The sequence below is a fragment of the Bubalus kerabau genome, chromosome 3 (genome assembly GCF_029407905.1).
Source record: "Bubalus kerabau isolate K-KA32 ecotype Philippines breed swamp buffalo chromosome 3, PCC_UOA_SB_1v2, whole genome shotgun sequence".
Taxonomy (NCBI): domain Eukaryota; kingdom Metazoa; phylum Chordata; class Mammalia; order Artiodactyla; family Bovidae; genus Bubalus; species Bubalus kerabau.
Genome location: NC_073626.1, coordinates 73,301,179 through 73,589,536, shown reverse-complemented (window position 1 = coordinate 73,589,536; position 288,358 = coordinate 73,301,179). Strand labels below are relative to the sequence as shown.

The following is a 288,358-nucleotide window of genomic DNA, read 5'->3' as shown; positions in this document are numbered from 1 at the left end:
TTCGCCTCACCTGTTTTGCTTTCCTGATGCTGTAATTAATTTTCAGGAGGACATCACAAAACATGTGTTCCTGGGTAAAGCCCTAAATTCTCAGGCTTTATCACAGGCTGGGATAAAGGGTTTCTTTAGTCAGTGGCATTTTTCCTTTTAAGAGCAAGTTTATGTTTTACAAATTAGGAGGGACTTCCCTGGTGGTCCACTGGTTAAGAATCTGCCTGCAAATGCAGGGGACATGGATCTGATCCCTGGTCCCAGAAGATTCCACATGCTGCCGGGCAACTAAGAGCTGGAAAGCCACAACGACTGAAGCTCGTACTTTGCAACAAGAGAAGCCACCTCAATGAGAACCCCTTGCACTTAGAGAAACCCCTTGCAATTAGAGAAAGGCCATGCGCAGCAACAAAGACCTGTTTTACAGCTTAGTAAAATAAATAGATACATAAATACAAACTTTAAAAATAATACATTTATTTAAAAAATAAAATTAGGTATAACTTCAAACATCTCTATATTTGAGAGAATTTTTTGATTATTAGTTGTTTTAGCTGCTGCTGCTGCTGCTAAGTTGCTTCAGTCGTGTCCGACTCTGTGCGACCCGATAGATGGCAGCCCACCAAGCTCCTCTGTCCCTGGGATTCTCCAGGCAAGAACACTGGAGTGGGTTGCCATTTCCTTCTCCAATGCAGAAAAGTGAAAAGTGAAAGTGAAGTCACTCAGTCATGTCCGACTCTTAAGGACCCCATAGACTGAGCCTACCAGGCTCCTCCATTCATGGGATTTTCCAGGCAAGAGTACTGGAGTGGGGTGCCATTGCTTTCTCCCGCTTTTAGCTAGTGATTAATAAATCTAATAAACAAACCAATAAAACTGGTTCCTGGGCTATTTTTCTTTTTCAAACAAAGGACTTGCCATACACTGTTACGACCATTACGAGACCAAGTATACAATGCACAAACTATCACTATGAAATGGAGTTCAAAAAAAAAGGGGGGGGGGGGATTAAGCAGCATTTTAATGTGAGCAGGTGACCTATTCTTTGATGTTAAGCTCATTACGTTTTCTTTTAAAATTCTTCACTGGAAGAACTTTAAAAAGATGGGACAACTCATCTTTTCTCTCTTCAGCTTCACAGAATTAAATTTGTTTAAAAGTTTATAATACACGAAGTTTGCTAGGATTTATCTGGATTTTTTAAAAGAAAAATTTCTACTACCCAGCAGAAGTTATATATACCCTTTTATATCCACAAGACAGGATAATTGGTTTTTCATAACAATAACCATAAAGTATAGTAAGATTTTTCAGAATTAAAAAAATTTTTTTTTCTTTTCTTTTGGAATTGAAGGATAGTTGATTTACAATGATGCAAGTGTACAGCAAAGTAATTCAGAGATAGATAAGATAGATGACTGATGGATATCAGGGAATCTTTTTCAAATTCTTTTCCATTTTAGGTTATTACAAGATATTGAATATAGTTCCCTGTGCTATACAGTTCTTATTGTTAATCTATTTTTAATATGGTACTATGCATATGCCTTTTCATACTGTCCATGGGGTTCTCAAGGCAAGAATACTGAAGTGGTTTGCCATTGCCTTCTCCAGTGGACCACATTCTGTCAGAACTCTCCACCTTGACCCATGTGTCTTGGGTGGCCCTACCTGGAATGGCTCATAGTTTCATTTAGTTAGACAAGGCTGTGGTCCATGTGATCAGTTTGATTAGTTTTCAGTGATTGTGGTTTTCATTCTATCTACCTTCAGGTAAGAGGCTTGTCGAAGCTTCCTGATGGGAGAGACTGACTGTAGGGGAAACTGGGTCTTGTTCTGATGGGTAGGGCCATGCTTAGTAAATCTTTAATCCAATCTTCTGTTGATGGGTGGGGCTGTGTTCCCTCCCTGATAATAGCCACCTTTTTCAAAAAGTCCTGTGCGTGCACTGCCACACTAAGTGTCCATGACGCAATGGCATCACCGACTCTATGGACGTGAATTTGAGCAAGCTCCAGGAGTTGGTGATGGACAGCGAAACCTGGCATGCTGTAGTCCATGGAGTCTCAAAGAGTCGGACACTTGCCATTCCCAACCTCCTAATTTTTCCTCCCTGATCCTTCCTCCTTCAAATCAGATCAGTCGTTTAGTCGTGTCCAACTCTTTGTGACTCCATGAATCGCAGCACGCCAGGCCTCCCTGTCCATCACCAACTCCCAGAGTTCACTCAGACTCATGTCCTTTGAGTCAGTGATGCCATCCAGCCATCTCATCCTCTGTCGTCCCCTTCTCCTCTTGCCCCCAATCCCTCCCAGCATCAGAGTCTTTTCCAATGAGTCAACTCTTCGCATCAGGTGGCCAAAGTACTGGAGTTTCAGCTTTAGCATCATTCCTTCCAAAGAAATCCCAGGGCTGATCTCTTTTAGAATGGACTGGTTGGATCTCCTTGCAGTCCATGGGACTCTCAAGAGTCTTCTCCAGCACCACAGTTCAAAAGCATCAATTCTTCGGTGCTCAGCCTTCTTCACAGTCCAACTCTCACATCTATACATGACCACAGGAAAAACCATAGTCTTGACTAGACAGACCTTTGTTGGCAAAGTAATGTCTCTGCTTTTGAATATGCTATCTAGGTTGGTCATAACTTTCCTTCCAAGGAGTAAGCATCTTTTAATTTCATGGCTGCAGTCACCATCTGCAGTGATTTTAGAGCCCAGAAAAATAAAGTCTGACACTGTTTCCACTGTTTCCTCATCTATTTCCCATGAAGTGGTGGGACCAGATGCCACGATCTTAGTTTTCTGAATGTTGAGCTTTAAGCCAACTTTTTCACTCTCCACTTTCACCTTCATCAAGAGGCTTTTTAGTTCCTCTTCACTTTCTGCCATAAGGGTGGTGTCATCTGCGTATCTGAGGTTATTGATATTTCTCCTGGCAATCTTGATTCCAGCTTGTGTTTCTTCCAGTCCAGCGTTTCTCATGATGTACTCTGCATATAAGTTAAATAAACAGGGTGACAATATACAGCCTTGACATACTCCTTTTCCTATTTGGAACCAGTCTGTTGTTCCATGTCCAGTTCTGACTGTTGGCTTCCTGACCTGCATACAAATTTCTCAAGAGGCAGATCAGGTGGTCTGGTATTCCCATCTCTTTCAGAATTTTCCACAGTTTATTGTGATCCACACAGTCAAAGGCTTTGGCATAGTCAACAAACCAGAAATAGATGTTTTTCTGGAACTCTCTTGCTTTTTCCATGATCCAGCAGATGTTGGCAATGTGATCTCTAGTTCCTCTGCCTTTACTAAAACCAGCTTGAACATCAGGAAGTTCACAGTTCACATATTGCTGAAGCCTGGCTTGGAGAATTTTAAGCATTACTTTACTAGCGTGTGAGATGAGTGCAATTGTGGAGTAGTTTGAGCATTCTTTGGCATTGCCTTTCTTTGGGATTGGAATGAAAACTGACCTTTTCCAGTCCTGTGGCCACTGCTGAGTTTTCCAAATTTGCTGGCATATTGAGTGCAGCACTTTCACAGCAACATCTTTCAGGATTTGGAATAGCTCAGCTGGAATTCTATCACCTCCACTAGCTTTGTTCGTAGTGATGCTTTCTAAGGCCCACTTGACTTCACATTCCAGGATGTCTGGCTCTAGGTCAGTGATCACACCATCATGATTATCTGGGTCATGAAGATCTTTTTTGTACAGTTCTTCTGTGTATTCTTGCCACCTCTTCTTAATTTCTGCTTCTGTTAAGTCCATACTATTTCTGTCCTTTATCGAGCCCATCTTTGCATGAAATGTTCCTTTGGTATCTCTGATTTTCTTGAAGAGATCTCTAGTCTTTCCCATTCTGTTGTTTTCCTCTATTTCTTTGCATTGGTCACTGAAGAAGGCTTTCTTATCTCTTCTTGCTATTCTTTGGAACTCTGCATTCAGATGTTTATATCTTTCCTTTTCTCCTTTGCTTTTGCTTCTCTGCACAGCTATTTGTAAGGTCTCCCCAGACAGCCATTTTGCTTTTTTGCATTTCTTTTCCATGGGGATGGTCTTGATCCCTGTCTCCTGTACAATGTCACGAACCTCATTCCATAGCTCATCAGGCACTCTATCAGATCTAGGCCCTTAAATCTATTTCTCACTTCCACTGTATAATCATAAGGGATTTGATTTAGGTCATACCTGAATGGTCTAGTGGTTTTCCCTACTTTCTTCAATTCCAGTCTGAATTTGGCAATAAGGAGTTCATGGTCTGAGCCACAGTCAGCTCCTGGTCTTGTTTTTGCTGACTGTATAGAGCTTCTCCATCTTTGGCTGCAAAGAATATAATCAATCTGATTTCGGTGTTGACCATCTGATGATGTCCATGTGTAGAGTCTTCTCTTGTGTTGTTGGACGAGGCTGTTTGTTATGACCAGTGCATTTTCTTGGCAAAACTCTATTAGTCTTTGCCCTGCTTCATTCTGTATTCCAAGGCCAAATTTGCCTGTTACTCCAGGTGTTTCTTGACTTCCTACTTTTGCATTCCAGTCCCCTATAATGAAAAGGACATCTTTTTTGGGTGTTAGTTCTAAAAGGTCTTGTAGGTCTTCATAGAACCATTCAACTTCAGCTTCTTCAGCATTGCTGGTTAGGGCATAGACTTGCATTACTGTAATATTGAATGGTTTGCCTTGGAAACGTACAGAGATCATTCTGTCATTTTTGAGATTGCATCCAAGTACTGCATTTCAGACTCTTTTGTTGACCATGATGGCTACTCCATTTCTTCTGAGGGATTCCTGCCCGCAGTAGTAGATGTAATGGTCATCTGAGTTAAATTCACCCATTCCAGTCAATTTGAGTTCTCTGATTCCTAGAATGTTGACATTCACTCTTGCCATCTCTTGTTGACCACTTCCAATTTGCCTTGATTCATGGACCTGACATTCCAGGTTCCTATGCAATATTGCTCTTTACAGTATCGGACCTTGCTTCTATCACCAGTCACATCCACAACTGGGTATTGTTTTCGCTTTGGCTCCATCCCTTCATTCTTTCTGGAGTTATTTCTCCACTGATCTCCAGTAGCATATTGGGCACCTACTGACCTGGGGAGTTTCTCTTTCAGTATCCTATCATTTTGCCTGTTCATACTGTTCATGGGGTTCTCAAGGCAAGAATACTAAAGTGGTTTGCCATTCCCTTCTCCAGTGGACCACATTCTGTCAGATCTCTCCACCATGACCTGCCCATCTTGGGTTGCCCCACGGGCATGGCTTAGTTTCATTGAGTTAGACAAGGCTATGGTCCTAGTGTGATTAGATTGACTAGTTTTCTGTGAGTATGGGTTCAGTGTGTTTGCCCTCTGATGCCCTCTTGCAACACCTACTGTCTTACTTGGGTTTCTCTTACCTTGGGTGTGGGGTATCTCTTTACAGCTGCTCCAGCAAAGAGCAGCCAATGCTCCTTACCTTGGACGAGGGGTATCTCCTCACCACTGCCCTTCCTGACCTTCAACGTGGGATAGCTCCTCTAGGCCCTCCTGTGCCAGCGCAGCCACGGCATGGGGTTGGTCCTCCCGGCCGCCGCCCCTGGCCTCAGGCTTAGGGGGGTGGGGTATCTCCTCCTGGCCACTGCCCCTGACCTCGGATACTGGGTATCTCCTCTCGGCCGCCCCCCTGACCTCGGACGTGGGGTAGTTCCTCTTGGCCGTTACTGCGCAGTCGCAGTCCCGCATTCTCGGCCACTGCCCCTGACCTCGGACGTGGGGTAACTCCTCTTGGCCACCTCCCTTCGGGCATGGGGTCCGCCCGGCTTCTGCCCCTGACCTCGGACGTGGGGTAGCTCCTCTAGGCTGCGCTTTAGCGCACCGGTCGCAGCCGCCTGCGCTTTCCCTTCCTCCTTAGGTAACCAAAAGTTTGTTTTCTATGTCTATGAGTCTATCTCTGTTTTGTAAACAGCTCATTTGTATCATTTTTTAAGATTCCACATGTAAGTAATATCATATGATATTTGTCTTTCTCTTACTTCACTTACCATGAAGTCGCTCAGTCATGCCCGACTCTTTACGATCCCATGGACTACCTACCAGGCTCCTCCATCCATGAAATTTTCCAGGCAAGAGTACTGGAGTGGGTTGCCATTTCCTTCTCCAGGGGATCTTGCCAACCCAGGAATTGAACCCAGGTCTCCCACATTGCAGGCAGACACTTTACTGTCTGAGCTACTAGGGAAACCAACTTCACTTAGTATGATAATCTCTAGGTGCATCCATGCTGCTGCAAATAGCATTATTTCATTCTTTATATGGCTGAGTAATATTCTATTGTATTTATCCTTGTTGTTCAGTTGCTAAGTGGTGTCTGACTCTTTGCAACCCCATGGACTGTGGCACACCAGGATCCTCTATCTTCCAATATCGCCCAAAACTTGCTCAAATTCATATTCATTAAGTAGGTGATACTATCTAACCATCTCATCCTCTGCTGCCCCCTTCTTCTGCCTTCAATCTTTTCCATCATCAGGGTCTTTTACAATGAGTCAGCTCTTCCCATCAGGTGGCCAAAGTATGGGAGCTTCAGCTTCAGCATCAGTCCTTTCAATGAATATTCAGGACTGATTTCCTTTAGGATTGACTGGTTTGATCTCCTTGCTATCCAAAGGACTCTCAAGAGTCTTCTCCAACACCACAATTTGGAAGTATCAATTCTTTGGTGCTCAGCCTTCTTTATGGTCCAACTCTCATATCTGTACACGACTACTGGAAAAACTAGAGCTTTGACTATATGGACCTTTGTCAGCAAAGTGATATTTCTGCTTTTTGATGTGCAATCTAGGTTTGTTATAGCTTTCCTTCCAAGGAGCAAGTGTTTTTTAATTTCAAGGCTGCAGTCACCGTCTGCAGTGATTTGCATACCCAGGAAAATAAAATTGTCACTGCTTCAACATTTTCCCCTTCTATTTGCCATGAAGTAATGGGACTGGATGCCATGATCTTAGTTTTTTGAATGTTGAGTTTTAAGCAGCTTTTTCACTCCCCTCTTTTCTCTTATCAAGAGGTTCCTTAGTTCCCCTTCACTTTCTGCCATTAGAGTGGTATCATCTGCATATCTGAGGTTGTTGATATTTCTCCTGTCAATCTTGGTTCTAGCTGAGGATTCACCCAAACTGGCATTTTGCATGATGTACTCTGAATACAAATAAGCAGGGTGACAATATACAGCCTTGACGTACTCCTGTCCCAATTTTGAACCAGTCCAGTGTTTCATGTCCAATTCTAACTTGCTTCTTGGCCCACATACAGATTTCTCAGGAGACAGGTAAGGTGGTCTGGTATTCTCATCTCTTTAAGAATTTTCCACAGTTTGTTGGGATCCACACAGTCAATGGCTTTAGCATAGTCAGTGAAACAGAAGTAGATGTTTTTCTGTAACTCCCCTGATTTCTCCATGATCCAACAGATGTTGGCAATTTGATCTCTGGTTCCTCTGCCTCAAGCTGTACAAACCCAGCTTGTACATCTGGAAGTTCTTGGTTCATGTACTGCTGAAGCCTGATTGAAGGATTTTGAACATTACCTTGCTAGCATGTGAAATGAGCACAATTGTACCTCAACCTAGACATCTCCTAATTGGCCACATCCAATTTACCTTGATTCGTGGACCTAACATTCCAGGTTCCTATGCAATATTGTTCTTTACACCATCGGACTTTAACTTTCACCACCAGGCACATCCACAACTGAGAGTCGTTTCCACTTTAGCCCAGCCACTTCATTCTTTCTAGGGCTATTAGTAATTGCCCACCACTCTTCCCCAGTAGTATATTGGACACCTTGCAACCTGGAGTGGGGCAGGGGGAGGCAGGGGCATCTTCCAGTGTCATATCTTTTTGCCTTTTCATACCATTCATGGGGTTCTCACAGCAAGAATCCTGGAGTGGTTTGCCATTTCCTCCTCCAATGGACCACATTTTGTCAGAAGTCTTCACTATGACCTGTCTGTACTGCATGGCATGGCACATAGCTTCACTGAGTTATGCAAGTCCCTTCACCATGACAAGGCTGTGATCCATGAAGGGGCATTGTATATATATGCCACGTTTAAGTTGTTTCCATATCTTGGCTGTTGTAAATAGTGCTGCTATTAACATTGGGGTGCATGCATCTTTTCAAATTATAGTTTTCATCTTTTCCAGATATATGCCAGGAATGGGATTGCTGGATCATACAGTAAGTCTATTTTTAGTTTTCAAAGGAACCTCCATACTGTTCTCCATAGTGATTGCACCAATTTACATTCCCACCAACAGTGTAGGAGGGTTCCCTTTTCTCCTCACCCTCTTCAGCATTTATTAATTGTAGACTTTTTGAGGATGGCCATTCTGACTGCTGTGAGGTGATATTCATTGTAGTTTTGATTTTATGCAGAATCTTATAAAACATTAAAGCAATATATTATGGGAGGTGCCATTTTAGAGTTAGCATATTTTATCATAATTTGAAAAGTGTCTGAGTATTGAATATATATATCAATGTTATTTTTCAGAACAATTGATTCAACAGGCATGCAAGTAATAAAGTTTGAGCAGCTGGTCAAGGACACATCTGTTAAGTGTGAGAGACTTGATTTGGAATTCCAGTCCTGCTTTTTTATTAACAAGTGATTGCCTCAATTTCCTCATCTGTAAAACAGGATTACATTAGTACCTATCCTATAGTGTTGTCATGAGGGTACCAGATCATATAGCGGAGCATTTAGCACAAAAATAGGCACAAGATATACACTCTAAGAGAGTAACTAATATATTATTTTGAGTTTACTGACTATTGTGGGAAGCACATGATCATCAGGCATGTAGTTAGGGAGAAGCTGAGCAAAAGTATTCTCCAAAAGGCTCAACACAAGAAGGGTCATTCTGAATTATCAAAGAAAGGAGGGAAAGAGAGAAGGAAGAAATGAAATGCTCATCTCAAGCCTAAAATAATTAGAAAACAATGGTTGCTCTGAACAAAAGGATAAATTTCTCTAAAGGGAAGAGAGTATTACTTTAATATAGTATTAAAGAAAGCAACAGTCCACATAAACAAGTGTTTTGAAATGAGTCTTAAAAAATAAGAAAGGAAATGCCCAGTCCCAAATTCACCTAGAATGGCCAAAGTCACTGTGAATTTTGGTGAGGAATGCATCTGGGGTGTAGAAGGGAGCAGGGCAGGGCTGCTGTGCAATGCAGGTCCAAGGCACCATCCACAAAAGACACGACAGAGAGACCGTCTCCTCCTCGCGCTTCAGGCAGTTAAGTGAAGGGAAATGTAAGAAGTGCTGTCACCATAGCTTTTCACTAGCTTGTTTATTTACCCATCAAGAACCATAAGGACCTTTACTGCATAAAATGCCAAGTGTGGTGGTAATTGACATCAAACGATCCATGTCTACCAACAAATAAAAGACTAAAGTAATAAACATAGAGAGATGAGTGTTTAATGACCTTCAACAAATTTTTATTGTAAGATCCATAACAGTTAACTATATACACTGACATCTCTGGCCTCGAGCAGTCTCCGTTTTCAAAGTCAGAGGAAGAGGCCCAAATCCTGCTTCACTACAGTGGCTCATGAAAACTGGCTCAAATGTATCAGCCTGGAATGGCTTGCCAAAACTGCTCAGGTCCCTGAGACTCCCATCATGTCCATAAAATTAGAATTTTTCACCTTGAGTGCCACCTCCCACCATACCCCACCCCAACACAATCCATTAACTCCTTCCATAGCAGGATAAAATACTACAGTCAGCAGATACTCGTTCACTTCCCCAAACTAAGATATTCATGTGAAACATAATAAATACCATCATTCAAGATGCAAGAATGTTTTCTAATACAATAAATGCTTTCTGAATTCTTGTCTATGATAGCTGTTTGGGATACTAAATAGAAAAAAGATGGTTTTAATTTTTTATGTTTTCTAAGATATTAATTAAATTATAATGTTAGTTTAAAAAAAATTTCAGAGGCTATGAATTCAATTGACCATGGCAAAGAAGATTGGTAGAGGAATATCAGTTTAGAGGAGAAGACAAAATCAGCTTGGTACCTCAAAATCTTCAAAATCACTTTTATAATGATGTAGGCTTTGGGCTTAAGGATGACCCTAATTTCTTGTGATTAACAAGTTTCTATAATTCAGGGAAGGAACTCTCCAAAACTGGATAAAACTGAGGTAGAAGTTCAGAGTTCTGGACTTTGACTTTAGTTATTTTTGTTTGTTTGTTTGCCAGAATAAGATGTTTCTTTAGGAAATGCTCCTTCTAATATGTGCTTCAAAGAGGAGTGGCTGTTCTCTAATAGATCATATGTCCCACATAATGTGGGTCTAGGACCAGCTATCCCACTAAATCTGAGCCAATCATTAAGCAAAGCCCTCTGGTCATTGTTGGTCCAGGGGATGGCACTTAATCCTAACAGATCAATCAGAGTTCTTTCTGGGCTATTTTTACCTTGAGATAAGGACAAGTCTTAGTGCCTCTTTGCCTCTCTGGGACTGAAATGAAAAGTAGGCGTCTACTAGATACAGGTTAATAGGTCCAGATCATGTAAAAGAAACTGGTTTTCAGTAAAAGAGGAAGATACTGACATTCAGAAAATAGCAGAGCAGGATAAGGAATGCAAATAGAAGATGCTGGTAACATCCCAATCACTGGATCCAGTTGTTCTCCTCCTTGTAATCTGATTATATTATATTTCCACTGAAATAAAATAATTGTGAAGAGATAAGTTGTTTTATATATTTATTACATTGTTCTTAATACAACTTGTTTAATTGCAAGTGTATATAATTTAATTTTTAATGATGGTTTTGTTTAGCAATGGGCGTCACTGATGGCTCACCAGGTAAAGAATCTGCCTGCAATGCAGGAGATACAGGAGACTCAGGTTCAATCCCTGGGTTGGGAAGATGGCAACCTACTCCAGTATTCTTGCCTCAAAAATCCTGTGGACAGAGGAGCCTGGCAGACTACAGTCCAAAGGGTTGCAAAGAGTCAGACCCTACTGAGAGACTAAGCCCGCACGCACTGTTTAACAATCAGCTTGCAAATTCCTATTTAGCCATCAGGTCTGATAAGAGATGGATGATGCAAGCACACGCCTGGACCTTGGTAATCTTAATTAGCTGAAGTTTTTTTCATACTAAAATTTTAAATTCTTGTATAGTTAGAGCTATCAAAACTTTGTGAGTTTTGCCTTTAGTATTATATTAGGAAAGTTTTCTCTTAATAGAGGATTATAAAAACATTCATATTTTACTCCAGCATCTTCAGCTGTCCATGATAAAATAAAACAAAACAAAAAATCTTTATCTGAAATTCATGTACACATAAAGTATGATTCCCCAGATGGCTCAGTGGTAAAGAACCTTCCTGCCAATGCAGGAGACATGGGTTTCATCCCTGGATCGGGAAGATCCCCTGGAGAATTGATAGGCCTAGAACAGGATGATCAAATAGTTGGCTTAGAAACCCCATTAGAGAGTTAGAGATAGAGAGGGAACTTTAGGGGGCTTTGGGAGACCGCAATAAGATTAATGATCACTGAAGAAAGTAAAGGGAAAATTCTGAAACAATGTGGGCTTGCTTGACTCATAAAGCAAAACAAGTCACTTACTATCAAAGTCAGACTGGCTTGCTTAACCAGAAAATCAAGCTAACTTGCTTAGCAACAAAACCATGCAACAGACGCATGGGACATGTCCCAAGAACAATAAAACAATGGTGGCATGAGACCTACATCCTTCCCAGTAGCTCAGTAAGTTAATAACCCCCAAGACATGCTCTTTGGCTCTTCAGGCATGTTCTTGGCACAATGCCTCCAAAACGATAAAGCAATAATAGAAAATAAGGCCTACAACCTGCCCAGTGGTGTCAAGGTAATGACCCCCAAAGCATACTCTGTGCATACAAAAAACCAATCATTTATGCAAAGGTTGACTTTTCAAAATGAAAGACCCTCATTGTACTGAGACCTGAAAATATTTTTCCAAAATTCTATGACAGTCCTGGGCCTGACCATATAGGGGCAAGAAAACTTCCCCACTCTACCTGGGAGAGGAACTGATGATGGAAATATGATGTCTACTCAAGAAAGAAAAGGATCTTCTCCCTCACCCCTATCTTCCTCTGATTATAAAAATGTTACCCACGGAGTACCCGGGTCAGCGCAATGCTTGCCTGACCACTTGTGAACTTTATAAATATCCTAATAAATCACTTTTCATCTATCAGTTTGCCTCCTGCTGAATTCCTTTCTGCATTGAGGCATAAAGGACTGTGGTGCCAGAGCTCTTTGGAGCCCTGGAAACAACACCTAACAGTTTCAGAAGGAAATAGCAACCCACTCCAATATTCTTGCCTGGAAAACCCCATGGAGAGAGGAGCCTGGCAGGCTATAGTCCATGGGGTTGCAAAAGAGTAGGCTACAACTTAGCAACTAAACAACAACAACAATGAGATAAAGACCTAATCTTTTCCTCCTAAATGTTAAAATGTTGTAATAATACCTTTTATTTGAATAAACCATCATACTTTACCTTTATAATAATCCTGATGAATACTTGGATGTGTTCCCTGGATTTCTGTTCTGGCCCATTGATTTATCTCTATTTTTAAAGACTAGAATCACACTGTTCTAATAAGTGAATCTTTACATTTTTATATCCTTTAAAATATCTCTTTCATTTCTCTTTTAAATCTTTCTGAGCTATTTTTGTATGAATTACATAATCATTTTTGTCAGGTTTCAAAAAAAAATCCCATTAGGATTTTGATTGCATTTATATTAAACTTTTTGCCTCTTCACAATATTGAATCCATTCAAGAACATGATATTTTATATCTATAGCTATATGCTTATAATTATATCTCAATTTATTCAAGTCCCCTTTTATTCTTGCAGTTAAGTTTTATATATACATATAAATTTTTAAATTTATGTCTTGCACTTTTCTTATTGCTTATTTCTACAAATTTTCTATTCTGTTGTTTCCATCTTCTATTGTTAGTGAAATTTCTCATTTTAATCAATCAGAAATTTTTATTTCAAACTACAAAAGAGTCAATTTGAAAGGCTATTGTTTTGTTTTGTTTACATACTTATAACTCAGCTTTCTGGCTTTCGTACTAATTCTAATAGTTCTTATTTGGTTCTTATCTACAAATAAATATGCTTTTACTTTATCTCCAATTTTTATAGCTCTTTTTTCCTTGCCTTGTCTGATTGCATGGGCTATGACTGCCAAACAATATTGAATAATAATGATAAAAATGGACATAATTATCTTATTTTTTTCTCTTTATGCAAATTTATATGGCTTTTGCCTTTAGATAAATACTTTTTATTATTTTAGAGTCATTTCATTATAATCTCATACAGCTAAAGGATTTTATTGATTGAATATTGATTTTTATCAAATGTTTTTCTGCCTTACAAGATTTATACTGTTTTCCCTTTATTTTTTAACAAATCTTTTAATGTTGACATATTCTTTTATTCCTGAAGCCTCCTTAGCCTTAAGTTATTTTTTAATATTTTATTTAATTGTAGCATGATGACTTTCACAGAACAGATACAAAAAATACTGATTGATTTACTGGCTAATCAATTAGAAAATGAAAATCAAATTCACTGATCTTCTCTATTAATAGTAACTGAAATTGTCATGATGACTTTCTTTTCCTTAGGATTCTGAAGGAAACAGACTCAAATTAATGAGGTCCAGGAGTGATGAATGCCAAAGATGAAATTCCTCTCGGTAGTAAGTCTCAGTTTCTGGGAGAAGATAGTTACTGGCTTTAAAGTAGATTTTTATGTCTCTCGACTTGATAGATGCTAAAGTGAATTGGATAGGTTAACATCTGAAAAAGAGATCTGCTGTGGGAACCCTTAGGAGATATCACTCTGTCTGAAAAAGTTTAACTGGAATAACTAAAATAGTAAAAATTTCCTGTGGCACAGTGTCTGCCAATACGCTCTCTTTTGCACTCCATCCATGGTAAATGGTTTCTGCATCGCTTCCTCTCTCCAGCTGTGTAATCTGAGCCCAGATGGGGGACCACCCCTTCCTCCCTCAACAGCCTTACTTCCAGTGAGAACTGAGTCTAATTCACATTACCCAATATTCAAAATCTGTAAATAAAGCTGGGAACCTTGTCCTAAAGACAATTTTCAGGTTTTCACAGTCATCTTTGTCAAGAAAGTCTTCCTAACATCTAGCCTCAATTCCTCCTACTCTCTTTCTCTTGTAATTGGCATTTCTTAATTTCTCTCATCAAAATTCTGCCAGAATAGTTCTTGCCCTTCCAGGTAGTCTCCCTCATTAGGAATAAAAACTAACTAAGAAATCACTACAAAAAAACCCTGACTCTCCCAACTTCCATTTCTTCAGCATGGGTTTGCTTAGCACCTATTTTGTACCAAGTACCAAAGCAGATGCTAAAAGGGAATAGAAAGGGGAAGATAGGGAAACTTGCAGCATAAAAAGGAATCAGACCTGGTCCTTGCCCCTTTGAAGCTTGCTCCTTACCTGAGGAGCAAATCCGAGAAACATACATTTATTCCCTGTGGGTACTTTCCAGGGCTTGTGACTTCAAAATGCGGATCTTGCTTATGGGAGAACGTTACCTGCAAACATTCAAAACAAAGCGTTTCACACTATTTGATGTTTATATAGATCATTTTCCAAGAAAGTAGAAATGATTTATATATGTTTCCTCAATATTTACACATCCCCCTCACCCACCAAGGGCTCTGCTTCCCTTCACACACACTTAGGGCTTTTATCAACTTCAAAGGAGGCTTGGTGCGTAAGAGAGAGACCCACACAGGCTGAAATGGACACACACTGCCATTAATCTCAGAACACTTCTCTGAGCTGGGGAGTCAGGAAGTGCCGTTACAGGCCTTTAAAGACAAAGGAATTAGACACAAAGATTAAACAACTTTCTCAGAGCCCAAATGGTTCCTGGTGTTGAGCATGGTGGCAAAACGCTTTGGCTCTGATGTCCGATTGTCAGACTGTGAATTCTGGCCCTAATTCTTGTCACCAGTGTAAACTCAAGCAATTAATTAACTTCTTAGTGAAGGCAATGGCACCCCACTCCAGTACTCTTGCCTAGAAAATCCCATGGATGGAGGAGCCTGGTAGGCTGCAGTTCATGGGGTCGCTAGAGTCAGACACGACTGAGCGACTTCACTTTCACTTTTCACTTTCATGCACTGGAGAAGGAAATGGCAACCACTCCAGTGTTCTTGCCTGGAGAATCCCAGGGGGAGCCTGGTGGGCTTCCATCTATGGGGTCGCACAGAGTCGGACACGACTGAAGTGACTTAGCAGCAGCAGCAGTGGTTTCTTTATCAGTAAGATGGGGATAAAAACAATACCTACCATGGTTTGAGGATTAAATAAGTAATGCATGCAAAGTATTAGAATACTGCTTGTCATTTATTAATTAATCATTCCTAAGCAGAGACATTACTTTGCCAACAAAGGTCCATCTAGTCAAGGACATGGTTTTTCCAGTGGTCATGTAGGAATACGAGAGTTGGACTATGAAGAAAGCTGAGCGCTGAAGAATTGATGCTTTTGAACTGTGGTGTTGGAGAAGACTCTTGAGAGTCCCTTGGACTGCAAGGAGATCCAACCAGTCCGTTCTAGAGGAGATCAGTCCTGGGTGTTCTTTGGAAGGAATGATGCTAAAGCTGAAACTCCAGTACTTAGGCCACCTCATGCGAAAAGTTGACTCATTGGAAAAAACCCTGATGCTGGGAGGGATTGGGGGCAGGGGGAGAAGGGGACAACAGAGGATGAGATGGCTGGATGGCATCACTGACTCGATGCACATGGGTTTGAGTAGACTCTGGGAGTTGGTGATGGACAGGGAGGCCTGGCGTGCTGTGATTCATGGGGTCGCAAAGAGTCGGACACGACTGAGCGACTGAACTGAACTGAAGCATCTGTAAACATTATTCTGGCATAAATAATACAGGTTAGTTTCATGTCTTCTGCATAAGTATTAAAATCGCAGAAAACCCAGAAATTGAAACATTAAGGACAGAAGTCACTCTTAAGGCATCTCACTAAATTAGAAATAATGAAACTAGGTCCATACTAGTTCAGCAAACCCCAGACAAAATTGGGGTCTGTCCTCCCTGCCATCTTCCTGTAATGTCTTTCTTTCCATTATCCTGAGTATCCAAAACCAAAATTTCTTTCAGCTGGAATTACATATTTCCATTGCCCTGTTTCCATTTTTTATGGCAAGATCACAAAGATGACATAGAGCCTGAGAAGGTTCATTTTGCCTGAGGAAGATTACCTGGCTAAGAAACATTGCATACAAGTCTTGAGGAAGGAAAGAACATCTCATTCTTATGGCCAAGCTATAAAAATTTCTTATACCTAAATCAAATTGTCAGGTCATTCTTCATTTTTAGTTAGTTTCATATGGGAAATATTACTATATGGTCATGATTATAAGCTGTGCTTTTAAAATATCCATACACCAAACAAAACTGGATGTTAAAAACCTTGATCTATAAAATCTTGCTTCCCATCACATATAGACATATAGTCCTCATATAGGAATCTATATTATAAATTTATTGTGCTATAATAGAAGCAAGATCCATACCCTCCCCTCAGCCCAGAAAAGCCCTAGGTTAACCTCCATTAACCAGAAGTAATGATACATCAGCCTTAAGCAAAATTCAGAATTCCACCTTTATCTGAATCATTTACCTTGCCCTTTCACATGGTTACAGATGGGCACCACTGTCCCCCGCCTGACTGAATGCAGCTGGTGTTGAATTCAGGGCCTTGCTCAAGAGCCATTAGAATCAGACTAATTATGAATTCAGAAGGCTTGCCCAAAGCCCCACAGATAGTGTAAGCTTTAGTTCTGTGTGTCTGCTCCCTTACAAACACTTTAAGCAACACTATCCATTTCCATTCTTGGAAAAAAATGACATTTTGATCCAACTGATAATGCACTAAGCATTGGGGCTATTTAATTAAGAACATAGAAATATATTACTTTTTTTTTTATGTGCTTAAGTATAGAAGAGGTTTTTGAAATATCTGCTCTGACTCCACTGACCAAGCTTGTCTGAGAGCTGCCTGCCTCAGCCTCCAGGGTAAATCCTTGGCAGCTATGTTTATAGCTATATCACCTCCTTCAAAAACAGAAGTTTTACACTGGCCCAAGTTGGACCAATCATATCTCCTCTCCTGAGAATTTGGGATTGACTCAGCCCTTTGTCTGGGCTGGACAAGATGTGAGTAAAGAAGATTCAAAGTCCTCTTTCTGGTCTCTCCTCAACAGGTTTGCAAATAGCATGAAGGGGGCTGGGAAACCCAGTCCAGGGGCCTGCGCTGCTGTTAGCAGAAGCCAGAATAATGTCGCCTTGATCGAAGAATCACTTCCTGCCTGGGGAGTTGCCTGGTGGTCTAGTGGTTAGGATTCGGCGCCAAAGGATCACTTCCTGCAGGAAACAGTGTCAATGACTGGAGTCCTGCTGACATCACAGGAAAGTGGCCCTGGCGTCAGCAGCTGAAAGCCATGACAAGGCCAGGCTGGGGGACAGGCGGAGGACACAGCCTGTCACGTGAGAGGATGGCGTCCTTGCTTCAGGGTGGCTGGCAAGTTGCTCCTTCACTTTCTGAGCCCCTTCCCTGGCGCGACCTCTGGCACTCTCTGGGTACCAGTTTCTTACACACTCTCCAGGCATTTAGTCACAGAAAATGGTGAGTTCACCCCTCTTAGGGAAGTCCCTATAAATAAGTCTAAGTGTTACTTCTTTAGGTGTTAGTCGTTCAGTTGTGTCTGACTCTGTGTGACCCCACCAGTCTCCTCTGTCCACAGGATTCTCTAGGCAAGAATACTGGAGTGAGTTGCCATTCCCTTTTCCAAGACCCAGGAATCAAATCCAGGTGTCCTACATTTGAGGCAGATTCTTTACCACCAGGGAAGCCCAAAAATAAGATATTTTTTTAAACAGAAGTCAGTATTGGAGTGGGTTATTGTTTTCTTCTCCAGGGGATCTTCCCTAGCCAGGGATCAAACCCACGTTTCCTGTGTCTCCTGCATTGCAGGTAGACTCCTTACCAACTGAGTTATCAGGGAAGCCTAATGATAATGGATAACAGTTTGAAGACTTCTCCTAAGGTACCGCAAACCAGACATCCCATGTATGCTCTGCTACTCCCCTCAAGCACTCTCTCCTACACGGATACCCGCCCTATCCCAAGGAGCCCCTGTGAGCTCCAGAAGTCCTGGTGAAGTCTCTCACAGTGACTTCCACCTTGGATTAGCTCCTTAATTGATTTTATTCAAATGTTTCTGAATCCAAAACACACAGGGAGACAGACAGAATGGGATCTGGGATTGGGAATCTTTTCCTGAGAATGGAACCCTCAGAGAAAGAGGGTAGAGTAGGAATAAAGCCAAAGACTGATTTCTGGAGAACACAAGATATAAGGGGCGGGGGGCAGAAAAGAGGAACTAGAGACAACAAGGGGGAACCAAGGGAAATATCAGAAAGGTGAAGGTGGAGAGAAAGTGTTTAAGGATGGAGCCTCAACAATTAGTGCCGCAAGTGGAGAAAGATGGAATGGGAGGAGAGTCAGCACCTGAGAGGCAGTGGAGACCTGGACTCACCCATCTCAGGCTGGCACAGGATGACGAAGCAAACACTGGCCAGCTAGGGTGGTCAGAATCCGCCAGGGAGGAGGCAAAAGCCAACAGCAATAGGAGGCCAGAGACTAATTGGCTAAAACTAGTCCCAGGGAGTCACAGATATTGAAGTTGCTAAACTGAGAAAAATTAAGTCAATATTATATAGAAAATACTTTTAAAGACTATTCATCAATGTCACTCTCCTCTCACCACCAAAAAGGCATAGTGTGGGCACGTCACACTGTCCCAGCGGAGTGCTACTATGTCTGGTGACAGTTATGAGATCAATATATTGACCAGCTATCTGGAACTTTAATGACCCAGATTTTATCCATCTGTCCTCCACTTCTAAAACAGGGAGGAAAGGTATTTTTTTAAAAAAAAAGTACTACACATTTTAGAGATTTATTCAGCAAAGAAATATAGAATCTGTACAGATTCAACCCAAAACCCTCATGCCTCTTCCAGCCATATAAGAACAGATGTTTGGGATAATAACCCTGAAATAAAAGATCCCAATCACTGAAAAACTACTTATGCTCATATACTTTACTTAACAAAATCTTATCCTTTAAAAAGTTCTGTTCCAATTAATCTTGTCAACAACTCTAAGAGGTAGATATTACCTCATCAGGATTAATCAAACTCAAGAGGAGTTACCATTGGTTGTAGAGATTCACAGTAAATTTATTTTGACAATATTATAGAGTCTTGGTGCTCCTATGAGTTTCAAAAATCAAAAATTAAATCACTTATGAAGAAAACAGCCTCATGTGTTCTGAGAAAACACTTTTTGAAATATTCCATTCCTTTCTGTAACTATTTTTAAATTATTGAGATATGAAATGAAAAAAAAAATTAAAAAGCAGTATGTTTGGGAGGTTTCCTTGTATTCCCTGGGCTCAAAAATAACAAATTTAGTTTTGCCAAATATCAAAATGAATCTGCCACAGGTATACATGTGTTCCACAATTTGTAAAGTTTAAAAATAAAATTAAAACTGAAAAAAAAAAAACAAATTTAATAGGATTTTAAGTCTCTAACTTAGGTGAAGGGGTTCTACTGAAATATCTGCCCCCTTGACTATTTTACTGACAAATTATTAGGAAAGTAGGAGAGAATATTAAACCGGTATATAGAGAAGCCAAGTTTTCACTCATTTTGCCCAATATCCTTTCTTTTCTCTTTTATTTCACTCTATTCTTTTCCCATCCATAGACTATCTAAACTAACGGTAGACTCTTACTAGAAAAATTAAGATATGTTACTCTAATATGTTAATCGATGAAATGTTGTATATCAAGACTGACCCCAATGCCCAGATGTTTCTGTACATGGTTAGGAATCATCATATTCAGCTAGAATGCATGGTGCCTCTTATATTCTCTCTCTCCTCAGTCAGCCCTTCTGACTAGGATGCCTTGTGAAAAGTTATTGGGCTGTTGACTGACTGTTGACTGACGGATCCCTCTGGGTACCCAGTAACAGCTGACTCATTCTCCTTTTCCACTGGCCGAGCCATGTAGTCAGAGGAAAGATGGCCAGCTGTGAGAAAAGCATCGCTCCAGGAAAGGGCATATGTGCTAAGGGCAGCTGTTTCCCTTCTCTCTCAGGACATCCAGGTGCCATTACTAAATTTCCTGTATGTGGGGCCCTGGAAAAGTTCCCTGGCCTCAGACAGGGATGTAGGGAGGGGCAGGGAACACTTTTCCCTTTCAAACTGTCTTTCTTTACCCATTGTAACCAGAGGATCACTGCTCACTATGTTGTCTTATAAATTATTCCTGTAAGACTTATAGTCATTTCTATGCTTCAAGTCAAACATTCTTTTAAGGCCAAACAGAGTAATTTACTGGATTGTGTCTTTGAACAATCTTATAAATAGTTGCTCTCTAGTTCAAGGTGAATAACAGTCGGTGGCAGGCTGGTATCAAAGAATACTGATTGCAGTTCAATTTTATTACCTCTGAGGTTTCACCCTGAGGAATAGGGCAGACTGGTCAAAAATCTATAGGCTGATCATTGTGGGTCTACATTAGAAAATCCTTTCCAAGTAAACACCTCTTATAAGGATTTTTGCCTTCTCTCTTCATCGATGACCATATATATTTTTTCCTTCCTAGATACGCCAAGATGAGAGTATTGCTAATCACACCTGCAGTTATGGCTGACACGGGTAGTGCGTGTTCTTTCCAGCCTGCTTGCACACAAAGCCTGATCTCTAGGTTGTGGCTGCAGATGCTTGTTTAGACCCTGACACACCCCATAAACGCCCTCTACCCCTGACATCATTGCAAGTGGCAGTGAACACAATGTTAACACTCATTAAGCTTTTCATTCTTGGTTATTTCACTTGCAATGTAAAGCTCAGATAGACGCTGGCAAGATTTTCAGGAGACTAAATATTCTGTCGGCATATTTAACTCTCACGGTTCTAGAAATATTCCTATTAGCCTATGCTCTTTGATTTGGCATGCAGTTTGATAACACATTGGTAGCATTTTCTGCCTGTATCCCTACCAAAGAATACACAAACCTCTTTTAACTTTCCCCAGAATTATATGGGATATTTCAAAATGTGCCACTGGACACAGTCACCCCGGGAAAACTGTGGTAAGGAAGTGCAATACTGTGAAAAAAATCTAGAATATGAAACTCAATTCTGGTGGTGGTGATTTTAGCCTAAGGGAACACAATAAAAGTAAGTCACGCTCACATCTGTTTTGTTTCATGTCCTTATAATCCAGAGAATACTTAGCCAAAGTAAAAATTTAACTTTTTATCAAAGATTCCTCTCTTTCATTATCTCACTTTTCAAGTCTGAAGCATTTCAGACTTCAGTGCTTCTCCAGGGCCAAACTCGGTACTCAGTAAACAAGATTCTGCCAGATGTGCGTGTGTGCTGCCTTAGCAACTAGATGTCAAGGGTAAATCAAAGGTGAGGAAGAGGAAATGAAGTGCAGATGAAATTGTAATGTCTTTGCTATTGGTGATGTCTATGAGATAGGAACCAAGTCATCATTGTGAGGTGCAAAGGATTTGTGCTAATGTTACAACTAGGTAAACTTTATTGAAACTACCTTTCAGCTTCCAAAAGAATGCTACTGCATTAAAGCTAGCTACCTTAATGTTCATCCTGTTATATTGCTGGTTGCTATGGCAATATCCTCCTAGGTATTTGTAAGGTCACAAAAGGAAGAGCTAACCCTCTTACTCCTGGAATAACTAATGCGGTTCTGTTACTTGCTTGATGTAAATGGTCTCAAGTGACAGCAAACTGTACATATAGTCAATTACAACTGCTCAAAGGAAATGATTTGTTGTAACAGCCGCTGTTCAACCTCTGTGACATCAATGTTTCTATGGAAACAGTTGCCTATTGCACTGCTTTGAATTGAGTATTGATCAAACTAGGACCAACACTATTTCAAAGACTTGCTACTTTACTGTGTGGCAATTTACGATAGGAACTCATAACATCACTGTATATTTCAAGCCCCAAGGAACCAATTTAGCAGACAGTTACAGTAGAATATTAACAGAGGTCAATAATGGAAGTCTGATTATAGTCCTAGGACAATTATTCAATGCTTTTGTTGTCTGCCCTTCCAAATTCCAGCAGCGATTACAGTTTTCAAATAATAATATTCATGCCTGAAGAAAGTGCTATATTCATTCATCTCCTATTTTAAACTTTATTTTTCATTGTTATGTTATCTATCAATAAAATTATTTGGCTATATTAACCACACTGTGACCCCTCAGAAGTAAATAACTATTGATCAAGGAGTAAAGATCTACTGGTGCACAACACTGTTTTCCATTAATGATCTTATTGGCCCAGCCGATAAGATGGTCGTCCTCAAACAACTGAAGATGCAAAAGCAAAGAATAACATAGGGATAATTTCCATAAAGAACAGCTAGGTTTGAACCCCTATCCTTGTTAAAGAATGGATTCCTCCACCTCAGTTGAAGGAGTAGTGAAAATACAAACAATGTCATGCTGAATCCTTCTGCAAGCCTTTCGCGCTGTGCAGTATTTCCTTTGTCTGTGGATGTTTCATTCAATCTGCTTTGGAAACAACCTTCATGATGGTCTCATCCAACCCTCGTCCTTTACAGATATGGAAACAAGGTGACATGGCCTCTCTGGTGTCTTTCATAAGATAAATGTTCTCCTTTCAAATATATGTGATATTTTATGTTGAAAAAAATTCATGATTTACTCATCTGAATGAAAATACATGCCAATTATCTCTACTCTGAGATTGATTTATCAAGAATCTCAGTCAACAAATTCCATAAAATTATTTATTTCTATCCTTCCTTATCCTGGAAAAAGTCAGTTTTCATTCCAATCCCAAAGAAAGGCAATGCCAAAGAATGTTCAAACTACCACAAAATTGCACTCATCTCACACACTAGCAAAGTCATGCTGAAAATTCTCCAAGCCAGGTTTCAACAGTATGTGAACCGTGAACTTCCTTCAAGCTGGATTTAGAAAAGGCAGAGGAACCAGAGATCAAATTGCCAACATCCCCTGGATCATCGAAAAAGCAAGAGAGTTCCAGAAAAACATCTACTTTTGTTTTATTGGCTATGCCAAAGCCTTTGACTATGTGGATCACAACAAGCTATGGATAATTCTTCAAGAGATGGGAATACCAGACCACCTGATCTGCCTCCTGAGAAATCTGTATGCAAGTAAAGAAGCAACAGTTAGAACTGTACATGGAACCACAGACTGGTTCCAAATCAGGAAAGGAGTACATCAAGGCTGTATATTGTCACCCTGCTTATTTAACTTCTATGCAGAGTGCATCATGTGAAATGCTGGGCTGGATGAAGCATAAACTGGAATCAAGATTGCTGGAAGAAATACCAATAACCTCAGATATGCAGATGACAACACCCTTATGGCACAAAGCAAAGAAAAACTAAAGAGCCTCTTGATGAAAGTGAAAGAGGAGAGTGAAAAAGTTGGTTTAAAACTCAACATTCAGAAAACTAAGATCATGGCATAAACAGTGGCTGGCTTTATTTTCTTTGGCTCCAAAATCACTGCAGATGATGACTGCAGCTGTGAAATTAAAAGATGCTTGCTCCTTGGAAGAAAAGCTATGACCAACCTAGACGGCATATTAAAAAGCAGAGACATTACTTTGCCCTCAAAGGTCCATCTAGTCAGAGCTATGGTTTTTCCAGGAGTTATGTATGGATGTGAGAGTTGGACTATAAAGAAAGCTGAGCACTGAAGAATTGATGCTTTTGAACTGTGATGTTGGAGAAGACTCTTGAGAGTCCCTTGGATTGCAAAGGATATCAGGCCAGTTAATCCTAAAGGAAATCAGTCCTGAATATTCATTGGAAGGACTGATGCTGAAGCTGAAACTTCAACACGTTGGCCACCTAATGTGAAGAACTGACTCATTGGAACAGACCCTGATCTGGGAAAGATTGAAGGAGGGAGGAGAAGGGGATGACAGAAGATGAGATGGTTGGATGGCATCATCAACTCTATGGGCATGAGTTTAAGTAAGCTCCTGGAGCTGGTGCGCAGGGAAGCCAGGTGTGCTGCAGTCCATGGGGTTGCAGAGTCAGACACAACTGAACGACTGAACTGACTGACTGATCCTTCCTTATTCCAACAGAATTTGAGGCAGATAGCCAACCACTTTATTGCAGTGACATTGACCACAGCACAGATTGTGAAAATTAATTTTTGCAGCTGAAGTTATAAAACTTCAGAAAGCACTTGAATAACATGGCTACATGCCAAAGTAGGGCACGTATCTATGAATGAAATCTGTTTCAATACCTAGATAGAACCACTAACTTTTTATTACCATAATTGAAAAATTATGGCTTGGGGAATGATTCTTGTCAGGCAATAACAAATTCATCCACCTGCTTGAAAGAAGCTCCTCCTTAAATAAGGGAAAAGAATATTCTCCTAGCTAGCTATTGATTTTTAAAATCCGATATGGATAACTTGAAAATAAAAATCAGTTTAAAAAATCAGTCTAAGTCAAGTATAAAATAGTAGTTAAATCAGTCTGGATCTCATCACACATTTTTAATCACTAAGACTTTGAGTATTCTTGGTAATAATTACTGTCTGTTTTAGGAGATGAGCTTTCCTTGTTCATACAGAAAGTATTTATTGAGCACTCACTGGATGCCAGATACTGGTCTGAACATGAAGATACAGGGCTAAATGAGGCTAGTTCTCAGTAGTAAGTGGTAAGAGTCCTTAGTCATGTAGAGTAAGGAATAGGAAAGACATGGTCTCTGATCCCTTACTAAATGCTCTCCCTTTGTCTCTTTTACCATATTTTACCACCATTTTTGCCTGCTTATATATTTATATTCTGCTTTGCTATAGAAAGGATTTGAGGTGGACCATAAATTTGATTCTGAGCTTTCTAGCAGCCAGCACAAAAAAGGAAACATAACCAGCCACGTGATTCTACATCTGGAAGATTAAAACAAAACTAAGCAAAACAAAAAGCATGTGTGCAAAAATGTACAACAACACTTTGTGTTGAGACCAGAGAGAATTATCTCAGGTCCTTAGAAACCAAACCTTGACAATGTGAAACAACATCTTCTTCAACACAATTCCCATAAATATACCACTGTGTTTTGTAGGGCTAGAAGTGTACAGCTTTCCAAAGTCCATGAACATACACCAAAGTGCAATTCAATAAACACAATCCTGCAGGAGAATCAGATAATGCCTTTTCTGAAATGCTGTTTTCTGAAAACATATAGATCTTGAGGAGTCATAAAAAAAATGGAACTATTAGTAAACCATCTATATAGTACCTAATTTTGAATAATGTACCTTTCTAGTCTACCCTGAAAGTCAAGCAGGTGCCAATATTTACACCTAAATATTAACAAAGAGATGAGTTGGCTTACTCTTCAATCCCTCTGTCTATATCCATCATGTGTATCTGTAATGTTTACTCTGTAAGTGAGATAACGTAGAAGAACTTTCATCAAAATGTTAATTCTGGTTTTAGTCTATGGATCTCAAACTGTTTTGACTTGGACCATTCCTAGCTTATCCAAACTAGATCATCTGTATTGAAGAAGAAGGAGGAGAAGGAGGAGGAGAGAGAGAGAGGAAGAGGGAGAAGGAAGAGGATGACAAGGACAAAGGACAAGGAGGAAGATAAGGAAAGGGGGAGAAAGAATTATATGAAATAATCCTGGATCTAGCTAATCCAGTGGTGGCATGAAGTTATTTAAAAGCATATTAAGCAGGAAAGGCTGGGACTCAAAGCTGCTTTATCTCCATTGAGTCATCAAAAGGCCCTACATTGAATTCATGTTGCTTAATCCATACACAGAGGAAAGGCAAGAGTAGGGCTCAGCAAAATTCCACCACGAATCTAACGGATCACTCTGTGGAGCAGTGAAACTCATATCAGAGGTCACAGAGGAATAGCATTAAAGCCCCCTTCCTCCTCATGCTCTTTGTGACTTTTCAAAAAGGAAACTGGCTTGCATTTGACTTACGCATTTACAAGTCTGTAATTCAGAAGAACCCACAGTCAAGGCAGCTTGAGAGTTACAAAGTCCAAGGTGGTTAAATAGGGAATAGTGTGTTTCTTAGGTGTCACCGGAAACTGACTTTCACTTACAACCAGTGTACCTGATCAGGGGTTAATATCCAAAATATACAAAGAACTCATAAAACTCAACTTAAAATAAAAAACCAAAAACCTGATTTTAAAATGGGCAGAGGACCTGAATAGACAGATGGCCAACATACACTTGAAAAGATGTTCAACATCACTAATCATCAAGGAAATGAAAACCAAAACCACAGTGATATATCACCTCATACCTATAAGAATCATCAAAAAGATAGAAAATAACGATAGAAAAAAACGTTAATAAGAATAAGGAGAAGAAGGAATCTTCATGTACTGTTGGTGGGACTGTAAATTCATGTAGCCCTTCTGAAAAACCATTTGGAGTTTCCTCAAAAAATTAAAAACGGAGCTGCCTTATGACCCAGCAATTTCACTTCTGGGTATTTATCCAAAGAAAACAAAAATACTAATTCAAAAAGATATACGCATACCAATGCTTTTTGTAGTATTATTTATATTAGCCAAAATATGAAGCAACTTAAATAATGTCCATTACTAGATTAATGAATAAAGAATATATGATACATATACATATATATGTATGTATATATACACACACAATGGAATGTGGGCTCAGTTGCTCAGTCGTGTCCAACTCTTTGCAACCCAACGGACTATAGCCTGCCAGGCTCCTCTGTCCATGGGATTTTCCAGGCAGGAATATAGGAGTAGGTTGCCTTTTCTTCTTCCAGGGAATCTTCCTGACCCAGGGATCGAACCCACATCTCCTGCATCTCCTGCATTGGCAGGTGGGTTCTTTACTTCTGAGCCATCAGGGAAGCCCCAATGGAATACCACTTGGGTATAAATAAAATGAAACCTTGTCACTGTGATAGCATGAATGAATCGAAAGGTTATTATGCTAAGGAAAATAAGTCAGACAGAAAAAGACAAACACTATATGATCTCATACATGGAATCTAAAAAAAGAAAACACACAAAACAAAATGAAAGCAGATCCTTAGATACAGAAAATAAACAGGCAGTTGCCAGAGGGGAGCCTTTGCAGCTGGTTCTGAGTCCTGACCAGATACTGCCAGCCTCCTGTTTGCTCCCCCCAGCAGTGTTGAAAACTCAAATTTGCGTGCTCTCTCCCAATCCCTCTGACTCAGGCTGGCTTTCTGCATGTGCTCACTAGTCATCTACAGAGGCTCGCCCTTGCTGCCTTCAGGGTCGGGCTCAGGGAGTTAGGCACAGGGTGGAGGTGGAGGGCGATGGTGTCACGCTCAGAGCACTGGGGGTGCCTGTGGGCCAGGTGAGGGGATGCCCAGAAGCTCATGGACAGGCTCCTTGTCGGACTCTGTGAAGTGGTTAGCAGGCTTGGTGTCCTCTGATGCCCTCTGACAGAGCTCGCTGCTGTTCTTCCCAGTCCTTCTTGCCCACCCTGGGCAGTGCAGCCCAGCGTTCTGGATGGGGCAAGACAGAAGTGGACCTTTTTGAAAACATCCCACAGAACCAGAGAACCCAGATGCTCAAACACAGGCTCTGATTTTCCCTCAGTGGAGTAGCATGGGCCATGAAGGTCTCTCTTGGCTGACTTGTGCTGTCTTGGAAGAAGGGAGATGTGAGTACAATAAAGCTGTCCCTCTTACCTCTTCAATGCATTCAATCTTGACATTTTTCCTTCAACAATGTGCTGGAACTTCTCTAGTAAACCCCCAACATTCCATAAAGTCGCCCTCACCCACTGGAGTTTGTCAAAGTCAGCGTTTTTGGGGGGAAAGACAGTAGAAAGTGGTACGCCACCATGTTGGTGTCACTCTGCTTCCCCCTGCCCTTCCCTGCCCTTTTTCCTCACAAAGGGAAGCTGTGGGTACAATGAAAGGACACCGGGACTCAAGCCCCACCTCTGCTTCCTACTGGTTACCTCACCTCTGACAGTTGTAGCAAGTGGCTTTCAAAGTCTCCTAGTCAAGTCAACACATCATATATACACATTCTCTCTTCCAAAGGGATTTGAAGATTCATTGAGATACTATATGTGAAACTGTCTTGTAAACTGCAGAACATTATTTAAATAGGAAAGGATACTTTATTGAGCGCATTTTTTTTTTCATGGTCTGCCTAAATCTCAGAACAACTAGGTGGTACTTTGGGGTTTCTGATCTCTTCTGATATATTTTAAGAAGAACTGCTGGAAACAGATTAATACAGAGAGGAACAATTTAGCTAGGTAAGAGGAATCCATATACTGTCATGGGAAAACCACAGGTCTCAGACTCTGATGTTTCCAGTGGGCTCTGGCCCCATCACTCTCCCATGTGAGAGCAGGCTTGGTACTTGGCCCTCTGAGCTTGTAAACTCAGGTTAATGACCCCCAGCCTGAAGAAGCCTTGTGATGATTAGTAATGAAGGACATTCAAGGGCACCTGGCCGGTAGCAGGCACTCATAAGTGAGAGCTCTTACAGTTTTACAGAGAAAGGAAACAATAAACTGGAGAGAACTATATATATCCTGTTCATAATATTATTCTCTCTCAGGGAGATTTGGAATAGGGAGGTTTTGTCTTGGAACCCATCCAGGCAGGTTTAATCACTAGGGTGCCACGTTATCTCCAGGAGTCTATCTCAACAATGTTCACTTAGTAGAGGAGGTATTACCTTCATTCTCATTTTACAGGTGAGAAAAATAAAATGGTTCTATTAATTAGTGGGACATTAAAATAGGACAAGAATCAAGGTCTTCTGATCATCATAGTTTTCGTGTCCTCCACAGTCCCCTCCCATGTAGCCTGTAGGGCAGCCTCAGGACAAGCAATCCCTAAGCATAGATAACATCCTAGCAAAATGCCAGCACTAGAGGGAAGTACAGAGGGATGCTACCTGTCAACTTGGGGTATTAAGTTTTAGCTGGCAAAAATCATCTAAAGAAATCCTAAACAGGGCATATCCCTCACCCAGTCTTGAAAGAAACCATTCTAAAAATGCCAAGTTTTAGTGTCAGTCTAGAAAACAAGAATGCCCTGCCACAAGATAGGTAATTACTTCATCTACTTCGAGGTCTTCCAGCACCCCTGGTCCTTGTATTATCAAATCTGGGCCATCTGAACAATTCCCACCAAATCTAATGTCATCCTAGACATGCTCATTGGGAAAGAGCATGATGCTGGAAAAGATCGAAGGCAGGAGGAGAAGGGGACAACAGAGGATGAGATGGTTGAATGGCATCACCAACTCGATGGACATGAGTTTAGGCAAATTCCAGGTGGTGGTAAAGGACAGGGAAGCCTGGTGTGCTGCAGTCCATGAGGCCACAGAGTCAGACACAACTGAGCGACTGAACAACGGACAAGGCTTTAAGGATCTCTGATGGCCAAAAACCCTGCTGGTTTGGATTATCCAAGGCTTTGGGAAAGAAATATGGGAGAGGACAAGAAAATTATTAATGGCCTAAAGCAAAAGATTTCAGCTAAATGCCACCGCACATTTGTTCTTCGGGACCCCAGAACCAGCTTAGAATTCAAGCATAGAGGTCATAGATCCAAAGGGCTGTCAGTATACACCTTAGGTCATGAGCTCCCCTAGCCTGACAGTCTGAAAATAGTCACAACTATAACCACTCCATCTGAAACCAGCTCTATTTTCTCATCTCTCCATTACCTCCTACAGACTTAAAAGTTGCCCCTCTCCTTTGAAAAAACTATTGCTAAGATGTGCCCTAGAAATGCACAATGAACTTAGTGAGGAGGTGCTATCAACTCTGGCTGATTTATTAATTAACTAAGGAAATTATATATTTATATATGTATATATATAACATATAATAATATATTATTACACAATAGAAAATTTCTTTAAGCAAAGACTTCAGTGGAAATTTGGACTAGCTGAACTTTTCAATTGGATATCTAATATTAATATTTTATGGCTATTGCATATGCCTTGATTTCACAATTATTTTACACATTTTCCCAATATCTTTTCCCACCCTCTAACTGTCCCCATTAGGAAGGTCAACATGACCAATCTTGAACTTTGAAGTAAGAGGAAGGTGGTCGTATATACCCCAACATTTATTTGTTCCAGGCTTCTGAAACAATGACTTGAAAGACCTCTACGATTTTTTCTTAGGAAACTGGTGAAGTTATTGGATTGGGCTGGGAAGATGCCTTCTCCAAAAACTGCAATTTATATTGAAACTATCTCTGGAAATACAAAGTCCTTGAGAGTATACCATTGCATAATTTTCTGCCTTCATTGCAGGCATGTAAACAATGAGTTATTGATGTTCTATGAATCGCACTGCTGCTGCTAAGTCGCTTCAGTCGTGTCCGACTCTGTGCAACCCAATAGACGGCAGCCCACCAGGCTCCCCTGTCCCTGGGAGTCTCCAGGCAAGAACACTGGAGTGGGTTGCCATTTCCTTCTCCAATTCTTGAAAGTGAAAAGTGAAAGTGAAGTCACTCAGTCGCATCCGACTCTTAGCGACCCCATGGACTGCAACTTGCCAGGCTCCTCTGTCCATGGGATTTTCCAGGCAAGAGTACTGGAGTGGGATGCCATTGCCTTCTCCCTAGCCTCTGACAATTTTGCACTCCATCACATCCTAAGTTTAGCAGACAAGTAGGTAGAGCCACCTCCCTGGAATTTATAGGTCCTTCAATGGCACCCCACTCCAGTACTCTTGCCTGGAAAACCCCATGGACGGAGGAGCCTGGTGGGCTGCAGTCCATGGGGTTGCTAAGAGTCGGACACGACTGAGCAACTTCACTTTCACTTTTCACTTTCATGCATTGGAGAAGGAAATGGCAACCCACTCCAGTGTTCTTGCCTGGAGAATCTCAGGGACAGGGGAGCCTGGTGGGCTGCCGTCTCTGGGGTCGCACAGAGTCGGACGCGACTGAAGCGACTTAGCAGCAGCAGTATGAATGAAGAGCAGCTACAGTAGGAAGGATGACCTACTCCAGTGCCCATGACCCGCCTTCCTGACCTGATCTTGTTCTTTCTCATGGGGACGTACACAGAGAACTGGAATCACTGGGCTGGGTACACAAAGACTGCAGTACTGGGGGAGGGGCTAGCACAGGGGGATGGGTAGGGATCAGGCTGAGAGCTGAAGGGCAGAGCAGGGGATTCTCTCAAATGCTGAGGATGTGGCGGAGGGAGCCTGCAGCCTGTTTCACTTCATGACAGTTCACCCACAGATATTCATCACTTCCTGTATTCCAACCTCAAACTCAGCACACAATGGACATTTTGCCACATATGTACCATGTGGCTCAGACATGTGGCTTCCCTGATGGCTCAGACAGGAAAGAGCCCACCATGCAATGCAGGAGACCTGGGCTTGATCCATGAGAGGCTTCTTTGTCAGGGCTACACGTCATAAGCACACAGGCCAGGAACAGGAAGACCTACAGTCAGAAGCCCTTGACAGTGAGCTTCTTAGAATCCTCGGTCCTCCCCTTGGGTCATCCCTTGAGAGGTGCATGGGAGCACCTGTGTCCCATATCCTGGTGCTGCCCTTGGCTTTTCCTTCACTCTGGTCTGGGTCACCTCATGAAGAGAACAACTTACAGCTCAGTAGTGCATTCCTGAGTTTCTCTTATTTATTTAGTTCTCAAACACAAAAGCCCAGATCCAGGGACGGCACTATAAACCTCCTTAAACCCAAAAATAAAACTTGATATTTCCATAAGGCCACAAAGAAAAAGCACTGGGCCTGACTTAGCTATTCCCCTGAGTTCTCTCCAGAAGTCAGGGGTAAGGAAAGCTATATTTCCCAGCATGGACACAGCATACACCTTTATGACTGAAAGAGGATGTTTTTATTTGCACTGCATTATACTCATAAATTCCATCCACTCAGCAAGTCAAATTATTGCTGGCCTCCAAAATACATTAAGTTTGGGTTTAAATCAGTCACTTTTGAAGATATACTGCAGCCCACTTCCTAGCCATATTTGTAATATATTCACCCTGCAAATGTTCTTTAAAATGCATTGTTTGTGGAGTTGTCTTCCATCAGTCAGCCATGTGAAGATATAAGGAATACAAGCTCTAATTTGCAGTTTCTTTGTGTGTGTGATTGTTCATGATCCCTGCTCATGGAGCTAATGGCTGCCAAAATGCTTTCGTGCTATGAAGAGAAAGAGCTAGCTGAATCTGAATCAAATTAGAATTAGTGGTATGATAGTAAACAGCAATGGAAAAATATGGAGCCCTGAGCAGTTTATGTTAGATTTTGGTAACAGCAGACAAGCTTTTCCAGAAAAGAGTGGGAAGGGGAAAGCCAAGGAGTTATTTGGGATGCTTAATGGTTTGTGACAAGATTAAGGTATACTTAATGGCAATGCTCAAAGTTTCCTTTCTTTACCTAGAATTACAATTTTACCAAGTGTTACACATTTGACTTCCTCATCAATTGTTATTCAAATAATTCCAACACAATGAACTGATTCAGAGTGTGCAAAAGCCAGATCGATGATCATTTTAAGAGGCTGAGAAAGAGAGATATAAGGTTTCCATGGTTCTCTTGGGGAAGAAGACCTGTTTTCTCTGAACTTTGTCGAGTTGATCTGTGCTTGAAGGGGTGGAGATGGGCTCCATGAATGGCGGGGCGGTGTTAGGGTGGAGGGGTGAAGAGGGGGCACCTAGAGATGCTCAATGTTTCTCTGAGCTGAGTAAGGAACTTGGATCTTTCAAGCTTGGGAGAAGCAGCACATTTGGATAGTTTTGCACCTGCCACTCTTGTTTATGCCCACCTTATTTCAAAAGACTGGTTTTTAAAGATAAAACCTGCTAACACCTCACCAAGAAGGAAGACGCGACACACATTATGCACCTTGAAGGTAGCATCTTTAAAATACTATAGCATGGAGGGTTCTTTGTCTTTCTCAGAAATCAAGCACATATGTTTTTCCTTTTCAAGGTTATCTGTGAAGCAATTTCCCATCTAGGTACACAAGCCATAATTAATATCTGGCCAATATTAAGAAGTGTATTTCCCATAACCCAAATGCCAGGACCAACTGATATGTATAATATTCCACATTACCTGATAATCAAAATATTTCACATAGATTTAGGGACTGCTATATGTAATCTAAAGATATAATAATACAAACAACAATCACCATTTTTGATAACTTACAAGCCAAGATCCTTGCTGGGTACTTTATTATCTCCCTTGTACAACCTATCAACTTTATGATAGGTATTATTTCCATTTTGCCACTGAGGAGACTGAGGATCAGAGAGGTTAAATAGCTGGCTAGAAATCACAGAGCTAGGAAGAAGCAGAGCTAGAATTTAACCTTGGGTATTACTCACTCCAGAGCTACTTCAGTCACTGCCCATGTCTTTCACCGTGATTATTGTACACTGGGGACCAGGGGTTTGCTGGAGCCACTTGCGTCACCTTGGAAAAGCTAACTGTTAAATTTTCAAGAAGTCTGTGAGCTGGTTGTTGTCATGTTGGTGGCTTAAAATTGGCCACAGAGGGAGTATTTACACAATGGAAGTAGGCAAACCGAACAAATAAGGGCGTTTTTTAAGGGAATGAGAGCATGAGTTTTTAAACATTTACCAACATAGCACAGCCAAGAAAGAACATTTCCAAGTACCATAGAATTATTTGGCCCTTTCTTCCCCTCCATATTGTTGTCTCCAAAACACGTAATATGACATAGTTAGCAATAAAGCAGGACTAATACCCTGAAGGCAATGGCACCCCACTCCAGTACTCTTGCCTGGAAAATCCCATGGACAGAGGAGCCTGGTAGGCTGCAGTCCATGAGGTCGCGAAGAGTCGGACATGGTTGAGCGACTTCACTTTCACTTTTCACTTTCATGCATTGGAGAAGGGAATGGCAACCCACTCCAGTGTTCTTGCCTGGAGAATCCCAGGGATGGGGGAGCCTGGTGGGCTGCCGTCTATGGGGTCACACAGAGTCGAACACGACTGAAGCGACTTAGCAGCAGCAGCAGCAATACCCTGAAAAATGGTGCCAGTTTCTAGACCACGTATGTCCCTATGCAGTCTCAGCATCAGTGCCCAGTCGGACCTGATTCTGCCAGTTCTCTTCAACTACTTTCTTCCCTCACCTCACCTGTAAACCACAAGGGGATTGGCAGAGCAAATAGAGACATTTGGTATAGTTGTTTCGAGGAAAAGTTCTGTCAGCCAAATTCAGTTCTTGGACTCAAAATTAATAACCCCAGCCTAAGGCATTGATTAGTTCTTTCTCAGCTCTTTCTTTCCATCAGATGACTATAGCATAAATCCAAGGAAAGATATATTCTCAACACAGAGGGCATCCCTTTATGTCCACAACCTGATTTTCACTGGGGAGTCACGCTCAATGTTCTTTATTATTACACAATTAACATTTATTGAGTGTTAATAGTGAGCTTATATATAACACAGAGCCCATTACTATACCTGGTTTCTTGGCAGATTGTGGGAACAGCATGTTTTTGATATCTTGGATGGCACTATGCTCACTATAATTTCCCAATGAAGTCGGTTGCTCTTAATTTCCTGAACATCTGTGCATCAAATTCATTAAATGGCTAATGAATCCAGACATAGAAGGTTCATAAAAATATTTATATCTGACATTAACAAAATGGCACCTCTGCTTTGTTCCTCTACGTGACACTCTTAAGACAATCGAGTTTTTGTCACTGGCTGGAACTTGGTAGAAGAAGGCAAATGACTGAAATCAGTCATTTGCTTTGTTTCTTCCATGAAAAGAAAGGATAGAGAAGCCAAGGCTGAAAGTGGTTGGTGAAGAACAAAGAAGACGGAAATAGGAGCCAGGGGTGCAGACAAAGTCAGAAGATGTCCACATCCCGTAGAGTCAAGTATGTGAAGATCCCAGAACACATGGATTGAAGCTTCACTAGGGGTAGAGCATTGTGTGGGTGTAAACAGTGATTACACATGTGACCCCCCCCCCATGCTCTGACTATGACCACCAGCCAAGTCCGAGGTCTCCAGGCTAAGCCCCTACTTACAAAAAAATTAATAATCATAATGCTCTATTCTTAGAACTTTAAGTATTCTGGCAAACACTTCAGAGACACTATTTGCATGAACACTGAACTAACAGTCAAATGCTGGGGTTCTTCTCTGAACACTGACATTCCCTGACTAGGTAACCTAGCACCTGCAATTGGATTCCTCTGTTGCCTCAGGCTCTTCCACCCCCATGCACAACGAGTGTGTTGGAGGTTAGATTCCCAGCCCCTTCCATATCTAAAAGTTTTAGGCTTGTTCTACGGAGGCAAGTAGAAGGCTGGCAATTAATGTTTGCCACTAGAACTTTAGCCCAAAGTTTACAAACATTGCTCATTTTTAGTTTGCACACTCTAAGGAAAGGGCTTCATCAGAGCCTGGCAGGAGAAACCTGCAATTTCATATCCTCTCTGCAGACAGCTTTTCACTTCCCACTGGAAGTCAAGTTTGCAAAACAAAGGCAAATTTGGTTGGGAAGAGCAAACCAGGAACTCAGAGATCTGTGAACTCCAAAACATCTTTCCCTGGTTCACAGAGGAGCAATGCTTGCCAAAAGCATCGAGTTAGGTGGCGGGACTGGGCAGCACATCACCTAATGAGGGGACCTGTAACCCTTCACACAGAAACAGGACCCACCTAAGGGCCTTATTTATCACCAGGACCATCCACGGCAGAAGGAGTTCAGGAGAAGTCTTCCAAATTTTATTTGCTTAAGCAAAACTATCTCAGGTTGAAAGTATACCTGTGTTAATAATAAATGCTGGAGAGGGTGTCGAGAAAAGGCTTCCTACACTGTTAGTGGAAATAGAAATTGGTGTGGTCACTATAGAAAATAGTATGGAGGTTCCTTAAAAAACCTAAAATAGAGTTGCCATATGATCCATCAATCCCATTCCCAGGCATATATCTGGAGAAAACTCCAATTCTAAATGATACATACACTCCAACGTTCATAGCAGCATTATTCACAACTGCCAAGACATGAAAGCAACCTATGTGTCCATTGACAGATAAATGTATAAAGAAAATGTGGTACATATATACAATGGAATATTCCTCAGCCATAAAAAAGAATGAAATAGTGCAATTTGCAAAAACATGTATGTAAATAAAGATTATCATACTATATAAGTCAGAAAAAATATACCATATGATGTCACTTATGTGTGGAGTCTAAAAAAATAACACAAATGAAATTATTTACAAGGTAGAAATAGACTCACAGACATAGAAAACAAATTTATGGTTACCAAAGGGGAAAGGGGAGTATAAATTAAGAGTTTGGCTTTAACAGATGAACTCTGTATAAAATAGATGAACAACAAGGTCCTATGGTATAGCACAGGGAACTATATTCAATATCTTGCAATAACCTATAATGGAAAAGAATCTAAAATTTACACACACACACACACACACATATATATACAACTGAAGGGCTTCCCAGATTGCTCAGCAGTAAAGAATCTGCCTGCCAATGCAGAAGACACAGGTTCGATCCCTGAGTCAGGAAGATCCCCTTTCTTTGTGACTCTGAAAGTCACAAAGAAGGAAATGGCAACCCATTCCAGTATTCTTGGGAAATCCCATGGACAAAAGAGCCTAGTGGGCTACAGTCCATGAGATTGCGAAGAGTCAGACACAACTTAGTGACTAAACAACAAAAATATATGACTGAATCATTTTGCTGTAAACCCAAAACTAATACAATATTGTAAATCAATTATACTTCAATTAAAAAATATATGCTGTGCTTATATGCTGATTAATTCTGTTAAGTACTGAACTCTCAGAAAATGTTCTTCACTTATTTTTTATCTTAAGTTATGAAATGGTGAAAGAACTTAAACAGAGAAAGAAAAAGTACAGAAGGAGGAGTGAGACTCAGAACGCCCGAGGGGGCACATTTGCAGCTTTGTGACTCGCCCGCAGTTTCATGTCCTGGAAGGGGCCCCCAGTACCTTGCGCCAGCCCTTCTCCCACACAACTCCGCCTCCACCTATGCTTTTCACTCCTCGAAACTAACTCAGCCCCAAGGAATCACCTCCTCGTTCTCAATTTCTCCAAAGCAATCCATTTTGTCATCAAGTACTGCTTTGTGATACCACTCTTCTGCTATCAAAGTATTACTCAAATTATTATTAGTATCATTTAGATATGCACAGTTTATTGTTCTGATCTGATTATATATTCCTTAAGAGAAAGCTTTGTGTTGTTCACTCCAGAATGTTCCCACAAGACCCTGGTAAGTTGCTCTAGTAGGCTCTGTACCTTAGTTTTTTCATTTGTAGAATGGGGGATAATGATGGTACTTACTCTACAGACCTATTGTGAAGAGAAAGGGAGACTGTGAGGAGGAAATTATGACTGATTCAATCATTGTCGGATAACATATTATATTAGTATTATCAATATTCCATCAGGGCAAAAGGAAAAATACAGAGCTAGAAATGAGTAAAACTGAAACCTCATTCCACTTCTATCAAAGAGTAGCTTTGTGATTATTATAGTCAATTAAATTATCCGAACCTCAAATCTTACACTCGGAAAAATCAGAAATGCTGATTTTGGCATTTCTGTTGGCACTCCCTGCCAACATCCCATTGCTGTGAAGATCAAATAAATACTTTGAAGGTGTTTTACACATGTACAGTTTATTGTTACTCAGTAAATATTATTTGATTTGAGAATTATGTTGTCCTTACTTTATTACTCAAACAGCTTATTTTCGCCCCATTGAGGCTGACAGGGCACCAGTCTAGCATCTCACAGGCTCAGAGCAGAAAATGGGAACTCTGGATCCTCTGAATTCCCAACAACTAGTTTGTGTTGCATGTCACAAAGAGTCGGACATAACCAAGAGACTTTCACTTTCACTTCACTAAACGTATCACAGTTTAAAATTTCACGATTTGACTTCTTAACTTCTTATGGTCTAAACTTACTCCTTTACCTGCAAACCATAAATATGACCATTCTTTCCTTTCCATCCTCGTGTTATTAGGTGTTAGATGCCAGAGGTCATCTAAGTTATAGTAGCAACACACCAAATATTCATTTATTTATCAAATAATTATTTAACATGACTATGTACAAGGCACTGGGACACACAAGATGAATGACAACCTTTTTTTAAAAAAGAGAAAGTATTATTCAAGTAACAACATATGGTTAAAATACTTGGAATTCAGTGTTCTTATCCATTCTTTAAAGACAATGAAAGGTGAAAGATTTGAGAAAAGTATTTGATATTCTGAAATGCTCACTTTCATTGCTTCCTGTTTTCACTGTACAAGTGCATTTTTACCAGGTATAACAAAAGAACCCAATAAAAAGGTAAAGTATGGTTGAAGTATACAGGCTTTATGATATTTCTTGAAATTACTCTGCTTTTATAGAGGATGATATTCATGCTAGCAACAGCTATAAAAATATGGAAATGTAAAAGAAGAGAGATTAAATATGGGATTTATCTGTAAGCCCTGGTACATTAAACCCTTAACATACTTGAAATATGATAACAACCTAGACCCTCAATATCAGGATCATAAAGGGAATTGTAATGGTGACCCGTGTCTTCTCTTCCAAGATTTTAATTTTTGTTGTTTTAAAGGTGTTTTACATATATATTCAACTTGTACAATCACAGAAATTTGTCAGTTGAACCAACAGGATTGAAACCATTTGACATTTGTGATGTCAGGTTATCCATCTTGATCTGACATGCAACAAGTAGAAACTGGTCCTTAGTTTCCCTTTTCAGCTTCCCACAAAATGGGAGTCTAGGCTACGCCACCAGGGTAGACATCGTGGCAGCAATCACCGTCATGGGAACAGGCAGGATGCCTAGTTCCAAATCCTCTGCCCATGAAACACGCCATACCTGTGCATCAAAGTGGGGTCAGTCTTGAATCTGCAAGCTACTGGGAAGGAAGGCTGTCATCCCTCCACCTGTTACCTGTAAGGGCCTCCCAACCAAGGAACCAGCTGACACACTGGTCCTCCCTAAAGAGTGGGAGGAAACGGCACATTCACCCAGCATATACTGTATCTGAACGATTGAGAACATGATCATCAGGGTCTACCAAGATCTTGATGAATAAAACCAGATGAAAAAAACCTTGGGGAGGCAACAACAGAATGAACATAATGCCTGTATTAAGTAGACCTGAGGGAATGGCTGTAAAATAAGGTTTTAATCCAGGCTTGGGAAGAAGAGGAAGCAAGAAGTGATAACAAAGAGAAGTCATGGACATCAGGGAACAGCTGGAGAGTAAAAGCAACCTGGCAATTAATTTTTAAAATAAAAAGACACCAAGGAAATTCAATTTAAAATGACATCTGGCTAATAGCCATGATATAGTTTTTTACACACATACACACACACACATTCACTAAAAGACAAATATTTACATTGCCACCAAAAATTGAGATTGACAGTCAACTCCTTACCACTAACTGTAAGGTCAATGAACCTGGATATTTAAAGGCAATTAGTGGCCCACCTGTGCTTGCTACCAGATTTAGAGAAAGCCCACCTGTCTGAACGAGAAAGGCCCATTATACCTTCCCCACTGTCTGCCACCTGGCTCATTAAATCAGACAACCATCCTTCTACTATGCAAGAGCTCTAAAAGCTGGAGTGTTATTTTCTTTCCATATCCAACCCCTCAGCCACAGCTCTGGTCAAGAAAACAGTGAAGGCAGTGAACCGGCAAGAACTGGTCAGCAAGAGGGAATGGGAGGAGGGGCTCATTCAAACCAGGAAGGCGTCCCCATGAAGAAAGTACACACGAGAGAAGAGAGAACAAAAATCTCTGGCTGCCATTCATACTGAATATTACAGACTTCACATCAGAAAGAAATGCAATGGAAGTGTGACCAGAGCTAACACTGGGTGGGCATTAATGGAATGAAAGCAAGTCAAACACCAGAAATCGAGCTATCAACTTGCACTCTGGATAGAGCTCTGGAAAGGGAATTGAACTCATTTTTGAGTGAACATAAAATAGAACCCGCTAGAAACACCAAGTCTGGTTAGATCTTTTGTGTTAAGAAAAATGACAAGAATAACAAATGTATTTTGATAAATAACAAAGAGATAGAGATAGAGACTATCATCCTAAGACTTAGAGGGAATGCAAACCTCTGAAAACAATTTATCACAGGAATTGAAAGAAATTTTCAGAGTAAGTTCATCTTCAGTAGAATTCAAGAAGTAATGCCCTTTATGGGACAGGAGTTGATATCCATGAGAAGAGACAAAGTCACAAGAGACAGCAATGCGAGATATAAGGAACATGTGTAAATAAAAAAGGATTGCTATTATTTTAAATCAAGTATACTTCAATCAAAATAATACGTAATTTTAAAAGAACTCTTAAAACTCAATAACAACAACAACAAAAACAGACAAAGAACTTAAATAGACATTTCTCCAGAGAAGATATATAGTTGGCCAAGAAGCATATGAAACGATGTTCAACATCACTAATCATCAGGGAAATGCAAATCAAAACCTCACTGCAATATCACCTCATATCCATTAGGATGGCCTCAATCACAAAAGCAGAAAATGACAAGTGTTAGTGAGGATTTGGAGAGACTGGAACATTTACACACTGTGGGTGGGAATATAAAATAATACAGCCACTATGGAAAACAGTATGGAGGCTCCTCAAAAAATTAAAAACGGAACTACCATATGACCTAAAAATCGCAATACTGGTTATATATATATAGAAGAACTTAAAATAGGATCTTGAAGAAATATTTGTACACCCATGTTCAGAGCAGCACTACCTGCAGTAGCCAAGAGGTGGAAGCAACCCAAATGTCCATTGGCAGACAAATGGATAAACAAAATGTGGTGTATATGTATACTGGAATACTATGCAGCCTTAAAATGAAGGAAATCCTATCTAATGCTACAGAAGGATGAAGCTTGAGGATATTGAGTGAAATAAGTCAATCACAAAAAGACAAATACTGAATGATTCTGCTTATCTGAGGTATCTAAAGCCATCAAACTCAGAAGGAGAAAGTAGAATGCTGGTTGCCAGGGGGTTGGGGGAGTGAAAAACAAGGAGTTGTTCAATAGGTAGAGAGTTTCAGTCATGTGAGATGAAAAAGTTCTACAGATCTGTGTTACAACAGTGTGCATGCAGTTAATAATACTGAACTGCACACTTAAAATTTTTAATCTTATGGATTTTCTTAACCACCACCACAACAAATTTTGATGGCCCTAAAGCATAGCAGATTTGAAAATACAAATTTTTTATGTACCAAACAGCAGAGCAGGAGTTAATAAGTGATGCCCATGTATCAGACCATAAAAGGCAACAATTAATTCCCAAAGCAGAAATTCTACAGGTTGCTAACCATGAAACAATCAAAACAAAAAGTATTATCACATATTTAAACAAAAAAATCATAAATAAGCAAAACCAATAGCTTTGAATTTTTGTAAAACACTCTTCTATACTAAGTTACAAGGGATATCAAATGCTTCATTATAGACTAGACTTTAAATAGCATAACTAAGAAATAACAGGACTAAAAATACTAATAAAAATTGCAGGATGTGGCCAGAATTCTAATCAAGAATGAATTCATATTGTCTAATAAATTTTTAGATCAAGCATAAAAATAGGTAATATGATAAACTGGTTAATCTGATAATTGATAAAAATAAGTTGAAAATAAAATGATAATGATAAAGATGTTTGAGCACTGATCACCTTATACAATTATCTTGTTGAACAAATACCTTATACAATTATCTTGTTGAACTCTCACTTTATTCCAGAGAGATAGGTATTATTAATTGTATTTTATAAATTAAAAAATTAAGATTTCAGCACATTAAGTAATTTGCTCAAGATCACACAGTCAATAAATGACAAAAATCAAGATTTATTCCAGGTTTATCTGACTCCAAAGTCTTTGCCTTTAATCACTGCTATTATAGGATTAGAAAACAACAAAGAGTCTAAATGATAAATACAAACAAAATCTGTCTTTGGGAAAAAACCTGGCAAACCTAATACAGAAAACAGATACAAAGAAAGAACAAAAAGCATTTCAGTGAGAAGAAAGAGAGTATATCAGATACATTATAATTTTAAATGAATTATTCTTTATGTTAATAAATTTATAAATATTGATGAACTGGTCTATTTCATAATAATATATAAATCATTGATTGTGTAGAGAAAGAAGTAGATAATCTGAACAAATACTAATAGCTGTGGGAAAAATAGAAAATTATCAAAGTTACAATGGTTAGAGTGATTTACCAGTGAATTTTTTAAAGTTTCAAACAAGAATAATCTTTAAAACTCAGATATAGAAACAAAATGAACAAATGTCACATTTTGTCAAGACACAAAGATGTGAACAAATGTTCCTAAATAGGAAAACTCAATTTTATAAAGATGTTAAAAAAATTTCTTCTAAAATTAATTTGAGGATCTAACTCGATCTTCATGGGGATAATTTTCAAAATTCGGCAAAATATTTCTAATGTTTAGCAAACAAAAAAAAAGAGAATAAATTTTTGGAAGATTAAATGGGTAATGAAGTGATTAAAATGTCCTATAAAGTTTGCACAATTAAACTATAAAATAAACTGTAAAAAACTGCTACAAAAATCACTGGGTAGATTGATGGAATGGAATAAACACCTAGAAACACACATGATATATAAAGGAATTAGCATGTTAAAGAGGTTCCAATATAATCAGAAGGATAACTACAAAGGACAGAGGGTGGACAGGAATTAGATCCTTCGCTTACACAACACACATGTGCACACACAGTTTAAAGACATAAATGTAAAACTGAAGAAATTAAAAATTATTTCAAAACCTTTGAAAGTAGATGAATACATAATGTAAGGATTAGGGGAAGGTTTTCCAGGTATAAACATGATGGAAAATATCAAAAAGGTAAAAAGTCAATAGGCTTGACCACATCAAAACAGTTACATGCCTCTACTTCAAAGAGAAATATAAATAAGGTTTAAAAGCAAGCAAAGTGGTAAAATATTTTTTGTTATGTGACAGACACTAGGTTGATACACTTTGTGTATAAAAATTCACACAGCTGTTTCTATAGTTTAGGAGCCCACTTCCAACACCCCTCTAATTTGGAGGAAATTCCCCTATGGACAGGCTGCCATCCTTGCCCACTGGCCAATGGTAGGAAGCCATGTGATCTAAACACAGCCAATCATATGCTGCTGCTGCTGCTGCTAAGTCGCTTCAGTCGTGTCCGACTCTGTGCAACCCCATAGACAGCAGCCCACCAGGCTCCCCCATCCCTGGGATTCTCCAGGCAAGAACACTGGAGTGGGTTGCCATTTCCTTCTCCAATGCAGAAAAGTGAAAAGTGAAAGTGAAGTCGCTCAGTCGTGTCCGACTCTTAGCGACCCCATGGACTGCAGCCCACCAGGCTCCTCCGTCCATGGGATTTTCCAGGCAAGAGTACTGGCGTGGGGTGCCATTGCCTTCTCCAAATCATATGCTGAGCCTTCCCCTTTTTGAAGGTGAGACAGAAACATAGAATCTACTAGAGATTATTCACAGATGCTGTAGTGGAATTCAAAGGCCAGAGGATTTGTTGTCACACAACCATGATGCTAGTGGTCATGGTACCAACCATTGTCCAGTTACAGCCCGTGGTATCTGTGATGACTTAATTGTTCTTGTGGCAGAATGTCAGTTGTTCCTGGTCTCTCTTTGGCTACTGCCCAAGCCTGTTTCTCAGCCTTCCTCTCAGTTCTGTGAGCTACTCAACACCCTTAGTGGCCAATTCTTCTTAAGTGGCATCTTCTAAAGTTAACTGAAAGTTCCTGCCATTTGTAACCAAGAATCCTGGCTAGTACACCTCTCTAAATAAATGGTCAAAGAGACAAAATGGAAAGTCACAGAGAAAGAAACACAAATTCTTAATGTTTTTAAAGTATTCAATCTTACTATATCAAATAAATTATTTCTAGAAAATGAAAGCCATAAATTGGGGTTAAAATTGGCATGCTTTTTTATTAATGATAATACTTTGAATTAGCAAACACATGGAAAATGATAGGTGCACAAATTTATATGATCTTTTAAGAAAGAAATTTGATTATATACACCAAAAACCTTCAAGATGTCCATAACTTTTTTTTAGATAAAACAATTATTTTTCCCTAAGGATTTAAAAAAATTCATTCATTCGTTCATTTTTGGCTCTGCTGAGTCTTCATTGGTGGGCACAGGTTCTGTCTAGTTGTGGTGAGTGGGGGCCGCTCTCTAGTTGTGGAGCACAATCTTCTCATTGCAGTGGCTTCTTTTGTTGCAGAGCATGGGGCTCTAGGCACACAGGCTAAATAGTTGTTGCTAGTTGGCTCTAGAGTGTGGGCTCCATAGTCGTGGTGCACAGGCTTAGTTGCTCCAAGGCAAGCAGGATCTTCCCAGACCAGGGAATCAAACCCCTGTCCCCTGCATTGGTAGGCAGACTCTTAACCACTGAAGATGTCCACAACTTTTGGATGTATCAATTCTTATTCTAGGAATTTATCATAAAAAATATTTATGCAAAGATTTACATATAAAAACATTAATTCTAGCTTTGCTTTTTTAAGGTTAAAAAGTTTAAGCAAAAATTTGTTCAATAATGTGAAAATGAAAATGGTTAAGAACATAAAGTAGAAGCGTTCTCAATGTGCTTCTACTTAACTAACTTGCCTGAATGGTCAGTAGTCTATCGATTATTGTCACTTTAGTAGGACTCTGTTAAACACACTGAATATTCCTCATTCATAAACCCATGTACTTTCCCTCCCCACAATTAGGTGGACATTTACCAAGAGTGGGATGCGTTTGTGCCTAGGCCTTTGCACAGACTTGGAACCTGCTATTGTTGTTATGAATGCAAAAGAAAGACAATAGCTATTTCCATGAAAGTTGAGTGCTTTGCAAAACTTAGCTAAAAGCAGATTGCTAAAAAAGAAAAGAAAAAAGGAAGGAAACGAAGTTACTGTTACAGACAACAGAGGAAAATCAACAAAATCTAGAGCAGTCATTCTCAAGATTTTTGGTCCATTTATACTCTTTTGCAAGGAACCTAGAATGTTAGGTCCATGAATCAAGGCAAATTGTAAGAGGTCAAACAGGAGATGACGAGAGTGAACATTGACATTTTAGGAATCAGCAAACTAAAATGGACTGGAATGGGTGAATTTAACTCACATGACCATTATATCTACTACTGTGGGCAAGAAACCGTTAGAAGAAATGGAGTAGCTATCTTAGTCAACAAAAGAGTCCAAAATGCAGTACTTGGATGCAATCTCAAAAACGGCAGAATGTTCTCTGTTCATTTCCAAGGCAAACCACTCAATATCAGTAATCCAAGTCTATGTCCCGACCAATAATGCTGAAGAAGCTGAAGTGGAACGGTTCTATGAAGACCTACAAGACCTTCTAGAACTAACACCCAAAAAACATTTCCTTTTCATTATAGGGGACTGGAATGCAAAAGGAGGAAGTCAAGAACTACCTGGAATAACAGGCAAATTTGGCCCTGGAATACAGAATGAAGCAGGGCAAAGGCTAATAAGTTGTGCCAAGAGAACTCACTGTTCATAGCAGACACTCTTCCAGCAAAACAAGAAAAGACTCTACATATGGACATAACCAGATGGTCAATACTGAAATCAGATTGATTATATTCTTTGGAGCCAAAAATGGAGAAGCTCTATACAGTCAGCAAAAACAAGACCAGGAGCTGACTGGGGCTTAGATCATGAACTTCTTATTGTCAAATTCAGACTTAAATTGAAGAAAGTAGGGAAAACCACTAGGCCATTCAGGTATGACCTCAATAAAATCTCTTACAATTATACAGTGGAAGTGACAAATAGATTCAAGGGATTAGATCTGATAGACAGAGTGCCTGAAGAACTATGGACGGAGGTTTGTGACTCTGCACAGGAGACATTGATCAACATCATCCCCAAGAAAAAGAAATGCAAAACGGCAAAATGGTTGTCTGAGGAGGCCTTATGAATAGCTGAGAAAAGAAGAGGAGTGAAAGGCAAAGGAGAAAAGGAAAGATATACTCATTTGAATGCAAAGTTTCAAAGACCCAGAGGGATGGTATGGGGAGGGAGGAGGGAGGAGGGTTCAGGATGGGGAACACATGTATACCTGTGGCAGATTCATTTTGATATATGGCAAAACCAATACAATATTGTAAAGTTAAATAAAATAAAATTAAAAAAAAAAGAAAAGCAAGGAGAGATAAGAAAACCTTCCTCTGTCATCAACGCAAAGAAATAGAGGAAAACAATAGAATGGGAAAGACTAGAGATCTCTTCAAGAAAATTAGAGACACCAAGAGAACTTTTCATGCAAAGATGGGCTCAACAAAGGACAGAAATGGCATGGACCTAACAGAAGTAGAAGATATTAAGAAGAGGTGGCAAGAATACACAGAAGAACTGTACAAAAAAGATCTTCATGATCCAGATAATCACGATGGTGTAATCACTCACCTAGAGCCAGACATCCTGGAATGTGAAGTCAAGTGAGCCTTAGGAAGTATCACTATGAACAAACTAGTGGAGGTGATGGAATTCCATTTGAGCTATTTCAAATCCTAAAAAGATGATGCTGTGAAAGTGCTGCACTCAATATGCCAGCAAATTTGGAAAATTCTGCAATGGCCACAGGACCGGAAAGGGTCAGTTTTCATTCCAATCCCAAAGAAAGGCAATGCCAAAGGATGCTCAACTTACCATACAATTGCACTCATCTCACACCCTAGCAACGTAATGCTCAAAATTCTCCAAGCCAGGCTTCAGCAATACGTGAACCGTGAACTTCCTGATGTTCAAGCTGGTTTTAGAAAAGGCAGAAGAACCAGAGATCAAATTGCCAACATCAGTTGGATCATCGAAAAAGCAAGAGAGTTCCAGATAAACATCTATTTCTGCTTTATTGACTATGCCAAAGCCTTTGACTGTGTGGATCACAACAAACTGTGGAATATTCTGAAAGAGATGGAAATACCAGACCACCTGACCGTCCTCCTGAGAAATCTGTATGCAGGTCAAGAAGCAACAGTTAGAACTGGACATGGAAAGATGGACTGGTTCCAAATCGGGAAAGGAATGTATCATGGCTCTATATTGTCATCCTGCTTATTTAACTTCTATGCAGAGTACATCATGAGATATGCTGTACTGGATGAAGCACAAGCTGGAATCAAGTTTGCTGGGAGAAATATCAATAACCTCAGATATGCTGATGACACCACCCTTATGGCAGAAAGCTAAGAAGAACTAAAGATCCTCTTGATGAAAGTGGAAGAGGAGCGTGAAAAGTTGGCTTAAAGCTCAACATTCAGAAAACTAAGATCATGGCATCTGGTCCCATCACTTCATGGCAAATAGATGGGGAAACAGTGACAGACTTTATTTTTGGGGGGAGCGGGGCTCCAAAGTCACTGCAGACATTGACTACAACCATGAAATTAAAGGACGCTTGCTCCTTGGAAGAAGAGCAATAACAAACCTAGCTGCTGCTGCTGCTGCTAAGTCGCTTCAGTCGTATCCGATTCTGTGCGACCCCATAGACGGCAGCCCACCAGGCTCTGCCGTCCCTGGGATTCTCCAGGCAAGAACACTGGAGTGGGTTGCCATTGCCTTCCGTCTAGTCAAAGCTATGGTTTTTCCAGTAGTAATATATGGATGTGAGAGTTGGACTATAAAGAAAGCTGAGCACCAAAGAATTGATGTTTTGAACTGTGGTGTGAGAAGACTCTTGAGAGTCCCTTGGACAGCAAGGAGATCCAACCAGTTCATCCTAATGGAAACCAGTCCCAAATATTCACTGGAAGGACTGATGCTGAAGCTGAAACTCCAATACTTTGGCCACCTGATGTGATGAACTGACTCATTGGAAAAGACCCTGATGCTGGGAAAGATTGAAGGCCAGAGGAAAAGGGGACAACAGAGGATAAGATGGTTGGACGGCATCACAGACTCAGTGGACATGAGTGTGAGTAAACTCCAGGAGTTGGTGATGGACAGGGAGGCCTGTCATGCTGCAGTCCATGGGGTCGCAAAGAGTCAGACACAACTGAGCGACTGGACTGAACTGAACTTACACTGTTAAAAATGATTGAGAACCTTAAATAGCTTCTCTTTGTGGGAAATATCTATGGACATTTGCCATATTAAAAATTAATGAATTATTAACTTCTAATTCATTTTAAAAATAACAATAATAAATCCACTGAAAGTGAAAGTCACTTAGTTGTATCCAACTCTTTGCAACTATACAGTCCATGGAATTCTCCAGGCCAGAATACTGGAGTAGGTAGCCTTTCCCTTCTCCAGGGGATTTTCCCAACCCGGGGATTCAACCCAGGTCTCCCGCATTGCAGGTGGATTTTTACCAGCTGAGCCACAAGGAAAGCCCAAGAAAACCAGAGTGGGTAGCCTTTCCCTTTGCCTGCACATCTTCCTGACCTAGGAATCGAACCAGGGTCTCCTGCATTGCTGGTGGACTCTTTACCAAGTGAACTATCAGGGAAGCCAATAATAAATCCATTCAGTTCAGTTCAGTTCAGTCGCTCAGTTGTGTCCGACTCTTTGTGACCCCATGAATTGCAGCACGCCAGGCCTCCCTGTCCATCACCAACTCCCAGAGTTCACCCAAACTGACGTCCATCGAGTCAGTGATGCCATCCAGCCATCTCATCCTCTGTCGTCCCCTTCTCCTCCTGCCTCCAATCCCTCCCAGCATCTTTTCCAATGAGTCAACTCTTTGCATGAGGTGGCCAAAGTATTGGAGTTTCAGCTTTAGCATCATTCCTTCCAAAGAACACCCAGGACTGATCTCCTTTAGGATGGACTGGTTGGATCTCCTTGCAGTCCAAGGGACCCTCAAGAGTCTTCTCCAACACCACAATTCAAAAGCATCAATTCTTCGGAGCTCAGCTTTCTTCACAGTCCAACTCTCACATCCACACATGACCACTGGAAAAACCATAGCCTTGACTAGATGGACCTTTGTTGGCAAAGTAATGTCTCTGCTTTTGAATATGCTATCTAGGTTGGTCATAACTTTCCTTCCAAAGAGTAAGCGTCTTTTAATTTCATGGCTGCAGTCACCATCTGCAGTGATTTTGGAGCCCCAAAAAATAAAGTCTGACACTGTTTCCACTGTTTCCCCATCTATGATGGGGAAACTATGATGAAGTGATGGGACCAGATGCCATGATCTTCGTTTTCTGAATATTGAGTTTTAAGCCAACCTTTTCACTCTCCTCTTTCAGTTTCTTCAAGAGGCTTTTTAGTTCCTCTTCACTTTCTGCCATAAGGGTGGTGTCATCTGCATATCTGAGGTTATCATTCCATGTTAAATTAATAGCATAGTTTTATAATAAGTAAGTACATTCCCAGAAATATTTAGAGTGGTGAAACATAAATTTTTAATACCTGGCATAATTGAAGGCAGTTGGCTATTCACACTGCTTCAGTTTTCAATCTACTGTGGTATATCAAGTTATGTTGCCTCTAGAAAACTTTGCTGAATACTCATAATCAGACGAGAGTGAGAGAGATAAAAACACCTTAGTGTTATAGGTCAATTATACTTCACATACAAACAAACAAACAAACTCATTAGAAAAAGAGATCAGATGTGTTGTTACCAGAGGCAGGGCTGGGAGAGGTGGGGAAGTTGGATGAAGGTAGTGAAAAGGTACAAACTTCCAGTTATAAGGTAAATAAGTACTAAGGATTTAATGTACAACATGATAAATATTGCTAGCACTGCTGTAAGTCATATATGAAAGTTGTTGAGAGAATAAATACTAAGAATTCTCATCACAGGAAAAATATTTTTCTTTTGTTTTGTATCTATATAAAATGAAGCATGTTTACTCAACTTTAACATGTTAATCATTTGTGATATATGTAAGTCACATTATTATGCTGTACTTCTACAGAGTTGTATGTCAATTTTATCTCAGTAGAACTGGAAGGAAAATAAATAACAAAGGTGGGGGGGGAGAAGCATGTGCATTTTAAGAATAATTCCACATCATTTATTTTACTGCTCCCACCAGCTATTTCACTTTGGGCCACAGTTAGTTAAGCACTCATTATTTCACATAGGAGTCTGAAAGCATGTGGTTCCAAGGTTGATTAATCCAGCGACTAGAACACAGCAGGGCTCTGAGTTGGCATCCCTGCGGTGCTCTTAGCTTTCCCCACAGTGTTCACAAGATGACAGCCACAGCTCCAGGGAGCCGATGGCAGGAGAGCTGGAGATTGGAGATGGCGAAGTTTTGCCTCATGCTTCTCTCTCCTTAGCAGGAGGAAACCCTTTAACAAAAGCCCTTAGCAGACTTCCCCTCGTTTGTCTGGCAGAACTGGATCACATAGTAACCCCTAGACTATTCACTGGCAAAAAAAATGAGGCCGTCGGGACTGGCTTAGAACAATCATAGGCAGCTCAACGTTGGGGCTTACACGGATATCCAAGTTTATCCTCCTAGCCTAGAGAATGTTAACCTTCTCTGAACAAGTCCTTTCTACACATCTGAACAAAAGCAGAGTCATTCCAGCTAAGACAAAGAGGGGAAATGTTTTGGCAGGAGATGACAACAGTGTCTGCCTCACTCACTTTAAGCCAAATTTTTCAATTACTAACCAACTACCAGCCTGAAAGAAAGTGAATGTGAAAGGTTCTCCGTCAACTCTTTGTGACCCCACAGACTATACAGTCCATGGAATTCTCTAGGCCAGAATACTGGAGTGGGTAACCTTTCCCTTCTCCAGGGGATCTTCCAAACATAAGGATCAAACCCAGGTCTGCCACATTACAGGCAGATTCTTCACCAGTCTGAGTACACAGACTAAAAGGGTACATCCATAACCAGTTACTAAAATCATTTTTGAAAGCAGAATTGTTGCTGTTGTTTAGTCGTTCAGTCATGTCTGATTCTTTGCAACCCCACGGACTGCAACACGCCAGGCTACCCTGTCCTTCACTATCTCACAGAGCTTGCTCAAACTCATGTCCATTGAGTCAGTGATGCCATCCAAGCATCTCACCCTCTGTCGTCCCTTTCTCCTCTTACATCCAGTCTTTCCCAGCATCAGGATCTTTTCTAATGAATCAGCTCTTCACATCAGGTGGCCAAAGTATTGGAACTTCAGCTTCAGCATCAGTCCTTCCAATGAATATTCATGACCAGTCCTAACAATGAATATTCAAGACTGATTTCCTTTAGGATTGATTGGTTTGATCTCCTTACAGTCCAAGGGACTCTCAAGAGTCTTCTCCAACACCACAGTTCAAAAGCATCAATTCTTCTGTGCTCAGCTTTCTTTATAGTCCAACTCTCACATCCATACATGACCACTGGAAAAACCATAGCTTTGACTAGACGGATCTTTGTTGGCAAAGTAATGTCTCTGCTTTTTAGTATGCTGTCTAGTTTGTCATTGCTTTTCTTCCAAAGAACAAGCGTCTTTTAATTTCATGGCTGTAGCCAACACCTGCAGTGATTTTGGAGCCAAAGAAAATAAAGACTGTCACTGTTTCCATTGTTTCTCCATCTATTTGCCATGAAGTGATGGGACCAGATGCCATGATCTTAGTTTTTTGACTGTTGAGTTTTAAGCCCAGCCTTTTCACTTTCCTCTTTCACCTTCATCAAGAGACTCTTTAGTTCCTCTTCGCTTTTGCCATTAGGGTGGTGTCATCTGCATATCTGATGTTGTTGATATTTCTCCCAACAATCTTGATTCCAGCTTGTGCTTCATCCAGCCTGGCATTTCGCATGATGTACTCTGCATATAAGTTAAATAAGCAGGGTGACAATAACAGCCATGACATACTCCTTTTCCCATTTGGAACCAGTCTGTTGTTCCATGTCCAGTTCTAACTGTTGCTTCTTGACCTGCATACAGATTTCTCAGGAGGCAGGTCAGGTGGTCTGGTATTCCCATCTCTTGGAGAATTTTCCACAGTTTACTGTAATCTACACAGTCAAAGGCTTTAGCGTAGTCAATAAAGCAGAAGTAGATGTTTTTCTGGAATTCTCTTGCTTTTTATATGATCCAACTGATGTTGGCAATTTGATCTCTGGTTCCTCCGCCTTTTCTAAATCCAGTTTGAAAATCTGGAAATTCTCAGTTCACATATTGTTGAAGCCTAGCTTGGAGAATTTTGAGCAGAATACCATATTGTTTTTATCATATAAAACCAATATATATATATACATATACATATTGATGCAGATGTTTGCACACATATATTAATACTTTTTTTAATTTTATTTTATTTTTAAACTTTACATAATTGTATTAGTTTTGCCAAATATCAAAATGAATCCGCCACAGGTATTATTAATACTTTTTTAAAAACTGAAGATACAATAATATGTGTTTGTTTTCTTTGGGTTTATGAATTGGTTTTAAGTTTCTTCCCTATAGCTTTTTATATTTTCTGAGTTTCTCAATGGACACCTCTCTTTAATAAACTGCAAAATTAAGCATTATTTTTAGTGATTTTGTGAAATTAAGTATTGAAAATATATTCATACTTTTCATTTGCATATCAGTTATAAACAAATTATTTTATTTTCTTAACCTGTAAAATCAGGATAAGAATACTTCATATTTCCTAAGAAAATTGCAATCATTCATATAGAATACTAGCAATAATGCCTAGTAAATAATGAGAGTTTGTAAATGCATGCTGTTAGTGTTATTTCGCATTTACTTGGTGACATAGGTAGGGCAGGACTTACTATCTTCATTTTATATATTAGGCAACGGAGGCTAAGAGAGGTGCAATGCCTTCCCCAATATCATACTGCTTGCCAAGATTGTTGTTCCTTTCAATTAAACCATCACTACCATCACCCATGGTATAGATGAGAGACAAGAAAATTCTGTTCCTAACACTTGAGAATGTTTCTCATGATAGATTTTTAAAATATACATATATTTTGTTGTTGTTGCTGTTGAGATATGATTAACATGCCATAAACCTCACCCGTTTGAAGTGTACAATTCAGTGATTTTTTAGTATATTAACAAGGGTGTGAAACTATCACCACCATTTAATTTCAAAATATTTTCAACGTTCCCTCCCTCCAAAAAAAACACACATGTCCATTAGCATTCACTCCCTATTCCGTTCTTCCACAAGGCCCTGGAAATCACTAATCTCTTTTCTGTTCCTATGTTACTATTTGCCTATTCTAAACATTTCCTATATACAGAAGCATAGAATATGTGGCCTTCTATATCTGACTTCCTTCAGTTAGCACAATGTTTTTAAGAGTCATTCACGTTGTAGCATGTGTCAGCTCTTCGTTCCTTTTTATGGCTAAATAATACTGCATTATATGGATATACCACATTTTAAAAATTCATTTATCACTTATATATTAGATTCCTGGACACAGCCATTTGGCAATTTAACCAACTAAAACAAATAGCAAGTAAATCAGTAAAATTCAGTAAACCAGAAAAATGACTGAATAAAATGACCAGTAACCAAAAACAAATCAGTAAAATTCAGCTCATCTAGCTCATCCAAAACTTTTTTACTTTATTTGTTAAAAGATTAGAAATATGAGTTTTTCTCCTTTTGTTGGAATCATTTCTTGTTTGTTTTCTGTTTATTTACCAGATACCAAGAATATTTCAATTGTTTCCAGAATTGTTTGTCCTTCAACTCACTTGCAAATCTTTCAGTCTAGATTCCTTCAGTCATAAACTACAAAATACACACATCTCTGATACTCAGGTAAGATGTCAATGGGAAGCCTAATCCCCCCCGCCCCCCCACCAAGCCCGGGGCTCTTGAGCCTGTGCTAATTTTCTCCATACATAAATGGAGAAAATATTTCTCCTGGAAGAGATGACCTGTGTGCTCCTATGCAGTTCCAGGAGCCTATGATTCTGGTTCCCCGTCTGCGCGTGTAGCCACTACGGTCTCCACCGCCACTCCACTCCAGTCCACCTTCACCTACCACCGCTCTGTTTCATTCAAGTCGAGGAATTTAGATAGGACGAAACTTCCTGTGGCTCTGGTGGCAGGAGGAAATGGAGCAAGCTGACAGTAGCATCGCATGACAACAGCCTCAGAGGTTTACATAGCCCTCTACAGTTGACAAAGCAATTCTCCACGCAATTTCTCATACAGGTCCCCACGACAGGCCCTTGAATAAGTCAGGCATTTTATCAAGGAAGAAACTGAGATCTGGAAACTGGCCAAGTTCATATTGTCAAGTGATGGACCCTGAGGCTCCTGTCTCCCAGTCTGTGGTCATCACATAGTCTCACGGCACCACTCCGCCTCCGATGGCATTAGGACAGTGAAGAATGAGCAGCTGAGGCCAAGTATTGACGGCTTGTAGTTGCTTACAGTGGTCCCAGGGTGACCATTCACTGACATGCCTGTGCTGAGTATGAGTAAAGGAAAGGGTGAAACAGGAGTAAAGGGAGAGTCAATGGAACTAGTGAAAAAATATACGAGTATACTGAAGACCAATACATGAAGAACACTTATTAGCACTTATGGAAAGTTTTTAAGGAATGAGGGTTTCCAAACAGATTGTGGAGGGTCACTTAAACTTAGCACTACTCACCCAGTCCCAGACTTCCCCCTGGAACATTGTTGAGTGATGTGATGGTCTTCACGCTGAGCTTTGAGTGGGTAAGTTGCTATTAGGGACCTGGAGGCAAAGAAGAACACACTACCAGGTGTAAACCATTCAGAGAACAAACTGCCTAGTTTGGCCTTTCAATCCATTTCAACATCCATCAGGCCCCCCCAAAATTTTCAACAGATTCCAAGACCTACATTTTGCTCCCACTCTTATTAACACCATTCCCTTATATACATCATCTATAGGCGTTTTACATATAATATTTCATTGCATCACACCTGTAAGTTAGGCATTATTATCCCCTTTTTACAGAAGGACAAATTGGGCTCATAAATATGAATAAATTGCTCCAGCCACTTGGGGATAGAACTGTTGTTTAAATTCAGGTCTCTGTTGTTTCAAATCTCTTTTCTTTCTGATAAAATGCCATACCTCTATTCTAACTCTCTATTAGAATTTCAATCGAAATCTTGCCTGCAGTTAAATTGTATGAAACATTTTGAGGAAGTTTATATTACTATAAATCTGTGAACATTCTAATTTCTAAATATGCTGATAATATATTTATTATAAATTCAATTAATGAAATAATGAAACTGCCTTGATAAACACAGCTGCAATGGGCATTCTAGCTAGGCCTCTTACTTCAAGTTATATTTTATTTAGAGTGCATAGAATGGAGAAAATCATGGTTCAGTAGGTACAAATGTCTTTTAATAATAGTTTTAATAGTCTCAGTAGTGGTTTGTGATCTCAAGTCATATCTTGACTAAACAGATATGACAGAAAGAGCTTATTATGTCTTCAAAAAAAAGTTGCTAAGCTGGTTGCAGAAACTGACATTCATTTTTGCCAGTATGTTAAAAACTGTTACATGTGACATTTTAGTGTGCATGTTGTACTTATTACAATTTTAGTAATAATTTAAAGTGTATTTAATATTTCAGAATGAATTCTCCCAAATTGATCTAAACATTAAATTTAACCCTAATTAAAATCCCATTTAACCCTAATTAAAAGCCCAAGTCACCTTTGAAGAAACTGACAAGCAGACACTAAAATTTGTTTGAAAACGCAAAAGACCTGGACTAGCCAAAACCATTTTGAAAAAGAATAATAAAGTTGGAAGATTTACTCTACTTGATTCTAAGACTTATAAGAAAGCTACTAAAATCAAGAGAGTTAGAGCAAAGATAGACTTACAGATTGGTTGAACAGAATAGAGTCCAGAAACAGAACCAAACTTATATGGTCAACTGGTTTTCCAACAAAGATGCCAAGATAATTAAATGAAAAAATCAGCAAACGGGATATCCAGCTAAAACAACTGGGTATCTGTACAGAAAATTTTAGCCTCTACCCATATCTTATATCACATACAAAAATGAACTCAAAATAGATCATAGATTTAAACACAAGAACTACAGGAGAAAATGTTTGTGATATCCAGTTAGAAAAAGCATAAAGGCACAAATCATAAAAGAAAATAATCATTAAATTAACTTTTCCAAAATTAAAAGCTTTTGCTCTTAAAAAAAGAGCTAAAAAGACAAAATTATGATTTCACAGTACAATATATATAAATCAAGTCATTATGTGGTACATCTTAAACTTACAGACTGGTGTATTCAATTATACCTCAATAAAACTACAGGTGGGGGAGGGGAGGCAAGCAAAAAACTGTGATATACAAAACATATATCTAACGAATGTATTCAGAATATATAACAAAGTTATACAACTCAATAAGAGGGTGTGCTTAGTCTCTCAGTTGTGTCCGACTCTTTGTGACCCCATGGAGCCCTTCAGGCTCCTCTGTCCATGGAATTCTCCAGGCAAGAATACTGGAGTTGGTAGCAATCTTCCAGCAATCTTCTCCAGCAATCTTCCCGACCCAGGGATTGAACCTGGGTCTCCTGCCTTGTGGGTGGATTCTTTACTGTCTGAACCACCAAGGAAGCCCCAATAAGAAGGAAACAACACAATAAAAATAGGGAAAAGATTTGAACACAAAAGAAGATATATAAATGTCAATCAATATATGAAAAGATGTCTAATATCACAAATTATAAGAAAAATGCCAATTAAAACTACATGAACTATTTATCACACGTGCATGCATGCTAAGTCACTTCAGTGGTGTCTGGCTCTTTGCGACCACGTGGACTGCCGCTCACCAGACATCTCTGTCCCTGGAATCTCCAGGCAAGAACACTGGAGTGGGTTCCCATGCCATCCTCCAGAGGATCTTCCTGACCCAGGGATCAAACCCAGTCTCTTACGTCTCCTGCATTTGCAGGCAGGTTCTGTACCACCAGCGCTGTTCACCAGTTCACCAATATTATAAATTTATTAACATACCACTGGGTAGCCCCATATGACACAGAACTCTCACTCCTAGATATTTACCCCACAGAAACAAAAATATGTCTACGTAAACACTTTTACATGAATGTTTATAGTAGTATTATTTATAATAGTCAAAAGCTGGAAACAACCCAAGTACTGATCAGTGAATGGAAAAACAAATTTGGTACATACATACATACATACATACACATACTACTCAACACAGAAACAAATACACTGTATTTATATGTATTAATACACTCAACAATATAGATGAATGTCAAAAACATTAAGTGAAAAAAAGTTAAACACAAAGGACTGCATACTATGATTCAATTATATGAAATCCAAGAAAAGGCAAAAGTGTAGTGACTGTAAATCAGCAGTTGCCTTGACGGCAGGAGCTGGGGGAGTGGATTGATTGAAGAGGGGCACTTTTTAGGGTGATGGAAATGTTCTGTCTTGATCATGGAAATGGTTAGACAGCCACATACAATTACCTGAATTTATTAAACTGTACACTTAGAATTTTATCCTATGTATACCTCAATAAAACTGAGGCAAATAGTTCTTTTAAATACTAGGGCTTCACAATCCCTAAAAAAAAAAAAAGAAAACAAAAATTAGCATTAGAACTAAGTATGTAGACTTCTGCAAAATAATACCAAAGAAATACACATAAAAGTTATACAATATATGTAAAAGATTGACTTTTTGAAGCTGTTTTTAATTTTTTTATCCCTCTAATCTCCACCTGAATAAAAAGTAGAAATAAATAAGCTACATCTTAAATAATTTTGGCTGACTTTAATATATACAAAACTACCTGTATGTTTAAATATATACAAAACTGCTTAAATAGATTACCAAATAAAAATCTTCGTTACAGGAGACTTTTTCATTGGACCATGGCTCCTTAAGGCATTTGAAGACAGTGAGAAACAGAATGTTTCAGTTTGTTAGTTTTGGGTGTTTGAGAGGTTTTGTTTTTTATTTTTTGGTTTCCAGGGTGTGGTGTTTTGTTGTTTTTTTCTTTTTGGCAGTGCTTAGCCAGTTCATCATGCGTTCTTATTGTCACAAAGTGTTTTTATGATTCATCAGTCAACATCCAGGGTCAGATAATTAGCCATTAACATACTTCACCTGTACTGTGATGAAAATGATATCACAACTTGCAAGAGATCCCCTTGAAGATGAAATTGAAAGAAATCGTGGCCACATGTTGTTTCAAACCTGTATTCATTACACCTTCTGACTGCATGTCATCCAAGAGAGGCCAAACAGATGTGTAAAAATAGCTGTTTAACAGGGGGGAAAATACTGTAAAATTGTTTATGGCAGGACAGCAGGTTCTTATAGGCAAAGTAAATTACAAATAGATTTCTCAATTACTTTTTAAAGCCTGGTATTTGATTCTTATATAACAGTCAAAAATCAATTTTGCATGGAATTTATGTGAATACCTCATTATTAATAAAACAGCGGTTGGCGGCTGCTACTTGCTCCCCACAAAAGCGGCACGCAGTGGGGAAGCATTCACGTGCCAGGCTTTGCAATCGTTTATCTTTTTATCACCTGCTTCAGCATCATAAAAAAAAGAAAGGGAAGAAATGAATTCCAAGCAAATTTTAGTCATTGCTTCTGGCAGCCCCTCATTCAAGGGGACCAGGAGGGATGCCCTGAGAGTACTTAGTGGCAGGTGTTAGAGCAGTCCTTATGCCCCACTCCCTGCTCTTACTGTACCTCAAAGGTCTTTTTTAAAATAAACATCTTAAGCAAATAACTCCAGTTGTTGTAAAAGACATTGAACTCCACCACTCACTTTATGCCCAGCATATCTCATCTCAGTACTGGAGCTCACTGTTGACCAAGTAACTTGTTTAAAATGATTAGCCAGTGGTGCTTTTTTCCAAATTGCTTAATGACAGTTACTAATTTTTAAAAGAAAAGAAATTGTTCCTGACTCAAACATGCTATGCACCTAACAAGCATATTTATCTCCAGTTCATAAATAGGAAAATTGAATTCCGTTAATGTCCAGGACCTGTTTTGTGTTTAATTCATCAAACCATGAATACTCCCCTCCAAAAGGAAAAGTGTAGTATAATGACCAAGCTAGCTTCTCTAGTTGGCCTTTCTTTTTTTTATTGGAGTATAGTTGCTTTACACTGCTGTGTCATTTTTTGCTGTAAAACAAAGTGAATCAGCCGTACAAATACATATGTCCCCTCATTTTTGGATTTCCTTCCTATTGAGGTCACCACAGAGCATGGAGTTCCCTGTGCTATACAGTGGGCTTCTCTGGTGGCTAGAATGGTAAAGAATCCACCTGCAATGTAGTAGACCTGGGTTCAAACCCTGGATTGGGAAGATGCCTTGGAGGAGGGCATGGTAACCCACTCCAGTATTCTTTCCTGGAGAATCCCATGGATAGAGCAGCCTGGTGGGCTACAGTCCATGGGGTAGCAAAGAGTAGGACATGACTGAGCGACTAAGCACGGCAGTCCCTTCAGTCATGTCTGATTCTTTGTGACCTTATGAACTGTAGCCCACCAGGCTCCTCTATCCATGGGATTCTCCATGCAAGAAAACTGTCCCAATCCCAGGGATTGAACCCTCATCTCCTGTGGCTCCTGCACTGTGGGTGAATTCTTTATTGCTGAACAGCCTGGGAAGCCCCAGGTTCTCATTAGTTATCTATTTTATACATAGCAGTGTATATATGACAATCCCAATCTCCCAATTTATACCACTCCTCCTTTTGCCCCTTGGTATCCATACATTTGTTCTCTTCATCTGTGTCTCTATTTCTGCTTTGCAAATAAGATCATCTATACCATTTTTCCAGATTCCACATATATATATTAATATATGATATTTCTTTTTCTCTTTCTGACTGGTTGACCTTTCCTAACCAATCAGGTGACTTCTAGTAAGTTCTGTCATTGCTTTAGGGATTGTCTTTTCACCAGAAAGATTAGTGTTTTCAAAAATGATCTGAGGTTTCTTTCAGTTCATAAACAACTTTAAGACTCAGGGCAGTGAGTAAAAAGTCATTTTGTTTTGTTACATGCAAAAAAAAAAAAAAAAATGAGGCTTGGCCACCAACATGGGGAAATGCTTATTTTCAGACTTTAAAGACAGTTTAGACCATAGCTACCTGCTACTTCTTCTATTGAGTCCACACTTCGAAGATCCTGGCAGGGAAAAAGGCAAGAATCTCCCTGCCTCTGGGTGTTTACAGCACATTTCCCACAATGCTGATTTCTCCCTTCTTTGAATCTCTGCCCATGGATGATCACACCTGGCAGCTGTGGGCAAGCTCACTTAGCCCCTACACCTCCGAGTCAGCAGCTAATTAGAAATACAGTATGAACACAATCATTAAGCCAGCCCAAAAAGCTGTGGTGGACTCTAGTTTACAGTCTGTTTGAGACAGAGGTGTACATAAGATGACTCCTTTTAAATATAGAATGCCAGGAGTTTACTGAAGAATAAGAGTCCAGGGTAGATAAGAAAATTTTTCTTTAAGGACTGGGTTTGATATCCATTGTGAAACAAAATGACTTACACATGATCAATATTTTTAGAGTTTTAAAATACAATTACTTTCCTTTTATTCCTTCTCTAATTCTTCACATAGTTAATCTGACTTACCATGTCTTCACTGAGAATCACACAGTTAATCAACTGAAGTCAGTAAAATCAGTATTCTTTTGGAAAGAATAAATTTTTTTCAAAAAGGAAAGATACATTTTTTTTCTAGGTCAAATTCAAATTTGGGATTTGTTTACACAAGTGCTGCTAATGAGCTCAAAGAGAAGCTTATTTACAGTTGATTGTGGTTGATCACATGAATAGCCTCAGTCCTTCATGCCTCCTCGCCTCCTCGTATCTAGGCCTTTGCCCCATGACAGTTCCTCTCATTTAAAAGACAAATCTGTTTTCTCATCTCTTGAATCTGGTCTTGGATGTGTGACTTGCTTTGGCCAACAGAATGAGCTGAAACTGACAAGTGTGCCAGTACTAAGCCTAGACCTCAAGAAACCTGCGTGTGTCTGCTTGTTTCCCACTTCCACCTTTGCCAGGACAAAGGGCATGCCTGTGTTACCTGGGAATCTCAGGAGAAGGATGAGGGACATGTAGAGCAAAGCCAAGTCACCCCAAACAACCCAAACTAGATCTGCCAAGCCCTCAGACACAAAAGAGAGCCCAGCTGAGATCAACGGAGCCCTGCAGATGCAGGAGGAAGGAAAGGTCTACCGTCGCATACCCGCGAGTTGCTGTGCCTGTTTGCTGCACAACAATTTCATGGCAATAGCTAATTACTACATTGATCTTCCCTAACACTAACTGGTACTGATAATGATGTTGAAATTGCCACACCTCAAGATATTTGTGACTGTCTGGTCTTTCCCTACTTTTATTAGCATGTGTAATACATTGATTCTGAGAAATTGTCACTGTATTCTTTTTGGTACACAAATTTTCCACGTTCTCTGAGCATCTCAGGCAAAGAGTTGTCAGGTTTTGATGTGGCCAGAAGAACTACCTGGAGGGCTTCTTAAAACACATATTTCTGAGCCCTATCTCTAGAGTTTCTGATTTAGTTGGTCTACAGTCGACCCCAGCCTCAGAATGGGCATTGCTCACAAGTCCCTATGCCGGTGTTGATGCTTCTAGTTCCAGGACCACATTGTGAGATCCAGTCCCTCAGGCTATCAAGGGTTAAGCGCAAGGCTGCTGGTTCACATACCCATCTGTGTTTTCCCAAAGCACGTTTTCCATCACCTTTTCTGACCAGTAAATGAGTTGGGCTGGAGCCAAGATTCCACAGCCTTCCAGATGAGTTCCCTCTGCAAGAGACATCTCTGCAGCAAACAGCAAGCAGGGTTCCCAAGCCTGCATGGGACTCAGCAAGGACTCAGCACACTCTGCCCACAGACTTACAGCTATGCCAGTGACTTGTGAAGTTTTCTGGCTTGCATCCAGGAAGGATTTAGGAGGATAAAAGAGAGTTCACACTTCTCAGTGTCCACCTCAAAGCATTTATTCTTAAATTTCCCTTCTTAGAATTCTGGAATTTTACTGTCAGGAAAAACTCTTAGCCCCATCTATTTAAATGTGTACAATCAATTTCTCCCTCTCAAATCTCCACGGCAGGTATTCTCATTTCTTCCCACTTGCTGGGTGTGCAGTGATCCCTCACTGTGAAAAAAGAACCGCTTTTGCTCATGGTGCAGCTCAACTCTGCCTGATCTCTTTTTCACAACAATCTTTCACAACGGTTGAACTCAGACACTCAAGCATGGCTCCGTAGCATCAGCAAGAGTTGGCAAGAATCTGGGTCCTCTGAGTGATTTTTATTTGCAGTGTTGCCTCAGAAAATGAAACCAAATAGAAAAAAACTGTCCCTTGAAATGTAACATTTTAAAAACACAATAGGGAAGCAGTAAGCCTTCATAAAGCACTGGCCAGCCTGCTTCACCTTTCACTTCCTTTCTTTTAATAAAGCATGGTTTTCATCTGCTAATCGCTGCATGATTTTAATTCAGTAGCTGTACTTTGAAGAAAAGTAGGGTTGTCCTTGAGGTGTGTGAACACTTGCCCAGGGGCCTGGGGAATGTCTGGCACTTTTCTGCTCATAGTCTGGCATCCTGGAAATATTTCCAATCCATTTTATAAAAGTAGTTTGACCCTATTTTGAAAATCTTTTATTTTGCAAAGAATTTTTATAAGAATCTTAGAACTCAATGTCACAATCAACCACTACTTTGCCTATCATTAAAGCCATAAACTATTTGACATTAAAACCAAATGGTTGTAGACTATTTTTATTCAATAGATATTTATCAAGCATCTACTATGTACACTTACTCTGACTGGTAAGAGATACAGAAGTGAAAATATCCCCTCTTTGCTTTCAAAGTGCTTATAATACTTTTGATAAAACCAACCTCAAAACAAATAATTATTCCTTCATTCATTCAACACGTATGTGTTGAGTGCCTGTTATGTCCTTGGCACAGTACATACTGTACATAGAACACCCAACAATAATAATGGTGGACTTGATTCCTGTTTAGTCTTGTAAGGGAGTCATATAGTTACAAAAAGGGTGATAAAAATATCACTTGGGACAACCATGTGGCAAGAGCATGAGGCAGGAGACCCTAGTTTAGTCTGTGAAGTCAAAGAAAAGCTTTTGGAAGAAATAACACAGAAATTGAGACCTGAAAGTACAAAAGAAGATGCTGAGAAAGGCGGAGAGAAAATGAGGACGAAATAGATTCGCAAAGGTGGAGCTAATTTGCCACCTATAAAGAATTTTTAAAAGATCAGTATAATGAGGGCTTCCCTGGCGACTCAGCAGTAAAGAATCCACCTGCCAATGATGGACACAGGTTCCATCCCTGGTCCAGGAAGATCCCACATACCATGGAGCAACTAAGCCTGTGTGCTCCAACTACTGAGCCTACATGACCTAGAACCTGTGCTCCACAGCAAGTGAAGTCTCTGCAATGAGAAGCGCATGCCTAGAAACTAGAGAGCAGCCCCCACTTGCTGCAACCAGAGAAAGCCTGCACACAGCAGCAGAGACCCAGCACAGCTCAGACCAGTGCTCTGTGACAATCCAGAGGGGTGGCATGGGGTGGGAAGTGGGAGGGAGATCAAGGTGAGGGGGATGTATGTGTGCCCTCATGGTATTGATAGTTGAAATCACTTATATGGGGCGTTTCTTCCAGGTTTCCTCTGGCCAGTCATTTTGCTTTGATTGGTCCTGAGTCTGTATTTGGAATATCTCAGGATCCCCCCAGGTGTGCACGTGCGTCTCTTAGCCAAGATGGAATTCCAGTGAAGAAGCCTACAGGCAGGTTGACACCACCTACTCTGGTGGTACCCTCTCCCTTTTTGACTTTCAAGGAACTGTATAGTCGGGAAGGTCTCCTTGACTTTGAGAATGAGAAATGTGTGGTCTCTATCTTTTATCTGGGCAGGGTTCAGCTTCTCCGGAGAAGCCAATGGCAACACACTCCAGTACTCTTGCCTGGAAAACCCCATGGATGGAGGACCCTGGTAGGCTATAGTCCATGGGGTCGCTAAGAGTCAGACACAACTGAGCGACTTCACTTTCACTTTTCACTTTCATGCATTGGAGAAGGAAATGGCAACCCACTCCAGCATTCTTGCCTAGAGAATCCCAGGGATGGAGAAGCCTGGTGGGCTGCCGTCTATGGGGTCACACAGAGTCGGACACGACTGATGCGACTTAGCAGCAGCAGCTTCTCCAATTGCTATTATGGAGTATCTGTCCACAGGGAATGAACTACAGCTGCTCAGTCTGGGGTCCATCTATCTCCTGCCTTAATATGAGTAGAAGTAATGGAACTTTATCTTTAGTTTGGGGTCTAAATCTTCCTGGTATACTCACACTGATGCCTTAAACTCCAGGCAGCCCAACAGTCCTTTCATGCAGCTGCACTTGCTCAGCCAATCCTGCTTGTCATGTGAGACTTAATCAAGGAACAGAGACACACCTCATTCCTTCTGAGTCCTCTGCTCCTTAGCTACTCCCAGCCTCTCCATCTTTCAAAGTAGGGGAGTCCTATAGTGCATCTAAATATTGTGAAAATTCCTGATTGCATTTTTCCAAACAGCAATTCTTCTGCCTTCTAATTCTGAACTTTTCCTTATTTGAGAAATGTTTGTTTCCCATTCCCATTTCTGATCAATAGCTGGTCTCTACTTAAAATCAATTTCTTTTTCAACTAGCTCTGAATTATAGTATCAGATAGAAACTGCCTTTTGTTCAAAGGCTTAGTATTAGAAAAATAATCACAATACTAAAATGAAACATGTAACTTTCTTTTCATTTATGTAAGATATTTGAATTTTTGCAGGTCAATGGTCCTCAAATTTGAAGTATACCATAATTCTCTATGAAAACATTGGAATGGACCCACACCTGCACTCAAGGGTCCCCACCCCTTACCCCTGGAGTCCTGGCACTGGTGGAAGAGCAGCGTGGGCCAGCAGGCATGCCCTGGCCAGGCTTCCACTCAGGGCTTTGTGTGCCCATCTCACCCGGCTGTGATGGTCATCTCTAGTACTGACCTGGTTCATGGAGGCCACAGACACACACACACCTACCTCATTCTGGTTTCCATCTCCAAGCCTTCCTCCCTGCTTAGTCATGAGGACCCTGACCCTCTGGGGTCCTGATACCCAGAGCAGGGCCTGCAGATACCTGGTATCCCTCCCAGAAACATGGGACTTATTTTTCTGATTGAAGAAAATAAAAACTGCTGTGCAATTATTTAAAAAACCAAAAACACTGGGACGAATTTACACCAGTCTTGGGATTCCAAGACTAATGGACCAAAAACAACAGACTCCTTGCACCCGCTACTCCCAAACTTCCCGAGTCTGAGTTTAAAACGGAAGGCATGTTGATTTCTGGAGAGGTATAATCTTCTATTTTTTTAAAGCAGCAATTAGGACAGTGTTTATACAGAAGGTCTGAAGTGCAAACACTTTCTATACATTCTGGATCCTTGCAACCTTAAGTGTAGTCCTTGACCGTTTGCATTATCCAGTTGCTTGTCATACATGGAGAAGAACAGACTGCAGTGCAGACCAACTGAATAAGAATCTACATTTTAACAAGATTCCTTGGTGATTCACACGAACATTACAGTTTAAGAAGAAACGTAAATAAGATGATGTTTCAGTTCCAGGATTGTTCTTCCCACACAAAAAAAGTAGGGTGGGAGAAGACAATGCTTACATCTCTGGCTCTGTTGAAATATTTTCAACATTTGTCTTCAACTCTACTACCTTTGTGGTCTTTCACTAAATTCATTCTGACCGTCAGCACATCTGGGCACCTGGAAGGTATAGTAGCCCTCTTGCAATAGAAAACTCCTCAGCTTCTGCTTCCAGCATGTTGGTTACAATGCTCTCCACCACGGGGCTCCTTAAGTTTGATATTATCTATCATCTCTCCTTCCTTCTGAATCCTTTATTTTTATAGTGTTGAGAGTGCCTGGACACATAATACAGTGGAACAAAAGGAAAAAAGACTCCTACATCTTCATTAGCATCCCCCTTGACCCTGAAGATTGTTGTTGTTCAGTCGCTAAGTCATGTCCGACTCTTTGCAACCCCATGAACTGCAGTACTCCAGGCTTCCCTGTCCTTCACTATCTCCCTGAGTTTGCTCAAACTCATGTCTTTTGAGTCAGTGATACTGTCCAACCATTTCATCCTCTGTCATCCCCTTCTCCTCTTGCCCTCAGTGTTTCCCAGCATCAGGGTCTTTTCCAATGAGTCAGCTCTTCACAACAGGTGCCCAAAGTATTAGAGCATCGGCTTCAGCATCAGTCCTTCCAATGAATATTTAGGGTTGATTTCCTTTAGGTTTGACTGGTTTGATCTTCTTGATATCCAAGGGACTCTCAAGAGTCTTCTCCAGCCCCACAGTTAGAAAGCATCAGTTCTTCAGTGCTCAGCCTTCTTTATGGTCCAGCTCTCACATCTGTACATGACGACAGGAAAAACCATAGCTTTGACTTATTGGACCTTTTGGCAAAATGATATCTCTGCTTTTTAATATGCTGTTTAGATTACTGCTACCCAATAGAACTTTCTGGAATGATGGGTCTCTTCTATATCTGCACTGCTCAGTCTGAGAGCCATTTGCCACATATGACTACTGAGCAACTGAAACATAACTAGTGTTGGGAATTCCCTGGCAGTCTAGTGGCTAGGACTCAGCGTTTTCACTGCCATGGCCCAGTTCAATCCATGGTCAAGGAACTAAGCAAGCTGTGCAATGCAGCCAAAAGAAAAAGCAACAACCAAAAAAAGAAAAAAAAACCAGAAATTTAACTATATGGCTGAAAAACTGATTTTTAAAAATTCATTGGCTGTTTAAATTTAAATCTTAAATAATTAAAAGTAAAAAATTTCTCAGTTTGTTTCTTCAGTCTCACTACTGACATTTAAGTACTTAATAGCCACATGTGAAGCTACTGGCTACATTTTTGGAAAGTGCAAGTCTAGATCTTTCTCCTGAGGGTTTCTTGGCTCCCTACCTTTTACTGATGCCTGGGTGGTCATTGCATCATCATTTAATGTCCAATCACAACAGCTGTGGTGACTACGTGTACGTGTGTGTGAAGGGGGACAGAAATCCTTACATCAGGATGTGACTGATGTTTTTATAGTTACCATATATTTCCACTCCTAGTATAGAAAACACCTTGGAAACTAAAGCTCAAAAGGAGTTTGTTTGGTTTTTTAAATGATTACAAAGCACTCTAAAAATGTCCCCAAGAAAATGACCACCTTAAACAGTTATTATAAACTACTTTGAGAGCTTTCTTCTTTCAGAGTCTCCAGAGGTACAGAAAGGAACCAGCATCAGCAGCAAGCTTTACCATCAAACTGAATATGTTAGATGGAGAAGTCAAATCTTCTGATTGGCTGATAAGAAGTCTGAGCAGGGACTAATGGACTATAACTCTCTGTTCAGAATTTATGATGCTTCATCGTCATTTAATTAACAATATAAATATTAAAAAAACATTTTATAATAAAATTTTATAATTGTAATAAGACACCCTAGCACATGAATTATGGGGTACTAATTCCCACCCAGTTTTGTTGAAACTGGACATGAATGAATATAATAAAATGCCCACTATGTCGTGTCTTAGTGCATAAAAAATAAAGTGGCAAAAAAATGTTCCAAAAGTCAAAATCATCCCCTTAGAAAATAAGCAAAGAAAGCCAGTGAAAATGTAATTTATGGAGTTTTAGCTTTTATTCATTTTTCCACTGGTAATTACATTACCCACACAGGAGACAGTTATTGAAGAGGTTCAAAAAATTAAACCGCTTTTTTTTTGACTCTAGATTTGTAAGTTTTCACTCCTCTACAAAGAGGCCATGTTTTTTCCTCCTAAATCACCCCATAATTTAAGAACACAGTAATAAAAAAATATTAGCAGTATGCAGAACACAAGGATTAGAATTTTCTGAAAGCAGTCTTGAATCATATCCAGTATCACAATCATTTATTTATAATTATAATTATAAATTACATTTATAATTATAACAACATTTACATATATTTATAAAGTACTCAGCACTGTGCACTTGCTTTGCATATGTTGTCTCAGTGAATATTTACAATAACCCATGAGGTTATTATTATACCATTGACTCATTTTACAGGTGAGAATACTGAGGCTTAGAGCGAGCTACCTAGAGAAAACTAGTTAACTGTAGAGATCAGATTCAAACCTAGGCACTCTAATTCCAAGTCTAGCTCACTAACCACACGCTACTTGTAGGGTAGTCACTGAAATTAACCCTATTGATACATAAGGAAGACCAAAGCAGATGGATCAGAACTCAGTCACCAGCCTCACAGTTTAGGCTGCAGCTTGTTGAGCTTGGAGTAACAAAGCAATTCTTGGAATCCAGTAAGTCCCTCAAGATTGAGGAGAGGCTCGAAGAGTAGGCGTAAGGGAAAAGCAGGAGAGATCGTTTCGGGAAACATGATCAGAAAAGTGCTTCTGGGAATTCATTAAATTAAAAAATAAATATATGGAAACAGGATTCTATGACTGCAAGTGTTTAGATTTTCCAAGGTTCCAGCTTGAGTTTAAGGATCTGCTTTTGTTGGAGAACATTCAGAGATTTGGTAAAGGGACTGGAACCTCCTGGGAAAAGATGCATCTGGATAGTGAGGCACACCAGCGTGAGCACAATACTTAGAGAGAAGAAGGCAGTGGCCATCTGAGTTCTCAAGGATTACAGTAGAAGCTCCAGGGACAGGGCTCAGGTCTTCAGCAAACGAGCAGGCAGAGTGGGAACACAGCTGGTGGGTTTGGCCGTTATTAGCAACTAGAGGTGGAGAAGGCAATGGCACCCCACTCCAGTACTGTTGCCTGGAAAATCCCATGGACAGAGGAGCCTGGTGGGCTGCAGTCCATGGGGTCGCTAAGAGTTGGACACGACGGAGCGACTTCACTTTCACTTTTCACTTTCATGCATTGGAGAAGGAAATGGCAACCCACTCCAGTGTTCTTGCCTGGAGAATCCCAGGGACGGGGGAGCCTGGTGGGCTGCCGTCTATGGGGTTGCACAGAATTGGACACGACTGAAGCGACTTAGCAGCAGCAGCAGCAACTAGAGGTTTTCCCAGTTTGAGCCCAGCCAGGAGGGGGAATAGAGGCAGTCTGCTAGTGGTCAGGTTTGCAGAATATGTAGGACATCCCTGGAGAGACATAAAGTTGGAGGAGAGCTGGGTGGAGAAGTACATTCTGTGATGCTGCTGATGATCTGATTGTCCTCTCCAAGCTTGTGGCAGGCTCCTTCTGACGGAGGAGGATGAACACACAATGCCACTTGCCAATGGTCTGGAGTTGGAGAGAGATGGTGATGCCAGCCCAAAGACAAAGTTAAGCGAGGGCTCCAGTGTGGGACACACAGTGAAATCTCAAGGTGGACTGTTGGAGGTCGGAACGGGGGAGAACGCCAACACAGGGCTGTCTTAGGACCAGATCTTCATCCAGTCGTATCTGTGTGACTCTACTCGCTGCTCGCTGGTAAGACCCCGCTCTGAAGTAGTGCAATCCTGGATCATTCTGAGAACCTTTCTTGATAAAGTTCAAGCCACTGAATTCTGACCTTACCACAACTTTGTCACTTAATTCAGTCTCTCTGAAGAAAACGTGAGCGATATGGGTCAGTTATCTCTCCACTTGTGCCTTAGTTTTTTGATTGCATCTTGATAACCTACATGGCTTATACCTGAACACTCACCTAGGTACAAAATAACAAATTCCAGATGAATGGATGGGGTCCAGGTAGACAGTTTTGTCTACCACAGCATTACCTGCCTTAATGAGGCAAATGCTAGTGTCCAAGATGACGATCAGAGAAAATTCAGAGCCAAGTAAAAACTCTATACAAAATTTACTGAGCATTCTGAAAATCAACACCATCAAAGCCCCACTCCCCGTCAACTCACCCAGCCTCTACACACTGCCACCACCACCACTCCTCAGAACCACAACATAACCTCATTCATGAATGAATGATCTTCAGATTTTTCTCTCTATGACCATAACCAAGCAAGATTGAGTTCTGTCATTAGAACTATGCTGGCCAGTATTTCACACTAAGTGGGAAAACTGCATTAATGGCTAATATTTCCACAAATATTTATAGCAACACTGTTCTCCAGAAATGACTTCCAGGCTTGAGAAGGAAGAGAGTGGTAGGATTAGCTGAGATCATTGGATGATTTAGAAAGGAAATTGGGGAATTTCCTCAATGAAATTGGCAATTCCTACACAGACTGTGGAAGGTGTCACAAAACACACCTACAGGTAAAACTTTAGACCTTTCAAATATTCAGATCTTGTAAAGTAAAGAGACACAGAAAGAAAATGTTGAAAACTAAATTGGAGATATAAAAATAGTGAGTAGGTTTGATGGGCCTTAAGAAAACCCGGTAAAGAAGGAAAACGTTTTGATACGAACAAGACAGGCTTTCTGAAACTTCTGTCCTTTGATCTTTTCTTCTTGCAACTGCAGCAGGTGGTGGCTGTTGCCTAGAATCCTAGAATAAAGGAGTCAGAGTTTTAAAGCCACATCCCAGGTTTAAAACAGAAAAGTTTATGATCAATAAGAAGGCCAGTTTTTCCAAACCCTAAAGAAAAAAGAGAGTCAGGCTGGGGGAAGGATGTGGGGGAGCATTTAAGACGCCAAGGGGTGTTCCTGAGAAGTCCTAATCCCCATCCCATCACCCCTAGGCTGATTCCAGGGGTGGGGGATGAAGCAACAGAGTAGGCCCTCATGACTGTAGGAAAACAAAGAGAAGACCAGTGCTTCATATCCTGTGGGCCCAGGAATGCAGCTAGGAGTTCTGTCACACCCCAGGGTGAGGCTGGAGCCCTTGAGTACAAATACCTGTATGGGGTGTCTAGAACAAAAGTCTTGAGGCAACCTCACCAAGTAACAACATGTTCTCTCTGCAGACATGAGACCACAGATCTGCTGGGGCTGCCCAGCTGGACAGGAAGGACACAGTAGTGGATGCAACTGGAGACCATACAAGATGAACCAGGATTTCAAATAGAAGAAGCAAAGAGATGAGAAACCTTGAAATAGCTGAAAATCATCCTGATTCGACAGACTTCACCCTAAATTGACAAAGAACACATTTTCACTCTCTACCAGGCAGAATGAAGTCTTGAGATGAAAATTAAGTGTGTTATTTAGCATGATCTAGTTTGTGTGTGTGTGTGTGTGTGTGTGTGTGTTAGTCGCTCAGTTGTGTCCAGCTCTTTGCGACCCCATGGACTATAGCCTGCTGGGCTCCTCTGTCCATGGAATCCCCCAGGCAACAGTACTGGAGTGGGTAGCCATTCCCTTCTCCAGGGGATCTTCCTGAACCAGGGATCCAACCTGGGTCTCTCACGTTGCAGGCAGATTCTTTACCATCTGAGCTACCAGGGAAGCCCAAGTATGTGAAAATAGGCAGCTTCCAAAAAGACAAATCGGATGCTGGTTCTTTCTATTTCAGCAAACCCTTCTTTGCTGAATCCCATAGGGTACTTTGAACAAAGCAGATGCTCTCAAGTTGAGTGACACTAAATATTCTGCTGACAATAATCTCCCAGGTGCACTTAAAGTCTTATTTGATTCAAGTAAGTATTTATGCACATGGTATCTCTAGCATAGTGCTATTGTGAATTTGAAATACACCAATATGCAAAAAAGGGAGGGAATGTTTCCGAGTAATTAATAAGAGGTAAGACAAAAGAAAATTAAGCGTACTTATTCAAAGAAAATAAAAACTCTAACTCAAAAAGATATCTGCACCCCCAAGTTCATCGTAGCATTGTTTGCAATAGCTAAGACACAGAAACAATCTAAGTGTCCATCACTGGATGAATGAATAAAGAAAAGATAGATATCTGTATTGCTATGTATGTACATATACACACACTGTATATGTACATATATATATATAATGGAATGTTATTCATCCTTAAAAAAGAAGGAAACTCTGTCATTTGCCACAATATGTATGGACCCTGTGGGCGTTATGCTAAGTGAAACAAGGCAGACTGAGAAAGATAAACACCATATGATTTCACTTATATGTGAGATCTAAACAAACAAACAAACCAAATTCATAGATACTGAGAACAGATATCTCATTTTTTAAAAGGGAAGTTAAGGAAGATACATGCTTAAATGGAAATTTCTCTCTCAAATAATGAAGAAAGGCTTGTTGGAGAAGATTATCCTGAGGTCAGAATTTGATAGATCATTGATAACACCCAAATAGCCCCTTAACCAATAAATTTTAGAACTCCTCTTGGGATAAAAAGATTTTACAAGAATTGTCAACCATTTGTGAAAAGTACAGTGATTTCTATCACTCTGCCTCAAAAGAGTTTGCAAACAAGCAGAAAAATGGTCAAGAGAGTGAAACAATTAACCATTTATAAACTTGAAAACAATAAATTTGTTGAAATCAAGAAATCTGAATTGAAACTCGTGTGTGCTAAGTCACTTCAGTTGTATCCGACTCTTTGCAACCCTTTGTACTGTAGCCCACCAGGTTCCTCTGTCCATGGGATTCTCCAGGTAAGAATACTGGAGTGGGTTGCCATGCCTTCCTCCAGGGGATCTTCCCAATCCAGGGATCGAACCTGAGCCTCTTATGTCTCCTGCACTGGCAGGTGAGTTCTTTACCACTCGTGCCACCTGGGAAGCCCAAATAGAAACCCACAGTTTCTTTAATATCTTGGTAGACTCTAATGTCTTTTGTAATTCTGATTCTCAAGCATTTGCAAGTTCACATATATTTTTGTGTTTGTTTTGTTAGCATCAAGTGATTAGGTCTTTGGGAAGAGGAGACCTTCCTGCTTGATCAGAAGCCCAGGGTTCAATTGGCCAGCAGATTCTGCCAGCTAGTTGGCTATGGTAAAATGTTTTGCCTACACAAGAAAATCCATCTTTTTCTGAGCCTACATTACTGACAAATAAAAATAGTCCATTTTGAAACTAAAGCTGTATTGTAAGTAGACAGCTTACTAACTTGGGTACAATTAATTAACTATACAGTTAATTTTTATAAATATTCGGACTCTAGCATAATTTTAGCAATGTCCTGTGAAATTGATGAGAGCTTCAAGGCGTTTTATTTTCCTTTTTATTTGGACATGGGGAAGAACTGACAGCGGTGTGGGATTTATTGGAAGAATAAATGTGGTTATCTAAATAAGTGATTATTGTTTAAGGTCTATCAATAAAAATTTAGTGATTAAAAGCAGAAGTGTCAAACTTGTTCCAAGTTCCCTGGCTCTTATTGAATTAGAGTAGATTTTTTAATGCTCTTTTAATGGAATTTTCATGAATTAATTTAATTGAATATTGAGATATCTTACTCCACTCTCATATACAGCTTTTTAAAACACAGATAAAGGATAGAACTAAAAAGAAACAGAGAGAGAGAGAGAAGGAACGGAGGGACAGAGGAAGGAAAGAAGTTTCCAAGGGAGGGAAGAAAGAAGGAAGGGTGGGAGGAACAAGCAAGCAAACAGCCTGACTGGTTCACTGCTGAGGCTGAAATTCCTGATCTCCTTTTGTCAATCTTTCCAAACGACAGTGAGTTTATAAAGCACATACAATATGTTAAAGTCCTGGGTTCTCCTGTTCCCACAAACCTAATCACTTTACTCCTGCTGCTACTGCTAAGTCGCTTCAGTCGTGTCCGACTCTGTGCGACCCCATAGGCGGCAGCCCACCAGGCTCCCCCGTCCCTGGGATTCTCCAGGCAAGAACACTGGAGTGGGTTGCCATTTCCTTCTCCAATGCATGAAAGTGAAAAGTGAAAGTGAAGTCGCTCAGGTTGTCTACTTGAAAGTTATACAGTCATGTCTGACTCCTAGCGACCCCATGGACTGCAGTCTACCAGGCTCCTCTGTCCATGGGATTTTCCAGGCAAGAGCACTGGAGTGGGGTGCCATTGCCTTCTCCAAATCACTTTACTAGTATACTAACAAATCAAACAGTATATGCACTCTTGTAAAAACTGATAATAAGAATTATAATAGATAACAGAGCATACCGAGAATTAAAGTAGTACCCCCAAATTAAAGTAGTAATTCAGAAGTCAAGCTTTTTAGATTGGCTTAAATTGGGATTACACGTAAAGCCCAGATTGCTATGCCCTTTCTCCTCTGGTTTTTGTCTACCTGTAAAACCTTTCAAACTCTTCCCCAGAACCTAGAAGAAATTCATCATCATAGATAAATTTTGGTATATTACTTACTGAATCTTACCTAGTTCAAATTATTCCAATTTTTTATAAACTTTTTAAAAATGATTTTTTTGAAGTGGATCATTTTCACAGTCTTTATTGAATTTTTTACAATATTGTTTCTGTTATATGCTTTGGTTTTTTTGGCCCCAAGGCATGTGGGACCTTAACTCCTTGACCAGGGATTGAACCTACACCCCTTGCATTGGAAAATGAAATCTTAACCGCTGGACTCCAGGGAAGTCCCAAAAGGATTCCAGTTTGTAAGTCAACCTAGCTTTATCTCAAATTGCATAATTCTGGAATTTATTTATAAAACCGCTAATCAAAATTTTCAAGTAATAGAAACCAGAAGGATTCTGCATGACATATGGCCTAAATTACACACATTAAATATAAATGTATTGATTCATCCTTTTGGCAAAAAATAAATAAATTGCTCCTTATAGTGAACCAATCTGGCTGTATTCCTACAAGTTCTCTGATGTGTGACCAAATATCTCCTAACTCAGAAAAGTCACCCGTAATTTATGGTTTCTTTGGGGATGGGCTAAAAGGCCTTTTTTCTGGATTCTCTCTTTCAAGAGTTCCCCTGTATACCTTGTATTATCATTATGATTAAAGTATTATTGAGAACCTACAGTATACCAGACTGTTTTGATGTCTAGACGTACACAAGGGAATAAAACAAAGACTGCTGCCTTGCTGTGAGCTTACCTTCTAATGGAGAAGATAGTGAACAATAGCCAAAAAATAAGTAAAGAATTGGAGGAGTTTTATAAAGTTCAACCCAGATCTATTTCATCTCTCTGAATGATTACAAGTCAATTAACTCCCTGCCTTAAATCTCTTCCTGCTAAAACTAGCTAGGGTGGATTCTGTTTGCAGCGACTGAGCCTCAACCAATGAGATTAGAAGCTGCTTTGTGAAGAATTCTCCCCAGTTTCTCTTTTAAAATTATAATAATGAAGCATATGTGTCCTTTAGTTGTGAGTAACTACATTGTTTAAGAAAAAAAAAATCACTGAAGAATGTTAGGCAGCTCTTAGAATTGCCTGGAGGACTAGAGATCCAGGCTTGGAAAACAGACAGACACAAAGGAAGGCCAGATGGCAGAAGCATGGCCCAGTGTTAGCCCACAAAGCAGCATCTCTCACTGCTGACTGAAGGCACGGGAAAGGTTGGCAGCTGGACTGGGGAGCTCTCTACACCACTGGTCCTTTCCATCGGTAGTTTCATAGGCATCATCCCCAGTGGATGCACCTGATTGACCAACCCTAGGTGCCCGCCCTCCAGCTGATAAAACTGAAAAAGTCAACTAGCTTCTCTAAATGGGAGAGGCTGTGGCAAGTGTCATAAGTTGGCATATTCTCCATACTTAGGCAGAGAGCACCAATGCTGGACAGCTCCACCAAAATAACACACATCTTTAACAAAGGATTTTCTCTAAATTTCTTAAAAGGTATGTCTCTTTTTACGAGATCATATCTGTACCTACTTATAAATATTTCAAATATCAACAGTAAAACACATGGAAAGCCTTTCTGAAATTCAGACATAAAACTAAATACACATAAAAAATAAAAACACTCACAGCCCCAGAATGTGGCCAAATAGCAAAGCTGTGGAAGCCCTAGTCCTTCTGGCCTTCAGGTGAAGAGGTAACCTCATCAGGTGGGTCCTCTGGCTGGTCCTCGGGCCTTGGTTTTGGAATACCTGAGCTTCCTCCATCAAGGACATATTTGAACTCAATAGAAAGCAAGTGTGAGAGATAAGGTTGACGGTAAAGAGGAAACTTGTACCTCAGTATTTCTCATCATCCTATATTGAATATATAGGAATACTATGTTACGAGGAGGCTTCCTAGGTAGTGTGGTGGTAAAGAATCCACCTGCCAATGCAGGAGATGCAGTTTTGATCTCTGGGTTAGGAAGATCTGCTGGAGTAGAAATGGCAACCCATTCCAGTATTCTTGCCCGGAAAATCCCATGGACAGCGGAGCCTGGTCGCAGAGAGTCAGACTTGACTGAGCAACTGGGTACACATACACATTACGAGAGGCCTCAGAGCTCCTGTTCTTGGGAAACCAGCCCTTTGTCTACCCTCACTGTGATACCCTCACTGTGAGAGTGAGCTAGGTTCTCCTCCTCTGTGTCCCAAACAGGATGTTCCTGCCTTTATCATATTGCTCACCCTACTGTAAATGTCTGCTCTGTTCACTTGTCTGTCAGGCCTCCTGGACTGAAAGTACTTTGAAGAAAGAGAGTTTATATCTCATTCACAAATCACATCACTCGATACCTATAAGAAATAAGTCAATATTTGTTAAACAAATGAATGAAATAAAACTTCAGTGTTGTGACTCCAAACCACCAGTGAAGTTGCTCAGTTGTGTCCGACTCTTTGCGACCCCATGGACTGTAGCCTACCAGGCTCCTCCATCCACGGAATTTTCCAGGCAAGAGTACTGGAGTGGGTTGCCATTTCCTTCTCCAGGGGATCTTCCCGACCCAGGGATCGAACCCAGGTCTCCTGCATTGCAGGCAGATGCTTTACTCTCTGAGCTACCTTTTGTGACTCCAAAAGGCAGAAATTAAAGATAAGAGGTGCTTCTGTATTACTTCTTAACAACCTCAGAACGTTAGTCAGAATAAAGTCTCAACTATGTTTTTTGCAAAAGATGACCTTGCAAACCACGATGCACCATGACCTTCAGGGAATGTTTGGAGGGTTAGGGTTGAGAGGTGGCTTTAACTGCATGTTCTCTCTGCCCTGGCACCATGCCCCTTATTTCTTTGCTCAGTTAGTATTCCAGAGTCCCAGTCCCAACATACTTCACCTCACCCCTCCTCCCACTGCACCATCACACAGACCCATCACTCACCATCATCATTACCGTCCTCTGAAAGCGAGTGAACTACACCTAAGGACCAAAAATGCCAAACACCCCTGGGTTGAAATGAATTGCTTTTTTTAAAACAACTTTTTCCTGTACCTAGAATTCTTCTAGCTGGGGACTTGCAGTGAAATATCTAGTTTCCAAACACCATTCTAAATAACTAGAATGGAAAAGATGGTTGCCACTCCACATTGCTTAGCCTGTGTTGCATAACACACCCCCAAAACTTGAGGGCTACCAATAATAGCCCTTTATTATTGCTGGCAAGTCTCTGGTCACTTGAGTGATTTAGGTCAAGACTGGTTGCTTTTGGCTGGCTTTGCTGATGCATCTGTGGTCAGTTGACTGGTTAGGTGAGAGCAGGATGGTCTAGGATGGCCTCATTCACGTGTCTGCAGTTGTCTGGAGTGGTGAGGGTAACTAATCCATGTGTCTCTCATCATCCAAAAGGCCAGCATATCTTCTTCAGATGGTGATGGTAGCCACAGCCTCATAGGCAACAAAAGAGGGCAAGGCTCAACGTGCAAGCAATTTTCACATCTCTGACTGCTTCACGTTTGCTATTATACCACCAGCCAAAGCAAGTCACATGGTCAAGCAGACTCAGTGCAAGAAGGGACAGTCCTGAGACATGGGTACAAGGAAGCCATGAACAAATTGGAAGCCATTACCCAACAATCTACCATACACTCTTGACCCAAAGCGGCTTCATTCTTCAACCTCTTTAAAACATTTACCCTACAATATACATGAAGTGAAACTGATACTAACTTGGGAGATGTCTCATCATTTCTGATTTCCTCCGTGTGTGGCTCTGACAGTCAACTGTGTGCTAGAACACGGTGGAAACATTGCCCACGCGGCCAAGCAAGTGTGCTTTTGGGAGCAGCCAACTGTTCATTTGCATGTTCATGTACATAAGTTTGAATCCATAAAGACACAGATTCAGTGAGTCCCATTCCCAGTACAAAGAAGGGCCTGATATTTGTGGGAGGTAATTCATTCGGCAATTCATTTTTCTTGAGCTCCTACTGTGTGCATTGCAGTCGTGCTGGAGATACAGAGTGGTGGTTTGGGTTCCAGTGAAGAAAGAATGGAGGTCCAGACTAAGATAGAAGCAAGCAGGTGGAACAAAGTTGCCAGAATTGAAAACTGAAGGAGAGGAAATCAAAAGGCCTTTGTGATTGATTATATGTGGAAAACGAGTGTGAGGGAGGAATTAAGGATGACTGCCAGGTGACTGGGTGGATGGTAGTGGAGAGGGAGACAATGTTTCCTCATAATGCAATTGTAAATGATAATGCACAGATTCAAAGTACCTACTTTATTGTTTTGATAACAATTGTGGCTAGAAAAAAACCCCACTCCAATAAGCATGTATGACTTTTCTTAGTCCTATGCATTCTAAAGAATCCTTTAAATTCACAAGTCTTCCATATCCTTGTAATTGCCTTTTCAATGTCTACCCACAACCAGCTCAAACATGTAATCAAACCTAAACTTAGTAAAATTATTTTTCTATAGAGTAATATATTTTTATTGTCCTTGTCCACTGCTAGAAGCCAAAAATCTCTTTTTTATTGGTATTATCTTACAATCATAAAGGCTCTGTGATTGGGTTATGATTGCTTCAAATGAAGAAGCTTAGTCCAGGTAATTTCTCAAGACAGAAGTCCATGAGGAAGGTTAAGTTTGAAATCAAGCATATCAGATAATGCATCCAAGTCCAGACATTTGATTTATTGCCTATCCTTTCTAATGATTAAATATTCGGCTGTCCCCATTGAAACCACACATATATTCATACTACAATGTTCAAAGCAGGTTAACTGTATACTGAGTTTCCAGCTTCATCCTCTAGAGAAAAACATCAGCCTGCACACAACTCAATAACAAAGAATCAGATACTAAGATCCAAGAAAGAGAAGAAGAAATTAATGAGGACATGAGCATCAGATTTCTCTTCTAAGCACCAAGTCCTAGTAAAGTTTTTCTTTGTGGTAAAGGAACTCAAGAACAGCTGTCAAAAATATGGCACTGCTAACCCTTTAACAAATTAAAAAGCACCATCTGCACACACTGAAGTCTGGATAAGCAGATGTGCGCCAGTACAAAGCCCAGGGAAGAGAAAATGGCTTGACGATGCTGAGGTTAACGGGTCTGAAAGCAGACAGCATATGTTTCTCCAATAAAAGGAGCACTCTACTACAGAAGCCAACAATTTGTAATGTTTATCAATTGTTATTGAACCTCTAATGTACCTCTAAATACCTGCATTCATGTTTTCAAAGTTTCTTTAAGAACAGTAAGTAGATCAATTACAGAGGACTACAAGTTCAGCATCTTTCCATGTACCATTAGTCGTTCAGTTTAGCTGAAGAAGGTCCCTACACTATCTTTAATCTGTTTCCCCCCCCCACCTCCACCACCCCCCATCCAGTAACGCCTCTCATTAAAACTAACTCTTTTGAAATATGCAACACTGGCTAGCTTGTCCCACTTGCTAATGGTCCTGAATTGATTCTTAATTAGTTGCAGTTTTGGAAAGAATCCAATTAAAATAGTGGGGGATTCCAATAGCAGAAAAGAGCCAGCTAATATGTGTTATGCTCTGAGCTGCTGATCTTTGCATTAAACTTGCTCAGGCAAAAGGCAGCTCTGTAGAATATGGCAGGATTCAAATCCTACTAAACATGTTCAGGTTTTAAACAGAAACCTTCACATGGTAATTTATCCTCTAGCCATAAAATATGATCAAAGAAAGGCAGCCAAATGCTGTTAGAAAAATTACATTCCTTCATTCCACTTTCTCTCTCTTCTTCCTAAAAGGACAGGTTACTAATTCAAGAGAAGACAGCGGAATCTTTTCAATAAATTATACTATATTTTTATTTGCTGTATATTTTCCAGTTCCCTATTCAAATTCCAAAAAAGGAAGAGGAAGCTCAGTGTGGGAAGAACTGGAGAAATAAAATAAAAGATAGAGGAGGGAAGTCTCCAGGAGGATAAATAGGATATTTTCCTATGTTCTTTCCAAAAGCAAGGAGTTGCCACCAGCAAAATTCCCAGTGTTGTTTATGAGGGCAGCTGGAGGGCATTTGACAGGTATGGCTTTTATGGTTCGGATTTAATTATAGAAAAGCAAGGGCTCGGGAAAGCAAGGTCTCAGGAAACCCAGGCAGGAGAAGGACTGTGCCTCTGCTGGTGGGTGACAGTCACGTGACCAGCTTTGTATTCAGCGGTAATAACTCACTGCCGGCTACCGGGATGGAGCCCAGCTCGCCTATCCCCTGAGGAGCTTCCACCAGGCATGGATTCACAGAGTCTCTGATCTGCAGATTAACATGATCAGGACCATAGGCTTTGTCTTTTGCAAACATCCTCAGTCCCCGGATTTGTATCCAACATAAGGTTGAGCCCATATTTATTTGAGTAATGAATTGCAGTAATTAATGCACACATTGATTTTTTTCAAGTCTCCCTGAAGGCTATTTCTATTTTTAATTTATAGAAAATATATACCATTCCCTTAATAAGAACCACTCTCTGTTTCCAAATACATAGAAGAAGAGACACAATGAAGCAAACAACAAAAAATGAAAGAAGCAGGTGGTGTTAAAGATTGGAGCAGGGACTGAATCAAAGTCACTTTTTAAAAAATCAGTAAGAAGAGCCTTTTCCTGTGGAATTTTGGTCTGCTCTGGATCTGTTCAAATACTTCATCAAGCTGTTTAAAGAAACAGTTATTTGAAGTATCCAGTATTCACACAGATAAATATCTCCTTCTTTTAAACTAAGCTTCTTTCCAACTGTTAATAAACGGATATCCTGTGCAAAAAAAAAAAGAAAGAGATGAAGAAGAGAGTTAAATCTGAATCAGATAAAAATTGTTGTGGAATTTTAATTTTGTTTTAAGAAGAGGTAATAGCAATTCTTCCGATGTCCCTGACTAAATACCATTTAAAACAGAGAAAGAGCTAGGGAGAGAGAAAAAGAGAAAGAATACCCCTTGTCTCAGCTGCATCTTAATTGAAGTATCCCTAGGGCTTGAAATGATGGGATTTTTCTTACTTGAGAAATAATTCTTTTCTGCACCAAGGTTCTTAGTAAATGCCAACAGAGAGGAGTGTGTAAGTGATACAATCCGATATTTAGCTGAAAGTCATAGGTAAGAAATAGTGGAAAAGCTTTTGTGGCAGGCATTTGGCTGTGGATAGGGCACAGCTCAGAAGGAAGGGGAGTTTGGAGACACGTGCAAACTAAAGAAATACCTGATTAACCTTTCGCTGACTCTGAGCCACGTGATGCGCAGTGAGCCTTCTTAGAGTGATGGCTTTAGAAGAAGATGTTAAATTTAACCTCTGGCGCATGATAAATTGACAATAAAAAATTCAATGGCTTGGTAATTACCAATCACTTTGGACATCGGCAACATTTTTCAGTTCTGTCACTGCGCATTGGCACAAAAGCTTCAGCTGAAATTCTCTCGATCTTCCTCTTTTTAACTTTGTTTTCATGATGCAGATTAAATCTGCCACCCTATTACTGATTCATTTTCCTAATTTTTCATGTCTGCACCATGCCCCAGCTGCACCAGACTGATAATTGTGGAGCCCAGCCCTGATGATTAACATCAGAAGAATTAATTATGCCTGCCATTAAAATTCCGGGTTGCACATGGTGATCAAGAAAAATTAAGTTTCTCTAGGCCTCTAAATCATTTCACCTTTACAGGGAAGGATAGTGGACAGCTAAGCTGCAACTGTTCCTACTGAGGTCGAAACCAGGTTGAATGCCCTTTGTGTAATTCAACACATGCTTTCCCTGTTATTTTTTCCAGGATTTGAACTAAAGGATTTAATGCTTAGAAAATCATAAAAAAGAAAAGAAACCTGAAAAATATTATCTATCCTACACTTTGAGAGAGGAGAAAAATACTTTTATAGAGGCTCAGCTGCTGTTTCAGAAATATCTGTTATGCTAATTTGTAGAGGAATGCATCCTGTGGAAAAAGAAATGTGGGACCCTTGAAAATAGTTGGTGAAACGAGGGTGGAAAGGGGTGTAGCTTTACAATCGTTATAAATGGGAAGAAAGGAATTTTCATTCAAGAAGGTAAAGGCAGGGACATTTCTTAGAAATAAATTGATAACAGAATAAAAACAGATCCTCAGATCTTTAGGCTAAATAATAATGAGTAAAGGAAGCCTGTTGACTGACGCATTTCCAAAATGATTGTTGCATGAGAAACTCAAAATGTATTCAGTCTAGCCTAAGGTACAAAATTTACTGGAGCTATAAAGAGTAAGATGATATGCATTTATCATGTTCTTTTTTCTACTCTATGTTCCATTTTTTAAATTACCATAATAATGTATATTATAGGCATGGCTTTAGAAGACTACAAAAGGAGTCATATTTTGATGAGCAGATGTAAATATCTTATGCCAAATGGTAAATCTCTTGTTCACCTCTATGCAAAGAGTATGCATAAGCTATGCATCATATCTGTTGCATTTATTATATTTAAGAAGTGATATCACAAGACAACTATTTCAATGCAGATACTCTTGTTAGTTTTTACTGGCAGTAAATTTACAGAGTCAAGTTAACTATACACTAATCCCAGGTGAGGTGGGGCGGGGGTAGGAGAGGAGGAAACTGAAAAATTAATTCTATCTTTCTAGAATCTGTACTAGAAAATTTTAGAAGCTTGTATATTTTGACGTTGGCTGATTTTCACAGGAAATCTTGGGCTTAGTGACATGATAAAAGCCCAAACATAATGATTTAGTAGCTTGAGCTGAATATGTCTTATATTTCTTGAAATGACTACCTTCCGTACTAATTATCCAGAATTCCTTAATAACACAGTTTCACAAATGACAAGTTCTGCAAGCAGGGCTGACTGCAAATTTATTCATCTCATAAGCATTTTGAGATGAAGATAACAAAGACAACATAACAAAAACAAGAAAAGTCTATTGAAATACCAAAATTTGAAAAGTCATAAAATGCATCTAGAGGACCATAAGAACAAATGAGACAAAAGCAGTGTGTGCGTGTGTGCTCAGTCATGTCCAACTCTGTGATTCCACGAACTGCAGCCTGCCAGGTTCCTCTGTCCGTAGGATTCTCCAGGCAAGAATAGTGGAGCGGGTAGCCATGCTCTTCTCCAGGGGATCATCCTGGTCCAGAGATTGAACCTGGGTCTCCTGCATTGGCAGGTGGATTCTTTACCACTGAACCACCTGGGAAGCCCATAAGAACAAGTGAGATAAACACAGAGGCTTAAGTAGAGTTCTTCAAACTCTTCTTCACTGTGCACAGAGCTGACTTTCTAGTATCCAGTTTTTAAATTATGCACAAGTCCCTCAGGAGAAGAAACAGAAGGAAAAACCGGCCCCAAACATTCATATCGACCCCAGATTAAAGAAAGTAGAATTAAAATACAGAGCAAATAGTAGAATATATTCTACCTTTTCCATAACAAACAACGTAAAGGTATAAATACTGAGAAGTGATGGAGCAGCAAGTGGAAGAAAGGAGGAAAGGAACTTGCAAATATAATCATATAAGCATCAGGATTGCACGATGTGAAAAGTAGATAACACTACAACTTTCTGATGATCAGGGAAAATAACCCAGGACAATAAAAAGGTAACATAAGAATCCAGTAGAAGTGAAATGACTAACAGTATCACTATAGAAGAAAACCAAGATGGTAGCTCAGGGGAAATATCTGAATTTTTCTTAGAGGTATTATAAGGTGCAGTAGGGGTGTCCCTAGTGGCTTAGATGGTAAAGAATCCGCCTGCCAATGTAGGAGACCTAGGTTCAATCTCTGGACCAGGAAGATCCCCTGGAGAAGGGAATGGCTACCCACTCCAGTATTCTTGCCAGAGAATCTCATGGACAGAGGAGCCTGGTGGGCTATAGACCATGGGGTCGAAAAGAGTCTAAGCACACACACACAGAGCAGTAGATGGAGGGGAGAGGCACTCCCAAGTGCAATAAACAATTAGAAAACAGATGTGAGGCTTCCTCTAACTACATTGAGTAATAATGATGGGACAAAAAGATGCAAAGATTTCCCACCGGCATTCATTTTCCTTATCACAAATTTCTCAGTAAATCCTAAATAAATAGACTCTCACTTTATTCCTCTTTTTTCAAAATATTTATTCTTTTGTTTGTTTACTGGACTGCACTGGGTCTTAGTTGAGTCGTGCAGGATCTTCAGTAACAGCATTCAAACGCTTAGCTGTGGCATGTGGGATCTGAGTCCCTGACCAGGGACCAAACCCGCGCCCCTGTGTGGGGAGGATGGCGTCTCAGCAACTGGACCACCAGGGAAGTCCTACATTATTTCTCTTTATTTGTGGCAAAGAGGTCATAAGAGAAAATTTTGGATATTATAAATAATTAAATTTTGGTTTTGTTTAATGTATCTCTAATGTTCTGTTGATCTTTATTATTATAACTGGCACATATAATGCCAGGACAAAGTGCAAAGTGTGAGTGTATGTGTGTGTGAGTGTGTGTGTGTGTGTTTAGGAGTGAAAATTTTTACAATGTTCCTCTAGGTTTAGGGGAGGGACTGAGGCGATCACAATGTTACCCAGAAACAATCTATATAGATTACATGTGTAAGGCTTTCTGGTCTAAGCAAATAGAACTTATCACAAAATGATTCAGGCACAGTAGTTATTGAAATATATAATCATAATAGTGCTGTTCTCTTGAATATAAATAGAATATTTAAATAGATTTAATATTTAATATTTAAAATATTTAAATAAATAAATAGAATATAAAAAGAATATAAATAGTTCACGTAAACTGACACCATTTATGTTACTAGTAACCAGTCAAATAAAATGTTTCTTTGACTTTGTTAGACCTCCATGCTGTATTAGCCAGTACCAATGAATGAAAATTCCAGTGATCAGTGGGGGCCCTCTACATCTCTGGTGGTGTGCTGTCTCCTGAAGGAATGCAAATAAAACCCACGGTGTCATGAAGCATTCTTGCCAAAATTGTTTAACCTAACTCTAAACAAACTTTAGATCCAATTCCCAGCACACAGGAAATGCAAAGGATAGAGGAAAAAGTTAAATGACACCACAAGGAGACAAATCCGGAAAGCAGAATGTTCTGCAGAAAAGCTAGTCAAGTCTCTTCAACATGTCAGTTTCATGGTGGGGGGTGCGGGGGCGGCTCCTGATTAAGAGACATTATAAATTCACACACTGCAACTCATTCAGATTTGAACAAAGTAGCTATGCAAGACATATTGAGAAAATCATGGAAATCTGAATATGAGCTGAATGTTAAATGATTGAATTTTTACTTTCATTAGGTATGATAATACAGTTGTGGCTATGAAAGAAAATGTCATCTTATGTAGACACTCTGGAATAAAGTTAAATAATATGAATAACTTTTTTTCAAAAAATAATTCAAGCAAGAATATTGGAGTGAGTTGCCATTTCCTTCTCCAGGGGATCTTCCCAACCCAGGGATCGAACCCAGGTCTCCTGCATTGCAGGCAAATGCTTTACTATCTGAGCTACCAGCTGCTGCTGCTGCTAAGTCGTTTCAGTCCTGTCCGACTCTGTGTGACCGCATAGACGGCAGCCCACCAGGCTCCCCCGTCCCTGGGATTCTCCAGGCAAGAACACTGGAGTGGATTGCCATTTCCTTCTCCACTGAGCTACCAGGGAAGCCCTCAAAAAAGATAGAATATGGTAAATTTTATGTAGGATGAGTTTATGGTTGTTCATTATACAGTTGACCCTTGAACAATTCAATTGTTATGGGTGCTGACCCTCCAGGCAGCTGAAAATCCACCTAAATTTGATAGCCAGCCCTACATATCTGCTGGAGAAGAAAATGGCAACCCACTCCAGCATTCTTGCCCAGAAAATTCCAAGGACAGAGGAGCCTGGCGGGCTACAGTTCATGGGGTAGCAAAGAGTTGGACACAACTGAACGATGAACACACAAAAATCTGCGATTCCATATCCAACAGTTCAATCAACTGCAGAGTCTGTAATACTTCAGTATTTATCATTGGGAAAAAAATCCGCATGTAAGTAGATCTACGCATTTCAAACCCACATTGTTCAAAGTTAACTGTATTCTCTGCTTTTCTATACATGTAAAATTTTTTTGTAATAATAATGTACTGGGAAGTGGTTAGTATTGGAAGGTAGATTTCTACAAAAGATGATTGGCTCTGAGTAATAACTAAATTGAAGTAGTCACTTGTGTTATAAGGAATGTCAAGGTATAGAGTCAGCCCAAACCACTGGAAGTCATTTCAAAGATCAGAGGAGTTACTATAATGGGTCCAAGAATATCTGATTCACATATTTTTTTCATTTGAAAGGTCTTTAGTTATCACCTGGTTCAACTGTACCATACCAACAGGGAAAGAGAAATAAAAGTGAGGGCATTTCTCAGTTCTTGAACCACAAAAGCAGGAACAATTCTTCTGTCTTTAAGCCTACCCTAGTTCTTCTCATCCTATTCTAAATATAAACGTCCATGATTCTATTAATACATTTTTAACAACAATAAGGATAAATTATACTTTTGTACATTTTGTAGTTTTTGTGTACTTTTCATACACTATTTCTTATAATGCTTCCTACAACCCTAGAGATAGATTGTTTTACAGATAAAGAAACTGAGGTGCTAAGAGGTCAAACAGCCTGCCTACCTTCAGGAAAAAAAAAGAAAAGCTTGAGGCTAAATCAAAGCATGGCAGCACTCCTACCTCTGTGCTTTTGCATTATTCTATAGGTAGCACCTATACACATGAAATGACTAGTTTGCAGGATCTGATTCCCCACTAGCCTGGTTAGGGGACAATATCTTGCAGCAGCAAGTTTCATATGACTTTTATTTGCCGTATTAAAGTCAAAGGCATAACATTATATAACAACCCAATGAAGGTAATTAACTATACCAATGCTTCTCAGCTCAGGCTGCATTCCGTAGACTCTAGAGTAGAGTCAGATATTTTAGGTTTTCTAAACATGCTGCAAGCTGGAAAGTGAGGGCGAGGGGGAACTCTGATATGCAGCCATGATTTTAAAACCTCTGAAATAAACTACCACCATCCCAGTGTGCAGCCTTCTGGTGGTCTAACATGACCTAGGGATAGAATTTCTAAATCTGTAAAAGTAAATGACACATGGATGAAGATCTCACATGCAGATGGGCAATTAAGCCTGTGCACCCTGGGATGACCCTGGATGGGGAGGGATGGAATGGGGAGGGAGCCATTTCTCTTCCGCTCACTTCTTGACAAAGAAGTGGACCCACCTGGGTCCAGGATGGGGAACACATGTACACCCATGGGTGATTCATGTCAATGTATGGCAAAAACCACTACAATATTGTGAAGTAATTAGCCTCCAATTAAAATAAATTAAAAAAAAAAAAAAAAAAGCCTGTGCACCGCAACTAGGGAGTCTGCATGCTACAACAAAGACCCAGAGCTGCCAAAAAATAAAGAAAGTAGACTGGTGGTTGTCTAGGGCTGGGTGTATATTGATGACTTGGAGTGACGGCTAAGGGATGTGGGGTAACACTCTGGGGTAATGAAAATGTTCTAAAGTTGATAGTGGCAATGGAAGCACAAGTCTATAAATATACCAAAAGCCACTATACACTTTAAATGTGTGAGTTGTGTGGTGTGTAAATTAACTCTCAATAAGGCCATCATTTTTTAAAAAATGAATGCTCAGTATGTCTAAACAATCCCCATTTTCACCACTTCTCTTCCACTCACTTCCTGACAAACTGGAGCTGTGCTTTCATCCCCCGATCCAGCATGTTTGCCAACCAGGCTCTGTTCTAGGAGTTTGGGATTAACAGCAAACATGGCAGAGAAGAGTCCTGTCCTCATGGAACTTATACTTTAGAGGAAGGAGGTAGGCAGTAAACACATAAATAGAGAACGATTTCAGACTGTGATAGAAGACAAAGGAAATAAAACTAGGTGAATAGCAATGCTGGGGGTGTGGGCCACTTGAAATGGGGTGATTGGTACATGAGGTAACTTTCAGGACTTGTGAGCCTTGAATGACATGAAGTAACAAACCATGCAAAGATCTGGGGGCTGAGCCACTGGTGAAGAACAAATGTCTGTGGGGCAGTAACAGGTCCGATGTCTTCAAAGGATGAAGAGAAGGGCAGAATGGCTGGCCCCGAGTGAGCAAAGCCAACATGGGCAATGAGCTGCGGAGGCTGGCAGATGTCAGGTCACAAGGGGCAAAGCCTGGACTCCAAGAGAGCTTGGAGGATTACACATTATGTGTCCAGATCAGAGTATGCCTGAGAGTGAAAAAGGGTGCTTTATTAATCACATAGGCACAGGAACAATAGGTACAGGACTGTCACAGGCTAAATAGGATGTCTGCTCACCATACAAAAAGATCAAGAGTTTACTCTAAAAGGCGATGGAGAACTATTGGCCGGTATTAAGCTGGATTGTGTAAAGTTTGAAATTATCCTCCTAAGGGGACCCCAGAACTATTGTTTAATTAGAGAGATAAAGGATGGAAGTGGCACAGGCAAGCATCTATATGGGAAGCTAGAGGAACCACTCCACCACACAGAGGAGGGGGCAGCAGCAGGGACCCTGCAGTAAGACAGCCTGCACTGTCCTCCTTGGGCAGCCTGGGGTTAGTTCCAGTACATGAAAAACGCTCTGTTCAGCCCCCAGGGTTCCATGACATACAGCAGAAATCATTTTGGCTTGGAAAATTTTCAAAGCAGGTGTCGCTAGTCATTTGCTCTAACCATAGAATAGTTTCAAAAACACTCCCTAGCTTCTTCTGACCCACAGCATGGGAATTCTGTCACTTCCCAGGCGTGAGCTATAAAACGCATTCCCAATTAACTGCTTGGAATTATATATCAGGTTTACTGAGTTTCGGAGCTTGAATGGGTAACACTGAATTATTCTTTGGGTTTCTGGTTAGATACCAAGGCATTATTGAGTAAGAAACATCTAGCAACAATCAACCATTTTTGCCCCTAATATCTGCTTTGGGAACAGAATCTAGGAAAGGTTGGAGGAATTCAAATTCTAAGAAGCATTCATAAGGCATCTACAATTCTTTTTGAAAACAAGTTAATAATTTACTATTTATTGAGCGCCTAGTATGTGCCAGACATTATGCTAGATGCCATACTTGCTTTACCATCTATAACCTGTTACTACAAACTTGCCAGGTGGGTGTGTTATTCTCATTTATCTGATGAGGTTTATTGTTATTATTCTGATGAAATGTCTCAAATGTTATATTCTTAAAGTCATATCCTTAAGAAACTTCAACCTTAAGTCTAGAATTGAATACATGTTTATTCCCAAATGCCTTGACATGTTCCCGTCTGATGAAATAAAACGTATTTTGTTATTATGTAAACATGCGAATGTTCCATGGGTGTACCATCTTTTTTACTCATACTGTATATGGAAATCCAAATAATGCAGAACAAATAAATTAGAAGTTATTGTTAACATTTCAGTGGGTTTTACTTCACTGATTTGTTAATAGCAGCTTCCCCAGGTGGCTTTATGATTTGCTTTACACTTTTTCCATTTACATGCACCTATTCAGAAATGTATCTTCTGAGTGTCCTGAAGTTTAGATTTATAACCCATTCTATAGCATATCTATTTTTGTTCTTTCTCATACCCCAGCCCTTCATGCAAAACATTTATACACCCAGGTGTTTACCATAAAAATCTGAGCGCTAAAGTTGGTTTAAATGTTATTATTAATGGTGGCTGGCGGTATATACATTTATTCAAAAGGCACTTTCTTGCCCTTAAGGCAAATTCAAACTTCTTAGCCTCGGTTACCAGACTTCACACTCTTGCCTCGTTTCTGATCCTAGCTGCACGCGACAATCACCCAGGGGCCTGTTAGACAAAAGGAGAGCTGGAGTTTGGGGGAATAGACAAGCAGCTAGCAGAGACGGTGTCCCCTGGTGAGGGGTGGGAGGCCAGGTTCAAAGACCACTCCCCACCACACAGAGGCCAATTAAATCAGACTGGGCTGGGGCCTTTGTTTTGAATTTGCTTGCTTGTCATTTATTTATTTAATCTCCCACTGATGCTCCTGTTTAGCCAGGACTGAAAACCTCATATCCCAGCTTACCCACTCGCCTGGCTCTCTGCTCTCCTTTACACTCTGGAAGCTGCCACCCACCGATGCACTCTCATCTCAAGGCCTCTGCTCAAAAAGAGTGCCTAGAACACACTCTTCCACAAATCTCCTCCTGCATCTCCAGCTATATTCCTTCGGCTATACACTCCAGGAAGGTTCCCCCGATCCCTACAAAACAGGTTAGGACAGACTACGCTCAAGCCTCAACCCTCACAGAGCACTTGCCTCTTTAATCTGCCTGCCACCCCCCGCCCTGTGCTCCTGGAGGACAGGTTTGTCTGTGTTGATCTTTGTATTCCTGGTGTCTAATTCCATGCCTGGCACATAGGACATGCTCAATGAACCATGTGAGGAATAGGTTCTATTTCCCGTCGGAAGCAGTTTGCCAGTTGATGGGAAATGACTGTAAGACACTATGCTGCTGCTGCTGCTGCTAAGTCACTTCAGTCGTGTCCGACTCTGTGTGACCCCATAGACGGCAGACCACCAGGCTCCCCCACCCCTAGGATTCTCCAGGCAATAACACTGGAGTGGGTTGCCATTTCCTTCTCCAATGCATGAAAGTGAAAAGTGAAAGTGAAGTTGCTCAGTGTCTGACTCTTAGCGACCCCATGGACTGCAGCCTACCAGGCTCCTCTGTCTATGGGATTTGCCAGGCAAGAGTAGTGGAGTGGGGTGCCATCGACTTCTCCGGTAAGACACTATGGGATGTGTTAAACGCCTCCAGGAGTGCATAGACCATACTTTGGGGGAGACAGGCTCTCTTCTGTTTCATACACACTCCTCATTCCTTGCCTTGTTTTTGGTGACTTGTATTCACCTTCTCAGACATTACTGTTGTTCAAAAATTCAAAATAACACTCACCTAGAAGCCCTACATCTAAACCTATGCTTGCCTCACTGATTAACCATGCATTTTACTGCATAGATGTCTGCATCCACCAGCAGCCTGGCTGTGACTATATCCTTGGAGTGACCTTGAGAAGCAGATATAAGAATATTACCTTTAAAAGATGACTGTATTAATATCTGTAATTATGGACAGAACTACATTTTGGTATTGTCCCCAAAATAAAGAGATTCATTACTTTTATCAAAATTAGTAACTAATGATCAAAGATTAATGACTGCCATCTTTTGTTTACATCCTTTAAAATTTTCTCTATCTGTACCTTATCTACATATGTCAAAACAAAGATTTTTTATTATTTTTTAAAAGTGGGGGCATAAATACAGTTATCTAGCCTGTCATTTTTTTCCATTTAACAATACATGGGATATATTTTTCCATGTTAAATAAATACGTATTTACATCATCATTTCTAATGCCTGTAGGTTATCTGTGGTCAAACCATTAGTTATTAAATCAACCACTATTGGCCATCATTTAGATTGATTTCAGTTTCTGTTATAAACAATGCTGTGATGGATACCCTCATCTGTACAATTTCATGTGTTTATCCAGTGATTCCCTTCAAACACACTTGAAGAAGTGGAATTCCTGAACCAAGGAGTTTACAGAGCTTTCATTCTGACATTATGTTGAGCTGCCAACAGAATATGTTAGATGAATTTTTATCACTATCAAAAGTTTATAAAAGCATATGCTTCCCGATTTTCCTATCAGCAATAAGTTCTTTCAATATTCATTCATTTCATAGAAGAAGATGTCTATTGCTGTTTTAAGTTGTAGTTTTTTGATTATTCATGGGCTTTAGTATTCTTTTACATATTTTTTTGCTATTTGTATTATTCTATTATCATGGTCACACTTTTATTAATTTGTAGGAGCTCTTTGTATATTAGAGATGGAATCCCCTTGTCATATGCTGTATAAGTCTTTTCCACGTTTGTCTTTATCTTTACCTTTGACTGTAGGGTGTGCTTTTGTTGTACTATGATTTTGTTTTTAATGTAGTCAAATTATTAGTCTTTTCTTTTGTGTTCTTGGCTTTGATGGCATAAAATTTTAGTATGTTATATAGTTTCTGAGATTTAAGATGGATTTCTCATTTTGTCAACAACAAAATGTATACTTGGAAACCAAATTAGAATTGTTGAAAATATTGTTTAGGCTATTTATTTCACAACTATAGTCCTTAACCCTGAGTTGAGAAGATCCCCTGGGGAAGAGAATTGCTACCTCATCCAGTATTCTTGCCTGGAGAATCCCATGGACAGAGGAGGCTGGCTGGCTATAGCCCATAGGGTCGCACAGAGTCAGACACGACTAACTAACACACAATCCTTTACATCACTAAAAAAAGTTTAATGATGACTAAAGTTAACACACTTATCAATATTTTTAAAGGGGAGAAATACTCACATTTTCAAAATCCTGTCTGTGCCAATTTGTAGGTGATACTCTGTGTCTTGCATATTTATTATCTGAAATAACATAATCCCAATAGAAAACTCTGATTTGGTCAAGAAACAACTTTACAAGCTGTTGCAGAATACAGATGCAAGTATCACAGCTTCAAACTGTGAGGCAAGATCCAGCCAGGGCTTGGCTGGAAATGTTTCCATAATGACCACACGTGGGATAAAACAACAGAAAATCATTCATTCTCACTGGAAGGTGAAGCATTCTAGAAAAGTTTCTCTTTGCTTTCCTGAAGATGCTACGTAGGACCCCCAAAGTTCATGAAGGATAGAGTGACAACATGCGACAGCCTGCTGCATGACCTCCACACATGCACACACCATTCTTTGATGAGGACTTGCTCAGTGAACCAACATTTGGTCCCATAGGCTTTCCTTTGATTTGTTGTTAATCCAGACCCCTGGTCAAGAAAGTACAGCTGGCTTTAAAAGATCCAGATTTTTTCTGATTTCATAATGCCAGTTCAGCTCCCTTTAAATTCTGCAACAAAATTCTTCTCAGCAGGTCATAAAATAATGGATTTATGAAAGCCAACGACAATTCAAATTTCTCTTTTTAAAATTGATGAAATTAACAATAGCAACAATAATGAAATCATTTGGGCAGCATGAGTCAAAAGAAACCATTTCCTGTAACAAAAGCAGCTGTGTAAGATAAATCTTCATTTTGATCTCTTGAGAATATAAAACAATTTTAGCTGTCTTTTCATTCTTTGTATTTTACTATTAAGTACTATAAAAATATCAATTAATTAATAACAGATAGTCTCAGGTTCAACATGCTCACAACTGTACCCCCACCTGATGAAGAAACACTCTCCTATGGGTTAGCGATTGTTAGATGAAATGGAGTGCTGGGCCAGGGATATAGGGCATCCACAAAAACAAAAATAGAATCACTGATACAAAGACTCATCATCCATAGGAAGAGTGGAGAGACTTAAATGGGAAATAAGTACATAATAGATTTAACTAAGAATTTAAATCCTTTGATTCAGGAAAGAATGTGTAAGCAGAAGCTGCGGCATAAGACAGTTCAGTGGAGAAAATTGAAATTAAGCTGGATGTTAAAGAGCAAGTGGGAGAAATGTTCAAGGAGGGAAGAAGGCAACAGTTCCATAAGAGCGGAAAGGTAGAAATGAGCATGGTACATGAGCAAAACATGATTCACCTGTGGAGCTGTTGAAGACTCTATTACTGAAAGGCAGACAAATGTTCCACTATAAAAGGAAGGGAGAGAAAATAAGACAGGGAGATGCAATGAGAGGCCTGAGGAATGAGAAGTTTCACCAGGTATGAGCAGGCTATTGCTACCCCACCTCCCGACCTTCCAGGTTCAAAAATGGAAAGATTGGTTTTTTTAATATAAAAGTTGCTTATAGAATCCAGGGGTGGGCAAAACACTATCTGCTATAATATTGTATATTCTTCCCTTACTGTGTGTCCACCTCCCATTACACCTGGATAATTACTTTACACAGGGAGGCATGCAAAAGGAATTTTAGAATGAATAAACTAATAAAAAAAACAAATGATAAAATTTTTGAGGAGTTTATTATATTATTATTGTATCTGGACATGAACTTTTGGGGGTTTCAGGGGACTGGAAGAAAAATGGTGGGAGAAAGGAAAACCAGCTATTAAACTACTGCAGAATATTAATTATAAAATGATAAGGATTTAGATTTAGGAGGCAGGAATAGGAATAAAAACAGAGACATTAATTTAAGAAAATTATTGAGTCATTAAATTATTTGAGTTAAAAATTGAGTCATTAAATTATTTCTACTCATGGCTATTCCCATCTAACACCCAGGTCAAGTTTAGGTGATTTGACCAACTATTACATGCATTCATTCACATGGAAAATATCTATTGAGCACCAGGCACTCTTTTGGCCCCAGGGTCCAAAGTGAAATTCAAATTTATTTTCTTCAAATTTCTGACTGATCACATAAAGCCATGAACCCTGACAGCCTAACGACTCATGTACAATTGGTCATCATCACAATAATCATCCCTGATTACCAAAATAACCTGGCATTTACTAGGAGAAAGGTTTGAAAGAGTGAATTTTAAGGCTGAGTAACATTAAGACAGTCCCAACTGTGTATATATTGGAAACATTAAACAAGCAATTAAGCACTTCATCTCCAGTCACTTCACATTATTTACCCAAGTGAGACAGAGTTCCAACCAGATATAACATTTTAGGAAGCATGAATTTAGATAGATTTTTAAGGCAGCAAAAAAAAAAAAAAAAAAAAAAGAATTGCCCAACAGCAACCATATATGGATCATGAGTCAAAATTTTTCTAAATCCAAATTTGAACATGTGTAGTTTAAATTTGATGTTCTTTCCATCATTTAACTTTGCCTTTAGGCTCCACCAGTCACATGCCTTTCTAAATATCTACATCAAGATTAGAGGTCCCAAACATCACTTAGCATATCACTCCCCAGGGGAACAAAATTTAATAACCCCTTTTTTCCTCTCTTCCTTCTTACCTCCTTTTTCCCCTCTACCCCCACTTCTTCCCTTATTCCATCCCTTCCTTTCTTAGCTATTGAGTGCCTATAACTCTTCAGTGTAGTATTGAAGTGAAGTGAAGTTGCTCAGTCCTGTCCGACTCTTTGCGACCCCATGGACTATAGTCTACCGCACTCCTCCGTCCATGGGATTTTCCAGCAAGGGTACTGGAGTGGGTTGCCACTTCCTTCTCCAGAGGATCTTCCCGACCCAGGGATTGAACCCAGGTCCCCCGCACTGTAGGCAGACGCTTTAACCTCTGAGCCACCGGTGTAGTATTAGGTTGACCAAAAAGTTCATACGGAAAAATCCAAACAAACTTTTTAGCTAACCCAGTACTAAGTGCTGGGAACTCCCATAGTGAACCTGACAGACAGTCTGACAGTCACTGGAGGGCTCCCTTGACTGGAGCCAGCAATTCCAAGTCCTCCAAAATAGAATCCCAGCCTTTCCAAGGCTTATACTTCCTGATTACTACCCCAAACCACACAGAACTTCAAAACAGACCAGTAGAGCTTCACATTAACCTTTAAATTCCTAGAGCTTGGTTTTGTTGTTGTTTCTGTCTCCTGAAACTGAACTTCCAGATGTTCAAGCTGGATTTAGAGAAGGTAGAGGAACCAGAGATCAAATCACCAACATCCGTTGGATCATCGAAAAAGCAAGAGAGTTCCAGAAAAACATATACTTTTGCTTTATTGACTACACCAAAGCCTTTAACTGTGTGAATCACAACAAACTATGGAAAATTCTTCAAGAGATGGGAATACCAGACAGACCACCTGACCTGCCTCCTGAGAAATCTGTATTCAGGTCAAGAAGCAACAGTTAGAACTGGACATGGAACAACAGACTGGTTCCAAATCAGGAAAGGAGTACATCAAGGCTGTATATTGTCACCATGCTTATTCAACTTATATGCAGAGTACATCATGCAAAATGCTGGGCTGGATGAAGCACAAGCTGGAGTCAAAATTGCCCAGGAGAAATATCAATCACCTCAGATATGCAGATGACACTAATGGCAGAAAGTGAAGAACTAAAAATCTGCTTGATGAAAGTGAAAGAGGAGAGTGAAAAAGTTGGCTTAAAACTCAGCATTCAGAAAACTAAGATCATGGCATCCAGTTCCATCACTTCATGGCAAATAGATGGGGAAACAATGGAAACAGTGACAGACTTTATTTGGGGGGGGGCTCCAAAATCACTGCAGATGGTGACTGCAGCCATGAAATTAAAAGATACTTACTCCTTGGAAGAAAAGCTATGACCAACCTAGATAGCATATTAAAAAGCAGAGACATTACTTTGCCAACAAAGGTCCGTCTAGTCAAGGCTATGGTTTTTCCAGTAGACATATATGGATGTGACAGTTGGACTATAAAGAAAGCTGAGAGTCGAAGAATTGATGCTTTTGAACTGTGGTGTTGGAGAAGACTCTTGAGAGTCCCTTGGACTGCAAGGAGATCCAACCAGTCCATCCTAATGGAAATCAGTCCTGAATAATCATTGGAAGGACTGATGCTGAAGCTGAAACTCCAATCCTTTGGCCACCTGATGCGAAGAACTGACTCATTGGAAAGACCCTGATGCTGGGAAAGATTGAAGGCAGGAGAAGGGGATGACAGAGGATGAAATGGTTGGACAGCATCACTGACTCGATGAGCATGAGTTTGAGTAAGCTCTGGGAATTGGCGATGGACAGGGAAGCCTGGCATGCTGCTGTCCATGGGGTTGCAAAGAGTCGCACACAACTGAGCACCTGAACTGAACTGTCTCCTGACACTTGGTCTTTCACCATCCCCTTGGAAAAAAAAATGGCAACCCACTCCAGTACTCTTGCCTGGAAAATCCTATGGACAAAGGAGCCTGGTAGGCTACTGTCCATGGGGTTGCAAAGAGTTGGACATGACTGAGCTACGTTACTTACTTATAAAACAGTGCCCCAATCTGACATAGTTTGACCTGGATTCAAATTCTAACAACATTATTCCCTCTACGGGATCTTGAATAAGTTAATTAATCTCTGGGACTCGTACTTTCCTAATTAGGTAAATTAAAATAATAATACCTACATTTCCAGGATGTTGAAAAGATTAAATGAGATGATTTAACCTCTCTCCTGTGTGAAAGCATCTAACAGAGGCTTTAGGATGATTTTTCTGGGACAATTATGGGAAAAAGTGAGCTATCCTACCAAATTCCCAGAGTATGTTATACCACTGCACTTTCAAGCCACCTCCAATTATTAGTTTTTTTTTTAATTTATTTATTTTTTAACTGAAGGATAATTGCTTTACAGAATTTTGTTGCTTTGTGTCTACCTTAACTCCCTACATAGGACCAGAGGATGTGACAAACATATTTATGGCTTCCTGATACCTGAGACATACACTGTTGGTCACACTGAGGGGAAAAGGAGAAGGGTGGTTAATGATCTTTGATGCCTCATGGTTGACATTAGTAGTTTAAAGATTCTTCTGAATTTGGAGACTCATCTAACATTCAGATTGTTCCTCTGAGCTTTACCTAATCGTGCAAATGGGGAGTTACCTCAGAACAACCTCCTTTTTTATTTCTGTTGTTACTGAGTTTAAATCCAAATACAAAGGCTGAAAATACTCATATCTAAATACTATCCACTTAATTTCATATTGCTCTTCATGTTCAATCGCCATGAAACAATTAAGATCAAACCAAAAAGAGAGTATTTTGCAATACAACTGATCGCCAAAATAGGAACCCAGGCAGAAAATTAAAAGGTTAATGAAGAGTCAACCCAGTCCAGCTGGCATGCTAAGCCAGTGACTAGCACCCTCACAATAATAAGAATTACAAGCATATGCCTTCAAAGAAATAACTGAGGCAGAAGGGACTCATTTCACTAGGCCATCATCATGGCCAAACTTACACCTAAGCCAATGCAACTTCAGAAAACCTATGACTCTTGCCTTAAGAAGCTTCAGACCACTTTACAGAATCACTGCGCTAGTCAATAGCACCCTACTTCTGCAGGAGTAATTTATGGTCCCCTAAATCAAGGACTTTCCACTGTTCAATAAAACTCTCTCCTGAATTATAACAAAAGTCAAAACTAAGTTCACCCAGACTGCTGCTGCTGCTGCTAAGTCGCTTCAGTCATGTCCCACTCTGTGCGACCCCATAGACGGCAGCCCACCAGGCTCCCCCATCCCTGGGATTCTCCAGGCAAGAACACTGGACTGGGTTGCCATTTCCTTCTTCAATGCACGAAAGTGAAAAGTGAAAGTGAAGTCACTCAGTCATGCCCAACTCTGAGCGACTCCATGGGCTGAAGCCTGCCAGGCTCCTCCGTCCATGGGAGTTTCCAGGCAAGAGTACTGGAGTGGGGTGCCATTGCCTTCTCCATCACCCAGACTGGCAACATGCAACCGGAAGCTCTCCATGGCCCCCATGCATTATTTCAGAGAGGGCAGAAGCCCTGGCATCTGTGAATCCCACCCAGCAGCTCACCACTCCCCAGTGTGGTTATCCCCACACCCTGCCCCTGTGCCAGGAATCTGGAGACAACCTACAATGGGGACAACCTGTCTTCTTGGATCAAGATCGAGGAGCATCTTGCTCCTTCTCTGATAGATGGACATAGCTGCTGTATAAGAGTCTGCAAAATGACCAAAGGGAAATCTTTTATTTTTTGTTGTTGTTGTTGAAGTATAGTTTATTTACAGTATTATGTTAATCTCGGGTATGAAGCATTGTGATTCAGTATTTTTACAGATTATACTCCATTAAATGTTATTACAAGATAATGGCTATAATTCCCTGTGCTATATAATATATCCTTATTGCTTATCTATTCTACACACAGTTGTTTGTATCTCTTAAACCTATACCCCTAATTTGCAACCCCCACCACCCCTTTCCCCTTTGGTACCCAAAGGAAACCATTCAAAATGTACACATATTTAACTGCAATATAAGCTCAATATGAGCTGCAATTGCTTCACATGGAAAAAATCCAAGGCCTTCCCAATGGAGAACTCAGACTATGAAGGTGATGGGCACTAAGAAATAGGAGCAGGTTGGCAAGATTCTCAGGACACGTTTGGATATAATTGCTTATTCTTTTTTTCCAGGAAAAGTCCCCATAACAGGGAAGGAACCCGTCCTTGCCCCTTTCCAGTAAATTCTCCTCATAGCACGTTGTACCTCCCCGGGGACATTTAGAGACTGCCATTCATTTAATTGCTTGAAAAGCCCAAACCAAACCAGAGTCACTGGAGCTTGGCCCTGTTTGTTGGCTGTCTGCAGATTTACAATTTAGCACCATGTGGATCTTCCGAGCCAAAGTGTTAGAAATCTAAGGGGCGCATTCCACCTCTCAAAGTACAATGGGCAAGCGTGGAAAAGCTTGAGAGTCCCCACAAGGCACCAAACCCAATTACATTGCAACACGTGTGCAGCCCTTTAAGCTGCTCATTAACATTTGGAAAATTCTTCTGGTAAATGTCTTCAGCCTTCTTTCCCCTTCTCTCCACCACCCTCATTTCATAGACAGGCCACAGTAATGAGCTATATAAACGTAACTCTTTAAACGAAGAATGTCATCACTTCGGAATACAAGAGAACGGTGCATGTTGTGTGTGTCTACAAACTGCAGTTGCTGTCTGTTAGAGTTTGTAGCAACTTTTAAATCTGTCAACACGGCATGAATTTCATACTAAGCTCCTTCCCGGTGCTTGAGCCAGGAAGCAAAGGGGGAACAGGCTGTATCATTTATGGGCAGGCTGGTACTGGGTCAACTGTGACATCACACTCCGCTACCACCGTAACGAGGTGAAAGGCTAGGCTGCGACAACATGGCACTTTGTTTATTGGGAAAATTTAAGTGGGGGCTGTATTTCAACTTCTGATAAAACTGGAACAAAGACTAGGGATTACAGATTTTTAACAGCTCCAAACAAGAGGAGAGTGAAAAAGAGAGGAGCCATCTAGGAACTTAGTGAAAAATGCCAAAAGTCAAAGGATCCAAGTAGGCTCCAAGCAGACTGGTTGGCATTTATATTGGACATGTCAGCTCAACTAAAACATAGGCACATCAGCCAAGTGTCTAATTTTTATTTCTTTCCCATGATTAATATTTAAGCAGGGAGGAGAAACCTAAATTGTGTGTGTATATTTTAAAAATATGGGTCCCCTGTTTAATACTCTGGCAAGTCTCTACCTTGATCAAAGTTATATATTCAGAAGTATAATATGTTTTCTAACGTCTTCTTTTTTTGTTCACACTGATATTGGGTACCATGATCAAATCCTCTTTCTCCATATAATTACATATAACATTTGAATTCATTAATAACCTACTGAATACAATATTGTGTGGTAAGAGATATTTGGCAAACAAGAGAGAAAGAAAAAGTTTTCAAGATCTAGCTATATTTAGAATTAGGAAATTTTTATGTAGATTTGTAGCTAATACCTGCACTTTGGTGTATTTATTTGTCACACCTAGAGGCCCCATCTGCACAGGAGTGCCCAGTGTTTGGGAAACCATCATGTCAACAGCTGACTGTGCGGTAAGGCAGAGTAAAACGAGGGCGCTGGGTAAGTGTGGGTGCTAATGGCAATCTGAAGAAAAAGGCACTAAATTCACCTAAAATTATTTTATCTTCTGCTGAGAGAACCCCTACTCCCAAACTTGTCCTTTATGTATACATCCATATATCAATAAGGCAATGCTGCTGCTGCTGCTAAGTCGCTTCAGTCGTGTCCGACTCTGTGCGACCCCATAGACGGCAGCCCACCAGGCTCCCCCTTCCCTGGGATTCTCTAGGCAAGAACACTGGAGTGGGTTGCCATTTCCTTCTCCAATCAATAAGGCAATAGGTTTGAGCTATTCCTATTGGGATGGGACCCAAGTTCTCTCTCAAGAGAGAAAGACACCAAAGCATCACACCACCAAAATCTGGAGGAGCTTATTTTTCAAATTGCTCTAAATAGTTCTTCTACTTCATGTAAGTGAGAAATTTATTCTAAAAGAAAACATCCATTGTAGAACCATTACTCTTTTCCTCTTAATTTTCTCAGCTCTAATCAGATACAACCTAGTAGAACTGGGCCTAAATTTTACCAATTCATCCCCTCAATTTTTGTGAAATACTGGTTGCTTCCCACTTCTTAGGAATCCCAATATTAATTGGACTCATGTTTTTTTCCTAATTATGGGCCTCTGAGAAACCTTGCCTATCTTCATGGTGACCATATAGTCCTTCATCAGCTCCAAGTTAACCCCTTCTTAGCTATTTCGTCTTTCTGTAGATGCTCTGCTGATCACCCAGATGCTTAGTTAGGAACACAGACTACTTATTTTTCATTCCCCACTGTCAGGGTAATTACACTGCTTGAAATGTCAAATAACCAGAATAGTAAAATGGTTAACAGCATGATCCCTAGAATTCAAAAAAAACAAAAAACCTTTCCAATCTCAATTCTAACATATTTATCTGTGCCACTTTGGACAAATTATTTACCCCTCTGAACTTTAATTTACTCATTCCTAAAATGGGAAGAATAATAACATCTACTGTTGTAAAGATTAAATGACACATGAAGTACTGAGTGCAATACCAGTACATGGAAAATGCTCAGTAAATAGCTGTTGACAAAATAATAATTATGTAATGATGAGAAGATGGTTAATAACAAGTATATGATAATCATATATTATATCATAATCATTCTTGGTGGGAACTCATTGCCTAACATTATCCAAAGCTACCATCCTTTCTCTAGTTTAATTCCATATCAAGACCCTAGTATTTTCAGTCTTTCTACCTGGAGGAAAAAAAACAGTGGAGAAAGAGAAAGATAATGGAAACAAAATGCAGAGACAGCCAATCAGTCAGCAAAGTGCCCACCCCATGTGCATACAATCAGCACCAGCTGTAGTCCAATTAAACTTAATCTAGTCACATGCTCATGGGCTCCTCAGAAATTAGAGGAAATCAATTCAAATGCTAATGAGAAAGTCCATAATTTATTATCTGCTGAGGAATGCATGTTACATTAATTTTAACTGTAAACAATTATTTTTATTGCAAGATTAATTACCCTATCTTATACAACTTCCTTTTTTCATATTCTTTTAAGGAATTAGTTTTCAGTTGCTGTTTTGTGGTTCTGTCACAGTTCTTTAGCTTGAGAAAAGTATAATTAATTTAGGGATGCTGCAAATGTTGTTTTCTATTCTTCTGCCAAAAGAAAGTGGAATAAATGGCTAGGTCAAACACAGAGAAAAATAGCTGCAGCTTCCGGCCAAGATGAAAAGACATTAGAACTCAGAATGGAAGTGGAGGGAACCAAACAGAATTTAAAACATAACTTAATGTTGGGCACTTCTGACCACAGCATTTAAGGCTTCGACATACAAAGTCCAGTCTTCAAATTATTCCTAAGTCCTAAAAATCACTGGAAGATTCATGAGCTAAAGTTTTCATAGCAAGAAAAAGACTAATCATTTTTTTCTTAAAATAGCAACAAGGCCTAGATTTCTCCCTACATGCTGAGGGGCGGGGGGTGGCTTTTTTTTTTAAAGTAATTAGAAAAGAATGAAATTTGTGCTGTCAGGATTCTGCTCCCTTGACAAAGTTCCCCTCACTCTGACTTGGCTTTCAAGGTGAATGAGTGTTCAACACAGTGGCTTATGGGAAATTAGTCTTTTTTTTTTTCTTTCTTTCTTTTTTAAATTTTATTTTATTTTTAAACTTTACATAATTGTATTAGTTTTGCCAAATATCAAAATGAATCCGCTACAGGTATACATGTGTTCCCCATCCTGAACCCTCCTCCCTCCTCCCTCCCCATACCATCCCTCTGGGTCGTCCCAGTGCACTAGCCCCAAGCATCCAGTATCGTGCATCGAACCTGGACTGGCAACTCATTTCATACATGATATTTTACATGTTTCAATGCCATTCTCCCATATCTTAAACCAATCACTTCTCAATGTGGAGAACAGGATTTTAGACAGAGCTTTCAACCCTATGAGTGTTCAATTATTTCTGACAAATCATTTCTTTACTTGATTCTTATGCTTTTCAAAAGTTAAAGAACTCTACTTCTTTTAAAGGCACAGCTAGACATAACATTTTCAAGATAAGTATTTATGAAATACCAAAATCCATTAGTTTACTTCATTGGGACTTTCTTAATTTAAACTTCCAATGAAGGCAACTGCTATCATCGATTAAAATTAAATTAGTCTAAATTAAATCAATAAGCCTAGTTGTTGTTTTCAATGGGAATTTGGTTAGAAAATGGATAAGAGAATTGAGCTCAGAGAAGATTCAACTGTTAATTACTTGTAAAAGTTTAGGCTTAAAGGGTAATAAGCCTTTGACCTGGGAGTGGAAACAGAGAGGACCCTGGGCCACAATCCTAAGTCAGGTTCAACTGTGACTTCCTGTCAAGGGCATTGAATTCTAGTTAGTACTAATGTGTTTCAATCTGACCCTCTCGGAGAACTATGGCCTGGAAGGCCATCAGACACAAACAACAATCAGCTGTGTCAGAGCCGACAGGATGAAAAATCATCCATTCCATGAGCAACAAGCTCTTAGCACTCCACACTATAAACTCAAACCAAAAAGTGGGGATTTTTCCCCTTTTTACATGGTTTCATGATTTCTGTGGAGTATTTTCAGAAGTCCCTACCGAGAAAGCATGTGCTACTTATCAGAATCCCATATAGTAGCTACAAAAACCAGGAAGTGATTAGAAGGGACAGACTCTGGTGATACAGCTTACACCTGGCTTTAATTTGATTGTCAGACGTCAGAAGGGCAGGCTTATAAGGCCAGACTTTCCTCTCCTCCAGCCCTATAGGGAATTATTGCTGATTTATTTTAGCAAAGAATGTTTCATGCTCTTGATTTCCATTCCAATTTCTTTGCTTAATAAAATAAGATGTCACATGTCAACCTACATTGTATTGAATTATTTCAGCAACCCAAAGCCATTCAAATCCACTTGAAAATTTGCCACAAAGCCAAGATCTGTCACAAAGCATTAGGATTAGTTACCCCTGGAAAACCTTCCTATATAAGATGAACTGATAGGTGGCACACAACAAGAAAACCCTGAAGGATTTCCAAGTTTTGCACACCAGACTCTGGTTCAATACATATCAAGGTTCTATGGCCCCTTGAATTACTCAATGCCTAGATTTAAATTCCTCTGTTCTTCTAATTGGACCAAAACAATCTTAAGGGCTAAATTTGTGAGAAACTTTCCAAGCTGTAGACCTGTCCCACAAAATACATAGGAAAGGACCTCCATTATTTTCAGAGATTTCATATGAATAATCTGCATTCCATTAAAGTCCTCTGATTGATGAAGACAAGGACATCCAAGCAAATAATAAGCCACAAGTCTGCATTTTGAAGGGCTATCTTGCTCTGGGCCTGTTTTCTTGTATCCAGGAGCAGGGGGTACCTGCAAGTGAACTCATCTTCTAAATGGGGTGAGTGGGAGCATCTCCAACTCTGATCAATTACAGATGTATTTCATACATCCCAAACCAATGTGGTTAAAGAGGAAACTACTTTGGGGAGAGTCTACGGATCATAAATGTGATGAATGAACCAAAGGAACCCCATCTGTAAGTGCTTATGCATTCCGGATTCAATGGTAGAGCTTGAATGGCTTACCCTAAAACACTCTTCAAGGGGGATTCTTTTTTATAGCAAATATGTGTGGAATGTCCTGCAGAACTGCAGGGTTTCATTTTATGTGTATGGGAACCAAGAGAAACACAGAGACACTGCATGAATCCTCCTCCTAAAACTGTTTCTTTGACTATTGGAAAGTATCAAGCCCCAAACATCACATCAGAAAGTATTCTCTCTCATGATTTCCAGTGGAGAAATTCAGTTTTCAAAAGGATAGTGGTTTGGATCTGTGCGAGAGAGCATCCTTAGATTCTCAGCTCTTTTGCGATTCACAAGTCTCTGGTCATCCTGGGGTCATTTCAGTGTTCTTACAGAGCAGTGTTTTGGCAGCAGTACATGCCTCTGCCAGTCCGCTCTACCCTTGGAGGAGCTGCTGCACTTCCATCTCTAGGCCCAGCTCCATTAAGTTTCTAAAGGGACTTCTAAGGGCCCATGGATAGAATAAAGGATGTCTGTGAACTTCAGTGAGAGGACAATTATTTTCACTACATTCTAACAAAATTTGGTATTTCCTTGAACTGTGAATGCAGACAAGCCAGAGCAAAATAAGCACATCTGAAACTTACAGAAATTACATATATATATACTTTTTTTCATATTACTACTATGTTGATGCCATTATCTCTAAATACCATTTATATTTATCACTATTTCAAAATTCTGGTGGTTACATGTATCAGATTTATTTTATTATTAATCTATTAAATAAAGCAAATGTAATACTAACCATAATTTTAGAACATTTTATAACTGTGTTTCAATATGATTGGTTTTTCTTATACTTCTAGAGATTTTATTTTATGCATTAAATATATTTTATGAGAAAGGATTTATTGGCTTCATCAAACTTTCAAAGGGGTCTATGGCACACATGCACAAAAGATGAAGAACTCTGACCCCAGCATGACTCTAGAGTTCTTATCTGGCCATTACCACATAACCCCCAGACCCTCCATCAAACACAACAAAACAGTTCCTATCTGGTCCTAAAGAGTGTTACCCTGGTGGCTCAGTTGGTAAAGAATCTGCCTGCAATGCGGGAGAACTGGGTTTGATCCCTGGGTTGGGAAGATCTCCTGGAGGAGGGCATGGCAACTCATCCAGTATCCTTACCTGGAGAATCCCCATGGACAGAGGAGCCCGGGGGTTATAGTCCATGGGGTCTCAAAGGGTTGGACACGACGGAGCAACTTTCACTTATTAAAGAGTATTAGAGCTCTAGTAGCCCAATCCTTGCATATTTCCTGCTTGAATTTCTGTCTTAGAAACTAGGTTTATTCTCTGTTCCTTCTAGAACTGGGTCCTCTTATTTGCCCACTCATTTATCCATTCATTCATGGCATCACTTCATGGCAAATAGATGGAGAAACAGTGGAAACAGTGGCTGACTTTATTTTTGGGGGGCTCCAAAATCACTGCAGATGGTGAATGCAACCATGAAATTAAAAGATGCTTACTCCTTGGAAGAAAAGTTATGACCAACCTAGACAGCATATTAAAAAGCAGAGATATCACTTTGTCAACAAAGGTTCATCTAGTCAAGGCTATGGTTTTTCCACTAGCTTTGTTTGTAGTGATGCTTCCTAAGGCCCACTTGACTTCACATTCCAGGATGTCTGGTTCTAGGTCAGTGATCACACCATCATGATTATCTGGGTCGTGAAGATCTTTTTTGTACAGTTCTTCTGTGTATTCTTGCCACCTCTTCTTAATATCTTCTGCTTCTGTTAGGTCTATACCATTTCTGTCCTTTATCGAGCCCATCTTTGCATGAAATGTTCCCTTGGTATCTCTGATTTTCTTGAAGACATCTCTAGTCTTCCCCATTCTGCTGTTTTCCTCTATTTTTTGCATTGATTGCTGAGGAAGGCTTTCTTATCTCTTCTTGCTATTCTTTGGAACTCTGCATTCAGATGCTTATATCTTTCCTTTTCTCCTCTGCTTTTCACTTCTCTTCTTTTCACAGCTATTTGTAAGGCCTTCCCAGACAGCCATTTTGCTTTTTTGCATTTCTTTTCCATGAGGATGGTCTTGATCTCTGTCTTCTGTACAAGCTAATGGAGGTGATGAAATTCCAGTTGAGCTATTTCAAATCCTGAAAGATGATGCTGTGAAAGTGCTGCACTCAATATGCCAGCAAATTTGGAAAACTCAGCAGTGGCCACAGGACTGGAAAAGGTCAGTTTTCATTCCAATCCCAAAGAAAGGCAATGCCAAAGAATGCTCAAACTACTGCACAATTGCACTCATCTCACATGCTAGTAAAGTAATGCTCAAAATTCTCCAAGCCAGGGTTCAGCAATACGTGAACCGTGAACTTCCAGATGGTCAAGCTGGTTTTAGAAGAGGCAGAGGAACCAGAGATCAAATTGCCGACATCCACTGGATCATGGAAAAAGCAAGAGAGTTCCAGAAAAACATCTATTTCTGCTTTATTGACTATGCCAAAACCTTTGACTGTGTGGATCACAATAAACTGTGGAAAATTCTGAAAGAGATGGGAATACCAGACCACCTGCCCTGCTCTTCAGAAACCTATATGCAGGTCAGGAAGCAACAGTTAGAACTGGACATGGAACAACAGACTGGTTCCAAATAGGAAAAGGAGTACTTCAAGGCTGTATATTGTCACCCTGCTTATTTAACTTATATGCAGAGTACATCATGAGAAACGCTGGGCTGGAAGAAGCACAAGCTGGCATCAAGATTGCCGGGAGAAATATCAATAACCTCAGATATGCAGATGACACCACCCTTATGGCAGAAAGTGAAGAGGAACTAAAAAGCCTCTTGATGAAAGTGAAAGAGGAGAGTGAAAACTTTGGCTTAAAGCTCAACATTCAGAAAACTAAGATCATGGCATCTGGTCCCATCACTTCATGGGAAATAGATGGGGAAACAGGGGAAACAGTGTCAGACTTCATTTTTGGGGGCTCCAAAATCACTGCAGATGTTGACTTCAGCCATGAAATTAAAAGACACTTATTCCTTGGAAGAAAAGTTATGACCAACCTAGATAGCATATTGAAAAGCAGAGACATTACTTTGCCAACAAAGCTCCGTCTAGTCAAGGCTATGGTTTTTCCTGTGGTCATGTATGGATGCGAGAGTTGGACTGTGAAGAAAGCTGAGCGCCGAAGAATTGATGCTTTTGAACTGTGGTGTTGGAGAAGACTCTTGAGAGTCCCTTGGACTGCAAGGAGATCCAACAAGCCCATCCTAAAGGAGATCAGCCCTGGGGGTTCTTTGGAAGGAATGATGCTAAAGCTGAAACTCCAGTACTTTGGCCACCTCATGCGAAGAGTTGACTCATTGGAAAAGACTCTGATGCTGAGAGGGATTGGGGGCAGGAGGAGAAGGGGACGATAGAGGATGAGATGGCTGGATGGCATCACTGACTCGATGGACGTGAGTCTGAGTGAACTCCGGGAGTTGGTGATGGACAGGGAGGCCTGGCGTGCTGCGATTCATGGGGTCGCAAAGAGTCGGACACGACTGAGTGACTGAACTGAACTGATGGTTTTTCCAGTGGTCATGTATGGATGTGAGAGTTGGACTGTGAATAAGGCTGAGCACCAAAGAATTGATGCTTTTGAACTGTGGTGTTGAAGAAGCCTCTTGAGAGTCTCTTGGACTGCAAGAAGATCCAACGAGCCCATCCTAAAGGAGATCAGTCTTGGTTGTTCAATGGAAGGACTGATGTTGAAGCTGAAACTCCAGTACTTTGGCCACCTCATGCGAAGAGCTAACTCATTGGAAAAGACCCTGATGCTGGGAAAGATTGAGGGTAGGAGGAGAAGGGGATGACAGACAATGAGATGGTTGGATGGCATCACCAACTCAATGGACATGGGTTTGGGTGGACTCTGGGAGTTGGTGATGGACAGGGAGGCCTGGTGTGCTGTGGTTCATGGGGTCACAAAGAGTCGGACACAACTGAGTGACTGAACGGAACTTATCCATTCATTCAATAAGCTTATGAGTGCCAACTATATGTCAGATACTGTATGGTGTGGTAGAGATACAGTACAGAACAAGACAAGTTCCCTGTTCCAGTAGAGCTTAGATTCTAATGGGAGGATGGGTAGATGAATAGATAGATAGAAAGAAGCAGTTAGGCAGGAAGCTATGTAGTAAGTAGAGATAATGTCATGGAAAAATGACTGCTTGGCCATATTATCTTGGTAGGTCATGCATGACATTTCTGAGATTTGGCTGGTAAGAGCAGCCAATGTAATGTTCAGAGAGGAAAATCATTGGAGTATTTTGGTGATCAGAGAAGGCCAGGGTAGTTGGAACATAGTTTTGAGGCAGAGTGTAGTCATCGATGAGGCCAGAATAGAAAGAAGGGATTCTTCCATGAAGAGTATCCCAAATCAGGGTAAGAACTTTGTATTTTACAAAAGTGCTGGGCAGTCATTTAAGGGTTTTAAGCAGGAGATTTTTATGATCCTATTTACATTTTTTAAAAGATTGTTTTGGTTGCTACGTAATAGTAGGCTTTGCTCAGTTGTTTCGGTTGTGTCTGACTTTTTGTGACCCCATAGACTGTAGCCCACCAGTCTTCTCTGTCCATGGAATTTCCCAGGCAAGAATACTGGAGTGGGTTGCCATTTCCTTCTCCAGGGGATCTTCCCAACCCAAGGATTGAATTGGCATCTCCTGCATTGCAGGTGGATTCTTTACCACTGAACCACCATAGAACCCCATGAGTAGGCTACAGGAACACAAAAGTGAAATGAGGCAGTGAATTAGGAGGCTAGTGCAGTAACCTTACAGGACTAGGTGGTAGCAGAAGAGCTGGAGGGAGGGCGATGGAACTGGGATATGTATCAGGCTGGGTGGTAGCAGGAGGCAGTGTCACAATCAAGATAATTTGAGGGAAGATTAAAATGAACAATTTACAAATGTGTGGACCGAGTATAAGGAAACCATAAGAGATAGACAGTAGCCTGACTTTTAACCCAGAAAGAAAAAGTGTGCCAAGTTGGCTGTCTCAAGAGAAGCTCTGACCTTTGGGCAGAGGGCATAGCCAGTCCCAGACTATGTTACCACTTAAGAAGGCCACTGATGGGAATACACATGCCGACACCATCCTTCTCTCCAAGCTCCTATCAGGACTCACTGTTGGCCAGAGGGACAGCAAGTCCAGTGATTGTTCTATACAGAGTGAAAGAAAATTAGCAATTCTGGAGGGGCAAACAGAAGGCGTTAAGTGCAGCATGTGTCGGGAAGTACTGTGGAGAAAGCTCCTGGATTGTTCTTGTGACCCTGTTCTCCAGAGTGTCATCCTTGAACCCTAAAGCTTCCTGCCTGCCTCCGTGCTTAGAGTACCAAGTGTCTTGCACCCATCAGTTGTGAAGTTTATTTCCTTGCATCCAAGTTCTTGGTTTACAATAACTTGTATAGTGTCTATTTAATGTAAGACTGTGGTTAGTGAATGAATGAGTATCCCCTTCCAGGTTCCTATGTTGCCACACCTATGGAGCGCGGTTACTCCGGGTCAGCTCTCCGGCCACCCTCTGCTGTGCAAGCAGCCGACCCCCACGGCCCTAGCTGTGCTGGCGCACTGGCCCCCCCAGCTTCCCAGGCGGGCCCATCACAGGCTCCTGTCCTACTCCTTGACCGTCTCTAAGTCCCACTCTCTCTCCTTTTCACCCCTCAACAAAACTACCGTCAACCTGTTCTGAGATGATTACCTACATTTTTAGTGTTTTTTAACCACAAAGATCTAAATTCTGAGGAGTAGCAGATATATGGCTTCCCCTCCAAGCTGTTCTGTTTCAAATTAGCACTCTCATCCTTGTGTCTTAGAACCTTGGTGAATATGCGTGCACACACACACACACATATATATCATATATATCTCAAAGCCAAAGATACATGATCTGTCGCTCCATTTAGTGCTTGAAGATGCAGGTGTTTCATGCTGACATGTCTCGTTGTATAAATGTTAACACCGGATTTCCTTTGGAGATTATAAACTGAGACTTTGCTTTGATGAAAATAAAATACCAAACATCCAAGCATAAATGACTTATTTCTGAAAAGAACAAACTACTTCATGCTTATCAGCCTCCATATCTTGCCTGTCTGGTACAGTAGCATACACAACTTTCTAGCTCTGCCTCCAAAACTAGATAAATCTCTCCTGTGATAAATATTCCTTCTGGGGCAAAGAATGCCTCTCTATATTTATCTAGAGAAAGAATTTAACTCTTGTCTAAATGTTAAGAAAAAAATTAGGGTGGGAGAAGAAGGGAGAAGAGAAAGGTAACAGATCGTGAAGGATTGATTACTAAAGCAAAAAAAAAAAAAATCAATCTTGAGACTTTGATGATTTAACCAGCCACAAAAGCATAGAAATGCATGAGAAAGCCCTGATTGATTTTTAACTCTGTAATCCTTCCCACCCCATCTATTGTCCTGTATGGATCATATTAGCTGTCATTATGACTAAAACAAGACCTAACACTGACATTCACCTGACATGATATAACTGTAAGTGGAATCGGCTTATACACAAAAGCTTTTACCTGGTTATTAATAGTGTTCTCTGCGGGTGAGGGACTGGACTGATATTAAAACCTCCATCGGCTGTGTGGAGCCATTGCAATTTGATTTCAGTCCAAGAAGCAGCTCCTCAAAGTAGTTCTTGCACAGCGCCCTGACAAACTGCACGAATATCATTCCTGGATGCTCACCCTTTTAAAACGCTCATAAAATACTGGGGGCTGATGACACCTTGTTGGCACTGAGGACGACGTCCCTTGTCTTCGCCACCACCAACATGAATGCCAAGTAGAAGATTCAGAGCAGATAACTTTTCAGGTGACATGTGTGATAGTAAAACACAGATGAGCACGTAACTGAAGTATTAAGGTCACTTGGTGACTTTTGCTTGTTTCACTTACCTTCAATGAATCAATGCAAAATATTTAGTTCTTAAGCAACCATTTACCTACTCAGCTCTGTGAGGCTTTCAAACACTTTCATTTCTAACTAAACCAAGGGCTAAATTAGAAATATTAAATTTAGCAGTTCCAATTAGAAAGCCCTGATTTTCCTTTTTTATTCAACAAAATATCTTTTTTTACTCAATAAACATTTACTGAGTCCTTACTATGTAACAGGCATTTTCCAGTGAGTGGAGTAAATGCATTATAAAAAAGCATTATTATAAAAGGGGTTATAACCCTTGTCCTCATGAAGTTAACAGTCACTCTCAACCCTGGAACCTTGTTGGGAGACACATGTATACCATTGTATGTTATGTGACTAAGCACCTGTGAACTTAAAGAACCTAATAGATTTCCCCAAACGATGCTGGCTTCCTCCTACCCTTGAAGCCAACACATGGCAGTCAAATTCTGAATAATATTCTAAGACACAGCTGGGCAGGTAGGAGAAGGGAAACCCAATTTATAAAACTAGTAATTCTTTCCTTTTGGAAACTGGAAAATATCTTCTCTCATAATGAGGATAAATTTGAAAATTCCTGTGTTTGGGAGTTACATGCTGAGGATCAGTTGTGAGATCCTAGAGGAAAAAAAATAGATGATAGAATTTAAAGAAGTGAAGTCTCTCAGTCATGTCCGACTCTTTGCGACCCCATGTACTGTAGCCCATCAGGCTCCTCCGTCCATGGGATTTTCCAGGCAAGAGTACTGGAGTGGATTGCCATTTCCTTCTCCAGGGGATCTTCCTGACCCAGGGATCGAACCCTGGTCTCCCACATTGTAGACAGACGCTTAACCCTCTGAGCCACCAGGGAAGATAGAATTTAAAAGTGACTGACATACAAGATTTCAAATAATGTAACCAGTGAGGAGGAGGAAGCATGCATTTCAGTAATGTACATTTCAGGAATGATAGTACAGTTCAGCCAGATGATGACACATCCTGGTATCTGCTCCCTGACTCAGTAGGATAAAGGGACAAATGGAAGGTCTATTCTTATGCTATTTTATGAGCTTTCCAGGTGCTGGTATGTTTCCACCAGGGAGTGGCATTTTCTTGGACATGCATTTGCTCCTCCTGAATTAGCAGAACTGTAGGCGGTGCTAAGCCAGAGTGCTCTTCACATCTGCATCTCCTGACAACCAGTCAGACTCAGGGTCTTTGATGCCATTGTCAGGCTGAGTCCAGAAAGCTTGAGAACACCTGAATCAGCTGGGTCACCTCACAGACACCAGAATTCAGAGAAAAAAATACTCTGTCCAGAAGCAGCCCCAGCTTATCCATGAAGCAATGTACACTGATAGTCAGTGTGGCATCACGGGGACAAGGCGTTTTTTTAAATCCACCTAAAGCTTGAGAGTGGCGAGGGCGAGTCTAAATATTACACAACTGCCTAGAGACACACAGTGAACCTGTTGTTAATTACACAAACGGTCGTTGTCATCCATAAGCATCTCACCAGAACTCCATTATTTAATAGTTGAGATAAGGAAACTTCTACTTTCTTGAGAATCATATACAGATTTGACGGTTATGGAGGCACAGCATCCATTCCTACCTAGACTCCAGTGGCTCAGCAGCAAAGAATCCTTCTGCAATGCCAGAGACGTGGCAGGAGCTGTGGGTTTGATCCTTGGATTGGGAAGACCCCCTGGAGAAGGAAATGGCAATCCACTCCAGTATTCTTGCCTGAAAAATCCCACAGACAGAGGAGCCTGGCGGGCTATAGTCCATGGGGTCGCAAAAGAGCTGGACACAACAGAGTGACTAAACAACAAAGACTCCCAAAGAGACCCACCATCACCCATACAAGACTGTAAGCTTTTCCAACCTGAAGCTCAGAGCTTTCTGGAAAAAATGGTCAAATGCCATCTAAACTTGTTTCCCTTGTTAAGTTCTTCCAAAGAAATCTGTCTTTTTCTTTAATGGCCCTCACAGTCCATTATATATGTGGGTGATGATTTCTGTTTCCCTGCTGACCATAAGCTCCGTGAAAGTTTTTGTTCATTGCTTGTAAAGACCTAGTACAGTTCTGGGCTCACAGAAGTCACTCAAAGAATAAATACAGAGTGAAAGAATGAATAAGTGAAATGATTTTGATTCACTAGAGTCAAGAGACCACCTATGTATTTGCTTGTTTTTAATGGGGCCACCATCACATGTCACAATAAACAGGTCCTTATTATCTTTCTTGGAGACCTTCTTTTGTATAAATATCATTAGTGTAGACACTGACACTCAGATTAATGAAGGGAAGCAATTTATTGACCTGATATTTGGTATAGATGTCATTAACAGTGCTCCTTTAGTGCAAACGACATCAGATGAGACACAGTCTCCCTGCAAGAACATGAAGAAAATCATCTAACTACTATTCTACAGCTGTTTACATGAAGCCAGCCCTCTAAGAATTGTTGAACTGGCTCTGCAACAACTGTGAGCCTCCTGTAATTGCTCTTCACTGATGCTGTTTTTAGGACTTCCCTGGTGTGTGAGAAATACTTCCTATAATAAATTGAGCTGTTGTGATTTTAGTTTTTGGTGATATTATTATCTGGTTTTCCCCCTCCCCTACATTAAAGACACTTAGAAAAGTTACAATAATGAGACAAGGTCAGAATAGCTCCAAATAACCTTACTGAGAGGATGATATCCAAAAAGAGGTCTGAGAAACAAAATAGAGGCCTGGTGGACTTGGGTGGTTTTTCAAGTGCACCAGGAATATGTGTTCTGTTCACAGATTCCTAGAGTTAGAAAAGTCAGATATACTCATTAGGCAATAAGGCAAGATTTGGGAAAAATGATATATATCCATTATCTACTCAGGCCTCACAGACTAATTAGTGACTGGTCTTTATCACATGTGCTCCTTGCACCAGCCTCATTTTTCCAGATTTTCTTTCCCAGCTTCAATGATAAAATATCTATATGTCCAACTTCTTACCACCCATTCTAAAGCTCATTCCTCCATTTCTTTAATGATTATCCATTCCCCTTCCATTGGAGAAGGAAATGGCAACCCACTCCAGTGTTCTTGCCTGGAGAATCCTAGGGACAGCAGAGCCTGGTGGGCTTCCGTCCATGGGGTCGCAGAGAGTCGGACACGACTGAAGTGACTTAGCAGCACTCCCCTTCCATACAAGAGCCCTAACTGGGGAACAGTCTTTCTAAACCCCATTGGCCACATTACCAGATAGTGACCCATTCCTTTTAAAAATTTGTTTAAATTTATTTATTTTTAATTGAAAGATAATTGCTTTACAGTATTGTGTTGGTTTCTGCCAAATATCAACATGAATCAACCAAAGGTATACATATGTCTCCTCCCTCTTGAACCTCCCTCTCCATCCCAGCCCTCTAGGTTGTTACAGAGCCCCGGTTTGAATTCCCTGAGTCATAACAACAAATTCTCATTGGCTATCTATTTTACATATGTAATGTATGTTTCCATGGTACTCTCTCCATACGTCCCACTCTTCCTTCCCCAACCCACCATGTCCATAAGTCTGTTCAAAAGTCTGTTCTCTATTTCCATGTCTCCACTGGTGTCCTGAAAATAATTTTATCAGTACCACCTTTCTAGATTCCATTTATATGTGTTAGTATACCATATTTATTTTTCTCCTTCTGACTTACTTCACTCTGTATAATAGGCTCTAGGTTCATCCACCTCATTAGAACTGATTCAAATGTGTTCCTTTTTATGGCTGAGTAATATTCCATTGTGTATATATAGCACAGCTTCTTGATCCATTCATCTGTCAATGGATATCTACGTTGCTTCCAGGTCCTAGCTATTGTAAACAGTGCTTCAATGAACATTGGAATACAATGTCTTTTTAAATTTTGGTTTCTTGATCCATTCCTTTTCAATACTTGCAACTGTTAGAAATTGTGTGATGTCCGGACAGTCTCCTTCCAGTAACTTTGACCTATTAGTCTCTAGTTATGCTATTTAGGGAGAAGGCAATGGCACCCCACTCCAGTACTCTTGCCTGAAAAATCCCATGGACAGAGGAGCCTGGTGGGCTGCAGTCCATGGGGTCGCTAAGAGTCGGACATGACTGAGTGACTTCACTTTCACTTTTCACTTTCATGCATTGGAGAAGGAAATGGCAACCCTCTCCAGTGTCCTTGCCTGGAGAATCCCAGGGACGGGGGAGCCTGGTGAGCTGCCGTCTATGGGGTCGCACAGAGTCGGACATGACTGAAGCGACTTAGCAGCATGCTATTTAGATGGAGAGGCAACGGCACCCCACTCCAGTACTCTTGCCTGGAAAATCCCATGGACGGAGGAGCCTGGTAGGCTGCAGTTCATGGGGTCGCTAGGAGTCAGACACGACTGAGCGACTTCACTTTCACTTTTCACTTTCATACATTGGAGAAGGAAATGGCAACCCACTCCAGTATTCTTGCCTAGAGAATCCCAGGGATGGGGGAGCCTTAATGGCTGCCATCTATGGGGTCGCACAGAGTTGGACACGACTGAAGCGACTTAGCAGCAGTAGCAGCAGCATGCTATTTAGAAATGCTCAACATAAACCAATAATTCTTTCCCATATACCTCCATCTAGAGTTGGATTTCCTTACCTTTCCATAATAAAAGTTATGGTCTCCAAACCTTCTCCCCTTATGAATTACTGACCAATTGGAAACAACTTAATATTCAATGGGATCATTCATTTCTGGAATAGAAAGATCTTTCTGTGGAATTATATGTAGTATCATTAAGATTTGAATTCTCAAGCCATATCTTTCATACTGTTTATGAAAACCAGATACTTTCAGAGACTCATTTAAGAACAAGGATTCCATTCTGCCATTTGTGACAACATGAATAAAACTTGAGGATATTATGCTAAATGAAACAAATCAGAAAGAGAAAGACAAATACTGAATGATATCACTTACATGTGGACTCTAAAAAAGCCAGTCTCAAAGAAACAGAGAGTATAGGAATGGTTACCAAGTTCAGGGTGGTGGGGAAAATAGGGAGATGTTGGTCAAAGGTACAAACTTACAGTTACAAGATGAGTAAGTTCTGGAGATTCAATGATTGGCATTTTGATAGTTAATAATACTATATTACATACTTGAAAGTTGCTAAGAAAGTAGATCTTAAGTGTTCTCAGAAAAGAAAAGAAATGGTCATTATGTAATATGATGGAAGTATTAGCTATCACTATGGTGGTCATCATTTCAAAATAAGTGTATCAAATCAATACATTGTATACCTTAAACTTATGCAATGTTATATGTCAATTATTATCTTGATAAAACTGGAAAAATAAAAGAAAAGAATGAGGAGCTCATGAAGATAGCCTCATGAATTCCACAGGATGGTCAAAGTATGGTCAGTCATAAAATTGGAGAGAAAAATTTGAAAAGAACAGGAAAATTAAAAATGAAACAATATTTCAAGATTCATAGATGAATAGGTCATCTGGCAGATTTAGACCTTCATACAGATTCTAAGTCACAGTATGCTCAAAAGTGCATATATAAATGTTTTTAGACATCAGTCCTGAAAAGTTGATTGATTGGTTTTTCTCTGAATGAAAGCACCACAATCCCATAATCCCGCCTATTATGCCATAATTCCTGCAGACTCCTGCATTTTGAAGGGCTTCTCTGATAGCTCAGTTGGTAAAGAATCCACCTGCAATGCAGGAGACCCCGGCTTCGGGAAGATCCACTGGAGAAGGGATAGGCTACTCACTCCAGTATTCTTGGGCTTCCCTTGTAGCTCAGCTGGTAAAGAATCCACCTGCAGTGCAGGAGACCTGGATTCGATCAATGAGTTGGGAAGATTCTCTGGAGAAGGAAAAGGCTACCCATTCTAGTATTCTGGCCTGGAGAATTCCATGGACTGTACATGGGGTTGCAAAGAGTTGGACACAACTGAGTGACTTACACTTTCACTTCCCTGCATTTTGAACTTGTATATATCACTTTGGTCATGTTGGCCTTTGCTACTTCCCATTTGATTCTCCTGAAATACAAATAATATCTAAATAAGCATGTCTCTCTGTACTCCAGTTGATTTTCAAAGACTCTATTTTCCATCTGAGTCTGCTGCTGCTGTTGCTAAGTCGCTTCAGTCGTGTCCGACTCTGTGCAACCCCATAGACGGCAGCCCACCAGGCCCCGCCGTCCCTGGGATTCTCCAGGCAAGAACACTGGAGTGGGTTGCCATTTCCTCCTCCAATGCATGAAAGTGAAAAGTGAAAGTGAAGTCGCTCAGTCGTGTCCGACTCTTAGCGACCCCATGAACTGCAGCCTACCAGGCACCTCCGTCCATGGAATTTTCCAGGCAAGAGTACTGGAGTGGGGTGCCATTGCCTTCTCCCTAGTTTTCTGCTTTTACAAGCATCTTTTCCTGGAGTTTAAGAACTCATACTGGCACCATTTGGCAAGTAGGATAAAAAGTATGCCCTTGAAAATAAAGCTTCCACTTTGGAAATTAATACTATGGTATGAATCACACATGAATAGAAATATGATTGAAAATGTATCTTTTTTTCTAAAAGTCATAAAACAAGATTAATGGTCAATTTAAAACTAAAACCCACCCACAAATGAAATCTCTTTCCCTAAACCTCACCGGTATACATTAAAAGAGCATGTTTCTCCACCCTGTTATTTTTCACTACTGGCATCCTCTGAGTTTCCAGCCAGAAGCAGGAAACACTGAAAGCCTTCCAGGAAGCCTGCACTGGTGAGATTTGCCCCAGGTTTGGCAGACCAAGGAGTGAATAGAATCATCTCATCATCCTTGTTTATCACATGGTGGTTTATTGCTGACCAAAGCCTGACACTGGGCTCTCTTTGACCAAACAGAACCCTGAGCCCATATGAGCAACCCTGGCCTCCAGGAAGAATGCTCAAGTCAAAGTGCCACAGAGAGGATGTAATAGAGATGACTGTTTCCCACACACAGAAGCATTTATTCCAAATGCCACACAGGAGCTATCTATTAATTGCATATCCAGAACATGAAACACATCAAGGTATGGGCTGAAAAGGAAGAATCTTGGCCAAGAACACATACTGTGATTCTGTGACTTAATCATATTTGTCCATCTCTTACTCTGTGGTCCTTTGAAATTTCTAGTTGGAATTTTAAGAATTGGATTAAATGAATATGCCAAATCTCTAGAGTCTGCAGCTTTATCAATTCAATTATTTTTAGCTATCTTTTGACTAAGAGCACCTTCTTGATTTTTATGGTTCCATTTGCCCACAATAGATATTTTAAGTAAAAAATGATTTGATTTGAACACCTGGGTCACCTAGTGAAAACGAGCAGGTAAAATTAACAAGGTCTAGCCTAGTGTAAGATATGTTAGCAGAGGTAGTTATAAACAGGTATTTCATATTTGCTTAATGCAATATTTGAGCCATTGCATCACTAAAAATACTAAAATGTGTTTCTATCCATTACTTAGCTAAAGTATCATTAAATTTAAAACAAGGTAGGAGGGAGAGAAATAAAATTAGTGATTAATATTAGGTCTGTTGCCCAATATCCTTTCTCATCCAAATTAAGAAAAATTAAGAGTTTGATTTTTCTTTCCCCTTAGAGAACTGGGAATCCATGTATGATAGGATGATTTTTTTTTCATTTTCCCCTTTCTTTATAGATCTTCTGCATCCTGTCCTGGAAAGGAGAGGAAAGAGAAAGTCTTTGAGAGTATGTCTGTGCGTTAAAGTTAATTATACCCCCAAAGAAGATCAGCTTTAGCAAGGGAAAAGTTTGTCTCTACTGAATGGGAGAAAATATTTGAAAATAATATGGCTGATAATATCCAACATATATAAACAGCTCATACAACTCAATATCAAGAACACAAAACCCAATCTAAAAATGGGCAGGAAAACTAAATAGACATTTTTCCATAAAGGAAATGCAGATGTCCAACAGGCATATGAAAAGCTGCTCAGCATGACTAATCATCAGGGAAGTTCAAATCAAAACCACAGTGAAGCGTCACCTGACACCTGTCAGAATGGCTATCATCAAAAACAACACAAATGACATGTGATGGTGAGAATGTGAAGAAAAGGAAACCTTCGTACACTGTTGGTAGAAATGTAAATTGGTGCGGCCACTGTGGAAAACAGTATGCAGATTTCTCAAAAGACTAGAACTACCATATGACCCAGCAATTCCACTCCTGGGTATATATCATTAAAAAAAAAAAAAAGAAACTAATTCAAAAAGTTACACACACCCCAATATTCATAGTAGAATTACTTACAATTGCCATGGACGCAACCTAAGTGTCCATCAACAGATGAATGGATAAAGAAGATAAGGTATATGTATACAATGGAATACTCCTCGGCCATAAAAAATGAAATTTTTCCATTTGCAGGAACACAGATGGACTTGGAAGGGATTATGCTAAGTGAAGTCAGACAGAGAAAAAGAAATACCATACGACATTACTCACATGTGGAATCTAAAAAATATAATAAACTAGTGAATATAACATAAAGGAAGCAGACTCACAAATACAGGGAACAAACTAGTGGTTACCAGTGGGAAAAGTGAAGGGGAAGGAGCAATAAAAGAGTAGGGGATTAAGAGGTCCAAATTATTAGACATAGAGTAAGGTACAAGGATATATCATACAACATGGGGAATATAGCCAATATTTCATAATAACTATAAATGGAGTATAACCTTTAAAATTATGAATCACTACATCATACATATGTCAATATATAGTACTCTATAGCAACTATGCTTCAATAAAAAAAAGAAAAAATTCCAAATATTAAAAAAAAATGGACTAAAGGCTTTAATTTAATAAAATTACTAGAAGAAAACATAGGTGGCAAGCTCCTTGATATAGGTCTTGGCAAGGTTTTTTTTAATCTGACGCCAAAAGTAAAAGTAATAAAAGCAAAAATAAACAAGTGAGACTACATCAAACTAAAAAGCTTCTGCACAGCAAAGGAAACCAACAAAATAAAGATACGATCTACTGAATGGGAAAAGATATTTGCAAATCATGTATGTAATAAGAAGTTAATATCCAAAGTATACAGAGAACGCATATCACTCAATAAAAGCAATCTGATTTAAAAATGGGCAGGATATCTGAATAGTCATTTTTCCAAAGAAGATAGACATATGGCCAACAGATACATGAAAAGATGCTCAATATCATCAGCCATCAGGGAAATGCAAATCAAAACCACAATGAGATGTCATCTCACACCTTTCAGAATTCTGTAATCAAAAAGACAACAAATAACAAGTATTATTGAGGATGTGGAAAAAGTGAGCCTTTGTGCACTGTTGGTGGGCATGTATATTGGTGCGGCCACTATGGAAAACAATATGGAGGTTCCTCAAAATGTTAAAATAGAATATTAAGCCATATGATCCAGAAATTTGATTTAAACCATATGATCCAGAAATTCCACTTAAAAGATATCTGTAGCCCCATGTTCACTGCAGCAATGTTTATAACAGTCAAACTAGGGAAACAAGTTTAGGGTCCTTGCTGCTGCTGCTAAGTCGCTTTAGTCGTGTCCAACTCTGTGCGACCCCATAGATGGCAGCCCACTAGGCTTCCCCGTCCCTGGGATCCTCCAGGCAAGAACACTGGAGTGGGTTGCCATTTCCTTCTCCAATGCATGAAAGTGAAAAGTGAAAGGGAAGTCGCTCAGTCGTGTCTGACTCTTAGCGACCCCATGGACTGCAGCCTACCAGGCTCCTCCATCCATGGATTTTCCAGGCAGGAGTACTGGAGTGGGGTGCCATCGCCTTCTCTGTTAAATGGATGAATAAAGAAACTGTACACATATACATAATGGACTATTATTCAATCATAAAAAAGAAATGAAGTTTTGCTATTTCGACAACATGGATAGACCTTGAAGGCATTAGGCTCAGTGAAGTAAATCAGACAGAGAAAGACAAATACTGTCTGATCTCTTGTTTATGTGGAATCAAAAAAAAAAAAAAAAGATCACAGATACTTAGAAAGAACAGGTTGGGTGGGTGCCAGAGATGGGAAGTGACGGTAGGAGAAATGGGTGAAAAGAATCAAAAGTAAGAAATAAAAATATTCTAATTAAAAATGTTTTTAATTTTAATTTAAAAATTAGAACATATAGTATCTGAGATAAGAATAAAGGTTTCAAAGAGGGAAAGAAAGTCATCTTGGAGAGGGTAGCTCTACATGTGTTGAGTAACTTCAGTAGAATACAAGTATTTAGGCAGGAGGAGTAACATTAAATGGAGTTATGAGAGTATATTTCTCCTTCGATAAATGAAACGAAAAATGAACAAACCCAAAATACAAAGGAACTATCATGCACCTTATTCCCCAAAGCTTCCCATCAGGAACTACTAAGGCAGTTGCTTTCCTTTTACACAAATGACTCATACTCAGCTGCTTTCTGAGCTTTAGACCAAGTTGATCTGTTCAGTTCATCCTTCCCCACTGCTGCTGCTGCTGCTGCTGCTGCTGCTAAGTCGCTTCAGTTGTGTCCAACTCTGTGCGACCCCATAGACGGCAGCCCACCAGGCCCCGCCGTCCCTGGGATTCTCCAGGCAAGAACACTGGAGTGGGTTGCCATTTCCTTCTCCAATGCATGAAAGTGAAAAGTGAAAGTGAAGTCGCTCAGTTGTGTCCAACCCTCAGTGACCCCATGGACTGCAGCCTACGGGGCTCCTCTGTCCATGGGATTTTCCAGGCAACAGTAGTGGAGTGGGATGCCATTGCCTTCTCCGCCTTCCCCACTAACTCTCTACAAAAACTTAACCTCTTCTCCTGGCCCTCGTGTACATATTACTTCCTCCCTGAAACCCTCCTCAATAAAATAATGGCCCACTTTCACCTGGCATTTCACAATTAACAAAGTACTTTCCATTCATCAACTTTCATGTTGATTCTGAGAGCTGGGCATCTTCATCTTTATTTTACACAGAAGGAAACTAAGGCACAGGGAACATAAGTGACATAACCAAGTTTGAACAGCTAGAACTGAGACTGAAACTCAGATAGTCTTGGCACTCAGGCAAATAGCAATTCTTCATGTCATAAGGGTTTCCCTGATAGCTCAGTTGGTAAAGAATCTGCCTGCAATGCAGGAGACTCCGGTTCAATTCCTGAGTCAGGAAGATCAGCTGGAGAAGGGATAGGCTACCTACTCCAGTATTCTTGGGCTTCCCTTGTGACTCAGTTGGTAAAGAATCCACCTGCAGTGTAGGAGACCTGGGTTCAATCCCTGGGTTGGGAAGATCGCCTGGAGAAGGGAAAGGCTACCCACTCCAGTATTCTGGCCTGGAGAATTCCATGGACTGCATAGTCCATGGGGTCACAAAGAGTCAGACACAACTGACAGACTTTCACTTTTGCTTTTCGTGTAATAGGGGAATAAGTCCAGCTCAGGATTGCTTAAAGAATAAGGGGCCTTTATTATCTCTGATAACTGAAAACAACCGAGATGGCAGCACTTGATGCAAATACGATTTTGTCATGAGGCCTCTGGCCCCACTTCCCTGTGATTTTCGGTTGGCTTTGCATTTGTCCACGCACAGGCCTCACTCTCAGGCTAGCCCACATCATGACAGCAAAATTTACCCCAGCAGTTCCAGTTTTTATCTGCATGCCATACCAACCAGGAAGAGAAGATCCGATGGCAGTGTTCTCAGAAAATGTCTTTTGAGTCCCAGCTCAGGTCACATGCTTCCCCCTAAGCCAATAAATAACTGTAGCCAGAAGGATGGACCAAACGTACAGTCTTAGCCTGGATTGTGCCCTTAACCCACGTCCCAAAACTAGCCTCAACTCAGACATGGAATCACTGCCTGGGAACAGTCAGATCATTAACAGAAGTCAGGTTTATGAAGCCAACAAGCATTTTGATAGAGTCAATGGCAGTCTTGCACTGGAGACAGTTACCTGCATTTACAGTGAGCAATGCTGAGAGGAAACAGCCCAGTTAGTCCACAGGATCCGGTTCCTCTGGGGTTTTCTGTGGCCCAAACTTTAGGCCCCGTCCCACTGGATAATTATACTTTTACCTTATAGCTAAAATAGCTCCTTTCAGGAGCCTAGAATAAATACAATTGCATGGGATTGGAGTCTACCCCTAAACTGATTTTACAGTCTTTGAAAAATTTATTTGTATTGTGTGTGTGTGTGTGTGCATGTATTATGTAGAACTGTTGCTCAAGTCACTGATGGATAGTTTTATAAAGAGTCACCCATCTGCCTTTTCATAGGAATAAAATCCTATATCACAACAATGACCTTCAACAAAGGTTAAGCATGCAAACTTTGGTTTAAAAAAACGATTCATCCATGATTCAACTGCTTTTATCTTCAAGCCTTTGAAGTGGAAGGTAAAAAAAAAAAAAAAGTATTTCATCCTTGACATCTTCAGGGAAGGTATGTATAAATAGGAAACAGACATAAAATCCCTGGACATAAGGAGACAGCAAATAATTACACACAATTCAACTGCGTAAAAATATATAGGTCATAAAATAGGTTAAGGGTGTTGCCCTTGGAGGCTACTTTCTGTCAATAGGCATAGGTAGATATGCTAGCACCATACTTCTCTGATCCACAGGTTGAATTTGCCATCCTCTGATTCCTTGTTACCACTTCAAATATCAAGCTAAACACCTCCAAGTTGCCTCTGGGGTATTCATAACCTTCAGAGAGTTGTTGATAGTGATCACATTTCTTCTGAAGTCTTCGTGGATCCAAGAATACATATTTTGTTGTGTAAGTCTTTATAAATCAGTCATTCTGCCTGCTAATCACCTTTGTTGCTTTGCTCTGAACAATATCCAGTACATTTCCAACTTGCTAATAATGAGGTTCCCAGGCCATGGTGCAATATTCCAAACTAAGTCTTTCTCATTGTACAGAGATGGACTTTGCCTCTTTGCTTACTGGTACACTGGTTCCACTTATAAAGTTCTCATGCTGCCAGATCATATATGAATCCATGATTCATGTGCTCTCCATTACAATGCCTGTGGGAACCCAAGCATTCCCCTAAATAGGTCAATGCTTGACATATAATAGATGCTCAGAAAAAGTCCTTGAATAACTGGACAAATGAAAGCATGGACTCCTTGGTTGTGTCTTCATTGAACCAAAGTATTTATTACAAAGAGAACAAGAGAGATGTGTTTATGATGGAGATAGGGGGGAAAGGAACAGATAAGAAATCATCCACTGATTATTTGGGTTGTATCATTCAAACATTTCTACCATTTCCATTCTATTGAGACATAGGTCTACTTCCATTTAGCACAAGGCTAACTGGAGTTCAAAAAACTAAGGTCGTCACCACAGTGGTAGAACACTTGAATTGCACCCGAGAACATATTTGGAATCTCAAATTGTAGTGCCTGTTGTAGCCTCCAAGCAAAACCAATTTTAAAATATTATTGGTAAAATCCTTAGAGTGTCTACCTCTTTAGTGGAAATGCTGGAGGCATGGGTTTCTAACTGTGGTTTTGTTGATAGAAGTCTTGCCATTTCTACCCTCAAGAACAGGATCCAAGAGGACGGGACATGCGGCAGACCGCACCTGGTTTCTGCTCTCTGTTCTAATTGCAACTAGTGGCGGTCAGAGTGCCTATAACAGGGGCAGAACTTGTGACCATTATTACGTACCTGCTGTATACCACACACTCTACTTAACTCTTTGCGTATATTATCTCATGCAACCCTTAAAACAGCCAATTAAAATAGGCATTATTAGATCAATTTTACTATATGGAAACAGAGTCTCTTTAAAGGTTGTCTAAGGATTGCACAGCAGAGCTTGCGTGCTAATTCAGCTCTCTGAGATGAGAACATGCTCTTCTGCTAGGATAGACACTCTCCTGCCTTCAATACCATACCATTCCTGATGGCTACTCCTACTTTCTGGTTCCTATTCACTTGTCATGGAGGACATTAGGCAAACCTCACTGAGACACAGAGGGGGACAATCTATTCCTTTTTGCTTCATGTAGAAAAGCTTAGAGAGACATTTTCTCTAGGAAATGAAGGAAAACAACAACCCATCAAGCACATCACTTGCTAATAGGACTAGCCAAATATAGGGCCAAATATAAAGGTATTAAAATCTGCTGGTGTAGTCCCCGGCTGGCCACAGATGGCCATGGTGGCCCAGTACCTGGGCACGTCCCCTTCTCCAGGCCCTCTCTACACCTCATTCAGTTTGTTCTATTGTGTGTGTACACTGATGGCCTCTGGCTGGAACTGAGAAGAGCAGAGAAGAGCAGATCCATACGGCAGCTCACTGTACTGCGATGAAACACCGCAGTGAAATGATTGGAAAAACGCATTCCCCAAATTACATGCTCTTCTTTCAGAAACTAATCAAAACAAAAGCAACACCAAATGTTCTTTTCTATTGGTTAATTCATCCCCCAAGTTATCTCTACCACACTCTGTCTTTATGATGCAACTCTGAACCAATAGATACTTGGATTGGAAAATTTTAAAGAGGTAAATTCTTCAGATAATTCCACATGACTTGCAAGAGGCAACCTGATTTCATGGAAACAGCACTGGACAAGTGGAGACAGAACAAGTGAGAAGCTATGGTAGACATGTGGCTCGCTAGTTTGTTAACAGAGGCTAAAAAATAATCATTTTGAAAACTCCCTGGGATAAAAAAAAAAGCACTCCACAGTACTTGTGAATGTTGGCTGAATGTGTTGAGCTGCTCTTGGGTAAACTTCTCCATATTTCCAGGCTTCAGTTTCTACAATTATAAAAGAGAAACTGATCATACTTCCTTGTATCACATGGCTATTGTGGGGCTCCCCATAGAATATATACAAAAGCATTGTTTAAACAACAAAGCATCACATGAAAGTAAGTTATGAAGAAGGGGAGATGGGCTGTGACGCTTCTGCCAGTCACACAGACATTGTGGCAACAAGCGAGTTGGAACATTAATAGCACTTTTTGGTATTCATCCAGATGTTGGGCATATTCCAACTATAAAAACTGAAGCTATCACTGGCAAACAGTCAGATCAGAGGACCGCTGGAAAGAGCAACACGAACTTCTCTGGCCCTCCTGGGCCCCGAGGAAGGCAAGAAAGCTTCCTTGTAGACCTGGTTCTCCTCAAGGGAAACCACAGCTCTCACTCACTCTTGTTGCTCTGAAGGGAAAATGGTGCAGATTCCAAATACTTTGCTATGGTGCCAGACTGAAAGAATCTGCACAAGAGTTAAGCCTTTGTTGTTCCACTGGGGAATAAGCCTTTTAGATCTCACACTTTAACCCTGCTTGCATGGCAATCAAACAAAGCCAGAAATTTGCACTCGCAAATATTTTTGAAAGATCTGACTAAGCCATTTTTAGATGTTTTCCAGTCTTTATGTACCTTTCCCTCCCAAAGAGCACAATTAAAAAGGCACCTTTAAAAGGCTATTAAAATGCATTGATTGGCTTAACTGTGCTAATGTCATGGCTTTAAAATAAAATTCTATTAAGTCCTTAAAATATTGCAGATAAGTATTTCACAGTAAAAATTCAGGACAATCATCCTGTGGCTTCTGTTAGTCACAGATATTTAGCTAACTACTTCATTCAGTCCATCTTTCTTATCATCTTTTATCTTTGGATTTTTTACAGCAACTGGAAATTCTTATGAAGTAATTGCCCTCAAACTAGTCAACCCTAAAGGAAATCAACCCTGAATATTCACTGGAAGGACTGATGCTGAAGCTCCAATATTTTGGCCACCTGATGCAAAGAGCCAACTCACTGAAAAAAACCCTGATGCTGGGAAAGATTGAGGGCAGGAGGAGAAGGAAGGGACAGAGGATGAGATGGTTGGATGGCATCTCAGTTCAATGAACATGAGTCTGATCAAGCTCTGGGAGATAGTGAAGGACAGAGAAGCCTGGTTGCTGCAGTCCATGAGGTTACAGAGTCAGACACGACCGAGAGACTGAACAACTGCCCTCGTGCACACTAGAATACAGGTACTTAGCAGCCGCATTCCCCCCGATCACTAGACAGACGTCAAAAAGAGCAGGTGAGACTTGTTCACGTTCACGCTGACTTTCACTTTGTCGCTACTGACACATGGGGAGATGATGACCTTCTCTCCTTATAGGCAACAGCTAACATCCCAGAGCACCTTGCCCTCAGAGTTGTCCCAGGGTTTCCTTTAAATCCTGATTAGCATGTGTGGTCTCATCCCTACTTACAAATTGCATCACTCTTTATCCCTGGAGAAACTTGGGAGCACAAGGCATACATGCTAAATTCTTTTCCTTACTTCTTGATTTCAATCCTTGCTCTTTTTGAGCCTTACACCAGCAGACTTCCTCTCACAAGCATCCTGTGTGAGATGAGCTCCAGGAAGGAAACCCCTGGGGTAGGTCTCATTTAAGGTGTACATAACTCAACAATGGTTCTGGTTGACCCACACCAGGTAGTGGCTAGGTGTCCTGACAACATTCTTACATAATCTACCTGGCCATAGAAAGCAGACAAGAGAAAGTGGTGTGATGCATTTGGAGGTATTTGTAAACTGCACTTTGTTTGAGAAATGCCAGGTATTATTGCTGCTGCTGCTGATGATGATAATTTGTTGGGGTTTGTTGGCACTAACATAGGATTTGCTCAAGAACCTGGAAGTACAGGAAGTCATCTCATGAGGTATGTGTCTCACGTTAGTGTCAGCTAGGAGGCCGCTTTATGAGTTACTGTACAGATTCAGCTAGGAGATGTGATAGTGAGTGAGTTATTATGTTTGGCAATTTCTCCACAGCTCAAAGTTGGGGTCCACAACCTCAGGAAAGGAGTCTCCAGGACATGATCCTTTGAAGAAAACACCAAAGTTAATCGAGGTCCGCATCATCCCTGATCCAGGGTAACCTACCCTTACCTCTCTGTCCTCATTCATTTCCTCATCTATGCCAGGAGCCATCATACCTTCCCATCCTCTTAGACCCACTCTGTTAGTCAGAAATAATCAATTTACAAAACATTCATAAATATACTTCATTTACTCTATCCATGATTATCCCCAGTACTGAGGTAAATTCCTGTTATTAATTAAACCCATGATAGACTAATTAAATATTCCTTTCCTCTACAGAATAAAAGAAAACACTTGTTAGTATTCTATACAGGATTTTTTTTCCCCAAATTTTTTCAAATATTGAACAGACCAATGTGGGAGGAAAAGAATCTGGGATAGGCGGAGCAGTGTGTCAAGGCATGATGCAATACTCAGGGAATAAGACCTGCCATTACATCTCTCCTCCACTCCACTCCACAGGACCATAACAGCTGCAGGGCAGTGGGGGAGACTCCCTGCCTGTCCAGGTGAGTGTCAGAGCTCTCCAGGACTGCTGAGGACTCTGCACATTCATCCCATTATTCCCTGGGTACTTCTGGCTCTTATCTCCTCTGATCATCCTGCTTATCCTTCAAGACCAGGAACTAGGGTCATCTCCAAGAATGTCAACTGCTGTGGTACCACTCCCATTTCCTAGGAACCCTGAGGAACTCAGAGCTTGAAATATCTCGTTCATATGGCTACTCATCTTCATGTATGGATCAGTAGTTTGTTAGCAGGGACCCATAAAAAATCATTTTTGAAAGCCACCCTGAAATAAAGTACTCAAGAATTATTTGTTGAACCAACCTGAGGTAAACCTCTCCATATTTCCAAGCAAAGACCCCATGTATGCCAGTAGTTTGGTGCCTTTCAAACAACTATTCTTTAAATATTGGCTTATCAAGTATCCAGTGGGGTCAAGAAAAGCTGCCTATTAATATAAACAATCTTCTAAAGTTCAAAATAAGAAAATGCTTGGAATAGAATATAATATTTAGACATAGTTGGAAGTCTCTTATCCCACTTTCTTATTATCATGTATAACTAGACTGTATTGGTGTATCAGTTTTCTGTAATTGCTAAAACAAATCGCTACAAACTTGGTGGCTTAAACACCATAAATTTATAATCTTGCAGTTCTGTAGTTCAGAAATTCAACACAAATCTCACAGGGCTAAGATCAAGGTGTTGGCAGGACTGTACTTCTTTCTGGAGTCTCTAAGAGAACCCAGTCCTCTGCCTTTTCCAGCATCCAGAAGCTGCTTACATCCCTTGGCTCATGGCCAAGCAATGGTGGGCTGCGTCTCTCTCACACTGCTATCTCTCTAGCTCTCTGTAGTGGGGAAATGTTCTCCACATTTAAGAACCCATGTGATTAGACTGGGCCCAATAAGTCAGGATAATCCCTTCATCTCATGGTCCTTGACCTTAGTCTCATCTGCAAAGTCTCTTTCACCATGTAAGGTAATGGATTCACAGGTTCTGTCGATTAGGGTGTGAATGGCTTTGGGGCCATTATCCTGCCTACCACAATGGGTCTTCCCTACTTCTTGGAGTGAATAGTGCTAATATGGATAAAATTACCAACAAGCCATGAGAAGATCGCAAGCTACTTTAATAGCTCCTAACTGGACACATGTCCTCCTGGTCACCCGCTGCTCCAATCCATCCCTCGGTGCTATTGCCAGATGACTCCCTGAAGTGTAGCTCCAGGGCTGCTATTTCCTGTTCAAACCCTGCAGTGACCTATGCTACATTCCAAAGTATAACATATTCTCTGAAATTTAACAATGATGATGATATAATGAGTGAAGTATGTGTCATGAATTATCACACTTAATCTTGACAACAGCCCAAAGACATTGATGTTTTAATGTCCCAAGTTTACAGAAGAGCATACAGAAAACAACACAGGTGTAGAGAGGTTGGATAAATTGCTCCACTCCCAACACATACCTTACACTTCACTCTGATGTCAACAGACTTGACCCACAGATTAAATCCTCTACTTCTACATAATCTGAAAGCTAAGAATGAGTTTTACAGGTGAATGTTTAGAATCTAGGGAATACTAACTTTGAACCCCAATTAAATGAAATGTTACCCTCCCCCGAAAAAGAAATTTCATTCTGCTCCTTAGTAGGCCTATATTACAAAAAAAGTACTCAATTATTATTATCACTAAAAAATTATGAAAATTTGCTTTATCTTCTAATATATAAACACCAACATAATATCCTCTTGATCCACAAATCCTAAAATATTTACTAGCTGGTTCTTGATGGAAAAAGTTTGCCAACTTCCACCCTAGCCAGTTGTTTCTTGGATTTGAGTAAAATGTGGAGCCCTTTTAAAGGAGACGTATTCTTTCAGATACAAAGTGTTGAATTAAACATTTCATTCACAATATTATCGTAATAACAAAAACTTGGTAAAACAAAAAACCTTCTTATACACATGGCTCTTAAACAACCACACATCAAAAAATTATTTATGAATGAGATACAACTAAGCTTACAAGACAAATAAAATTCAAATAACACCAGTTTGGCAAGTCCAGTCATGATGTTCTAATTAAACTCACCACACCATAAATATGATATAATCTTCTCAGTGTATATTATATTGAAAATGGCCACAATGATGGCCCCAAATGTGTGTGTCTTCCATATTTTAGGGTTGTTATTAAAAAAAATTAAAATTATAATAATACATAAAGAGAACTCAGCTGCCCTGATAACATCTTCATGGCCCCTTAGAAGTTCACAGACCCCATAACTGAGAAACACTTCTCCAGCCAAGGCGAACTGTTTGCTGATCCCCAGACATGCTCCATGCAGCAATCTGTGCCTCTGTTCACACTATTTCCTCCTCCTGGTTCCAACCACCTGCCAGACTCCCAACTCTCTATTTGTATTCCTGGAGTGATCATTCCCAAGCCAAAGAGTATGGCAGACACTAAAAAGGCCAAACAAGTGTGTGCCCTGCAGAAAAGCTGTGTGCTGCGTATTGGCAAGCCTATTCAATCAGAGCCTACTCCTGGGATAGGATAAATGACAGGTGATCCAGAGGAAAGCAGGTCCCCAGGAGGGAAGGATGTGCTTCTGAGCTCTGGCTGAGTTAGAGGAACCCAAAGCAACTGTATAACTGTCCAGAGGGTTCCTGGAGCTGCCCAACACCCCCACTTAGCATCCATGAGAATCACTGGTGTCCATCTCTTCTTTAGAACTTCCAAGAGCCTGATGCAAGTGCTTTCCCTGTTGGCCCTGCCTAATTCTTTCCTAAAATTTCTTCAGAGGAACTTCTCTGGTGGTCCAGTGGCTAAGACTCCAAGTTCCCAGTCCAGAAGGCCCAGGTGCAATCCCTGGTCAGGGAAGTAGACCCCACAAGCCACAACTAACAGTTGGCACGCCTCCACTAAGAAAGGTGCTGCGAATCTGCTCTCTAAGTTGGTGTCTCTGTTCCTGCCCTGCAAATAGGTTCATCAATATCAATTTTCTAGATTACATATATATGTGTTCAGTTCAGTTCAGTCACTCAGTCGTGTCTGACTCTTTGCGGCCCCATGAATCGCGGCACGCCAGGCCTCCCTGTCCCTCACCAACTCCTGGAGTTCACTCAGACTCACGTCCATCGAGTCAGTGATGCCATCCAGCCATCTCATCCTCTGTCGTCCCCTTCTCCTCCTGCCCCTAATCCCTCCCAGCATCACAGTCTTTTCCAATGAGTCAACTCTTCTCATGAGGTGGCCAAAGTACTGGAGTTTCAGCTTTAGCATCATTCCTTCCAAAGAAATCCCAGGGCTGATCTCCTTCATAATGGACTGGTTGGATCTCCTTGCAGTCCAAGGGACCCTCAAGAGTCTTCTCCAACACCACAGTTCAAAAGCATCAATTCGTTGGTGCTCAGCCTTCTTCACAGTCCAACTCTCACATCCATACATGACCACAGGAAAAACCATAGCCTTGACTAGACGGACCTTTGTTGGCAAAGTAATGTCTCTGCCCTTGAATACGCTATCTAGGTTGGTCATATACGTGTTATCATACACTATTTATTTTTCTCTTTCTGACTTGACTTTACTCTGCATTACAGGCTCATGTTCATCTACCTCACTAGAACTGATTCAAATTTGTTCCTTTTTATGGCTGAGTAATATTCATGGCAACCCACTCCAGCATTCTTGCCTGGAGAATTCCATGGACAGAGGAGCCTGGCTGGCCACAGTCCATGGAGTCGCAGACAGTTGGCCATGGCTGAGTGACTAAGCACAGCACAGCACAAAGATCCCGAATGCCACAATGGAGATCAAAGATCCCATGGGCTGCAAATAGGATCCAGCACAGCCAAATAAATAGATATTTTTTTTTAATTCTTCAGAATATTTTCACATCCTGTTCCTTTTATCTCCCAGTGCCCATATATCATTTAAAGAGACTGTTACTTGCAAGAGACAATGGTTGTTGAGAACAAGAAAGCCTGGGGAAATGGAACAGGGCATTCACAGGAACTTATTGTATAATCTTAGGCATTTGTTGGGTAGACATTTTTACCTCAGTTTTCCCATCGAAAATATAATTGGTATAAAGAACAGTTTTGCTGAAGGATGTATATACAGCATTGTTCATTCTCCATGGCTTGGAGTTGGCTTGAGTATCAATAAGAAGTCAGTGTAAATTTAAATGAAGTTCATAACTGGACCCCCACAGACATAATACTCTGCAGTGGGAGTAGCCACGAGAATTGTGCTAATAGCTTCCCTGGTTCTTTAATCAATCCAGAGGCAAAGTTCAAGTGCAGCTGCCCCGCAGCCTGTTTTGAGTAAGGCATCCGATGGACTCAGCCTGGCTGCCAGGAAGGTGGCTGCTTTGTACCAACTCAATCCATTGAAAAGTTGTGCAGTAACTTTCCAAGCCCCTGTGTACATGTAACTTATCGGGTGGCCCAGTCTGGCAAAGCTGTCAGAATGAACATGTGATTCCATCTTTTAAATGTTAAAATAAATACTTCTGTATAAACTTGTATTTTAAAAAGAAATCCTCAGTGATACCAGGACCTGCCAGATATTACTTTTGTGCATTGGAAGAGAAATATAAGCTATGAGACAAAATTATCAAGGATGAATAATAAACTGTCCCAGAATAAAGGTAAGTCAAAAACACAAGAAACTTATATTTTTACGTCTTAAGTATAAACACAGAATAGATGATCTTATTCAATAGTATTTTTGAGTATTCAATAAATATCCTATGATGAATTATACGAAACATAATACTTGGCTCAAGAAACTAAGAAAAACAGATGTAATGAGAAATAATATCTACTGGTCCAAGTTCCAGGTACTTTTACAGCTACTATATTATTTAATTTCTCCCAAGTGTTGGAGATGCATATTATTCCTCATTTTATATCAGAAGAGACAGAGGCTTGGCAAGATCAAGTAACTCACCCAAGACCCCATATATAGCAAGTGCCAAAGCCATGACTCAAAACTTGGTCTCTCAATAGACCCAAACCCTTACACTTCCCATAAAGATGCATTTTCTCCTAACAAACATGGCAACTATAGCAATAATTATGAAATTTTTAAAAGTTCATAAGGGGACACATACCTAATGCTATAAATATTGAAAGATGTAGAGAACATGGAATGTTTCTCGAAGTTCCATAGATATTAATATAACAGGCAATGGCAAAGAAAGAAGATGCTCTGTACTTAAGATCTGCAATAACATACAATTTAAAAGAAAATCAACCTGTGCTATCATAAGCACAAAGATTAAGATACAAGAAATACTCATTTTGTGTGTTAGCTCTTTCTCAGCCCATCTAGATAGAGCACACTCTTTTCAAACCACCGAATGGTGTTTATTTTAACATTCATATTCATTTTAAAGGCACCTGTGTTCTGAACTCCTGGATCTTTTTGGTCTCTATTTTGACATATTTTTAAAATTAAACCTTTATTGCTCAGGTAAAATGCATACGTCTTGTCCTTATATCCCAGCATCTCTGGCCCTCTCTCCAGTTGAGCCTGAATGTGCCAGTCTGGTGCCACGTACAAGTTATTCGTGGCCTAGTGTAGAAAAAGAGCCTTTAATGAGGTTTTATATTTCAAGCCAGGAGCCTTCTTGATTTCAAGCTCAAACACAGAGTTTCCAATGCTGAGATGGCCTTAATTAGTATATTACCTATGACCTGAGCGATCATGAGTATAATTTATCATAGCTGAAAGCTGAGGGCATTTCATTTGAAATGAGACCATGTTCTCAGTGTGTAAGAATGAGAAACCGTTTGCCTTTTCATCCTAACCCACTTTTATCACACAACCAGAAACAGCATCCAACTAGTCAGATGAACTCATGTCTCTGTGCCTGTCTGGTGGTTATGCACAGACAGGAAGCTCCGTGTACAAATGGCCACGCCCGCCCTACCTCCCAAACAGGACATCAAGACTTCTTCACTGGTCCTGATAATGAAGTATTTGATCTAATCTTCTGGAAGGGAGGGGCAGGATACAAGAACGGAGTAGAATACATCACAGAATACAAACTGACCCTGGAGCTAAGAGGCAATGACAACACACACCAGCAGGAGGTAATAGGGCAGAAGCAAGAAAAAGAAGATGCTTACCAGTGAAGACCCTGAACTAAAGGCAGGAGACTAGGTTACAGCAAACTGGGGACACTTTATCACCTAAGGAAGTTATAACAGCAAGAACATCTGAGCAGAGAACAGAGCAGTAGAACCACTGACCGCTTTTTCATCTCAACCTAGGAGATCAGGGTTACCCTGAGATCTTCATTTCCTTCTACTCCCACATAATGAGCACATCATGAATGTTTGTTAAATGAATGACTGACATCACTGGGGAGCAACTCCACTGAGGCAAGTCATCCCCCATTCGCCTATGTTTGTATCATCTTCCAAAGCAATTGGAGATAATTCCATGTTTCCCAGTAACCGGTGGTGTAACTGGGCAGGGCTATCACCCTGTTTTACAGATAAGATTATGATTCAGAAAGGTTGAATGACTCGCCCAAGGTCACACAGGTATTTAGAGCCAGAGGCTCACCTGGAACACAGGTCCTCCGTCTCAGAGCCCTTAATTACATCCTTGAGATGGGGTTGAAGAGGAGAAGCCCTGTTTTTGCTCTCTTTATGGATTTCTCTCATTTCTGTGGGATCAGTGGTCACATAGTGGGAAACAGGTCATTAGTAATAGTTGCTAATAATGATTTTATTAACTGTCAACTTTGCTGTTCCAATTCCTCAGCTTCAAGGTGGGATGTTGACAGCACCTACCTTACAAGGTGGTTTCAAGCTTTAGATAAATTAATGCATTTAGAAGAGTGGCTGGCACATAGCTAATATTAGTTATACCTCCTGTCTTCTTTCTAATCTTGCAATCGAAGTGCACCTGCCCACTGATAATGCTTCCCTAGGTCCCTCTTTATGTGGTACAGATACAGTCTGTTCATGGCTTCTTAGTTCTACTGGCAATCAGGGTCCTTATCAGCCTTAGTTTTGAGACTTAAATGCTTCCTATCATTTGATTACCAGGAAGAAGAGTTTTATTATTTTTCCTATGTATAATCCTATTTTAAAATTTTTCATCTACCATTTGCATTTGTTAAGTAAAGTCTACATGGCTTCCTTAATAGGAAATACACTATTGCTTTAAGTCTTTTAAAGCACTAAAAATAGTTCATAGACTTAAATTACTCCTTAAGGACCACAGGGGCTTCCCTGGTGGCTCAGATGGTACAGAATCTGCCTGCAATAAAGGAGACCCAGGTTCAATCCCTGGGTCAGGAAGATCCCCTGGAAAAGGGCATAGCAACCCACTCCATGGTCAGAGGAGCCTGGCGGGCTACAGTCCATGGGGTCACAAAGAGTCAGACACGACTGAGTGACTAACAAACACACTTAGGATCACAGATTGAGAATCACCATACTAACCCAACCTCTTATTTCCAGGATAAGAAATGGAGGACCCAAAATGCTGGAGGATTTGATCGAGGTCACTCAACTAATTACAGTTGAAGTCTAAACAAGGATCCACATCTTTTGATTCTATCGAGGGTGTTGACAGTTTTCCTACTCTAAATCCATATACCTAGTTAGGTCCTTTGTTCCACTGAAACCATTACACCAGTGCTCTTTGCAATCTGAATTTCTTAAAGTCAACATAACCCCCATCAGAATTGTAAAGGGATCCGTTTTCACTATCTCCAATGCAGAGTAAATGTTTCATAACCTGGCAACAGCCAAAAGACCTAGCACTGGAAAGTCAGACTCTGACCTGGTTATTCCAAGACACACATCTTGAGTTTTCCATTTGCTACAGTTGGATCTGTGGGTCATTTTCTGTAATATCTGCCCTAAGAATAAGGTTGGTGCTGTGCAGTTTGATGGTTCTCCCTAATATTATATAACTCTAAACTATAATTTTTAATCACCTATTTCTTCTTCTTTTTTTTTTTAATACAGTTCAAGACTGACTCTCCAAGACACAAGCCATCCCACCCAGCTGTTTTTATTGGCAAAATTCACAAGCAGATTCCTATTCCTTCATCCCAATGATTAAGGAAATGTTGACCAGGGCTGGACCAAAGAAAGCCATGATGGAAATCCACTTAATCTTCCCACTGGCTGACACTGAACCAATGACATCATATTAAGCTACAGTGCAGATTGGCTTTCTGACTGGAAATCCAGAAAAGACAAAACTCTAAAACCACTTTAGTTGCATTAGGAATGGTATTTTAGCTGTGTTAAAGAAAAAGCAACTTTAAATTGAGAACAAATTTTACCCAGACTGGGTATTCTAGCCTTTGATTACAAGGGCTCTACTTCTCTCCCCACAAAAAGTCACACATCTGAAAGGAAATATTTAGTAGAAATTTAGACCACACTTGTCTGTAATACCACATGCTTCTCAGCATCCCCAGATGCATTCTCTAGCATCCAGAGTCACCAGGGAATATTCAGGCAGTCTGTAGTTTTCCACATGAATCAGCCAAGGCTGACTCTAAACACACAATCTCATCTCCAGCATGGCTTGTAGTGTGTGACTCTCCCCAGAGAGCCAGGCTACGATATTTAATGAATAGACTATAACAAGAACAGATAGGCTCTTGTTCCAGGATTGTTCTTGTTTAGTTATCATCCCTGATAAGAAACCAAAAGGCTGTAATTGTATAGTGAGCATAAAGCCACGCTTGATCTGATAGCACCATACAATTTGGTAAAAGAGCCATTTCCTTTTTCTCACAAATTTCTGCTAACATGAACAAGAACCCAGTGGAATCCGAATCAGAGCACATGGCATGCCTGGCCATGATGCAAAGGTCTGCAACCTCCTCCTAAATATTTGATGACTCCTGGGATACTGCAGCATAGCGCTGCTGTGGGAACAGCTGAAGCCGCTAACGTGCACAGCTGTTTTTGTCTTCCCACACTGCTCAGAAGGATGGCTGTGGGAAGCTGTGAAGACGGAGGTAGAGCGCTGTTCGATAAAATGAAAAGTACTCACCGAAGCCCACAGAAGAGCCAGGCTGCCTGAGTTCTAAATTGTTAAACTCTGCTCCCCACAGACTACCCATCTATAGCTGCCACCTCCAATCCCTCCTCTCCCCTTCCTCACCAGGCTGAAAGATTCATGTCACATACCAGGAAAGCTGCCCGCAAAAGCACTAACCTCTCAGGGGAAGGGTGATGGCAATCGGTCTAGGGCTCTGTCCCTAGGAGGGGCAGAACAGCACAGTAATATGGCAGATGGTAATTCCATCACCAGGACTAGTTATGCCATATAATAGGCTCCAGATAAGTGTTTTCAGGTGGCTGGGAAGGGACTGGTGGTTTCTGACAAAGAGTATCCTGAAGATGCCTTGGTAATAAGAAGCTTGGTTCAGTTCCCAATGTCTATAAAATGATATCACTTGCTCTTCCCATATCACAGGGATGGCCATTTCCAGGCTGGCTTGGGACTGAGGAGTCCTCTGTAATTTCCATAAGCCTCCTCCCGTGTGACCCAAAAAGTACATATAATAGTGCCCCTGCTACGCAAACGCTGCTTCAAGACAATTTCCCCATTTCCTCTCCCTCTGTCCAATCAGATAGCCACTCCAAAAAGTTCCTTGTTGTAGTTCGGTCGTGTCCAACTCTTTGTGACCCCATGGACTGCAGCATGCCAGGCTTCCCTGTCCTTCGCTGTCTCCTGGAGTTTGCTCAAATTCATGTCCATTGAGTGGGTGATGCCATCCAACCATCTCATCCTCTGCCACCCTCTTCTCCTCTTGCCCTCAATCTTTCCCTGCATCAAGGTCTTTTCTAATGAGTCATCTCTTCACATCAAGAGGCCAAACTATTGGACCAAGAGCCTTAGCAATTATGTCACCACCACTAAGCATAGGGTTGACTGAAATAACAAATTAGAAGCCATGCAATAAGTGGTTTGGATAAATAAAATAAAATAAATAAAAGGGGCTTCCCTGGTGGCTCAGATGGTAAAGAATCTGCCTGCAATGCAGGAGACCCAGGTTTGATCCCTGGGTCAGAAAGATCCCCTGGAGAAGGGAATGGCGACCCACTCCAGTATTCTTACCTGGAAAATTCCATGGACAGAGGAGCCTGGCAGGCTACAGTCCATGGAGTCACAAAAAGTCAGATACCACTGAGTGACTAAACACTTTCAGAAGAATAAAAAACGCTACTAGAAACAGTATAATGGAACAGCAAAATAAAAGAATAGAATATTTTGTGGTGTTTGTTGTTATTGTCATGAAAAAAAAGGAGGTGTGTGTATTTGTATGGTAGTGAGAAAGAAAGGAACAAACATAATAAAAACATGTCAAATGAAACAATATAAAATATTCTTGCTACATAAGACTTATGCTAGTGAAACCTAGTGCTTTTTCCTAGAACTAGGCACTCACTCCAGTGTCATCTATATTATTGCCTCCCCTAATCTCTTCTCCCTCCTTTTTTTCTCATTCTCTTCACCATTTTCCCGTTCTCTTGTTTCTTTTTCCCTCTGGTGTACCTGAAACTAATCTCAAGAGCTAATTGTGAGCCTCTGAGCTTCCCTGGCCGGAGAAGGCAATGGCACCCCACTCCAGTACTCTTGCCTGGAAAATCCCAAGGACGGAGGAGCCTGGTGGGCTGAAGTCCATGGGGTCGCTAGGAGTCAGACACGACTGAGCGACTTCACTTTCACTTTTCACTTTCATGCATCGGAGAAGGAAATGGCAACCCACTCCAGTGTTCTTGCCTGGAGAATCCCAGGGACAGAGGAGCCTGGTGGGCTGCCGTCTACGGGGTCGCACAGAGTCGGACACGACTGAAGCGACTTAGCAGAAGCAGCAGCAGAGCTTCCCTGGCATTACTGAATGATGCATGGCCAGCACAAAATTTAACCCATCACCTGACAATATCACTTTCTAAGCATGCATGCAGCTACACACTCCGAAGCAGTGTTGAGCTGTTGTTGGCGTGCCACTTCTAAACAATAAATATACAATATCCAAGGCCTCTGTGACCGTGGGCACCTACCCAGCAATGCTCCCCACAGTCTGATGTGATAAGCAATCTTCTTATTACACACTCTTGACCCATAATGGTGACAGGTGACATTTTGCCTAAATAATGTCAGGGATCATCCATCATAGGTCGGCCCTTTGCACTATCTTCCTTTCTGTGGGGATTATGTTCTTTCAATACCTTTCAAAATGTGCTTTAGATAATGTAATTTCTGGCTCTGAGACAGATCAAGACAGAGACTCGATCATTCAGTACAGGAAACCAGAAGGGCATATTTTGCATTAAGAAAGCCCTTACACGGATGCCTTAGGTAGGTTTCACCCAAAACAGGTCTCCAGCACAGTCCATGTACTCAGGGACTACACTTCTTATGTTATCTTATGCTCAGCCTCCAAGCAGCAGTAAAATGAATTAAAACTGTTTTCTTTTAACCTATGGTGCCCTGCCCAGATCACCTCTCAGGGTGAAGACTCATTCATTCTCATGTCTGGGGTTTTGACCCCTGACCAGATCACAGCCAAGTCCCTCTGCAGGAATTGCCCTTGACTAAAGACAGCTGCCTCACTGAGGTTAACCTCTATCCCTTGCCACCATCCCTGGGGGCAGGGTGGAGGGGGAGCCCAAATTCAATGACTGGCTGCTAGAGAGGGTTCAAAGGTCTGATTACTTTGCCTCAATTTGGGACAATTCTGAAAGGTCATCCCAGCTGCAGGGCTCCACCTGGGATCGGCTGAGGCCAGCTATCCAGCGATTCTGATTACTTCACCTCAATTTGGGATAACTGTCCATCGGTTCAGTGTCTGCTTCTACCCAAACCTCTTCCCTCATTCCCTACAGGTGTCCCAGCAACATCCCTCAACAAACCTTCCTAGGGCTAATCTCCGTCTCAGAGTGCGTTTCTGAGACAACATCTAGGCAGAACTTCAGTAAATCTGACAAAAGGTGCATCATTCTAAAGGCAGTAACAAGGGAATGTAATGCAACATTGGCTCACACTGACCCCTGCAAGATTCATAAAGATTAATTTGCAAGCTTCTACCTTAGAGCAGTGGTTCTCAACTGGGGTGATTTCCCCCCCCAGGGTGGCAATGATTGGAGACATTTGTGATTGTCCTGACTTGGGCGGAAGGGTGCTACTGGCATCTAGTATGCAGATATTGCTAAGCATCCTACAATACAGAAGACAGCACTCACAACAACAAAATTATCCCATCTAAAATGTTAATAGTGTTGCTTTTGAGAAACCCTTCTCTAGAGATATCAAGTAACTTTTGGTATATTATTCAAGTGAGTTATTCTCTGTCTCAGGATAATGTATACCAACTGGTCCTAGGTTAGACATAACTGAAAGAAATATGACCATGACTTGTAAGAGTATGGATCATGAACTTGACCTCTCTCAGCCATAGGGAAGACAACATCAACATGCCTAGGAGCTGCTGAGCATCCCATTCCTCTGATACAGGATTAACAACCAGGATTCAGTCCCCTGGAATGCTTCTGGCAGTGGCGGTGAGAGTTCAACCAGTGAGCAGTGGGATGCTCTGCACCCCTCTGGGCTAGAAGAAGGCGACAGTTCCTTAGGGAAGAGACACCAGTGTTTATTTTTAAGGGGTGGGGAGGACACCAGAGTTAGGCAGAAGGTGTATCCACCTCATTTGTAAATGAATAGGGCTGCTGAAAGCAGAGCATTTAATATTCTAAGGGGAGACACTACTCCTTGGTGAATCTTTAAAAATCTTAAGTCACCTGTTGAGTGTGCAAGTAAGTCAGTATTAACCTTTCTTTCAAACTACCCAGAGCAACAAGTCTTAACTCTGTTCTTGGAAGCTGAAATTACCACTTGAGAAGCTTTTATAAAGTACTAACTGTGAAGTCTAACCCCCAACGGGCTGGATCAGAATTTCCATGGGTAGGGCTTAAGAATTTCTGGTTTGAAAACCCTGATCCACAGCCAAGGTTGAGAACCACTGGTCTGGTATGCCCACTGAGAAAATGAGAGCAGAGGGAGCCGCTGCCAACTTTGGGGAACAGTTTGTGATCACAAGAGGCCCTGTTAGGAAAAGGGTCTTCATCCAAGGCTTCAGGAAAGGCTTGTGGGCTGCACAGCAAAGCCATTCGTTATAGACTCTAAAGACTAAAGATTCTAAAGACCACTGTTGGTCATGATTTGTTCACATGAGACATTCAGAAGTGATCATAAAAGTGAATTAATGTGTTTGGACTATTGTCCATATATCCATTTATATGGTTGTCAGGGTAATTTTATGTATACAACTATATATTAAAATTTGTTTTATATATTATTTTAATATATGATTACATACACAATGTTAATTATGTTATATATATTGTTTAAATATGTTATAAATAATGTGTTTATATACTATATTTTGTTGTTGTTTAGTCATTCAGTCCTGTCTGACTCTTTGCAACCACATGGACTGTAACCTAGGCTCTTCTCTGTCCATGGGATTCTCCAGGCAAGAATACTGGAGCGTGTTTCCATCTTCTTCTTCAGGGGATCTTTCCGACCCAGCAATCGAACCTGAGTCGCCTACATTACAGGTGGATTCTTTGCCACTGAGCCACCGGGGAAGGCTTTGATTTATTCATATACAAATACATAATGTTACATTATATATATTTATATATCACATATAATTATATTTTATATATATATGGCAACCCACTCCAGTATTCGTGCCTGGGGAATCCCATGGACAGAGGAGCCTGGCGGGCTTCGGTCCATGCGGTCACAAAGAGTGGGACGTGTCTGAGCGACTGAGCACAATCCAACAAAGAATACATACATATATAACCTGATAATGGGAATCAGGAAGACCAATCTAGAATAACATAACACCGGAATTTTGGATTTTAAAACATTGTTATCAAAATTTTATGTAAAAATCTCTTGAGGTTTCAGTCTAGTCTTTCAAGAACAGGCTATGAGCAGCAATGCTGACCTCTATGGCTGGTATTAGAGCAAAGAGATGTTATGATTAAAAGTGGTATTAACTCATAAGTATTCTAAGCTGCTAAAAATGCTGTCATTGATTTGTTAGTCCCAGTTTCCTGATTATGAAATTGTACAGATTAACTTGTTTTATGAGGCTAGGTCTTGTAGCCAAACTTCACTTGGAAAACACCTCCTTAAAATTTAAAAAGCAGAGGATTTTCACTCTGGCTTCTACACTGACTTGCACAATATAAATATAAAGGGAATTAATCGGCCCACCTCCAATGTACACTCTTAGCAGCCCAGATAGAAAACTACAAATTTCAAACTCTGAATTAAGATAGATTCTGTATTTACTAAGGCCCTATGGTTGTCCCAGTTACCAATGAGAAGAGAAAAAAATAGAAACTTTAAAAAATCTTCCAGGCTTTGTTTTTAATATTAATATAATTCCCATGTTTGAGTACAGTCTAAAGATATTTTCAAAGCTCTAATGAGGCAGAACCAATAACAGATTGATTAATTAAATATTGATTAACTGAGTACTTGAAGATAGACACTCAGGTAAATAATACAAAGGAAAGAGATTTCCACAAGTAAATTCAAAATGCACAGCCACAGGACCACTCTACAGAGCTCAAATTTCGCTGGTGTACTTGATGAACATTTTTCTGGGGATAGAGCTTATCTCATTTTCCCAAGAAGAGAACTATTTATGAAGAGTCACAACCCTTTCTTTGGCTGGATGGAAATGCTGCCCTCAAGACGCCAGCATAACTTGGAACAGGAGCGCTCACTGCCTCCAATAGGACCCTGGGGACTTTTACACACACACATATTTATCTTCTCCCTGTGCGTATGAAATTCTACTGTGAGGAAAAGCCACTGTTTCCTAGTCACTGGGCTTTCCATAACCCACATCTCCCACAGATTAAGGCAGCATTGCCTCATCCAAAGCACTCTCCCCACACTCCAGCACCAAGTGCCCGATCTGCCTCTCAAACCCTGGGGCTCTGTGCTTTACTCTATTTTCTCCTTTCACCCAGCATCACACTCTCAAAACCCCGCCCTCCATTCACTGGTCTTCAATCTCTCTGTGACCCTGAACAATAATCCTATTACATCCCTGAACTCTCTCCAGGATGTTCATCTCCATCCTCCTTTTTAATGGCATTGTTAATGATTTGAGGGGAGTAAATCACAGTCAAGATAATGGCTGCAAAAAATTAATAGACATGATTTTTATGATATAATATACTAGTGTACTAATCGTGAGAACAGTTAATTGAAAAGCACTAAATATTTTATTATCCATTCAGCATTCTGTCTCCTTTTACCATTCAGCATTCTGTTTATTCTTTCCCCCATTCTGAACTTTTTACCTATTATTCTTTCATAATTCCCCATAAAGTGAAACTGCAGAGTAAGAATAAAGGGGATTCTAATCACTACATCTAATTACAGAGATAAGTAAATCACAGTTTCACGTGTCATGGCCTTAAGAAAAACGGACAAGGCACAATTCAAGGAGAAGCGAATGCCTTAAGCTTAGGGAGAAATCTCAGATAACCGAAAATCTGTTCAAATACATGAGAAAATGAGGTCTCTTTTCTTTCCAATTCCTAAGCAAGAAGCATCAGGAGCTCTTTTTAATGATGGTAGTCTTTCAGTCTCATTGTTGGCTGATTTGGCTCTGGCCTCACAACCAGAAGTGGGCAGCGCTGTGTCTGGTCAACCTCCACAGTGCAGCCTGGGACCCAGGACCCAGAGCCTGGCACCAAGGAACTCCATAAATTCACCAGCACTCCACTTTTCCCGCCAGGCATGCCAGAAGAACCCTATTTTCTTTAGGACTGCAGAATATGCTCAGTTATTGTGTATTTACATTCTTCGATATTAAGAAAAATATTCACTAACTGGAACATTCAACTTTACACCATCAAATTACAGAAGTGGGCTTCTCATGGTGAAATCAGAATATTTTCACATCTAATAAACTCTAATAAAAGTTCCCCAAAACTGTGTTCAGCATTCAGACTTGCTGATTAGTTCGCTTAACTGTTCAATTTTGTATTGTTTCTTAGGTTGAGAGGAGGATAAAAATCACACCACCGTAAAAATTCTTGAAAGCTAACAACCCCTCTCCCCTACTTACTATTATCACTTCATCTCAAAGGAAGTAGGAGAGCAAAGGTTACAAGTTTTGTTCACTTATCCAGAGCTGGTCCTGAGTATGTTTGTCAAATGGGTCAAGTTTCTTTTTGATTCTTTCCCCAGACCTTTTAATTCCTGAGTCCTCACTCCTCAGGCCTCCCTGCCACCATCTTCTTCCTCCTCCTACCCCACTTTCTCTCTACTTCCCCACCCACCAGCCCCATAGCTCTCCCCTACAGGATAAAAGGGCTTACATATTAACTTTGCCAGAACATTTACAGTTTTTAAGAGGATTCTGAAAGGCTGGGGCTTCCCTGGTGGCTCAGATGGTAAAGAATCCATCTGCAATGCAGGACACCTGGGTTCTATCCCTGGGTCGGGAAGATCCCCTGGAGAAGGAAATGGCAACCCACTCCAATATTGTTGCCTGGGAAATCCCATGAACAGAGGAGCCTGGTGGGCTACAGTCCATGGTGGCACAAAGTCAGACGCAACTGAGTGACTAATACTCAGAAAGTATGGGGAGAAAATTATATCTGGAATTTTCAATCCTTGGAAACATAACCTTTGATCATTAGCCCCCAAACCTAGCAGGGTTTCAGAATTATCTGGGGAGATCCTTAAAAATGCTGGTCTGTTCCCAGGGCTCTAATCTCCAGAGGGCAGCCTGGCAAACTACTGCAGCAATTTTAAAGCAACCAGGCCAGGGATCATCAATAGCCTGGCTGCAGGAAATTATCACATGATCGGCTACCTAAGCTCCTTCTCCAAAACTGGGCCTGCCTTTGGCAAATTAGAATGGGAGCTTGAGGGGATTAATTACCAGAAAATGTAGAAGAGCCATAATAATAAGTACAAAATGGAAAAAAAGGATCAGTTATATTAGCCACATTAAAATTTTGCTAAACAGAATGCTAACTTCAATTCAATCAGCTGAATCTACCAAATTGATGCATTTGATCAGCTAATTGTATCCAGTAAGAAAATGAAATTGGCTACTTTTAACTTCATTCCATTAGGCTACTGTGAATGGCAGGATTTATAGGTATACATAAAGGCCTTTCCTTTTTTCCCCTGGAAATGAAAATGATCCCTGGCCATCTCTAAACCCAATCTAACATGTTTCAGTACTAGACCAATGCTGAGTAATAATCAGCTCCATTTTCCCCTTATGAAATAAAGGGTTCATAGTAATGCCAAGTAGCAGTATACTCCCACTCCAGGGGAAGCTTCTGTCTTCACCCTTCCTGCCCATTATAAGTTCATCCAAGGAACACTGACCTGGTGGAGGGTGCTCTGAGTGCAAGTTCCTACGCACCAACTCCATGGCCTTGGGCATTATACTTACCAGTTTGGGGCACAGCATTTGTACACTGGGCATCAAGGTCCTTACCTATCCAAAGTGAGATGTCACGCCCCTCACCTCTCAGGTCTCTTTCATCAGTTTCATCTCAGTTCAACCAGTCCCCTACTCTGTCATCCTTCAATTAAACTATTTGATACAAATGAGGATTTTTGCCTCTCAAATCTGATTGATTTCTATCTCAATAATAGATAATTATAATGCAATGAGCCATTTTATTATGATAAACTAAGACTATGTTTATCTGAACCGTGACCACTGTTATTTGTTGAAAAAATACATCAAGCATGGCTTGGATGAACTTTTCAGGTATGGAAGACCCTTCTTCCTGGCATTAGCTGAGTAGGTGCACCATGTACTCCAAGGACTCTTACAACTACAAAGTCTACAAAGTTATTGCTAATCCTAAATAATATTCATGCTTTCACATCCTATTAGTATCAATCTATCTTTTTTTACTCAGAGATGTGCCTTGAAAATTACATTCTGATAAGTCAATTCATGTTTCACATTAAATTGCTGTGATTCTGCTACTCTAAAGGAACGTATACTCAAACACTTTGAGAAGCCAGCAACATTTATTGTTGTGAATAACCTCTTCATTTACCTATCTTGAAAACTAGACTTTTCTGGACCCATGTGATTCTTTCTGAAGCAACACACCCTTGAACAGAGTTTACACTTATTGTTGTTAAGTCACCCAGTTGTTTTTGATTCTCCAAGACCCTACGGACTGCAGCACGCCAGGCCTCCCTGTCCCCCACCATCTCCCAGAGTTTGCCCAAGTTCATGTCCATTGCACTGATGATCCATCCAGTCAACTCATCCTCTGTCATGCTCTTCTCCTGCCTTCAATCTTTTCCAGCATCAGGGTCTTTCCCAACGAGTCGGCTCTTCGAATCAAGTGGCCAAAGTATTGGAGCTTCAGCTTCAGCATCAGTCCTTCCAATGAATATTCAGGGTTGATTTCCTTTAAGATTGACTCGTTTGGTCTCCTTGCTGACCAAGGGAATCTCAGGAGTCTTCTCCAGCACCATAGTTTGAAAGCATCAATTCTTCAGCGCTCAGCCTTTTTTACGGTTCACAATCGTCCGTGACTACTAGAAAGACCATAGCCTTGACAATATGGACCTTTGTCGGTAAAGTGATGTCTCCGCTTTTTAACACACTGTCTAGGTTTGTCACAACTTTCCTGACAAAAAGCAGTCATCTTCAAATTTCATGGCTGCAGTCACCATCCTCAGTGATTTTGGAGCCCAGGAAGAGGGAATCTGTCACTACTTCCACCTTTTCTCCTTCTATTTGCCATGAAGTGATGGGGCCAGGTGCCATGATCTTAGTTTTTTTTAAGCCAGCTTTTTCACTCTCCTCCTTCAACCCCATCAAGAGGTCCTTTTGTTCCTCTTCACTTTCTGCCATTAGAGTGGTATTTGATTCTCTTTTTTGAAGTAGCACACCCTTGACTACAGTTTACACTTGTATATGAGTATAAAACTATGAATTATGAAAGTTGATGAAACAAGCTTTTTTGGAGTACAGTATGACTCAGCCCATGAAACGTACTTAATAATCATAAATAAAACAATAGATTCTCTACCCACCCATCCTCAAAGCATAATTTCCAAGATGTTATTGCCTTTCACCTATCACAAGTTTAGGGTCAAAACAACATTGTTATTATTGCTAAAGTCCTGGATCTGTGATATCATATAATTCTGCCCCAATGGTAGTCTGTGTCACAAAGAGTCAGAATAAGCCACAAGGTCACTGAGAAGGTGCAGAATGTCCTTAATACTAACACTAACATAACTCCCCTCAGTGTTCATGAAGAATAGAACCATCCATAGCTAGACATTATGCAAAGTTGGGGGCTTCTTGCTTCTGTTTGCCTTTTCAGGTCCCATTTGCTACACTTCTCACTATTCTGGGTAACCTGTGTGAACTGAATCAGTGGGCTCTCTTGCTCTCAGGCATCCAGGTGTGTCCAGCCATTGGGAGTATCAGTACAGGGAAGGAAGAGAATGAGATAAAGATATTTATTTTATTAACTGCCTCCCAGCATGGTGGCTTTGGGCTGGCTGCATGCTTTACCGGAAGGCCTTAGTATTTGTCAAGTGACCCTCTACTTACTATACACATTCTGTCTCTCTCTGGGTTCCAGTAACCACTTATTCCCCTGCTCCATCAGACCTAGAGGTATAATAGCTCTGTGCTTGGATTAACCCAGCAGTTTATACATTATGTTTTGTTGATTTTCTCAAATCCCACCCATACGTTTGTAAATAGTCCATTTATTAATCTCTCCTTAATCATCCATCTTGAACATGCCATCTATTTCATGCCAAAGCCCTTATGTCACAATTTGCCTCTTTTGCTCAATCTAAAAAATCTATAGGATATGCCTTTTGGTAACACTGGAGTCCATGGTCAGCAGCTCAGGTTCCGGTAAAGGATCCAAGTAGGTCAGAATAATGCTTAAACTAGTTCACTTTAAAAGAGAAAAAAAACAACTTCCATCTCAACTGACTCTTTTATTGGAGAAGGGAAAACTGGTTTGATGTACTGCAAAGAGTTTGTGCTTTGGAGCCAAAAAGACTGTTTGAATCTCAACTCTGACATCAGTCTTCGGTTATAAACATAGTACTTGACCTGAGCTTCTGTGCTCACTATGAAGTAATAAAACATAATATACACAAGAGTACAAAATATATGATATATAAACACACAAAATAATTGTCCTAATGTACATAATACTTTCAAGAAAAGAAACATTGGAAGAAGTGTTAAGCTGTTCCTCTTTGTTTTCAGGGATACTCACTGAACACATTATATACAAGTACCTCTAAGTAAATCACATGTGCCAGAGATTGCAATGGGAAAAGTGGGAAAGTGACGAGAAGCATGTAAATGGATGAGCCAGTTTATAATCTATCAACCCATGTAGTTTCCTATTTAAAAAAACCAACTCTACCATTAGATAATTCAGTGATGTAGGTACAGGCTCCTACACTGTAAACTCAAGAGCCTGCCTATCCCTGAGGTTTCTGAAAATGCCTCTGCTCCCACATCTTCAAGATGTTTTCTGTTTAAAATTCACTGATAAGCAAAGCAAAGTGCAGCACAGCAGAACTGGATCAATATCCTGTGTCTGTCTCTAGAAGACACAATAGGTTATCCCCCATTGTTCAGAGTAATGATCGCATTTAACCCTTCAGTCTTACCCTGGACACCACCAAAACTCCCCTGGGTGATTCACGTGCAAATGATGCTCCACGGTCGAGTGAAAGATGACTAACAAGAAAGGCTGAGATTTCTCTTTTCTAAAAGATCTGCAAAGCGTGCTTCCATCTTTTTCTTTCTTAGAAAATGTACAAACTGTTCTAAAATATAACACCAGGAAGGCTCCCCTGAACACGAAAAACATAATGCATCCTTTTAAAAATAGCACCAACAGGGGAATTCCCTGGCAGTCCAGAGCTTAGGCCTCAGTGCTCTCACAGCCGTGGCTCAGGTTAAGTCTCTGGTCTGAGGGAACTAAGATCATAAGCCACTCAGTGCAGCCAAGAAAAAATAAAAGTAGCGCCAGAAGACTGCCTGTCCAGTGGAGGGTCTATGAGACATCAATGGGGTAAGGCATTCACTTGTGCTTATCTGTCTGAAGATTATCACAGAGCACTGAAAATAAGATACAGTTATAAAGGTATATGATGGCTTATAAGATTTTATTTTGGCATAGAAATATGCACTTGGCTTGAAAATACAAGCTCTGTTTAGGTGTATGTCCTGTATTTTTGAGCTCTGAGATGAAACAATAAAATAATTAAATCAAGTTTTAACAAACACGGCAGGACTTCAACATTCTCAATGAAGGTATCTCTCTCAAAGCAGAATCCTTGAAAGCTATAAAATTCCCACGATACTACTATTATCAAAATATTTTTGTAGCTCCTTTTGAGGAACTGTATTCTGAACTCAGGCATATCCTTCTGACACATTATTGGTCGAGATCTTGGTACCTTGAGTGACGGATTTTACTATTGCAAAGAGTCCAAAGTCATCTGAAGCCTGGTTTAATTAGCAATGTAGTTTATTGATGGAGATTAAGCATGATGGATCAAAAATGAAGTTTGAAGATAAAATCAAAAACTAGCCAATAAGACAGCTCTGAAATGGGAGATTTAAAAATTGACTGAGCAATGACATCACTGAACTAGGAATATAGGATTTCAAAGTGACTGTTTTGAAAGGAGAAACCCTCACTTGACGTATGCTACAGCATCTGTCTGAGAGAGAGAAAGTCTCATCACTTTTGAGAAGTGAGTTTTAAATGCTTGGCCTCAGGACCCCTCTGCACTTTTAAAAATTATGCAAGACTCCAAAGAGCTTTTGTTTATATGAGTTATGACTATTGAAATTTACCATACTAGAAATTAAAACTGCTGCTGCTGCTGCTAAGTCACTTCAGTCGTGTCCGACTCTGTGCAGCCCCATAGACAGCAGCCCACCAGGCTCCCCCGTCCCTGGGATTCTCCAGGCAAGAACACTGGAGTGGGTTGCCATTTCCTTCTCCAATGCATGAAAGTGAAAAGTGAAAGTGAAGTTGCTCAGTCGTGTCTGACCCTCAGCAACCCCATGGACTGCAGCCCACCAGGCTCCTCAATCCATGGGGTTTTCCAGGCAAGAATACTGGAGTGGGGTGCCATTGCCTTCTCTGAATTAAAACTGAGAAATGTGTAAAACGTTTGCTGGTTCATTTTAAAGTAATAATAATAAACCCACTACATATTTATATAGGTAACATATATTTATGTAAAATTGCTACATTTTACAGAATAAAACCAAATTTACCAAGAATAACAGCATTGTTTTACAAATCTGCTTAATGTCTGGCTTAAGAGAAAATTGCCAGATTCTCATACCTGCTCCTGTTGTGTGTGTTCTGGAAAACACTGTATACTATGGAAAAATGAGAGTCAGAAAGATAGGCAATATTTTAATGCTATAAGAATTATAGCCTGATTTCACAGAATCCCTAAAAGAATCTCAAGACCCACAGGGTTCCTCAGACCACACTGGAAAAACCACTGCTTCATAGTCACATCTGGAGTCTGACAATGGACTCAACTGTGTGTGTGTGAATGCGAGTATATGTGCAGAGGTTTGTGCGAGCAAGTGTGTGTGTGTGAATGTATGTGTGTAGATGTTGTGTGAGCAAGTGTTGTGTGTGTGTCTGCATGTGTGTGTGCATGCACTCTGGTGAAAACTGAGAGCTAAAGCAAATACAGAATGGGAATTCAAAAGCTCCTTAATGTTGCTCCAAGGAAAGTAAATTTTTAAGTCTTCATGTTTCTAACTTCACTCTGTACTCTAATAGAGTGCTGTGTTAACTTGCCCCAGCAGTTCAGCTAAAACACCACTGTCTCCTGTACTATTTAGCCATGCTGTTGATGCCCTGAGTATCCTTACTTGCCAGTTAAGTAGGCGTTTCAGTCTTTGGTAAGCAAAATGAGTCAGAGAAGCAACCTGGACCATCAACCGCAGGTCTGTTGCTTAAAGAAACCACATTGTTTATTCTAGACACAAGGACTGCTCTCATCCCAAAGTGACCCCTGATATTATTCAGTTAACAGAGCAACCATGGAAGACCCAAGCCATCCACCCACAAAACACGATGAAAGCATGAGGGATGAGAGAAGGAGAAGGCACCAGATTCAGCTTCCAGAACTCCACGAGTTGCAGGCACAAGCTCTCAGATAGCCAGGAAGGCATCTGCTGATGTCTGTAGGTGAAGGTTTTGAAAATGAACATGTTTTGGACTAAACACTTGAGGAGAATATTACAGTTTACAAAAGACTTCATGTTGGCACATATGAACTGAGCTCTCAATATGTTCCAGGGTATTCGCTCTCTCAGTAAAAATATCACTCAATCGTTCTGGCCCTTGGACTATACCTAACTCGCTGCATGTCCCAGGACAAATCACCTAACTTCTCTAGCCCCAAGTTTCTGAATAGTAAAACCAGAGACATTAAAAGAAATGAACTGACCTTTTTGTTCTAAAGTTCTATAATCCTAGAGCTTAGTGGCAACCTACAAATACAAAGCAAGAGAAAAGATTCTTTGAGCTATGTGAGGAAGGAAGATGGTAGGCACATTTCTCCTATAACCTGCATAAGGTCCGGGACTCTTTCAAACACTGTGGGTGCCCACCAGTGGGATAGAGGTGCTGGCAGATGACATGGATGCCATCTAGAAATGCTCCCAGAGCCCCGGAGTTGGGGGCCATGAGCATTCCCCACCTCTACCAAGTGTAGCAGCTTTCCAGGGACTCTGCTCTTTCCTGCTCAGGATCCCATTATTCTCAGCGCTCCAGACGAAACACACAAAACCCTGTGATGCTGAGCATAAGGCCTGGCTCAAGGAGTGCTCTCCTGTGCAGAGAAAGACGACGTGTCACAGAGACACAAACACCTGGCTGGAACCAGGATTCTCAACGGAATTATCCTTAACCTTGGAACCTCCGAGCATAGCTAACGTTAAGCCTTCAGCTAAACATGAAAATGGTAGCAGCCTAGATCGCATTCCCCCGAATGACACTTTTCCCACCTTGCTCTCAGCTCTGCCATATGCGCACATGAAATATCAAATTGCTTACAGCTCATATTGAATAATGAATATGCCAGCCTCAGCCTATCACCAAGCCTTCAGCAGTCTGCCTGGGGAACTGGAAGAGATGTTAGAGGTTTGCAGGCCAAGCACAAAATTGAAGACAAGCTTGAATTAATAATTTGCTTATTTCTATACATGTACTTCAAAATAAAGTGCAAATTGAATAAGGTAATAACAGAGCTTGAGAGAGGGGGGTGGAAAGGCTTCCTTTTGCAAACTGCTGACACTTCAATTTCATTATCTCTCACCACCCTGAATGCGATTTGCAAATGTGCTCTCTCTATGTCATCATGTGGGAATGTCTTAAGGAAGAGCCAAAAATGAATGGAAAACAATTCCATGGAGCCGCAGGGAAAAAAAAAAAAAAAAAAAAAGGAAATTAAACATTTCATTTTAAGCAGATTCTTTTAGAGCATAGTTTCTTAAAAATGGACTCTGTGGAGTTCTGCATCCGAATCACCTGAGCCTTCCTTGGAAACTCCAGAGAAGTTTCATAAAATTGTCTATTCCAGGTTACTTCAGCTTTGTCCTACATTGACACAAAAAAATCCCTGTTCTGTTCTTGCCAATCACAGCTGCATACATCCCTCAGGAGCCATGTTTTTTGATCTGTCATTTTCTAGTACATTTGCCCCTATATGTTGGTGCCTTGAAATGTAGACACATTCCCCCTTGTGTTTTTAATCATTGTTTCCCTAAAACTATAATCAGGCACTTGTAGAAGAATGAAAGCATATTTGGGTCCAGTCCCAACATCTTACCCTATTTAATTCATCTTTTTCTGGGTCTGAGGCCATTCGGGAGGAAATAGGTAAAAAGAGGTAGGGAGATAGGTACACACACACACACACACGCACACACACACACACACACACACACACACACCCAGAAACAAATTTAGATTCAAAATATTGGAAAAACCATATCCCCAACAAACCTCAAAGAAAGAACAAGCTGAAGACTTCCCTATTTTCCTGTCCCCTTGGAATATTCTCTGACTATGAAATTAAAGGATGCTTACTTCTTGGAAGGAAAGTTATGACCAACCTAGATAGCATATTGAAAAGCAGAGACATTACTTTGCCAACAAAGGTCCGTCTAGTCAAGGCTATGGTTTTTCCTGTGGTCATGTATGGATGTGAGAGTTGGACTGTGAAGAAAGCTGAGCGCCAAAGAATTGATGCTTTTGAACTGTGGTGTTGGAGAAGACTCTTGAGAGTCCCTTGGACTGCAAGAAGATCCAACCAGTCCATCCTAAAGGAGATCAGTCCTGGGATTTCTTTGGAAGGAATGATGCTAAAGCTGAAACTCCAGTACTTTGGCCACCTCATGTAAAGAGTTGACTCATTGGAAAAGACTCTGATGCTGGGAGGGATTGGAGGCAGGAGGAGAAGGGGACGACAGAGGATGAGATGGCTGGATGGCATCACTGACTCGATGGACGTGAGTTTGAGTGAACTCCAGGAGATGGTGATAGACAGGGAGGCCTGGCGTGCTGCAATTCATGGGGTCACAAAGACTCAGACATGACTGAGCAAATGAACTGAAGTGATTCTCTAGGAATACTCTCTCCTTAGCAAATGTGATTGTTCTCCTTCCCTCCCCTCCAAACCTCTTCCTTCACCTTCTCACCCTTACTCCGTCAGTCCTCTGCGAGCCTTCCAGGTTCCTGAAGATTGAGTTAGGTTTACATCACATGTGTTCCCATAGCCCTTACTACTCTGGATTAAAACTGCCTAATGACTTGTCTATAATTTTACTAAAATAGAAGTTGTAACATAACAACTCCAACTCACTGGGTTTTGCATCCCCAATACTCTGTTCACTGGCTGTCATATAATAGAAAGACATGTTGGTTAAATAAATGAGTAAATGCACCAGCACACTTAGACCAGTCTGACTTACTATCCAGAGGAAGGAAGGTGAGGCAAGCAGAGAAAATGAAGATTATGGATCTAGGGATGAGTGGTGGAATACCAAGTCTCCAACATCCAGGTTACTGGTTTGCATGCATACTTGGTAGGTGACTTATGAAAACTGATATTAATAAATTCCTATTTGGTCATGGGTATTAACATCATTTCCAGGGGCCAAAATCCAAAATTAGAAGAAATGGAAAATCACTATTATGCATTTGAACTATCAATGTCCTCTAAGACATAAAGGGTTGGTTGAACAGTAGAGGCCAAAACAATCATTTTTCCTCTACAGGCAGATAAGGAACCTTTTGGTGATCACAATCCAGGAAAACCCAACCAAAAAGATGCCCCTGAGGATGTTTATTTAGCATTGCCTTTTGTCTTCCATTAAGAGGTCCAGGTAAGGACAAAGATGAGGAAAACAATCAGGCAAAGTCAATGCTGACCACCTCCTCCCTTTGTGGAGCAGACCCTATACCTAAAAATTAGAAATGGACAGAGACTAGACTGTTTAACATAATCTTGGAGAGATTTCAAGAAGTAGAAGAGAAAACAACACAAAATGTCATATGGAAATGTTATAGGTGACTGGTCTGTTTCCTTACCTTTCCCAGCTCCTAGAGGCTGCACACATTCCTTGGAACTCATGTCTGTCTCTCGCCACTTCCAGTTTCAACTTTGGCCATGAAGCTGTCTACTCATGGCCCAGGACATGAAGACGCAGAAGTAGGAGATCTGGCGGGAGCTTGAGGAGCAGTAGATCCAGGTTCTACCCAACACCAATGAGGTGGATTTAAGACAGCACGCATGATCCACCACATCACATGAAGCCCTGCACCAACCTTCAGTGCCTGAAAACCATGGCTGGTGCTTCACAACTGCCTTCCACCTCTCCCACAAAGTCTCTCTTGTGGGCTGACTAACCCAGAATTATACAAGGAAGGGATTTCTGAGAAATGGTTCCACTTAGCTAAGTGGATACAATCCAAAGCCACCACATGTGCCCTGTAAGACCTGGCATGATCTGACCCCAGCCTACTTCTCCATCCTTATCTTAGTGAACTTCTCCCATTTTCTATTATTATTTTTTTATTGGAGGATAGTTGTTTTATAATGTTGTGGTAGTCTCAGGCATATATCAGCTCGAATAAGTCATAATTTTATATATATATATATAAATATTTCCCCTCCATTTGGTCTTGGAGTACAGAACGAAGCAGGGCAAAGGCTAATAGAGTTCTGTGAAGAAAATGCACTGGTATAGCAAACACCCTCTTCCAATAATACAAGAGAAGACTCTACACATGGACATCACCAGATGGTCAACACCAAAATCAGATTGATTATATTCTTTGAATCAAAGATGGAGAAGCTCTATACAGTCAGCAAAAACAAGACCAGGAGCCAACTGTGGCTCAGATCATGAACTCCTTATTGCTAAATTCAGACATAAATTGAAGAAACTGGGGAAAACCATTAGGCCATTCAGGTATGACCTAAATCAAATCTCTTATGACTATACAGTGGAAGTGGGAAATAGATTTAAGGGACTAGATCTGATAGACAAAGTGCCTGATGAACTATGGATGGAGGTTCATGACATTGTACAGGAGACAGGAATCAAGACCATCCCCAAGAAAAAGAAATGCAAAAAAAGTAAAACAGCTATCTGAAGAAGCCTTACAAATAGCTGTGAAAAGAAGAGAAACAAAAAGCAAAGAAGAAAAGGGAAGATATACCCATCTGAATGCAGAGTTCCAAAGAATAGCAAGGAGAGATAAGAAAGCCTTCCTCAGCAATCAATGCAAAGAAATAGAGGAAAACAACAGAATAGGAAAGACTCGAGATCTCTTCAAGAAAATTAGAGATACCAAGGGAACATTTCATGCAAAGATGGGCTCAATAAAGGACAGAAATGGTAGGGACCTAACAGAAGCAGAAGATATTAAGAAGAGTTGGCAAGAATACCCAGAAGAACTGTACAAAGAAGATCTTCACAACCCAGATAATCATGATGGTGTGATCACTGACCTAGAGCCAGACATCCTGGAATGTGAAGTCAAGTGGGCCTTAGGAAGCATCACTACAAACAAAGCTAGTGGAGGTGATGGAATTCCAGTTGAGCTATTTCAAATACTAAAAGATGATGCTGTGAAAGTGCTGCACTGAATATGTCAGCTAATTTGGAAAACTCAGCAGTGGCCACAGGACTGGAAAAGGTCAGTTTTCATTCCAATCCCAAAGAAAGGCAATGCCAAAGAATGCTCAAACTACTGCACAATTGCACTCATCATACACGCTAGTAAAGTAATGCTCAAAACTCTCCAAGCCAGGCTTCAGCAATATGTGAACCACGAACTTCCAGATGTTCAAGCTGGTTTTAGAAAAGGCAGAGGAACCAGAGACCAAATTGCCAACATCCACTGGATCATCGAAAAGGCAAGAGAGTTCCAGAAAAATATCTATTTCTGCTTTACTGACTATGCCAAAGCCTTTGACTGTGTGGATCACAATAAACTGTGGAAAATTCTGAAAGAGATGGGAATACCAGACCACCTGACCTGCCTCTTGAGAAACCTGTATGCAGTTCAGGAAGCAACAGTTAGAACTGGACATGGGACAACAGACTGGTTCCAAATAGGAAAAGGAGTACAACAAGGCTGTATATTGTCACCCTGCTTATTTAACTTATATGCAGAGTACATCATGAGAAACACTGGGCTGGAAGAAGCACAAGCTGGAATCAAGATTGCAGGGAGAAATATCAATAACCTCAGACATGCAGATGACACCAGCCTTATGGCAGAAAGTGAAGAGGAACTAAAGAGCCTCTTGGTAAAAGTGAAAGAGGAGAGTGGAAAAAGTGGCTTAAAGTTCAATATTCAGAAAACTAAGATCATGGCATCCAGTCCCATCACTTCATGGCAAATAGATGGGGAAACAGTGGCTGACTTTATTTTTTGGGGCTCCAAAATCACTGCAGATGGTGATTGCAGCCATGAAATTAAAAGACGCTTACTCCTTGGAAGGAACGTTATGACCAACCTAGACAGCATATTAAAAAGCAGAGACATTACTTTGCCAAAAAAGGTCCGTCTAGTCAAGGCTATGGTTTTTCCAGTAGTCATGTATGGATGTGAAAGTTGAACTATAAAGAAAGCTGAGCGCTGAAGAATTGAAGCTTTTGAATTGTGGTGTTGGAGAAGACTCTTGAGTGTCCCTTGGAGTGCAAGGAGATCCAACCAGTCCATTCTAAAGATCAGTCCTGGGTGTTCATTGGAAGGACTGATGTTGAAGCTGAAACTCCAATACTTTGGCTACCTGATGCAAAGAGCTGACTCATTTGACAAGACCCTGATGCTGGGAAAGATTGAAGGTAGGAGGAGAAGGGGATGACAGAGGATGAGATGGTTGGATGGCATCACCGACTCAATGGACATGAGTTTGGGTGGACTCCGGCAGTTGGTGATGGATAGGGTGGCCTGGCTGCGGTTCATGGGGTCACAAAGAATCAAACACGACTGAGCCACTGAACTGAACTGAACCTCCATCTTGAGCCCCCTCCCACCCTATTCCACGCTCCTATGTCATCACAGAGCACCAGGCTGGGTTCCCTGTGTTATATAGCAGCTTTCCCCAGAAAGATTCCCTTGCCTGAGATCTTCTGCAAAATACTGGATGCCCTGTTAATTGCTTGCTCGAAGTCTAGCTGTACCATTACAGTACAAGCTCCAAAGGGGCAGGGACCATGTGCACGGTATGCAATACTATAGCCCAGCCCTGCGCATGGTGCCTAGCACAGAGAAGGTGCGCAATAAAGACCAGATGAACATACATCAATTGCTGTATCAATAGACTTCTTACCTGGGATTCCAGTTAAACCACTCAGGATTGATATTTATCCAGCTTTATTTTCAAAGAATCTCTGATGTAGGAAAGACAGCTACTTGAAAGAGAATTCATTCCAAAGTCTGACATTCATTTTCATTGTACTTCACCTAAATCTTTAATGCCTTTAAAACTACCCATTGATGTTCCTAATCTAAAAGATATAGGCCACTAAATTATTATATATTAGCACCAATGAAGACAAGAGATTCTCTCTCTTGGAGATTTATTAGAAATAGTACACAGCTAACATTCCTACGTTATATTAGAACCACCTGCCCAAAAGAAGGACGATGGCTTCTATGACCCTTCAGGGAAATTCCCGTTCAATGAGCCTATCAAAGTTATTTTACTAGCACAGCCATGTAAGATTAATCATCTTTGTGAATTCTTAATTGCTGTGGTTGGACAACCCCCAGAGAGTAATCATACACCACAGCAGAACTCACACTCCTTTTTCATTCTTCCATGATGAAGGAGAAAGCAGGAAGAAGCAATAGCTCAGTGCCATTTACTCATTAATTCAGTCAAGAAATAATTAAGGATGTTTCCTACACAGTAAGTTCTAGGGATTCAAAGATGGCTAAAGGAACTCAGAGTCTAGTGGGGAGAAAGCCAACTAAACAGACATGGTTGGTACTTCTTCAGAAGAATTTAAAGACAAGCAGATGCTGTAAAATAAAACAATTATGAGTGACCAAAATATCATAGAAAGTGCTCAGTAAGTATTAGCTAAATGTCAGACACTGTTGTGAGCACATTGCATGAATTAACACATATATTCCCGATAACAACTCAGTGAGTGGATTTGTTTATTATTTCCCATTTCCACAGATGAGAAAATTGAGCCACAGAGAAGTCAAGTAACTTGCTTCAGGCCACACAGCAGGTATCCAGAGCCCACTGCTTTACCAGAGTGCTACCCTGCCTCAATCTATCTCCCTACTCCCTTGCATGATCCTTCCATGACCATTAGCCTTAATGATTACAAATTAACCTTTTAGAGGTTTGATAATTAATTTTTAGAACATAATGAATTGTTAGCACTTTAACAAAAATTACATTTGAAATATAGAGAGGAATCAGCTTTGTAAACTCTTCATTTGTGAACACAAATACCTACATAGTCTTAAAAGATAAATACAAATCATTGCCCAGAAGGAACGTCTGCCTTTGAACATGTCTCATGCTTGTCTCTATCTATGCTTCTCCCTTTACCTAGGCCTGAACAATGGAGGAGCGATCCACTACCCAGCATGCAAGTCAGCACATCTTGCAGGAGAAAAGGGACAAAGGAATCCCCAGTAACTATACAACAAAACAGTTTCTACCCTTCTCCTTCAAACTTAGGATTTCCTAGGCAGATTTTGCTGAGAAACAAAGTAGTCTCTGCCCAGTCCAAGGTGGAAGAGGGAATACAGCATATATAGAAAGTGTGATTCTTTTCATTCTATCAGTTCAGTTCAGTTCAGTTCAGTTCAGTCTCTCAGTCATGTCCGACTCTTTGCGACCCCATGAATCGCAGCACGCCAGGCCTCCCTGTCCATCACCATCTCCCGGAGTTCACTCAGACTCACATCCATCGAGTCAGTGATGCCACCAGCCATCTCATCCTCTGTCGTCCCCTTCTCCTCCTGCCCCCAATCCCTCCCAGCATCAGAGTCTTTTCCAATGAGTCAACTCTTCGCGTGAGGTGGCCAAAGTATTGGAGTTTCAGCTTCAACATCAGTCCTTCCAATGAACACCCAGGGCTGATCTCCTTCAGAATGGACTGATTGGATCTCCTTGCAGTCCAAGGGACTCTCAAGAGTCTTCTCCAACACCACAGTTCAAAAGCATCAATTCTTCAGTGCTCACCTTTCTTCACAGTCCAACTCTCACATCCGTACATGACCACTGGAAAAACCATAGCCTTGACTAGATGGACCTTTGTTGGCAAAGTAATGTCTCTGCTTTTGAATATGCTATCTAGGTTGGTCATAACTTTTCTTCCAAGGAGTAAGCGTCTTTAATTTCATGGCTGTGGTCACCATCTGCAGTGATTTTGGAGCCCAAAAAAATAAAGTCTGACACTGTTTCCACTGTTTCCCCATCTATTTCCCATGAAGCGATGGGACCAGATGCCATGATCTTCGTTTTCTGAATGTTGAGTTTTAAGCCAACTTTTTCACTCTCCTCTTTCACCTTCATCAAGAGGCTTTTGAGTTCCTCTTCACTTTCTGCCATAAGGGTGGTATCATCTGCATATCTGAGGTTATTGATATTTCTCCCGGCAATCTTGATTCCAGCTTGTGCTTCTTCCAGTCCAGCATTTCTCATGAGGTACTCTGCATATCAGTTAAATAAGCAGGGTGACAATATACAGCCGTGATGTACTCCTTTTCCTATTTGGAACCAGTCTGTTGTTACATGTCCAGTTCTAACAGTTGCTTCCTGACCTGCATACAAATTTCTCAAGGGGCAGGTCAGGTGGTCTGGTATTCCCATCTCTTTCAGAATTTTCCACAGTTTCTTGTGATCCACACAGTCAAAGGCTTTGGCATAGTCAATAAAGCAGAAATAGATGTTTTTCTGGAACTCTCTTGCTTTTTCGATGATCCAGCGGATGTTGGCAATTTGGTCTCTGGTTCCTCTGCCTTTTCTAAAACCAGCTTGAACATCTATCAGGAGAGGTAAATAAGCTTACAAATCATTTATTGTTTGATTTCTCATTGAAATGGACGGAATCAGCACATAGAAGCCTCTTAAGGTGCTCTGCCACAGTATCTAACATATTCCCTCACCTGTCCAGCTCTGGTTGGTCTGCACTGGATGCTACTCAAGCCCACTGAGGCAGTGGGAAGGCTTCTCAGAAGATCCTGGATTTGAAGAATATGACATGGTGAATCTGTTGGAGAATTCAAGTAGTTCCCTATGACTGGAAGGCAGAGTAGTGGGAAGAATAGATGGTGAGGGTGAAGTAGGGTGGTCATAAAGATGAACCTAAAGACATAAACAGAGGCTGGATCACTAAATGTGCATTGACTTGACAGAGAAGGCTATGGATACCTGCTGGAGATTATGAACCAAGGGAGATCACTCCAGCAGTGACAGTAGAGAAGACAGATGAGAAGTTCTTCCTCTAGAACTTGTGCGGTCATCTAGCATCGAAGTAATAGCCCTGCCTACTTGAGATTCTCCATGGCACCTAATAACGAAAGATCAAAATAAAAGGTAAAAAGCATCTCTTTGGTTTTCCCTTTTCCTTAGCTGTGGTCATAGAATATACATGAACCCCAGTCAGGTTCAACGGTTGACAGCAAAACTCCATGGAATTTACCCCTTCCCAAGACAGACAAGACAAGTTGAGGAAAGACAGACAAGACGTTGAGATCTAGCCATGAGAAATGAAGAGTCTTTCTAAACTTTTTTTTAATTAATTAATTTATTTTAATTGGAGGCTAATTACTTTACAACATTGTAGTGATTTTTGCCATACATTGACATGAATCAGCCACAGGTGTACATGTGTCCCCCATCCCATCCCTCTGGGTTGTCCCAGTGCACTGGCTTTGAGTGCCCTGTTTCATGCATCGAACTTGGACTGGTGATCTGTTTCACATATGGTAATATACATGTTTCAATGCTATTCTCTCAAATCATCCCACCCTCAACTTCTCCCACAGAGTCCTAAAGTCTGTTCTTTATATCTGTGTCTCTTTTGCTATCTCGCATATAGGGTCATCATTACCATCTTTCTAAACTCCATATATATGCATTAGTATACTGTATTGGTGTTTTTCTTTCTGATTTACTTCACTCTGTATAATAGGCTCCAGGTTCATCCACCTCATTAGAACTGATTCAAATGTGTTCTTTTTAATAGCTTAGTAATATTCCATTGTGTATATGTACCACAGCTTTCTTATCCATTCATCTGCCGATGGACCTTTTCCAGCATTCATTGTTTGTAGACTTTTTGATAGCAGCCCTTCTGACTGGTGTGAGATGGTACCTCATTGTGGTTTTGATTTGCATTTCTCTGATATGAGTGATGTTGAGCATCGTTTCATGTGTTTGTTAGCCATCTGTATGTCTTCTTTGGAGAAATGTCTGTTTAGTTCTTTGGCCCATTTTTTGATTGGGTCATTTATTTTTCTGGAATTGAGCTGCAGGAGTTGTTTGCATATATTTGAGATTAATTCTTTTTCAGTTGCTTCATTTGCTATTATTTTCTCCCATTCTGAAGGCTGTCTTTTCACCTTGCTTATAGTTTCCTTCATTGTGCAAACTTTTTTACAAAGGGATAGATCATAGTCTTGAAATAGAGTCCAACAGATGACAAGAAAGCATCAGATGTGACTAAACGACCTCTATTGGGAACTGACTGTAAAATAAGAGTTGGAGGACATAGAAATTCACCCTTGAGACCATAGTCAGTCCTCTCTTCGTGGTGGCACGCCCACAGATAGCACAGGCAGAGAGTGCATGGATCAGGAGCAGCTTATGATCTTTTGTTTCATAACATCTGATCAGAGGAGAAGCTTTTATGATACTTTATAGTACCTAGTAGTTAAATTGAACAAATATTATGACCACAATAAAACACATTCTTATCACTGGGACATAAATCAGTAATTGCTACATTGTGAGGGAGTTTCCCCCTCAAGTCCAGGGATGCTGCTAGCATCAGTTGGAGAAGTTTAAAGGCAAAGACATGCCATCAAATACCATTTAAAATCAAAACACCACAAAATTAAAACCCGTTCCCTCCAGGGCTTGCATACTGCCTTTCAAACATTTTACAAAAAAACCTTTTTGCTCTGCAGTCGATCACTAAAAAGCCACCTACATAAAACCTATTAATAAGGACTCCAATGGAGAGACTTGCCATAAAATCAGGAATGCTTTGGAGCTCAGTGGAGATTCACTCCTGCCACACACAGCTTGGCAGCCGCTACTCCACTCAACCCCGGCACATATGTTTTCCATTACAAATGAAAGATTTCTATCAGAGTTAAAATTGTTTTATACTGCTGGCGTGGGAGAAAACTCTTTGAGGAGGCAAATGTCTACAGCTCATGTAGTTGGATTTCTCAGGAAGAGGGCCGCACCACCCCCCACATGTCCAGCTCAAGGAGGGGGAAGTGTTGAGATCCTGAAAAAGTGAAATTCGTTTTGCAGGTTTCTTTGAATTCCTTCAGTTCTCACACCTTTTCAAAATTGTGAAATCAAAGCTGCATCTCAGAACAACCTAAGGAGTATTTCTAATTTATGGACTCTTTGGAGCATGGTGAGCTCCGGACAGTTGAGGCAACATCGAACGTCCACATTTTGCTCTTTCCAGGCTTTAAGGTAGTCAAAACAAGGTGGATCTAAAGGCAGTCTGAGGAACTTCTAAGGAAAATGAGCTCAAGGAATGCTGCTCTTTCTTGATTAAATGTTTTGATTCATACAAGCTCACGAATTTACAAGGTGACGATCTCCCTATGAAAAAAAAAATCTCATTTTTATGGAATGACCCAAGAGTAATCCTGGAGAAGAACTTTTTTTTAATTCAAAGCAACAGATTCCCCAAAAACTGAAAAATCTTAGTTCCCATTATAATTTTTTTAAACTAGCAAATAACACTTAGTATGTGCCAGCCATTGTGTGAAGGATCACCCAGTCTTTAGCATCCATAAGGTATATGGTCTTATCCTCCAATATTGTATAAGTGAGGAAATTGAGGCTCAGGCAGTTTAAGTCGCTTGGTGTGACACAGCTAATAGAGAAAGGTAGTAGGATTTGAACTCAGCCCTGTGTGAGGGCTTATTGCTATAACATGGTGCCGCCGTATCAGAAATAACAACTGGTGTGAGGCCTCCTTTCAGCCTCTACTGGTGCACCAGGGGACAAACGTCATCTCACGGAACAGATCAACGTTCATAACCGTCATGCCTCTACTTTTTTACCCATCACTTCAATTACACAAGGCATGTATTTCTCGGGAAGAAGTGACTTTATTGCTTTGGCAATAAATATGTATGCAAATGAGATCACTTTGCCTTTCATTGTAACTCCTAAAACCTGACACAGATCACATCTGTGTGCTCCAGAAAACCAATGTATTTTCCAGTCACAGTAGATAACCACTGTATTTATTACATACCGCAACAAAAGCACTGACTTAGCCTTCCTTAAACTTTTATAAATCTTTTTTCATAAGAGGAAACAAGGTATGGTTTTAATACACATAGCCGAAGCATGAATCAATTTTCAAGTTCAAAATGTGCAGCAACAAATTCAGCTTCATCTGATTGAAGGGAGTAAGCACTAGGAACCAAAGCTGAGATGTTCTCCTGAGATTGCCAACAGTTCACCTTCAACACAACTGCAAAGAGGACTCTTCGGTGCTCATTTTTTGGTGTTACCCAACTGCAATAGTTTCCCACCCAACACAGAGTTAACAATATATAACACATTTTCATTGCCCCAATTAATGCAGGGGAAAAAAAAAAGCCAAAAGACTCTTAGGGCAACCTGCAAGAGGAACTCAAATCAACCTTGTAAAGAGTGCCATGTAAATTAACAAAAAGCACAGCCCCACCAGCAAGGAAAATGAAGGTTTCTTCACAGACCATCAGCAATGTCTCCCCAGAAGCCTAAGTAGCATCATGCCTATTTCTTTAGACAATAAAATGCCGAAGTTTTTCTTTTGCTGTCAGCAAATGATGAATACATGTGGTACCGATTATTTAATACCACTAGACCACCAGGGAAGAAGATTTAGGTGAACTGCGGCAGAACTATGCCATTTATTTTTATTACCATGCATTAAAAATTACGTTTACAGATAATTGTTTTTCTCCTTCCAATAAAACAAGATAAGAAAAAAAAATCCAGAAGAATATTTAATAATACCAGACCACCAGGGAGGAATTTTTAAAGTTGATTTTTATTGAAAAATTAGATTTGCTTTTTTAAAATTTCCAATTATTTTTAAGTGCAATTTGTGAAGAAATTATTTTAAACCAGGGCAGTATGAATTTTCTACTGCGGGAGTGTCTCACAGATTAAGTTACTCCTTTACAAGGGTAATTACCTAATCAAATCACCCTTCAGAACCATCAGATTTAAAATACCTGTGTAACTGACTGCACATTTTACAATTGTGTTCCACAGCACATTCTCATGGTTTCTATCAGAGTCAGTGTTTCTAAAATCCCCAGAGAAGATTACCTCAATTTTTTTCCAATAGCATAACTAAACTGTACTAAAATTTTTCTGTTTACGAGCTTCTTTTAAAAAGGAGAAAGAAAAGTAAAAGGAGGAGGAGTGGTAACAGCAAACTGAGAAAAGGACAAAAGAGAACAAATGAAAAGGAAATTAAATTAGGGTTCACTGAAGAGTTGAAATAATAATCTCTCTAAGCTTCTAAGTTGGCATATTTACAGTTAGGAAAGGAAGTCATTGTTCCCCCCCAGCCCCCACCCCTTGTTCTTCTCCCTCCCCCTGCTCTTTCCCCTGCCTCTCTTCCTCTCTCTCCAGAGTGCCAAGCCTTTCATTAAAGGGAACTTGAGAGCTTGTCGAAGCTTATCCTCCAGGGCTTCCCTGACGGCTCAACAAGAGTCAGACACGACTTAGCGACTAAACCACAACCAAACCACAAGTTTATCCTCGATCAGTATGATCTGTATCAGAATGCCCTTCTCTGCATCTCTCATGGATGCCTGCCTACCATGCCGAAGCATTAGCTGACCTGCCCAAAAGACAGGTCACTCTCTTGTCAGCGGACACACGCTGTGAGACAAATTCCTTCTCTCCCTGTGACTCACGCTCACTTTGAGTCCTACTGCTACTCTTCCAAGGCAATGACAGGGAAGAAGAGTGTTTCTCGAGATAGCATTGCAAATCTGTCAGCCAACCCAAACTGCCCCTGCAGAATGTGTACTCCGGGTGTTTTTTTTAACTAATTGCATATAACAAATCCATCCCTGTGTTCTGGGATAAAATCAATCAGCGGGGTAGAAGGTCCCACACACCTCAATTAACTTTCCCAAAAGGAAATCTTCCCAACTGGTTCTCGGGATAAAAGAAATTAGGGCCAGACGCAGGCAAAATTCTGAAGTCATTCCAAGTTCTCCGGCTCTTCCCACTTCCTCTCCAATTTGTTGATCAAGGCCTTCATTCGATCACAATATTGTTTAATAAAATATCCTAATTATATTAAATAAGTTCATCACAGATAAGTTTGAATTACTCCATGTTTATGGAGTTTGCACCTCTAATCTCACAGAGCTTGTTCATACGATGATTTTCAAGATGGATCTCTTTGACTCAGGTTTGTTACAGAATCACCAACATGCCCACATGTAAGCCAGAAAGCCATTTTCAATGCCAAAAAGCTGTGTTTGTTTGGAGGGGCCAAGAATGGTTACCTATGATACAGAGCAAGCCTGGATCACACACTGACTCCCTGTGGTAGCCACACAGTCTTGGTATGGGTTCCTTTGATTTTAGAACCAGCTTTGCTCTGATGTAAAGCTGGATTGCTGTGCTCATTATCTTCCAGGCTAAGAAAAGCACAGACAGGCTGGAGATGGATCTGGTCATGGCTGATCGGAATTGAACCTCTTCTCACAGAGTATAGGCGTGTGTGACTATGGACAGGCTCTGGGAAGACTTCTGGGCACGGCCCCTCACACTGGACCCTGACAACGGAGGTCTCTGACTGACTTCTGACTTCAAAGTATTTAATCTTGCCTCTGCCATAAAGCCTCCAATACCTCTTTACTACTTCTTCCTTTCAAGGAAATCTCTTGGCCTTCTACCCACTAAGCTATTCTTCTGGAACATATGCCTTTAGACAGCATTTCTCTGGTTCCCATGTGCAGAGACCCAGGAGCTCTACAGGTCTCCAATCAAAGGTTCAGAGAAGAAGAAGAGAGATCAAATGCCAGCCTGATCCCCAGCTTAACACACTTCTGTGGCTCCTACTGCCCACAAGCTCCTTTCATTGGTCTGCAAGGCCAGCCTATTTGGCCCTTGCCCTCTCCTGCCTCAGCACCTCATGCAATGAATCCCTCAACTGTGTGAACTTCCAGGGACCTAATGACCTCTGAACTTTTACATGTGCATCTTTCTTGCTAAAGCTCTACTAAGAATTTCTCCCCATCTTAATCAGCAAGAGTAATGTAAGAACCTTGACAAAGGTACAGCTCTAAGGTAACTATTGGAAGGAAGAGCTTATGTCTGGAACAAATGCTCCCACATTTTTGCATTTGTGATTTTATTATCAAAAAGAGAGAAAGAAGACAAAGACAACCAAGAAAGATGAGGGTTCCTTTCAGACTGCCAATGTCATGCATGCTCAGAGGACAGAGAAGTCCCTGTGACTGCTCAAGGACAGTGTTTGGCCTCTTGCCACCTTTCTACAGCCATGCGGACTTCAGAAGGGGAGGGGGTTTGCAGAGAACAGATATTCTAGAGAACAAAGAAGGAACATGCTGGAGGTCATATATGACTCATCACTGCCTAGTTCCTGGGGGTGGAGAGTGGATTCTGAACCTACTGAGTGGCCTCCCCAGCAGGTTGGTGGGTGGGAGAGTGGAGGTCTTACCCAAAGAAGGGGTCCCATCAATTGGCAAAGATATCCTGGATCTGATGATGCATTGTTGGGTTCTCAGATCACTGTATGAGTGTATTCAAACACACTTTCCTATAGTCAAGCTTGGTACATTTTCTAGTCTACCTTGAAACAATCTAACTTACTAGAACATGGGCCACTGAGCTGGAAATCAAGTACAACTGAAATAATATAAAAATAAAACTACCACAACAGTAACAAAAACCAACATGCCTCCCATTTCAAAAGACTTTCACAAACATCATCTTTCTTGAAAATGTAGCTCTGCTACACGACCCTTTGGTGAAGCAAGTGTTCTTACCCCCATATCGCAGGTGAAAAAACTGAGGCTCTGGAAGCGTAAATGACTGGCTGAAGGTTCAGTTCAGTTCAGCTCAGTCACTCAGTCATGTCCTAACTCATAAGTGGAGTCAGCATTCAGCATTCTGTGTCTTCATACCAGGGCCTGTGCTCTTTCCATTGTACATTTCTGATTTTCACCAAGACTGAAAGCAACAGCAAAGCAATTACATAGAGATTGGATTCCCTGATCAGGACTCAAACACAATTCAACAAATATTTATTCAGCCTCAACTGTATACCTACATGTGACATTACCCAAACATCTCTCAAAGACCATGAGGCCCTCTTGATTTTCAGTTGTCTAGGCTCCTGTTTTATTAAAACAAAATGTATTGTGCCAAAACAGTTATAAGAATTGAGGTCACTTAAATGTTTAGAGTTAAATTAATTTGCCAGACTTAAATTGAAGAACCTGGGGAAAACCACTAGGCAATTCAGGTATGACCTAAATCAAATCTCTTATGACTATACAGTAGAAATGAGAAATAGATTTAAGGGACTAGATCTGATAGACACAGTGCCTGATGAACTATGGATGGAAGTTTGTGACATTGTATAGGAAACAGGAATCAAGACCATCCCCAAGAAAAAGAAATGCAAAAGAGCAAAATGGCTGTCTGAGAAGGCCTTACAATAGCTGTGAAAAGATGGGAAATGAAAAGCAAAGGAGAAAAGGAAAGATATACCCATTTGAATGCAGAGTTCCAAAGAATAGCAAGGAGAGATAAGAGAGCCTTCCTCAGCAATCAGTGCAAAGAAATAGAGGAAAACAACAGAATAGGAAAGACTCGAGATCTCTTCAAGAAAATTAGAGATATCAAGGGAATATTTCATGCAAAGATGGGCTCAATAAAGGACAGAAATGGTAGGGACCTAACAGAAGCAGAAGATGTTAAGAAGAGGTGGCAAGAAGAACTGTACAAAGAAGATCTTCATGACCCAGATAATCACAATGGTGTGATCACTGACCTAGAGCCAGACATCCTGGAATGTGAAGTCAAGTGGGCCTTAGGAAGCATCACTACGAACAAAGCTAGTGAAGGTGATGGAATTCCAGTTGAGCTATTTCAAATCCTAAAAGATGATGCTGTGAAAGTGCTACACTCAATATGTCAGGAAATTTGGAAAACTCAGCAGTGGCCACAGGACTGGAAAAGGTCAGTTTTCATTCCAATCCCAAAGAAAGGCAATGCCAAGGAATGCTCAAACTACCGCACAATTGCACTCATCATACACGCTAGTAAAGTAATGCTCAAAATTCTCCAAGCCAGGCTTCAGCAATACATGAACCGTGAACTTCCAGATGTTTAAGCTGGTTTTAGAAAAGGCAGAGGAACCAGAGATCAAATTGCCAACATCCGCTGGATCATCGTAAAAGCAAGAGAGTTCCAGAAAAACATCTATTTCTGCATTATTGACTATGCCAAAGCCTTTGACTGTGTGGATCACAATAAACTGTGGAAAATTCTGAAAGAGATGGGAATACCAGACCACCTGACCTGCCTCTTGAGAAACCTGTATGCAGGTCAGGAAGCAACAGTTAGAACTGGACATGTAACAACAGACTGGTTCCAAATAGGAAAAGGAGTACGTCAGGGCTATATATTGTCACCCTGCTTATTTAACTTATATGCAGAGTACATCATGAGAAATGTTGGCCTGGATGAAGCACAAGCTGGCATCAAGATTGCTGGGAGAAATATCAATAACCTCAGATATGCAGGTGACACCACCCTTATGGCAGACAGCAAAGAAGAATTAAAGATCCTCTTGATGAAAGTGAAAGAGGAGAGTGAAAAAGTTGGCTTCAAGCTCAACATTCAGAAAACTAAGATCATGGCATCTGGCCCCATAACTTCATGGGAAATAGATGGGGAAACAGTAGAAACAGTGTCAGACTTTATTTTTTTGGGCTCCAAGATCACTGCATATGGTGATTGCAGCCATGAAATTAAAAGACGCTTACTCCTTGGAAGGAAAGTGATGACCAACCTAGACAGCATATTAAGAAGCAGAGACATTACTTTTTCAACAAAGTTTCATCTAGTCAAGGCTATGGTTTTTCCAGTAGTCATGTATGGATATGAGAGTTGGGCTATAAAGAAAGCTGAGCACCAAAGAATTGATGCTTTTGAACTGTGGTGTTGGAGAAGACTCTTGAGAGTCCCTTGGAGTGCAAGGAGATCCAACCAGTCCATTCTGAAGGAGATCAGTCCTGAGTGTTCATTGGAAGGACTGATGTTGAAGCTGAAACTCCAATACTTTGGCCACCTGATGCGAAGAGCTGACTCATTTGAAAATACCCTGATGCTGGGAAAGATTGAGGGCAGGAAGAGAAGGGGATGACAGAGGAGGAGATGGCTGGATGGCATCACCAACTCAATGAACATGTGTTTGGGTAGACTCTGGCAGTTGGTGATGGACAGGGAGGCCTGGCATGCTGCAGTTCATGGGATCACAAAGAGTCGGACACAACTGAGCAACTGAACTGAACTGACTGAATTTGCTAAACACACATCCACACAATTACAATGGCTGGATATAGGTAATTCACTTGCAAATAATGTCCAAGTCAAAAAGAAAAAAAATAGGTGCCCTTGGTCAATGTCCCTTGGTCAATGTGAGCACTTCTGGCCCCTTGGGACAGACTTATGCCAGGGAATTCCTAATTCAGTAGAGAATTCAAGCATTTTTAGACTCTAAATGAGTTTTAAACAAAAAGATAGGACTTTGGAGAACTTTGATTAAATTCTCAAACTGCAATTAATAAATGCAAGCGAGGCTGGGAAAGAGCCCTGGATTAGGAGTCTAGAGACATAGGTTCTAGACCCAACTGTCTCGTACTAGGCAGGAAGCTGTGATTCAGCACCTCAGTTCCCTCATTGTCCATGGGTTGCTGGACTGTGCTGTGTGAGATACTTACAGCTTCATGTTCCATGATTTTAGTGCCCATCCCTGGAGAAGCTCTTTCCTGGTCCATGAACTAAAACTAATGATCGCTTTAAGCAAGCAGGACTGCAGAAATTATGTGGGAAAAAGAGAATGTGCTATCACCAAAAAACACAAGCCCTGCCTTCAGAGACCAAGCCAAACCAAATAATGGCAAATGGCAGGAACTCGGAGGCTCACTGTACCCAAAAAGATGTTTTGTTTTAAATATGCTATTTGGGAGCGTTGTGAATTTTCATCAACATTCATGCACAGAAATTTCCAAACCAAACCCTCTTTGAAAATAAAAATTGCAGGCCTAGACGTCATCATTTTCCTGAGGCTGTGAGCGCTCAGGTGACTCCCCACCCCTGGGGGTTTAAGAAATCATAATTTGCCTACGGATGCTAATCAAGTCCAGAGGCTTAGAGTCATGAGTATGCTGATGTGCTGTGTTTGTTTTAAAGCAGACTGCCTACTTGGTGTGAGGCTGAACAGTTATTAAATCCCCTTTTGTTCTGCATGTACACTCATCAATCTTATCTTACAAATCAAATAGAGAAGAAATGGCATGTTCATAATTAATTCCTATAAGCTAATTCCAAATATCTAGTCAGATGCCCTATACAATGTGTACCTATAAATGTTCCTTAAAGTGAAGCTTATCTTAATGGTATTCATAATCTCTTTTGCTGTAAAACAATGACACATAATCTCTTTAATCTAATTTAGACTATGTGCATAGACTAGGTGCATGCTGCCTATCAGCCGTGTGACTCTTTGCAACCCCATGGACTGTAGCCCACCAGGCTCCTCTCTCCATGGGATTTCCCAGGCAAGAATACTGGAGTGGGTTGCCATTTCCTCCTTCAAGGGATGTTCCCAGCCCAGAGATCAAATCTGCGTCTCCTGCAGCTCCTGCATTGAAGGCAGGTTCCTTAACATTGAGCCACCTGGGAAGCCCAATTTAGACTATAGAATCTGCCTTGAGTTAAAGTATTATTCTGATTATCTTAATTATGTACAAGACAGGATAATGTCATTATAAATGAAAAGAATCACTTATAACCAATGCCAAATGACTTTAAAAATTCCAAACTCATAAATATATGACTGCTCGTATTACTAATTTGGAAATTGAACAGACTGTTAACTGTTCCCCAGTATTCATTGGTTCCTTCTCTTTTTTTAGAAATAGAATCCCCTTGAAAGCTTTAGCAAAACACAGAGCCGTCTAAATAAAGACTACATGTCTTTGCCTCCATTGCAGCTACCTGTGGTCATGTGACTAAGTTCCTGCAACTCCCAACTCATGGCATTTTAAGATATCTGAGTTTGCACTCTTTCTCTCATTCCCACTTCCTGTGGGCTGGAATGTGGACATAACGCCAGACTCAGCCAGGCCGACATGGGCAACAACTTTGGGAGTAGCAGAACAAGAGGAGAAAGCGAAACTCAGTTCTTGGATGATGCTGGACCCCTGCTTTCCTCTAGGTTATTATATGAAAGAGAGATAGACATCAATCTTGACTGAGTCACTGCACTTTATTACAGCAGTTTAGTAAATACCCAAATAAGGAAATGCTGACAGTCCCTTTTCCTACAGAAAACAATTTTTTCCCATGTATTTTTCTTACCGTGTGGGCAGTCATAAAATAAACTTTTTAACATGTAGTGTATGTATCTAGAGAGGCAGTATAGTGTAGCATTTCAAAGTGCAGGATCCGAGATCAGACTCCAAATACTGGCATTGCCACTTACTAAGCTCTCTGTAACTTTGGGGAAATTACCCTGCCTAACTGCAGTTCCATCACCTATAAATCGACGGTGACAATGCCTACCTCATAGGGTTGTATTAAGAATTCAATGACAATGCATGTGGAAAACTAACTTCTCAGTAGGTGTCAGCTCTTATGATAATGATCACGTTCTTGCTATGTTTCAGTGGAAGTTTAGATAGCCATTTAAAACAAACAGTATTGTCAGGTATAGCCTCAATTTATCCAGACTCTGAAAAGATGAGCAGAATCAAAATTGATCACATAAGATTAAAAAGCCTTTTTTCTTTATTCATTTCTTTGTTCATTTTTTTCCCATTGAAGCACCTCTTCCTCATTTGTATTCCTAGTTTCTAAACTGCTAGCCATGTAAGAATGAGTGTGTTGTCATCAACGTGTAAGTTCACCTAGGTATTTTCATTTCAAGCATTTGTTCAGGGAATCACAGACAATATATTTCAAGTAAGAGAAATATGCAATGGTGCCTCATAGAAATTCATACTGAAGTTCAGTTTGCCCTCTGTCCTTCATCATACCATGCTACTCAGACATCGTGCTTTGTCCTCAAAGTCTCCAGCCCCCTGGATCCTTGACTTGAGGCACAGGAACAGATATTAACTGTTCAGGAGCTCCACATATGGGGAGTGGAAAGAGCTGAAGAGGGCAGAGACAGTTGGTATAATGTCCAAACACTGGCCTTTCCTGCCCTTGAGGAAATTTAGGGGTGGGTGGAGCAGGTGGAAAGAGACAGTGTTGAGAACAATGGAAAACTGGCCATTATAAGATCTAGGACATTAATATTTTAGAAGTATAGGCTATGGATGAGGTGATTAAACACAACAGGGTATTAGACTAAATGTTAACATAAACACCAATCACAGACCCCGAAAGATTGAAACAAGAGGAGAACACTCATTGCAGAGTTGTATAAATCATAAAGTGTCAAAGCAAGGCGTTAATAAAAGTCATGATAATCATGAAGATATATGAAGCAGAAACCTTTGACAATGCCTGCCACATCCAACTTGTCCTGAGTTTAGCCTGCCCTGCCTGCAGCAGAGTATATCTTCAAGAACTACAGTATCCTGTCCCCTTTGGCCGGGGCTATGAAATGAGCAGAACCACCTAATCCAAGATAGGCCCTTCAGATTCTTTCTCTAGAATATATTATTCATTTACTCAACAGCTGGATCCCACTTTTGGCTGTAATAGACTAAACTCAAATCAACCTTGTTGCCAAGAGCAACCAGGTGAGTTAAAATACAAAACCAAAAACATTAAAATAATCTAGACAGCATATTAAAAACCAGAGACATCACTTTGTTGACAAAGGTCCATCTAGTCAAAGTGATGGTTTTTCCAGTAGTCAAGTCCGGATATGAGAGTTGGACCATAAAGAAGGCTGAGCACCAAAGAATTGATGCTTTTGAACTGTGGAGCTAGAAAAGACTCTTGAGCATCCTTGGACTGGAAGGAGATCAAACCAGTTAATGCTAAAGGAAATCAGTCCTGAATATTCATTAGAAGGACCAATGCTGAAGCTGAAGTTCCAATAAATTTGGTGACTTGATGCAAGGAGCCAACTCACTGGAAAAGACCCTGGTGCTGGGAAAGACTGAAGGCAGGGGGAGAAGGGGGAGACAGAGGATGAGATGGTTGGATGGCATCACCAAATCAATGGACATGAACTTGAGCAAGCTCCAGGAAATAGTGAAGGACGGGGAAGTCTGGCATGCTGCTGTCCATGCAGTCACAGAGAGTTGGATACGACTCAGAGACCGAACAACAACAAAATAACTACTGACGTCACAAGATATGGGGGCCCAGATCTTGGAGAGAAGAAAAGGAAAGCACAGGGAGAGGTGAGTGACATTTGGCAACGCTTTTCTTCTTGAGGCATTTTAAGTAGTGGCAAAGGGGCTAAAATGCTGAGAAGAGCTTTCTGCTTTCAGTTTTCAGCTATTTGAGACAAAAAAAAATTAGAGTTCAGGGTTCACTAAGAATAAATGTCCTGGAAAGGCCCCAAACTTTCCTTAGGCCCTTAGGTGTGAAGGGCCACACCCTAAGAAACAAGGCCTTACCAGAAATAAACAATCTCTGTAAAGACTGAAACACAAATTTAAATTAGCTCAATTTCAGATTGAACTAAGGTAATGAGCCTCTATCCTAATAGCCCTGTCCAAGCATCAGAAGCAAAAATATATCCTCGCTGGGGACGACAACATCATCTAGAACTTTAAACGCTCTCTTCAATCTTTCATATATAATGTTCAGCACTAAATATGAGACCATGTAACCAAAACCAAGAGATAAGACAGCCATTTTGCTTATTTAACTTATATGCAGAGTACATCATGAGAAACGCTGGACTGGAAGAAACACAAGCTGGAATCAAGATGGCCCGGAGAAATATCAATAACCTCAGATATGCAGATAACACCACCCTTATGGCAGAAAGTGAAGAGGAACTCAAAAGCCCCTTGATGAAAGTGAAAGTGGAGAGTGAAAAAGTTGGCTTAAAGCTCAACATTCAGAAAACAAAGATCATGGCATCCGGTCCCACCACTTCATGGGAAATAGATGGGGAAACGGTGGAAACAGTGTCAGACTTTATTTTTTGGGGGGCTCCAAAATCACCTCAGATGGTGACTGCAGCCATGAAATTAAAAGACGCTTACTCCTTGGAAGGAAAGTTATGACCAACCTAGATAACATAGTCAAAAGCAGAGACATTACTTTGCCAACAAAGGTCTGTCTAGTCAAGGCTATGGTTTTTCCTGTGGTCATGTGTGGATGTGAGAGTTGGACTGTGAAGAAGGCTGAGTGCCGAAGAATTGATGCTTTTGAACTGTGGTGTTGGAAAAGATTCTTGAGAGTCCCTTGGACTGCAAGGAGATCCAACCAGTCCATTCTGAAGGAGATCAGTCCTGGGATTTCTTTGGAGGGAATGATGCTGAAGCTGAAACTCCAGTACTTTGGCCACCTCATGTGAAGAGTTGACTCCTTGGAAAAGACTCTGATGCTGGGAGGGATTGGGGGCAAGAGGAGAAGGGGACGACAGAGGATGAGATGGCTGGTGGCATCACTGACTCGATGGATGTAAGTATGAGTGAACTCCGGGAGTTGGTGATGGACAGGGAGGCCTGGCATGCTACAATTCATGGGGTCGCAAAGAGTCGGACACGACTGAGCAACTGAACTGAACTGAACTGAAGAGATGAGAACATATCAGACAACAGAAAAAAATCTCAGGAAATCCAGATATTGGAGTTAACATTTACTCACCAATCCATTGCATACATGCTACATATCATGAGCCTTTCTAGCAATGAGAATATACTGATCAGCAAAACATTTATGACTCCTGCCTTCATAGAGTTTATAGTCCAGTTAGGGGAGGTCAACGATAATCCGTTTGAATTAAGAGATCTAAAAAGTCAGTGAGAGTTCATCAGATGGTGTTAGATAAAAAATTGAGATCATGTAGAACAGTGGCAAGAGGGCACAACTTAAAGAGCTTGCAAAGAAAGCTTACCTGCCACAGAGGAGAATAGAGTATATTTCTAGAAAAAAAATATAAATGTAAGAATATACAAGCCCAAAGAGAAAACCAGAGAGATTGAGAGTAGCTCCACAATGGTGCTCTAGTCTCCAGGAAGCCCGGCTACATTTCCCATAACTGGGTTCCATGTGACTGGCCCTGTGCCCTTTTAATCAGCACTTTTCAAATTGAGCTTCCTTAAGTGAATTTCTTTTCCTTGCAGTAAAGAGAATATCTGACAAAGACAGGAGTCATTTATGTGACCTGGGAACTGTTAGCTGACTGCCATGCTGCCAAAAAAAGAGAAAAAATATTAGGGGCTTCCCTGGTGGTCTAGTGGTTAAGAATCTGCCTGGCAATGCAGGGGACATGGGTTCAATTCCAGGTTCTGGGAAGATCCCACATGCCTCAGAGCAACTAAGCCTGTGTGCTGCAACTACCGAAGCCTCTCACCTGGAGCCCAGTGCTCTGCAACAAGAGAACCCACCGCAGTGAGCCTGTGCATCACAACTGCTGAGTAGCCCCGGCTCCCAGCAACCAGAGAAAGCCCACGAGCAGCAACGAAGACCCAGTGCGGCCACAAATAAATAAATCTTTTTTAAAAAGAGAGAGAAGAAATATTAGTTAAATGTGTTATATTAGCCTGTTTTAAGTTTTATCTGATTATCCCAGAAAACTCTACAGACTTATGATCAGACCTACAGAGCATAGTCATACGCTGAGTATGGAAGACAGGAAGAAAGAAGAGCAGGTACCGAGCAGTTACGATCTATTCCCCACCACAAGCAAAGCTGTCTCCAAATAAGTTGAGGTTACCTCTCAGACAAGTAAAAATCTAAATGCAATTTTATCATTGTTGTACTTCTTGACAAAATCTCAAAATATGTTCCCAGTGTTTTGGCCCATGCAGTTGTTCTTTTTCTGGAAGTATTTTATTGTGTCTCATCTGTCTTTTGCTTCTCTTCGTATCACCTATGGCTCCAATTAAAAGGCCCCTCTGTCCAAATTGCATATATTCCTAGTGGCTCAGGAAGACAGTGCTCTGCAGAGGCAGAGAGGGCAAAGATACATACAGGCACATGAAAGCCGTGGGGAGATGTGAAGAAAGACGGAATGGTCTTGGGGGGTTAGCAAAACAAAACCAGGGACAATGTAAAAGTAACATAACTAAAAAAAAAAAAAAAAAAAAAAATACTAGGCATATTTTAATTCCTAGAGCCAGAACTTCAGGAGTCTTTTGAGACCTTGACCAAACCTCTGACAAGGGTAATTATGCTTTTTCCTCACTCATGTTGGCTTATTTGCAAGTAGGTTAGATTATGTTCATTGACAGGTTCATATAATTTATGTTCATTTACTGGTTCATCTGTACACATATACCCCAAAACATGGCAGTCTTATTTTTTTTTAAGAGGAGGATAAATGTCTTCTGTTGGTGAATTCAACAGAGCACAGCATATAATTTCACCCATAGAAATGTCAGGTCCTTCTTTCCTCATCCAAATCCACAGAAATGAAACAAAAGAAACAAGCCTCACTGAGTAAAATGAGCTAAAATTAGCAAGCAACAAAGATGATGCCAGTTGCCCAGGGCAACAAATGGTTGATGGATGGAATAATTAAGATAGACAGTAAACTAATAGCTGTTCCTTTATTGAAAACAAAGTCCCCTGAATCAATTAGCCTTGTCATGGATACCTTTTGTAAAAATAGCTATGACATCCCAACCACTTCTCTTTGTTTATGGATTTGCCCACACTTCAGTAAGTGCAGGGACTGATTTCACAAGCATCAAGAGATAATAATGGAAGATTCCAGTACATTAGGTACTGCACAAACAAATATACCCACAGTTCTTAAAAAGCATCACAGAATTGACCCAGAAGACTTCATAGACATTTTCAAAGAATGTCTCCAAAGTTTTGTTGCTAAGCAGAGTCTAAAAACTGTCCTTTAAATAGACCAGGCTTGTACCTGTTATAATGGACATCCACTGACCTACCCTCGTAAGTGATAAGCAAACAGTGTTAAGAGGAGATCCTCTGTGCTCATGTGGTCACTTTGAGACCTAAGATAAAACAAAAAAAGACAATAAGCTGCAAGAAACAGAATGCTTCCAGAGCAGAGTGTTTGTGCTAACATTCTTCAGCAAATATTACAGATGAGCTCTGCAGCTCCTGCAAGCATTACCCTTAAGTTAGGGAATAAATTGAAATTATCAGAGATGACCCTATACTCTGGCTTCTAGAGCTTCTGTGACCTGAATTAAAGCAATGGTTGCTACAGTCACTTAAGAATCAGAGGAATTCTACAGTTAATCAAACGGCTTGGGGCAGAGGGTTATGACTTAAGCATAAAGCCTTTTTGAGCTATTTTTATATATATTTTATCTGTCTACTCTCTTCCTTTTTTTTCAGTACAGCAAAAGAAAATCATTTGCTGTCTCTTTGATGGTCCGGATTCCTGCACTGCTTTGGAAAATAGTACTTCTGAATATCCTGGTTGGCTAAGTTTAGGAAAAACAGGTTTAAACAGAGTTTAAAGGATTTCTTCACTGTAGAATATTTCAGAGCATTTAAAGTAAGTATATAAATTGAGAATGGAGTTGGGAGGTGGTATAGTAGCATAGTGTTTTTAAAAATTTTTGAGCTCAGAACCCTTTTGTCACCAACATGTCATGGAACTATCTGTTGCCAAAATGCTCTTCCAGAATTCCTATTTTAGAACTTAAATGGAGGTGTGAAAGGTACTTGAAGTTAGGATGAATAGGTATGGCCTAAGGATATACCTTATTAACTGTCCATTAAACCCTTATATATTAGTGTAAGAGAAAGAGGAAGGAGATTGGAGTTATTCGATAAAGAAACTTGCCTTTTTTCCTCTAAAATAATCAAATGTCAAAAATAAAAGGTCAGTAACTTAGGATATTTAATTACTCGATTACATTTTTAAATAAGATTTTATTATAACAGTAATAACACTGGCAAATTTTTATATGTAAATACATGTGCTGCACACATACACCTTGTAATTTTTGCCTATAGAATTTTATCACACTGCTCTAAGATAAAAAGAGAAAAGCTTCAGCATCAAAGCTAAAACCAAATGGTTCTGATTTTCCCCCAGAAGTTTGGCATCTGTCACAAATGTTCTAATCTAGGTCATATGTGAAACATCATTATTTCTTAAGTGAAAATATACACAGCAAATCACAAGAGTTGGCTAACGTATGAGGCCATTTTACCTCCCAACAGAGAATGATAAACGGGAATAATAAAAGGTTTTGCCTCATTGCAAAAATTTAAACCCTTTTTAAATTGGCACTGATAGAAGTAGATTATTCCACTGTATTTTTTAAATAAACATTTTTTATGCAGATTTTTAAAGTAATATTTACTCACTGTAGGAAACCTAGAAATCACTGGACATTATTAATAGACACAAGACTAAAATAACCTCCTAAACTTGCCACCCACTGAGGGCATTTTTGGTTTACCGGATGGCATCACCAATTCAATGGATGTGAATTTGGGCAAACTCCAGGAAATGGTAAGGGACAGGGAGGCCTGGTGTACTGCAGTCCATGGGGTCTCGAAGAGTCAGACACAACTCAGCGACTGAACAACAACCCTTTACGGTATATGAAACCTATTGTTTCAGAGTTTAGCTCATACTGTGTCTATTTTAGGCTTCCCTGGTGACTCAGATGGTAAAGCATCTGCCTGCAATGCAGGAGATCTGGGTTCGATCCCTGGGTCAGGAAGATCCCCTGGAGAAGGAAATGGCAACCCACTTTACTACTCTTGCCTGGAAAATTCCATGGACGGAAGAGCCTGGTAGGCTACAGTCCATGGGGTCGCAAAGAGTCGGACACGGCTGAGCAACTTCACTGGTGACTATTTTGCATCCTGCTCCTTTCCTTTACTTACTAATGATCTGAGGCATTTTCCCATGCCTTAAAAACTCTTTGAAAACATCATTTGAAATGGCTGTCTGTGATTTCCAAGCCATTAACACCCCCATTACAGACAGTGCTCAGCACCGTGGGGGTCTGAGTTCTGTCTCTCCTGAAGCCTCATGCTGGTGAAACCTCCCTGATCACACAACCAGGACCTTTTGCGGGTGAATGAGCTTTGGGAGCCAGGCCACTGAATATCTACTACACAGAAATAAACATTTTCTTTTACACAATTTCAAGAGCCAAAGCTGCATTTTTCCCCCAAATTAAAATGTAAAAAGTACCCTACGGTCTAAAACACTGTTGCTTTTGCCACACTCGCCAAACGGAGGATTCATCTGTCCACTGGCACAAGACAGAAATGGCTGTCTGAGCGCTGCGATATTACAAAGCCCCAGTGCTGCAGGAGGTACACAGCCCGAGAAATCAGTGAATCACAGGGTGGAGTTTTACTACCAGTAAGCGTATGTGCTTCTGGCCATTTAAAGTCCCTCTTTGTAAATAAATACATCCAGTGGTGAAAAGAAAACAAGTCTTCTTACATTTCTTTTCACGTGATTACGGGTCCCCTGAGAAGTAATACAAAAATTCTGTTATCAGTACAGGCAGTGGTGGGAAAGCTTCCACCAACCATTCAAAATGCCATCCATTGCCTAGGATGGGGCCCATTTTGGAGAGAGAGGGCAGGTCAGGCTGAGCAGGTATGCCTCCTCCCTGGTGGGCTGTGGCTAGAGACCTCCAAACACCTTTCCCAGGGGTCAGGAAGAGCCACCAGTAGGAAATAACTTTGAATCACTGCTCGTGTGGGCTGGATATGAACCAGCCCCCTAGAAATGCTGATGTGGACTTAGTCGCACTAAACTCCAGGCCCTGCCAGCCTCTCAAGGCCCAGGCTGCTGACACTTTTATTTGCTGGTGTATACAATGTTGCAGCAGCTCAGTTCTCTAATGTGGCTGCTTCCAACACTGCACTTAGGCAAGGACTTCTCTAGGAGGAAAGCAAAAGGCTACTTCTCTGGAGTAAGAGGCCTCCACCAGAGCTGTTCATGCAAAAGCGACCTGTGCTGTCTGAAGAGCAAAAGCTCAGGGGACTTCTCTGGCAGCCCAGCGGTTGGGACTCCTCGTTTCCAAGGCAGAGGGTGCAGGTTTGATCCCTGATAAGGAAACTAAGATCCCATATGCCCCATGGCCAAAAAGTAAATAAAAATAAACAATAAGAAAAAACAAAGGATTCACTAGCCCCTAGTGTTTTCTGCTTCCCAAAGAATGTGATTATTCATCACACACACACATATCTATTAAGGTACTTACCATTATTTTTTCTTTCTACTTGTAATGAAGAAAAGAGACCTCCAATTTAAAACTGCAGCTGCCTCCCTCCTATGTATAGCTGAATCCCTTCACTGTTCACCTGAAACTATTGTAGCGTTGTTAATCAGTTATCCCCCAACACAAAATAAAAAAGTTTTCAAAAATAAAATAAAACTGCAGCTGCCTCCTAGGAAAATGGCCCTATTAAATTGAAGATGAGTATCTACTAAAACTGGATATAGCTAATTCATTGGCACAAGATATATATATATATATATATATATATGTATGTATGTATGTATATGTATATATACATATATATAAAGATGGATGTGGAGTCCAATTTGGAAGTCAGCCTGGAGCAGTAGAGCTTAAGTGTGTTCCAAAAGAAACAGAGGGAAGATTTGGGTATTTCCATCCATCATTGTGGAGAGGGGCACAGAGGTGCAGGTTACGCAAAGGTCAAGGCAAAAGACAGGAAGAGAGAGGGACCAGGAGAGAGCTGAAGGCCAGAGCCTTCTGCTGGGAAGTGTACTGGAGAGAAATCCTGATGGTGGATAGTCAAGAAGACTTTTCCCAACAGAGATATCTTCATGTATTGGCTGTAAGTCTTCAATGAAAATTCTGATATATGGAACAGCTGTGTTTATTTAGTTGATTGGGACAGTTAAAATTTTGAAACCCACTATATCTTAAATTCTTTGTAATTTACATGTACAAAAGAATTAAATTGTTATAAGGGACCATGAGGTAGGTGCTTTTGCAAAATCATCCCCATTTTACAAATAAGGAAACTGAGGCAGAGAGAAGTTAGCAAGCTAGTAAATGGCAGGGGTGGTATTTGAGCTTAGATAGTGGAACCCCAAGGCCACCTGCCTATACTACACTATACTAAGTTAAGAGACAATAAGAATTTGATGTAAAAAGGAAAACACGGCAGAAAGTAATACACCTAGAGATCGTCCCAACACTGTAGGCAGGGGCATTGGCCAGCCTTCCCCAGACTGCACTGGGTAGGATGATCCTAGCTGATTTCTGTGTTTTACACCCTTCCTTTCATAATTCACTGATTTGATGCATATTTAATGAACATCCTACAAGGCACCAGCCCATGTATTTGATACAAAGAAAACTATAAACAAGGCAGTCCTGGCTCTTGCTCACATAGAGCTTATAGCCTAAAGGAGAAAGAGACAAAAAGGCAGTTCTTACCAATATAACATGTGCTATGATGCACTTTAGGACACATAGGAGAGGCTCCTAACCCAGACTTGGAAGGCCAGGCAAAGCTTACTGGAAAAAAAAAAAGAGAATCTAAACTGGGTTCTAGAAACCTAATCAGAATTAGTGAAGAAGAAAGGGCAAAGAGAATCCCAGACAAAAGAATCAACATGTCCAAAAACCCAAACAAAAGAGGCTGAAAGGTTTGATAGAGCTGGAACTATTCAGGAGAAAAATGAAAAGAAATATAGTTGGATAGGTTATCTGAATCTGGATCATGTCAGCCACACAAAGAAGTTACACTTATCACAAGGCCAGTGAAACCTATCATCACGTTTTAAGCAAAAAAAAAGGATATGACGTATTCATTCAGCTAATATTTATTAAGCACCTACTATGTGCTAGGCACGGCTCTGGATGCTTGACAAACATTGGTGAACAAATCAAAGATCCCAGCCCTGCATGGGAGATGGTGAAGGCAGAAAATTAAAATTAAACATAAAAAGTAAATTATGTAGAATGTTAGTTAGGAGGTGATAAGAGCTATAAAAAAGAAAAAGCCATGTGGGATAAAACGGATTGGGAAGGGAGTGGTGAAGGAAGCATGGCCAGATGCAATAGTAAATAGAGTTGTCAGGGGTAGCCCTTACGCAGGCCATAACTAGCAAGTACTCAAAGGATCGTATTGTTGGTCACTCTGCAACTCACAACATACACAAACAGATGATCTGATATTCAAAGCACAGCTTAGGACTTTTTCATGTTTGCTCCATGCATTCAAAGTCTTGCTTATCTTATCTGAAGTCATAGTCTCATTTTAATTCAGAAACATAAAATCACTTTAGACTGTAGATTCCAGAGTGTAGGAAATTACCAAAAGCCAGAAATAAACTGAAATTTAGCCTAAACCTCAAGTATTTCCATAAGCTACTAATACCGTATGTACTCTTTAGATGTCTTTAACTACAAGAAACCTTCTGTATTCCCTTAGCTTCATGTCCATCTCTTCTAAAATACAGCAGATTAAAAATATTTGATTTATCTTTATCTTTCCTAAGGCCACCCCAAGGCCTTACTTCCTACTGGAAGACAAAAACAACCATATTTGGTCAATCTGGTTTCTTTCCCCCTTTTCTTTCCTGAGTTTATAATTGTCAGAAACAGCTGTGTGCATTGCCAATGCCTTCCCCAAAACTAACAGGGCTCTAACATACAAAACATCTATTCTGCTTCTAAATTTGTTTTTAATTATATTACAAGATGGAAAAAGAAATGTCTTAGCTGTTAACACTGGCTCAGTGGGGCCAACAGTAGACATAGAGCAGACACGAGGAAATACTTCAAAAAAAATTTTTTTTAGCTCGCCATGATTTAATAGCAGATATTCCTGGCTTTGAGTGAACTCTGCAATATCCCTGTGCGACAGAATAAATGATCATCTACCACTATTAATTTTAGGTCATAATGTCTGAAATGCCGCTTCAAAAATAAATGCAGTATTTTCACTTTATTTGGTCAGGTAAATACTAAACTATTTTGTCATAATAACTTTACAACACTGTGTTTCACCTTGTCTTGCCTTGACTGCTGAAGGTAATAGGGACCGTTTTATTATGTCCATAAATTGAGTCAATTGACTTATCCTTATATCCTGTTTCCTGAACTTAACGAGAGATTCTGCATCATTAGGAAAACACACCATCCTGCAGCAGGATCAAAAGCAAAGGAAGCCTGATAATAAGTCATTTTGATTTCAGGGAATGTTCACCAGGCAAACGTTCAATATTCTGGCAGAAGTAAAACAAAGAACAGAGTTTGCAAAGAAAGGTCTGCTCAGAGCTGTGCTTATGCTAGAGATATCCCAGAAGGGACTATACACACCAAGGGGAAAAAAAAAACAAAACAAAAACAAAGACAGACAATCAGCCTCTTTGAATATGAGGCACGTGTATTAAATCTGTAGATTTAGGTGGTTCAAGATACCCATCAAACAACACAAATCAAAACATTAAATATTTTTGCAAGGAAACTTTTCTTTGAAAGAGTTTTACAGTTACAGTTTTTAAAATTCACACTAACAATCACAATGATATTCTTGGATTAGACCATATTGTGAGATGAACACTCATGGTAAGGCCAAGTTATTTCTTCCGGAACTTAGAAAATTGTGGGGTTGTTTTATTTGTTTTTGCTTTCTTCAGTCCCCAGGCCCTAGCAAAGTGACTGGTAGCTAGCTCAATAAATAGTTGTTTTGTATTAACCATGACAATGGTAAAGCTGTCAGGGTCCTCCATACCTCATTCCAAGGATCAGGACCCAACCCACAAATACCAATGGCAGTGATGACAAGCAATAATGATTGCAAATACTGGCTGTCACAGGTTGACCATCATCCATACTATGCTGAGCACTTGCCATAGGTCACTTCATTTGATCTTCATGACACTTCTGTGAGTTGGGTACTAAGCATTTTACAAATGAGTTAATGATATCTTAGAGAAGTTACGTAATATGTTCAAGTTCACACAGCTGCTAAAGAGTTTCTGCTTCCAAAGCCTGAGCTCATGGATACAATACTGCATTGGGAATCCAGAGCCCAGACCTTGGAGTCTATCATCCAGAGAAAACTGACCTTCTAGAAGATACAGAAAGCCAGCAGAGTCTGGTGAGAAATGACCAAAGACCCCACATATGCAGAAGAGCCAAGGACAAAGGGCAAGGTTGAGCTGAGCACACACGTCCCATGTCAAAGTTACTCTAGCTTGTTGGAAATCACACCACCAGGAGCTATGTTTTGGACCTATTAACTCCTCTGGGTCTCTCCCACCTGCTAGAACCACACAGGAATTCCTCTTCAAGGGCCACTGCACTTCCACCCTCTTTACTTTATGGAGCTTCCACATTCTCCCTGAGATCTCTAGACCAAAGAACTCAAAGATCTCTAGCTTCATAATAACAAACTCAACCAACATAACTACCCTCTAATGCATTGCCCAAAATACTTAAGTGCTGGACTCCCCTGGCATCTTGGTGGGTAAGAATCCCCCTCCCAATGCAGGAGACATGGGTTCCATCCTTGGTCCAGGAAGATTTCACAAGCTGCAGAACAACTAAAGCTGGGGGCCATAACTGCTGAGCCTGTGCTCTAGAACCAGTGAGCTGCAACTGCTGAGCCCTTGTGCTACAACTGCTGAAGAGCACGCACCCTGAGCCTGTGCTCCACAAGAGAAGCCACCACAGTGAGAAGCCCTGCAACGAAGAGTAGCCCCCACTCACCACAACTAGAGAAAGCCCATGCAAGGCAAAGAAGACCCAGAGTGGCCAAAAAGAATTAAAATAAAAAAAAAAAACTTAAGTGCTAAGGACCACTAAGACTGAGTAACCCTCAGGCATTCCCAGTAGATACCAAGCCCAGAAGCAACAATGTAGGAACCATTTCAGGCTATTGTTACATAAGCCAAGTAAGTTAGAGAAGTGAGTTATCACTGGTGACTTTTATTCATACTGGAGACCAACAAGGTACACAATTATTTCCATTCTCCACTATACAGAAATAAAAGTAAAAATCATCTAGTGTTCGGTTGGAATCATCCAAAACAAACAAAGAATTATAAGCTTGGTAAGTTTGTAAGGAGCCCAAATATAAATTATTATCAAATGTCCAAGGATAATAGTGGCATGATCTAACCCCACCAACTCTCCAGCTTTATCTGCCTCCTCACTCACTGCTCTCTGGCCACACAGAACCACTTTCTGTTTCCCCCTCAGGGCTATGCATGAGTTGTTCCTCTGTCTGAGAGGCCTTCCCCACTCATACTCATTACCTGGATAACTCCTGCTATCTTTTTGGGTGCAAAGAAACAGAAGCTCAGACTCAGTGGGCTCACCTAAGCCAGAGGTGCTCCATGTTGACCCATACAGCTGAGGAAGCCAACAGGAACCCAGATGCTTTCTGTCTTCCTGCTCTACTTTTGGGGAGTGGGACTTGTTCTCAAGCGAGCTCCACTCAATGTCCGACATGACAGCATTCGGAGGCGAAAAGGGTCACCTCTTCCTTGTAAAGAGTGAGGAAACCATTCCCAAAAGCCTTCTAACAGACTTCTTTTTTGTCTCAATAGCCGGAATCAAAATATATGCCCTAACACATGCCTAAACCAATCAATGGCAAGGCACTGGGACCACCATTATGGACTCAGATAAATCAAGACGAATATCCTGGGGTTACCTCCCCTGAAGCACATAGGTAGACATAGGCAGATGGATACATAAAAATATTAATAGAGGAGGGCGAGCCTCTAATGAAGGACAGGGAAGGGAAGTGTGTGTTCAGTGAGTGTTCTATAGCATCTGTTACAAACAACCCATAGGGTTTATTCTAGATGCTACTTTCTCAGGGGAAACTTTCCTGAAACCCACTCCACACTCAGACTCAGATCTTTCCACTACATGCAAGCAAATAACTCTATTTTTTCATCATGGAGTTGATCATAAGTATAATTAAATAAACATGCCCATTAAAACCAAGTTGGAGTCAAGATTGCCAGGAGAAATATCAATAACCTCAGATATGCAGATGACACCACCCTTATGGCAGAAAGTGAAGAGGAACTCAAAAGCCTCTTGATGAACGTGGAAAGAGGAGAATGAAAAAGTTGGCTTAAAGCTCAACATTCAGAAAACTAAGATCATGGCATCCAGTCCCATCACTTCATGGCAAATAGATGGGGAAACAGTGGAAACAGTGTCAGACTTTATTTTTCTGTGCTCCAAAATCACTGCAGATGGTGATTGCAGCCATGAAATTAAAAGATGCTTACTCCTTGGAAGGAAAGTTATGACCAATCTAGATAGCATATTAAAAAGCAGAGACATTACTTTGCCAACAAAGGTCTGTCTAGTCAAGGCTATGGTTTTTCCTGTGGTCATGTATGGATGTGAGAGTTGGACTGTGAAGAAGGCTGAGCGCCGAAGAATTGATGCTTTTGAACTGTGGTGTTGGAGAAGACTCTTGAGAGTCCCTTGGACTGCAAGGAGATCCAACCAGTCCATTCTGAAGGAGATCAGTCCTGGGTGTTCATTGGAAGGAATGATGCTAAAGCTGAAACTCCAGTACTTTGGCCACCTCATGCAAAGAGTTGACTCATTGGAAAAGACTCTGATGCTGGGAGGGATTGGGGGCAAGAGGAGAAGGGGACGACAGAGGATGAGATGGCTGGATGGCATCACCAACTTGATGGATGTGGGTTTGGGTGAACTCCAGGAGTTGGTAATGGACAGGGAGGCCTGGCGAGCTGCGATTCATGGGGTCGCAAAGAGTCAGACACGACTGAGCAACTGAACTGAACTGAATTGAACTGATTAAAACCTACCATCTTTCTTATAGTCTCTTCAATAAATGGTGCTGGGAAAACTGTACAGCTACATGTAAAAAAGTGAAATTAGATCATTCTTTAACACTATACACAAAAAATAAGTTCAAAATGGATTAAAGACATACATGTGAGACCAGACACTATAAAACTCCTAGAGGAAACATAGGCAGAATACTCTGACATAAATTGCAGAAATATATTTTTCAATCAATCTCCTAGAATAATGGAAATAAAAACAAAAATAAACAAATGGGACCTACTTAAATGCTTTTGCAGAGCAAAGAGAACAATAACCAAAATGAAAAGACAACACACAGATTAGGAGAAAATATTTGCAAATGATGTGACTGACAAAAGATTAGTCTGCAAAATTTATAAATAGCTCATGACACTTAACAGCATCAAAACAAACAACCACGCTGAAAAATGGGTGGAAGACCTAAATAGATGTTTCTCCAAAGAAGACATACAGATAACCAAGAGGCACATGAAGATGTTCAACATCTCTAATTATTAGAGAAATGCAAGTCAAAACTACAATAAGATGTCACCTCACACCAGTAAATTGGTTATCATCAAAAACTCCACAAACAGTAAATGCTGGAGAGGGTATAGAGAGAAGGGAACCCTCCTACACTGTTCAGTTCAATTCAGTCCCTCAGTATTGTCCAACTCTTTGCCACCCCATAGACTGTAGCACACCAGGCTTCCCTGTCCATCACCAACTCCCGGAGTAACTCCAATTCACATCCATTGAATCGGTGATGCCATCCAACCATCTCATCCTCTGTCGTACCCTTCTCCTCCTGCTTTCAATCTCTTCCAGCATCAGGGTCTTTTCAAGGGAGTCAGTTCTTCACATCAGGTGGCCAAAGTATTGGAATTTCAGCTTCAGCATCAGTCCCTCCAATGAATGTTCAGGACTGATTTCCTTTAGAATGGACTGGCTGGATCTCCTTGCAGTCCAAGAGACTCTCAAGAGTCTTCTCCAACATCACAGTTCAAAAGCATCAATTCTTCAGCACTCAGCCTTCTTTATGATCCAACTCTCACATCCATACATGACTACTGGAAAAACCATAGCTTTGACTAGATGGACCTTTGTTGGCAAAGTAATGTCTCTGCTTTTTAATATGCTGCCTCAGTTCAGTTCAGTTCAGTCGCTCAGTCGTGTCCGACTCTTTGCGACCCCATGAATCGCAGCATGCCAGGCCTCCCTGTCCATCACCATCTCCCAGAGTTCACTCAAACTCGCTGCTGTCTAGGTTGGTCATAACTTTTCTTCCAAGGAGTAAACGTCTTTTGATTTCATGGCTGCAGTGATTTTGGAGCCCCCAAAATAAAGTCTGCCACTGTTTCCACCGTTTCCCCATCTATTTGCCATGAAGTGATGGAACTAGATGCCATGATCTTAGTTTTCTGAATGTTGAGCTTTAAGCCAACTTTTTCACTCTCCACTTTCACTTTCATCAAAGGCTCTTTAGTTCTTCTTCACTTTCTGCTACAAGGGTGGTGTCATCTGCATATCTGAGGTTATTGATATTTCTCCCAGCAATCTTGATTCCAGCTTGTGCTTCTTCCAGCCCCGCGTTTCTCATGATGTACTCTGCATATAAGTTAAATAAGCAGGGTGACAATATACAGCCTTGACGTACTCCTTTTCCTATTTGGAACCAGTCTGTCGTTCCATGGCCAGTTCTAACTGTTGCTTCCTGACCTGCATACAGGTTTCTCAAGAGGCAGGTCAAGTGGTCTGGTATTCCCATGTCTTTCAGAATTTTCCAGTTTGTGGTGACCCACACAGTGAAAGGCTTTGGCATGGTCAATAAAGCAGAAATAGATGTTTTTCTGGAATTTTCTTACTTTTTCAATAATCCAACAGATGTTGGCAATTTAATCTCTGGTTCCTCTGCTTTTTCTAAAACCAGCTTGAACATCTGGAATTTCATGGTGGTTCACGTATTGCTGAAGCCTGGCTTGGAGAATTTTGAGCATTACTTTACTAGCGTGTGAGATGAGTTCAATTGTGTGGTAGTTTGAGCATTCTTTGGCATTGCCTTTCTTTGGGATTGGAATGAAAACTGATCTTTTCCATTCTTGTGGCCTTTTCCAGTCCTACACTGTTGGGGGAATGCCAACTGGTACAACCACTATGGAGAACAGTATGAAGGTTCCTGAAAAAACTATTAGAGCTACCATATGACCCTGAAATCCCACTCCTGGGCATATATCTGGAGAAAAACATGATCCAATAGAATACATGCAGCCCAATGTTCATTGCAACACTGTTTACAGCAGCCAAGACCTGAAAGCAATCTAAATGTCCTTTGACAGAGAAAGAGATCAAGAAGATGTGGTACACAGATACAATGGACTACTACTCAGCCTCTAAAAAGAATAAAAGAATGCCATTTGCAACAACATGGATGGACCTAGAGATTGTTATACTGGGTGAAGTAAGTCAGAGAAGGAAAAATATCCTATGATATCTCTTATATGTGGAATCTAAAAACAAATGATATAAATGAACTTACTTAAAAAACAGAAACAGACTCAGAAATTTAGAGCACAAATTTATGGTTGCCAGCGGGAAGGATGGGGGAAGGAATAGTTTGGGAGTTTGGGATGGATATGTGCTGCTGCTGCTGCTAAGTCACTTCAGTCGTGTCCAACTCTGTGTGACCCCATAGATGGCAGCCGACCAGGCTCCCCTGTCCCTGGGATTCTCCAGGCAAGAACACCGGAGTGGGTTGCCATTTCCTTCTCCAATGCATGAAAGTGAAAAGTGAAAGGGAAGTCGCTCAGTTGTGTCCGACTCTTCGCGACCCCATGGACTGCAGCCTAACAGGCTCCTCCATCCATGGGGTTTTCCAGGCAAGAGTGCTGGAGTGGGGTGCCATTGCCTTCTCTGGGGATGGATATGTACACACTGCTATATATAAAATGGATAACCTACAAGGACCTACTGTATAGCACATGGAACTCTGCTCAGTGTAATGTGGCAACCTGGTGGGAGGGGTGTTTGGGGAAGAATGGATACATGTATATGTGTGGCTGAGACTTCACTGTTCACCTGAAACTACCATAACATTGTGCTTTACCCCACTACAAAAGAAAAAGTTGAAAAAAAAACAGAAACGTAATGTCTTTCTACCCATCATGTTCTTGTGTGTGCTCAGTCGTAGCCAGCTCTTCGTGACCCCATGGACTGTAGCCCATCAGCCTCCTCTATCCATGGGATTCTCCAGGCAAGAATACTAGAGTGGGTTGCCATTCCTCCTCCAGTGGCTCTTCCGGACCCAGGGATCGAACTCATGTCTCCTGCATTGGCAGGTGGATTCTTTACCACTGAACCATCTGAGAAGCCCCTATCCCATCATACTCCTTTGTTAATTGCTCTAATCACAGCACCTAGGATAATACCTCGCAAGTGATACTGGCCCACACAGGGTCTCTTTCTATACCACTGGGGCGTCAATGTTAAGACTCCACCTCATCCCTTTCCTTCAAGATGTACAATTTTCATCAAGTCTACTCTACGGACTCTAAGACGCTGACAGCAGTCAGTCAGCCTAGGAGTCCGTCTGCCTCCCCACCTCACTGCCAGCAGCACTGTTGGCTGGTGACGTGCCCTGCTCCGTCCCCCTTATCCATAAAGGCAGCCGATGTCAGCCCCTGCCAAGAGAGCAGATGGCCAGGCTGTGTCCAGCTTCATCTCCTAAGGAGCTGTATTTCCTTTTGCAGCTCACAACCTCCAATAACGAGAAGCCTATGAAACAAAAATTTGGCACTAGCTAGTCAAAATTTCTTATTCAAACCTGTTTCTCTGGTGGCATCAGGGTGAGATGCCTGAACTGTGTTTCATTCCTTCACTTTGAGAGAACAGTTGAGATAAGCACTGAGTTATCTGGAGTCAGACAGACTTTGGAAAGTTATTTAATCTTTCTGCATCTCATTTTGCTTATCTTTAAAATGAAGAAAGCAACCATTCTCCCATGATGTCGATTTGAGGCACCACAGGATAATGACTGCAAAATGTAACAGATGACAGATTTCATTAGCCTTGTTGCACTGACATCTACTCAGCGTTCAAAAAACTAAGATCATGGCATCCAGTCCCATTCAGTTCAGTTCAGTTCAGTCATTCAGTCGTGTTCAACTCTTTGTGACCCCATGAATCACAGCACGCCAGGCCTCCCTGTCCATCACCAACTCCTGGAGTTCACCCAGACTCACATCCATCGAGTCAGTGATGCCATCCAGCCATCTCATCCTCTGTCGTCCCCTTCTCCTCCTGCCCCCAATCCCTCCCAGCATCAGAGTCTTTTCCAAGGAGTCAACTCTTCGCATGAGGTGGCCAGAGTACTGGAGTTTCAGCTTTAGCATCATTCCTTCCAAAGAAATCCCAGGACTGATCTCCTTCAGAATGGACTGGTTGGATCTCCTTGCACTCCAAGGGACTCTCAAGAGTCTTCTCCAACACCACAGTTCAAAAGCATCAATTCTTTGGCGCTCAGCCTTCTTCACAGTCCAACTCTCACATCCATACATGACCACAGGAAAAACCATAGCCTTGACTAGACGGACCTTTGTTGGCAAAGTAATGTCTCTGCTTTTCAATATGCTATCTAGGTTGGTCATAACTTTCCTTCCAAGGAGTAAGCGTCTTTTAATTTCACAGCTGCAGTCACCATCTACAGTGATTTTGGAGCTCAAAAAAATAAAGTCTGACACTGTTTCCACTGTTTCCCCATCTATTTGCCACGAAGTGATGGGACCAGATGCCATGATCTTCGTTTTCTGAATGTTGAGCTTTAAGCCAGCTTTTTCACTCTCCACTTTCACCTTCATCAAGAGGCTTTTTAGTTCCTCTTCACTTTCTGCCATAAGGGTGGTGTCATCTGCATATCTGAGGTTATTGATATTTCTCCAGGCAATCTTGATTCTAGCTTGTGTTTCTTCTAATCCAGCGTTTCTCATGATGTACTCTGCATATAAGTTAAATAATCAGGGTGACAGTATACAGCCTTGATGTACTCCTTTTCCTATTTGGAACCAGTCTGTTGTTCCATGTCCAGTTGTTGCTGGGCTGTTGCTTCCTGACCTGCATACAAATTTCTCAAGAGGCAGGTCAGGTGGTCTGGTATTCCCATCTCTTTCAGAATTTTCCACAGTTTATTGTGATCCACACAGTCAAAGGCTTTGGCATAGTCAATAAAGCAGAAATAGATGTTTTTCTGGAATTCTCTTGCTTTTTCCATGATCCAGCAGATGTTGGCGATTTGATCTCTGGTTCCTCTACCTTTTTTAAACCAGCTTGAACATCAGGAAGTTCACTGTTCACATATTGCTGAAGCCTGGCTTGGAGAATTTTGAGCATTACTTTACTAGCATGTGAGATGAGTGCAGTTGTGCGGTAGTTTGAGCATTCTTTGGCATTGCCTTTCTTTGGGATTGGAATGAAAACTGACCTTTACCAGTCCTTGTGGCCACTGCTGAGTTTTCCAGATTTGCTGGCATATTGAGTGCAGCACTTTCACAGCCCCATTACTTCATGGCAAATAGATGGGAAGACAATGCAAACAGTGACAGACTTTATTTTCTTGGGTTCCAAAAATCCCTGCAGATGGTGACTGAAGCCATGAAATTAAAAGATGCTTGCTCCTTGGAAGAAAAGCTATGACTAACCTAGACAACATATTAAAAAGCAGAGACATTACTATGCCAACAAAGGTCTGTATAGTCAAAGCTATGGTTTTTCCAGTAATCATGTACAGACATGAGAGTTGGACCATTAAGAAGGCTGAGCGCTGAAGGACTGATGCTTTCAAACTGTTGTGCTAGAGAAGACTCTTAAGAGTCTCTTGGGACTGCAAGGAGATCAAACCAGTCAATCCTAAAGGAAATCAATCGTGAATATTCATTGGAAGGACTGATGCTGAAGCTGAAGTTCTAATACTTTGGCCACCTGATAGGAAGAGCCAACTCATTAGAAAAGACTCTGAAGCTGGGAAAGATTGAAGGCAGGAGGAGAAGGGGATGGCAGAAGATGAGATGGTTGTATGGCATTACCGACTCAATGGACATGAATTTGAGCAAGCTCTGGGAGATGGTGAAGGACAGGGAAGCCTGGTGTGCTGCAGTCCATGGGGTCACAAAGAGTCAGACATGACTGAGTGACAGAAAAACAACTGACATCTACAGACTCTTTTATACTCAAAGCTGTGATGGTGAGGCCAGCATCCAATAGAAAGTGATGAGACTTGGTACTGCAGGCCTCAGACTGCACGTTGTTCAACAGAAATAAAATGACGACTGTGATTCTGCCAAGGCTGGTTGGCCAGGCCCAGAAGGGACTTCCTGAAGAAGCTGAAGAGGTCTTCTGTGTTTAGAATGACTTAAGAAACTCCACATTTAGAAATTAAATCTAAGAGTCCAAAGGGACTTCCAGTTAACACACTCTAAAAGAACAGTATCTAGCCCTGGAATTCTGACCATGAGAAGTTAGTCCATTTTTTTCTGAACGCTTATAGCTTCCCCTCATTATCCCATACTTTTACCATTAAAGGGGCCTGGTGCTTATCTTTAAAGCTGGGATTCAGGAAATTTGAGGACACTGCATCTCTCTATAGCTATCCGCTGGAAAAAAAGAATAGCAGGGTAAAAGATGGATGGTGGTTACTTTTACAAGTAAATGAAAAACCTGCATGATTGGGCTGAACCAAAGAGGAAAAGAAAGACCTGTCAAGCCCACTGGCAGGAATGACTATCCTCTTTGAAGCTTTTCAAGACCACTGCTTCCTGAGAGCAACAGACCTTTCCAATCAATGCCTTCTCTTGCCCTAGTGGATGTGGCAATTCCGTGCTCTCTCAGGTCAGTCTTAAGCTGTGCTGGAGGAAAGATGAAGGACGGACACTCTTTGTGCAAACGAACTGCTCCTCTGACCACAGAACCCTCAGCCCTGCCCCCTGCAGAGCTGCAGTCAACATTGTAAGAGATCACATTCTATGAAGACAGAGATTTCAATCTGAAGAGTTCAGGATAAGACATGGTTGGAAGAGGTGTGGTTCCACATGTATGCCACAAATTTGGGATTAGGAAATTTAGAACGACAAGAAAATAATCGTTTGCACTTTCCTTCAGACTCTGAATAAGACTTGCATTTGTAGTCATCAAGGAAGCACAGTGTAATCAGAGAGTCATTGGAAGCCAGTATCCGAGGGTACAAGGTAGATGACACCATACCATGAGTAATAACATAACCATCATTGAAATAAATGCTGTTAGGGTCCTATAATTAGGTACACTGTTTCAATGCAAAAAGTTCTGAAGAGTCATGTCATTTTGAGTAACAACAACATTGCTACTTTTTGCTTGCATGGGAGACACAAAATTAGCCAGGAACAATGCAATTAATAATAAAGAACATGAAGAGATGCCTGGGCACTGATTAGACACTACACAAATACATAAGCACCTCTTCTATAACCATTATTCTAAATCTTCATCAATAAATCACTTTACTTCACATACACCCATGGATTTTGTAATCCACTTGTAATCAAACTGCATAGAGAGATAGGAGTCTTACAAAAATGTACTTTCTCAAGTCTCCACACACCCCCCAAAAAGCCAGAAGCTTGCTCTTCAACATCAGTTCTTCATTTCTATCATAGAAATAAAGCTTTAGTTGACCACATGATCACATAAAGACAGTATTTCCCAACCCCTCTCGTTATGAAGAATGGCCATTTGACACTTTTTCTCTAAAGAAGAAAAGTGCAGGCCCTCCTTGGACCCTTTCCCTGCCCCCGCTGGCTGGGATATGATGGCAACTGAAGCATTCCGGGAACCCAGAAATGGAATCCTGGCGTTAGGATGCAGAGTCACGCTGCCAGCACTGGCCCACCTATCTTGAGACAAGAATGGGAAACAGAAATAAATGCCTGTTTTATTTAAGCCAGTATATTTTGAGGTCTCCTTGAGATAGCAATGTACTGAGTGACTAAGCACAGCACTTGTTAAAAGACATGAATGCAAGGACTGTCGGCACACAGATTTTAACCAGTCTTATTAAGGTATGTGAGTGAGTGAGTGAGTGAGTGAGTGAGAGTCGCTCAGATGTGCCCGACTCTTTGTGACCCCATGGGCTATAGCCTCCCATGCTCCTCTATCCATGGAATCCTCCAGGCAAGAGTACTGAACTAAGTTGCTGTGCCCTCCTCTAAGGGATCTTCCTGACCCAGGGATCAAATATAGGTTTCCTGTATCGCAGGCAGATTCTTTATCATCTGAACCACCAGGGAAGCCTTTAACTTACAAAAAATTGCGCCTATTTAACATGCTCAATTTCATGGGTTTTGACTGATGTATACAGCTATGAAACTACCATGCAATAAAGATATAGGACTTTTCATCACCCCAAAAGCTTTCCTCAGGCTCTTTTGCAGACCATCCTTCCTCTGCCCCCAGTATCAAGCAATGGTGATTGACTTTTTGTCACTATAGATTAGCTTGCATTTTCTAAACTTTTAAGTAAGAATCAAAATATGTATTTTTTATGTCAGTCTTCCTTCACCTAGCATAACGCATTTGCGATTTATCCATGTAGCATTATTTCATTCTTTTTTATTGATGACTAGTATTCCATGTGTAGATAGCACATTTTGTTTCTCCATTTACCTACTGAGGACTTTGGGGTTGGCTCTAGTTTGATGCTATTGTAAATGAAGGCCCAAACTGTGAAACAGTCTATGTAGAGTTTGAATGTGCTGTGCTCAGTCACTCAGTCATGTCCAAGTCTTTGCGACTGCATGGACTCTAACCTGATAGGCTCCTCTGTTCATGGGATTCTCCAGGCAAGAATACTGGAGTGGGTTGCCATTTCCTTCTCCAAGAGTTTGAATGAAAGAGAAGAATTCCTTAAGACAGAGTTGTATAGAAAGGCCAATATAGTAGAAGAAAACTGGTTAAATATGGTGTCTGATCACAAGAAAAAAAAGTATTTCAGAATGGTAGGACTTGACAGCTCTGACAAATGCTGCTGTGAAGCAAAGTAGTATGTGGGCTTCAAAGTGTCGTTAGATTTGCTCGCGTGGATGTGACTGACAAGGGAGGGCTGACGGACTAGGTCTTCATGAGTACTGCTGAGTGAAGCAGGGAGGAAAGGAGGTGGGGGCTGAAGACTGGCACATTTGAATAAGTGTCTTCAGAGCAATGCAGTCTCCGGAAATGAGCCTAGAACGCGATCACGGAAGTGAGCAGCTAGGTCAGAGTGGAAGCGAAAGCCACCACCAACGTGGAGGTCAAGGAGCTGAGGGATGGGGTCTCTGCTGTAAAGTTTGCCCGCAGTGAATTTGGAAAGGCAAAAGCAAGACTTAGGCTGAAAAGGAATACTGGAGACAAGCATTCTTCTTGGAAAAAGTCAGACTCCCTGGCAAGATAAACTGGGTATGGGAGGGGAAAATTCTAGAAGGAGGTGGTCCATGAACACATGAAGGCAGCCTGTCTGATCACTGCAGCAGGTCTTTGGGTTCCACCTCAAATCCAAAATCTGTGCAAATCCATGAAGGAGGGGAGGGGCAGGGTGGATATCTGGTTTTTACAGAAGCTCCTAATTGGTCAGAAAGCTAGTCTCATGGCATTAATGTCTTAACAAAAGAATATTAGAGAAAATCAATGTTTCTGCTATTTCTAACACAACTTGTTCACATAGCCTAAGTACCAATCCTATGAGATACAACCACCATTATTTTATATTTATTGCTATACTTAATCTTTTAAGAGAATAGGATTAACTTTCAGATTAAACACCATGTAAATGTTGCACTGTACTTTAATTAAAATGAATAAGCTAATTAAACCAGAAAAAAAGTTCAAGTAAACCCTTGGGAGTATAGCATTAAAGGATATACCCTTTGTTAATGCTTTGTGATGTGAGTAAAGATTATAGCACATTAGAGATAAATATTAGTTGGCTTTTTGTTATCTTGAAGGTTCCTGGATCATATATCACACTATTAATGACAAGCTTATATTAATTATGTGTGCAGACCAAAGCAATATTTGACATTTATATGATATAACATGACTAAATTCTGGACAGCGTTGTTAGTATAGATTTGAACTCTCCTTTTCAATTCAGATTTCTGAGAATTCTTGTGTTTAGTTAATGCCAATGGAAATGAGCTTTTTTAAAAGGAAAAACCAACAACTTTGTCAAAGTAAAGGCGGAAATGCATTCACTCCGTCCTGCTTGTTACATTAGGATCCTAACTGTGTGAGGGTTCCACTGGAGCTATTACTACCAAGTAAAGGGAGGTGCCTGGTAGCTCTCAATGAGCATTCAGTCCACAGCTCATTGCCACTGAAGTCAGGCCATGGTCTGCTGCGTAAATGTGCACTGCGGGGCTCTTTAACGCACAGATTATGATACAGCAGGCCACTGCTGCTCTTCTCTGCAGAAACATGTTCCTGAGAGATTTAAATACGTATATATTGCTCAAACTCAGTATAATTTCTGGGATTGTTCTTATCAGTAAAATCACATAACTTTAATGGGGACTTCCTCAACTTGCAAATGAGTGATTTTTCTACTAAACTATGAATAAAACAGTCCAGTGAGATTAACTGTATCCAAACACATGTCACAATTTGTCCTTAATGTGACTTAAGACACTTTGTGTTCCCTTACTTAGTGTGTATTCTTAATAATTCCTACAATAGTCTCTGAATCTCAGTTGATTCTGAGATCATGGATGGACAAATGAATGGATACATAGACAGATAGATAGGAGTGGAGGTGACAGTGGGGCCAATCACTGTCTGGTGGTCTTGGAGTCCTTTTCTCTATGTAGGACCATCCTTCATCTACAGAGCGCTGGCAGAGTACCCTGCAGAGTCCTCCTTCAAAGAACCAGTTGTATAAGTTAGACAGAAGCCACATACCAGGAAGTGGCAGGAAATCTATCCAAATGCCTCCCAGTCACTTCTCAGTAGTGTCAGTTACCCATCCTTACCATTGTCAGCCTCTACAACACCCACTCTTACAACGGCTGTCCAAACAGTCTGCGTACCTAGTATTAATCTCAGCCAATATACCATTCACTGTTGAACATACTTTTAACCTGTTTACTTAATAAACCTTCTGTGTCATTTCAAACTTGCAAACACAGGAGAGAAACATTTAAAAAAGCCCTTCCCACCCACTCCCAACAATTTTACTAAACCACAGGGATGCCTTACAACTCAAATTGCATTCTGCATCCTGCAAATCATTGAAAACCTGTGGGCCTTTCATCAGCCACACCAAAAACAGAACTGGGCTAATTTTGCTTTCACTGCTTGCAGATTTGACTACATATTATTTTATTGTTAACATTAATATATTGCCGTTTTATAGCCTCTATTTTCTGAGGAGTTGAAAGAATTTAATCTTCCCCCTTCAAGATCACTTTTCATTTTCCAGAGAATTGAAGAAAAATAGAAGATAAGGAGAAGAAGAAAAATTACAATTTAAAAAATGTAGGGGGAAAGGAAGTGAAGGGGAAGTAATATTTGGAACAAGCCCTTTCTACCAAGTGTCAATGGATTCCCATATTATGAGAAAAGTGTCTAAACCTATTTTTTACATGTACAATTTAGGTACTAAGAAATAATTCTTCACCTTAATATAGTTATTTCTTTCAAAGCAATATTATATAGTAATAATAATAATAACTAACCTATATTGAATGCTTACTATGTCGAAGGCATTGCTCTAAGTATTTGACATGTAATTCATTCTTCACAACAACTCTATGAGGTTGGTACTGTTTTATTGTCCTCATTTATAGATGATGAAAGTGAGGCACCGAGAGGTTGAGTAACTTCCCCTCGGTCGCAGACCACTAGGAAACAGGGGAGGTGGGCTTGCCCTTCCATTACCACTGTACCACTGAGGTGGACAGGAGTGTTCTTTTCTTACAGGTAAGGCCCAGAGGCCATGTGATTAGCCCAAGGCTACATATAAAAGCAGATCTAGTTACAGAAGACTCACAACTGCGACCAGATCTCTTCACCAAAATTGTCAGTTCCCCAGAATGTCCTATTTGCAATCATCTTCTTTTACAGAATATAAGCTAGAAGTGGCTTCTGTTTCTCTGAGATGGCTAAGGCGTTGAGAAGGACTACCAAGGAAACTGGTAGTGAACAGCACTTGAACAACACATGGCCGAATCTCCCCACTGTCACTGACTCTAGAAAAGACTGCCTGGAAGACGGAACCACGGCAGGCTGATGAAACCTGCTGAGCCAGTAACTTCATGGCCCCTACCTGGACCTCCTACCTTCACCAAGAAACCCCTGTTCTTGTGAAAGCTCAGACCAAGCTGGTGCAGAGAAAGCCCCACTGAGCCCCTATGTTCCAATGAACTATGAGACTATGGACAAGTCATTTCATATGAGTGTTAGGTACATTATTATTAAAAATAAAAATAAAGGCATTGGTTGGGTAAGCTCATCTCTTAACACTTCTTATTATCTTAAATTTGCAATTCTAAAAATGATACCTCACATTGCAAGTAAAAGCTAAAAGACCTGCTTGCTGCTGCTGCTGCTGCTGCTAAGTAACTTCAGTCGTGTCCGACTCTGTGCAACCCCATAGACGGCAGCCCAACAGGCTCCGCCGTCCCTGGGATTCTCCCAGGCAAGAACACTGGAGTGGGTTGCCATTTCCTTCTCCAATGCATGAAAGTGAAAAGTGAAAGTGAAGTTGCTCAGTCATGTCCGACTCTTTGCGACCCCATGGACTGCAGCCCACCAGGCTCCTCTGTCCATGGGATTCTCCAGGTAAGAGTACTGGAGTGGGGTGCCATCGCCTTGTCAAAAGACCTGCTTAGGACCACAGAAAACTCCAGGAACAAATTTGCTAAATTTCCAGATACTTTCTAGACAAAATCATGAATGACTGTAATAATTAGCTACTTGGTACTTATACATTTTTTAAAAGAAATTTGTGTAAATGAAAATTCTTCCTAGTTAGCTGTAAATTGCTTTAAAAAAATGTTGTGTACTAAAATGTGATACTGTCCTGGATTTTTTGACCATGCTAATGGTTCTGTAGGTAAGGTTAATGAGACAATTAGTTTTCTATCATAATTCCACCCAGCATAAAGATTGTTGCCTTTTATTGTTCTAATTCAAAAATAATTAATGTTCTAATATTCATATAAAGTAGCTCAAATTTGGAATGGCTAGAATTAATGCAGTTATCACAGTCAATAAAAGGGTTAGGATCCCATAATAATAAAATATAAAATAAAAAAGCACCAGTAATTATTCAAAACTTTAAATGTGTGTGTGTAAGAGAGAGGCAGAGATAGAGACAGAGGCAGAATGAGAATAAATATGGCAGCGTTTCCAGAAAGACAGTAGTTTGTAGCACATGAAATGTTTACAAAATCCTTGCTGATTTATGAGTCAGTCATTTTTGCTTCTGCCAGAAATGTGTTCAGCATCCTGCATTTGGTCAAACTGGATTGCCCAGTGTTAACATACTGACTTTATCTGGTTCATCATTGCTGGCTCCTTTCTAAGAAAGAAGGCTGTGTTAAGAAGGAACATACAAGAAAACTCTGCTCACTCACCCAAACTGTCCCACAATAAAATTTCTTGAAAATGTACATTGAATGTCATTTTGAAGCTAATAAATTTGCAGTGGACTAAAGAAAAAGTCATTCCACAAGGTGAGTGAGAGCTGGTTTCCCGTTGCTCACCTCTACTCAGTTTGCCAATCCCTAGAAAATACAAATACTCCTAGAGATGCAGGCTATCAGGTGACCAGAACATGGCTCTTTGTAGCTGTTGGACTTAGATGAGACACTGTTCTCAACTCACTGGGCTAAAAAGGCCACTTCTCATGTGACCCAGGGGAATTCACAAAGCCCTGCCACTAACTAAACAAGCATAATGACTGGATGAAAGAAAATAAGTAGATCAATGTAAGGTCATCATCACTTCCAGGAAATAAACACAACGTACCACTTGCTCATCTTTATGTGTAAAAAGAAGCCTATTTTTTTATTTCACCTCCACTTAAATTTCAGTAATAATAAGTGAGATGAGAGACTCCAATATGTCACCCATGTTTAAAGAGTCAAATTGCTAGTTGGAGAAACAACACGATAATTTATTCTAATAAAGTTAGACCAGATACTGTTCCTTTCACTAAAGTCACCAAAAGACTAAGCAAAGGGCTGCACGGGCCTACACATTAAAGATTTTGAGGGAATGACCATGGCTCTTTACAACCCACCAGAATCATGGAAGTGTTCTGAGTTTGATCTTAAGTTCTTAGAAAATAGAACATTCATAAAATAGCGTAGCTCAACAAAGTAAGCCCAGGAGCAGCAAAATTGGAAGCTACTCAGTAAATACTGCTGGGCTCTGAAAGAACGGCGCCAAGCTGTGGGCCTCACAGCTTGTCTCCTACTCCAAACAGCAAGCCCTTTTAAAGCTATATGTCTACTTCCATCCATTTATCCATCAGCAATAAAACTGCTTTGATGGGATTGATTTAATACTAGGGAGAGTCCTGAATTTGATGAATGCATGACAGCTGCTTATTTTGGCCTCCTTTGCAAAGCTATAGCTAGCGTTATTTGGCTCTTTTGCATAGCCGTAGCTAGCTCTAGGTGGAAATTCTATTTTTTCCCTTTGTTTCGTTTATCAGAACATTCTCAGAGTAACTGTTACAGAGAGCAGAAAAGAAATAACTCCTGGAACCCTTTAGCTACAGGTCAGTACAGTGCTGGCAATGGGCATGCTGGCTGAACTCAGTGCTTTGAGCAGTCTCTGCAGAATGATAACTAACATCCCCACCTTAGTACCAAAGTCATCATCCACAGACAGACCCTCCACGGCTCTCTTCAGCTCTTTCAAGTCATCATAGACCTCCTGCCCTGTTTCTTCCAGAAACCATGCCTACCATTTCCCGATGATCCTCTCAGGGAAGTTTTTAGGTTCCTCAAGATGGCAAAGGTCTCCCAACCATCCCTACTTGACTTTTTTCCCCAACCGCTTCCTTGGAATGTTCTCCAATCATAAACATCCAGACTGTTATTTTTCTTGTGTGTCTTTGCAGCAAGTCCAGAACTCTCTTAGTGGCTTTATGTAACTTTATGGAATTAGACATATTCTTTAGATCAAATGGCAGAAAATAAACATGTGTATTGCAGAATACACTCCACTTACAGTAGAGAGGTGGAGAGCTGTTTGCTGACTGCATGGACAGGGTGGTGGACCAGCTGAGGGTACAGTACCTGCTGCCCTGCTGGTTTTCAGTGACTGAAGTACACAATAACACAGAGAAAATATGTATTTTACACAGAGAGTCTACTATAATAGACTCCCATGTATACATATTGACACATTTATATTTACTACACATTTTCATGCAGTTCTACCAATTTTAGGAAAATATTTCAGAAACATATAGTATAATACCAAATCAGGGTGGGTAAAACATGATATGTTTGTGTTCCCTGGCAAATGCTTCAGATTTTTGAGAAAAACAGTTTAACTCTTCAGCTCCACTTCATAAATCTTCACTTCAAATATAAGGGCAATATCAGAGGTTAGTTTTTGCAGCATCAAAGCTTCTACTCCACCTGAGTTATTTAACTGAAAGCCTCTGACAGACAGCTCTCCACTACAGCTGTGGCTGACACAGGGAGAGGATGTGCCACGGACAACACAGGCTTGGCAAGACAAGGCAGGATGGAAGAGCCATACTAGAAGAAGCTGGCTGGGAGAACTCTAGAGCAAGGGAAGGAGGGCAGCGGCTTCAGCCCTCATGGTGAGGGCACTGAAGCTACGAGGGTATCTGAGAAGACCTGAGGGGCAAACAGCAACCTGAGAAGCAGGAGGCAATTAAGTATTTAGGCTCCAAGGCTGTGGTCTTGGCTCTAAGAGAGTTGTCTGTATAGTTCAGCAGAGGAAGCCAGTATTCAGAGGGGAAGGGACCAGACAGGTGTCAGTCAAGCATGCTTTGGTTTAGGGAGGAGCATTCAGGAAGCTCCTGATACTGAGAGTAGAAACCCTGTCCTTGGAGCTACTGAGAAGAGCAAAGGAGATAAGCTTGGGCCCAGGGGAGCCACACAGGCATCGAGGGCTTCAGTGACAGATCACTCGTGATCCTGGAAGAGAACAATTAACTGCCCACATGAAAGAGAAAGAAAGAGTTTCACGAAGAAACTCTTCGTGAAAGAGAAAGAAAGAGTTTCATGGTTTTCAATGGCTGCTGCTGCTAAGTTGCTTCAGTCATGTCCGACTCTGTGAGACCCCATAGACGGCAGCCCACCAGGCTCCCCCGTCCCTGGGATTCTCCAGGCAAGAACACTGGAGTGGATTGCCGTTTCCTTCTCCAATGCATGAAAGTGAAAAGTGAAAGTGAAGTCGCTTGGTTGTGTCTGACTCTTAGTGAGCCCATGGACTGCAGCCCACCAGGCTCCTCCATCCATGGGATTTTCCAGGCAAGAGTACTGGAGTGGGGTGCCATTGTCTTCTCCAGTTTTCAATGGAGGGGAAGGGTTAAAGAAAACCAACAAAGGACCTGAAGTGCTCTGAAACCGGAATAATGGAGCTGGAAGAGTTACCACTCCTGCACCTGAAGGAGCAAGGGGAAGGAGCCTGTGGGCATTCTGTCTCAGGGACTTTGACCTAGAGAGTGATCAGCTGGGGCCAGGGGAGAGAACCAGCAAACAGGCACTGCCAACACAGGTCCTGGCAGGGAGGGACCCAGGAATAAACACTGCACACTGTCTCGCTCTTCTCTTCACTGGCGGGAGGCAGTGGAGAGGCAGCGGGGAGCCCAGCTGACGCAGGACATACAAACAGTCCCTCAGAGCAAGAGTGGGATGGACAAGTGTGCAGAGTGAATGAGCCAGGGCAAACTAAGGATGTGGAGCACAGCGAGGACCCTGAGACAGAGGTCACACTTTGAACCCCCCAGGTCAGAATCCACAGAGTTCAACTTTCTTCTAAGCACACACAGAGGTGAGGAGGTAGAAGTGAAGTGAAGTGAAGTCGCTCAGTCGTGTCCAACTCTTTGCGACCTCATGGACTGTAGCCTACCGGACTCCTCCGTCCATGGGATTTTCCAGGCAAGAATACTGGAGTGGGTTGCCATTTCCTTCTCCAGAGGAACTTCCCGACCCAGGGATCAAACCTGGGTCTCCCACATTGTAGGCAGACACTTTACCGTCTGAGCCACAAGAGGAGGTAGAAGGGAGAGTCCTAACAATATACCTAATATTCTTTCTCTGTCTCTCTCTCTTTTTTTCAGTTTGACTCAGGTATTGGTGCTGGTCTGAACACCCAGGTGGAGGTTATCTGCATTTACCTATTGGAGCAGGGAGGTGGAGGCACGGAAATAAGACAGGGATGACAGGCTGACACAGCTCTAGGCACCCCACAAATCTCAAAACCATGTCAACTCTAACACCTATACTTGGTTCTCAGGATGCCTTCCAGCAGGTCAGATCAGCATTAACACAGTCTAAGCCCCACTTAGAAACCTGAGGAAATTTAGACAGCCCAATAAGTCTGCACCCACTCCCTCACCTGCAAGCACATTGACCACATGAATCACACACACAAAAGCTTTATTAGAAGAAAATCAGCTACCGTTAGAAGGAAGTTCTGTTCCAAGTGAAGGAGCCCAGGAAGCCTCCTTCACCCGCAGATACCACAAACCTAGACCCGCAGATGCCACAAACCCCTTGGTCTGGGCTAGAGCTGCCCTCGTGTGGCGGGGTCACTGACCCCAGCGGGTGTCTCCTGCCTGGACTGTGTTTCCCCCCATACCCTTCCTTGTCACTGTTCATTCTGGAGAACACTCAAACAGCCACTGCTGACCAAGACCAAGGCCACTGCTACTTCCCAGGCCACTGGGCAGCTCCCTCAGAACCTCCTTTCCCCAATCTTAAAGTTTCTTTTAAAGCTCCCAATCCAGAGGGTTCCCTTACAGCTTCCCATGTTGCAGCATTTGCTTGCTGACTTAATTATATTTATTGAGCTTCTGAGCTATAGCGCAAGGTCAAAACACAGTAAGGTATTCAAGCCAACCGCTCTCCTAGCACAATCAGCAGGGACCAGCATGAAGTCCAGGCACCTCCACTCTCTCCTGCCTTCCTTCTCCACCAAGCACGCGCTCAGAGGCTGTAAAGATTCTTTCTCTTCTTTTTTGTCTGATATTTCAGACCTGGTGCTAACTATCCATTTCATCCTTTCCCGCACTAATTCTACCCACTGGGATTCTTCAGTAAACACAGGTTTTATGGATGCTTTACAAAGATGTTGAGAGAGAATAAAATGGCATAGCCTTCAACATCTCTGTGTATTTTACCCAGAGTCTCATCTCATCCAGATGCTACACAGCTTGATAAGCTCATAATTAGTTTGACCCAGAGAATCTAAGACTTTCAAAAGGCCTTTCAGGAAGAGCAATACAAATAATCACCTTATAATAAAAAGCCACCATTTATTGAAACTAACTAGGTCTCATACATTAAACTGTGTGATTTTCATATTTATACTTTAATCCCTATATATGTATGTAAAGGATATATTTATCCCTTAATACAGCCACCCAATGTATTATGTATTGTTACCTTCATTTTAGAAATTAGTTTAGTATGTTTGGGTAATATCCACAGGATTAACACCTAGGAGGTTGCAAACACAGGATTTGAATTCAGGTATTCTGGACAGGCTAATCTGAGTGCTCACAATGCCTGCTAAGCCATTATGAGCCCCTGCTGGAAGTGGGGGCTAAATCACCTCATTATGTAGACATTTAGGGATATGTTCATTTAAAATAACAACAAGGCCAAAACATGGAATTCATAGTACCATGAATATGAGAATAAACAAGATATGTGGGCCTTAGTTTTCACCTCCCTCACATCTGTGTATCCTTTGAAGCATTTCTTAGATGGATTATTTTCCTGGCATACTATATAATTTAGATGTTTATATTCATACTATTTCTGGAAATGCTTAAGGTATAGGTCAATTACTCTTTCTCACAGCTTTATTAATACACTCAATTATTGTAGAAATTATTAATCCAGTATTTGTGTTTAAGGCTGGCAAACTCCTTTCCCTAAAGCGCTGTTTCCAATTTCTGATCTTAAGCACATTCAGTCAGAGCTTATGATCACCATCCATACAGGCCCACCCCAGACGTGAGGACACATTTCCCTGGCTTTCCTGACATTCTGCTCTGATGTGTATTCTTTACCTTCTAAGATCCACAGACATTAGCAGCTGGCCTTGACCAACTCAATTATAGGAGGACCTCTGTCCTGAAAGACTTTTCCTAAATGTCTACGACTCAATCCCTTTACTGCCCAATAGAACACCGTTCCTGCCCCATGGGCGCCTTTCCTCTCCAAACAATCCGGACCACACCATTCACATTATCAATCATCATTCCATTACTATTATTTACTGTTATGTAACACACCATTCGGAGAAGACAATGGCACCCCACTCCAGTACTCTTGCCTGGAAAATCCCATGGATGGAGGAGCCTGGTGGGCTGCAGTCCATGGGGTTGCTAAGAGTCGGACACGACTGAGCGACTTCACTTTCACTTTTCACTTTTATGCATTGGAGAAGGAAATGGCAACCCACTCCAGTGTTCTTGCCTGGAGAATCCCAGGGACAGGGGAGCCTGGTGGGCTGCTGTCTGTGGGATCGCACAGAGTCGGACATGACTGAAGCGACTTAGCAGCAGCAGCAGCAGCAACACACCATTATTAAAAAGCAGAAATAATACTTTGCCAACAAAGGTCCGTCTAGTCAAGGCTATGATTTTTCCAGTGGTCATGTATGGATGTGAAGTTGGACTGTGAAGAAAGCTGAGCGCCAAAGAATTGATGCTTTTGAACTGTGGTATTAGAGAAGAATCTTGAGAATCCCTTGGACTGCAAGGAGGTCCAACCAGTCCATCCTAAAGGAGACCAGTCCTGGGTGTTCATTGGAAAGACTGATGCTGAGGCTGAAACTCCAATACTTTGGCCACCTCATGTGAAGAGTTGACTCATTGGAAAAGACCCTGATGCTGGGAGGGATTGGGGGCAGGAGGAGAAGGGGACGACAGAGGATAAGATGGCTGGCTGGCATCACCGACTCGATCGACATGAGTTTGGGTGAACTCCAGGAGTTGGTGATGGACAGAGAGGCCTGGCGCGATGTGATTCATGGGGTTGCAAAGAGTCGGACACGACTGAGCGACTGAACTGAACTGACCTGAACACACCATTTGCTTATTTCTTTGTACCCATTACCATTTTATTAGCTTTCCCTGAATTACACTAATGGGTAAAAAAAAAAAAGGAGATCAACCATACATGAGTATGGAGAAGACATAAAGAAGGTGGCAGGGGGTGTTGAAAAGAAGGTACTTGAGGAGTTAAAATAATGACTGTCAATTCAGGCAACCAAGTACCTTAGCTGCTGTCTCCAGAGTTTCTCTACTGTATGGCCGCAAAACCCATGTCTGTGCCCTGCCTCAGTTAAGCTTCCACCTCTGGAGACTCTGTAGAGCAGAACTGTGCGTGGAAGAGAGCAGGTGGTGATGAGTGCAAGAAGAAGCAACCAAGGGCAATGTCCTTTACCGTGAGGGCTGTGAACAGAGAAGTCAACAATTCCCTCGGGAAGACAGGCAAGGGGCAGTCTCCCTTCCCCACGCCAAGGCATGCTGAGTCTGGAGCTCACAAATTAAGTGCCACAGAGGCAGAGCAGATGATGTAAATAAATGAGGTGACCAAGAGAGTGACAATCAAGACAGCACTTACAAACCGTAGACCTCCTTCCTGAGCAGAAGGAACCAGCCACCTCTCAGCCTGCCCTGGTCAGTGCCATGCACGATTGTGGTCAGTGATGCAGGCTCCTCTGGTTTCCCAAGAGAATTCTTAAACCTACACTTTAATGTGAAGTATCTTAATTTTTAAATGGTATTGACAATTTCAATGTATTTTTAAACCACCTGTGCCCTTGCCAATGGACACACAAGTGTGACCTATGGACTGCTAGTGTGCAAGCCCTGCCTGAGGCCAGATGGCTAAGATTAGCTGCTTCTTTCCTTTCACTAGATTGTTCCTTTAAACTGATTGTTCCTTTAAACCCTCCCCACACACAGAGCCTCTACCCCTCCCCCTTGGCTTTTCCTCTATCTTCTCCTCTTCTGCTTTTGCTCACAGCATCCTAATTCCTTCATTCCAAACCCTCACTCCCTTCTCTGATGCTGTACACTTTTCAGAATTCCATTATTATGATTATATAAAACGACCCAAACCCATCATCAAATAAAACAATTTATGAAAAATAAAAATGAGCAAAATTTTTAAACCTTGCGTTAAAAGCCACCTAGTAGACTCCTCTGTCCCCTGAGGGAACGTAAGATGTATTAATATTTCAGAGGTTTATACTTGAATTTATCTTTTATTTCTATTTGGTATCACCTCATGCATAGGCTGTCTTTTCTGTTTAAGTTCCTGCAGTGAAGACCGCTGTCAGCTTCACCTGTTCAAACCACTCTAGTTCCCAAACGCCCCTCCTCCTCTCCACAGACATAAAACTGCTAACACTTCAGACCTCTCTCTTTGGAGCTCGTTGACAGTGGTGCCTGGAGCCCGCCTTGTCCTGGGGCTCTAACAGCCTGTGAGGAGCCATGCCCACCACAGCTGGACTTTCTCTAAAGGAATTTTCTAGATATTCATCCATCACCTCAGCAACTCTTGTTAACACAGGCATTTTCACCCCTTATTTCCTAGATTAGACCCAATTTCTGGTCATTTCACAAGACAGGTATCCAAAACGGGGCCAAATTGAGTCTAGAGAGAGTGGGCAATAACGTCTATACAGAGATCCACCAACAAATACAATGAAAACTGAAAGCATCCCCACCTGTTCACGGTGGCTGAAATCTCAGGCCAAGCTTTTCATTCCACCTCCAAGGTGCAAGAGACTGTGCCCCAGGAAAAGCTGAGCAAACTTCAATCCATATTAGGGAAACACCAAATGTTGGGCACCTTCCTAACAGCAAGGTTAGGTGGGAGGAGAGGGAGAGACCTGGAGCCATGAAGTAGGTCGGAGCCCCGGGGAGGCGGGGCCGGGCACCTGAGGTGGAGGCCTGCGGTTGCTGCGCTGCTTTGCCTGACTCTCTTTCCTACCCAGCTCCTACTTTGCTCCTCCTCCAACCTGCAGCAAAGTCAGAATTTTTGCCGGCCAAAATCAGAGAATTGGGGGAAATACTTTAACACTTCCTCCATCAAGACAAGCTTGGACTTCCTCCAATTAAGACAAGATTAAAATCCTTAACCCACCTCCTATCCTACAATTCCCTACCACCCCAGTATTTACAACGTTTGCACAAATAACTCAGGAGATAGATAAAATCTGCTGGAGTGTTATGCTGTTAATTCCTGAATCTGAAGGCTTGAGGCAAGTCCTTTCTCATTGAGGAATTTCACTTTCCTGGTCCAACAGAGATACAGCCCAGAGGGCAAACTCCCATGTTGGGTATAATTCTTTGGGTGAAATGTTTAGAAGAGTCCTGCCAACACAGAGCAGCAATTTCCATGCAAATTCGCGCCTGTGGGGGAAAAATGCAATTGGTCCAAGCACAGTACTGATGGGACACCCCTTCCCACTCCAGTGGGGTGTGGAAACACGACTTGAAGGAAGAGATCTATCTGTTTGTTCAGCTTTTCTCCCTCTGAGCATGCCAAACATAAACGACTCCTGTGTTGCAAAGGAGGCGTTCGCTCCACACTGCTGCTCCGTAGCAAGGACTGCATAGAAATGAGAAGTTGTGTTCCTCTCCTTCTCAGCGGGCAGCAAGAACAAAGGCAGTGTTTCTCACAAAGAAAACCGAAGAACAGAGCCACGGCATTTATGTTTTGTGAAACAAAAAGAGGCTGGTTAGCCATGTGGCATTTACAAAGAAAAATAATAATTTCAACTTGGTTAATTCCTGGGATGCTTGGTTAATTCCTGACAGTGCTTCAACCCACCTACCTCGATTCCAATGGTCTGTGGCCATTCTGGAGCAGTGGTGGAATCAGTGGTGCAGAGTTCAAGGCCAATAGATTGATTGTTCTGGTCTCCACCACTATCAAGATGAATTGGAGCAAACTGCAATAAATGAGTTGAAGTACCTCAGCGGTCTTCAAACTGGGGTTTGAGGACATTTGCCCTGATACATGAAGACTTTCTAAGGGCTTTCCAGGGAAGGGAGAGCTTTGGAAAATCAACTTCCAAGTCTTCAACTTCCGCATGTTCTTTTTCCTGATGTTAATCTACTAAAATCATGTCTCAAGGACTCTTTTTTTCTCCCAGTAGTCCTTTTCCTACTTTGCAAAAGAAAAGCACACTCTTCACCCACCAAAATCACTGTGGGTAGTGACTGTAGCCATGAAATTAAAAGATATTTGCTCTTTAGAAGAAAAGCTATGGTAAAGCTAGACAGCATATTAAAAAGCAGAGACATCACTTTGCCGACAAAGGTTCATCTACTCAAAGCTGTGGTTTTTCTCCAGTAGTTATGTACAGATGTTAGAGTTGGACCATAAAGAAGGCTGAGCACTGAAGAACTGATGCTTTCAAACTGTGGTGTTGGATAAAATTCTTGAGAATCCCTTGGAGAGCAAGGAGACCAAACTAGCCAATCCTAAAGGAAAGCAACTCTGAATATTCATTGGAAGGACTGATGCTGAAGGTGAGTTCCAATACTTCAGCCACCTGATGCAAAGAGCCAGTTCATTGGAAAAGATCATGATGCTGGGTAAGATTGAAGGCAGAAGGAGAAGAAGGCAACAGAGGATGAGATGGTTGCGTGGTATCACCAATTCAATGAACATGAGTTTGTGCAAACACCAGGAGATAGTGAAGGACAGGGAAACCTGGTGTGCTGCAGTCCATGGGGTCACAGAGTTGGACACAACTTAGCAAATGAACACCACCCCCACAGTCCTACTCAGGTGCATTGTCCGGAGGTGAGAAAACCTCCAGGACTTCTTCCTGAGGGAGAGTCCTTTGAGAGAAAAGTAGGAGATTTGCAGAAAGAAACATACTGAAAGAAACACTCATGAAGCCTCTTCCTTCTTCCCTCACTCTTTTCTTTCCTTCCTTTATTTCTTATAGTCAGAATTCAAAGCAAGAAGGCTCCAAAGGGTTTCCTTCAACATTTATTTGAAGAAAAAATGAAATAAGATTTTTTTTCTGACAGAAAGGAAATCTAATTTGGCAGAATGGTTTGACAATAAGGACTAGCTTTGCCAGTTAATTTATGTGATGGACAGTCTCCATAAATTTAATAAAGCTAAATCTGCAGCTCTAAAGTTTTGATGAAAATACCATTTTAATCACAGATATAGTATTCAGTACATCAGCTAAAATATTCTTTGCAACTATTTCAATTTATGATAAAAAATTTTTAGATGTCAACTCACAAAGGAGCTTTCAAAATTATTGTACAGAGTTGTTGTTCAGCTGCCCAGTCATATCCGACTCTGCAACACTGTGGACTGCAGTACACCAGGCCTCCCTGTCCCTTACCATCTCCCAGAGTTTGCCCAAGTTCATGTTCATTTTGCAGAATACATGAGCAAAAAAGACTGCAGCCACCAGTCTAGGGTGGAATTCCACTAGTCTGAGTTCTTTCCAGGTCAAACTGCATGTGACATTTCTTGCTTTTCTCTCTCCCTCTCTCTGCACCCAGCCCTATACCTCAGTCTCCTAGCCTTGCTCCACTGCTTTATCAATCACAGGATTTGAGAGGAGCCTTTGTTACTGGTGTTCAGTATCCCTTTCAGCTACCCCCAAATAAAATTCACCTGAAAAACCCAGGAAGGTCAAGGGAGACGCTATGGGAACCTGGTAGAAAGTCCCCAAGGCACTCCCCATATGTCTTGACCATCTTACAGATGAGGGGCCTGGAATGAACAGACTGAATGTCTCAACTGTTTCAGTAAAAATAATAAACTTGTCTGTCCCAGTCCCCTTACTGGACTAACTTAATATTTCCTCCCCACTCATAAGAAAGAGATATGATATTCAAGGTCAAACAGAGTAGCAACCTTTCTTTATAACTTTCTCTTTGTAATGCATTTAACTGATACAATTCTCATATTTGTCCACAATGATCATTCCTGGATGTAAAAATGAGAAAAAAAAATATATATTTATGAAGAGAGAGAGAGAGAGAGACAAAAGTGGAGATAGAGATGTGTAGAATAGCTGCCATTCCCTTTCCTTGGGTTATAGAAGGCCAGAGTGGTGAGACTCCCTTATTGTTACCAAAAATCATCAGCAAAAGAGATAAACTCCTCAGTGACTCTGATCAGCTGTACTAGTCAGCTGGTTTTGCTTTACAAAAAATTTATTTAATTTTCTTCTGTTGTGGCCCCCTTTAACCATCCAGTAATACCTATGGAACCCCTTTTCACCCCGGAATGGCTCTACCAATTTTTCTTTAATTGCAACAGCACGTAACAGATGCCTTTGTGTCTGGCTTGTTTCACTCCGCATAATGCCCTCCAGATATATCCATGTGATTGTAAATGACAGGATTTCTGTCTTTTTTAAGGCTGAATAATATTCCATTGTGTGTATAAACCTCATTTTCTTTATCCATTCATCCATCAGTGGATCTACCCTTTTAACAAACTTTTAAGTGTATAATACAAAAAGTCCCATGGACAGAGGAGCCTGGTGGGCTACAGTACATAGGGCCACAAAGAGTTGGACATGACTTAGCAACCAAGCACACACACACGACTATAGATGCTAGAACTGATAAACTTGCATAACTGAAAAATTATGCCTGTGGGAAAATAGCTTCCTGTTTCCCCTCCACCAGCCCTGGTAACCTCCATCCTACTCTCTGCTTTTATGAATCTGACTATTTCAGGTTTCTCAGATAAATCAGATCCCTTTGTGTCCGGCTTATTTAACTCAGCATAATGCCCTCCAGGTATAGCCATATGATTGTAAATGGCAGGATTTCTATCATTTTTAAGGCTGAATAATATTCCATTGTGTATATAAACCTCATTTTTTTATCCATTCATCCATCAGTGGACACTTAGGTTGCTTCTCTATCTTGGCTATTGTGAATAGTGCTGCAATGAACTTGGGAATGCAAATCTCTCTTCAGATCCTGATTTCAGTTCTTTTGGAAGTGGAATTCTATGGACCCCTTTGCAGAATACACAAAGGAAATGAGTAAGATTGCAAAAGGAGACAATCATCTTGAAATAATGTTGTAAAAACATTTTTGAAAACAATTTTGTGGAATAATAGTATTTGTGCTTTTGTATTGATATATTAGCAAGTGTCAGCAACAAAAATATTTATCTTATGTTTAAAGTAGTTTGAAATATCCACAACCACTATAATATGTTATTTAAAAATCTATGATTTGGTGACAAATTCAGTATCAGAGATACTGCTGATATCATTGAAGTTTGTTGCTTATATATACATAATAAAAGGAAGTGTTAAATTTCAGTTAGAATTTAGCAAAAATACTTAAGTTTTTCCCATTCAAGTTCACGGACTCCCTGCTCTAGACAAATTATGACTCAAGCAATATTTTGAAGGTCTGAAGTAAAGTGGAAGTTGCTCAGTCACGTCTGACTCTGCAACCCCATGGACTATACAGTCCATGGAATTCTCTAGGCCAGAATACTGGAGTGGGTAGCCTTTCCCTTCTCCAGGGGATCTACCCAACCCAGGGATTGAACCCAGGTCACCCACATTGCAGGCAGATTCTTTACCACCTGAGCCACAGCAAAGCCCTTTAAAGGTCTGTCCACCTTCGTTTTTGGCCTTCTTTACTCTTGTAGTTTGCTCTTCCTTCCCTAAATACCTACCCAATGGTAGTTTAAGCTGATGTGAGTTCATGCATATTTACCACCATTCATTGACTTCATTGACCATCTACCATTTTGCATACATTATTTGTATGTCTTATGACAACTGCCCAAGGAAGGAAAAAAAAAAAAACAAAAAACTGAAGCTCAGGAAGTTAAATAACTCACCCAAGGCAACAAAGTAGAAGACTCAGTATTTAAATTTAGGTCTGTATGGCTTAACACTTATTCCCATTTCCACTACACTCCACTGCCTCCTTCTGGCTTAAAGAATGTTTGCATTTTAATAGGCAGTCTAAAAACCAAACACCTCCAGGAAATAAATTTCTGACGAAATTTCAGGGATCATCGGAAGGGAGCTATTTGGAGTTAATCTTTAGACACTCTTTAAATTTTTCAATACTAATTAATTCTTTTCATCCACCACCCACTTCTGCAGAGAGGTAAGAAACTGAGGCAAACCACAGAAATATTATACATCCCTAATCCTTGTGAGGGCTGCACAAATTTCAGAACACTGTGGACAGATAGAACTCTTCAGTACTTTTGAAAAGAAAAGGCAGACTGTGGGGAAGATATTTTTACCTGGCTGCCATCGCAAGCATTGTTCTATTATAAGCATTCTGGATTTTTTAAAATGACTCCAAGCACTGTAAAAGCAACTATTGATCCTTACTTGACAGAGGAGGAACTGACAAAAAGGAAGAAGAAAATGGAAGGAGGGGCTCTACCCTTCTCATCAACTTTCCAATAGCATTCTGATTTTATAAGCAGATTTCTCAAACTCTATAGAAGGAAGAAAGTACTACCAAGCAGGCAAAGGACAGCAACGGAAACATCCTTTCACAGATGAATTTCACAGCTTGAAGGAAGCACCCTCCCTCTAGACTGTAAACTCCCCACAAGAGGGATGAGCCCAAGTGGTGGGCACGCTCCTGAGCAGCCAGAGTAGGGTCTGGCACCAGAGAGGCTCACGGTGACTCCTTAGCTGGACAAGGCAGCACTGGCCTGTGAACCCCCTCGGCAGCTCTTCAGAGGGTCCAAGGCATTCTGTCAGTAGAGGACACTCAGTGCTTCTAGCAGCCTGATTTTCCAGGCCATAAACTTTGGACAATGCTGTATTCATTAATCAGTGAAATGACGCGTGTCTCTATCTCCTCTCCTTATCTTTCTCTCTTCTTCTGACTGTATTTAAGGCAGAACTGGTAAGTACTGTACCCACTGCAACCACTGGATGACAGGCTTCATCTGGTTTTTTAGTAATATCTCTCAGGTTCAAACATATGCTCTTCTAGGACTTCCAGGTTTGATCCCTGGGTCAGGAAGATCCCTTGGAGAAGGAAATAGCAACCCTCTCCAGTATTCTTGCCTGGAAAATCCCATGGATAGAGGAGCCTTGTGGGCTACAAGTACACCAGGTCGCAAAGAACTGGACACGACTTAGTGATTAAACAACAACTGAATGCATTAGAAAATTAAGATAGATGAGAATGGATTATGTCTAACATCTTTTATACTACAAACATTCTAAAAACCTCCACTAGCCTCTAACTGATCTTCTCCCTTATATAGTGTAACCTAAGCCATTTCAACAAATATTTATTAAGTACCTACTATAAGCTTTGTCCTATTCTAGGTGCAAGGAGTAGGGAATACAATGTTAAGTCAAAGCAGCTAAAAGAAGCTCTCTGGATCAACAAAGTAACGCTTTTTGCAGTGCTTCCTACTTTCTGCTTTCACACATACTAGCTCATATTTTTATTAAGGCCACATATCCTCCCCTAGGTGGTAGATAGAGACACTATTATTACCAAGTATTAACAAGTTTGCAAGACTTGCCCAAGTGTATCAGTAGGAGAACTAAAGCTAGAGTCCAAACCGCAGAGATCTAGCCCAGGGCTTGAGTTTCCACTTTCATGATCCATTCCTTTTCCAAGCAGACTGCTGTCCTATATAACCAATGTCATTCAATAAAACTGCCATGCATAGTCTGAGACCTCTCAAGCCATCTCATGATGGAGTCCCCTGTTGTTTGACATCTCACCCCAAAATTCCACATGCAATTATTCCACCAGGTTGATGAGCAGAAATGGGTAATGAACTATGAATCCCATACTTAGAGGTTCCACTTATCCATTGCTACATGAGTTATTCTGAAACCCAACAGTTTAAAGCAACAGTTTTACTATGTCATGATTCTATCTATCAAGAATTCAGGCTGAGCTCTTCTGGGCCATTCATCTATGCCACATGATATCGATGGTGATAACTCAGTTGGCACATGGCCTCAATCACATGTCTGACACCTTATACAGAAAGGCAAGTTGCTATAACACTGGTCTTATCTGGGACTATCAGCTGGAGCACCTATATGCCTCCTTTCCATATGGCGGGCTTCAGGGTAACCAGACTTTTTACTTTGAGACTCAGGGCTCAAGAGTAACACGGTAGGAGCTGCAGGGTCTGTTGTGACCTTGCCTCAGAAATGACACAGCATCACTCTTTTGGCTGAAGCAGTCACCAGACTGCCCAGATTCAAGGAGAGGAGACACAGACCCCGACTCTCCATGAGAAGAGCCTCAGAGGATTCGTGGCCATGATTTAATACAATTACATTTGGGTTTCTTCTATTATAATTCCTCTTCTTAACTAATGGTGACCCAGAGAGCTGTCTCTGTTCCCACACCACCCGTTTCCTCATCTCGTGTCACCCAAGCTTGCTGTGCACACTCTGCACGTTCCTATCTCTGGCAGTGTTGTGTCAGATGGTCATTTCCTGGATCAGGGCCCTCGGCACATAACATTCTCCATCTTCATCTGTGGTTCATGAGAGATACACTAAAGGACTGTACCCTCATCACTTCTACTAAAAGGCGCTGATACTGGTTGTCACTGCCAGGAGTGGCTTCTCTCTCCACTGCTGCTACTTTTGCTCTGTTCTGTCCCTCAGCACTTCCTTGTACGTATGTCAGGTATGCACTGATCTCTTCCAACTTCAAACTGAGCTCTCAGAGTAGGGTCTTTACCTGTCCTAATAGGATGCTCTGTGCTTCCAACAGGACTCGTGAGACTGAATTGCAAAGTAGATAAGAATGCAAGCTTTGGGGTCAAAAAGCTCTGGATTCCTAATCCCTGCTCCACCACTGTGTGATCTTGTCCAAGCTCCTTCATATCACTGAGCGTTAGTTTCCTAGTCTGTATAATGGAAACAAAGATATATATGTCCTGTCAAAAGGGATTGCTGCCGCTGCTGCTAAGTCGCTCCAGTCGTGTCCAACTCTGTGCGACCCCATAGATGGCAGCCCACCAGGCTCCCCGTCCCTGAGATTCTCCAGGCAAGAACACTGGAGTGGGTTGCCATTTCCTTCTCCAATGCATGAAAGTGAAAAGTGAAGTCTCTCAGTCGTGTCCAACTCTTCGCGACCCCATGGACTGCAGCCCACCAGGCTCCTCCATCCATAGGATTTTCCAGGCAAGAGTACTGGAGTGGGGTGCCGTTGCCTTCTCTGGTCAAAAGGGATTAAAAGGTTCTATATAGACAAAGCAAATATCACTTTACTGCACTGAGTAACTACCCACTAAAAGGTACTGTGCTGTGCTGTGCTCAGTCGCTCAGTCATGTCTTTGCGACCCATGGACTATATAGGCCACCAGGCTCCTCTGTCCATTCGGTTCTTCAGGCAAGGATACTGGAGTTGATTGCCATTTCCTTCTCTAGGGGATCCTCCTGACCAAGGAATAAAACCCTCATCTCCTGTGTCAACTATAGTACCAGTAGTAGCAATGGGGGTTAACAGTATCCAACCGACAAAGGCCTATGACAACAGAAAGTGCTCGTGAGCATGCAAATGAATTCCTCTTTCTACAGATATATAAACTGGACTTAGAATATGGGTAAAGGTGTGAGTATGAACATACATACACATGCTTTCAGTCGAAATATTTATATTTTCTCTTTTTACGGGTATATTTTATTTATATTTTTTAAATGTCCACATGTCATTCATCCACAAAAACGTTTCAAGTAATTTTTACTGAGACAATCTACCTATTTTAGAAAAGCATTCAAATGCTGTGGTTGGGCTCAGCATATCATGAAGAATACAGCATGATGAAAATGTCTCTAGAGCATCATAAAGAAACACTTCAATATTGAAGATGGCTGGATTTATTCCAAGGACTAAGATACAGTCTGCCTATCACCAGCTCAGCTTCAAAATATGGTTCTTGGCTCCGTGCCACAGTTCAATGAGTGTGATCAGTGCAAATAGAAGGTGAATCAATCTTAAAGGTACTGAAGTAAGTTATTTCCCAACACAAGAACACAAGGGGCAAGACGATCTTGATTAGTCAATGCCTGAGCTAGTATTTCATCTTGCACTAGATGGTGTGAAGCTTCATGTTATTGACTCCCTGTTTGAATCTTCTTTGGAGAAAAGCAATATTCTACTCTGAATTGGTTATTATCACAACACCATCACCATAGTTAAGATGTATCAATATTCCTTCATCTGGGAGATGCTTAAGGTCTAAGGTTTTACTGGTCCTGATGTCTTGACGTGAAGTAATCTGCATCATAATTCATATGCAATTCACATGCAATTCACATCATTTATACAGGTCAACCTTCCTGAACGAGGGAAAATCCTTCCAACAGGGACTATATTTACCTGCCATTCATCCACAGTTGTGCAGAAAAAACTGGGTGGAGGATGGAGTTAAGGGTATTTTAAAGGCTCTGAGGTTTTACTTCCCAATAGGCAGCAAAGGATGGGATGAAACATTGCGAGTTCCCAGGTTTGGTATAAGTTCTGTGTATTAATTTCCTAGGGCAGCCATAACAAAGTACCATAAACTGAGTGGCTTAAAGGAGATTTATTGTCTCATGGTTCTGGAGGCTAGAAATCCAAAATCCAAGTGTCAGCAAAACTGGTTCCTTCTAAGAGTTGTGAGGGCAAATTCGTGGCTCTCTCCTTGCTTCTGGTAGCCCCAGGCTTGGCCAGTGCTTGGCCTGTGACAGCATAAATCCAATCTCTGTCTCCATCTTCACATGGCTGCCTTTTCCCCTGTGTGTCTAGATTATCCTCCCTCTACGTGTATGTGTATATAGATAGATTTAGATATAGATACAGATATCTGTGTCCAAATTTTTTTATACAAAGATATTTGTCCCATTAGATTAGGGCTGACCCTAATAACCTCGTTTTAATTCAGTCAACCCTGAAAAGGCCCTATTTCCAAAGATGATGTGCTGAGGAGGGTAGAGCTTCAGCAGACATTTTTTGGGGGGAGATGATACAATTCAACCCCTAATATTCACTATGCAAAATTGAGAGCAAAACAGAGCAAGGAAATGGCTGTCATATCATAGCAATGTAGGACCAGGAAAAATGCCAAAGTCGCACAAAAGATTATCATTCCAGTCTTCCAAAATTATTTTTCCATTGTTTAGTCTCCTTTTATGCAAGCTACCATTAACATTGTTTCACTTTCAATCTCTGTAATTCAAAGCACAGAGAACAATTTGATAACCTTTTCACCCAGAGAACAATTTGATAACCTTTTCACCCAGATCTGTTTTGGGATGTCTCCTTCCCAAATAGATTCTTCTGCTATGTACAGGATTTCCCAAAGCTTTCTATATTTGTTATTTCTTTAGCAAAAGGGTTTGGAATAACTTGCAGCCAACTATTCTGTATCTTATTTTGCTGAGAATAATAGACGTGTGTGGTGATTATCATTAGTCATGAGTTAGTTATAAACTGACAAATCCATCCAAACATTGGAAAATTGATCTCATCTTTCTCAAAAGGGTTTTTCTTCTCTTCAACTCTGGCCTCCAGTTTCCTAGAAGCAACATCATTCAGGAAGGATTTAAATAAAGAATCTCCAGTATGTATGGCATTGTTAGGCCCTAAAAAATGCCTCTGCCCAGGACTGGGCTCTTAGAAGTGGACTTGTGCTTTCTCTCAAGTACACTCTTAGATATGGATTTTTGGTTTCTCTCAAGAAAGAACACTATGAACCTGGGAATATCTCCTTCCTTTGCCAAAAATATATGATTCAAGCTTTGGAACCTCTTAGAGGACTAGCTGGTAAATGTTGTATGAGATGGGCTTCCCCAGTGGCTCAGTGGTAGAGAATCCACCTGCAATGCAAGAGACACAGGGTCAATCCCTGGGTTGGGAAGATCCCCTGGAGGAGGGCATGGCAACCCACTCCAGTATTCTTGCCTAGGGAATCTCATGGACAGAGGAGCCTGGCACGCTAGTCCCTGGGGTCATGGAGTCAGACATAACTAAAGCGACTTCGCACGCATGCACACACTGTATGGAAAACCATGGCCAAGAGACCAAGTAATAGAAGCCATATCTGAATATCACTTTGGAAGGACATGAGATTTTGAGATTGTCCCATGATGGACACAACACCTTATAAAGTAGAGCCAGTGTAAGAAATGCTTAGACTAATCTCTGTAATTGCATTTCCCCCCTAAACTGGGTGGAGTTGTGAATATCAAAAGTCAGAATTCAATTCCAGAGAGATGTAAAGAAACCTTGCAGGAAAATTTCTAGTTTCTCAACTCAGAGTTACAGAGTTAAACCTAATTGTAAAAAAGCAATTCCAGAATCAAAGGACCATTTAGTGGTATCATTTTTACCTGAGTAATTATTATTACAGAAAATCAAGTTGTGGAAGGTACCTTTGCAGCAACCACAGCTCTAGATTCATATCCAACACGTGGACTTCTGGGTCTTCCAAAGGATGCCAAAATGTGCTAAAGAAAAAGAAATAGTAGAATCATCTTCCTCAAACTTGACCTGTTAATTCAGAGATAAAAAGTCACAGGTTACTGGTTATTTGCCTGCTTGTGCTGGAGTAGTGGCTTTAGGTGCTTTTCTTTCAAATGAAGCTGTACTTTTACTGTAATGTATTTTATGACATCTCATAACATTGATATGGTATAATAATGGGGCTTCCCTGGTAGCTCAGATGGTAAAGAATCTGTAAAGGAGATCCAGGTTTGATCCCTGGGTTGGGAAGATCCCCTGGAGAAAGGAATGGCTATCCACTCCAGTATTCTTGCCAGAAGAATTCCATGGGCAGAGAAGCCTGAAGGGCTACAGTCCAGAGGGTCCCATAGAGTCGAACACAACTGAATGACTAATACTTTCCTTTCAGTTTTGTCCCATGATCTCAAAACTAGGACCACCCCTAGAGATTATCTATCTTTTCAAAGTGGCTTTTACATATTTGATTATTGTGTCTCATGTTACTAACTCAAAAGAATAGAGAGGTCCAGAATGGATGTGAGACTTGCCCAAACTCCTCCACAAGGCAGAGCCATGCTTTCTGCATCCTCTTTTCTGTCTCTATTTCACATCTATATCACCTCCAAATACTTTGCTCAAATACCTTGGCATCTGAGTCACAGTTGCTCTCTCTCTCTCCAATATTCAGCCATTATTCTCAGTAACAGAATCATCCATGATGATGACCAGAAAATTTCTCAGCAACTTTCATTCTCAACTCTATCACACTTTAGCCACAGCTTGTATTCTCTTATAACTGAGAATAGCTCGCCTCTGAGACTGCTAGTCAGTTTTCCTTTTCTGACACAATCTCCTCACTTTCCTCTTCCATCCTCATGTATCCACTCCACTTGCCTTTTGAAATAATCAGTCAGTCAACAGAATACCAACTGAGGACCTCCTGCCCCCAGGCACGGCAAAGTCAGTGTGAGACCGGGCAACCACGGGCCTAGCACCCTCTCAGACCTCTTGGTCAGGTGGCAGCTCTCTTTCCATCAGTCCACACCTGCCCTGAAGGACTCAATCAATACCCAGCAATGGACAGTTCCCTCTCTAGCATCCTAAAATCCTTTAGTTCACTGACTGTCCATCATTCCAGTCCTCAAATCAAGGTCACTTCATCATTCACATTCTGTGCTCCCAGACTACCTTGCTTCTGGATAAGGTCATAAAACTACAATGACTAGTTCCACCACAAAGCCAAATTCTTCAACTTGATCTGAGAGCTTTAAATTACTTCGAAAGGCCCAGAGAGAATCAAAATATGGATGCAAGTTTTAAAGAGGCAGATTTTTGTTGACACAAAATAGCAATTTATAACCCGGTCAACTAACCAGGAACCCAACCCTGCATATTCATTGGAAGGACAGATGCTGAAACTGAAGGTCCAATACCTTGACCACCTGATGTAAAGAGCGGACTCCCTGGGAAAGACCCTGATGCTGGGAAAGGTTGAAGGCAGAGGAGAAGGGGATGAAAGAAGATGAGATGATTGGACGGCATTACCAACTCAATGGACATGAATCTGCGCAAACTCAGGGAGATGGTGAAGGACAGGGAAGTCTCGTGTGCTGCAATCTATGGAGTCTCAAAGAGTCAAACATGACTGAGCGACTGAACAACAAGAGTTCAAGTCAAAAGCTCCCAAACACCTGATTTTAACACCTGAAGAAGATTATTAAAATACAGAGTCCCAAGTCCTACTTCATACCTAAACTTCTGGGAGGTGTATTTCTAAATGCCCCTGGGAGATTCTGATCACAGCCAATCCACAGGCCGACAGTAGGGCCCCACTGGGCTATACTCTTGATCACACTTTTTTCCAGGACACAATGAGAGGGATTTCTTCACTCAAGAGGAGTCTAGACTGAACCGTCTGCCTTTATATTTTATTTCCTCTTCTTTCTCCCAGGGATCGAACCTATATCTCCTGTGTCTCCTGCATTGCAGGCGGATTCTTTACCACTGAGCCACCAAGGAAGCCCCCTTTCTCTTCTACCTGAACCTGAAGCCTGTTAATATTGTCTGTTCTGTGTCCCACATACGGCTCTTGGAGCTCAACACACTGATGTAACTCCAGAGCACAGTCTCAGCTCAGATCAGTTGTGCGAGTCCAGGGTTCCTGCCAGTCTAGAAAACACAGTGGTGGATGCACATGCAAACCCTCCTTATTCTGCCTCCACAGACATGGAGCACAACTCCTTTTAATTTTCCCTGCTGATAAAAACTGCCTGCCTACTTTTTATGCTCTGTTGCTCTCTTGCCTCATTTGCAATGACTTTATGCAGCCAAAATGAATGTTTCTTCATCTCTGCCCTTGTAGCAGAAGTAAAAGCAAGATGAACATCACCTCTTTGCAGGACTAAACACTTAAATACATTTGTTGCTGCAGTGGCCTCCGTGGACTCTGCCAAGTGCAGCTTATGTCACTGTTTTGAAACATCTTTATGGTCAGTGAAAAGATCAAGCATTACCTCCAGTGATGGTAACATCCAAACAGCCAGTTCCAGTAACATCCCTGAAGATGAGTCATAGTCTGATCAGTTGATTCATAATAAATCTCCCCTACATGAATCTTGATAAAAGCAGACGTTTCAGGATTTTCTTAAGTTCCCTACCAAAGCTTTCCTTTTCATACTTTTCAGTCACCAAATTAGTCAAATTATAATTTTTCTCATTTACTATGGATATGATTGACCACACAGTCCTTAGAAAACAGTTACCTACAAATAAAATTACTTGGCCTCAATTTCATATACACCCAAAAAATAGGTAATACTCTAAAATGCTATCTTTTCTTGTCTTTTTTCATTAAATTACAAAAGATTTCACACAGGTCAGCATTGCTAGTGCCTCCTTACTTTCATTTCTGTAGCAATCTTCTTTATTATTAATAACAGTGATGGCAATAAAAGTAATAATAACGGCTGCATTTTTTCCCAAGAGCACAAAGGTCTTGGCCCCGAGAAACAACATACACTAAAATACATGACACATACTGTGTATATTTTTTTTTTTAGCATCTTGAATGTCTTAAAACAATTTTATTTTAGTTTCTTTGAAAGTCTTCAACAATCCCAGTTAGTAAAGGCAAGACAGTGGTAAAAAGAAAAAAAAAAATTAAAATTTCCTTCTTTCCTTTTGTTCTTTTAACAGAGTAACCTCACATTTCCAGTCTTTCAAGTCTAATATACACATCACAAATTCTTTGGAATTGGATTTCTATTAGAAAAATAATTCTCTTTTCTTCTTAAGGAAGAATAAAAATGAGAATTTATGTAGGAGCTTTTCTAACAGAGAAGGTACCTGGAGAAAATGACCATGACTTATGGAGAAGTCAGCTGTCTCTGAAAAAAAAAAACAACAACAACAAAAAAAACTGGGCTTCAGGCCTACAGTCTGGACTATTCTCTTCTTACTCAGACTCATTTACCCAGACTCTTTCCTTGTTCAATCAGCCTTTTGTAAATGTTACTTCTCTTTGAGGCATCTGGTAAACCACTTACCACCTGAAATGGACTTTGATTTGTTGGTTATTTCTTTCTAGGCACCACACTCACCAATCCAGAGGCAGCCACAAAACAAATGAGTCAGGAGGTACAGACAAAGTTCTGAAGTACAGAAAGATAAGAATGATTAAACAAAAGCCCCCATTTAGTTTGCTGCTACTAAGTCACTTCAGTCGTGTCTGACTCTGTGCAACCCCAGAGACAGCAGCCCATCAGGCTCCCCCATCCCTGGGATTCTCCAGGCAAGAACACTGGAGTGGGTTGCCATTTCCTTCTCCAATGCATGAAAGTGAAAAGTGAAAGTGAAGTCGTTCAGTCATGTCCGACTCTTAGCAACCCCATGGACTGCAGCCCACCAGGCTCCTCTGTCCGTGGGATTTTCCAGGCAAGAGTACTGGAGTGGGGTGCCATTGCCTTCTCCGCCATTTAGTTTAGATTTTATTTTTTATTCATTTCAACTCATTAAGCATTTATAGAACTTCTATTATCCTGGAATAAGTTCCCTTGAAAATTGAGCCTGGGGCAAGTCTTAAACTCTGTGCTTCACTGGGAGATATAATTCCAGGACAATATGAATGATAGAAAAGAGAACTGAGGCAGGTAAGATTGGGAAGCACACACAATATCTTGTCTTACAAAATGAGTCATTTCACAAAGAAACACAGTGTCTTAGGATAAGTAATACAGAAAGCTTTCTTTTTGTACAGCCCACCAAGGAATGGAAAAGCAAGATAAATTAACTATCAGCTTCCTCCCATCTACTATATCCTGTGACTATATAAAGTCAGCTGCTGTCCAGCAACTGAAATAGAAAAAGAAATTCAGAGCTCTAGAGAGATGTAAGGGCTTCGCAGGTGGCTCAGTAATAAAGACTCTGCCTGACAATCCAGGAGTCACAGGAGACTCAGGTTCAATCCCTGGGTCAGGAAGATTCCCTGGAATAGGAAATGGCCATCAGCTCCAGTATTCTTGCTGGGAAAATCCCATGGACAGAGGAGCCTGGCAGGCTACTGTTGATGGACTCACAACAAGTTGGACACAGTTGAACAACTGAGCATGCGTGCACACAGCCAAGACAGATGTAAATGCCAGAGAATCTGAGGTGGCACAAAAAAGGTGTCTTGATACATTTATCATATACAATGAAATTCCTTTTATAGTATATTTAAATTTCCTAGTCAAATATAATCATCAGAAATATAATTAAATACCTCCTATCTATATTTTTAAATCATAACTAAGAAAAAATAACTTTTGATCACTGGTTTCCTTTGAAGAAGACATATATAATGATATTTTTTAGGAATTGTTTTTACCTATGAATTTCATTCCTAGTATTGCTAAACAATAAACATCAATCAAAGAAAAAGACAGTTGATCTTCTAGAGAAAATTGTTCAAGCCCCTCAAGACTAGCAGAATTAAATAAATATTAAACAGAAGCTTCTAAGGAAATATTCAGAAATCAAGTGAGTTCTCTAGGTGGCCACCTAGCGGAAAGTGGTTAGGAGAGTCTCTAAATTCCTTAACAAAATGGTGTATCATGTCCACTGCTGTGGGAAAAGGAGAGAGAAATTTAGGAATAATAGATTACTCCCTTCATTAGTATGCAAATAAATTATTTATATGCAAATAATATGAGCAGCACTGCTACTGTGGTTATATTACTTTGTCTTACAAAGAAATCATTTAAATTCATCTGCCTGGGGAAAAAAAAAAAAGCTTTTTTTATTATCCTACCAAACTTTCCACTGAATTATTTAAGCCAAAATAACTCAGCGTCTGATTTAATCTGAACCAGTTATTATTGGACATGTCTTTAATTGTGATTAAAACACTTCAGCTAAGTCTAATTTCTTTCTGCTTCAAGGGTGTCCAAATGTCCTTAAGGACAGATAAGTACCATCACCACATATCTAGATTGAGTTGGAAATTCATTTTGGCTAATAATATCTGATGTGAAAGAAGTCATTTATTTGAAAGACATAGAAACAGCTTAATTCTGCTTTGTACCAAGTCTGACTTGCCATGAATTAGCAGGTCACAGTGCCTAGACTGTTGACCCCAAATCTTTGGGTTACCTTTATTTTCAGTTCATCCAAAAATTCTTGAAAAATAAAATCTATTACTTATGTGGTAATTCTCTACTGACAAGGAGAATAAAGTCTGTTCAGGCCATCCAAAGTAGTAATGGGAGACCTTATCTTGTTAGAACCCACACAGAAGATGTCCTACTTTGCTGCTGCTGCTGCTGCTAAGTCGCTTCAGTCGTGTCTGACTCTGTGCGACCCCAGAGACGGCAGCCCACCAGGCTCCCCTGTCCCTGGGATTCTCCAGGCAAGAACACTGGAGTGGGGTGCCATTGCCTTCTCCAATGCATGAAAGTGAAAAGTGAAAGTGAAGTCGCTCAGTCATGTCTGACCCTCAGTGACTCCGTGGACTGCAGCCTACCAGGCTCCTCCATCCATAGGATTTTCCAGGCAAGAGTACTGGAGTGGGGTGCCATTGCTTTCTCCATCCTACTTTGGTAGGGTTGCCATAACAAAGTACCACTCACAGACTGAGTGGCTCAAACAACAGAAATCTGTTGGATCATTTTCTAAAAACTAGGAGTACAAAATCAAGATGTTGGCAGGGTTGTCCCTTCTGAGGCCTATCAGAGAAGGCTCTGTTTCAGGCCTCTCCCTGGCTTGCGGACAGCCATCTTCTCCCTGTGTCTCTGCACGAAGTCTGGCCTCTCTGCATGGCTCTCTGTCCAGTTTTTTTCCTGGTGGTAAGTATAACAGTCATGCTGAATTAGAGTCCATCCTTATGATCTCATTTCAATTTGATTACCTCTGTAAAGACCCTCTCTCCAAATAAAGCCACATTCTTAGGTACCAGAGTAAGGACTTTAACATTCAGATTTGGAAGGGGACACAATTCAACCCGTAACGCTTCCTAACACTCTCACATTTTGATTCTATGATCTGTAAAGATGGGTTCCACTATGGGGATAGCAAAGATTAGAATGCAAGCTCCGGGGTCCAGTAACAGCCCTTGGCTAGCTGTGAGACCTCACCCTACCTCCTTAAGCTCTGTTTCTTTGTCTGTAAAATGGGACTGATAATTGTTCCTACCCCACAGGGTGGCTGTGAAGAGTAAACTGTCAACCATGCAAAGTGCTTAGCCAGTGTCCAGCATAGTAAGGGCTCCAGACACATCAGTTGTTGTTAGCATGAATTGTTAACCTAAAATGATCAGTCTAAACTGAAAAGTAAAGCTCACAAACCCAAGACTTCCCTGGTGATCCAGTGGTTAAGACTCTTCACTGCCCAATGCAGAGGGCATCGGTTCAATCCTTGGTCAAGGAACTAAGATCCCCACATACCACACAGCATGGCTAAAAAAAAAAAAAAAAACAACAAAAAAAAACCCTCACAACCCAAGGGCAGGAGAAAAGCATGTCTACCTTTCCTCTCCAACCATTTATAGCCACCTCCACCTAAGGCTGCCTTTTAGACGCTCAGAGCCAAGCTCTCAGAACAGCTGACTTAGAATTACAGCAGCTAGTCTCCATATTACTCCAACTTTAATGTCACAAGATCTTCTAAGAGGCAGAGTTGAGGTCACTGACATTTACTTACCAAATATCCTACTTTACAGGAGACCCCCTATGCTGAGTTATTATGCCACACAGCTTTATTCTCACGGGATCTGCTTTTCTGTACCCCAGAAAAGTCAGCTCTACTCTGCATATCCTATTTCAAGCAGTTCATATTTTCTCTTTTTTCAGCCAAATTAGATTACCAATTTGTGCATGTGTGTGTGTGTGTGTGTGTGTGTGTGTGTGATTGTTGTTGAAGTTTTTTCCCCAAACCTTCCTTTACAAATTCATCAATATTCATATAGTTTATATATTAAATTTACATAAGTCGGGGATAAGAGGGAAGTCTCTGCTCCCAAGATTCTAATCTTATGACTGGAGGCTCTGAGGCTTGTAATAAATATGTTTTTATTTCATTTTCATGTTTGCTTCATTTCATACTTTCTCATGGAGCCAGGAATAAAAACAGAAAGGTCTATGCAGGGGATAGGTCTCTGACCACCACAATGAGCCTCCTTTCTTGGTGCATCTCAGGACACAGTGAAATAAGCACAGATGAACACAACTTGGTCTGACATGCTCAGGAGATGTGTTTCCTGGGAGAAAGTCTACAACATCATTAAAGCATCCAGGGCTACATTATGACTTTTGTGGTCCCCTCCATTAAAAATAATAATAACAAAGGTCCGTCTATTCAAAGCTATGGTTTTTCCAGTAGTCATGTATGGATGTGAGAGTTGGACTATAAAGAAAGCTGAGTGATGAAGAATTGATGCGTTTGAACTGTGGTGTTGAAGACTCTTGAGAGTCCCTTGGACTTCAAGCAGATCCAACCAGTCAATCCTAAAGGAAATCAGTCCTGAATATTCATTGGAAGGACTGATGCTGAAGCTGAAACTCCAATACTTTGGCCACAGGATGCAAAGAACTGACTCACTGGAAAAGACCCAGATGCTGAAAAAGATTGAAGGTAGTAGGAGAAGGGGACGACAGAGGATGAGATGGTTGGATGGCATCGCCGACTCAATGGACATGAGTTTGAGCAAGTTCTGGGAGTTGGTGATGGACAGGGAAGCCTGGTGTGCTGCAGTCTATGGGGGCACAAAGAGTCAGACACGACTGAGCGCTTGAACTGAATTGAACTGAATAATAAACTATACTTTTCAATCGCTTTGGTACAGAATGTATATATAAAAGCTTATTTTATTCATCCAATTTTAAAAGAAGTTTGTGGGTCCTACGTTCTGCGTCTCCTGTGTCTAATAGATGTCTGCCCTGAAAGACCAGAAGCACTACAGTGTTTGATTTAAGGCTCCTCACTGCTGACTACGTTAACCAAATCATTATACGGGACCAAAGATGCACTTGAATTTTATAACCCTTCAGTTACTGGTGACTACCTAAAGTCCTATAAGAAAGGAAATAAGATACAGGCCTATGGGGCTCTGTATTCCAACATGCAGTTACAGCAAGGATTATACAAACTCTCTGCGCATATTCATACTTATCACATCTCAGTTTTACAGCAGTCACTTGATTCTTTCTGAATTTCCTTTATTGTTGTATAAATATATAAAATAGCATCATCAGCCTCTTAAAGTGTACCTTTCACAAATCAAAGTTGCCCATAAAGAAAGAAAGGAAATTAATATTGCCTGAGAACATACAATGTATCAGGCATTGTCTTGGGTACATCCACATAGATAGTCCAGGGAGACAAAAACTACAACCCTTGCTTTTTTATACAAGGACTAGACTAATTATGTCAAGTAACTCATCTAATATAACAGAATTTAGTAATGGTGGTACTAGGATTCAAATTCAGATACTTTTGATTTCAAAGTCTATGCCCTTTCTACTACATCAAATTATTTATATTCAGTTCTTCTATTTAGTATCTCTAGATAAAAAGATTCAGACTGATCCCTTTTTAAGAAAAAGTAATCATTCCAAATTAAGCCAGTAATCAGGTAAAATCATATCATCTAACAGAATCAAAAAATTTTGAACCAGAACTACCTAGAAGATATGCCAAGAGCTTCCCTGGTGGCTCAGTAGCATGTATATGTAGTAATAGTAGTATACGCCTGCTGATGCAGGAGACACGGGTTCAGTACCTAGTCCAGGAAGATCCCACATGCTGTGGGGCACCACAACTCTTGAGCCTGTGCTCTAGAGCCCGGGAACTGCAACTGCTACTGAAACCCAGGCCCTAGAGCCCGTGCTCTGCAATAAGAGAAGCCACCGCAACGAGAAGCCTGCGCATGGCAACTAGAGAATAACCAGCCCAGCAATGAAGACTCAGCACAACCAAAAGTAATTAAATAAGTAAACAAATAAAATCTCTGGGGGGGGAAAAAAAGATATGCCTAGTTCAATCCCTACATATTCTAGATGAAAAACATTCCAAAAGGATTTGTGAAATTCCCAAGACCACAGAGCAGTGTGCCTGTAATCACTGCCCCTCACTAAACACAAAAAGAGAAAAGAAAAAATACCCCCTACATATGTAGTACAAAAAAATGGTAGAGGAGAGTTACATACATAGAGAATTATTCTGAACAATTTCAGGTGATCATATGTCCCCAGGACCAAGGAAGTCAACTTCATATGACTGAGTTGCTAGAAACAACTGTGAATTTCAGTAATCGAGGCAGGCTCTACTATAGATATTGAGCTGGGCTTAGAAAGATGGATAGGAGTGGAACTAGCCAAGTGGATGCAGAATGCTTCCTAGATGATCAGAACAAAGCCACGATGGAACCACAATTAGCATCTCCACTGAGCTTTAAAAATGAAGAAAGCAATGTATAGGTATGACTGAGTCCCTTCGCTGTTCACCTGAAACTATCACAACTTTGTTAATCAGCTTTACCCCAATACAAAATTAAAAGTTATTTTTAAACACTTTTAAATGAAAAAAATTAAGAAAGCAATTTCATTAACCCTACCTCCATCATATTTTACAACCCTGTAAAAGTTTTTAAACAAATATATATAATTTTATTCATTTTAGTTTCAAAATAAATGAATACTTGCAAAAAGTTTAAAACATAAGTATATATAATAAAAAGTGAGAGTTTCCCTTAATCCTTTCTATTAGTTCTATCCCATGGCCCTTTTTCATACATAAAGTTTGGTCTGTATCATTTCAGACCTTTACAATGCATTTCCACACACATACACATACACACACACACACACACACACACGCACAAATACACAGAATCCAGGTGCATCCAGAAAAGCTAGGGGTGGGAAAGGAGCAGCACCCTTAGGGAAAGAGTAGAGATGTTTGAGAACGAATTAAAATGTTTTATCTGTGACAAGAATATAATATTAATACATACATAATTGGAGTTTTGGGTTTATAGTTTATGTTTGGTTTTGGAAAAGGAGGAAGAAAGAGACAGTTAAAAATAACTGGTGAAAATCCTCAAGGAGGGTGTTGGGTGGGAGCAAAGCCACCTCAAAGAGTCTAGTTACTTAAGGGATGCAGATTATAGAACCTGGAATGAAAAAGACTGCCAAATACTTTAATCCCCAAGCTAAAGAATCCAGAGGTTTCTCTCGAGGCAATAAGAAGTCATTGGGGGCTGTTGAGCATAAGATAAATGTGTAATTGATGGTTTAAGAAAATTCATCTGGCAGCAATAGGCAAGAGATAGACTCTGAAGTTACAGAGACTAATTAAGAGCTTACTGAATCCTGAAAGTACATATTCTCAAGAAAGTAGTCTTAAATAAGGTCAAAGGCTTATATACAAATATTTTTGCCACCGTGTTAAAAAAACAAAAATGTTTCTAAACCATGGAAATAACTAAGATAACTATAGTAATGTTAGTTAAGTAAATGATAGTATTGCCAATTATATAAATTTCATGAAGCCATTAAAAATAACATTTTGAAAAATACTTAGTGACATGGAAAATGCTGGTAATGCAGTGTTGAGTGAGAACACTGGCACAAAACTGTATATGAGGTTGACCCCAATTATATAGAGAATTTTCTGTAGAATAGTGTTGTGATTATCTTGCCTTAGGAAAAGAACATTAGTCATAATGAACATGTTTTAGTTGATAATGCTCTGCTTTCAGAAAATAAGTTAGAGAAAACTTTCACATATCAGCATTACTTGGCTAAAAGAATATTTCCGTTCTTACTAATTCAGGTTTATCTCCCTAAGCATAGGAAAGGAAGTAAGTCAATAATAATTGGACTCCATGTCTTTGAGTATATGGAATTCTCCAGGCCAGAATACTGAAGTGGGTAGCCTTTCCCTTCTCCATGTCTCTGAATATATGGAATTCTCCAGCCCAGAATACTGGAGTGGGTAGCCTTTCCCTTCTCCAGGAGATCTTCCCAACCCAGGGATTGAACCCAGGTCTCCCACATTACAGGTGGATTCTTTACCAACTGAACCACAAGGGAAGCCCAAGAATGCTGGAGTAGGTAGCCTATCCCTTCTCCAGTGGATCTTCCTGACCCGGGAATCAAACTGGGCCTGCATTGCAGGCAGATTCTTTACCAACTGAGTTATGAGGGAAGCCCCTGAAAGAATCTTTCAGTTCCTACTAGTTCAGGTTTATCTCCCTAAGCGTAGGAAAGGAAGTGAGTCAATAATAACTGGACTCCACATCTCTGAGTAGGTCTTAGGAGCAAATAAGCAATGAAAAGTAAGATCCATTTCTGATGTAGTAACACTGAACTTGTGGAAAGCCAGTGGCTGCTTATAGACCCTTTGCAAAGCCAATGTTCTAAAGGAAAAATTGTACAATTACCCTCATCTAGAAATCACAGTCATCAGATCAGATCAGATCAGATCAGTCACTCAGTCGTGTCTGACTCTTTGCGACCCCATGAATCGCAGCACGCCAGGCCTCCCTGTCCATCACCAATTCCTGGAGTTCACTGAGACTCACGTCCATCAAGTCAGTGATGCCATCCAGCCATCTCATCCTCTGCCGTCCCCTTCTCCTCTTGCCCCCAATCCCTCCCAGCATCAGAGTCTTTTCCAATGAGTCAACTCTTCGCATGAGGTGGCCAAAGTACTGGAGTTTCAGCTTTAGCATCATTCCTTCCAAAGAAATCCCAGGGCCATAGCAGTAGTTATTCTGGGAAATGGCATTATGGGTAATTTATTTCATTTTTATGTTAATAAGTATGTGTCACTTTGATAATAAGAGGAAAAGTGTTTTTAATTGGGTTTGTTTGTTTGTTTGTTTAAATACAAGAGTGGATGCTTAAGACTTTGAAGTGCAGGAGCAGAAAAACCGAAGAAGACTCAGAAGTGCCTTCTGATTCATGATATAGAAACTTGGATAAAACGTAGTTTATCAGGTAGACGTATTTCATAAACTTTCCGAATAAAGAGGATCATAGACATTTTGGACATTAAAGAAACAAAGCAGGTAATGTTCTTGGGCTCTTCCCAAAGCCTCTGTGTAAGGTAGAAAAGTGAAACAGTACATTCTCTCTTACACATCTCCCCCAAATTTCTAAGATGGCTTTCAGTTGCACTATCAGTAATGAATACAAGAACATTTCAAAATTTTTAGTTCAAAACAAGCAAAGCACAACTTACAAAAAAGGGAAATATACAGTACTGCTGTCACAGTTTTGAGGGACACGAAGTCCAGGTCAATCCTTTCCTTACACAAGTTCTCAAATCATCATTCTAGAGATCTCAGCACTATAGCTACTTCACAAATGCTAATCGGACTATAAAGTTACTATGTGCTGTGCTCAGTTGGGTCTGACTCTTTGTGACCCCATGGACTGTGGCCCTCCAGGATTCTCTGTCCATTTTCAGGCAAGAATACTGGAGCAGGTTGCCATTTCCTACTCCAGGGGATCTTCCCGACCCAGGGATTGATCCCACCTATCCTGCATCTCTTGCATTAACAGGCAGATTCTCTACCACTGAGCCACCTGGGAAACCCATAAGGTTACTATAATGATTTATAAAAATGAAGCTGGAGTCTCCTAAATTAGCAGTTTCCATTTTCTGTCAGAATAGTCAGCAGGTAAATTTCATTTTGCAATACAATTTCTTCCTATTATTTCCGTTGTTAAGCCAAAGAGTAATGACATGAAAATTTACAATGCCTGATGCAGCCAGAGTTAGCCCAGTCCTGCCCACAGCTTCATGTGGAATTGACTGTGGCCTTCCTCCCTGCTCCCAACTTTCCCAGGAGAAATGGACATTTCTGGACCTCCAAATCTTGTTATCTCTCTATATATACACATTTGGCAGCCTCTAATTGTACTGAAAGTCTTCTTGTACAAATATGAATGCACCCTGAGTTTCCCCAACCTCCATCCAGCAGGACCTCAACACCCTCTAAAATATTCCCAAGTGCTCCGTTTAGTCCAAGTTCTCTCTGAAGTCAGGTGCTTCTGGAATTCAAGTGTTCTCATGAATAATCTCACGTATGTACGGCTTCTCCATCACCTACTGAGCACTTCCGTGTTACTAAGCACTGCTGCCGTGTCACCAAGCCTACAGTCTGCCAGATCACACTGCTACTCTTCAGCCACCAGAGGCTCCAGACGTGCAGTGAGCTGGGGGCAATGCCTGCTGTGTAACGTCTACTAACACTGGCCTTACAGCCTATTCAGTTTCCAAAATCTTGACTGTCACAGAATTTTAGATTTTATTTCTGATTTGACTTTTACAAATCTTCTTCAACATTGTCCTATGCATCTACCAAATGTCTCCATACATATTTCAACTCCAGCCTAGGCTCAAGTTGAGATCCCCATATATATTCATCACACCCACTGAAAAGCTAAATGAAAGTGCTAACTTTGGAACAAAAAGAATATCTTTTCAGTTTCCTTCAGAGAAGGGCTCTTTGGTTAAAGTTTGGGGTTTATTATTTTAAGAGAAATAATTTTTTAATTAGAACAAATCATTATATTTCTTTGGTATCAATTTTCACCAAAATAAATTATGACCCTAAAATTCCCATTTGCCCACTCTCCCAGAGTAAATGGGTAATTAAACCAGGCAAACAGAACCACTTAAATTTAATGGTGTCACAAATGGTTTGCAAAATAATTTAACCATTGGTAATCTTCTGGGTCTTACAAACAAGGAACGAGAGAGTAGTTTAGAAATGCTCTTTCTAAGATTAGTAACATACACAAGAGTTCTAGTAACTCTCCTCTGTTTCACCTTATAATTTTCACCTGTCTAAAAGCAAGCACAAGGAATTGACAGCGGGTCTCAGGAGAGCTGTTTCTCTCTGCTGATCTCTTCATTCTGTACATGTGTTCCCCCACACAACAGTTTTCTCAGGGATTATCAGTCTTGGTAATGACAGACAGCCTTTTCATTCCACAATTCATCTTAAGATCAACAATTTTGAAACATGGCACTAATTCTTTCCTTGTCCCCTCAGGTGTGTAACCACTCCCTCATTCTGATGAATATGTTTGAGCTACTTGTTAGCAAGAAACCCTGATTTCAGTACAAAGCATAATCCCCTTTACATTCTCAAAAGTTTGGGTTCACATTTTGAGAAGCAGTATAGCATGGTAGTCAAGAAAATGGAAATAGATCACGCAGACTTCAAATCCCAGATTTTCCACATATTAGTTGTATAACCTTGGGCAAGTTACTTAAACTCTCTAAACTCCAGTTTCCTCATTTTTATAATGGGGATGATGATAATAACAGGACCTATCTTATAGGGTTGTTTTTAGGATTGTGTAGTAGATATAAAGCAATTAGAAGAGCGTCTGATACATAATAAGCATTAGTTGTTGTTATTAATACTTTAGAACTATTCTACTGAATACAGGAGGAGGCAGAGCAGGTGTGACAGGACCCCAAATACCACTATCTTACCCTAAATCTAAAAGCACTCTCTGGATGTTTGATTGGTGGCTATTGAATGACATCAAGCAAGTAACTCTGTAAAAAAAAAAATACATGTAAATTACTTGGCAGTGACCTGATATGCAGTAAACATTAATATCCTACTTTATGAAAAATTAAACTCGAGGTCCAGATCAGCCCAATAAAGCAAGAAAGATAAAATATATAGAATTTTAAGAGAGAGAACAAACCTTTCATCACTCAAAAATGATGTGATTGTTTATAAATATAAATTATTATAATAAGATTTTGTTAAGTATGTTAACTGTAAGATAATTATGCAAAATCTATTATATTTCTACGTACCAGTAATAAAAAGAAAACATTTAAGATGTCATTTCTTATAGCATGAAAATATGATGCACTTAGAAATAAATCTAACAAAAGATGTCACTTAGTCAGTCACTAAGTTGTGTCTGACTCTTTGCAATCCCATGAACTGCTGCATGCCAGACTTCCCTGTCTTTCACTATCTTCCTGAGTTTGCTCAAATTCAAGTTCATTGAGTCAATGATGCCCTCCAACCATCTCATCCTAAAACCTTTAAGGAGAAAAGTATATAACTTTGCATACATGCTAAGTCGAGTCCAAATCTGTGACTTATATATAGACTGTAGCCTACCAGGCTCCCCTGTCCATGGGATTCTTCAGGCAAGAATACTAGAGTGGGTTGCCATGCCCTCCTCCAGGGGATCTTCCCCACAAAGTTATGGAACCCACCTCTCTTATGTCTCTTGCACTGGCAGGCAGGATTGGCAGGCAGGTTCTTTACCACTGGCACCACCTGGGAAGCCCCTACATAAAACTTTGTGTGTGTTAGTGACTCAGTTGTGTCTGACTCTTTATGACCCCAGGATCCAACGTCCTTGGAATTTTCCAGGCAAGAATACTGGAGTGGGTAGCTATTCCCTTCTGCAGGGGATCTTCCTGACCCAGGGATCAAACCCAGATCTCCTGCATTGCAGACAGACTCTTGACCATCTGAGCCACCAGGGAAGCCCTGTATAACTTTACTGACAGATATTAAAAAAGACTTTAATTAATGAAGAGCTATACAATGTGATAATTCTTAAGAAGGGACGGGGTGTAGAACCCTAGACCAGTAGAATAATATAGAGTTCAGAAACAAACCCACACATATGATGCATATTAACATATGACGGAGGGGCAACTGCAGATCAGTAGTAAATGACAGATATTTTTTCGATAAGTAGCGATAGAACAATTTGTTTTCAATATGAAAAAATTAGACTCCTACCTCACACAGTAAACAAATTATAAATTATTGACTTAAATATGAAAGGCAAGACAATAAAACTTTCGGAAAACAATATAAAAGAGCATCTTTATGGTCTCAAAGTAGGAAAAGCGTTGTTAAACTAGATATTAAAAGTTCAAATTACAATGGAAAATGTTGACTATATCAAAACTAATGTCCTCTGTTGATCAAAAAGTGTTATAATAGGTGAGAAGAGAAGATAGTTTTAACATATTACATAGCAGAATGCAAAATGTACTTTTAAACTTCTATCGATCAGCAAGAATGACAAACAACCAAATAGAAAAATGAAGCACAAATAGCCCAGAAACACAGAACAAGATGTTCAACCTCATGGCAAAGCAGGGAAATTAAATATAGGAATTGCTACCGCTAAGTCGCTTCAGTCGTGTCCGACTCTGTGCGACCCCATAGACGGTAGCCCACCAGGCTCCCCCGTCCCTGGGATTCTCCAGGCAAGAACACTGGAGTGGATTGCCATTTCCTTCTCCAATGCATGAAAGTGAAAAGTGAAAGTGAAGTAGCTCAGTCATGTCCGACTCTCAGCGATCCCATGGACTGCAGCCTACCAGGCTCCACTGTCCACGGGATTTTCCAGGCAAGAGTATGGAAGTGGGGTGCCATTGCCTTCTCCGAAACATAGGAAAGACCATTCCAAAGATGCCAGAAGACAAGAAGTGCAATACAATCAACTGTTTATAAGATTGAAGACCAAGGAGAATGCTCATACTCTGCTAGTGAGAATGTAAATTAGTACAACACTTTTGAAAAATAGCTTGGCATTACCTAATAAAATTAAGCCTGCATATACTCTGTGATCTAATGTTCCCACTCCAAAGTATTACTAAATACCCTAGAGAAATTTTGTATATGGACACCAGGAGATATGTGTATGACAGCATTGTTTATTGCAGTGAAAACTGGAAAACAATCTCACTGCATTCAACAGACTAGATCAATAGGTTGTGGTATATTTTCATAATCAAATACCATATAGCAATAAAAATTAATTTAGTATAGCTACAAGCAAACATGAATGGATCTCAAAAATAAAATGTTAAAAGAAATCACTGAAGAACATGTATGGCATACTTTTATTTATATATATATAGTTTTTAAATGGGTCCAAATTAAATAATACGATGTTTAGGGAACATGTTAATAGGCAATGATGACCATAAAGAAAAGTAAGGAAAGGATTAACAAAATTCAGAACTTTGGCTACTTTCAGAGAAAGAGAAGAGCACATCAGGGATTTCTGTGATATGATAGTGTTCTTTTTCTCAGCCTGGGTGCTAAAAATAGAGAAATCCATTTTATTCTCCTTTAACTTGTACACATATATTGTCAAACTTTTTTGCATGCCTGCTATATTTTATAATAAAAATAAGATTGAAAACATTTGACATAAACCTTGATTATATGAATTTTGAGACAAAAACAATTTTTCCCAAATTACAAAAATAAGTATTCTGGTTTCATCTTTTTCAGTTGTAAAAGGGAGTCACAGAACTTCAGGTTTAACTCTATGATAAAACTGAAAGATGTATTTTTATGCACAATCCTTGTTTATTTAGCAATAGGGTTCAGTTAAGTAGTGAAGATTTTTATAGTCACTGAAAGCATGGTAAAAATTACATCGCATCCCTTTTATTCTTAACAGCATTCATAGTATTCAAGAATATTACTCTACAGCTGAGTTGTCTAATAGAAATATAGCAGAAGCCAAATGTGTAATTTTAAACCTGGGAAATCCCATTGACAGAAGCACCTGGGGGACTGGTCCATGAGGTCACAAAAGAGTCAGACACGACTTAGCAACTAAACAACAACAACAAACTTTCTAGTAGCCTCATTTCAACATCTGATCAGTACTTTTTAAAATAAGATGTTTTATATTCTTTTTTCATATTATGCATGTTAAGTTGCTTCAGTTGTGCCCAACTCTTTGCAACCCTATGGACTGCAGCCCCCCAAGGCTCCTTTGTCCATGGGACTCTCCAGGCAAGAATACCAAAGTGGGTTGCCATTCCCTTCTCCAGGGGATCTTCCCAATCCAGGGATCAAACACACGTCTCTTACATCTCCTTTATTGGCAGGTGGGTTCCTTACCACTAGCATCACCTGGGAAGCATTTACCACTTACAGCACATGTCCATCTAGACTAGGTGCATTTCAAGCACTCAGGAGCCACATGGGCTCCATGCCATGCTGGACAGCACCATTTCATAGTCTCCACATAAATAATGATCCACTTGGCATCAGCTTTAGATATTAAGACGAAAGACTCACCCACCAAATCCAGAGGCTTATAAGACCTTCAAACTGCAAAGGAGAAGATTTCTAATTTTAGCTTTTAGTAGAGGTAAGTACCCTATTCACACAGAACAATAGAGCTAGTAATTTTTCTCTTTATATCCCTGAATTTCCTCTGGATTAGGCCTAACAGGAACTTCTTCTAAAGGGGAAATAATAATGCTTTGGAATTCTTTAGCCCATTTCCCTCAGAAACCTAAAACATTTTAAGATCATTGGTTCACTAATCGACAGTCTTGACATATTCTGCCATTGCAATTCATATACACTTAGAAAAAGATTGAGTCATAGAGAGAAAAACGACAAATAACATACAAGGGAACTCCCATAAGGTTATCAGCTGATTTCTCAACAGAAACTCTACAGGCTAGAGGGGGATGGCATGATATATTTAAAGTGATGAAAGGGAAGAACCTACAACGAGGAATAGTCTACCCAGCAAGACTCCCACTCAGATTTGATGGAGAAATCAAAAGCTTTACAGACAAGCAAGAGAATTCAGCACCACCAAACCAGCTTCACAACAAATGCTAAAGGAACTTCTCTATGCAGGAAACACAGGAGAAGGAAGAGATCTACAAATAATAAACCCAAAACACTTAAGAAAATGGTAACAGAATCATTGTTGTTGCTGCTGTTGTTCAGTCACTAAGTCGTGTCCAACTCTTTGCAACCCTGTGGACTTCAGCACACCATGCTTCCCTGTTCCTCACTAACTAACTCCTGGAGTTTGCTCAAAACTTATGCCATCTAACCACCTCATCCTCAGTTTCCCCTTTTCCTCATGCCCTCATTCTTTCCCAACATCACAGTCTTTTCCAACGAGTTGGCTCTTTGTATCAGTTTGTCAAAATATTGGAACTTCAGCATCAGTCCTTCCAATGAATATTCAGGGTTGATTTCCTTTAGGATTGATTGGTTTGATCTCCTTGCTGTTGAAGGGACTCAAGAGTCTTCTCCAGAACCACAAGCACCACAATTTGAAAGTATCAATTCTTTGGTGCTCAGCCTTCTCGACTACTGGAAAAACCATAGCTTGAATATACAGACCTTTGTTGACAAGATAATGTCTCTACTTTTTAATATGCTATCAAGGTTTGTCATAGCTTTTCTTCCAAAGAGCAAGCATCTTTTAATTTCATGGCTGCAGTCACCATCCACAGTGATTTTGGATCCCAAGAAAATAAAATCTGTCACTGTTTCTACTTTTTCTCCATCTATTTGCCATGAAGTGATGGGACCAGATGCCATGATCTTAAAGGTTTTTGAATGTTGAGTTTTAAGCCAGCATTTTCAGTCATCTATTTCACCCACATCAAGAGGCTCTTTAGTTCCTCTTTACTTTCTATCAGAGTGGTATCATCTGCATATCTGAGGTTGTTGATATTTGTCTTGGCAATCTTGACTCCAACTTATGATTCATTCAGCCCTGCATTTCACATGATGTACTCTGCATAAAAGTTAAATAAGCAGGGGGACAATATACAGTCTTGACGTACTCCTTTCCCAATTTTGAACTGGTCTATTGTTTCATGTCCAGTTCTAACTGTTGCTTCTTGACCTGCATATGGTTTCTCAGGAGGCAGGTAATGTATCTGATACTCCCATCTCTTTAAGAATTTTCCAAAGTTGTTGTGATCCACATAGTCAAAGGCTTTAGTGCAGTCAATGAAGCAGATGTTTTTCTGGAATATCCTTGCTTTTTCTATGATCCAATGGATGTTGGCAATTTGATCTCTGGTTCCTCTGCCTTTTCCTAAGGCAACTAACTATACAAAAAGGTTCTTAAATCCAACAAACTGTACAAAAAAGGTCTTAATGACCCAAATAACTACAATGGTGTGGTCACTCACCTAGAACCAGACATCCTGCAGTGTCAAGTCAAGTGGGCCTTAGGAAACATTCTTTGTTTGTAAACAAAGAAACTGGAGGTGATGGAATTCCAGCTGAGCTATTTCAAATCCTAAAAGATGATGCTGTTAAAGTTCTATACTCATTATGTCAATAAATTTAGGAAACTCAGCAGTGGCCACAGGACTTGAGAAGGTCAGTTTTCATTCTAATCCCAAAGGCAATTGGAAAGGCAATGCCAAAGCATGTTCAAACTACCATACAATTGTGCTTATTTCACATGCTAGCAAGGCAATGCTCAGAATCCTTCAATAGGATCATACATATCGATAATTACCTTAAATATGGGCTTCCCTCGTAGCTCAGTTGGTAGAGAATCTACCTACAATGCAGGAGACCCGGGTTCAATCCCTGGCTTGGAAAGATCCCCTGGAGAAGGAAATGGCAACCCACTCCAGTTCTTGCCTGGAGAATCCCATGGACAGAGAAGCCTGGCAGGCTACAGTCCATGGAGTCACAAGAGTCAGACCAAACCACGACCACCTTAAATATAAATGGATTAAATGCCCCAACCAAAAGACATAGACTGACTGGGTAGATGAAAACATGTGCATGTATGCACTTCAACTTACCACATCACTCTATTTAACCCCCCAAATTGCATGTAATTACTTTACATTGTTAGGTTAATCAGTGTTTCCATTATGGCTTGCAATTGTAATTATCTTTTATTTTTTTGTCTGGCTATTAATTGTGAAGACTGATAAGTATCTTTTGCTATTGTGATTATGTAACTATTTTTTCATTTTAAAAATCATTGTATCATGATTGGTCAATAGAAAAGAATTCTGTATCACTAAAACTACCATCTAATAGTAAAACCTCTAATCACTTTTTAAAATTCACATGCACATTAGAATTATCTTGGAATGTTTTGAAAAACACAAATGCCCAGGTATTTTTTTTTTTCTCCAAAGCTCCTGATGTGATTCTAATGAGCAGACATGTTTAAAAATAACTGGACCATATGATGATCTTTTACTTTTTGTTTGACTTTTTCTATTTCATAGTCAGTGCTCCAATTGCATTTAGTTTATGTTTTCCAATGTCTCCATCTCTTTTTTGTTGTTGTTCTTTTTCGAGCCTTTATCATGTATAGTAGAAAAGCTTTTGTATACATATTGATATATATATGGGCTTCCCTCACAGCTCAGTTGGTAAAGAATCCACCTGCAATGCAGGAGACCCCAGTTTGATTCCTGGGTCGGGAAGATCTGCTGGAGAAGGGATAGGCTACCCACTCCAGTATTCTTGGGCTTCCCTTGTGGCTCAGCTGGTAAAAAATCTGCCTGCAATGTGGGAAACCTGGGTTCTGGGAGACCTGGGCTCAATCCCTGGGTTGGGAAGATCCCCCAGAGAAGGGAAAGGCTATCCACTCCAGCGTTCTGCTCTGGTCCATGGGGTCGCAAACGGTTGGACACGATTGAGCGACTTTCACATATATATAGTAAGTACAATAAAATATATGTATTTTTAGAAAATTTAGGAATTTTTGCTTAGCTAAAAATGTTATGACATTTCGGTTCTACTTATTTGACTAAATATGAATAGAATGCTAGATTTCTAATTTATATTCTCTCAAAACTTTGATGTAGTTCCATTTATTCTGGCATCTAGTATTACTGCTTAAAGTCTAGAAAGCTTATTATTTTCGTGATTTTTTTTAAAAAATTTGAATGAGGCTTGAAACTTCTAATCCAATTCTAAGAATATAAAGAAATGTTATGTTAAAAAAAAGGGAAATTAACATGTGATATGTATTATTAACTAACTACAGATTTTGTTCAAATTTTAAAAGGTTTTATGCTAGTGTCCATTATTTGTTTTCATAACTTACTCAAGATTCCACATTGTATTTAGTTGCATTGAGCAACTTCAGCTGCATGCAACAAATTCTGATAAATTCACTTTTTATTTTTATTCTCTTACAAATATTTTCTACTTTTCCTTGTTATGGCTTCTTAGATACACACATCATTTAAAAGTGGATATTTAATTTCCAAATGCATGGGCTTGTTAAGTATCCTTGCTATTAATTTTTCATTTTGATATTAATTTCTCATTTAAATGCTTTCTTCTCTGCAATCACCCTCTGTGTTTTTTTCAGTCTTTTAACTTTGTTAAGGCTTTAAATGGCTAAGTCAAAGATCTCTCTTGGTAAATGTCACTTTGTTCTTGAAAATATATGAGTACATATATTTTCAAATATCTTTTGATATTGATCTCTAACATAATTCCACAGTGATAAGAGAACAGATTCTGTATAATTTCAGTACCTTTAGATGATAAAATTTTTGAACCTTGTTCTATGTTCCAGTGTCTTCTGGTTTATCGTCTATGGGAACTTGAATAGAATTTATATCCTGCTGTTGTGCGAAATTGTATAAATCTTAATTATGTTGAACTGGTTGTGCTTTTTGGGTCTACTATGTCCTTCTACTGGAGAAGGCAATGGCGACCCACTCCAGTACTCTTGCCTGGAAAATCCCATGGGCGGAGGAGCCTGGTGGGCTGCAGTCCATGGGGTTGCTAAGAGTCGGACACCACTGAGCGACTTCACTTTCACTCTTCACTTTCATGCATTGAAGGACACGGCAACTCACTCCAGCGTTCTTGCCTGGAGAATGCCAGGGACAGAGGAGCCTGGTGGGCTACTGTCTATGGGGTCGCACAGAGTTGGACATGACTGAAGCGACTTAGCAGCAGCAGCAGCAGCCAGTTCCAGCCAGAGAAGGCAATGGTACCCCACTCCAATACTCTTGCCTGGAAAATCCCATGGACGGAGGAGCCTGGTAGGCTGCGGTCCATGGGGTCGCAAAGAGTTGGACACGACTGAGCGACTTCACTTTCACTCTTCACTTTCATGCATTGGATAAGGACACGGCAACCCACTCCAGTGTTCTTGCCTGGAGAATCCCAGGGACGGGGGAGCCTGGTGGGCTACCGTCTATGGGGTCGCACAGAGTTGGACACGACTGAAGAGACTTAGCAGCAGCAGCATGTCCTTCTACTTTTCTGCCTATTCATTCTATTAATTTTTGAGAGTTTGACATTGAAACTCCAACAAAAAATCTTAATTTATATGCATAAAAAAATTGTAATATGCAGTGGAACTATATGTAACTTTTTCTATATTTTCCAAGTCTCCTGTAAATGTGTTACCACACTTTCATATTTTAGAAAATTTTAAAAATGAAAAAAATAAAGACAAAAAAAATGAGGCTTAGAAAAGAATGGCTAAATCACATATGGAGACAGTAACTGAACCCAAGTCTGTGGTCCTGGGTCCCTGAGCTAATAATGCCCCTGAGCACACAGACATGTTTCCTTGGGTTGTTAGATTTTCTTTTGCTTTCACCTGTCTGATCACTTACACTTAATTCTTTGTTTTATTTCATATTTCACCTATTCTACTTCATTTCAACATTCACCCACCCCTCAGGTGGTGGCAGGAACCAAATTTAATATGCTAACTTCATGCTATATTTAGTAATGTTTCTAAAAGGAAATGTACAATTGGTAAAGATGTTATTTCCTTATTTTTTAAGGATCAGATATCATAATTTTTGTAGAACAACTTTGGTAGCAATAAAAGCCAAATACTGACTAACCACCAGAGAGTTGGAGATTGAGATCATCAATGTTTATGGGATTTATGGAATTTTTCTGACTCATTTTCACTATTTTGCATAGGAAATGTGAATTTTCTCAGTAAATGTTGTTTAGCAAGTGTATCCACTTTCCAGCAGTAATTGCATAAAGGTGTTACTAATAAGGACCAAGCACTGACTTTCTGGGACTCATTTGTATGACACATTTGTATGACACACTCATTTTCCTGGTCTTTTCCTATTTTTTAAACTGTATTTTATCCATAGCAGCAGAAAATATTATTTAACTAACGTCAGTACATTGGGTTTCTGACTTTCAGATTTCATAAACCAACAAAAAATACATGTTTTTAATTGAGGGACTGACATAAAGCTGACCATTTCTTATTTTGCCAATTATGGTTATAAAAAGATATTTAAAATCTACTGCTCATTTTATCTCCATTCACCATCATTTCATTAAAGCAATGGTTCTCAAAATTTAGCATGCATCAGAATCACCTAGAGCACTTGTTAAGCCACAGATTGCTGGGCCCTTGCAGTGTCTGATTCAGTAGGTCTAAATTAGGGCTCAAGAATTTGCGTCTAACAAGTTCCCATATTAGGCTGATGTGGCAGGTCTGAGGGACCACACTTTGAAAATCAGAGCATGTAAGAGACCATTTCAGCAGCAAAAATGAAGAAAGGTCACCTCGGAATAAATTTAAATTGGATAAACTTAGCTTGGGCTTCCCTTGTGACTCAGCTGGTAAAGAATCCATCCACAGTGCCGGAGACCTGGGTTCAATCCCTGGGTTAGGAAGATCCCCTAGAGAAGGGAAAGGCTACCCACTCCAGTACTCTGGCCTGGAGAATTCCATGGACTGCAGTCCATGGGATCACAAAGAGTCAGTCAGACACGACTGAGTGACTTTCAAAGACCTAATATGAAAGATAGCTTATGATTCTCATTTCTTCAGAGATCAGTAAAAGTTTCAGAAATAATGTCTTTGACGTACCTTTTGAGAACCAGTACCCTAATACACTGTCTGATAAGGTAACCCTAGCCTGCACGTGCGGCAACTGAATATCTAAAATATGGCTAATCTGAATTGAGATGTGCTGTATCTGCAAGATGCACGCTGGATTTTAAAGATGTACTACCAAAAAGAAAGCAAAGTATTTCAGAAATAATTATGTTAATCTGATGTTGAAATAATATCTTGGCTATATTAGGGAAATAAAAGTTATAAAAAATAATTTCTCACTTCACTTTTAAAATGTGGCTACTATTTTAAATCACACATGTGACTCACAGCATAATTCTGTCAGCCAGCACTGCCTTGAGCAGGGGTTCTCAGGGTGGTCTCTAGACCAGTAGCATCAGCATCACCTGGGAAGATGTGCGAAACGTACATTCTCAGGCCACACCCCAAAATTACTGAGTCAGAATCTCTTGGGATGAAACACAGCAACCTCCATTTTAGTAAGTCCTCCAGAAGATTCTGATTCGGGTTAAAGTTTGAGAACCATTGCTAGAACAACTTTAATCAAACTTTAGTTCCATACAGTCACTCAGTCATATCTGACCCTTTGCGACTCCATGGATTGTAGCATGCCAGGCTTCCCTGTCATCACCAACTCCCAGAGCCTGCTCAAACTTATGTCCATGGAGTCAGTGATGCCATCCAACCATCTCATCCTCTGTCGTCCCTTTCTCCTCCTGCCTTCAATCTTTCCCAGCATCAGGGTCTTTTTCAATGAGTCAGGTCTTCGCATCAGATGGCCAAAGTATCGGAGTTTCAGCTTCAGCATCAGTCTTTATTCAGGACTGATTTCCTCTAGGATTGACTGGTTTGATCTCCCTGCAGTCCAAGCGTCTCTCTAGAGTCTTCTCTAACACTACAGTTCAAAAGCATCAATTCTTCAGTGCTCAACTTTCTTTCTAATCCAACTCTCACATCCATACATGACTACTGGAAAAACCATAACTTTGACTAAATGGAGTTTTGTTGGCAAAGTAATGTCTCTGCTTTTTAATATGCTGTCTATGTTGGTCATGGGCTTCCCTTGTAGTTCAGCCAGTAAAGAATCTGCCTGCAGTGCAGGAGACCCAGGCTCAATCCCAGGGTTGGAAAGAGTCCCTAGATAAGCAAATGACCTTACTTTTCTTTCAAGGAGAAAATATCTTTTAATTTCATGGCTGCAGTCCCCATCTGCAGTGATTTGGGAGCCCCCAAAAATAAAGTCTGTCACAGTTTCCATTGTTTCCTCATCTATTTGCCATGAAGTGATGGGACCGGACGCCATGATCTTAGCTTTTTGAATATTGAATTTTAAGCCAACTTTTTCACTCTCCTCTTTCACTTTCATCAAGAGGCTTTTTAGTTCTTCTTTGCTTTCTGCCGTAAGGGTGGTGTCATCTGCATATCTGAGGCTATTGATATTTCTTCCAGCAGTCTTGATTCCAGCTTGTGCTTCATCCAGCTTGACATTTTGCATGATGTATTCTGCATATAAGTTAAATAAACAGGGTTACAGTATACAGCCTTGATGTACTCCTTTTCCGATTTGGAACCAGTCCATTGTTCCATGTCCGGTTCTTGACCTGCATATGGATTTCTCAGGAGGCAGGTCAGGTGGTCTGGAATTCCCATCTCTTTAAAAATTGTCCATAGTTTATTGTCCACACAGTCAAAGGCTTTGGCGTAGTCAATAAACCAGCAGTAGATGTTTTTCTGGAACTCTCTTGCTTTTTTGATGATCCAGTGAATGTTAGCAATTTGATCTCTGGTTCCTCTACCTTTTCTAAAACCAGCTTGAACATCTGGAAGTTCACAGTTCACATACTGTTAAAGCCTGGCTTGGAGAATTTTCAGCATTACTTTGCTAGCATGTGAGATGAGTGCAATTGTGCGGTAGTTTGAGCATTCTTTGGCATTGCCTTTCTTTGGGATTGGAATGAAAACTGACCTTTTCCAGTCCTGTGGCCACTACTGAGTTTTCCATATTTGCTGGCATATTGAGTGCAGCACTTTCACAACATCATCTTTTAGGATTTGAAATAGTTCAACTGGAATATCATCACCTCCACTAGCTTTGTTCATAGTGATGCTTCCTAAGGCCCACTTGACTTTGAATTCCAGGATGTCTGGATGTAGGTGGGTGATCATACAATCGTGGTTATCTGGGTCATGAAGATCTTTTTTGTACAGTTCTTCTGTGTATTCTTGCCACCTCTTCTGAATATCTTCTGCTTCTGTTAGGTCCATACCATTTCTGTCTTTTATTGTGCCCATCTTTGCATGAAATGTTCCCTTAGTATCTCTAATTTTCTTGACAAGATCTCTAGTCTTTCCCATTCTATTGTTTTCCTCTATTTCTTTGCAATGATCACCAAGGAAGTGTTTCTTATCTCTTCTTGCTATTCTTTGGAATTGTGCATTCAAACGGGTATATCTATCCTTTGCCTTAAGCTTCTCTTCTTTTCTCAGCTATTCGTAATGCCTCCTCAGACAACCATTTTGCCTTTCTGCATTTCTTTTTCTTGCAGATGGTCTTGATCACTGCCTCCTATACAATGTCATAAACCTCTTGTCCATAGCTCTTCAAGCACTCTGTCTATTAGATCTAATCTCTTGAATCTGTTTGTCACTTTTACTGTATAATCATAAGGGATTTGATTTAGGTCATACCTGAATGGTCTAGTGGTTTCCCCTACTTTCTTCAATTTAAGTCTGAACTTTGCAATAAGGAGTTCATGATCTGAGCCACAGCCTGCTCCCAGTCTTGTTTTTGCTAACTGTATAGAGCTTCTCCATCTTTTGCTGCAAAGGATATAATTAACCTGACTTCATCTGGTGATGTTCATGTGTAGAGTCTTCTTTTGTGTTGTTGGAAGAGCGTGTTTGCTATGACCTGTGCATTCTCTGAGCAAAAATCTGTTAGCCTTTGCCCTGCTTCATTTTATAGTCCAAAGTCAGACTTGCCTGTTACTCCAGGTATCTCTTGACTCCCTACTTTTGAATTCCAGTTCCCTATAATGAAATGGATATCTTTTGGGGGTGTTAGTTCTACAAGGTTTTGGAGGTCTTCATAGAACTGTTCAACTTCAGCTTCTTCAGCATTACTGGTTGGGGCATAGACTTGGATTACTGTGATAGTAAATGGTTTGCCTTGGAAATGAACAGAGATCATTCTGTCATTTTTGAGATTGTACTCAAGTACTGCATTTTGTACTCTTTTGTTGACTACGAGGGCTACTCCATTTCTTCTAAGGGGTTCTTGCCCACAGTAGTAGATATAATGGTCATCTGAATTAAATTCGCCCATTCCAGTCCATTTCAGTTTACTGATTCCTAAAATGTCAATGTTCACTCTTTCCATCTCCTTAGTGTTCACTCTTTCCATCTCCTGTTTGACCACTTCCAATTTACCTTGATTCATGGACCTAACATTCCATGTTCCCATGCAATATTGTTCTTTACAGCAACAGACTTTACTTCCATCACCAGTCACATCCACAACTGGGTGTTGTTTTTGCTTTGGCTCCCTCTCTTCTTTCTTTCTGGAGTTTTTTCTCCACTCTTCTCCAGTACAATAATGGGCACCTATCGATCTGGGGATTTCATTTTTCAATGTCATATCTCTTTGCCTTTCCATACTGTTCATGGGGTTCTCAAGGCAAGAATACTGAAGTGGTTTGCCATTCCCTTCTCCAGCAGACCACGTTTTGTCAGAACTCTTCACCATGACCCATCTGTCTTGGGTGGCCCTACATGGCATGACTCATAGTTTCATTGAGTAAGACAAGAATGTGGTCTATGTGATCAGTTTGATTAATTTTCTGCGGTTGTGGTTTTCAGTCTGTCTGCCCTCTGATGCATAAGGATAAGAGGCTTATCAAAGCTTCCTGATCAAACTTTAATGTGCATACAAATCATCTAGGAGCTTTTAAAATTCAGATCCTAGGTCAGTAGGTGGAGTGAGCGAATGAAAGTCACTCAGTTGTTTCTGACTCTTTGCAACCCCAAGGACTATACAGTCCCTGGAATTCTCCACGCAAGAATACTGGAGTGGGTAGCTTTTGCCCAGTTGGATCTTCCCAACCCAGGGATCAAACCCAGGCCTCCCACATTGCAGGTGGATTCTTTACCAGCTGAGCCACCAGTGGAGAACTCAAGATTCTGCAGTTTTAACAAGCTCCCATGTGATGTTAGGTGCTGCTGGTCCTGGGTCATTCTTTGGGTTGCAAGGACTTAGAACATTTACTTTTCATGGATCACCCTAACCAATATCCATTATAAACAAATCAACACACATCTCCAAACTCCCAAGGATTCAAATCTCTAGATTCCAGTTGGGCTGCTCTAAGGGAAAGGATTTGTGTTCCTCTGACAGAAGAAATTTTGTCAAGACCCTTTGAGAGCTACAAATAAATTCTTCCATTTAATTGTTTGCATTATCAGACAACCTGCCATGTTCATCTAATAAGAAAGTGTGTGTTTGTGTTCCTGTTTTTCCAGTACGTTAATGGTGATTCAATATATTTAGAGCTGGAAGCTACTTCTACTTGGCTGGGACATTTGAATGAAAAATGGGCACTCCAGCTACATCTCCCTTGGCAAAGTAATCCATTTAATCAGTACTGTTGTTTATATCTAGATAGTGGGTTTTAATCTGAATTACTAGTGCTGATTTTAAGAGAAGGCAAGGAGGATAAGGAAACTCTTCTCCTGAGCTGTGCTGAGTCAATCTGTGGCTTATCCATCATGACAAGAGCCACTAGAAACGGGGCAGACCTCAAATTTTCCTTGGTCCTCAGGAGACTCCATCACGCATACAAGAAACAACTCCCCTCTATTTGAAAGAGGTGGTCTTTTTGTTGATTTCCTCCTCTTCTGAGTCTCTTATATTTTCTCCACAATTTGCTGTGGTAGATTTGTAGATTGCAGAAAAAATAAATATATTTACAATTGTCTGGAGGAAAAAAACTTACAATCCAATTAAAAAGATAGAAAATGATTATTGTTTAGCTTGTATCATGCCATGTTTTAAAAATAAACCAGTGTCTCACTGATCGCTGAACCCAGGGTAGGCAAGGCACGAGCTGAGAAGCGGAAAGAAAATACGAGGAGCTGTAGGAACTGCAGACATGTTTTATTCCCTCTGGCTGATGCAGCAGCAAGGCAGACATGCTTTGTTCTCTAACGGCTGACACCGCTGCTAGGGCTATTTCAGGTGCTGCTTATACAGGTATACATGAACAAAGGGGGCATGTGCCAAGCGATACACCATGACGTGCGTGCACGTTGCTACAAATGGTCTCGGCTGTTAGGTGACCATGCAACGTCGCTGTTTACAGAACATGGGACACGAGCAAGAGGCTGTGTGGCAAGAGACATCACCATCACCACCTTGGCTAATTGCTATTCCCCTACAACCAGGAACACAGAAATATAATGTTGCCAATAGTCTTTGAAGTAAAACTATAGAAAGTCTTATTTTTTAACCAAAATCTATCTCTTTCATCATTTATTACAAGTATAAGAAGAAAAACTAGAATTAAATGGGTGAGGCTTTCTTAATATGTGATTTATTACCCTTCTCTTTCAGTTTTGACAAAAACCTATAATACATAGTACCTAATTCATGTTAGGTACAAGAATATGCTGTAAAATGGAATTTTGGTTATATACAAAAAGTATATATATATACTTTTTGTTTTTTCAACAGTTATGCAGCGATTGAAACCCAATAATTAAATTCAATTTATAAAATTTTTAGTCATGAGAAGTCAGCCCACTTTGAACTTAGTCCACACACCATTTGAAGAGATTGAAAAGTCAAATAATACTAGGGGCAATTAAATGAGACATTTGGCTAGTGAGATCTGTGAAGATGGCTCCTTATGTTGCTATAAATATAAAACAATCATTTACTGTTTGGACAGAGAAAGTAAAAGCAAGTTCAATAAATCATTGGGTTAAATACAATGCAGGAAAAAATTAAATTAAAATGTTTATTATACTTGAGAACAAACAATTTGTGTCTTTTACAGGACTTTAGATAATATGTATAGTAGAATGAGGCAGGCTTTTGTGAAAATTGAATTTTCCCAGAAAGGAAAGTGCCTTGTGGTGTCAGTGAAGAGTGAACAAAACATCTCAGAGTCCCAGACATTTAACAGCCATCTCCTGGGGCAGGACAGTCAGTCTCCCTCGGTTGCAGAGAGCACTGTGACAAATTCCCTTTCCACAGACCCGGTTTTGGATCCCAGCTGTTTCAGTCACCAGCATGCTGACTTTGAAGAAGTCAGTTACTATCCCTACACCCTAGTTTGACCCTGCTGCTGCTGCTAAGTCACTTCAGTCGTGTCCGACTCTGTGCAACGCCATAGACGGCAGCCCACCAGGCTCCGCCATCCCTGGGATTCTCCAGGCAAGAACACTGGGTGAACAGCAATGTTTATGCCAGTGATCTCTGGACATCCTTTTCTTCCTCAGACTCTAGCATCCTGTGATTCTTTGTTCCTTTTGAAACAGAGTGAAAACATCTCCTTTTTAGCATTGGCGAGTATACTGAAAATGTTACAAGTCTAGTACCTGGAACACATTTGTGCTCAGTAACTGTACTGTGCAAACACAGGGGCAAAGTCAGGAAACTAGGGCAGCAACAGGTGGAGCAGCAGACACTCCTCACTACCCTCTCCACTGCCCTCCCACCTGGTGATTCTAAGTCTTTCAACTCTGGCTTTTCTGAAGAATGGGAGTGATACTTATTTTCTTTGATGACGCCACTAAAGGCTTCAGTTCAGTTCAGCCGCTCAGTCATGTCTGACTCTTTGCCACCTCATGAATCGCAGCACGCCAGGCCTCCCTGTCCATCACAAACTCCCGGAGTTCACTCAGACTCACGTCCATCGAGTCAGTGATGCCATCCAGCCATCTCCTCCTCTGTCATCCCCTTCTCCTCCTGCCCCCAATCCCTCCCAGCATCAGAGTCTTTTCCAACTAAAGGCTTACATGATCTTTTTGCTATCATGGGATTTTCTCTTAGTTCAGAAATCTGCTATGCTGCCGTCATATATTTTCCTGACCTTCACCAGTCCCAGCTCTCTCCATGCTTTCATTTGTTTATTCACCAAACATGGACTGCCTACCACGTGAGATTTTTTTTTAATGCAAGAGGAATTTTATGCCCATATGTTTCTAACTTTCAAATTCTGAGGGAATACATGAAGCCTGGAGCTCAAACTCAGCACCACTCAGCTGAAAGTTTGGCCAGAAGATGATACCAAGTGCAGATGATGTAAGTAAAGGGTCAGAACGGTCCCACGTTGCATTCAGAGGAAAATACCAATGCCTTGGTGTGGTCACTGCTGAGCTCTTCAGGGGCACCCCTCCCACTCTCTGCGCCAACTATCCTGAGAGAGTGCAAACGTCGCCCTTTCCTAGAGGCGTCCCTTGTGCCTCCACCTCTGCCTCCACCCCTCCCCGTCTTGGCTGCCCCTGTCATAGTGGCCTCAGTTGTCTGCTAAACTGATGCTCCTCCCAGAGACCAGTGGGTATCAAACTTTATCTGAATCACCTAGAGGGCTTTTGCAACCAGCATGCTGGTCCCCACTCACAGTTTCTGATTTAGTAGGTCTAGGGTGGGGCACAAAATTTGCATTTCCAATAAGTTCCCAGGAATGCTGGTGCTGTTGGTTCAAGTGCACACCTTGAGAAGCCCTGTTCTAGTCTACCATGTCCTCGAGGAGAAGAACATCGATTTCTTTTATTTGATATCCTGAGCACCCAGCACAGAGATTGGCATATTGTAGACATTCAGACCATATCTCTTGAATGGAAGAAATGGGTGAAATCATGACTCCCTTGCCACTGCATTTGCAGATGGAAGGACTAATTGGGCCCACAGTACAAGAACCCAAGGCAATCCTCCATTACTATTAAGCTCCTCTTAAAACAAGCAGAGGGTGAGGGCCACTCCACTGGGCTCTGAGCTGTAGCACAATATCTAGTGCTGCTGAAAGCTATTATATGAAAATACAAAATTTATTTTTAATACATAAAAATCACCCCCCAGGATCATAGATTTGGTTTGACTGGAGATAAAAATGTTACTCAAGAAACAAGAAAAAAGTCAAATAAATAACCTAACTCTACACCTAAAGCAACTAGAAAAGGAAGAAATGAAGAACCACAGAGTTAGTAGAAGGAAAGAAATGTAAAAAATTAGGGCAGAAATAAATGCAAAAGAAACAAAAGAGACCATAGCAAAAATCAACAAAGCTAAAAGCTGGTTCTTTGAGAAGATAAATGAAACTGACAACCCATTAGCTAGACTCATCAAGAAACAAAGGGAGAAGAATGAAATCAACAAGATTAGAACACAGAAATACAAAGGATCATAAGAGACTACTATCAGCAACTGTATGCCAATAAAATGGACAACTTGGAAGAAATGGAGAAATTCTTAGAAAAGTACAACTTTCCAAAACTGAACCAGGAAGAAAGAGAAAATCTTAACAGACCCATCACAAGCATGGAAATTGAAACTGTAATCAGAAATCTTGCAGCAAACAAAAGCCCAGGACCAGATGGCTTCTCAGCTAAATTCTACCAAAAATTTAGAGAAGAGCTAACACCTATCCTACTCAAACTCTTCCAGAAAATTGCAGAGGAAGGTAAACTTCCAAACTCATTCTATGAGGCCACCATCACCCTAATACCAAAACCTGACAAAGATGCCACAAAAAAAGAAAACTACAGGCCAATATCACTGATGAACATAGATGCAAAAATCCTTAACAAAATTCTAGCAATCAGAATCCAACAGCATATTAAAAAGATCATACATCAGGACCAAGTGGGCTTTATCCCAGGGATGCAAGGATTCTTTAATATCCACAAATCAATCAATGTAATACACCACATTAACAAATTGAAAGATAAAAACCATATGATTATCTCAATAGATGCAGACAAAGCCTTGACAAAATTCAACATCCATTTATGATTAAAAAAAAAAAACAACGCTCCAGAAAGCAAGAATAGAAGGAACATACCTCAACATAATAAAAGCTATATACGACAAACCCACAGCAAACATTATCCTCAATGGTGAAAAATTGAAAGCATTTCCCCTAAAGTCAGGAGCAAGACAAGGGTGCCCAGTCTCACCACTACTATTCAACATAGTTTTGGAATCCACAATCAGAGAAGAAAAAGAAATAAAAGGAATCCAGATTGGTAAAGAAGAAGTAAAAGTTTCACTGTTTGCAGATGACATGATCCTCTACATAGAAAACCCTAAAGACTCCACCAGAAAATTACTAGAACCAATCAGTGAATATAGTAAAGTTGCAGGATATAAAAATCAACACACAGAAATCCCTTGCATTCCTATACACTAACAATGAGAAAACAGAAAGAGAAATTAAGGAAACAATTCCATTCACCATTGCAAAGATAAGAATAAAATACTTAGGAATATATCTACCTAAAGAAACAAAATACCTATATATAGAAAACTATAAATCACTGATGAAAGAAACCAAAGAGGATACAAAAAGATGGAGAAGTATACCACGTTCATGGATTGCAAGAATCAATATAGTGAAAATGTGTATACTACCCAAAGCAATCTATAGATTCAATGCAATCCCTATCAAGCTACCAATGGTATTTTTCACAGAACTAGAACAAATAATTTCACAATTTGTATGGAAATACAAAAAACCTCAAATAGCCAAAGCAATCTTGAGAAAGAAAAATGGAACTGGAGGAATCAACCTGCCTGACTTCAGGCTATACTACAAAGCCACAGTCATCAAGACAGTATGGTACTGGCACAAAGACAGAATAGATCAATGGAACAAAATAGAAAGCCCAGAGATAAATCCACGCACATATGGACACCTTATCTTTGACAAAGGAGGCGAGAATATACAATGGAGAAAAGACAATCTCTTTAACAAGTGGTGCTGGGAAAAACTGGTCAACCACTTGTAAAAGAATGAAACTAGAACACTTTCTAATACCATACACAAAAATAAACTCAAAATGGATTAAATTTCTAAACATAAGACCAGAAACTATAAAACTCCTAGAGGAAAACATAGGCAAAACACTCTCCGACATAAATCACAGCAGGATCCTCTATGACCCACCTCCCAGAGTAATGGAAATAAAAGCAAAAATAAACAAATGGGACCTGCTGCTGCTGCTGCTAAGTCACTCCGGTCATGTCTGACTCTGTGTGACCACATAGATGGCAGCCCACCAAGCTCCCCCATCCCTGGGATTCTCCAGACAAGAACACTGGAGTGGGTCAAATGGGACCTAATTAAACTTAAAACCTTTTGCACAACTAAGGAAACTATAAGCAAGGTGAAAAGACAGCCTTCAGAATGGGAGAAAATAATAGCAAATGAAGCAACTGAAAAAGAATTAATCTCAAATATATGCAAACAACTCCTGCAGCTCAATTCCAGAAAAATAAACGACCCAAACAAAAAGTGGGCCAAAGAACTAAACAGACATTTCTCCAAAGAAGACATACAGATGGCTAACAAACACATGAAAAGATGCTCAACATCACTCATTATCAGAGAAATGAAAATCAAAACCACAATAAGGTACCATCTCACACCGGTGAGAATGGCTGTGATCCAAAAATCTACAAACAATAAATGCTAGAGAGGGTGTGGAGAAAAGGGAACCCTCTTACACTGTTGGTGGGAATGCAAACTAGTACAGCCGCTATGGAGAACAGTGTGGAGATTCCTTAAAAAACTGAAAATAGAACTGCCATGCTGCTGCTGCTGCTGCTAAGTCGCTTCAGTTGTGTCTGACTCTGTGCAACCCCATAGACAACAGCCCACTAGGCTCTTCTGTCCCTGGGATTCTCCAGGCAAGAACACTGGAGTGGGTTGCCATTTCCTTCTCCAATGCATGAAAGTGAAAACTGAAAGTGAAGTCACTCAGTCGTGCCGGACTCCTCGCGACCCCATGGACTGCAGCCTATCAGGCTCCTCTGTCCATGGGATTTTCCAGGCAAGAGTACTGGAGTGGGTTGCCATTGCCTTCTCCAGGAACTGCCATATGACCCAGCAATCCCACTGCTGGGCATACACACCAAGGAAGCCAGAATTGAAAGAGACACATGTACCCCAATGTTGATCACAGCACTGTTTATAATAGCTAGAACATGGAAGCAACCTAGATGTCCATCAGCAAACAAATGGATAAGAAAGCTGTGGTACTATACACAATGGAATATTACTCAGCCATTAAGAAGAATACATTTGAATCAGTTCTAGTGAGGTGGATGAAACTGGAGCCTATTATACAGAGTGAAGTAAGTCAGAAATAAAAACACCAATACAGTATCAGTTCAGTTCAGTTCAGTTGCTCAGTCATGTCCGACTCTTTGCAACCCCATGAATTGCAGCACGCCAGGCCTCCCTGTCCATCACCAACTCCCGGAGTTTACCCAAACTCATGTCCATCAAATCAGTGATGCCATCCAGCCATCTCATGCTCTGTCGTCCCCTTCTCCTCCTGCCCCCAATCCCTCCCAGCATCAGAGTCTTTTCCAATGAGTCAACTCTTTGCATGAGGTGGCCAAAGTATTGGAGTTTCAGCTTCAGCATCAGTCCTTCCAATGAACACCCAGGACTGAGCTCCCTTAGGATGGACTGGTTGGATCTCCTAGTAGTCCAGGGGACTTGCTAGAGTCTTCTCCAACACCACAGTTCAAAAGCATTAATTCTTCGGCGCTCAGCTTTCTTCACAGTCCAACTCTCATATCCATACATGACCACTGGAAAAACAATAGCCTTGACTAGGCTGACCTTTGTTGGCAAAGTAATGTCTCTGCTTTTCAATATGCTATCTAGGTTGGTCATAACTTTCCTTCCAAGGAGTAAGCGTCTTTTAATTTCATGGCTGCAATCACCATCTGCAGTGATTTTGGAGCCCCAAAAAATAAAGTCTGACACTGTTTCCACTGTTTCCCCATCTATTTGCCATGAAGTGATGGGACCGGATGCCATGATCTTAGTTTTCTGAATGTTGAGCTTTAAGCCAACTTTTTCACTCTCCTCTTTCACTTTCATCAAGAGGCTTTTTGGTTCCTCTTCACTTTCTGCCATAAGGATGGTGTCATCTGCATATCTGAGGTTATTGATATTTCTCCCGGCAATCTTGATTCCAGCTTGTGCTTCTTCCAGCCCAGCATTTCTCATGATGTACTCTGCATATAAGTTAAATAAGCAGGGTGACAATATACAGCCTTGACATACTCCTTTTCCTATTTGGAACCAGTCTGTTGTTCCATGTCCAGTTCTAACTGTTGCTTCTTGACCTGCATACAGGTTTCTCAAGAGGCAGGTCAGGTGGTCTCGTATGCCCATCTCTTTCATAATTTTCCACTGTTTATTGTGATCCACACAGTCAAAGGCTTTGGCATAGTCAATAAAGCAGAAATAGATGTTTTTCTGGAGATCTCTTGCTTTTTCGATGATCCAGTGGATGTTGGCAATTTGATCTGTGGTTCCTCTGCCTTTTCTAAAACCAGCTTGAACATCTGGAAGTTCAGTATATTAATGTATATATATGGAATTTACAACGAAGTTAACGATAACTCTATATGTGAGACAGCAAAAGAGACACAGGTGTATAGGACAGTCTTTTGGACTCTGTGGGAGAAGGCAAAGGTGGGATGATTTGAGAGAATAGCATTGAAACATGTATATTATCATATGTGAAACAGATCGCCAGTCCACGTTCGATGCATGAGACAGGGTGCTCAGGGCTGGTGCACTGGGATGACCCAGAGGGATGGTATGGGGTGGGAGATGGGAGGGGGATTCAGGATGGGGAACACATGTACACCCATGGCTGATTCATGTCAATGTATGGCAAAAACCACTACAATATTGTGAAGTAATTAGCCTCCAATTTAAATAAATAAATTAAAAAAAAAAAAAAAAAAGCAGGATCTGACCCAGTACTTCACCCAAATCTGTCCCTGCGGGATCCTGTGGTTTATTTAAAGTGTTGATATTTTTCTTCACCATGGATTTATCTTTGTATTAATTTTGGCTTTTAAAAATGTTGTTTAAAGATGTTAAAGAATAATAATAATAATTTTCATTTCTCTGATGAAATATGATATGGGGCTTATTTTCATATGCTTTTTTGCCATCTGTATGTCTTTGAGGAGGTGTTTGTTAAGATCTTTGGTCTATTTTTTAATTAGTTTTTGTTGTGTTGTTACATTTTAAGAGATCTTTGTGTAATTTAGATAATAATTCTTTATTCAATGTGTATTTTGCAAATATAGTCTTCCACCTTGAAAAAAAAAAGTTAAACCCTCTATTCTGTTAAATATCTCCTCTTTGATAGCATTCATACCTGAAAAAGTAGAAGCCAAAAAAATAGACACCAGCATTAGAAATGTCCTTAGAATCACTAAATTCATCTCAAAATGCTCTTTCCCAAAATCAATGCCCTAAAAACAAGCTGGCCAGATTTCCCTCATCATCTGGGAGTCTTGTTTAAAATACAGGTACCCAAAGCCCTCCCGTGGAGAGTCTAAAATCAGTATGTATGTTATGGACCCGCAGAATTAGTCTTTGTAACAAGCTTCAAGTGGGGCTTAGATGGTGGGCTTTTTAAGTCCTCCAGGTGATTTTAATGTGCAGCTAGGACGAAGAATCACAGCAAGAATCTAAGTAGAAATTTTATTATGAAATTATTTTTCACCTGGAACAGGTTAGGTCATGGTGCAAAAGGCCAGGTTGTCAATCTGGAATGTGGCTTTATTGCCCTTTGGTTTCCTGGAGGGAATAAATGTGTAAGGCATTTCTACCAAAGATCAAGTTCTGCGTCATAACGCTATGGGGCTTGAGCCACTCCAACAATAACAAAAAGGACATCAGTCAAAAGGCCTCAGGAAAAAGGGAAACTTGTCACAGGATCATGCCAATTACCCAGTTATTCTAAACTCAAAAACTAAATCTTTAATACTTTCCTCATGGCATTGGAACCACAAGTATGATCTGGAGAAGTAATTAGCATATCTGAATCTTATGCTGGGCCAATGTCCAGATACGCTCTGGGATGTTTCGAGGGGTGGAACTAGAAATGGTCTTGCACTTGAGTGTAAATATGGTGTGTCAACAATTAACTTCCACTAAAAAGATTTTTTTCCTGTTTATACGTATGCTCTGGTGGAAAAAAAATCAATGTCGTTGGGTATTATGATTTGAAAAGAACTTCCTTTGTGTTGTTTATTTAAGGCAGAAAGTAAGAATTTCTATCTTTTTTTAATCAAATTATCTTGGAATCACACTTGCTTTCCTACCTCTCTTCTCTCGCCTTCATGTTAAGTCCCAAGAATAAAATCCAAGCATCTCATCAAGGCACTCTGATTAGTCTCCACTCAAGGTCTGCTGCTGCTGCTACTGCTAAGTCACTTCAGTCGTGTCTGACTCTGTGCGACCCCATAGATGGCAGCCCACCAGGCTCCCCTATCTCTAGGATTCTCCAGGCAAGAACACTGGAGTGGGTTGCCATTTCCTTCTCCAATGCATGAAAGTGAAAAGTGAAAGTGAAGTTGCTCAGTCGTGTCCAACTCTTAGCAACCCCATGGACTGCAGCCCACCAGGCTCCTCCATCCATGGAATTCTCCAAGCGAGAGTACTGGAGTGGGGTGCCATTGCCTTCCCTGACTCAAGGTCTAAGGGAGGCTAATCAGGCTATGTGAAGTCTGAAGCACTTTGGTTCATTAAATTGTTTATTATGAGCACCAAAACTATGGTGCAATAAAAGTAAATACTTTCTGAAATGAACAGAAGACAAAAGTAGAAGAGTATATTGGCTTCCAGGACATGCAGTCATGGGGATTTTAGAGCTAAGAAGTCAGTCATTTTTTTGAAAAATAAAGAGTGTTGTGAAGTGCCATTCATTATTAGCACATTGCCAGAACACAGGAGTCACTGAATGACATTAGCAATATTGATGATATTTTAGCTTCCTTCCAATAACTGCTCATGTCTTTCATTAAACAAATACCATCAAAAAAATCATGTCTTACAAAAGAATGATTTGAGGAAAGAAAGGCTACAAATGTGCAAACTAAAGTTTGTTGCATTTTTAATTAAGAATTTCGAGCACAATAAAGATTTTATAACCAAATATATTTACAAGGAAATAGATGTAGTGCTACATTAAAAGGTTACCGCACCATTGATTTGCCTCTTTCCTTTTTTCCCATAAACAAAATCCTAGCCTTCCCTTAAAAGGGATCAGGTCTAAGATCCATGTAACAGTCCTCAATTTTATGTCTGCAAAGTCTCTGGGCACCATTTGATCCTCTAGACCCCACTGTTCATGATGAGAACCTAGGCTGCACAGGCTAAGGAAGGAGGCCATTGCCGCAGACTCACATCTCTGCTTAGGTCCACACACTGCTGACCCCTCCCTCAAACATGCCCAGTGCATCCTCAACAACTCCCTGTGTGAAAGAGAAAATAGTCATGATGTGCAGATAAACTTACACCAGGAAAGCAGAAGTAAAAATAACCTCCCTCTCCCCTATCACCTAGATTCACATGGCTATTTGTTTATTATATGCAGTAAAGTTATAAATTTCATTCCTCAGTTGCACTACCTACATTCCAAGTGCTCAAGAGTCATCTGTGCCTAGTGGCCACCATAATCAACAGCAGACACAGAAAGGTCTGTTGCACAGTATTAGTCTCCAGAGGACACAGCTAAGAAGGAAATAATGGTCCCTGTACCACTTGAAGTGTCAACCCAGGGGAGGAAGAAGAAATAGGGCAGTCTCCTGTTTCTCTAAGCATATTTTCAGTCCTACAGACCCACCTTTTTCTTCCCCCATAGGTTCTATCCTTTCTGCTCCTCAAATTTTTCCCATGTTTCCTGAGCGCAGAGGAGAAACGGGGTAGTAGTATGTGAGAGATTTTGAAGGCAATCAAAAAAAAAAAAAAGGCAAATACATCTTGTTTTCAAACTGTGGAGCTGTGCCTGCATTTGTATTGCTGTGCCACACGGTAAACCAGCTCACTGGGGCAGCTTCCAGGCAGAAGATGCTCTTATAATCCCTAATGCTCAGCAGCAGCACAGTTATTCAGTTTTCTTTGTTTCTGTCATACAGTCATCATACTGGTTGGTGTTTGGTACTCATATTGATGCTGCCTCAAGTAATAGGCTTGATAGTTTAATTTTAAAGTGAAACTATTAAAAGCAATAGTTTTAATATTAATGAAGATCTTTTTACTAGTTTTCTCCCAGCAATCTTGATTCCAGCTTGTGCTTCATACAGCGTGGCATTTTGCATGATACACTCTGTATAGAAGTTAAATAAGCAGGGTGACAATATACAGCCTTGACGTACTTCTTTCCCAATTTGGAACCAGTCAATTGCCAGGAGAAATATCAATAACCTCAGATATGCAGATGACACCACCCTTATGGCAGAAAGCGAACAGGAACTAAAGAGCCTCTTGATGAAAGTGAAAGAGGAGAGATAAAAAGCTGGCTTAAAACCCAACATTCAAAACACTAAGATCATGGCATCCCATCCCAACAATCACGGCAAATAGATGGGGAAACAATGGAAACCATGACAGACTTTATTTTCTTAGGCTCCAAAATCACTGCAGATGGTGACTATAGCCATGAAATTAAAAGACACTTGCTCCTTGGAAGAAAAGCTATGACCAAACTAGACAGCATATTAAAAAGCAGAGACATCACTTTGCCAACAAAGGTCCATTTAGTCAGTTATGGTTTTCCAGTAGTCATGTATGGATGGGAGAGTTGGACTATAAAGAAAGCTGAGCACCAAAGAACTGATTTCAAAGAACTTCTGTCAAAAGAAGTGCTTTTGAACTGTGGTGTTGGAGAAGACTCTTGAGAGTTCCTCAGACTGCAAGGAGATCAAACCAGTCAATCCTAAAGGAAATCAGTCCTGAATATTCATTTGAAGGACTGATGCTGAACCTGAAACTTCAATACTTTGGCCACCTGATGCGAAGAACTGACTTATTGGAAAAGACCCTGATGCGGGGAAAGATTTAAGTCAGGAGGAGAAGGGGATGACAGAGGATGAGATGGTTGGATGGTTATCACTGACTCAGTGGAAATGAATTTGAGCAAGCTCCAGAAGTTGGTGATGCACAGGGAAGCCTGGCATGCTGCAGTCCATGGGGTCACAGGAGTCAGACCCGACTAAGTGACTGAACTGAACTTTTATTACTTTAAATAAAAAGCTGATTGATAACAATCTTACATATATTAAAAGTTTTTAAAAGTAATGACTAAGAGTAATGAAGTTATGTTTTCTTTATGCATGAAAAGCACAACCCTTTTACTTCCAAGTCACATAGGTAGAGCTGAAGAGACTGGCTTTAGCAAACATTAGTAACATTCCCCAAGATTCAGCTGTCCTCTACTTCAAGAAGATGGTTACTCTCTCAACCCCTTGAACTTAACATGGTTCTGAAATTATTTCTGACCAATGAAACAAGGGCAGAAGTAAGTACATAACTTCCTGGCAAAAGCAGTATTTGGCAGTCCTTGACTCCATGCTTCTCCTCCCTTGCTTTAATAAGCCCTAAAGTATTGTACTGGCAAGTCACATCTCAAGACAGTGAAATCGCCATCTCAATAGGAGATGATTACATGGAGCAGAATTCCCCACCCACTGACATCAATCTACACGCAACATGAAGAGTGAGCAATAAATAAGTCTTTCTTGTTTTAGCCACTGGAATTTGGGGTTCTTCTTATTGCAAGCACAACTAACACCAAACCATAACCAACAGTCTTTTTCTCTGCTGGCATAGCCATCTGTTAGTATTACTTAAAGATACAAAACCAGATTTTTCCATGTGTTTGTCAGTTAGACACCATTAGAAATTCCTTTTAGAGCTTTTTCTGAAAGTGGGTCTCCAGTAAAACTCCATGATGATGTATCGTGGATCTCCTCCTACACAAACACATTACACACCCATTGCCCAGAGCTGTCCTTTCAGTACCGTTTGAAATGTTATCTCTGCCCTCTGACACCATTGTTCGGTATCAGTGCATGTAGCTTGTGTCCATGTGAATCTTTCCCTGACATGTCTTCCATCCTGTGCTTACTGGAACAAACATCTATTGAATGAACCTCTATACATTGTCCCGTTAGTACTCAGATATAACAAAGTGAAATCCTGGGAGGAATGGCTCATTTGACTCGTTCTTTTTCTCCACTGTGTATCATGTTATCTAAGAGTAGACAATTACTAACTGTTTGAGTGGAGAATGAAGAGACAGATGTATTTACAGGTTTGTTCGTACCTTCTCTAGCCTGTCTATAATCTCCATTTTTATCCCCCTCTTCCAGCACCATCTCAAATAAATACACAACCTTGTAAAAACAATGTACTTGTTATACAAACATAGCTTCGAGACAAGTCCCTGATGCCCTATCCTCTCACTGAAGTTGTATTATGTTGTGGTTAAGCTTACTCGGGAATCAGTCAGCCTAGATTCAAATTCTGGCTCTGCTACTTACCAGCATTACAGATCCTGGGCAACTGACTTAGGCCCTGGTTTTCTCATCTGTGAAATGGAAATACAGACAGCACTTCTCTCACAGGCCTGTGAAGCACTAAGCCCGGGGCCTGGCACAGAGTGAGCTCTCCCTTCATCCCACAGCTGTCAGATCTAAAGCTCTGCTGTGCACCTCGGACCAGGAGCCCCCACATCACATGGGTGCCTGTGGGAAACGCCGCAGCTTAGGCTCCACTTTCAGCCACCTCAGCTAAGATCTGCTTTGTAACAAGACCCTCAGGTGATTCACACACACTACCCCAGAGCATTGTCTAGTTGCAAAATTCTCTAATTGCAAATAATCTCAAAAGATGTGAATGATCCTATTTTCTTGGAGTAAAAGTGCTTTATAGAACTAGTTCTAACCTGGCATTATGCATCAGAATCACAGGTGAACTTTTACAGAAATTACATATGCCCGGGCCCACCCCCACCTACCCCAAACAAGCTTAACCCCCTAGAGACTCATTCTATTGGTCTTAAGTCTTAGAACCCAGGCATTCTACCTTTTCTTAAAGCTTCCCAGATAATTCTAATAAGATTGAGTCCCACCAGCTTAAAGAGATCATTAAATTCTGACAAGGGCTTCATGGTGACTGGGCTCATTAGGAAAAGAAGCTGGGTCGGTAAGAAGCCCATCTGTGACTTGAGGAAGGGGTTGCAGAAAGCCCCATCAGGCTTTCCCGCCTTCACTGTTCTCCCCGCCTGCTCCAGCCCGTCACACCCCTCTCTGCAAATGGTGACCAAGCTGCTTAGACTCTAGCCTGGAACTTCCCCTGCTTACCCCCTCTCTCTGTTTCATTTCATCCCCAGCCGCAGCTACCCTTGGTTCAGGCACTGTCTAGTGGCCCAGCCCCAGCACCTCAGTTCCTCTCTGGTTGTTCACCCACATCTGATGTTTTGGACCCAGGGCTAGTCCTTGATCCTGATCCTGATCAGACCTGAGAGATGACTTTCTCAGGGTCAAGGTTCTGAAAAAAAAAAGAATACAAACCCTTCTTCCCTAAACAGAAGATTCAGGGGATGCCCTTCAATAGCAGGATGGGGAATCAAGTTGAGTCTGAACGCACTCATAGACTGTGCTGCTGCCCTCTGAATTCTCATGTAAGATTTGGGTATCTTAGGATATAGAAAGGCAACACTGCAGTGCCTACTTCCTATCAGGAAGACACATACTTCTCTTTTTAACTGCAGTACAATTAGTTGAGTTCATGGGTAGATGATTATCTATTTTCCCTCCTACTCTTTCCCCACTTATGCATTCCAATGGGTTTGATACATTAACTTGATTTGTCTTGTCTTGAGTCCCTTTAAATGATGTTATGTTATTCTCTTTGTGGCTATTTTTAATTTATATAAATAGTACAATGCTAAAGATGTTACTGGAGAAAGCAATGGCAACCCACTCCAGTACTCTTGCCTGGAAAATCCCATGGACGGAGGAGCCTGGTGGGCTGCAGTCCATGGGGTCGCAAAGAGTCAGACACGACTGAGCGACTTCACTTTCACTTTTCACTTTCATGCATTGGAGAAGGAAATGGCAACCCACTCCAGCGTTCTTGGCTGGAGAATCCCAAGGATGGAGGAGCCTGGTAGGCTGGCGTCTACAGAGTCGCACAGAGTCGGACCCAACTGAAGTGATTTAGCAGCAGCAGCAGCAGCAGCAAAGATGTTACACTCTTACAGTTTTCACTGAATACTATTTTTTAAATCATAGGATATTACTGTAAATCTATATTTATTATCTTCTGTGCTGTGTTAAGTCATATCAATCGGGTCCCACTCGGTGCGACCCTATGGACTGTAGACCACCAGGCTCCTCTGTCCATGGGATTCTCCAGGCAAGAATACCAGAGTGGGTTGCCATGCCCTCCTCCAGGGGATCTTCCCAACTCAGGGATCAAACCCAGCATTATGTCTCCAGCATTGGCAGGGAGGTTCTTTATCACTAGCACCATCTGGGAAGCCCCTTACATCGTCTATTACAAAATATGTAACCACCACATTTTATTCACTCTATTCCTCTGTGATGGACACATAGGAGACCTCAAACATCCTGCTACCACAAATAAGACTGTGATGAACTTTTTTTTGTGTGCATGCCCTACTGGACATATGAATAATTTATCTGGAATATATACCTAGGAGGCATCATAAGACATTTACAGACTTTAACTAAACACTGACAGCTTGCTCTCCAGAACGGTTACACTGTCCAGACTACCATCAATAGTACATGTGGGTTCCCACTGCTGATACTTGTTATTGTCCAGCTTTTAATTTTTGCCAGGTGATAACCTACTCAAATTGGCTGTTCTCTGATTCCTGTTAAGTTTCAGCATCTGTTCATATTATACTTCTTATATTTTCCAGCTTACCCTTGCAAAAATAACCTATTCATATCTTTTCACCATTTCTCTGTTGCGTTTCTTGACTTTCTCATGTTAATTTGCAGTAAGTCTATAAATTATAATTCTTTATATTAATTATTTATTGCTTTTAAACATTGCACATATCCTTTCCCAGTCTATCATCTGTCAGTCAAATTATCTATCATCTTTCTACATTTTCTATGGCAAATAATAACTCAATAAAATAAAGTTCCGTTTCCTTTAAGGTAGAATGGAGAAATGCAAAGGCCTTCAGCTTTTGTAATTGCAAAACCATCCCTTCACCAAACCATGAGAAACAATGGCTAAGGAGGGAGCCTGAAAAATAAATTTGTAGTTCTAATTCCAGACCACTAAATTGGTGATTAAGGAACATTTTGGTGTATTCTATTATTAAGCTGAAGCCATTTTTTTATTTATACCACCTTGTTCCACAAAGGATCTGAGGAAGCTTATAAGAAAACAAGCAATAAAATCGAAAAATATAAATAACCAAAAAATCAGGAACAAGGAAAACACAGAGCAGAATAGAAGGTCAAGACCAGGAGGAAACTCAAAATGCAGATGTGTAGGCCACAGGGTCCCATAAAGCTATTAATGTTGAGCCAAAAATTTGGCTCCGAGCTTCTTGGCAACCAGAGGAAAAAGGGAAAAGGGAATACAATCAGGCACATTCAATGATATTCTCTTTGTTGATCAGAAAACATACAAGTTCCTCAGGGAAAGATAAGCTTTTCCTGGCCCTGGGTTCCAAAGGAATTTCTCAGGTGGACTCCATATTGGGGATGTTCCCTCACCAACATCTCTGTGGTAAAAGGCACGCGTCTGGTTTCTTGTCACAGCTCTCAGTGAAAGCTAATGGCTGCCAAACTAGCATCAGTTAGAACATGAAAAGTAACCCAATCTATCGTCATCCGGCTAAATGTGAGGAGAAAATGAAGAGGAGAGAAGCACCCAAAAGAAGTCAATCTAAGCACATAGTCTCTGGGAGTCCAAATTAGTAAAAAAATCAAAAAACATCTGGAAGAATTAACAACATATTAGTTAAGAAAACACTAAATGTTGATACAGAAACCTTGACAACCTCAATGGCTTTACACTGTATTTGGAAACTTTGAGAATAGAAGTTTATTCCTAAATCATGTCAATCCAAATTGAGAACCATCTTGAGGCCCTGCCATCTTCAACACACAGTACAGAGCATAGAGAATCATGTATGAGAGTTTTTTATGACCAAGCCCAGAAGTAACAATACATCATTTCTGTTCACATTTCACTGCCTAGAACTTAGAACACTTTCAACCACAAACGATCAGTCATGCCTTTCAAACATTTCTTCACAATTTCAATTTTCTAAATCAAATTTCAACAAGTTACAGCCTGCAGGTGAAGCCTACTTCACCACCTGTTTTCACATGGCCCATGAGCTAAGAATGACTACTTCATATTTTAATGGCTTAAAAAAATCAAAAGAGGAATAATATTTTACAACACATGAAAATTCTGTGAAATTCAAATTTTAGTCTCTATAAATAAGGTTTTATTGGAACATACCTGCTTACATGTCTCATCACTCAATGTGTTCAACTCTGCCACTCCATGGATTGTAACCCACCAAGCTCCTCTGGCCATGGGATTTTCCAGGCAAGAATACTGGAATGGGTTGCCATTTTCCTCCTCCAGGGGATCTTCCCGACCCAGGGATCGAACACAGATCTCCTGCATTGCAGGTGGATTCTTTACTGTCTGAACCATTGGGGAAACCCTTATTGGAACATTGGCACAACCATTTGCTTATATATTATTGATGATTGCTTCTGTACTACACAACAGCAGAATTAAATAGTTGCAAGAGAGACCATATAACCGGCATAGTGAAAATATTTTCTATCTGCCCTTTATAGAAAATGTTTGCCAACCCCCACTTTAAACTGATAAGAGTAGACAAGAGTTAAACAATAGGTACTCCTAAGTAGTGACCTGCAACACAAATATTCCTGTTTGATGGTTGAAGTGAATTTGTAGGCATCAATAACCAAATGAGCTGATGGTGAAAACTGATATCTTTGGAGAACATTGAGGAGTGTGAACCAGATTCTGTCCAGTTCTCTAATGCAAAGTTGAATCAAGGAGAATCTACAGGCTGAGCCAGAATTTTCCATAAAAGAATTTTTGGATCCACACCAGTGCAAAATACAAATGATTAGCCATTTGTACACAGGTACTAAAGAAATATTTGCTTTCCACACACTTGCTTATTTGAGAAATGTTTTCCAAATTTCTCAAATAAGAAAGCATTTCAATAGAATTGTTAGATATTACACTACTGCGGTTTGGATTTTAATAGTTTAAACAAATTTAAATAAAATTTAAATGTTTTAAATAATTTATCATTTTGTTATAGAAAGAATACTATTTTCTGAGGCTTATAAATAAATATTTTAATTCCAATGGTGAATAAGAAGAATAAGGTAAATAGGTAAGATTCACACTTTTTGAAACCAAATATTAAGAATTTTACTTGTGGATAGTTTCTTGATGACTATATTAGCATAACTTTGTTTCCTGATAACTCTAGAATCATATCAGGGAACAAAAGTGACTCCTTTTTATCAGAATGCCTTATCAACCCAAATATTAACTGATAAAATTTCTTTCTACTAAAATTCCAAAATATAAATAGGTTCACAGGAATATGTGCTGTTGTACAAACACAAGACCAGTTTAAGAATTTAAGAAAGAATAAAATGTACCAACATATCAAAATGAATTAAAAAAAAAAAACAACTCAGCATTAATGTCAACAGCTACCCCCCCATCTCCTACCCCCACCGTTGAGCATCACATTGATATAAAGCAAAAGCCTCAGGACAAAGTTTTTCCCTTAACCTCTATGGCTATAATCACCCAGAGGAAGGAAAACTCCCAGTCCTGGGGACCCAGGCTACCTGGAGTGAGACCAAGACACTCCAGATTTGGGAAGGACCACAGAAATCATTGTTCCAGGATCCAGTAATATCAAATTCCTTGTTTTATTTAAGAGGAAACTGAGCACAGAGTAGGTAAGAGACTTGCTCAGACAACACAGCCAGTGAGCCACAGCATTGGCATCAGAGCCCAGCCAACCACTGCCCGTCCTGTGCTTCTTCTTGGGCAGCACAATTCATCTTCCTACACACGGGCTCTCCGGGACCAGCCGTTCACAGTCACAGACAGGGTTCATGTAGCCTCCTTCCAAGGCAGATGAATTCGAATCCCATACCCTTACTGCATCTTCCCAATGAGATCTATAAAGCAGAGGCTTTGTCTGCGCTGTGGGGCCCCAAAGAGCCCACAACGCCTTTTGGTACGAGACAAGTTTACCTCCCCTCTTCCGTGTAAGGCTCAGGTGTCTCTCACCTTTTTCTTCAGACTGAATTGGTCAACCATGCTTCTTTTCTTCCCATCTTACCTCCTACCTCTTTCCTCTCTGACATCTGCTTTGCAGATCATTCTTTTGTGGTGTTCTGGGACAGACAACCCCAATAACTACACGATAGCTCAACTGCTAAAGAATATAAATCCTGGGTAACCGGACCCCACTTTAACGTTCCAAATCGCTGTGTGAAAACTCAGGATGTGTTTGTAGATTTATTTCTGCTAACACAGTGATTTTACTAAGTAACTAAAACCATGATGAAATTCTGTCGATTTCCAACTTTTAACTTAAGACATCACAACCTGGGCCACTTTCTCTTGGCAGGTAATTTGGGGAAAAATTTACTAATAAAAATTAATATTATTTGGTGTTACTTGACAACACTAAATAATAATCACCTGTTTCCCTCAGCTTTTGAATAGGACCAGATCTCAGTTAATAGCATTGATTTATTTAAAATAAAAATAATAATTCTCTAGTTCCCAACTGTAAAACCCCACACATCTCCAATTAACAGTGATTTATTTTAAACAAAAACAGCAGCAACTTTTTCTTTTCTTGCTGCTGCTGCTGCTAAGTCGCTTCAGTTGTGTCCGACTCTGTGCGACCCCAGAGACGGCAGCCCACCAGGCTCCCCCGTCCCTGGGATTCTCCAGGCTAGAACACTGGAGTAGGTTGCCATTTCCTTCTCCAATGCATGAAAGTGAAAAGTCAAAGTGAAGTCACTCAGTCATGTCCAACCCTCAGCGACCCCATGGACTGCAGCCTACCAGGCTCCTCCGTCCATGGGATTTTCCAGGCAAGAGTACTGGAGTGGGGTGCCATTGCCTTCTCAGTTTCTTTTCTTACCCATTCCCAAAATGTATAATGTTGCTTCAGTGTTTCCTCTATGCCAAATCAAATGGCTAAAGTTCTTTTAAAATCTAGCATGGTAGATGCCCTCAAAATGGGTAAATGCCGCAATGCTGATTTTCAAAGCTTTTACCTAGTAATAAGTGTAACTTTTTTCAAGATATTTAACTATAACAATTTAAAGTGGACATCTCCTGTAGTTTCTGATTTCTTCACCTCGACCTGACTACTGTCAAAACACAGAGGCTGGGAACACAGAAGGTAAAGCATTTGGATTAAAAAATTTGAAAAGGCAGATTATGGTGATACTTGAGGATGTATATAAACCATCTGAAATCCAGTGCATTTTACTTGAAGTTAGAGCTGCATTTGAGCTACAGAGAGAAGGGACTAAGAAGGTTCTACCTTTATATTTTAAAAAACACTCAGGCAACCCAGTGTTGTCATGAAGAGTTCATACTCTGGAATTTGATGGTCAGGGTTCAAATCCTGACTCCATCACCTTCTTTTCTACTAAGTTAAGTCAACCACCTCTTGAAGTTTGGTATTCTCATCTGTAAAATAGGGTTATAATGGTATTTACCTCATTTGTTTCCTGAGGATTAAATAAAATAAGTATTCATTTGGGATTTGGGAGGAACACTAAGAACCTACAATTTAGTAAACACTTGGTAAATATTAGTTTTTTGTAATATTGATTAAGTTGTAAAGGCCAAGATTATATGACTTAGTCAGTGTGACAACACAAAAAAGGCTAGAATTCCTCATCTTCCTACTCCACACCCAGTAACCTTACTATGCCATTCTTCTTCGTGCAAATGTTTTGATCTAGTATAAACGAGAGCTTACCTATAAACACTGCTTAGTGTTAAAGCAACAACAGAAGCAAATGTTAAGTGCTTTTATCACGAATAACAAAAGACTTTATGTGGCAGCTTGGACAGAGGTGGGGGGTTGAAGGAGAATGGATCATGTATATGTGTGGCTGAGTCCCTTCACTGTTCACCTGAAACCGTCCCTTCACCGTTCACCTGAAACCGTCACAACGTTGTTTGTTAATGGGCTCTACCCCAGTACAAAAGAATACTAACAAAAGACTCACAGTATGGATGCAACTTGCATCATGTTTTCTAACTGAAAGCAGTGCTGTATACTGGCCTCATTTTCAAAGCCAGCTATGCCGACTTTGCTGTTCCCATGAGTTGTTATTCTCACCAACGAATGAGCAGAGTGATTCCTGCTGTCCCTGCTCACTTGGAAGCTGGGGAACATAGTTGATCACAGAAACCAATCTCCCACAAACATATAGTTTTATGAAATTACAGAAAGATTTAGCTAGGTATCAACTTCTTCCAGGAAATATGAACATTTAGATTCTCATATGATTGAGAAAGAAGGCTACTTTGCATGCCACAAAAGAGCTCAAGAATCAACTTGAGACAGGAAGTAATTCTATTACCACAGATTGAGGGTAATTTGCCCTGATTCAATAAGAAATTTTTTAAATCTCAGTCTATCTCATACACTGATAAAAGTTAAATAAGCTATATTTTATTTTTATTTTGAGATGATAGGAAAGAGGACTATATATAAGCTTACTTAAACTTTGGTAGTTTAAAAGAGAATTTTTAAAATCTTTCCTTGACAAGTACCCAAAGTGTATGAACCAGGTTATTTGTTACAATGTTGTTTCTAATGTATAATGTATAAAGTATGTAACAACTTAAATATCCAATTAGGGGGTGATAGAGTGAATACATTCTGGTATTTCACCATAGTGGAATACTATACAACCACCAATATTGGTTATTAGGCATACGTTTGTCATGTAAAGATGTTTATATTAGTGAGAAAAAGAAGTTATAAGTAGTAAACAATTAAGATCCCATTTTAATAAAAATTAAGTGAAAATCAAATTTTATATACATAGAAAACAAAGACTGGAAGGGCATACATTGAAATAATAATAGGTTTATTTCTCAGTAGTAGTAGTACAGCTTGATTGGTTTTTTTTTCTTTTGTATTTTCTAAACATTTACACTCATGATTCACTTGCTAGGAAAAAAAAAAAAGTAATAAAGCATTGTAGTATATAGAAAGAGCTTCATCCAAACAGGTAATATTAAGAAATTGTTTTCAGCCATGTGGTACCTTGCCTTCTATAGCATACTTCATACTAGCTAAGTGAGAAATTGCTTTATTTTCTTTCTCTCCCTGAGTAAACTGAATCGCCAACTAAAATTAGAGGAAGAACTCTCTAGATCAAAACATAAAGTTTCAGAATTTCAATTCCCATTGCTAAAATTCACTTATTCATGTATTCAATAAATATTTAATATGCAGCAAAAAGTTAATGAACATAAGAATAAATCATGATCAGATCCTTTTCTCAGAGGCCACAGTTGCTATAAAGATTCTGCTGCTGCTGCTGCTGCTGCTGCTAAGTGGCTTCAGTCGTGTCCGACTCTGTGTGACTCCATAGACGGCAGCCCACCAGGCTCCTCTGTCCCTTGGATTCTCTAGGCAAGAATACTAGACTGGGTTGCCATTTCCTCCTCCAATGCATGCATGTGTCCTAAGTCACTTCAGTCGTGTCCAACTCTGCGCGACTCCACGGACAGCAGCACATGCAGCTCCTCCATCCATGGGATTCTCTAGGCAAGAATACTGGAGTGGGTTGCCATTTCCCTCTCCTATAAGGATTCTACTTAAATTTAAAAAGAGATAATGCCACAAGAAAGGTATGATGAAGGCGAGGTTTCTCTTTACTCAGGGAATTAGGGAAGTATTATTTAAATGTTTTAAAAGCCAACAATTGAGGTGTGATATTGAAAAGCTGAATTTCTATGGTTATATGATGTGCATTACCTTATAATAGTGAACTCTATATAGTTCTAAGTGAAAAAAGGAGGCTCCAAAATAGTATGTTTGTTTAATGTACACATTTTATACACACAGGCCTACACATACACAACAGAAAAGTATATACCAAAATGTTAACAACCCTAATCTTTAGATAGGAGAATTACAGGTGGTCTGTTTATTAGTTATCTAGTGTCCTTTTTTACCACAATAAACCTAAATGATGTATTACAAACCAATAAATGCAGAAAATTTTCCCATCAGTTCAGTTCAGTCGCTCAGTTGTGTCTGACTCTTTGCAACTCCATGAATCGCAGCACACCAGGCCTCCCTGTCCATCACCAACTCCCGAAGTCCACCCAAACCCATGTCCATCGAGTTGATGATGCCATCCAACCATCTCATCCTCTGTCGTCCCCTTCTCCTCCTGCCCTCAATCTTTCCCAGCATCAGGGTCCTTTCCAATGAGTCAGCTCTTCACATGTGGTGGCCAAAGTACTGGAGTTTCAGCTTCAGTATCAGTCCTTCCAATGAATACCCAGGAGTGATCTCCTTTAGGATGAACTGGTTGGATCTCCTTGCACTCCAAGGGACTCTCAAGAGTCTTCTCCAACACCACAGTTCAAAAGCATCAATTCTTCTGCACTCAGCTTTCTTTATAGGCCAGCTCTCACATCCACACATGACCACTGGTAAAAACCATAGCCTTAACTAGATGGACGTTTGTTGGCAAAGTAACATCTCTGCTTTTCAATATGCTGTCTAGGTTGGTCATAACTTTCCTTCCAAGGAGTAAGCGTCTTTTAATTTCATGGCTGCAGTCACCATCTGCAGTGATTTTGTAGCCCCCCAAAATAAAGTCAGCCACTGTTTCCACCATTTCCCATCTATCTGCTATGAAGTGATGGGACCGGATGCCATGATCTTCGTTTTCTGAACGTTGAGCTTTAACCCAACTTTTTCACTCTCCTCTTTCATTTTCATCAAGAGGCTCTTTAATTCTTCTTCACTTTCTGCCATAAGGGTGGTGTCATCTGCATATATGAGGTTGTTGATATTTCTCCCAGCAATTTTGATGCCAGCCTGTGCTTCTTCCAGCCCAGTGTTTCTCATGATGTACTCTGCATATAAGTTAAATAAGCAGGGTGACAATATACAGCCCTGATGTATTCCTTTTCCTATTTGGAACCAGTCTGTTGTTCCATGTCCAGTTCTAACTGTTGCTTCCTGATTTGCATACAGGTTTCTCAAGAGGCAGGTCAGGTGGTCTGATATTCCCATCTCTTTCAGAATTTTATACAGTTTATTGTGATCCACACAGTCAAAGGCTTTGGTGTAGTCAATAAACCAGCAGTAGATGTTTTTCTGGAACTCTCTTGCTTTTTCCATGATCCAGCGCATGTTGGCAATTTGATCTCTGGTTCCTCTGCCTTTTCTAAAACCAGCTTGAACATCTGGAAGTTCACAGTTCACATATTGCTGAAGCCTGGCTTGGAGAATTTTGAGCATTACTTTACTAACGAGATGAGTGCAATTGTGAGGTAGTTTGAGCATTCTTTGGCATTGCCTTTCTTTGGGATTGGAATGAAAACTGACCTATTCCAGTCCTGTGGCCACTGCTGAGTTTTCCAAATTTGCTGGCATATTGAGTGCAGCACTTTCACAGCATCATCTTTCAGGATTTGAAATAGCTCAAATGGAATTCCATCACCTCCACTAGCTTTGTTCGTAGTGATGCTTCCTAAGGCCCACTTGACTTCACATTCCAGGATGTCTGGGTCTAGGTGAGTGATTGCACCATCGTGATTATCTGGGTCGTGAAGATCTTTTTTGTACAGTTCTTCTGTGTATTCTTGCCACCTCTTCTGAATATCTTCTGCTTCTGTTAGGTCCATACCATTTCTGTCCTTTATTGAGCCCATCTTTGCATGAAATGTTCCCTTGGTATCTCTAATTTTCTTGAAGAGATCTCGAGTCTTTCCCATTCTATTGTTTTCCTCTATTTCTTTGCATTGATTGCTGAGGAAGGCTTTCTTATCTCTCCTTGCTATTCTTTGGAACTCTGCATTCAAATGGGTATATCTTTCCTTTTCTCCTTTGCTTTTCATTTCCCATCTTTTCACAGCTATTTTTAAGGCCTCCTCAGACAGCCATTTTGTTTTTTTGCATTTCTTTTTCTTGGGGATGGTCTTGATTTATTTCTCCTGTACAATGTCACGAACCTTCATCCATAGTTCATCAGGCACTCTGTCTATCAGATCTAGTCCCTTAAATCTATCTCACTTCCACTGTATAGTCATAAGGGATTTGATTTAGGTCATACCTGAATGGTCTAGTGGTTTTCCCTACTTTCTTCAATTTAAGTCTGAATTTAGCAATAAGGAGCTCATGATCTGAGCCACAGTCAGCCCCCGGTCTTGTTTTTGCTGACTGTATAGAGCGTCTCCATCTTTGGCTGCAAAGAATATAATCAGTCTGATTTCGGTACAAATGCAGAAAACTTCCCCATAGTGACCAAATAAAAGCTGGCACCGTGTCACGATTATTACAGGACTATGAAGGCACCAATACAGACACGTCATAAATTGTGACCAGGATGAAGACGCCTTGTCCACTTTTCAGATACCCTTGCTCTGATTTTTCCCATCTGTCAACACAGAAAATGTCAAAATAATTGTCTCTAGTTTGGTTGTAATGATCAGAGAACCGAGTAGACGCCTACAGACTGAAAAAAGGACCCAAATAACCAGAATTCTTGAGGGTGTTTGCAATTATCCAACCCTGAATAACCAAAATGACTTGGCAGAGAACTTTTCTTTACCTGGTAATATACAGTCGTCTTACTGTAGGTCACAGGAAATAAATTGGTGAAATCTAGCTTGACTTTAGGAAGGCTTTTGATCTGTCCTATAAGATCATACTAGGGAAAATATGATAACTGTCCATTAGCTAACTACAGCATGGCTAGGGAGCAATAACGAAAACATTCACATGTAGGAGATCACAAATGATGCTTTGTAACATCAGACTGAACAACAGACGCGTGGAAAGGGTGTTCAGAAGGTAAAATAACAAGTGAAGATGAAACTGCCCAAATATCCAGAAGCAAACTTCAGCATATAACTCCTTATGAAAACTGTGCTCCACGTATACCTAGGTTGTGGGAAATAAAGCATTTAGATTGAAATCAGACTACCAATGGACACTGTTATGGCAACTTAAAATCCTGTTCTGACAACGGATATGGAATTAGGACTATGACATACAAATGCACGTCGCACACACTCACATTAGCAGTAGCACATACAGTAGCAAATAAATTGCCATTATTTGTTGGCACATCTTTCTCTCCCTCAGGTTCATTTTTTCTTGCTGTATTCCCTGTACCAACCAGATTCTGGCAAGAGGAGCCGATCAATGTATCCTTAAGAATGAATGAGATCATCATCCCATCTTCCTTAGGGTACCCCTCTAAAACACTAAGCTCCTCCCTGGAGCTCTGTATTTTAAGATGGATATGAATAATTTTCTGACCATTCAGAAGAGAATTTGGAATGCTGGGTGGGGGGAGGATGTTGAGAATGGGATTATTCAGTTTATAGAACCAAATCATTCCTTTTCTGGAAGAGAGAGCTAGAGGTATATTAGTTACAATGCTGAAACTCTAAAGATATCTTACATAAAGGAAATGTCTTTTTCTACTAGAAATAAGCCAAAATGTCTGGCTCTAAAGCCCAGATTAGAGAAGTTCAGTTCAGTTCAGTTCATTCGCTCAGTCGTATCTGATTCTTTGCGACCCCATGGACTGCAGCACGCCAGGCCTCCCTGACGATCACCAACTCCCGGAGTTTACTCAAACTCATGTCCATCGAGTTGGTGATGCCATCCAACCACCTGATCCTCTGTCGTCCCTTTCTCCTCCTGCCTTCAATCTTTCCCAGCATCAGGGTCTTTTCAAATGAGTCAGATTCGAGAAATGAACCATTAAACCTTGTAATGGATAATGGATAACAGGGGCTTCCCTACTGGCTCAGACAGTAAAAATTCTGCCTGGATTGTGGGAGACCCAGGTTCAATCCCTGGATTGGGAAGATGCCCTGGAGAAGGGAATAGCAACCCACTCCAGTATTCTAGCCTGGATAACAGCAACAATAACAAAACTAAAGTACATTTTGCTGAATGCTTTCACAAAAGAGCTGACTCCTCAGCTGCAGTGATGGAGATTACACATGAGCCCCTGTGAATTAAGGACCTGGGCTTTCAAAAGTAAGCCCATTCCAGAGCCTGGGCCCCACAACTTCACGATAAATATGAGTAATCAGCCACCATCAGAAGTTTTGCACAATTAAGCTAAAAATGCAAAACTCAATTTTATTTTCATGATATTTGTGGTTAAAGTGCCATAGAGGTCTACATCAATAGAATATAAAATACACTGGATGTATAAAATGTAGATTCCTGGAAAATACCATGATTATTCCTTTATGTATATTTACATAAATTTCAATTCTTTTTTAATTAGCTGGCTATTTCTTAATTCAGAATGTTCTAAATAAAATGATATTAAATACAATTATTTCAGTTTCAAAATGAAAATAATGTGTTCAGAATGAAAGTGAAAGTGTTAGTCGCCCAGTTGTGTCTGACTCTTTGCCACCCTATGGACTATAGCCCGCCAGACTCTTCTGTCCATGGACTCTCCAGGCAAGAATACTGGTGGGGTGGGTTGCTAGTATACACAGTAATATATGGTTGTAGTGGGAAACAGTAAGAAAACAATCCAACTCTTGTTGATTCTTCCAACCTATTTATTGAAGGTTATATTTTTCTATTCTTTTGCCAGTTTTTATTTGCAATATATAAACATTTTAATAACCCATTTGTCACCATAAAAAGCCTTTGGGTTGCTTTTTCTTTCCAAAAAGCAATGATAGGGACCCCAAACCTACTGATTTAGCACCAAATTTAAATAAACCCAGAGACCCACTCACTTTTCACATTGAGTAGAACAAGGTCAGACTGGGCATCTTCCAAATGTAAGGGCTTAATTGGACTAATTCTTTCATGATAATAATGTATATTTAAGATAGCCACTAAAAATTGTCAATGCTAATTTAGTAGATCAATTCCATTAAATGCTTTGAACTTTTCACCACTTGGTAATCTCATCTATTAAAGCTGCTGTTTTGTTGAAAACCTGAAGCTATAAGTTAATATCAAACTACAAGTCTAGCCAGACCTAAGAAATACTTCCTTTTGTGTGAAATATAGCCTTAAAGGATCTTAACTTGTGTTAAACTGTAAGAGTCTAGCCATAAAATTTCCTGCAACCAAAATGCAGAGTGATATTATCAGTCTACTAGCAATTGACGTTATGGTAAGAAGCTCACAGCATTTTTTTAAATTTCAGAAACACATATTTTTTGTGTCTGAGGCAAAGCTTTAACATCTGTGATTACCGGTGATAGACTAACCTCTACATAACTACATGGTTCAGATTTTAATATCAAATGTCATTTAGGTTATACTTCAGATCAATAAAAATTCCAAGGTTTTGCTCAACATTTTGATGAACAACTTAAGCAATATAACTCATTAATGTAAAATAAAAATATATTTGCTTATTAACTAACGAGGAATTTGGGGAGAAGAGACTCTACCCCACTATCAAACATCCACCGTGTCTCATTTGTTTGGAACTAGACTTCTAAGGCTATTTTTATTCCCTGTGATTTACACCAGTATCCTCTGGGTGATAGTTGAGGAAACAGATGCTGGGAATCTCTCTCCCTCAGTTCCTGAGAGGAGAATTCTGAGTCAGGGCCGTGCCAGCTCCCTTCTTTGTACTCGCTCTTGGTGGAGTAAACGTAAATGACTGCCTGATTTCCAGTCTCTCACTGCCAGTTTCCTCAGAGTTTCCACTTACGCATTTGACTCCTTTACCAACTTCGTTTGAAGTTCCCATTCCAAAATCCTGAACGGCATGTTCCCAGGATACATTTAATTTTTTAAACTCATTCAATGGGGATTTTCCAACTGAAATAAAAAATAAATTGAAAAGTGGGGAGGGGAGTGTTCTTTTTTTTTTTTTAACTCTTCCCTTCACTGTAGATTGGGATTATTGATGTCGGCAGAAGGAAGATGCAGGGGGGTGGAAAAACTGTAAAATGTTCCCTTCCAAGCTCTAAGCACACTTTCTTTTGGAGAATCATAAACCTTTCCTAAGTTTCCTGGATCCTCTTACTTACTGAGAAAGGGTTTAAATGCAAACAGATCTGCATCTATTTGGAGATTATTTTTAAATTGCTAATTACAAAATTAATGTTTATTAAATGTCTACAAAGTATAGAGCTTTATTCTTTCTTAGAGAATGTAGGCTAATAAAACATGGCAGTGGTAATCTAAGCAGTTTAAATACCTCTTATAATGGATTTAGAACAAAATCACATTATAGATGGAGAATTTAGTTTCACAAGGCAACCACCTTTATTGAATCTATTATATTATGGAGAAATTAAATTCACTGGCCAAGCTATGTTTTTACAAAGCTTTTCTTAAAAGTTTACTTTATTTTTTTATTATTATTTTAATTGAAGGATAATTGCTTATTTTATTTTAAACAATAGGACTTCTATAGGTAATTTTTACAATTTAATTTTATGTAAATCAATAGGATTTCCTTATTAAGCACCACTGAATTACCTTAAGGTTTATTATTAATCCTGTTATTTAGTGTGGTTTAAAGACAGCCTAGAATAATTAATTTAGGCTATTTTTACACTAAGAAAACTTAGCAATTGTTACTGCATTTCAGATAAAATGAGTTTAAATTGATGAATTAGGTCTCGCAATGTAACTGGATTGCCTGCTCTTGGTATACATCTATGTGAGACTGAGGCAACAAGTCAATTTACTAATTTAATGAAAATCTGTCAGTTCTTGGGGGTGGGGAAGAGGTGTTATTAGCATATAGATCAAGCAACCAACTATAGACTAAATTATTGCTTTTCCATCATAAAGACACCTACCCACACTCAAATTTGTATCATATGATTCTCTGTGAAAGACCTCACTGGGAGATTGGGCTCAGTGCCTCCTCCCTACCACCAAATAAGTACTTTTACCAGCCACAAAAAAATATATATTGTGCTATACTAGTAACATTCTAATAGAAAATGAAGCCCCCTTTGAATAAGAAAACCTAATGAAAAATGTGTTGAGATGCCCATAATGAGCAAAGAACCTTAAAATGCAGGAGATTCTCCAGTGAAAAATCCTCATGAGCTACTACACAACAGGCAAAAAGTCAACATAAAAACTGGCATTTAAAATATCCATTCCCCAATAATATTTTGCACAGATATTGAAAGAAAACTATATGCACACATTGGAGAAGGAAATGGCAACCCACTCCAGTACTCTTGCCTGGAAAATTTCATGGACGGAGGAGCCTGGTAGGCTACAGTCCATGGGACTGCAGGGTGGGACACGACTGAGCAACTTCACTCACTCACTCACATGCACACATACACAAAAGGAAAGTGTATATGATGCTGAACTACTTTTGTAGCTGCAGCAAAAACTGACGTTTTACAGTAATATTCTTGGGCTCTATGTATGTACAAAACACTAAAACAACCAACTGTTTCAGTTAGACATTTGAGCAAAGAAAGTTGGTCAAACATGCTGGGTGATCTAAACAACTATATGACCACCGGGGCAAAGAGGTAAATTTGGCACTTATGTATAAATGAAAAAAGTCAGGGTCAACAATATGTGTATGGTGAAACAGAGTGGACAGGGGGAAAAAGTTTTTTACAATGAATATTTCAGCTCTGGTACATGAATCACAAAACTAAAATCCCTCCAATATACACAAATACAGTTGCCAGATTTAAAAGTCTCAGACAGTGCCAACAGGGTAAGACATATTCTTATGTTGATGTACCTCTGATACCATCAAGGGGCCTAATAAGTGTAATACTGAAGTCAGTTCTACAGGAGCTCAAGGGTTAAGTTCTGTGTTGTGAACAATTTTGAAAAAGTATCCCAGAAAGAATCAGGCTAGTTCAGCAAGGGAAACTGTTCCATAATGAGGCTTGGCCTGGACCAGTCCCAGTAGAATTAATTTTGTGCGATAGAACACCTAGATAAATTAGTTTTGCTTTAAATATTGAGTCTTAAAAGAGTTAAAAGAGGGAGAATATCAATCAATAATTTTTAGATTAACTACTTTGTATGTGACAAAACAAAATTAACTTTGGCATTATAACCCCTTCTTCTGGCATTTCAGATGAACCCAAAGTTTAAAATAAATAATCAGAGATTTAAAAAACAACCAAACATGCATTTGTTTCATGGTACAGAATACTAACTCACTGCGTACTTTGCAAAAAGAAAAGATTACTCACACATTTAGTAAAATTACAAATATGGCCATTATTTTTAGCTATTAAAATAATCAAATTTAAGAATTAAGATTCCTGAAAAAAAATACAGAAAGATTTCTATAGGATTTTTAATGTAACTACTGAAGCTGTTAAGTTTTAAAAATTAAGTGAAAAGTATCTCCATTCATTAATGATGTTAGATTCTTAAAATTGTATTTTAATAGGTTAATCCCCCACGAAGACTATTATTTCCCTCTATAAAATTGATTTCTGTTGAAACATATGTGCAGAATTCAAATCACATCTACAAATGGCCAGAAATTTAAACCAAAACTCCCTTATGTTTAATGGCTTTTTCTACTTAAATGACTACCAAAAAGGTAAGTACAAGATTCATTTCCACAGGAGATGAAATCAGGCTTTTAACCTGGCCAATTGCCCGTATAAACAATCTTCAGTGTTATTTGGTCATCATTTGGTAATTAAAACAGCAAATCACAACCATACTGAATTTACATCCATGTGCCAAAAAGTTACTTAGCAGATAACTAGAGATAGAGGAAATGTCTCTTTAACAGATTCTTTTAAGAATACATCTACAGGAAGCATCAGGTTTTCAAACAATCATAAAAAACAAGAAGCAGTTGAACAGTGGCACCCAGAGGTGAAAAGTATATTACTTCTAAAGATTTATATGGTTAACCACAATCTGCTTTTCAGCCATTCTTTTTGTCACTTACAGGTTTTTAATAAGTAACGTACCAGAAATCATTTTTTCCTAGTTGCATATTGAAATACTATATTTTAATGAATAAAAATAAACATTTTATTTTAGAAAAAATAAACATTTTATTTTAGAAAAAATAAACATTTTATTTTAGAAAAAATACTTCTGGGTTAAATTGCATATCAATTCCCCCCTTTAAAACAATATATAAACAGAACACTAGGCAAAATATTTTCCAGAATTGAATATTAATGCCCACTTGTCTACTTCTAGCCTATAAAAATTATTAACTAAAACATTTTTAAGAAAAGGTTATGTGACTACTACACCATTTCCACACATCCAAAATTATTTTTTTCTAAAAATGATGGTATTCAACTGCTGTATACCCCTGAACCAAAATGATAACCCTCGGGAGATTATCGGGATTTTGTACTGAACCCTCTTATTATTGTGACAGCAGAGGAAGAGATCAGGAATAAGAGTACAAGAAAGGGCAAGTACAAGAAAGGGAAATAATTCTGTTTTATTCCACAGGAAGTTTAAAAATAACAAAATCTATTTTGACCAAAATTTAAATGAGCCTGCAGATTTTTAATTAAAGAAGCTCCGTACCTTTGAACCTGCCCGCTAGCAGCTGCATTAAGCATTTGGCTGGCACTGAATTCCTAAACTAAACTGCAGAAAAACACCTCCTCCTGGGTCTAATCAACTTCGGGGAGCTTCAAATAAACCTTAGTTTGGTGGGGCCAGATTAGGTCAAGTTTTTTAAGAGCCTCAGAAGAACAGAGTCTTATTTTTGATCTTGAGCTAAAAGGCACACCTGTACTTAGCAGAGAGGGTTTTCCTGGCCTGTTATACCTAATCTATCACGAGTTTTCATCCATTACTGGGTTTCCATTACCTTTTGTCAGACGTTTTCTCCAAGATCCCGCTGCTTCTTTTTAATCACCTAAGAAGCAACACTGATGTGACAAGTTCCAGGATAAGGCTCATCCTTTCTTATCTGCATCTTCAGCCTAATGATGAGAAATGGGTTTCCATAAACTTGAAAAAGGCAGGGAAGTGCTGCCAAAGTCATTATCCACTACCTTGAATTGGAAGGAAGAAATTTGTCCCTTTTTAGAATATTAATAAAGTATAAGATAATTTTACAAAACCTTTAGCATTTCATTCGTGAAATAAATGAAACTGCCCAGTGCTATTTCCAAAGGAAAACAAAATAACCTCATTTCCCACTCTCTGAAATCTACATGAGAATATATCCTCGATTTTGAATAGCAAGCAGAATGTTCAATTGCCTGACAGAAATGAGAGGATTATGCCTTCATGAAAGCTAATATTAAAATAATCTCTCCCATTGTGATACCTTCTTCCTGTTGTCTCCTTTTCCCTTTCCTATAAACAAAATTATCGTTGCCTAATCCAATACTTTGGCTTCAAGGAGAGGCTTCTATGTAGCTTCGAAGCCGCCAGCATGCTATTTGCCTGTGAACAGGCTGTGGACTGCAGCTAATGCCTGCCTGCCTGCCTGCTTGTGGCTAAGTCTCATAGAGCAAAATTGCAGGCTTTCTCATACCCAAAACCACACCATCATTGCCCATATTTGGTGATTCCATTGCAGTAACAGTTTGAAGGAGCACCAGGCTTAGAGCATTTTGGAGCAGACCTGAAGGAAGAGGCTGCACATGGACGGTATTGATCTCTCCAGCCATTTTTAGGCAACCCACAGCTGTTCCCAGATCGGCAGCCAGAGGAGGCAAGACGCAGCGGTAGATCTGGGCGCCATCTAGTGGATTCTATTGATCTGGGGGAGTCAGCAAGTGAGTGGCGGTTATATAAGATTTGGTGAACAATTCCTATAGGCAAACTATAAAATAAATTTTTCTTCAAACTTAAAATCGAAGCAGTAGAAAAAGAGGCATTTCTAAAAGATAAAGGAAAAGAAGAAGAAATGTTCAATCACTCTTGGGAACTTTACAACTCAAGTTTTTCAACATGAATCTTAAGTCTTTGGAATGGGCAAAGTACTTCATTATTTATACACTTATGAAAAGGAAAATATGAAGTTTATTTTCCGAAAATATTACCATTTTCCTATAATCTGCCAAATTTTACCTTAAGGGTTTATAGTTTGAAAGTGGGGGTTTCTTTGGTGGCTCAGTTGGTAAAGAATCTGCCTGCAATGCAGGAGACCTGGGTTTGATCCCTAGGTGAGGAAGATCCCCTGGAGAAGGAAATGGCTACCCACTCCAGTATTCTTGCCTGGAGAATTCTATTGACGAAGGAGCCTAGCAGGCTACAGTTTATGAAGTCGCAAAGAGTTGGACACTCTGTTTATAGTTTAAGCTGATCCAAAATGGAATTGAATCCTTACTTTTCCTACTACCTAGGGCTTCCCTGCTGAGTCAGTGATAAAGAATCCGCCTGCCAATACAGGAGCCCTGG

General features: G+C 40.5%; 5 long non-coding RNA genes across 5 annotated transcripts; all 5 read right to left on the bottom strand.

The window, feature by feature from the left end:
* Positions 1 to 53,973: 53,973 nt before the first annotated feature.
* Positions 53,974 to 211,898, bottom strand: LOC129646237 (uncharacterized). The gene is made up of 3 exons (XR_008711785.1): positions 211,781 to 211,898; positions 55,004 to 55,090; positions 53,974 to 54,817 (listed from the first exon to the last, which is right to left on the bottom strand). It is a non-coding gene; the product is annotated as an uncharacterized LOC129646237 (long non-coding RNA).
* Positions 68,148 to 78,880, bottom strand: LOC129646235 (uncharacterized). Its single transcript, XR_008711783.1, has 3 exons — positions 77,614 to 78,880; positions 70,934 to 71,012; positions 68,148 to 70,210 (listed from the first exon to the last, which is right to left on the bottom strand). It is a non-coding gene; the product is annotated as an uncharacterized LOC129646235 (long non-coding RNA).
* LOC129646234 (uncharacterized) lies at positions 83,518 to 94,758 on the bottom strand. The gene is made up of 2 exons (XR_008711782.1): positions 93,147 to 94,758; positions 83,518 to 83,878 (listed from the first exon to the last, which is right to left on the bottom strand). It is a non-coding gene; the product is annotated as an uncharacterized LOC129646234 (long non-coding RNA).
* Positions 211,899 to 220,756: 8,858 nt separating the features above from the next.
* LOC129646236 (uncharacterized) lies at positions 220,757 to 267,528 on the bottom strand. Its single transcript, XR_008711784.1, has 3 exons — positions 267,234 to 267,528; positions 223,454 to 223,571; positions 220,757 to 222,898 (listed from the first exon to the last, which is right to left on the bottom strand). It is a non-coding gene; the product is annotated as an uncharacterized LOC129646236 (long non-coding RNA).
* An 8,433-nt stretch (positions 267,529 to 275,961) lies between these two features.
* On the bottom strand, positions 275,962 to 287,859 carry LOC129647689 (uncharacterized). Its single transcript, XR_008712438.1, has 3 exons — positions 287,580 to 287,859; positions 286,815 to 286,929; positions 275,962 to 276,585 (listed from the first exon to the last, which is right to left on the bottom strand). It is a non-coding gene; the product is annotated as an uncharacterized LOC129647689 (long non-coding RNA).
* Between the last annotated feature and the right edge of the window lie 499 nt (positions 287,860 to 288,358).